The sequence below is a fragment of the Cydia fagiglandana genome, chromosome 12 (genome assembly GCF_963556715.1).
Source record: "Cydia fagiglandana chromosome 12, ilCydFagi1.1, whole genome shotgun sequence".
NCBI lineage: Eukaryota > Metazoa > Arthropoda > Insecta > Lepidoptera > Tortricidae > Cydia > Cydia fagiglandana.
The window spans coordinates 19,377,196-19,665,553 of NC_085943.1; the positions used below are offsets into that span (position 1 = coordinate 19,377,196).

General features: G+C 36.6%; 3 protein-coding genes and 1 long non-coding RNA gene across 4 annotated transcripts; 1 reads left to right on the plus strand and 3 right to left on the minus strand.

Moving 5' to 3' along the window:
- The first annotated feature begins 20,099 nt into the window (after positions 1-20,099).
- Positions 20,100-227,533, plus strand: LOC134669703 (immunoglobulin superfamily DCC subclass member 4-like). Its single transcript, XM_063527383.1, has 7 exons — positions 20,100-20,259; positions 196,908-197,050; positions 210,269-210,479; positions 218,276-218,320; positions 223,449-223,566; positions 225,248-225,435; positions 226,180-227,533. The coding sequence occupies exons 1-7, from the start codon at positions 20,163-20,165 to the stop codon at positions 226,287-226,289; spliced, it is 912 nt and encodes a 303-aa protein (XP_063383453.1). The 5' UTR covers positions 20,100-20,162; the 3' UTR covers positions 226,290-227,533.
- On the minus strand, positions 172,692-173,805 carry LOC134669301 (uncharacterized). Its single transcript, XM_063526806.1, has one exon. The coding sequence runs from the start codon at positions 173,559-173,561 to the stop codon at positions 172,692-172,694; it is 870 nt and encodes a 289-aa protein (XP_063382876.1). The 5' UTR covers positions 173,562-173,805.
- On the minus strand, positions 202,167-202,843 carry LOC134669711 (uncharacterized). The gene is made up of 2 exons (XR_010098942.1): positions 202,701-202,843; positions 202,167-202,667 (listed from the first exon to the last, which is right to left on the minus strand). It is a non-coding gene; the product is annotated as an uncharacterized LOC134669711 (long non-coding RNA).
- A 39,635-nt stretch (positions 227,534-267,168) lies between the features above and the next one.
- LOC134669689 (cytochrome P450 6B2-like) lies at positions 267,169-273,289 on the minus strand. Its single transcript, XM_063527365.1, has 2 exons — positions 271,868-273,289; positions 267,169-269,092 (listed from the first exon to the last, which is right to left on the minus strand). The coding sequence occupies exons 1-2, from the start codon at positions 273,228-273,230 to the stop codon at positions 268,923-268,925; spliced, it is 1,533 nt and encodes a 510-aa protein (XP_063383435.1). The 5' UTR covers positions 273,231-273,289; the 3' UTR covers positions 267,169-268,922.
- Between the last annotated feature and the right edge of the window lie 15,069 nt (positions 273,290-288,358).

The window sequence follows — 288,358 nt, forward strand, 5'->3', positions numbered from 1 at the left end:
ATAACATAGAAACAGTGATTTTGGCTCAAAATGCAAATTAGGCCGACATAGACGGGGAAATAAGATAAGATTTCTCATTTATTTTGTGTGATGTGGACGTAACGTCTCGGTGATCCCTATTGCTTCGATTGTAAAGAAGACCAGCCCCTAAATTGGACATTCAAGTTGACAATTAGGTCAGAATTTAAATACAGTTAGACCAAAAAAAGTCTGCAGCGATTTTAATAACCCACGCAGTGCAAGTATTATTTTAAACGTCAAAATTCTATGAAATTATGACGTATTAAATAACAGTTGTACTACGTGGGCTATCAAAATCGCTGCAAACTTTTCTTGGTCTAACTTTAATTATCGATCAATCTCATCTACCGGTCACTATTTATAAAATAAATCACCAATTTTAGATTTATGGCGACAACCGCGAGCTCTTGATATAAACAACTTGCCCCCAAACCTGCATATTAAACAGGACTGGTCATATGTCCATACAAACGTACTCGACTGTTTTCTCCGTGGACTTTTATGCTAGAGCAATGATTTTTTCAACACAGATTAATATTATCAATATCTATGTCGGACAGTTTTGGTTTTTTTTATATTTTAGTTTTTTAAGGCGCTAGAGCCTTTCAAAAATGGCCAAAATGGCCTCATTGACTATGCCGCAATGAGAGGCGTAGTATTCAAAACTGATATCAATTAGCCAAGAAAGCAATACGGTGCGACACAGATAATTTCATAATCATTTAGATTTCCAAATTTGGTTAGGTACGATTGGTTAAGTTTTGGAGGAGGAAACAGTCTAGTACGAAACCTCGATTTTTGAGATTTTTACGCAGGATTTTTCGCTTTGTTCTTATCGCACTAGTTTTAGGAGCCGCTTCCGTTAGCGAGATGGGTATATTTACCTAAAATATTTAAAACTCAGCTCCTATTTCGTCTTAACATTGAAACTTGTCAGTTTCACATCCGCACCATCACGCATCAGGAGATTTGATTGGTAACGTCACAATCTTACAATCGAATCAATCACTTTTCTCGTCACATTCATACAAATCTAAATCGTTTGTGACCCCTTTACTCGTATAATTATCACATGGGTAGTAAGTGCATCTTACTTATCGATATTATTTTATCGACATATACCCCTGACTATTTTTTCTTTGCTATTCCTGGTATCATTTTATTTGTCAAACTCATGTCAATTTAGTTCGCGAGTTTCTGGAGGCAACTGTAGGCCAGACCGGCCGTCAAATTAAATATATATTTGGGGACAATCTGTCACAGATCAATCAGGCCCCAAACTAAGCAAAGCATGGGGACTAAATAGACGGCGATTACTTACTTAGGTATATAAATATCATCCATAAGTAATTAATGAAAAATATTCGTGATAAACACAAAAATAAATGCCCATACCAGGATTTGAACCCGGGACCATCGGCTTCATAGGCAGGTTCACTACCCACTAAGGTTGCCTCCAGAATCTCGCGAACTAAATTGACAGGTCAATGTGCACAAATGATACCACAGTTTGGCCAGTGCTGTTCATATCGATATTTTCAAAAAAGTTTGAATTAGAGAATATCGCGAGAATTCACCGCTAACGGCGCTACTGTTGCGCGGTCAGTTAAAATGTATCTTTTATACTATGGCACTAATGGCATATATAAATTTATTAATTTCCGCTACCCAAGGGTTGTCTGGAAGAGATCGCTTTTTAGCGACAAGACCGCCTGGTTGTTTACCTCTGCTTGTATTTCTGTTTTCTTTTGTACGGTCTTCTTTTATTGAGCTGTGCAATAAGAGTAAGTATTTGTATTCTATTGTATTGGCTTAGCCCATCTCCCATAGCTTAAACCAACCTTAAGTTGGAACAACACCATTTAGCGGAAGCAGTTATAAAGTTGACCCAAAAAATTTTTATTAAGCTATGAGCTTCATCACATATGTTCCTTGAGTAATTCTAAGCATTTCAAGCCTGGGAGCCAATAAGAAATGTGTGTCTACTCGGATTTGTAATGGATTCAAACTTTCAACCCCTTTTTAACCCTGTTAGGGGATGAATTTTACAAAACGCTGAAATTACTTTTCCTGTCTTTTAATAATATCCCCAAATACAAAGATTCAAGTCCCGCGTTCGAAAATTTTTTTGATATCCATACAAACTTTCAACTCCTTTTTCACCACCTTAGGGGATGAATTTTCAAAAACGCTGAAATTAGTTTTCTTGTATTTTAATAATATATCGTTTTACGAAGTTTCAAATTCCTAGCTTAAAATAAAACTTGAACCCCATACAAACTTTCATCCCCTTTTTAACCCCCTTAGGGGTTGAATTTCTCAAAATCGCTTCTTATCTCTTGTACACTTTATAAATGTAATCTAGTGTGCAAATTTCAACTTTCTATCTTTTGTAGTTTCGGCTCCGCGTAGCAAAAATCTCCAACCAAATTTTTCACCTTTTTACGTTTTTCTTGTAAAATTACTATGAAATTGAAAAAACAAATATCAGCAATGAATTCTACGTCTTTGGTTTATACGAAAATGATACCAAACTTGCCCTAGTACCCACCAGGATCAGAGTAGATTTTTTTTAAAGATGACGGATGGCGGCCGTCTTTGTACCCCACCCTCCCCCCCACTTCACGCTAGAAATGCTTAGAATTACTCAAATATCAGATGTGATGAAGCTCATAGCTTAATAAAATTTTTTTGGGTCATGTATGGCAGCGTTACATAACTGACTCCAGTAATTGTATAAAGTCGTAAATTAATTTCACGTTCATCCGACGGGCCGGCTGTGTAATGAGCAAGCCGTTTGCACATATTTCTAGAAAAAAACATGAACAGGAACCCCTCAAAATCCAAGAGAATCTCCTTAATCCATCCTACAGGCCCCAGCTCATTTACAAAGCGAGAGATAAGCTTCAGACCAGAGTTTTCCTCCCTTTTTTTTCTAGTCGAATGAATTCAATTTAGCTATCTATCATGTCTGTGTTTTTCGGAGATGGTTGGATATGATAGCCAAATCCTATTTGTGTTTTATCATTAATTTCTCACCTCGTTAATCGTAGTTCTAGGTATTTGTTAGGTGTAGGTTTCCCCTTTTTTCAAGTCACATACCTATTTGTTTTTTTATATTCATACTTTGATAAATGTATTTTTATTCTCTCTAAAGATACTTTTAACTTGGCGTTATATTGGCATTATTTACTAAGTTAGCCGAGCGGCGAGTGCAATGCAAATAAACGAGAAATTGTTGTTTTAACCCTCATAATGAATTGCTCAGAACTTATGTACGAAATATTATCGTTATCAGTTGGATCTAAGTGACGAAAATTATTATAGTGAAGACCTGTAAACATCTCATAAGAAATTCAAAGATGTATGTACCTACTGTGTGCTAAGATTTTAATCTACTTTAGGCTAACGTAGTGTCGACACACCAAACAATCTGTGAAAATATTCCCGCGCTAGACAGACTGAGGTGGGTTCAATTTTTTCGTGCCGAAATCCGTACAGGAATTTAAAAAAACAATCAATAATTTTTACTCAAACAGTTTCTTATTTTGTTCCATTTCCAAACCGCACGAAAACCTCAATTAGAATCAAATTACAAAGGCACTCAGGTACGTTTTATAGCGCCCTCCCTAAGGCAATTAAAATGACGGCCATTTGCTCAAACTCGACCATTAAATTCCGAACAAAAAAAGGTTTAAGCTCCAATTATTACCCATTCGCGATCTGTCTTACACGACCGGGCGAAAGGGGCCAGACGACAAAAAGACCCCGTAATGGTCCCACGCACTACCTAACGTCGCGGGCCATTTAGGGTTGGCACAATGGAGGGTCGTAATCGACGCTTAAAAGCACTAGTGACGTCACTGAATCACCACTGACCTTTCACCGAACAATTTTGTTACCCGGTGTTTGTCGCACTCATTAAAACGCTTTTCGAAAGATTAAATTATTCGGATGCTCCGTAAACGAAAAATGAATTTATTGTTTTTCGCATAATACTGATTTATGAGTCGAGCATGCTGTTTTAAATGCGAATTGGTGTAATTTTGAATTTTAAATGAAATTATTGGTTACAAATGGTAATGAGGTTATTTTATTATTTGTAGGATTAACTAAGGCCTGATTCGAATTCAATCTGCCAAATTGAAAACCCTATTAATGGTACTGAAGCTAGCTGAATCAAGATTTGTTTTTCCATAATTTATTGAAAATTTGTTTAAAAATTGTTATTTATAAGTAAATTCATCATTTTCCATTTCTTCCCGCTCCTGTCGTTAGTTTTGTTGTATGCCCTCCATCATACATCCGACAGTGTTTTTTGACAGTTTCTTAGTTTGAGTCCTATCAAGAACAATGTTTATTTTGAAATATTATATTGCATATAGTTTTTGTTGTTTTAACGAACTAATTCCTTGGACACTCCACTCCATACCGTTCAATAGGTCAATACTGTGGGACTTTGTTGAATCAAGTTTTTTGGTCCGATTTCGAGGGTACTGGCTTAAGCATGCTGATTGCCTCATAAACATCGTGGATCATCTCCAAATATTATCAAAGTAATATTGGAAATCCGCATTATTAAACTAAAGCTGCGAACCGTTTCTTTTAGTGATGTTGGTGTCGATTTCTCTGTCGAAAAGTAACCAATGCCCGGTAACTGACACCACATCGACGAAATTCCTGATACGCCAGATATTTGAAGATATGTCTAGATCCTCATTGTTTCATGGATATTGCAATGAAATTACCTTTCAGTATTGGTATAATATTAGGTAACAGGTTATGTTGGAAATTAGTTATGTGCAAGTTTCTTCCATACTTATCAAGTTTTTGACAGCAATTTGGCGCCTAATTAAAAAGACGGCGGCGTTTATTTGATTTTTTTGATCATCTTAGAATTGATAAAAAAAAAATTTTTTGGTATAATAATTTTGTGATTCTGATAATTATAATGTCGTAGTGTATATATAAAGTAAGCTAGAAAATATCCAAGAAAAATCACTCTGAATTTGTCAAATTTGTTTCGAATCAGGCCTTATATTAACATGCATCTATTAATTTAGTACTTATTTACATAATACTTCAACGTGAGATATTGTAATTTGTAATGCAACTACAACAAAATTGCCAAAATTTGAGGCGTTCACATTTTCCACAGCCGCAAAAATGGCGCGAGCACGCGAGAAGTGAGATAAAATGTAGACATTTCGCGGCAGCGATGACATCCTAGTACCTTTTCAGGAAATTCCCTCTCAAAAGTGGAGAATTCGAGACCAAGACGAAAGCACTCGTCGGCCCGCTAATGGCATCGCTTTAAAAGGAAACGAAAATAATAAATTATTGACATCAGTCTTTTTCCTCACGCTTGAAAAATTATTTATTTTATCTCGAGCCTTTTGGCTTTCATCGTCGTCCGGAAATCTTACTGCAGGCGGTATTAAGCATGAATTATTTACTTTGTAAACACTGAATATGATTTTGTCACGCAAATGTAAATTGTCTTGTTACTGAAATATTGACACCCTTTGAAGGCTTTAATGTTCTAACATTAACAGGTTCTCAAGTACTCTGCAGTGTTAGATTATAAGAAGAATTTTGAGTGAAATATTAGGATTTAAATGTCTTGAGAAGGGGAATTGAAGGCTTAAAAGCATTTAAATGGCTTGTTTTATTATACAGATTCGAGAAAATAAACAGTATAATTTAACAAACATGTTTTATTTGCAATTTCGGCATTTTCATGTTTTTCAATTCTCAGTCATCAAAACAATTATGTAGGTTTCTTTGTATTTGTTACAAAGTAAACTAGTTCTATGTGACCTATATAGGTCACACAAACCATTGTAACTTACAGACTAAAACCGAAACCGACTTAGTACCCACTAAGTTACAAACTGTACTTAAAACTGTTCAGTTGAACTAATTGTACAAACAATGCGGTATTCGTGTGGTCCTAACGATCGTTGCAGGTGGGGCCGAGACGGGACGAGTGTAGATTGTGTATACACGGCACATTCACAACAAAGGAGGCATCGTTGGTGCTCACAACGAGAAGTACCGGGCCCATTACGCAGCCTTGAGGCACTCCAAGCTCTAATGAACGAACGGTAGCACAGCGCTTGCACGGCTTTCGATGTAATTAACTTGCAACATGTAAGCAACGCTTATATTTAATCTTGTTACGTCACAAATAGAGCATGTATAATGCGCTTTTCCAGAAAGGTTAACCAACCAACGCACTTGGCTTATTAGATAAGCTTTTTTAAAATGTATTAAATTGTTCTAGATTTTGAAGCATTTATGTTTTTCATTAATTTAATTTGGAAAGGCCTACTTCATTTTTATGATTAATATGTTATCATATTCTTTATACTCAAGTTCAGATGCCCACGTCTAGATTATAAAGTTTGCTTTACTTTTTATAATAATCACAAGTTAAGAATTCGTTTTTTATGTCTGTAGACAGATGACAATAAAAAGTTGTAGGGTTGGTGCCAAGTAGCGATTGCTAGGAGTGGCGCGCAATAATCGAGCCTTGGCAACTTTCCGAACGAAATATTACTCTGAGACACTTCGCTCCGCTCTGAGCATTTGTTTTAAAATTCCAACAGCGAGAGCCTGCGGTCCTTAATGCAGTTTTAGATATGAAATGAAATAAAAACTACAATTGCGCAGTGAAATGAGATAAACTAAAGCAGTCTCGTATTATTTTTATTTATATTAAAATGCGTTGTTTAAATTTACGATGACAAAAAGATTCAAGTGCCAGGAAATGTTGAATACGAGGATTGCACATTAAAAGAAAAGTCAATGTTATTACAGCAAAATCACCGGTTATGTCATATGATGGTCAGATGGAAAATATTGCATCAAGAATACTGGCAGCCGGTCGTGGACTTAAATTCTCTGTATTGTACAAAAATCTTTTAATATCCCCTATACATAGTTATGGAGTTTTGGTTTCGTGTAACTTGCCCGAAGTATTTGAGGATTCGTATTTGAACAGTCGACGATAATCTCTCCTTCACTTTGAGTTCTTCCAAGATCGAAACATTGGTCCGAAACGCAGTCCAAGGAATACGCAGTAGTCTCCGCCAGCACCACATTTCGAGTGCGTCAATTTTGCGTCGGTCTTTCAGACGCACCGTCCATGTTTCTGCGCCATAAAGAAATATTGAACGTCTCCATGGAACGTCTCGTTGTCCAGGGACGAGTTGAAGGCAAGCGGTCACGAGGTCGGTCACCTACGCGCTGGATGAACCTGATAAAATCTGCGACACAAACCACCATAGTCCAATGTTCCTGTAACGCCGAAGACCGTGGCAAATGGAGGCACATTGCGAGGGCTGCGTTATCCACAATAGATACGTCTCATCATACAACCACGACCACTCTGTCAAGAGTGAACGACTGAGGAGGGAGGCATAGATTTATAAGGCATAGATTCCTAGTTCGTACACCCCCAGTGAAGCCATTTCAAGTGCGACGTCACGTCACACTCGTATCATCGTATTCGAACGGCCCTCGCAGTACTCAAAGTCAAATCGGTTTGTGTACACCTCCCGTTTAAAAATCAAAAACTACAGGAAAGATGGTTGTTTGTACAGTGAATGGGTGTCACAACACATCATATAATAAAAACAAACCGCATGATATTACATTACATGCGTAAGTATCGAGATTAATGTGATATTTTTACATAATCGTAAATACAAAAATCCTAATTTTCGTCAGCCGCCATTTCTTCTAAATGTTGCCAGTGTAGTGAATATTTTTTCCTCCAAATGGGACATGACGTCTACATTCTAAAATAAATACGCTCAATTAAATTTCATTGTATAATTATAGAAAATTATAATTAAGTTAATTTTTTAGGTAAGTATTTACTTTTTGCTTATTTTTATTTTGCGTCATGTTCGTTTCAGTTTTCTGACTGATCGGAATGACGCAATATGGAAACATTGGAAACGGACTAAACACAGTCGAATATGCTCTGTCCTATTTAAATTTATTCTTATTATTTTATGCACATTTGTTAAATAAATAAAAATAGTAAAAACTTATCAGCTATTTATTTAATCCTTATTTCACAAAGTACAGAAATGCAACAAATCCCAAAATAAACAAAAAGCTTTTGCTACAAAATCGAATCTACACACTTCCAAATTATTAATAACCAAGTGTGGATGTTGTTAAAATTCCTCTACTTTGAGAGAAGTAAATGAATACTGGCAACATATTTTGTATATATGTGTGTGTTTGCTGAGCGTAAAACACGAGCGTTCCACGCACACATCGATCGTGTTTCGGCTTCACTTTTGGCAGGTTAGCCGTATGGGGACTATCTGTCTATGCGTTATTAGTTTAAGGAGGGAGGGATACATAGTTATACAAAAAGTCAATTATGATTAGTTTTTGTCATTACGCTCTGGAGTGGAGAGGCATAAGGATAACTAGCGCATGAGTGTCAAATTTAAGTACTACGTACATGGTGTATGGTCACCAAACCGAACATCCGGTTTCCATTAAGTAGGTATGCAATCACCGTAATATCGCACAAAGGCAATAAGAGTAAATACATAGGTATATTATCACATACTAAAGAGGGCGAGAAATTAGGGATTGTCAGCCAAGTTACATTCTCTTCAGGGTGTACGGACTATCCGTTCGCTACTGTGTTATGAAAAGTCATACAAAATTATTTGATGAAGTAAAAATTACGAGGTATTGTGAAATTTGTAGTCGCCACTTAAATCCTAATGTTTAACGCAGACCTGTACAATCTTCACGTAGCGGAAAATAATAATTTGCATGTAGGTGAAGACGTAGTTGTACGAGATACATAGTTTTTTACATACTAAACTTATTATGTAAAAATCGCCATCTGTGATACGTTTTGGCCCTAAAACGTATTATGTCTGTTACTATGAATCTAAGCGATAAACTATCAATTTTGAATTCCATTGTATCCACCAGTCCATTATAGCCGCCAAAGGGACTAATTTGTCCCGAGGCCAAATGGACTAATTGTCCCTAGATTAAGACAAGATGGCTCAATGCACAAGACGTTTGAGATTCCTAATGACGCATAAACACTATTAATGCATTCAACGTAAGCATAATACAGCATTATATTTATTTAGAAACTAAAGTACAGTTTTAAATGTACAACTCATAAATTGTACAGAATAAAATAAAATATAAATAATTTATTCGTAAACACAAAGAAAAGAGAATTATCGTCGGCCTAAATCGCAAACCTCGTAACTCAATCTGACCAAATTTTACAGGAGGCACAATAAACTTGATTACCAAAAATTTCGCATGAAGACTTGCTTAGTTTTTTTTACATAATGTCAAGTTAAATTTAGCCGTCAGATTGTTAAAACCTATTTTTTTTAAATCAACTGAACCTGGAAAATTTGGAGTTACGAGTTTTTCTTGGAAATTTTAGAAAGTTAATCGGGAGTTAAGAGTTTTGCTATAAAAATCCTTGAAAATACAGGATAATCTTTTGATCTGAATAAGGCAATTGTGGATCAAAAAATGTATTATTTTATTAAACTTTAAACAGAAAAGCCTCCTTACGCAAAACTGACGTGCAGTCACAACGCCATCGCAAACTGTACTGAAGGGAGTGGCGGGGTGGAGATACTACGAGGTATTCCTTTTACAAAATGGCAGTCGGGAGTTGCGAGGTTTTCTATTTTTCTTTTTAAACGTAAACGGTTTATTTTTGGTATTTAAGAGTTTTGCGGTTAGATGCGTTCAAAATAGTACTATCTAAAAGTGCCAAAACATGATTTAAAAAAAATGGACTTACGAAGTATGCGATTTAGGCCGACGTTATACAACAATAGAAAACATAGTAAATAAAGGTGCCATGACATGTAAAATGTATGTCAATTATAACGAAAAATGAACTGTGATCTACTCTGGCCAATGTCCAATATGTTAGGTACAGTCGCCATCAGATAATAATCGGAGTGGCCAAGGTGTTCACAATATCTGAACAAGCACTATAACGCTTTGACAATAGAGGCGTGTTCAGATATTTGTGACCACCTTGGCCGCTCCGATATAGGTATCTGATGGCGACTGTACTAATGACACCATCCAGCTGACATTTCGTCCTTCACAGTGAGTTTTGTTGTTATAATGGTGACACGTCACTATCGACATAAAATGGTTAAGAATCCGTTACGTACCTAACTTGCCGCACAGTAAATTTACTGCCATCTATCGACACACGACTAAAACTCAAAATGAAAACGTATTAAATTATCAAGAAAATGTATATATATGAAAAAATGTTTTTATTATTTTTATATCATTTTGATCCATGTTCATTCACTGATATCTATGTGTTAAAATTGTTAAATATGAATCGGTGTTGTCACGCCATCTAGCCGAGCATAGGCTAAAGGTGTGTGCGGCATCTATCCGAGAATGACTTTTTCTTGATTTTCGAGGCACGTTTTGTTCCTTAGACTTTATTCATCTTATACGAAGTTACATATGTCTTTGCTTGCCGTTATCATTAACTTTATTTCTGTATTATATACTAGCTAACATACCAGCCAGCAGGAAAGTAATAGTTATTTGTTTTACAAGGGGATACCCGAGCAAGCGAAAGATTCCAAAATTGAACCACGAGCGTAGCGAGCGGTTCGAAAAATGGAATCTTGAGCTATGCGAGGGTTTCAAAGCACGAGGGTTAAACTAAATTTGCCCCCGAGTGAAACACAAAATTTTTCACCACACCAACCCGAAGCAAATACTAAATATAAAATATCAAACAAAATCAAACCCAATGAAAGCCAAATGAATGTTATTAAATATTTATCATCCAAAATCATCATTTAACCCTTATCTTGGCAAGACTCAAAATATCTTAAATATAAACATTTTTTTTAGTTTTTCGTCACCTTTTGAGCATACTAGACTATCAAAAAATAAGGAAAAAAATCCAGGATTTTCCAGTTTCGGAAAATCATACGTATCATATTTGATACAATGCCAATCCCTCGACAAAATAGTTACCTACTTTTTAAAAGAAAAATGTGGATTATAGTAAAAATAAAACATGTAATGCAACAGAAATTAACATTTATTGCTAATTAAACGCAATCTAAAGCATCAGATGACTATTGCACCTGTAAAAATGAATTATATCTACGAACACCTGATCACATGGGCGGAAAATTTGATCCCGTAAAGTTGCCAAAAAGTCGTCAGCAAAAAGTTGAGTAAAATATGAAAAGTAAACAAAAAAAGTGAAAGTAAAAAAAAAATGTTTTTTTACTTTGGGGCCATTTTTTGCAATTCATATATTTTTCCGTGCTACGTGCTACGGCGTAGCAAAAAGGCTACGGCGTCCTAATATACTGTTAAATAACATCCATTACTTAAAAAAAAAAAGTTCACTAACTAATTACTATGATGACTAATATGACGTATTGAAAACATATATTTCAACCCCTCACAAATATAAAAAAATTAAAAATAAAATAAATCATCTACAGCTATTTTGACGACAACTTGGCAATGTATTAAATATAATACACATGTACTTTTATGAGTTCTTGGCAATGTATCAAATATGATACGTAATAATTTTATGTGTTAAATTTTTTTAAATGGGACCACTATGTGAATCCTAATACACTAACAGATAGTAAGTGTATTAAAATGTAGATAATGCAAAAATATATACTAATCTAAGAAATAAGTACAAAACTTACAGCACGAAACAAGACCTGTTGTTTCCGTGGCGCCATGTAGATAATTATTAATTAATTTACAATGACACTTGTATGTATTATTTTTTGCTATAATAAAGGAGGGTAGATCGACATATCTATAGCAGAATTATTTTGTTAAGTAATAAAGTGAAGCTGCTAGATTTTTTTATGTTCCATGTATCACGGGTGTTACGATGCCAAGATAAGGGTTAAAAGTCAATTCCACCAGCAAACAGAAGATAACAACTCAGAATTTGCATTGGATTACTTTGCCTCACATGTGAATAAAATGCAACTTTGCTATCAGTTTCTGAAGAGCAAAGTAACGCTTTCCGAGCTGGTGTGGTGAAAATATATAAAACCCTTTTAAACAAATTAAACAATCACGCTAAGGGCATTCCTACAAAGTTGCAGATAGCATCTTGTTCGCGAATGTACCGCATTTAGGAGAGCTAAAATATTTCACATGTGAAAGGCAAGCTCTCGAGTTAATTTAATATTCATACAGTCCGGAGTTCCGTTTGTCTTCCTCAATGAGGTAGAATTCGGCACAGGCATAGATCAGATACACAACTCACCAAGAATAATATTTGCACCGTGTTACGTAATATTTGCACTATTCCTGTGTTCGCAAATATTTTGCGAGTTCTGCATTTATACCAGATAAAACGTCAATTTATCTAACAACCTGTATAAATGTAGGTACTGTCAGCAAGGTTTTATCTACCGACAGGGACAAAGTATCAAAAATATGTATTCACGTCCGTAAGTAATAAGGCCTTATTGCGCCCTGGTATAGTGTACATATTTTCTGCTCAATAATAGTACATTACTACAGAGGCCGGGACGAAAGGGGTTGCCGGCCGAAGACATATAGACGGATAGGTCTGAGCGCGGGCAACCCCATTTCCCGCCGAGGTATGTATAGTGCTTTTCTCAAACATGCAATGAAATAAATAAAATAAAAAATCCACGAAACCCAAGTTTTATTTATAGAAAAAACTAAAAGTAAACTACACCCAAAATATAACCAACACGTACCTACCTATATCATTATCACGCGTATGTTTTACACGAGTCGTGTATTTTTACTACACGTTTATTTTCATGTATCTTTGATTTTTTCGCCTTGTATCCGTCTGACTGTCGTTTTCGTCACATAAGTTTACATAGTCTTTCATGTTGATATCATGTTTCACATACATCGTTGCTTTATGCATGGAGTAAATAAGTATAATTTCCACAGTGCTGACGAATTTGTAGTTACATCCATTTAAAATATGTCACAAAACTGTTTCTAATAAACTGTAAGCCATTTTTCTTAGTTTCTCAAATAATAAAATTGCCATAAGCAACCATATACATACTTCGTCTTTGACTTGGCGGCAGAGGCAGCAAGTTATTTAAAATCAATTCTGCTTACGCTGCCAATTGCAACACCTACGATTACAATTAATATTAATTTCATTATTTCGTCGGAACTCATATTAAAGTCAAAAAATCAACAACGCACCATAAATCCAATAAAACAGAATGAATATTTTTCAACTTTACCTCCATAACAATTTAAAAAATATAACTACGCGTGTTTGAGTAGATCTTTTTACCGCTAACGTTTAGATTAAATATTTTAAATGTTTTTATTTGTGTAGTTAAATTTATAATTTAAAATTATAAAATTATAGAATGTATTATTTATTAAGTTCATGTTGATTTTATACAAATAAAACTGCGAATTATAGCAAACATTGTTTTTTGTTTTTTTTTTATAGGCGTAGTGGCAGAGTGTCATTACGAACCATAAAGCAAATACTGCCTCTAGTTTTTTTTAATGGATGAATGCCACGATGCTGTGTCACAAATATCTGTGAAATGAAAATTAAAAACCGGGCAAGTGCGAGTCGGACTCGCGCACGAAGGGTTCCATACCATAATGCAAAAAAAAGACAAAAAAAAAAGCAAAAAAAAAAACGGTCACCCATCCAAGTACTGACCACTCCCGACGTTGCTTAACTTTGGTCAAAAATCACGTTTGTTGTATGGGAGCCCCATTTAAATCTTTATTTTATTCTGTTTTTAGTATTTGTTGTTATAGCGGCAACAGAAATACATCATCTGTGAAAATTTCAACTATCTAACTATCACGGTTCGTGAGATACAGCCTGGTGACAGACGGACGGACGGACAGCGAAGTCTTAGTAATAGGGTCCCGTTTTACCCTTTGGGTACGGAACCCTAAAAAGAGGACTTTGCCGGCCCAGGCCTGCAAGATGTGTATGAAATTCCATTAACGACCTTTTGTCCTAGCCGCACCTGAAACGTCATACTTCGCAGCCTATTATAAGGAACATAACATCAATATTTCATTGCATGTTTGAGAAAAATATTTAATACCTTCACTGATAATGTATGTACATGTCAACAAATGATACAGAAAATTCCTCCTTGAAATGAAGTATCAATTAAACTATAATTAAATCTGCATTTTGTTTAGCTACAAAGGTATAAGAAGGTATCATTGTTAATTAATAGGTCAGTCAAGTCAGCCAGTAGGCCAAATTTCATTATACCAGCTACTTACGAGCGAATAGAGTCTATTAAATCTAATTCTGCGCCGACATTAAACGTTATGTTTTAAAAGAATTTGTCGTATAATAATAGCAGGAATAATTATTTCTTAATGTATTAACATCGCCGTAATTGCAGAAACACGACGTATTTACTCAATTAAGTTTGATCCTGACTCGCGAACAACATTTGATTCATTATGCCGTGCTTGGCCGCATGTTATGTTAATAATTAAATTTCAACAGTTTAAATTTCAACAATTAACCATTGCGGGAAATGGAAATCATAATAAAATTATATCATAATTCACCTTACCTTAACGTTCATTCATAATTTTGCGATCAAAAGGGTGTAACAGTATTAGGTTTAGGTACATAATTATACTATAAAATGTTCAATGAAGAATAAATAAATATATAAAAATGTAAATGACTGAATAGACGTGCGCAAATTACTGTACTAAATCAAACTGTACGCAGCATTTTAATCAGAAACACTCTGCCCAATTCGAACTTTAAGATACGTCAAATATTACGGCTAGATAAGATACGGATTGGATATGTCAGTGTCAAAACTGATGTTTTTGTTTGAAGAAACGTCACATTTGACACTGACATATCCAATCCATGTCGTATCTAGCCCATATATTTGACGTATCGTAAAGCTCGAATCGGGCCGCAAGCCATTTGCAGCAAACTTTCGAATGAAATAGATGTTCTGACAAAATGTCGCCCCAAATTCATGGCCTCCACCAGCATCTCATCTCCATCTGACACAATGCCGACACCCAGTAAGCTCGGCCTCGAGGGGCTTGTTTGACAAATAGAGGTCTCGCGCAGCGAATTTGGCTTGAAAAAAATTGTCGCAGAGCGTCACGATCTACCACGAAACCTATACGCCCCCAAGCGTCCATGACCTACCGCGTCCCGCTCGCTAGCGGTACCACCACTGAAAAAAGGGTTGAAAGCGTATCAATGAGGGGTCTGGTTACGCTGGTCGTGATACGTCGACTGTAATAAAGTAAATTGCGAGCATTTGCTACACGGATCCGAAGCAACGACGATCTTTATGGCACCGATAATGTTATGGGCAGGTAATGCGCTGTTTCGACTGCACAAATCGCTGGTACATTGTTTTACGAGTTCTTGAGTGAGTTAAGTTTAGTGGCTCGTAATGCGCCGAGGTTACCCGGTTTAAATGAGCCGCGAAGACATTTTACTGGCCCAAGAGTAAACACGACTTAACAATCACGATTTTTTACAGGGACTTGACGCTTAAGTTTTGCGTCATATATTATATCGGTTAATAAATATCTTTATAAGGTAATTTTATTTCATTATGTTCAAAGAAAATCGTGACAAGAATAGTTAGTAAGCTTTTTCGTTTTTATGAACTTAACTAAGATACAAAAGGTTTACCTACTCAGAAAATATTTGCGGTTTAAAAGAAATAAATTATTTGAATGATATTTATTATGAATCATTGATGTACACGTCACCTTGTTACCTTGTTGTATGTTGTCCAGTAAATGCCAACCTTTCAAGCCCTTTTCTACCCCCATTGATCATCTGGTCTTCGTCGAGAAATGTGCCTTGTCCGCAGCCAATAAGGTCTACGTCAATTTAGGTCACCTTTTCGGTTGACCTCATCCGTTATTCTACGGATGATGGAAAGGCGTACAGTCACCTTCAATAATATGTTACTCTCTGAATGCTGCAAAAATATGTGACACGCTCTTATGGCTCTACAAATAAGGTCTTGTCAGATATTTTTGCGGCCTTCGTTGTGTAATATATTATTGCAGGTGACTGTACCAAAATGCATTTTTGAATTCTAACTTAAAATAAATTGCTAATTGTCTATCTATTACTAAACTTTCCTTATTTTAAAGTTATGTAAAATAATATTTAATCCACTATATTTCGTAACAGCAGTAGTAACAAAACTTCAACCATTTGTTAGTCCCGGGTGAAAACTGCCACATTAATCGACTGCATTTCTAATGCACAGGGCCGTTAAAGCATAATTAAGTTCAGTTCCTGTGTAATGGCTGTAGGAAATTTGCAAGGTTATAAATTGTGCTAAGTGTTACGATGCAAAGTACGGGTATACATGCAAATACAGCAAGTAGTTAATGGATACTTGACAACCATTGAAATATGGAGGAAGTAGGTTTGAGGAATACCTGTAACATGCAACAATAAGTACTCAACAATCGCATAACTACTAGGTACGTAGCGAAAGAAACGCAACCGTCACTGTCACACTATTGGACGACTGGACGAGTGATAGAAAGACACAAAGCGATTCGATAGCGAAGAGCAAGCGATTGTCACCGGCTAGGCCGCCTGTAGCAGCATTCGAACAAATAAAAATATTACAAAAGTTTGATTTTTATTTTACTCCAAGCTTCACAACTAACTACGAGTATAGTCTGTATCTTTAGGTATTTAAAAGACCAAACAAAATTCTACCCTCAAATAGCTACCTAAGCAATTTGAGGGTAGATGGAATCACTACATGATCAAATAATGTAGATTAAATTCAGGTTGTTCAGTGACAGATCCAGGTGGTTTTGTATTTGGTTGATGGTTATCAATAAATGTTATAACTACCCGAAAAATTACAATTTATTTGTTTACATTTATTTCAGTACCTAAAGATACAGAGTATAAATTTAGGAACTTACCTATACATTAGTGATCTCATTGAAATAGTTATTATTGCTTGATAAAGTATTTAGGGGACCCGGGGGCTTCATGTAACAGGGGTAAGTAGTAGCGCTCAATTTTGACGGGGAATTAAAAACATTTTTACTCTTTTTTTTTTGCTGAATGACTTTCTTGTAACTCGAGGAATAACGTAAACACCTCCGTTGGACATGTATACAAGCTCTGTTTCGACCAGGTAGTGATAAAAAATTACGGGGTAAGTTGTAACAACTCCCAGTTTTTCAAAAAGTGTCTGGTGTAAAAGATGCGTAAACGTTTAAAATTATTTTGTAATCGGAATTAGTGCTTAGATTACAAACCCTCATACTCAGAATCATAAAATTATACATATTTTAGACAATACAGGCCTTTTTCCTAAAACTGTTACAACAAGCCCCCTGCTCCCCTATTTCTTGCATAACGGCGTATTATTAGCAAATTATGCTTAGCGGAAATAAGAAATGTATTGTCGTAAAAATCCAACGTTTCGGAATATCCATAAGGAAATTACTGGCACCAAAATACAAGATTTACGAGTATGCCCTCGTTTTATATCTATGACATAGTTGAACAGCCAAACATGACAGATCGCCGAAATAACTTGATAATATCACAAAGATATCGCGAAATTCGACGGGTATAGTTAGACCATGTCAACTAGCTGCCTGTGTAGAGAGGCTATCATTGCAATTACAAAAAAATACAGTCATGATTAATATACCTTCATCTTGGTCTCTAAAATAAAAATTTTTGAATCAATGGTATTGCTTCCCAGCATAGTCCGTTAAATTCCTGCTAAAGAAGATGGATTCGACGTATGGTGCGCATTTATATATAATACAATTATTATTATCGTCAATAAGCTCTCACAACACAGGTCGTTTCCCTTTATAAAATTTACGCGGCAGTCCAACTCCAGTGTCTGCGCGCTTAAACATTAAAATTCAGAATAGATGTACCTACATTGCTAAAATAATTATGGGAAACTATAAAATTATTGGAAATTCCAGATTAGTGAAATATTTAAGTATCTGCTCTAGTGTTACGCAATCCTTTGGACCTTTAGAAAGGTTTCTGTTTCAATTTCAGGCCGGTTTGCCCTTCTCATTAAGATTAAGGTCGCCAGGTCAGGGTGTCAGGATTAGTTAAATGTTTCAGCTAATTCATCAACTGACTACGTCCTTTAGGTCCTTTAAGTTTTAATTAGTTGTATGAGTCAACAACAATATATTATCTATGTGGGTAGGCATTTTAGTACCATCATCGCTCATCTTATTCGTTACTCGTTTAATTCTTATTTCGTATCATTCTGTATTCGTCACTAGTTCTTTATTTATTTTGTTCGTTTATTTTAAAATTACCTAACTTAGTCAATGTAACTAGTCTCTTAAGAAGTCCTATTCGGTTTTCGTCACGGCCTTCCTAGGTTTCATTCGTTGTTTGCCTTCCTCATTTTTCGCATTACTCGCAGGTTATTTTTAGTAACATTCGTTTTTCATCACTCTTTTTTGTCATTAGATACCAAATTATTCAATTATTAGTTTCAGAATATAAAATTATTAAACTCGTTTACCCTACGTTACTTTGCTAAATTTCTACCGAATAGTTTTTTTGTAGAACCTTACTCACTGATATTTAAGTAAATTTGATTTAAGTATAGAACAGGAATATAATAAGGTTGCCAGTTTTTTCCCCTTTCCTATTCACTAATTAAGTTATTATTGATCATTTTTTTGTGTGACATGTCACACGTCTCATACCTATTATGAGTCCAGCATTGGCGGAGATACCTCGACCTAGCGCAGAGAACATATTGTTCGCATTTATTTCGATATTTTATTTTCTACCTATACTTGCGTCTTTGTCGATTTATTACAGAAAAGGTATAACATACCTGACACAAAATACAAAATATATTACAGACTTTATTTTGTAACTGTGTATTTTTTGACTTTCATCTAGTATAAAATACCTACTTCGTCATAATATAATTAAGAACTGTTAGGAATATTCTGGAACTCTATTAGGCACACATAGCCACAAAATTGTCACTTCACCAAACGATACTCATTTTAGGAACATATTTTCACAACCCATAAAACCAAAAAACTTGTGTGATAGACGTTTGAAAAGGAACTTCCAATTTCAATTTTATGTACCTACTATTACTTCCAATATCGACCCTCGTTTGGACGTGATTGGTTTTCACACGGGTATCACAACACAACTTTTCTAGTTGAACTTGTTTTTTAAGCAAGCTGAAGCAACTTCGATGTTTTTCTGAGAGAAGTTCTATGAAGCAGAATGAATGACGTTCTAAACTCTATTTTAAAACTTACTTTAGAGCTATCATTATGCCTAACCATCGTTAAACCTCGTGTTTTTTTAACATTAGAATTCACGACTACACGATTATGAAATGTCTCTTTATTGAAAAACACTTTTAAAAAATAAGCCACAGCAAACATATAATTATAATATTATAATTATATAATTATGTTAATTTGCTTTCTTTTGGTTTCATAAGTTAGGTAAAGGTAGTTACAATTTTCATAAAAGCATTTTTCAATAAAAAGACACGTCAAGATCGTGTAGTATTTTATAATACTAAAAAAGGATCAGCTGCTGCTGAAAGGGATACGTTCGCCTTTGGACTAATGATGTGTGTTCTTTCATGTTTTATATTTCTTTTTGTACAATAAAGTGTTTTACTACTACTACTACTACTACTACTACTAAATAAACGGGGTATAGGAGAAACTTGCCTCCATGATACGACACAGTCAAAAAGATGCAAGTTTCCCTATCGATGGCCTTCTAATTGCCACTAGAGTTAGACATAGATAAGTCGGCGAAGATTTTGATAGCCCACGCAGTGCAAGTGTTATTCATACGTCATAATTTAGTTTGAAGTTAAAATAACACTTGCAATTCGTTACAGACTCTACACGCCATCACTTTGGCTTGGACATTTCAATGCATTATACAGTGCTATACTCTACTAATTGTTTTTTTTTTCTATCTTTTCAGGTACCACGTTGAAGAATGTAACGAACTCTAAGAAAATGCAAGGTCTCGCTCTAGCAAGTTGGAAACAGTGTAAGATGAAAGAGCGAGCATGAGAGATCCAGGGACCAGAGTGTTGAGCAAGATGCTGCTCTCGCTGCTACTGCACTGCTTCTGCGTGGCTACTACAGCTTCTGTATCTAGTGGAGGTAAGTGAAGTCAATAGACATATAGAAAAAAACGGACAAGTGCGAGTCGGACTCGCCCACCGAGGGTTCTGTACTTTTTAGTATTTGTTGTTATAGCGCCACAGAAATAAGTACATCATCTGTGAAAATTTGACCTGTCTAGCTATCAGACATGAGATACAGCCTGGTGACAGACAGACATAGTAATAGGGTCCCGTTTTACCCTTTGGGTACGGAACTCTAAAAATGCACTGATTACTCCTCAAACGGCAGGCGCCATTTGAAAAAAAATTAAGTACCTACTTACAAACATGGCTTCTGTTAGGTCGAGGAAAAGTCTGACTTAAAATGGTAATTGGTATTTCTTATTAAGGTACATTAAAAAAATATATTTTAGTATGAACTTACAACGTAGTATTATTCGTTACATACACTTTTTTCGGTAGTGCAGTTATCATAATGAAAATTAGTAATAAACAAATTGAACTCAAAGCAATCATGTCGACATTAAATGAAATCATACCAACCAACCAGACGAACGGCTCGATTCTGAAAATGTATTAGATCTCTACTAGACCTCAACAAGTTACGATATGGATAATTTAAAGATATTTGTAAGATAGATATGTCAAATTTGACGTTTCCGCGATTCTGGAGACCCTCTTGAACGATTTCGACAAGTTATGACTTAGATATCCAAGTCACATCTAGACGATATCTAATGTAAATCTAGTTGATCTCTATATCGTTTCTAGATCTTATGATTATCTCGTTTCCCGAATAAGCGTGGAAATGAAATGTCGTACATTACCTAAATAAGTTATCAAACTCGAGAACGCCACCGGCGATAAAGAGTGAGGCAACCTGCACAATCCCCGTAAAGTATTCGCTGTCGCTGTTCCAAATTAAACAAAATAAGTTATTCCACCGTCATTTCACGAATAGAATGGAAAACAAATTTCGCATTTCATCTTGAGCGTATGCGAGTCGAGAATATTTGAGAAATAAAAGAGTTTGTCGAAGGGCTTTCGAATAACCGATGTTGACAAGGAATTTAAGTGATACGAATGAAAAGCGCCTCTAGTCTGCATTGCTGTTTCTACAAAGTAATCTAGGGACATATTTTCAATAAGAATGCAAAAGAAAAGACTAAAGTTTTCCGGCTTGTAATTGTATTTTAGAATTATAGTATTTAAATGTAATAAATGTACGCTTAAATCTATTTAATATTCGTTCGTTGGACTATAAAAATACCGCCACTGAATTACAAATACCAGTTCACTTTTTTGTTTTATAATTTTCTTGTGGTAGGTTTATTCATTTAGAGCGTGTTTATTGCAAAAAGTATTATAACTAAAACTATATTAATAATTGAACAATCCTTGAGGTAGGTAGGTATAATATTTTTAAGTAGCTAACCGGATACTTTACTCTTGATTTTGATCAACTTACAGTATTCATTATAATTTTATTATTAATTATTTAATACAAATAATTTATACATAAACCATTTTAGGACCAATAAAATTCACGAAAAAAACTCGAGAACCGAACATATAAAAAAAGATAAACTGTCTCCACAAAAAATATTTGTAGTGGACTTGCATAAAATATTATACGTCCATACGCATTATATATTCAGTATTTTATCAACAATATTGATTTTGTACGACCGTAGTTTCTATAATAAATATTTCATCCCGTAGAATTTAAACTGTAGAGAAATTCCAATGTTTATTTTATTATTGCTATTGAAAATTAAAATTCTTTAAATGCTACGGAAATATGCCGACACGCATAGTTTACATAAACGCATTATGTAAATTGGAATTTTGATACCTATATCGTATCCGCCCAAATTGAAAATTATTCTTGTTGCCAACCCTAGCACTTATCGCGGGACATTTCACACGAGGGAGGGGCAAATGCAAGACCGCAATATCAATCACGAATCAATCGGGCCGGAGTGCGTGGCAGCCCTGGCCAGCCGACTGGAAGGAATCGAATGAAAATTCGGCGAATGATTTTACTAGGGTGTTTTAAGATTACCGATTCAGTGAACGCTATTGGTGATGGCTTTTTGATTCAAAAATGGAATTGTACTTTCATGTGTAACGATTACGCAATCAGCTCTAGCGTCTTTTGTATTGCTTCCATACGTGTGAAAATTTTACTTTGCCACAGTGAAAAGCAAATTAATGTAATTTATTTTTGTTACCTGAAAAAAGACCAAGACGTTTGGCTTCCTTGACCATTTATATTAAACATGATATTATTATATTCAAAAGTGGTAACTAAGATATTAAATCTACAATAATGTATGTTGTGGTTACAAACGCGTTTTGATTATTTCGATTGATTAACTTGTAAACAAAATAGTTCCGTGTTCAGTGCTTAATTAAACTTTGTACTTAATTAAATTTATATTATTGGAAAATATTGACTGTATTTTTTATTTAACGTTTAGATGCATGAAGTATCAATATTGATTGTAATATAAATTAGTAATAGGGTCCGATTTTTACCCTTTGGGTACGGAACCCTAACAAGACAAGTGCCAACCAAGTTCTCTTGAAATTGAGACTTTATTATGACGACATAAATTCGTAATTTAAATAAAGTGAATTTGGTTGTCACTTCGTTTATTTATATACCTACATGAAATACTAGGAATGTGAATCACAGATATGTATACTATATTGATTACCTACATACTGTAGAAATACGGCGTGAAAATAAGCCAATAAGTTTCATGACGGAACATTTTTTTCGTCTAATAGTGTCATTCACATTGAAACATCAAAAGCAAAAGATATAGGTACCTAAGTCATGCACAGTAGAAGAAAACTGACGTACTTACCTAAATGTTGACACTTTATTTCTTAACGACTTTGTGCTTTAGACTAAAAATAGACATAAGAAGCCATCTTGGCTTACTTAAGCAGGCCACTGACGAGCCTCCCAAATGGATGCCGTTACAATGGATCCATCCAAATGGACGGCATCCTAATATTAAACATTATAATATGTTTTTGACATTCACGGACCGATTTTGGATTGCAGCCACACTATTTGGACTGTTGGAAGGCTCGTCAGTGGCCACCTTTATAGTCCGATAAGAAATTGTAGAAAATTATTGAGGGCGCAACTTTCTACGTAACTGCCACATTTTTGACGTTGAATGCTTAAACATGGCAAAAATTTGGTATGGAAATTTATACTTCCTTTTTATTTAATTTCTACTATTTCATGTCGCACTATGACACCAAACACCAAAAAAAAAAAGTATGCCAATTGCTTCTGGTACACGCTTGATTATGTTTTCAACCCAAAACCTATATTCCCACAGATATATTTACACATGGTTATATATACACAGAGGTCGCGAATGTTGGAAAACAATAGGCTATCGCAGTGCGATGAGCAGCAAACGAAACGGAAGCGTCGACGAAACTATTAGAGATGTGCCCAGGCATATTTATTTGTTTAATTTTATTTTACTTTGTATGGCACCGTTTTTTTAATGTCCATAATATATAGATATTTGACTATAAGGAGCAGAGTCGTAGGTTCCTACGCTATATTATTTTTTGTTAAAAAGCCCTCCTTATAGTGTAAGGAGGGCTTTTTAACATTAACATTAGGTACAAATTTAAAATTCCAAAAAAAAAGGTGGAAAACCTCTTTAAAAATAGTCAGTACTCGTAATAGGTTTGCGCAGGATCATAAGGTGCCTTTTTCGAGAATAATTCATGAGAAAATATCCCAAATAAGGGAAAACTGGATACGATGCCAGAATGTGAAAAGATATGTAATATTTTTAAATAACTATATTTTTCCGCACGGAGAACAAAAAAAAATACCTAAATGAAAATGAAAAATGACATTTAGGTATTTTTTTGTATAATATGAAGAACGTTGAGCAACTTTGTATAAATAAATAACAATAAATTGGCTGTCAACCTTTACCAATGAATGATAAAATTTTGGTGAAAATACATTCGAAACTAACTGCTGTTACGTATATTTATACATAACCGCGTTGTGCACATCACTACATGAGCGCCGCCGCCGAAATAATCCATATCGAAAAATGCAAACACGCCGATGTTTATTCATACGCTGGGTAAGGCTAGCGTAGCGTAGTGTCAGTATGGTAATAATACACTAAAAGACAAAAGGATGCCAAGTTTTACCAATATTTATGAGTAAAATTCTGACATAATATTCCATGGCTTCGCTAGTGGTGACATTTGGATTTCAACTACAGGTGCAATCCAAATGTCACCATCTGTCATGTGTGTACTGTTGCGACCTCGGAGTAATTAACAATGGAGCCGCCATTAACAGGCGTTCCCCTCTGTCGAAAATAGGCGGCCAATGGTCAACCTCATGTCAACCATATGTATGGACTGACGTTTATCTGACATGACGTACCTATACATTTGATGTTCCCCTCCCCCGCAAAAAACGGCAGACTATTTTGTACCGAAAATTTTAGACATGGCGTCTCCATTGGTTATATCCTCCAAGGTTGCGACTTTAACGCCGACTGTATCTATTAATTTATTTGATTAAATGTGTGCCGAAATTAATGGCCTAAGTTCATAACATAAATGTCATATTGCGAACTAATTTTATCAAGTAAATTGACAGAGACAGTGGCGACATCCACGCAGCCGCAATAATGTCACAACAGTAATAGGTACAGCTTCAGGTGACATCTGAATTTTTGTACCTTGGTGAAATAAATATTCAACGCGGATATTATTTTAACTACACAAACGCGTTTAAACGAATTGTCCTAAAAATTTATACAAATTAATAATTTGTTTCTAATTTTATAATTGATTTGATGATACCCGTGCCAAAAATCTGTGCCAATTTTTGCCTTTTTGGAACTTTACAAATTGACCACAATTTGATCCTAACTTTAAAATCTCATGCAGATTACCTACGATTATATAGGTAGATGGCACCCTTAAAATATGAGCCATAAAAATCTTATAGTTCGAAAATCGCTTCAATTTAGCGGCAGATTATGATTGCTTAACATTTGTAGTTATGTGTAATATGTTATGTTAAATATTAGTATAATACAAGTAACAGGGTTCAGCTTATATGTAAAACTCCCCAGCCTTCATCGTTTTACCGCCCCAGTTATCTCTTCAACCATCCCACTGACCTTAGAGTGGACTAAAAAGCAAATCAAACGTTAAGGGCCCGAATCCCCTTTGATCACGTCTCTGGAGTCTCGTGATTTTACCGTAGCCCCCACAACCCTTTGTTTTGATCCCGATTCACAAAACGTAAGGTTTATACTACGATTTTCACCAGCATGATACGAGCCTTAGATTCGTAATAGCCGTGTGTGCATTATTCTGGTTTAACTGTAGCGAAGTATTCGATAATGTTTGTGAATAACGATGTATGTCACTAGCGAGACGAGTTAGGGCGCGTGTACACGGTGCCGCCTCCGCGCCGACACCGCACCGCCGCCGCACGGGCTCGTGTACACGGTGCTGCCTCCGCGCCGACACCGCACCGCCGCCGCGCCGCCGCCGCACATTACGTAAAGCAACGAGCAACGTAAAGCCCGCCGCCGCGCCGCCGCGGCGGGTTTTAGGCGTCTCGTGTACATAGCGCGAATGTGCGGCGGCGGCGCGGCGGCGGTGCGGTGTCGGCGCGGAGGCGGCACCGTGTACACGCGCCCTTAGCGGTTCTATTGTTTGCGGTGGCGGTGTAGACAGTTAATGTACCTACTCCTAGACAGCGATGTTTTTAATGGTTTTCACTTGAAGAGGTGTCTTACGTGTAGGTTGCTATTATTGGAGTAACTATTAAGTCTTTGTGTGCCCATGCAGTTGATCGTGTGAATTTGATTAAATAAAATCGTGGCGTTGTTTAACGCAGATTTGTAAATAGGTATAGGCAACGTCAAAGATATGTTTACAATTTTGTACTTTACTCCTTTGTAATAAGGCGAAAAATGTAAACATATCTTTGACGAGCTTTTATATCGTGGCTATGATATCAGTAATAAATATTATTTGTGAACTTTTAATAATTATTCAAATCAGGCGTTACTTTGTGGAACTTCATACCAACAAGGTACAAAACTCAACACGTGCGGAATTTTAGTTTCCGGAAGTTGGATCGTTATCATCTCCATCTTCTGAGGATATCTCGTAGATAGGCGATACACGTGTCGAGTTTTGTACTTTTAGTGATGCTATTTATAATTTCTTTGCGTAGCTATTTATGATCCCTGTTGTTAACTTTAATTGAATAGAAGTATAACGGGCTAGCATTAGCACTGATTAACTAGCACTTTATTATCAATTACTATCGTACGTCGTCGTCTTACATGCGTTATACAAGCTTAATTTTATAATCTAAGATAAAAGCAGGAATTAATGCTCGTGCTTATCACTCTGCTTCACCACGCGTAATGGCTCCTCTACACGATGGGCCAACGCCGGCCACTCCAAGGGACGCATTTATAAATAAAATAAAATATAAAATAAAATAAATTAAATATCATTTATTATCAGGCAACTAAGGCCCATAGATACATACCTTACAAACTTACATACATATAATAGTAAAATCTTACAAGCTAAAAAATTATTTCGGCGACACGGCGTATTTATGCGTTAGAGGGAGCAAGTGATATTGCTATCTCATTCTACCGCATGGCTGCGTCCCTTGGAGTGGCCGGCGTTAGCCCATCGTGTAGACGAGCCATAAAAACCTACTTACTACTAAACCCTAGCAGCCCAGAGACCTATAAAAAGGTCTCCGGCAAGGTTTGACGTATGGGCGGCTAGAGGCTAATGTTACATTAGAAGTTTTTATTGCACTAGAATACGGTATACAATAAAATACTTTTCACCCCACCAGCTTGGAAAAGCTTACTTTGCACTTTAAAAACAGATAGCAAAATTGCATTTTATTCACATGTGTCGTCAAGCTCACCATAGCTTAACGTTTAACGCTTAACGCTTAACCTATCGAATGAGATGATGCCTTTACTGATACTGGTTAGCGATATGTAATCATACGACATACCTATATGAGGCCTGGACGTTAGTGAGATGACGATTCACTCATTGCTGGTGTCCTACTTTATTACCTACATATAAAATTAGTTTCACCTGATTATCCACCTGGTTTCCTGAGCTTAGTCGCCTCCAAACCTCCCCTTATAGCGACCCCATTCCTCACACTAGTTTACCATAAGTTCATATTAGCCATCAACAATTCCCTCGGATCACTGTTCACTCTGAATACTGATATACGTTATTCACAATTTACAGGAGACACATCATTAATCTAATAACACTATAAGAAACTCGTTGAATTGATCCAAAAGCAAAATTATCTCCCTCCGTAGATTTTGTTCGCACCTAACCTCGTCTTATTCCTATCGTTCGGCGTCTACCCTCTTATCTTTTCCTAAAAAATCACAAATAACCTAGAAGCGGTTATTTTAACTTAAACGTGACTGCGAGCGCCATCTACCCCATGACGCTGGCAACTATTAGCCGGTTCGCGATTCGATATTCGCGACACTCCCGCCCCGCAGGAAGAAGCTACTCTTTTAATTGAAATTAGATGTCCATAGGCAAACATAGGCCAACATGTCAATAAATCAACAATTAGATGATAAGAACACTAATGTGAATAATAATGTATTTGAGCTGTTCATCCTCTGAATGCCTCTCTATGGCGCTGTGAATCGGCATGACTTGAGATTTCTTACAATTTCTGATGATGTTGTAGAGATGTGCTGAGGCACACCGTTTCTGAGACTGATCCGATTGTTCATCTGTATTTGTGCTGAGCTGATAAAGAACAAGATCCTGAGACTGGTCTGAGCATTCATCAATGTTTGTGCTGAGCTGATTAACAATTTGATCCTGAGATTGATCTGAGCATTCATCAATGTTTGTGCTGAACTGATTAATAATATGATCCTTGATATGATTCATTGGTATCTGTGCTAAACTAACTGATCTCTGATCTGAGACTGAAAGCAGGATCCTGAGATTGATGTGAGCGACTAAGCGCTTACCATGTCTGAGCTGAGCTGAGTAGGATCACGGCTGCGATTTGTCATCTCTGGTCCGTTACTGATCTCTCTGTCTTCCTATGACTAATGGTATTTCCCACAATCTCGCGCGTTCAGTTCCAAATTGCTCCAAGCAGTCATTAATTACAACGTGGCAACACCGATTTCATATCAAACATCGGTGTTGTTAGAACTCAATTCGCGTTGAGAGTGAGAACTCAATTCGAGTTATATTTTATCTATGACTACCATCTGTGATGTTATATACTGCTTTGCTTTTATGATATCCTTAATAACTTGTTTCACTACTTCAAGGTTCACAACTTCTACTACAGCAGACGTATACATAATGTCCAGCATAATTTGCGTACCTAATTAAACAACTGTAACCTTACTAAACACCGCGGCGATAAAAGCAACCGTCTTATCCGAACGTGACGTGTATATGTAACCTAAGTTCCCAACTTCTCTTTACTTAATACTACTGGCAGTAACCTACTATGTGAAGTATTTTAATCGACTTGCTTATTCATTAAACCTACTGCTGACATATCCATCTCTACGTGTATCTACTTCATGTCCGGCAGCCCTCCCCAGCCAAGGAAAAATAATGCTATTCTCATTTAATCACAAATCAAAATGTAAAAAAGAACCTATCTACAACTCGAGAGAACATTATTTTTTATTTTCTTAAGCTAAGCTCAAATTAGGCACTTATTTCGAGTCCTTTTCTTGTAGTTCGTTCTGATTTATCAAATAGATATTGTGCCAAAAATTACTGCAGTTTTTATTTGTCTAATCATTTTCTGATGCTGACGTGAAATAATCTAGTTTAAATAAGTTGAGACAGTCGTGTCAGCCTCTCTATTAGGTCTAAAAGCCATCTATGCATTTAACCTGAGCTACACTCAAATAATATAAACTAAGCACTTTATTTTCATCTTGGTTAGTTACAAACCTGTCAACAATTCTTTTTTACTGCGTTACATTTACTTTCCCGTGTACATATATATCAGTCATGCTAAGGATTGTAGAAACAGCAAAGCAAGCTGTACCGATTCATTACAACTTTACGTGCCTATTCTTTAATTGATGTAACTGATCTGAATCTGACTGATTAATAATCGCCAGCTTCCCGTATTACGGTATTTTCACTGTTGTGTCTATCAAATTGACCCTCTCTGTTTCCTTTATTCACAAATTTCCACTTCACAGCTTTGACAACCATGAGAGATATAGAAGGGTACTCACTCAGTAGCAAATACTCAATGTGTGGCAATTAATAGAGAATACAGTGGGCGCGGTGTCTGTCTGTATACTCTGTAAAGGCTTTCTCAAAGACTTGATTTCCTTAACTGGAGTAAAATGTCAGGGTTATGAGAGAAATGGGGATAACACGTCGAGTTCTCTTTTTAAAGTTGATCAAGGAGTGCAACTGTTCACTAACATCGGTGAATACATAATGAGAGGGTGGTGTCTGAGTTGGTAGACTTGGTAGCCAACGTATCAATAACCTCAGTTAAGCAAATGACATGACTATAATTAGATTAAGTGCCTGTGGAAAATAACTTGCGGTTTTGCTTCTAAAATTGAGCATGTCAGATATGAGTCCTTAACTCCATACTCAGGATCCAGACCAGGTTCATACCCTAGGATCAAAAGAAATAAGACGGAGTTGATGTATGTCGATATTCCTGTTAACTAAAATGAAGAGTACCAATGATGCATGATCTAGATGCAAGTTGTTGGTTTACTTGGGATCTTAAATAAGCGACGATGGCGTTTTCGACCAAAGGGTAGTGAGAAGAGTTCAGGTGGCCAAAGGTACGGTGAAACGACTCGCCAGGGTATGCATATGGGAGTACATACAATAAAGATCACACTAATGCGGACGCCTTGTTTTCTCGATCTTTCTGTACATGTCCAAACCTAGAATATTAAAACTGAAACCCATCATAGGACAGATGCATTTGATATGTGGTACTGGCGAAGAATGCTTGAACGCAGTAGGTGAAATTGCATCAAGTCTCGACGAACTCAACATGAAACCGAGGTTATCCACTATCTGTACTCATCGCGCATATACTTTCTTCTGCTATCGAGGTAGAAGAGGACCCTATAGTCTGGAGAAGCTCATAATCACTGGCCACATGGCAAGGAAACGTAGGGATAGGGATGGACGTATGGCCACACGGTGGGCGAACAGAAAAATATTAAAGTCAAAGCCACATTACAGGCTAGCATATCTAGGTACTGATGGTGAGCACTGGTGAAGAACCACACACGACAGGTGTCCAACTGTACACTGTGACTCAAGAGGATAGTGCAACGAATAAGACTGATAACTGTCTTGTGACTATTGCTCCTATAGTAGTCGTACATAAAACAAATACCATGTCCTTAACACTCCGATATTTCACAGTAATATTAAAATTAATAAAGACAGATACCTGTCGAACTTCCTTATATGACATCTGATTTTAATTGTGATTCTGATTCTTGTCTAGCTGCAGCCTGCATTTTATATCTCAATATTCTGATTAAATCTGATAATAAAGCTAACAGTTGATGCCACGATCATACACCAATAATTACTTGGCTCATGATTAATCTCTTCCTTTTACAACATAAAAAGTTTAATACTTAATTGAAGTTACCTATCACCCTTTCCTTCCTTCTTCACAGGTTTAAATCAACACATTTTGTGTTAAAAATAATGTTCACTCGCATCACAATGTCTGCTGTGATAGACGACAGACAACTATCTATATATACGTTCCAAAGGTATGCTTTTGCAGAGTTTTCAATAACATGCATTATAACTACATAATATTACAATCACCTAATGTTGGTACACACTGTATTATTCATACTATTTTATTAACATCTTAGCAAAAGCTGTGTTGCCAGACGAGATAAGATATTTAGCCAATACGTTGTTGAGCCTGGAACAGATACTATATGATATGATATAAAAGGCTAATTTCTAGCCTAGTGTTGAAAATTATAAAATTATTTATTATTATTAATGTTTCGTCTAGACCGTCTAGTATTATTACAGTTTACCACACAACATCTATCGTGGCCCATTTTTATCGTAAATATGATTTTTAAGGCAAAAAGGAACGTGAACTGTAAAGTATGTGAATTGACAGAAACACTTGCTTGCAAACTTGTCGTATTTAGCCACATCAAGCGCTGAGTTTGTTTCGGTTCCCCCCACCACTTGCTTTGCACGCAGCACGCACTTTTCGTTACCTATACATAGGTAATATACTCTGTAACAAATGCTCTTGTGTCTTTGTCATTATACCATCATTTAATTTCATAACTACTTGCACAGAGTCGGATAATGACTACTATCATTGTTAAAAATACTTTATCACATTTATTTAAATAACCGAATACTTGAGAATTTCTCTTATTCAGAAACCTATCCACCATGGTCTTACTACTGTCTCTATAATTATTATGAATATGTAGGGTCGTATACTTTAGTATTTAGTATCTCGATTGGGTAGGCGATATCAATTAATATGTGTTGCTTGATTCCAATTCATTTAACAAAATCAAATTAGTTATTCATGGCTAATGGCTATTCATTAAATTATCTATTTCTGTTCCACTCCCTTATCTATTTCTGTTCGAGTAAAAGTAAAGTATGTACTTAGAAGTATCTTTTAAATCAGTTAGCAGATAATATAGAAAGCAGTAGGCCATTCAATCAGTATGCCTTTCATTGGGAGTCTTTTCAATAATAGGAAGTCATTATACCTTAGGGTATTGCTTAAGTGCAAACGTATTGGTGGTGGCTTATACTAAACAGTTTTGCCTTTGTCATTTACCGTTATTCAAGTAGATATTTACTGATTCTCTGATAACAATTTATATTGGAATGTTAATTGGGAATAAATTGAGATACTATACTTCGTTACATCAACAGACAAGTCTTTGGAACCTTAATGTAACGCTGATATACGCAATCCATAAGTAAAGTAAGTGAATATTGTTTAAATTAATTCGGCAGTTTTTTATTCGGTTACAATCATTTTACCCGTTTATTTTTTTTTCAGAACAGAAATGCATGCCAATTGAGTATGTTACTATTGTTTAATCTACCATTGGAACGGCTGAGTGATTCTGATTGAGTTCCAATGATGTTTCTGGTCCTTTGAGTTTGAGTAGTATGTACATTGTACGAGTACATATGACATCAAATTGTAATCTGATTTGAATTGCCTCCTGCATTTTCATCCAGGCACATTACAACTAAATTATACCGACTTCTAAGAAAAAGAAACCAATCCGTTACAATTCCGTACGATTGTAACAACAAAAACAACTAGGCAAGAAATTCCAAATTAACATCTCTTATGATATGAGTGGATCTAGTCCTTCAAACGAGGTGAGTGTAAAATTCGAGTTTTTTAAATAAACTCAATGATTCTGATTAAAGCCCAGTGAAAATATGGATCCGTAAAACATACCATTATAATAGCCTGGTTTGCTTGTCTGGAAGATATCAATCTTTTAGCGATAAGACCGCCCGTTCTGCACAATAGTATAACTGATGTGTTAAGTTCCTTGAGCAGTAAAGAATATTGTGTTGTTGTAAAAATATTGATCATATAAGTATAAGGCTAATACGTTAAATCAAAAGATACGCAGTATAAATTGTTGTCAATTCACCACGCTTGCGCTCACGACTAGTTGAATCATGACTGAGCTGATAATTTGTGATGAAGCGGGTATTCTGCAAGCAATGCATGTTCTAGAAAAGCATGCAATCCAGTTAGGCCAAGAAATAAGAAGTTATAGAGGGAAATGCTAGGAACACAATTTTTGACTCCGTAACTTTGTTTGGACTAGTTAGGAGGTGAACATATCAAAAGTCCCCGGCCGTAGCCCCGGTGCTGGGGGGGAGAGGGGGGAAAGAAGGTCTCATTTTTCGGTTTTTCACTAATATCTTGGAAACTATGCATCTTAGCGACATGACTACTGAGACAAACCAAAAGCTGATAAAAATTGTTACAAGTTTTATTCAGTCAAGTTTTTCGATATCTTGAATAGTTTTTGAGATATCCGCTCTTGAAAGTTTATTTAGGGCTTTAAATTTTATCTTGATATCTACATTAGTGAAGCTGCTAGGCCGTGTTTGGTATCATTTTCGTATAAATCGGGGATGCTGAATTCATTTTTGGTATCACATTGACACCATTCCTAAGAAAAAACATATAAACTTTAAACAAATAACTTTTTTTTTTAATTCCTCTTCACGCTTAAACCGCTCAACCGATTTAATTGTAATTTGGTATACAGATATTTCGACTCCCAAGACAGGACATAAGATACTTTTTATCTCAATAATCATCCTTTAAAGTTGTGAAATGGAGTATGGGGGGAATTAAACTTCATCGACGAAACTGAATTCCTGAGGTTCATACTGCTTAAGGTAAGGTTTGAAGTCATGTTAGGTATCATTTTCATCTAAATCACAGATGTATACCATCCTAAATTTCTCCTAAACCGGTTCAGCGGTTACTGACTCCCCATACAAACTTCCACCCCACTTTTCACATCCTCTAAAGATGATTTTGGTTATAAAAACTATCCTATGTCCTGTGTCGAGACTGAAACTATTTCTGTACCAAATTTCAACGAAATTGGTTCAGCGGTTTAAGCGTGAAGAGGGATTTAAAAAAATATATTTTTTTTTAATTTTGTTTTTACTTCGGAATAGTGTCAATGTGATACCATAAATGAATTCAGCACCCCCGATTTATACGAAAATGATACCAAACATGGCCTAACAGCATCACTGATGTAGATATCAAGATAAAATTAAAATCCCTAAATAAACTTTCAAGAGCGTCTATCTCAAAAAATATTCAAGATATCGAAAAACTTGACTAGATAAAACTTGTAACTAAATTTATGAGCTTTCGGTTTGTCTTAGTAGTCATGTCGCTAAGATGCAAAGTTTCCAAGATATCAATGAAAAACCGAAAAATTTGACCTTCTTACCCCCCTCTACCCCACAGCACCGGGGCTACAGCCGGGGACTTTTGATATGTTCACCTCTTAACTAGTCTAAACAAAGTTACGGAGTCAAAAATTGTGTTCCTAGCATTTCCCTCTACAACGTTTTTTGAGCATTCATTTCCTGACCTAAGTAAGAATTAACTTGGCGTGGAACATCATGATCACAAAATATTGTTTATCACCAATTTAACTAGATACCGATGTAAATAGAAAATACACAAGATCGGAGGTCAGACCTAAACTGGTTTGTTAGCAACAACAGTTGGTAAGCCATAATATCAACTAAAACCGCATTAAAATAAACTTTCAATTTGGTTCTAAAACTATTCGGCCACACAGAACAATGAATGTGAGATTTTGATTTTTATTATTTTAATATTAAGATCTTAACTCCTGCAACGTTACAAACAAAATTGCAAAGGCACAGATGCCAAAAAATCGAGTATTATTATTTTAACAGATCTAATCATTTATGCGATTTCATTTATGTCTTACATTGAATTCTTTGAACATTACATTGAACATTGAAATATGGATTTATATGTTTTTTTTTATAAATGTAAATATAAAATGTTTGTTCAGTTATAAGTACATCCTCTGTTTTATAAGCTGTGTTACTGACTAGTTGTTATCGCTATGTACTATTCTGATCGCCTGCCGAGCGCGGGCAACTTAATGGCGCGCCCGAGCTAGCTCAGTAACCATGATCTCCAACACACATAGTCGCTACGCATTCCGCGATCTGTAGTACTGGTTAGCCTGAGACCTCGCGCCTGCGCCTGCGCTAACTAATATAATGTTCTCGCGTACCTACTTACTTGTGTAAGTCGCTGCGGGCAAAATAAATAAAAAATGTATACCTACCTACATATATATTATTTTTGTGTCAATTTTGCAAGAACTCAATAAATTTGCACTTAATATTATGTAACAAATAAAAATGTACTCGGCAAGATAATTAATTCTTAGTATAAGTATGTTAGCTCATGTAAGTGAATTGTAATATTCTTATGAGTATTAAAATTTCTTTAAACCTGATTAAATTACGAAAAAGGTCATAATCGTCACTTAAGAACCCAATTTAAAAACAGATGTACTAATAATAATGCAGATGTAGTAATGTTAAATTGTTGGTCAACTGCATAATTTGAATCTTCTAGCTCAGGTGATAAAGTCGTTGTTTGATAGGATCCATGCTGGTTCACAAATCGACCAGCAAACTTTAATTGAAAATGTATTTATATCGACCGGGATATGAACCGTGATTACCTTTTCCTTAACCGTGAATCATTTAAGACTGTTATTTCATCCAAAATGTCGTAAATTTTTATTAGTGCGTGATTTTATCAAAGACTGGTCGGGTAACTAAATCTAAACAAGTAAAGCAACTTGTCAACTACATCATCAAACATAATAAATATCAAAAAGAAACCATGTTCTTGTGAAAATAATCATAACAGACACCTAAATATAGATTACAATTAAACCTCCTGTTCAACTTAAACTTGTTAGGCATGAGCGGGTATGGTAACGGTACCAATCATATGATATTTAAGAGAACAATGAGATTATTCACAACTTTGAGAAAAAATCAAGTTATTTTTATCAAATATTGGCTTCTTCACCTTTTCTTTGATACATGACATATATGTATTTCTGTTTCTATTGGATTATTACTGATACGTGTAAAGTTTCTACTGCTTAGGGCGTTAAAACTTGAGTTGAATGTCCATTTCGTCCCCCACGTTTTTAGACATGTTCAATGAGAAATGTACGTAATGGTTGGTTTCAAAGTAATGAAATCTGAGACTTAAGCAGTTCCATGGCTCTTGTTGAAGGTAGTGTTACTAAGTTAGTGTTTAAAAACTGATTGTAAACACCTCTCTGACAGAATTTATAGTAAACATACCAATATTGTACTATCTTTTCTGATGTGACAATCTTTACCACTCTCTCATCCTTATAACGTAGAAATGTTGGAATACTGAGCGTTGCGACGGTTTCAAGGCACGTCGGTTAAAAACAAACTTTGCTGCCCTGGCGACACAAACATTTTTATTACATCAACCAGTGACAAATACTGGCTGTAAAACGTTAAATATATAACATAATGCTTTCAAATATTTTTATCATTCAAAACCATCACTTGGAATTCCATTCTACTGCTTAACATGAGGAATCAACTCCAAATTTGCACTCTATAGGACTGATTGATTAACACACTGCTTTCAAAGATCAAAGCGAGCTTTTTAGTATTTTGTATTCCAAGAAAACTTTTGAAACTATATTGCATTTAAATAATATACCAAGGAAATTTTTGTATTTAGATACCTATTTTTTTTTTAAACAATATATATTTACTGACATTTGCAATTGCAATATCAAAGAGCAAGAATGTTCAATAAAATGTAGGCACTTAATTGCATATGTGCTCCGGTGAAACAATAACATATTCGCCAGCTTAACGCCTTTTTGCAAAAATAGGATTACATAAATATGGGCTTCATTTCATGCCTGAAAAAAACCTTAAATTGAACTGAACAAACAAAAAAAAAATAACTCTTAAGTTGTACGTGCATAATTATATAAATTGACTTTTCATATGTTACTTTTGATGATGATTGATTAGATTATGCATGTGCATAAAAGATCCCAGCATCTCCACCATGTCGTCAAGCTCACCATAGTTGTTAACCTATCGAATGAGATGATGCCTTTACTGATACTGGTTAGCGATATGTAATCATACGACATACCTATATGAGGCCTGGACGTTAGTGAGATGACGATTCACTCATTGCTGGTGTCCTACTTTATTACCTACATATAAAATTAGTTTCACCTGATTATCCACCTGGTTTCCTGAGCTTAGTCGCCTCCAAACCTCCCCTTATAGCGACCCCATTCCTCACACTAGTTTACCATAAGTTCATATTAGCCATCAACAATTCCCTCGGATCACTGTTCACTCTGAATACTGATATACGTTATTCACAATTTACAGGAGACACATCATTAATCTAATAACACCATAAGAAACTCGTTGAATTGATCCAAAAGCAAAATTATCTCCCTCCGTAGATTTTGTTCGCACCTAACCTCGTCTTATTCCTATCGTTCGGCGTCTACCCTCTTATCTTTTCCTAAAAAATCACAAATAACCTAGAAGCGGTTATTTTAACTTAAACGTGACTGCGAGCGCCATCTACCCCATGACGCTGGCAACTATTAGCCGGTTCGCGATTCGATATTCGCGACAACATGTGAGGCAAAGTAATTAAATGCAAATTTTGAGTCGTTTTCTTATGTTTGCTGGTAGAATTGACTTTTAAATGATGATTTTGGATGATAAGTATTTAATAACATTCATTTGGATTTGATTTGGTTTGATTTTGTTTGATATTTTACATTGAATATTTGCTTCGGGTTGGTGTGGTGAAAAATTTTGTGTTTCACTCGGGGGCAAATTTTGTTTAACCCTCGTGCTTTGAAACCCTCGCAATGCTCAAGATTCCATTTTTCGAACCACTCGCTACGCTCATGGTTCAATTTTGGAATCTTTCGCTTGCTCGGGTATCAATATTAGCACGAGCTGTTAAACAACTACTTTGCCCCCTTGTAAAACAAATAACTATTTTATGCGACAAGACCGCCTGTTCTTTACCTCTGCTTGTATTTCTGATTGCTTTTGTATTGTTTTCTTTTATTGAGGTGTGCAATAATAGTAGATTGTTAACCAAGGGTGGAAAGTGAACCATTTCACCCGAGATATTGGCGCTCGAACGAAGAGAGAGCGCCAATAGTTCGAGGGTGAGATGGTTACTTTTACCCGAGTTAAACAGTCTACTTTTCATTTCGACTATGAGGAAAGTTAAACACGATAATTAATGTAGGTTTATTATTGGTAAGTATAATTCTTTAGAACAAATTATTAACAGATATATGTATAGGTAAACCTCATAACTATAAGTCACTCGAATCACTTGAAAATGTAAACGGCGCCGATTTCAGTCGTGCGGAAGCTGATATGAGAGCTTATCATATGGCATATATTGCTGTTAGCCGTTGCTCGAAGTAAAATAAAAAAAAATACTTTCCACCATAGGGTGGGAAATGCAATTTTCCACCCGGTTATCAGCTTATGAAAAGTAAACTTTCCGAACAGGAGAGATGAAAAAAGTATTTGTATTGTGTTGTATACCTTTTCTATTGTAACATGGGGTCACACATTTACTTTAACTGGGATTCGACAAAATTAAATTGCACTGCGAGAATCCGGGTAAAAAGGCCTGTCAGTCGAAATAAACTAAACGACATCTATTCTCTTTCCCTTCCCAACTTACACCGATCCTAACCCTTTTTTATTGATCCTTTTGCATTTTCCGCAGCCGGAAACCTTCCCGTTTGCTGATTCGGTGTTGCTTCGGTAAATAATTTTCTAGCAAAAACAGCTAATCTCAAGGAGGTCGTTTCCCGACCTTTTTCCGAAAGGGTTCGCGAATGCGGTCGCGAGCTATTTAGAATGGGGCGCATTGCTTTATTTGTACTTATTGGCAGTCAATATTGTTTTCGGATTTATTTCTAATTTTTACTCGTTCGTAGATAGCGACGTAATGAGAACCATATAATTTTACTAATGGTTCTGGATAATTTCTTGAGTTTCTATGAAATCACTTTCGTGGAAACAATTTAGTACCAGGAGTGACAGTTAATGTAAATCTTGATGACATAATACTGTTTCATCGAGCAAGCGCGATTAATCGATAAGCAATATCGACTTTAGCCGCATCCTTGTTGACAACTCCGTTTATTACCCCATCGGAACGCTCGTTTGGCCTCTACTATCCTCGTAAGTCCCCGCGTACTTGTAGAAGTACAAATTAAGGATAGCACTTCAGACCGGACATTTTATCTACATAGATGGCGTAACTGCCTAACGTACTTACTCAAGTACAAATTTTTCATTTACCGGGTAGTTTTTTTACAACTGCAATGCTGACACGGTCCTTCTCATTCTATATTCTATGGTCAATTTCGCCATGTTAGATATGTAAAGTCAACTGTCAGTGGCAGTGTCACTTTTTCGCAAGATGGCCTCACAGTCAGGTCGCTGGCCAGCACAAGGTAAGATAATCGGTTTATATTCAAGTAATCACTTGTTTTTTCTGTTGTCATACGAATTATTACTATATTTAAATAATAAATATTGCAAAATAAACAATATTTCAAAGAAACCTGTATATTTAAGGAGGTTTGTGTTTGGTCATAATAATTTGTACTTACGGTAGTACATTCGGTCTAACTTACAAGTTTTTTTTTTCTTATTCTAGCGTATGATGAAAAGCAAATATCACAACTTCTCATGACTTCAAGGACTCTGATAATGCAGTTATGTTTATATTTGAACCCGACCAAGAATCAAATAAGGACTTTTCTTCGTTTTCGGAATATAAAGATGGTGAAATAAAAATTGCAGTATGTAGTAATAGTAGTATGGTATTAAAATAATGAAAACAGTTTTTTTTTATAATATGAAGATTAGTTATGTTGTAATAATGTAAAATTTGTACTTCCGTGACGTTTAGAGAAAATATATCAATCAATCAACCAATCAAAGCATTTATTTTCAGGCTACTAAGTATCTATGGGACATACCTTACAAACTAACATATATATATATATATATATATATATATATGTAACTAATCTTCTTATTATAAAAAAAAACTGTTTTCATTATTTATATATATACGTTAGTTTGTAAGGTATGTCCCATATACCATATTTTTTTTATTGTTATAAAAATCTTACATACTAAAAAATCTTTTTCGTGACGCAGTTTTCTGTTGCGGCGTCACTTGCTCTGGTGTAGGATTCGGTAGATTCCCACGGAACCAAACACGGAAAATATATGATTTAATTTTAATATTAAATAAATCCTTTAACTTTTTTTATTATACTGTATAACAACCCAATGTACTCACTCAATTACAAAATATTTTCAATAATTTTCTTCTTAAAGTAGTGGTATACATAATAAACATACCATAAAAATACTGAAAATAAAACCTCACTTCAAAAAATCTCTAAAATCGACATCTTTTTGTTTCGGTCTGAAGCACTATTCTTGATTTGTACTTGGTATAATACAGCCGGCAGATATGACTACTGCTGTCGGAAAAACAGAGGACTTACGAGGAGAAGAATTAGGAATATAGGTACAATTATTTCTTATCGGGATTTTAAAGGATTATAAACGTGCGCTGAACGTTTATACCGACATGATATAAAATAATAAACAAGGCATGAGACTACCATTTGACAGAAAACTGTTCAGCTTTTCCGGTAAAAAATATCAGATTTTTGTAACCAATGGTTTCAAACCATCAGCCCTAACTACTCGTAAAGCCCTAAGTTATCATTGCGTTGTGATCGCGGCTGAGCCGGGCGTGGAATATTAATTTAGTTTAGGAGGAAACTTTGGTGTAGGCTGTATCTCAAGATGCCAGTTATCTTTCTCCTTAATTCTATTAGCGAAGGAACATCCCTCAAGACATCTGTTAGTTTAGTTCGGAAATGTACGAGGTAAGAAGGGATAGGAAAAATAGAAAAGAATGACTTGATATACTTAATACGAGTACTACCCTAAGCTTACATTGAAGCCTACCTTTTACGATGAAATCGGACTAATACATATCCGAGTCAATAAAACAAAACAGGTAGAAAGTCTGACACGCAAAATGTATACTCACTATAACACTTTAAACTCTCGCATTTTGTATACATATTTAATTAGTTTAATTACACAAACGGGTCGACCGTGATATACTTTCATCATTTTTACCTTAATTTCTAGCATTTCAGCTGAGTTGCACCAGCTGTGGTCACGGAAAGACTGACGTCCCAGCAAATGTCAATGGAGATATAAATAAAACAACACTGAACTACCCGAAATTAGTTTATAAAAATGTCCGGGGTAGACAAAGTAATAATTGCAGCTGCCCGTTAAAGTACCTAATTAAATGTGTTTAACTCCCTGTACCGGTTACCGGTAATTTACGTACAATCACCTGCGCTCGGGGTGTTCCAGTTAAGAAAATTTTGCCTCAATCCTTACTACCTGCTATCTGCAAGGCGTTCAAATGAGTACCGCCTTAAGGGTGGAATACCGCAGGCTATTGTACCTACCTTACGTTGGTTTTGCACTTGTATAAGATAATTTTACAAATACAGTACATAACTTGGCCGTGAACAATATCACAAGTTGTCTTGCACTTTAAACTCCATGCAACGGAAGCTAAACCACACCCGGAAATTTGTAAAAATATCTCGGCGTAGAATAATATTTGCAACAGTTTAGCATAAGCCGGTAGTGTTAAAATGCAGTTGAAAATTCAATTATGGAGCAACGAGAAAGTTCGCGGAGCAGGTGTGGGTTTGAATCCTGGTCGACGCATAGCGGGTATATTAGTTGGGGGAAACTTTATGGAAATATGTTTTATAAAGATCCCCAGGGGTGCTTTGTATCTTTTGTGGCGCGAAGTAGATGTTTTATTTATTTGAAGATTCCGTTGGCAGCTTTGCGAGGAATTTTGGTTATACCTAGCTTTCCTTTTATATTCTGAATCTTTTACGAGTGATTACTCGTAAAAGATTCATAGTATTTCAATCGTAATACTCACCTTTTCAATCGGAGATGTAAGCTTTTTCAAAGCTTGAAAAGGTCGTAAGGTGAATTTAAAAACCCTAGCGTAAATATGCGTGATACCAACAACTCGTTATGGCAAGTATTTTGTAACCGTCGTATATAAATTTAGCAAATTGAAAACCTATAGGTACGAGTTTTGAGTATATACGGCAGTGTTGCCAACACTTACGGTCCTACATATATGCCAGTGTCAAAAGTGACGTTTCTTCAAACAAAAACATCACTTTTGATACTGACATATCTAATCCATATCGTATCTAATCGTAATATTTGACGTATCTTAAAGTTCAAATCGAGCTCTTAAAAAGGTGGTAGACAATCGTTTTAAAGTTACTCAAATCTATGGTCGATTCTATCGATATAGGCGTCTCGAAATTGATGATGATGATGTTTTGAGTAGGTATTTTAATAAAGTAAGCTGATCAAATACCTAATTTGATTATTGAAAAACACGAGAGTGGTCTCAGGGTTTTTATTTTCCGCGGAACCATACGACCTGTCGTCGAACCCCGCTCGCAGTTGTACCAAGTTAAAACTGGAGCCAAATGAAGTTAGTTTGACGGACGACCCAGTTGGCGCGCTGCCCCGCTCCGAAGCTGACAAATTGCGATTTGTTCCTGGCCGGCTACACGCTTACATACCTAAGCATGGTTGTCGGGATTTATATCCCTCTATGCTGCACTTGTAGAGATGAATGTGGCCAACGAGAGGCGTTTTCGACGTGTTTTGATGACAGCTAACATGGGGACAATAATATGACCAACAATAACAAATGCAGGTGAATAGCGGCGCGATTCGGGAAATGAATTAGAGATTAACTAGATACGATATAGTAAAGATATATTAACTTATTATTTCATATCTAGTGAAGCTCTAATCGAATCGAGCCGTAGGTAATTGTTTATATCTGTGTTGGTTTTTATTTTTTATCCAATGTATTTTAAATACAAACATATTCAACGCGCATTCAAATGCTTTTGAATCTATATGTCAGTTTTTAAAATATTCCTAGTATTTTGTTTAATACTCACATAATTTATCATATTTTTTCACTAAATAGACAAGGAACAAAACTATTCTACAAACAAGTGAACGAATCGATTTCCGTACATGTACAAATGATTGGGCAATACGAAACCTACGAAAGCGCAAATGATCGGACTAGTCCGTACCGCCCGATTGGTACCCTTTTCACCCGTCACGAGCAGCCAACACCCGTGACATCTACTTCACCTTTAATTAATTGCAGTTATGTCGACTCCTTCTATTCAAATTGTACAGGTTTAAATGATGAAATGATTTCAGTTTAAGTGTGCTTTTCATTCTAAATTCAATGACTATAGTACCTAGTCCTAGTGTTGTATTTAGACTTTAGATGATTGGAATCTAGGAATAAATGATAATCTAAATTCAAGTGACAGTCAGATGGGAAAAAGTTGCTCAGCGTATTTTTTTAGATTAAAATAAGAAATGGAGAGATCTTCAAGAAGAACAGGGTCATCGACATGGCTTACAGAGTTACCGTGGACTGGACGAAGCATAAAAAGGCCTCCAATAAAACTGACCCATGGTCGTGGCCGTGACGATATCCGTTTAAATAAAATATAAAAATTATGTATTTGAAATCTAAATTGGTTGACATATATAATATGAGAATCTAAATAACTTTTCCCAAACCTGTAATATATATCCCACCAAAAACATTCTGTAAAAAACTAGCCAAGTCTCGATGAAGCTGCTTGTTTATCTCTAAAAAGTAATGAAATCTAGACAAAGTCGTGCCAAGTCTAAGGTTCCTTACTGCGATTTCTTTATTATTATAGTTAATGTTGTGTGACTTGGCCGTTGAAGGGTACACAAGGGTACAAATCCAGGTGCTCCATGACATCATTGCACCAATCTGTCGCCAGAACCGCTACCCATTGACGATGGAAAATTGCCACTTGGAAAACGTTGATTCAATAACCAGTCAATTGTAGGCTTGATAAAGCTGCGTATTTCAATAATACTTATGTATGGGCGAGCCTGAAACAAACACTTCTTTTTGGTGCAATGGCAGATTGGTGCAATGGTGTCATGGAGCACCTGGTTTTGTACCCTTGTGTACCCTTCAACGGCCAAGTCACACAACATTAACTATAATAATAAAGAAATCGCAGTAAGGAACCTTAGACTTGGCACGACTTTGTCTAGATTTCATTACTTTTTAGAGATAAACAAGCAGCTTCATCGAGACTTGGCTAGTTTTTTACAGAATGTTTTTGGTGGGATTTCACTTCTTTTTGTAGAAACGTGGGCATATTGATTTATTTTATTAGATTTTCTTATTTAACCCCTTTTTTTTTTAGGAGTAGTTTTTTTATTATAACAAATCTTTCTTTTTTTTTTTCCGGTTCTGATTCTTGTACAGTAGCAACAGTTTTTCGTATTGCCCATTCATTAAATCTAATAATTAAATAATAATCAGTAATCCGTCACTAATCATCATATAATGACTTGGCAATCGCACATAATGCTTTACTCGTACCGTACTCGTAAATATGTGTAATGCTCAAACTGCAATTAGCGCTAGCGTTATGTTCAATTAGAATTATTTTTAATAGGTGACGATGATCCTTTTGTCATTATGCAGCCGTGCGATGGCCAAGTCATTATACGTATTACAAATTAAAGATATCTTATTGATACGGTTTTAACACCCCCTGGCACTGATTAAAATAACCGACTTGGTTTCACATTACATCTCAAAACTTTTTTGTAGTAAAAGCGTTGCGAGACTTGCACCTTTTTACATGTAATGTTTTTGATGGGATCTCATCTCTTTTTGTAGGCAGTCCTTCTTTTCGGGTACTCATACCCATACTATGTATACACATATCATAACTAAACATATCTTCATTCATACTCGCATCGTACATCGTAGTGTACCTTTACTTTACCTACTATTTGTAGGAACTGCAACAGTAACTTTGTAATATCATATATTTATATGGGATTACAAACTTACTTATGCAGTTCTTAGATCTTTAAAACGTGACTGATATTGCAATATTTTTAGGTTTTCCCTTTATGTGGCCATTAAACCCTAACTCTGTACCAAATTTCAGCTCTCTGAGTTTATGGGAAGTACTAGTTCTATTCTGATGATCATGAGTGAGTTTCATAAATGCGAAACTTTGCTTTCGCTTAACTTCGGAACTAAATGACCTACAGACTTGAAATTTTGGATTTTAAGTATGTGATTATAGCTTACTGGATGACCAAAATTTCTGCGTTCTGGTCTTATCCAGAGGTTCTCAAATAGGGGCCTGAAAATGCGGCGAAATGGTTCCAGTAAAGGATGGTACGGCAGTGTTTGCTTCGCGCTCGACTTGGCGGGGGCACTGCCGTGCCCCCCGATTTCACAAATGACTTAGCAAACTCCTGTAACTAATCTAATATCTGAATTGAACCACAAAAATGCCGCAGATGATATACAGTCGCAGAATCAATGAACCTCTAAAACTGTACCAAATATTCCGCTGTGTGGCAAAAGAAAGTAACCCAATTCCGGCAATAATACACATGGCGCGGAACAGATAAATTTAGGTGGAATGCGAGTGCGGAAGAGGAGACAAGTAGTACAATTGTATGAAATGTATAGGCGGTTGGGGCATCTTGGTGTTGGGTAGTTCGATAGTGGCGCCTTTTGTCATGCGATGTCGAGTAAAAGCTTTCGCATTATTATTAATGTCAGTTGAGGAGTTACCCCTGTTTCGCACGGCTGATGTACGAGAGATGTTTTTTATGACAATTTAAAGGGATTCGCAGTTTGAAGTGATTATTCGTTCTGTTGATGTCTCTTTGTACGTGGAAAGATAGGTATATTTGGCAAGACAAGTATTCTTATAATGTTTGTCATAGACAAGAGTAAAATCATGCATATTATGATTCAAGTACAACATAATTCATCCATACATTTTCGGGGACGTAGTATGTATGTAAATCTGATATAAGTAGGTACCTACTGTATCTTGCGACCATTATTGCATGTCTTTTGTGAAGATATATCTATTATCTATGTATTATAAATAATAAGGAATACTTATGTGGTCAAATAAAAAAAACCGGGCAAGTGCGAGTCGGACTCGCGCACGAAGGGTTCCGTACCATAAAGCAAAAAAAAAAACGGAAAAAATGCAAAAAGAAAACGGTCACCCATCCAAGTACTGACCACGCCCGACGTTGCTTAACTTTGGTCAAAAATCACGTTTGCTGTATGGGAGCCCCACTTAAATCTTTATTTTATTCTGTTTTTTTTTTTAGTATTTGTTGTTATAGCGGCAACAGAAATACATCATCTGTGAAAATTTCAACTGTCTAGCTATCACGGTTCGTGAGATACAGCCTGGTGACAGACAGACGGACGGACGGACGGACGGACAGCGAAGTCTTAGTAATAGGGTCCCGTTTTACCCTTTGGGTACGGAACCCTAAAAATTAGCCCCATTTTGAAGTAGGTCAAGCTCACCCTACCCAGCCATAACCACTTCCCTAACTTTCTTCGTATCAACCATCTTTTGTTTACTTACTCCAACTTTTATTAAAGGAACTTTTGATTCCATTCCACGTGAACCCAAGCTCAGTATTTGAAAAAAGGCCTCAACACGTTGCGAGTCTCTTGTTATCAGTTGGCAAGTTCCGGACCGTTTCCATCGAGTGCCGGGAGCTTCGTAAAGGTTACAGTGTATGATGGCGAAAGTTAGGGGGTCGTGTCGCTTCATAATTAGGACGGTCCGGTTTGGATTTGGATGAAGCGTCACGTCAGGTTTTGGTTGTTAAACAGTTTACAGAGAGCGATGAATTGTAGATATATGAAGTCTACAACAAAGCTGTTTATATCCGTTTGTAACATTCTACCAATTTGATATTTGCGTTTTATAGTTTTATAAAAATAGACAAAATGTAACATCTGTTTGCTGAGACAGATATTTAGCAAAACTATTGATAAGACTCGATAATAATCAAATATCGTTTGTTTTATTGTTTTTTTTCCATAGCTCAGTACTTAGTCCATTGATTAGCATTCACCCAATAACCTAGTTCATTTTAGATCCCATCAACTTTAAATAGGTAGTCCTTACACCGTGGCATCCGCAGCCTCTGCGTGGGTCCCATGACACGGGCAAAGGCAGCAACCGCTCGGTGTACCCCTTACATTTAATTAAAGTGTCAAAAGGGTCTCTACGTGTTGGCTTCGGCTCCCCGCGCACGCCTCCCAAAGATCCGGAACACATAGTTTTAATCATTAAATATGATCTTTTATGCAGTGTAGGATGGAAGTAATATTTGACTTTAACCCTAAACTAAAGGTGATATTCGGATGGCAACTGCTACTGCAGTTGTTGGGACAATACAGAGGCCGCGTCCACGCCGCAGCAATAATGCCACTGCAGTAATATAAAACTGCAGTTGTCTTTACGCACCAAAAAGGATATATTCTGCAAAAAAGATCCACTTAAAATAGGTACCTATATTTATTTTAGTAGCCTGAAGACAAACTAAATCTTTGTACTTGTAGGTACTCGTATATGCTTGTGACCTTTAGCTAACAAAAAAGATAAACTTACGGTACGTAAGTAGTGTACCGGCAGAGGCCTAATTCCAATAGCTTACAAAGATCAAACGATGCGCGCGCTCAGTCAAACTAAGTTTTCTTAGTCCTAGTTTATAGGGATCTTGACATTCCGTGTAAACTGGTTTGCCTAAAGTCTTATATCTCCTGATCTTGGCAGCATTGGGAATAGAAGACCAGGCCGCGACCGCAGGTCGAGAGGCAAATCCCCGCTTTGCCCCCACCTGCCTTTGTATCGCTAAGGAGCTTTATAACACGCAAATTGTTTTTGCTGCTTGTTACCGGTGCTTTGCATCTCGAAATCTATCCTGCCAGTAGAAATAGACCTCTTTGGTGCCATTTTATATTGAAGCTTTTCTGAGGGACCCTGGAAACAACGGTCCGGATTTGTTAGGTACGAGTATTTTCATTCAAGATGCCGGAAGAAATATTCTGCAAACAATAAACTTAAATAAAAAGTAGTCTACGTCTCAGAACAAACAGTTTCATACAACCATAAGGGGTTCAATTAAGTATTTATTTAAATATAAGAATCATGGGACTTTGCTTCTTTCATTCGCCCGCTTTTTCTTATTCTTAATGCTTCAGGTTGGTGCTGTTTTTCCTTGCCGTTCACCATTATTCATTTGCACTTGACCCATTTTTACAGTAAGGTCGGTTTTTTTTCTATATCCGTCGCCTGTCATCTCCTACTTATTATTTTTTTGTTATTTCTCACACAATGCACAATCTAGTCTCATTTTTTGGCTGTTTCTCTTCTTCAATTGATTGTTATTGACGTCATGTTTATTTTATGGTTTCTTAATTGACATGTACCTTTGAGTAAAATTTTGTAAATGTGCTTTTATTGTAATGCTGTCTTAAAGCTAGATTCAGAAACAATTAAATTTTTTGAATGAAGTATGGTGCCGCTAAATGAGGACCTATGTCTTTTATTTGACCCTGTCGCTTATTTGAACCGTTTCTATAAATCAATACTATAAAGGTATTTTTAAAATCATCAAAGCAAAACGATTCCGCAGTGTACAAACTTAATCCGGAATGATTTACTCATTGTATTGCGAAACCATAATGAATTAATGACCAATTTACCAAATTTACGTCGAACTCTAAGAACCATTACTCATCCACAACATGTTCCAACGGCAATTTAGACCGTTAACGCAACTTGTAAAACAACAGATAACGATGTGATAATAATCAGACGTATATTAAAATGAACTCGGAACTCCGAACACGCGTAATCTAGATTGTGAAACAACATCATTAGCAATTGATGTGAACACGTGCTAATGGCGTTGTGTACAGTCAGCAGCAGAGGTTGCTAAGCGGGCGAGGTGTTCAAAATGATCTTGTTGCAACTTTATTATTAAGAGAGTAAGAGCGTGTCAAGGTAATTTCGAACACCTTGTCCGCTTAGCAACTTCTGCTGCACTTGTGTCTACTTGGCATTAGGATGGCATAAATATTTCTAAATAGCATAAATTTCAATTTATTCCTAAACCAGGTAGCTTATTAACCGACCGTGATATAATGTGCTTAATTTGAACTAATAGCTATGAAGTAATGAGTTCAAAATGTGGCAGTTGCTAACGTTATTTCCCGCATTGGCCACAACTAAGCCAACCTTCATAATACTCGTATTCTAAGCCCAATGACTGTTTATTGAATTACAATTTGCACCACGGAATACTAATGAGGGAATGTATTTGACCCAAAAGTGGATTATATTTACTAGTGTTGGTAGGTAATATTAATAAAATTAAATCATGTACTAATAAACAATAATGTTAGTTGTAAACATGTTTGAATCAGATTGTAATTACAGCTTTGATGTATTTGTAGTGTTAAGTAATATCAACGTTTAGGAATTATGATATTGTAGGATATAATTACATAATAATTAATAATGCGAAATCGGATATTTGAAATTAATCGTGATATTACAGCAAAGGCACCTATTTCAATACCTAGCAAAGATTATTCTAAACTACAGAAGGATCGTTGCGTTGGTAATCGAACTGAGTCTTTATTTTAACCGGCATCTATCAAAAATATTGAATATTTATTAGCTTATGGAACAGAATGGCTCATCGTCTATGATATGGTTAAGTATTTTGTAGTCTAAACACATGGTTTAATAAAATTCATCATGGTACAATAAAGTGGAAATGCGGAAACTATGTAGGCATCTCATACTTAGACCACAGTTTTTTATTGACAAAATAAGATACGATTATTCATCAAAGTAATGACGAGATTCAAATATTTTTCTAATGAACATGGTAAAAACGGGCCGGTGATATTAATTCATTACATTTTGTACCTATTTACTGTTATAAAAATATATTAAAAATAAAATTTGCTGTTATAAAAAAATATAACGTGCAAATTGATACCTAGCGTATTTTCTCTAAATGAATAAGTAATATGAAAGGACATTATTTGATACCAAATAATAAGCATGCTATAGGTTTGTTGTGCAAGATAATCTGTCTTAAGCCTAAAAATATAAACACGAGCCGAGTAAATCTCAATCTTCCGCCACTCGAGAATAAGGACAAAGTGGCCGAAGTTAACCAACAGAGGGCGCTGTTACTTACAATTCCCGCTTATTTATGTGCGGGGGGGCAAAATAAATTCAGTATAAGTGGTGTTTGTGAGGCAAGTTGCGGGGGTGCATCAGAGGTTTATGAACTATTAGCTTGTAATTTAATGTATGTGTTACATTCGGGACAAATTTGACTTGAGTAATATTTAACTTCTAGATTAAAGATACAGTTTAGAACTTTAGAGCGAATAGGAAATGTAAGATTTTTTTATGAAATAGGAGGCAAACGAGTAGACGGATCACCTGATGGTAAGCGATTACCGCCGCCCCTGGACACCCGCAACACCAGAAGGGTTGCAAGCGCGTTGCCGGCCTTTAAGATGGGAGTACGCTCTTTTCTTGAAATACGTACGGTCCGGAAATACCGCAGGCGACAGTTCATTCCACAGTTTGGCTGTGCGAGGCAGGAAGTTTCTGAAGAAACGCACAGGTGAGGACTGCCAACCATCCAAGTGATGAAGATGGTAATGTTGTCGCGTAGGGCGATGGCGAAAAGAAGCGGCAGGGATTAATCCGAACAATTCCTCGGAGCACTCCCCGTTATATATGCGATAGAAAATGCAGAGCGAGGCTCTATAATTTATGGCATAGTTAACTATTTAACCTAAAGAGCCTGAGCGGTGGGCTCTAAAGACAGTCTAGGTATCTACATGCCAAAACACTTGCGGCTATTTTAGGCTCAAGGTTCCAACGGCTCCGTCCGACACGGCTCCTAAAAAATATCTTCACCACTATAATTTGTCCACAAAAAGTTCCATGTTAGTTTCGTATTGTGAACAAACACCTTTATGGTATTAACAGAATATGAAATAAAGTGCAAGCAGGCTTAATAAAGGCACTAATTTGCAATCCGCGAGGGAACCGAATCCCAGGTCGAAACAATTAGTTATCGTTCCAGTATTTAATTGGACCACGTTTTGGTGGTTGCGCGCTTTGTTAACATACTAGTTAACGATGTACCATTTTATTGTTTATCGTTATATATGTAAATTAATAGTTTGTATTTGTGTATTTAGCTTACGAGTGACTTTAATAATAATTTACCACACAGATCTATAATTACACTTTCTGGCTATTTCTATTATGTACTCCGAGCTGCAAACCACGATGTCCTTAAGCCACAACATTGCCTTAACCCATATATGCCCAAAACTTGTTTTAACTTTGAACTCATTGAGGTTGCTAATTTTAATGAGTAGGAGCGATTTTTATTTAGTGTTTCGAAAAAGACTCAAAGGGCATATTTGGAATTAAGGGTCGTTGTGGCTGGCTTCAATATCAAATAAATTTTAATAATCCTGGGAATCCTTTCAAACTAAGCCCAATTAATGAAACCGCCGAACTATGTAATCTCTCGTTTCGAGGCTAATAAGAGGTTTGAATTACAGTATTTAATTACAAAATTGACTTCAATTAGCCAAAGACAAAACAGACGAACTAAGCGCGGGATAGATTAATCTTATGATCAAGAATATAACATACTAGACGGGCCCGCGGCTCCGCTCGCGTAAATGAAATAAAGAGTTTGTTTTATGTACATTGAAATACCGACATTATTATTTATTCAATCCTGCCAGGGTTTATAACTGTGATATCCATTTCTTATTGATTTGTAGCCGTTATTTGGATAACTTAGTTCACAAATTTCTCAAAAAATGATGTGATTTGATAAAAGGCAAGATTGTATTTTTTCATCTACGTAGGTATTAATTTAAAACTTGTTTCAACATAAAATTATTATTTATTTTATGTTGTGTAAGCCTAGTTACAAGCCTAGTTGTGTTGTGTTAAAGCCTAGTTGCAAAAAAGTTCATTAGATTAATTACCGCCTTAAGAATAATATGGACGACCACCGCCCATAAATCGCCTTTTGATACAAACCTTAGTCTAATAAAACATGGTCTTCTCTTCCCAGAGTGACACAAGCCTACGTCACAATAACATTGCCACTTTATATAGCGCTGTCGCATGATGACGTAGGCTTGTGTCAGTGACGTGACCATGAAAAGAAGGGAAGAGAGTACCAGGCGGAGTATATTATTATACCATGATACAAACGTACTCCCCATTTCCCTTTATGGATATTATAACATTACTTACTACGGCTAGGTACGGTGACGCAAGGTTAGTCCTGGCCGACACCAGATCACGTCATGTTTCTCGGTCTTGCGATAGCTCTCGCCAGTCGGCATGGCGAAGGTTGAGCAGGTCTTGAGCAACTACGTCGTTTCAGCGGTACCTAGGACGTCCGTCGATCGGCTATCTCCCATTTTGCTGTCCCAAGTACCTACGCTCGCGGCACAATCCTCTCCCATTCCTTATTTCTATGGCAACAAAGTTATATTACGATATTTGGCTGACTGCTGACTGTATATTTGCTTATTTTCATCTGGTCGCTCAAAAATATCTGAACATGCACTTTATCTACCTACGTTATAACTTGCTATCAACATGCTATCAACTTTGTATTTCTGGCCCATCTCGGCAGCCCGTTCCACGGACGAATGGCAATGTTTGCCGAAGCCGTGAAAGTCAATCTGAATAATATAACTCAAAAAGAAATTTAAAACAATAAAATACAAATCATTAACACGATAATCATACGATAATATTAATTTGATTGATATTATGTCATAAATGGCATAAGGCACTCTGTTGGGCTATGGACTAAGGTTGAGGTTGGCAGCACTTTTTATTTTACTTCGTGTAAAAAAACTCAGAAATACCTGTATACCAACATGACAAACATAGTTTAGGTTACTTTAACTTACGGATAATTTTGTCTAGTCTGTAGCACCGCCAAACGAAAACAACCGAGAGTTGCCGAAAATGGGCGAACATCGTAAAATCAAGATTGTTATGAATATTTCTTTTACTTATTGTAAATTAAATACGCATCGAAAGCGATAGTTTTTATGTTCTAGTTTTATTCTCATATGTCGATAATAGATTTAAACAGTTTTTTCTTATCATACGTGCGTTGTATTCGAGATACGTGTCAATAACTTTTTTAGAAATTTGTAAGGCGCCATCTCTCTTCATCGCTCGTTTTTTATCCCGTTCTGGTTTTTCAATTTTATATATATGATGATGATTACACTTCAGAAATAAAGGGGGCAATTGTTGATGATGATAAGAAAATCAATGTGTGTCGGAACGTACAAAAGTGACGTTTCTTCAAACAAAAACGTCACTTTTTACACGTGTTTGATTGACATATCTAATATTTGACAGTATCTTAAAGTTCGAATCAAGCTATAAAGCTTTAAAATGGCTACTGAAATCTTGAACGCTTTCTAAAAATATGAAGAAGTATCCAAATCCGAGCTTACAAAACCATCATTCATAAACCCGAAAACATGTCGATCGCAGAACTCAAGTGGCCTAATCCACAAAGCGAGTACGCTTTCAGACATTTTTAAATTTGACTTTCCGACATTCTAAAGGCCTTTGCAAATATAGAGAATAACAGCACACGTAGATCCAGAGTATAGGTCAGACCCGCCCGGGCTTTTTATTAAATTGCTTGAAGAGTAAAGCCACGCTTCGTAACTGGGAAATTTTCCGACCTCCTTTGTGGAGCGAAAAAAGTGTAGATTTTTGAAACTTGACGAGCTGATTGAAGATACGCGGGGATTTTTGTGCACGTATACCTTCGAGAACAAGTTGAGGAAATTTCACACAGGTCTCTAAGAGATATTATCAAGCACTTTATTCCAATTTTGTATATTAAAGATAGGTATCTATAATGTGAAAGATTTGAACTTTGTGATACAGGTAAATTAAGCTGTTTCATATTACGTCGTGTTATGTGACGACCGGTCTGGCCTAGTGGGTAGTGACCCTGCCTGCGAAGCCGATGGTCCTGGGTTCGAATCCCAGTAAGGGCATTTATTTGTATGATGATACAGATATTTGTTCCTGAGTCATGGGTGTTTTCTATGTATTCAAGTATTTGTAGGTATATTATATATATCGTTGTCTGAGTACCCACAACACAAGCCTTCTTGAGCTTACTGTGGGACTTAGTCAATCTGTGTAAGAATGTCCTGTAATATTTATTTATTTATTATTTATTTATTTTTATTACAAGTGTTGACAAATCATATTACATATACAAATTGAAAACCCGGCTGCCACATCACAGGCGTAGCCTAGTGTGGGGCCACAGGATATATAAATATTGTCAACAAGGTTATTTGAAATAAATCTTATTCTTATTCTTATAAAGTAATTAAGTAATGTGAATCATTACGCCCATTTTAGGTCCTAAACTGCGCTGGTTGCTTAGCGGGGTATGCAGTTTATAGAAGGGTAAAGGATTCTTACGCCAGGATTTACTAATATACCCTGTGGCCGTCAGAAAAGTGCAGTGCAGCTACAAATAAGAAACTGCGAAAGCTCAATTAAATCTTCTCCATTTATAGTACGAGAAAATACTAACGCTCGACTGCTCGACAAATAAACGTAAGTTTTCAATAAATTCAATACACTTTCGCCATTTTGGTTTGAGAGGCAATTATGCAAGTATGAAGCTATTGGTCTGAGTCGACGGAACGCAGAAGGGCTGAGGCAGCGCTGGCGCTGTCGTTTACTCGTATTCTTGTCGGCAATGCGAGTGCGGGTGGGAATAGTTTCCTATGTGTTTGGTTTCATTCGGATTCATGTTTTACCATTAGCATTTTAATCTTATTATTTTTGTAAATTGTCTGTTTTCATGTGGCAATAAATGATTTCTTATTCTGCATTACATTTCCTACGACAGCTGCACTACTGTCAATTTTACTATGGAAATTGACAATGACAGCCACGCGTTCAGTACCGGTAGTGCAGCTGCGGTTAGAAATGGAATGTTACCATTATTCATTACTGTTATTTCTTCTATCTTAGAGTCTGGCTAGCCAAAAATTGTTGACAGATATTTCGTTGTTGTATCACCAATTGTCTATGATTTAAAAAAAAGCTAAAAGACAGTAGTCAATTTATGTCATTCATTCAAATTGTTTGCGGATAGTTGGGATTTATAATGGGTTTATTTTAAATAATATTAGTAATGTCTATCCTGAGTGAGGTTCGCAAACTATTATTTAAGCTCGTAAATAATTACGACAATGTGCGAAGTCGACGTATAGCGTTGTATAACGAAAAACTGCAATGTTTACAACTCCTAAACAAATGTAAACAAATCAGGAGGTTGGTGCTCTATAAATATTTTGATACTTAGCATTTAACATATTTGGCATAGTACTTATGTATTTTTTTTGGTGATGGCTTAAGATTACGGTATTATCGAGCTAGGTCTTATTTACACTACATTTCATTTATCGCCTTGTTACAATGGTATATGGTGAGAAAGTGTTAACATATGTGTTTATCATTGACTGTACTTTACATAGTGGTAGAAATTATGTGAGCTGACTTTGAGTGCACGTCAACGTATATTTAACTTATATCCTTAGATACCTTACGTGTGCATAGAAAATCAAAAATATTTTCTAGTATCTAAACTATAATTCCTACTACACAAAGTGTGACCTGCCCAAGATTTTTTGAATTTCCCGCCGAACATTTAGGTAAAATTTCAGTAGCCAGACTCTATTCATTATTGATGTCGATGTGCCTATTCCATTTATCAACGAAATGTCATGAAGGTTATTTTTTAAGAAGATAATTACCATTTTATGGCGGCGGCTGCTGTCGTACTATAGCTGTTAAACTTTTCATACGAGTAAATTTTAACAATTTACCTACTTACAATGTGACCGTGTGGTGCACCCTCGCCAACTGAAATTACTTTTCACGAAACTCACAAATCAACTCAAGTGATAGAACACAAGCGGATATGGGAAACAATAGTAGATTGTTAACCAAAGGTGGAAAGTGATCCATTTCACCCGAGATATTTTGGCGCTCGAACGAAGAGAGAGCGCCAATAGTTCGAGGGTGAGATGGTTACTTTTACCCGAGTTAAACACTCTACTTTTCATTTCGACTATGAGGATAGTCAGACACGGGAAATGTAGGTTGATTATTGGTAAAATTATCATTTATTTAGGTTATCAGCCTATGGAAGGTGAACTTTCCGAACAGGAGAGATGAAATAGTTATTCAACAGTATGCACTGTTGAAACAGTATAAAAAATCTTGTTTTTGTCATGCGTGAATAACGCTTTTAGTTCCATAGCCAACAGTTAGAGTCTTTCGCTCGACAATCGATTGGAATGACACTGTTGCACTGTTTGCCAATTACTGACTCAATTTATATCCACCAACGGGCACTGGGTAGTCTGTAATTTGAGTAGACTCAAGCAGTTAAGGTTTCGTTTTCAGCCAATTTGCTGTTATGTGTAGGGGAGAGGGGTGTACTGTGGGGTATCTAGGTTATAACGGGATTAGGTTAGTATTTTATTCAATACTTATTTTTAATTATAAATAGCTTATTGATCCTAGACGGTGTACACACCTTTATCCAAAGTAGCAGGGAGCCTAAGGTCACCGAAGGACGTTATTCCGTTCCAGTCACCTGGCGTTTATAAAATAGATTGCAGTTGTGGTAGTTCCTATATCGGAGAAACTAAGCGCACCATAGCAGAAAGAGTTAAGGAACATATCGCAGCTGTCAAAAATCGTCAGGTCAACAAGTCTGCGGTGGCTGAGCATTTGCTGGAGTCAGGACCAAACCACTGGATTGAGCTGCATAACCCTAAAATCCTCTCCACGGATCGCCATTTCTACAGTAGAAAAGTGCGGGAAGCCATTGAAATCAAAAAACATTGCAATTTTAATCGGGACGAGGGTTTTAAGATCTCATCCACATGAAATCCAGTCATTAGTAAATGTAAGCGGAAACGAATATCGACAGTCGATAAATCGAATATCGTTAGTGTTGTGTGTCGACAGAGTGACATCCCTAGTGCGCAAAACGTTCAAACTGATAAACAAGACCAAGTGCGGGTAGTTCGAAAAACTCGCGCGGCTAGAAGATGTTGATGTCAACTTGAGCCAGTCTTCTCCGAGACCACGGGGACAACGCCGTCCTCGAAACGTCGGAGGTAAATCTTAAAACTTAAATACGCGATTAAGTCCCGTTGTGCAGTTTGATAATGTTTAATAATCGTGAAAGTTTAAATCAGTGTTATGAATATAAAAGTTGAGAAACCAATTTTAATTTTAAACGGTAACTAATAAAATAAACTTTTACTTTCAGGTAAGAACCCGAAACACGCTCGAGGTCTTTCAGCAGTTTCAACTTATCATCACGGTCATACTTTTTTCAAATATTTTTAAAAGCACGTTCAGTAAGAAAAAATTGTATATCATTCAATTTTATTCCAATCACAATCTATCAAAAGTAATAACAAGATCTCTAGTGAGTGTCTGGAGCGCAATCGGTGTTTTTTTTTGTGAAACTAAGCACTTTTTCAAAATATTACCGTATATACATAAATGTTAAAGACTCTTACAATACATTTTCGGCAAAACATGTAAAACATGGATCTCTCAATGACCAAAAATACTTATATCAATCAGCAAAATTAAAAGTATAGGGTAAGGTCAAAAACTTTTCGCTTTTTCAATGCAAAAGGGCGTTGTAATATATAACTATAAACTTTCAGCCAGTTTCTCAACTCAGCGTATATCTAAGCTAATTTTTATGTAAAAAAAACTTATTAATAATTTAGTACATACAGTTGTTAGTATATAGAATGACATCATAATAAGTCCACATTCTACACTGATGTTTTACGGTTCTTAAAACAATCGAATGCGTAAAACCGTGTTTGCCTTTCAGAGCGATTCGAACTTTCGAGTTCGATGTCATTTAAATAATACTTGATATCATTCGCCCGTACATTTCGCTCACAGTTATGTATTGGTGCGCGCGAGACAAAATCAATTATTGGAATTGAAAGTAAGTACCTACTAGTATCGCTCATGTAAGTTTGTTTTCAAAGTCAAAGTCAAAAATACTTTATTCATGTAGGCCTAGTAACAAGCACTTATGAACGTTTTACATAATAATATATTATCTTAAGCTAATTATCAGAGCAATTTATTGAAGTTAATATTATTCCATAGTAATATTGGATTATTATACAGATCAAATTTAATACTAAGAATTTCACAAAAAGATCGTCAAACATAAAAAAAAAATAAAAATATTGATGTAATGATTTCTGTGAGGCAGTATATATGTTTCTACCTATAGAAAGCTAGTGTATTACGAGAAGAGCCCTTGTTTTACCAAGTGTAAATCAAATCAAGAGTGAACAGGCACCTTCTGGGCGAGCTCGCTCCATCGTAGGCCACGTCTACGCCTCGGCTAGTCTGTGGCCATGAGTAAGCCCATTCATAATAAAAAGAAAAAAGTGTACATAATTTGTTTAGATCTTACAGGCCAATGGTTCGTTAATAACCTAATTTACCTAATCTATTCTAATTTCTATTCAAGCGTGAGTATTCATATTAAACGAATCAGTATTAAGTAATTGTAACTCAATCTTCGAAGATCCTGGTTCTTACCTACGGACTTTAAAGCCCCACAATAATTATATGATTGAAGATTTGAAACAAAACCTCACCTGTACTAGTAGGTAAGTGATTACCGTAAAATGGGGTGAGTTGGGTGAAATATGACTTTCAAACCTCGATAAAGTTTTATTTTTACATGTGAAAACTGAATGGTGTATATAATAAGTGGTACGGACGTTTGTATTTTAGTTTGTATTTTATTTTGGGTAGTTCCATTTCATAACTTTGACGATAAAGAGGAAAACCCACCTCACCCCGTAGTGCCTCGTATTTGGGGTGAGAGGGTTTTTCATACAAAGGTGATTTTGGAAGATTGTTGGATCGATTTTGTTTTGTTATGCGTATTACTATAGCACCATTTTAAATTGAAATACATTCTTTTTGTAGCAGTAGGTAGCCTTAAAATGTCTTCTCACCCCCCTCTCAAACCTTCTCTCCCCATTCATAACCCACCTCTCCCCGTGAAACCTACACACCCCGTTTTACGGTACCTAAACAAGGACGCTGATCACGAGGTTATTCTTACATCGAACCCGCGTAATCCTATTGCACGCTTATACATTATAGTAGTTTGTGTTACAAGGGATCAAAATGATATATTTCCGTCAAGGGCGTACATTGAATCCTGAATGAAGCGACCTCACTACGTTCGGGATTCTATTGTAGAATCCTGAGCGTAATGAGGGATTCAAGTGTTAACGCCCAAGACGAAATAATTTTGATACCGTGTGACACATACTGCTTTTCACATCAACTATGAGGAAAATAAAAAAATCTTAATGTTGACACAATCTGATGCTTAAACAGATTATTTAAGCTAAAAAAATAATGTACAAAAAAATGTAAAAATAGTGTGCTTGAACAGAAAAGTGTCACTTTGCTCCCTCCTAGCAGGGAGGAAAAGTGCCACTTTGATCCCTTCTAGCAGGGAAGAAAAAGCTCTTTTCCGAATAGGTGGTGTGAAAATTAAATTGCGGCCCCGCTTGTACGCTGTCATTGACGTCGGCATCATCTGCAGGATAGCAATATTCTTACGCGTGTGCGATAGAGATAGAAACAGGCGGGTTAGTGTACGAAATTCCTTGTGCGTCCTTTCTTTACGCGTCGGTAATTACTGCTTTCCTCCAATTAAACGTTGGCGTTAATCATAAACGCGCCACAAGCCACAAATAGCTATTAATCATTATGTGTTGAACTGTCCTTTTGACTTAATATGTATTTGTCACAAAAGGATAAAATATAAATTAACTTTTAGAGACTTGTAAAGTTCTATGAATAATAAACATTTTAATTTAAAATTTTAGTTACTGCGTCTGAATTAAAAGATCAAACATTGCAATATTTAAATATTTTTAAAAATATTGTATCCATTACCAGTTTATTTTTCAATTCCATTTAGGTACCTATACCTACATTTATTTTACTAATGGTTAATCGAGAAAATGAATACTATTCATGAGTTTTTTGATAAGAAATTGAAAAAGCTTTTTTGTAATATGGGCGTTGCCCTGTTTAAATAAATAAAACAAATATGCTGTTTCAAAAAATCTGGCAATCATTTCAAAATCCACATGCATTCATTTTAAAATCACATAGCAAAAGTAATTTCGTTGATTTACTCTGATAAGATATAAGGCGTAGCTTTTACCTAAAATTGTACCATGACGATAAATACTGTACCTCCAGTGTAAAAGGGTTAAACTCGAGTTTATCCAAATTACAAATTTTGCCAGTAAAAGGTTTATTTCATGAAACTACATCTTTTGTGCTGACACCCACTGCCCTATGACTTCTAATTGCTGAGATATCGATTGTGCAAAAGGATTAAACTTTGCCAAAAATCATAACCATTATGTTCAAAACGATTTATTTTTATATAATCTCGGTTAAAAAAATTGGTACCTAAGAATCGTGTTACGAACGATGGTTAAAGTAAAGTTTAATCTTAGTGAATAAAATACATTTCAAGAAACATTTGGTGTAAAGAAATCAAAATTCACTTAGATCTATTTCAACTCTCGAGTGTAGTTCGTGAATGACGGTAAAACTTTAAAAAAAATTATTATTCACAAATATTTTTTAAGACGTCATGATGTGTAAAGGGGTATAAATAATTTACTTTGACCGTTTTTCACCATCTAGTTTCGCTAAATTGAGTTAATGATTATGGTTAATGTTCACTTAGATTCCTTTCCATTTATTTTTTAGTTGGTCAATGTTGTGCAAAACGGTGGAAGTCAAATATCAAAAAGAAAGTCCTGTAGAAGAAAAGACATCTAAAAGGCTGATTATGAAATAATTGTGCAACAATAACAAAAAAAAAACAAAGATGGAAAAATAAGACAAACAAGTACAACTGCCCTGGTGTCAGTACAACACTACTACAGTACAACATTACTCTGTTGAAATTGTGAATGGTTCAGTAACCATTCACAATTTCAACAGAGTAATTAAATATATTAAGTCACTCTTTAAAACCATTGATATTATTCTTTTTGGTTTGTTTTTTTTACCATCAATCTAAAAAAAAATGCAATATTTAGTTCCCAAAATGGTTTCTTTACACAATACAAAAGTTTAAAAATATTTTAGCAACACTAGAGAAAGTGCAGTTTAACCTTTTCACACATTCATTATTTTTGTGAAAAGGGATGTAAGTTGTTTTTAAAAGCCAATATTTCCGTTACTTTCACATAAGTCAGGTTAATTTAAATGACAAGTTATAATTCATGACTTAAACTATCTAAACTAAAAACAAAAACCTAATGTTTTTAGAAACAATGCAGAGAAAACACGGTTTGAAACGTTTTTCGGCCATACTGAAAAATTTCATTTTTTGAGAACCCTTTTACACTGGAGGCACAGAATAGGAGATATTACTGCAATGTTCTGCCGCCAGAGTCCAGCACTCCGACGCTAGTAAATTCATAGACTAACTTATACATACTGTGCCTTAAACTGTTTATTGACAAGTTTTCACTGACAATAAAATATGACATTGATGCATCAAGGCGGTTTGTTAACAAGGGCCTACCGGTAAACGCGAAAATATAAATTTAGTTATCTGCCTCTTTATCGCTCGAATATGCAAGAGTGATAGAGAGATTAGATAACGAAATTTCGATTTTCTTGTTTCGCGGTAGATCATGTGATTGACGTGACGTTTGATGTGGTTTGTTTACTGTATGTGCTACAAAGGTGCCATCTACGCAGAGCTTTACCTAATGTTCCCTATTGCGATTTCCAAGTAGGTACGTGACAAAGCTCATAGTACATTTTTGACTCCAAAATACGGCCCAAATGTAATCGGAGCCATGTAAATGTAGATATCTACAATTATTAACCCACGTTCAAATTAAGCACAGTTAAATTAAAGTACTTAAGAAGAGTACTTAAGTATTTTTAATCTCATCATCATAAGCTAATCTGATCATGATTCACGATCCTAAAAAAATACTTGCGAATGAGAAATGTTTTGATCTTAGTTCTATTTTGGTATCATAGTAAGAATGTTGAGGATGAGTATATTAGGTATTTATCAAAAAAAATTATCAAACGTAAAAGCAGCATAAAAATAGAACGAATTTGCGTATTATGAATTCTTCAAAAGACAAATATCACCCTGGAAATTTCTCGACGAAAATCCATGCGTATCAAGCAAACATACCGTAAAAAACGAAAATATTTTTCAAACGGTATCCTCATGGATGTTTCAGTCATACAAAACAACAACAAAACTTTTCGTCAAAGCGAAAAACACTTGCTTATTCATGCAAGTCCCTAAAGTAATTTAATAAATGGAATACAGAGAGCTCCATAACTCCTTCATGTAAATGTACCTATGTGTGGGATTTTATACAAACGCGTAGCCACAGGAAATAATACCAAGTTTCAAGCGTCCTTGCTAACTACTAAAAAAAGAATATGCCTCATTTTCACATTTTTTTAAATCGAATATATCTATTCGTACCATTATCGTGGTCTCGAACTACTCACTCAATAAGATAATTATGATGTATTGCAAATACATTAATACACGAGTGCGGCCGCTCGAAAACGTTGGAATTTTTAAGATTACATAAAGTTATTTAACAAATAATAATATAACTGTAAGCAAGTGTTTTAACATAGATTTTGTAAATGTTGAAAGTAAATCCTCAGCACGTCGTTTATCTTGTTTTCGTTGTTGTTTTAGTAGTAGTTCACTAGATTCATGCACAAGTGTATTTAACACTCTCTAAATTGAAATTTACGTGCCATTATGTTTACGAAATGTGTTTTAGATTTAATACTGACCGAAACAGTGTTTGAATGTTCAGATATGATCGCGAGCTTGTTAATCTATAATGCTTCATTAAATGACTTGTGGGTCAGGTGTAATTGCGAAATATGATGACTCTTTGAAGTTAATATTTCAATATTAAGAAAAAAACTTACTTTTTTATTATGAACAAGCATTTTTTTTCGTATCAAAATTATTAGACCAGTCAAATTTGTTCTAAAAAAGCGTTTAGAGGATTTAATTCCCAGCAAGGAAATCGTTTTAATAACTTTATTTGGTCCTAATTCGTTTGATCCGGGTTTACGCAATCCTAGGAGGTGTGCATAGGCCATACTGAAAGTTTCTGGATTCTGATATATGAAACGACTTATTTTTAGGGTTCCGTACATCAAAAGGAAAAAAAGGAACCCTTATAGGATCACTCGTGCGTCTGTCTGTCCGTCTGTCCGTCTGTCACAGCCAATTTGCTTCGAAACTACCGGACCAATTAAGTTGAAATTTGATACATATATGGAAGTCTGTGACCCAAAGACGGATATGTAACGTCAACAAATGAATTTTAAACATAGGGGCTACTTTTGGGGGGTAAACGATAAAATTAAAAAACAAAGTTTTGAAAACAGTGTCGTGTTACATATCGAACGAAACAGCTCATTGTGAGAATCTCAAATATATTTTTCTTATAAATTTACAATAAAAACTTTAGAAGTTATTCAAGAAAATAGACAAAAAATGACCATTCCCCCCCCCTCTGTCTCCGAAACTACTGGGTCTAAAATTCTGAAAAAAATACACAAAATAGTCCTTTACCTAAAGATGACAGGAAAACCTATTAGAAATCTAGAGTCAAGCGTGAGTCGGATTTAAGAACAAAAATGCAGTTACGTTTTTTTAGGGACACAGCCGCAATGGTTTTAGTGAAACGTGATGTAGACAGCTATTGCGAAGGCCCTAGGCCGATATCCGCATAATGCCGAAGGCCCGAAGCGTCCCGAAGAGGCGTGCCTTTAGCTTCATGCGTGTCGGACTGAAGACAAAAAATGCGACTAGGCTGTATCTGGCACACAGCCGCAATGGTACTTGTAGTACTGATTGATTAGGTTACTATTGTTACGTGTTTCAAAAAGCACTATACAGGGTGGCCAAAAAAAAGTGTATTCCCGTTGCCAACGTGCAACCCCGAAATCGCGAAGAAAAATTTGGCTGCTTCATACATTTTGGCTGGTCCGTTTTCTATGGGAGCATACATTTTTTTTCGCGATTTCGGGGTTGGTCCCATACTAAAAGTTGCTTAGTATAATCTCAAAACCTCCTTGGCTACGAGAATGCACTTATTTTTTGGCCAACCTGTAGGTATTATCTCGCTTCGGCCTTCGCTTTTATAACACTTTCGGAAGGTGTAGGAAGCGCGACCCGTCGAACGCTCCGAGTTTTCAGCTCTATGCGGAGCTCGGTCTTCAGTCTTCGCATTTAGACACTTATACTATTGTTCGGCATTTAATCTTCAGAGTTGTAGAGATATAAGCCACCACGCCAGAAAACTTCATGTTACATCGTTTTTGATTGACCCATTCGGGTTTTTCAAGACGTTTCACTCACGTCACGTTTCACGTACAAAAAAATTGTTGAAAATTGTGTGATGTACGGAACCCTTGAAACGCGAGTCCGACTCGCACTTGGCCAGTTTTTTTCTAAGTGACCAGTCCAAGAATTTTCAGTATGCCCTAAGTATTAATATTTAGCTCTTCCAACACCCTCATGTGTCAGCCTCAAAAAATATTGAATATGAAATAAAAAAAAGTCGTCTTTGTATGCATCAACATCCTCAGTACCTATATGATATCAGCATAATTATCATTTCGTGATTTTAGATTAGACTTTCGTTTACTTACCTTGCCTCTGTGTAATCTGTGTACACAAAACCAAAACTGACTTGGAACCGCACATATTTACCTATACATAAGTAGTTTTATGCCTGAAAACCAGCAGGTAAAGTTATGCGCATACACGTTTCTTGATATTTGGGCGCTCGATGCTACAGTATATAGACAAAGAAAGTACACTCTAGCTAGAATCATGGCTGTTGGAAGACGGGAGTTGCAGAGGACAGAGTACAGTGAAGAAGGTTGAAGGAGGCCTATGCCAAAAGGCACACCGAAGGGCGGAATATTTTTTAGTTTCCAAAAAAAATGATAATATTAATTTAAAAATCGTTGTACCCAAGGCTCGGAATTAAGTGCCTATAAAGAATAGAATCGCGACTAGCAAGCCGATAGGATTAAGATCATCATGCTGTTAATAGGATAATGGACGGAGGCGTTTAATACAAACGTTATCCCCATTTTCCTTGCTGGATATTGACTTTATAGAAAATATTTCTACGAAATTTATTGTATATTGACCAGTTAGAATAAGATAAGTCTGCAACTGTTATGATAGCACTCGTAATGAAAGTGTTATTTTAAACATCAAACTTCTATGAAAGACGTGTAAATAATGCTTGCACTGTGTATGCTATCAAAATCGTTGCAGACTTTTCTTGGTCTAACTCTAACTATATATCGTTTGACTTTTTACGATTATTTAAATAATATAAATTGTAATTAAAAAAAATCTATTTAAAAAAAGTCGGTCAAGTCTTTTTCTTCTTCGCGTTATCCCGGCATTTTGCCACGGCTCATGGGAGCCTGGGGTCTGCTAGACAACTAACAAGCCCTTTTGACAATTAACAAGTCGAACAAGCCATTTATTATACTCGTTTGTCTTTATCCGTCATATTGACATTTGTTTTTGTAAGAAAGGTGAAAAATTTAACAAAGGTTTGCTAAGTTTTATGGCTACAGTTTGACTTACATGTACAGGATAAGCAAGTTAAATGAGGGTTTTGCCATCTGGCTATACCTACACCATACAAATTTTTATACTCTGTTCGATTTTCTTATAGGATACCTTTCTAAAGTGTGATCCACGCCACGTTAGTACCAACGCCAAATTTCACATAATTCAACATTATTGCATAATCAAATCAAAAAGATTAAAAAAAATCTTTAGTTATAGTCAGAAACGTTTACGAAAAATGTATCTTCAGTTTAAAAATCAACTTTCTGCCCTAATTCGCTGTGTTTATAGGCCGGGAGCAACGAATTATTTGCTCTCATAACAACCTAGGCAAACTGCTGTTGCGTATACTTTCGTAAATAGATTTGCGGTATCACGGGTTTAGTTGATGTAAACATAGATCGAGGGTTGATTATAATCCCTAATTATCGGCGGACTCCGCTTGGACATGATAAGCATCGCGATTGCAAACCTGATTCAGAGTGAAGCTCGTGTGCAATTTAGATGCAACAATACGCGAAAGATTCCAACGCTGGCTGTCAGAGTAGAAGGTCATAACCGCATCTAGTATTACTTAGCATTGAAATGTCATATACTTTATATTTTTACTGGTATTAAATCTGCTATATTTCAGACAAACTGTAAAATATATTTCATTAAAGTAGGCTCTCTAAAAAGGAGCTTTAATTTCTTGGCAGAATGAGTAGGTACACAAACGGGGTAAATAGGAATGAGATGAATAGGGACAAAAACCGGGAATGATATTTTACCTAACAATTTCCTATAAAATATAATATTTTATAATAGATAAATCTATCATAAAATTGCATCCTGCGATTAAAATAATAATGTAATCAAATCGTACGGCAAGCAACATCTGTGCCTAATGTCAGCAGTTGACCACGACACTCTGCAAAGAGATAAAGAAGAAGAGATTACCTATAATGTTTTTGAAAGTGTAGAGATTCGGTTCTGTACATTAGGTACTTAATCACTGACAGTGTCTACACTAATATACAGTCTACTTAATTTACTTTACATCTTACTCGCACTAATATGGCAGTACAAACGAGGTGCATATAAAGTAAGTTACGTTCTTCCTAGCGTTTCTGTCAGTGCCAAACTGGTCTGGATTCTAATTTTTCAAGATATGAGGTGTTCCCTCGATTCCTCGTGTAAGTCAGCATCAGAACAGGAACTATACTTCGTTTTTTTTAGCATTAGAAATAAGGTAAACAATCTTGATGTGTCTTTTAAATGAAAAACACATTTTAAAAATAAATTACCTACGGCAAATATGTAACAATTATTATGAATCTAATACGATCATTTATATTCTTCTGCTTTCATAAGTAATAGTTACTGATTTTTAAAAAGCGTTTTTCAATTAAAAGACATGTCAAGATCGCTTACCTTCTTGCAAGCTCTTTCTAGGTAATGCTAAAAAAACGAACTATAGATAAAATCTTGGAACCTTACTTGCTTAGAAAATTAAAAGAAGAAGACGAATTGTCAAATTTAATGTTATATATATATAATTAATACTCGTCATTGAAGATTCGTTCAGATTTACATCAGCAATTTCACTTCACCATGGCACTTGTTTGAATGCAAATGCTTGATATTATTGATTAAAATATAAAAATCGCTATATATTATGCATGCCTGTAACATTTGTGGAATTATCTCAATTCCTCATGGATTCCATCATCAGAACTGAATTTGTTAAAATGGGACCAACCTGGTACTATATGTATACTTTTGAATAACATTTGCGGAGTTATAAAGTATCAAACAGGTTAAAAAAATGCGATCGAATTATCCCTCTTTTTTGAAGTCGTTTAAAAAGCTGTCATATACAGCAACTGTCAAGATTCTAAAGTATTTGGTTGATTAATCAAAAGCGGAACAAGCTAAACAAAGCGACCGTCACGCTCTAGGTATACCTATAATTAAACTAGGCGGGATCCTCAAACACTAATAAAACTTAGAGAACCGTCAACCGGTGACCTTTGGGCCAGGATTGAAAACATGATTCGGCAGGATCCCGAACAAACACGGGATCGATTATAGGGTTAATGCGGGTCAAACTGAGCTGGCCGAATATTCTCAATGGCTTAGCGAGGGCTGTCAATCCACAATGTGTCTCAAATAAAGAAAATATTAGTTTAGATGGAATGTAATGTGATCATTTATTTTAAGTTTAGTTTTATTTATTTTTAGATTAAGTTTAAGTTTCGTATACACTAATAAATCACACAGGCCTATTCAGATTTCGAGATAATCACAAGATCTAGAGACGATTTAGAAATCAACTAGATCTACGTTAGATATCGACTAGATGTGACTTGGATTTCTAAATCATAACTTGTCGAAATCGTTCAAGAGGATCTCCAGAATCGCGGAGGATTTTCCGAATCGAGCCGACAGTACCTACATAACTATATAAGATGAAGATGGGATAGTCAAGGAAATTAGATAATGACATGATACATTATTTTTAATACAAATATTTCAAAAGAGACACATAATATTGCGTTCCTTTTCATATTGGTGAACTATAAAGAATTTTGATGAGGAAGTTAGGTTTGTGCTAAATGTTTATTTAGATTTGTTGGTCAAAAGGGTATTTATAATATTAGTGGGGTGTTGTGCTTGAATACCAAATAGGTTTCAATGTATTTTATACTCTATAGTGTGTAGGTAGTATTTCATTTATATAATTATTATTTTATAATTCACTTTATTTTTATAATTCACTACTATAATTAATTTATAATTCACTTTTAAAATTAATTATTTTTCACGGCACTGCTATAATATGACAATATACGAATGTATATCTTGACTATAAAATAGGGCTTAGTTGTATATCTGAAGAAAACTTTAAATGGACAACCCTAGATATTCTGACACTGATTAAGATTATATACCGACTGACGTAACAGATGCGGTTGCTAAGAGACGGTAAGCCCTTTATCATAGTGTTAGTGTGCCCTCTGTCAATAATAATTATTCCCCCTATCCTTTCGTACCGGATCTCCTCGTTTGATGTAATTATTGAAAGTCATAATGTAATGATTGACAGATTATCATTTGTCATAATTATGAAACCGTCAACTTTTCAGGATGTTCGTAATAGTTGATGGCGCTCAGAGCATAAAAAGGTCAACCACGGCGTTGCATGAACAAGAGATTTCCTTTGGCAGGATTGGTCCTTAGGACCCAGGATGGATTTAAGAAGTGGAGCCAACCAGATTTTTGATGCAGGTGGGGGGTGGGGGGGGGGGGGGGGTTTAAGCGTCTGCGACGTCTAAGGTTAATTATTCTTTAAGTTTAGGTTCTAAGTCAAGTTTAGTATCATTTTCAACTAAATCAAAGATGTAGACATAGATTTCATCGAAATCGGTTCAGCGTTTATTGATTTCCCATACAATCCTACACCTTACCTTTCATTTTTAAGGGATTTTTTTTGGAATAAAAACTATCCTATGTTCTTCCCCGGGACTCAAACTATCTCTATACCAAATTTTATCTTAATCGGTTCAGCGGTTATTGAATCCCCATACAAATTTCCTCCTCCCTTTTTACACCCTTTAGGGATTATTTTCAGATTAAAAGTATCCTATATTATTCCCTGGGACTCAAACTATCTCTATACTAAATTTGAACTAAATTGGTTCAGCAGTTTAAGCGTGAAGAGGAATAAAGAAAAAAGTATTTTTTTAAATATTTTATGTGTTTTTACTTCGGAATGGTGCCGGAATGATATCATAAATGAATTCGGCACCCCCGATTTATACGAAAACGATACAAAACTTGGCCTAGTAACTAAAATGATATAGATATCAAGATAAAGTTGAGAGCCCCCCCCCTAAAAATTTACATCAAAAATCTCGGTGGCTCACTTCTTAAATCCATCCTTGGGTCCTAAGGACCAATCCTGCCAAAGGAAATCTTTTGTTCATGCAACGCCGTGGTTTAGGGCTTCCACCCTCGACTTTAAGGGTATCCTATAGATAGGTTACATTAGGTTAGGTCTGTTTTACTTATGGCAATCCTGAAAAGTTACACGTTTCTGAGAAAACACAAATTATGAATATTATGATTGAAGAAAATTAGGACAAAGAATACATTACGAGTATTACGACTCAAAACTTCGACATTTGACAGACGACTAAGAATAAATTAATCAACTAAATTGAACACTTTATAGCTACTAAGGGCCAGTTGCACCGTTCACTAACCCGGTGTTAACCAATCAAACCTGGAGTTACCATAGTTATCAGTACAATATGACACTGGGTTAACGGTTTAACCGCTTAACCCCGGGTTAGTCGGATGGTGCAAGTCGGCCTAAACAAAACTCATGTGTGATACATATATTGTAATATACCTACAATCTGATCTGTAGAAAGCCTCAAGTACATATCTTACCGCTACCCGCAGATTTCCCAAACGCCCCCCCTCCAACTAATGACGTGGAAACGCTGCTTAATACAGCCAACTGGCTGGGCCGTATTTATGGCAGATAAGAGGCCGAATTAGAATAAATTTATAGCTGCGGCAAGATCGCATAAAAACAGCCCGGTCTATCGATTCCACTAACGGCGCGATTCGGGAAATGAATTAGAGATTCACTAGATACGATATAGTAGAGATGTGTGACGTCCCACGGGTAAAGGTACCTTATGGCGGTTGGCTCTTACGCTATTATTAACTCCGCTCCAATATTATTGCGGTGCTATGCGACGAAAGCGCCAGCCGCCGTAAGGTACCTTTTTTACGAGGAACGTCACATATCTTTACTATTTCATATCTAGTGAATCTCTAATTCATTTCCCGAATCGCGGCGCCAGCCTCCATAGGGTACCTTTTTCCGTGGAACGTCATATATCTTTACTATAATAATATCGTATCTAGTTAATCTCTAATTCATTTCCTGAATCGAGCCGTAAGGCTTAGAAGTTGGCTAGTGGCGATAAATAAGAGAGGGTTAGGTCTGTTTTGTTGGTAACTCTTGTTTTGGTTAAGATGTGAAGTTTGGTTTGGCCTAGTTAGTAAATCGGGTGAATGGGCTGCTTTTTCTGTAAATTATGTAGTGTCAAGATTTTAGTGACAATGATTAGTTATTTGCATTTGACATCAAATAAATATTGTGCATTGTGCACTATATTTATTTAAGTAATATTGGAGGATAAGGGGAGGATATACAAAATTGCCAAAAGGCAGTATAAATATTTTCTCAAAAATGGACGGCAAAGTCGACTTTGCCGTCTAAAAATTAGGTCGCGAAGCGCGTAGTTTATGGTCAGTCAGAAATTAAAAAGTTAAAATCATTGCAGTCTCGATTTTGGGACTGCAATGTTCCATACAAATTCCATTATTTGTCGAGTTCCAAACTTTTTAAAAGTTGAAATTACCATATCAAATGAAGGCACAGGCCCATTAAACAGCCAAACAGATGATTAGTACCGCGACTATTTAACTGTCTCAAATAGTTTGGCGTATTTTTGGCAGAAAAATACACTTCTATTTTTTTATTAAAAAAATAAAAAGGCGGCAAGGGCTTTTTTCTGTGAAAATATATACGTAAGAACGTTGCTTTTGTAAAATATTTCTATGATATTTTATTTCTTGCACCATTTTTGAGAAAAGCACTATATATGACTCGGCTGGAAGGCTACTTGCTGGCTTCGGATTCAATTAAACGGACTCCCAAGGTCGTCCGTTTAAAACGAATCCTCAGCCTGCAAGTAGCTACTTCCGAGCCTCGACAATAATGTACTATTTTATCATTGGTCAAGGGCACAGTTACCAATATAAAATACCTAATGGAAAAACTTTGACTTTAATCTAGTCACGGAATTTCAGATATTTATGCGCTAAATTAAAATGAAATAAAAGTTTTAAATAGATTATTTTTCGTTTATGGTAAACTAAATATTCCATTATTAATAAATGCTGAAGTTTTCGTTGGTTTATTAAGTAAAGTGTATAAAATATTAAAATACTTAGCTAGAATTATTACAGTAGTTATAGTAGAATTTGTCGTACGCGTTCTATGATGCGCTCGTTTAGTTAGAGCGTATGTGTTTTATACCTATTTGCTAACTAACTATGTTTTATGAGATAGGTACCTGTGCGGGCAGCTTTTTCAACGAACGGGCAGATCAAGATGGACAAACTATTAAGGAACCCAAAATATTTATTTGTTTTACAAGGGGGCAAAGTTGTTGTTTAACCGCTCGTGCGGTAATATTGATACCCGAGCAAGCGAAAGTTTCCAAAATTGAGCCACGAGCGTAGCGAGTGGTTCGATAAATGGAATCTTGAGCGTTGCGAGGGTTTCAAAGCACGAGGGTTAAACAAAATTTGCCCCCGAGAGAAACACAAAATTTTTCACCACACCAATCCGAAGCAAATATTAAATTTTATATAAAATATCAAACAAAATCAAATCCCAATGAATGTTATTAAATATTTATCATCCGAAATCATCATGAAAAGTCAATTCAACCAGCAAACATAAGAAAACAACTCAAAATTTGCATTTGATTACTTTACCTCACATGTGAATAAAATGCAACTTTGCTATTCGTTAAAATTCGTGAAAAACAATTTGCTTCATACCTAACCCACATAGACATAAACATCTACAATCTTAAAACAAAACACCCCTGACATCACTGTGCACTGACATAATATTTCCGAATACAAAATGGTGTCAACGTGCTTACACCATATCATACCAAATTAAGCCCTATACCCCCAGCTCTAAGTTCATTTTCGGCTGAGAGCTCAAAACGGACCCACGTCAGGTTGACAGACGCTGAACTGAGAAGTGTTTCGGTTAGCCGTGGTTATGGTTAATATGACATTATGAGGCACAACAGGTTTTTGGGGTAAAGCGGTTTAACGAATTGTGAAGAGGGTTGATTTTTATCGGTTCACTTCATTTTACATTTATCTTGTTAACAATTTTATTTATTTTTTGCTATAACTTATAGCATTAAGCCAAAATATAATTTCTCATTAATCCAGTTTTTTTAGTCACTATTATTGTAGTGAAATTCATAACTTGAATAGGCGAGAAATAAATGCATATTTATGATAGACGCGAGCGAGTGATGGTCACTGGTATGTAGGCAAGTACTAACTTTGGACCTGATCTAAATCTGTTAGTTATGTTCGTGTATCTCATAAAATATCCTGGTCATGGCACCAAATTGTAACGAAAGCATGCCTGACCTGAATTCGCGAAAATTTAATGTGCAAAAGGAACTAAATACTGGAAAGGATCAGATGTAGACAGTTGTTTGATAATTTCTAGACAGACAGTGTTAGGCGTGGTAGGTAAAGTTGAGCATGGTAGGCAATGTTCAGCAAGTTTACGGTAAGTCCATAATTAAGACAAAATGAAGCACTGTATTTAATACAAACTTATCCATATTCTAGCCTCCTAAGGCCCAGCCATACAAATAAAAATGCAAAATTTGCTACAGAAATTTGAAGCTACTACGTAGGAAATAGAGTTGATTTTGCATTGTTCAAAAACTGAACGAAATAAAGCAAAAGCAACTCTGTTCCAATTAAATATGATTTAAATTTCATTGAACTGAATAAGTACTATAGGTAGCACCCTGGGCCTTAGGAGGCTAGTGCTATAGAAAAGATTAAAATGACTTACGTATAAAGTTGGACTTAATTAGAGGGACAGTGTGGTATGAGTAATAATAGAATTCGTTAGTCATTCCATTAGGGACTCGTTAGTTGAGCAAGTGTCCGCGTTAAAAGTTGGCCGGGTCCCAGCGGGGTGAGCCATGCGAGCCTGTGTGGAGCCAATCAACTTACCATCCACATTTATAACTAGCGTTTTAGATTTCACAATTTTTTTTATTGTCAGTATATATAAAATTTTCTCACAAGTACCAGAGTAAGTTAGGTACCTAAATAAGTTTTCTAGAAAGTTTCATGATGATTGTAAAAAGTTAATTATAATTTTGGAGAGACCAAGGTCGGTTGTAGTATGACTATTAATCGTCATACTACAACTTAGGTTAGTATTTTTTAAAAGACAATTCGCCAATTAGTAGCCGATATGTATGCGTTTTTCCTCTAAAGAGGTGCAAAACAGGTTTGGCGTAACTACCTATTCCTCCACCTATTAAATTTCTTGGTCGAATGTGGCCGCACATTTGCTGCAAGGATTGGCTACGTCAGTCACCTGAGAGCGCACCAGCGACATCAGCTGTAGCATAGCAGTCACTGTAGCCGAAAACGCCTAGGAGGAGATGATGATGATGAAATTTCTTGGTACATAAGTATTTATTTTGATCTATACTAGACAAATACAGTCAGTATAACTGCCATAAATTCGTAAAAAAGCAAAGCAATCTATAATATTGCTGCGTTAAATCAATTTTATACAAAGAAGCCTTAAAATAAATAACTACGATACCTTTGTATGAGTGCTGTATTTTTAGCCCACACACAATGTGGCCCATCAGTTAACTCATGCATGTTTTGTTAGTGATTCAATTTATACTTATATTGTTTCGTTCAATAAAATCATATAAATTGTTAGTCCTTATTTATACACGACTATCTAACCTATGTTACTTAGAATTGTCCGGCATTCTTATCCACTCACCTGCTTTTGGTAACTGTAGTTACCCGCTGTCACCCTTATTTTATATTAGAGGTTTTAAAAATAGAGGTCACTGAAAAATATAAATCATATGTCACTAAAAAAAACGTAATATTTTAGCCTAATAAAAAAAAATGTATTACACGTAAGGGTGTTTAGGTTAAATTAATTAATAAAATACTGACAGTTGCTAAAGCCCTAGCCATATACACAGCTTAAACCGATTTAATTAATTTAAACCTACTAAGTTAACTTGTCTGAAAACCAATTTTGCCACATCGTTACACAAAAACGTCTAGCATATACATAGAGGTCCCTTTAGAAAACGAACTACAATTCAAAGAGTAGATAGATAGATAGATAGATAGATAAACACTTTATTCATTTCCACAACATACATGGTAATTACACAGAGAGATTTATTAAATGCAGCTTAAATTAAAAGAAAAACTATTATACACGATAAACTATTATACAAAAAAGGACATAACCATGTGTCGTGGCAGAGAATTGGCGCTGGCTCAGCATGATGATGCGGCAAGCCACATCGCTGATATTCTGCCAGGAGTAGAGGTAGAATCCAGATTGTAATTAAGATATGCTCTCAACGAGATTCACAGAATATTGTGGCTGGAATGTCAAAACTAGGACGCATTTAATTTTCAAATGATATTATACTTACGAGTATATACTCCGTAAATGTATTTGATTGTTGGTATGTTTACATAATATTTATGTGTTTGTATATTACAATACTTATGTACAGCTTGGCAAAAAAGAGTAGAAATTAAAAAGTGGCAACACTGTAGTGTCGTCTCGTTTTTTTATATCTATTGGTTTGAAAGGGACAACACTACAGTGTTGCCACTTTTTAAATTCTACTCTTTTTTGCCAAGCTGTAGTTGGGTGTCCTTAGCATGCGAGGTATTATAAAAATAATAGTTAGTCACCCTGTCTTGTTTTCCATTGCTATCAGTAATGAACACGTTAAGTATCTTATGTCACAACTCTGAAAGTGAAACAAAAGTTTCTTTTACTGAAAATATTTTAAAAAATCTCGAAGATCATTTAAAATAATTAGAAAGACGGGGTTAAGTGACCCTGGAGGTATAATTAAAAATAATTATAAAAGCCAATTAAGTTATTCAGTAACTAAATTTGTTCATTGTTGAAATGTTCACCCCTTAGGTACTTAAATATTTTACCTAATAGGTGTCTAGAAAGTTCAGCATCGTTTCAACTAAAAACAAACAATCTATTTGTACTGTTTCTAAGAGAGTAGGTGTTTTACGTAGAACTAACCCACCAAAAACATAAATGTAAAAAGGAGAGCCAAGTTCAATACAAAAATTATGCTTGGCTGTGGGCTTCGCCGCAAAAAGAATGGAGATGTAAATGAATGCCAAGTTCTACGCAAAATCCAAATATGTATTTATACAAGATTAAGATAATAAAATATAAAGATAATTAAATAAATTATTTATACAAGTTATACAAAATAACGTTATGATACTTATAACAATTATCTTCTTATCGTCTTATAACAATTGCTGTTATACTACTTATAAAAAAAAATGTGAGATCTTAAAGTAGGTTAGATTTAACTTGACGATGAAATACGACGACGAATGAATATGACGTTAGAAATAGACATCTATTAGATACCTTTTAGACATCACCAAGATACGATAATGATATGTTTAAGATCTAACCTGACAAATTTGATATTTGCTCGATTCTGGAGATACTCTTGAACGATTTCCACAGGATATGACTTAGAGATCCAATTCACATCTATTCTAATCTTTCCTCTATCTAACGTAAAAGTGACATGGGTTGCCCGAATTGCGCTGCAAAAGAGAACTAGTTGATATCTAAACTATAACGTATCTAGAATGGATCTAGTACGTGTCGTCTCTTGTGAATATCTTGAAGTTCGAATACGGCAGTGTGATTCGAGCCGATGGTTCGAATCCCGGTAGGGGCATTATTTGTGTGATTAACAGAGATATTTGTTCCTGAGTCATGGATGTTTTCTATATATTCATAAATATGTATATCGTTGTCTAAGTACCCACAACACAAGCCTTATTGAGCTTACCATGGGACTTAGTCAAATTGTGTTATAATATCCTATACAAAAACAGTTACTGTATTATTACTCAATCAAATCATGAAATAATTGCGTACAAAAGTACCTTATTAAATACTAAAAACGTAATTAAATTGCCGTAACTACTAAACATCCAATAATTAATATATTTTAAATTAAACGCGATCCTCGAATCTGTTAACATGTTTACATAGTTTTATTCCAAATTACATAATTATGCCAAAATTTCCAACCATCCCAATGTAATTTTGTTTTATACTAGGTACATATAACTAATGGCTTCGGCCTATAATTACATCAACTTAGAAATTAAATCTCTATTTTCAAAATACAATCTCAGCTTACAAAATTAAATAAATCTACTAACAAACAGTAATATTTTGTTATAAAACTAAACCTAAATTAAAAACTAAAAAGCTAAATCTAAAGATAAATATTAGAAATCGTTTAATATGTTTAACCATCCATAATTTCTTAACATCTTTTATTAATTGAGCTAAACAAAATTTTAAGAATCTTATATTCAAGTTCAGGCTGTTCGTGACGTTATTATGTTAGTAAGACGTATTCTGGTTGTAATAATAAAATTTAAATATTTAACCAAAAACGTCACTTTCAACATTACACTGAAAGATCGTATCCATAATAAATCCAGATCAAATTCATAACCTGTTACCACAATCAGAATACACCTCAGTATCCCCAAACGATTCCTTCCTACTACATATTGTCATGGCGTAGCGCTACGAAGTACTACCTACTTAAGTTGTGTGGTTAACACATTCACTGCCAGCGTGAGCTACGCGCTACGATCGTAGCCGATAATATGGGAAAAACCGTAGTTAAAAGCGAAGCGAAACCCGGAAGTTAAAAGCGCCTACGAACAGAGAACCCACCTAGCGTGTCGCTGGCAGTGAATGTGTTAATATTAATTGGGCCCCAATATGTATAATAAACGGATCAGCCTTGCTTAAAAACCCATTCCTTTACTTAACCCAATTATTTAACCGTTAAATAATTGGGTTAAGTAAAGGAATGGGTTAAATTTTAACGTATTCATAAGGAATCGTTCGGATTCAGACAACAATAGCATTACTGTACCAGCATTGCGGCAGGATATTGCTGCTGGTTTTATGTTTTGGTTAAATTTGCCAGTCAATTAATTTTAATTAGATGCTACTTCTATTTGATCCAACAAAACGAAGTTACAAATCTAATTATAACAAAGGTTCTCTTACTGATTGTTGAAGTCCACGGGAGTTAATTGACAGTAGCCCTGAACTATCGACTGAAATAATTTAATTGATCAAATAGAATCTCGAGAACGGCCGCATACCTCCGCTGTTGGACCATTGCTTTAATTTCAATTAACGAACCAAATTACAGTAAATAACGCAACAATCCAATCGGAACGTTAATTGTATGATGCAACCGTCACTGCGTGCATTAACAGCTGCAAGCGATGCCTGCATTATCATTCACCAATTACGGGAACTCGCTAAACAAAGTGAAATGGACTTTACTCTTAAAGCACAGAGTTGAAAATCATTTGGCGGTGTAAACGTGGATATAGTTTGCGGGCTTGTCGAGCTACCAAGCGTTCTTTTGTCAATGTGAAGTTGACCGTAGCGTGCGTGGTTTAGAGTTGAATATGGCGTAACCTGTGTGGGATGTGTGGGTGCGTTCCACTTATCGTCAACGTCATCGGGTGGGTCGCGCTAATTGACAGCCCCGCATGGTTGTCAATGCTTTGCTTGCTTTTGATCGTGCCATCAAATTTGCGACTGCACTTCATTTCGCTGGAGTATTTGCAGAGCGCTGTGGTAGGCCGGCTCCTGGTTTTGTTCGGGTCAATGTTGGTGAGCTTCTGGTTAGATTGCAATCTAACCTTACAATGTTCCTAACTCGGTTGTTTATTGAAAGAAAATGGCATCATGGAGTCGTTCAATCGAGTGCGATTGTATTGCAACTGCGTTATGTTTTTTGAATGTGATGTCAATATTATTTTTGTTATATTTTATATGTTAGAAGAATAAACCAACCATAACCATATAATATTTAGGTACCTCATTTTACTACAGCTAAATACCTACAACACAGTCCAGATACAAACATCACACTATTATTTGAGAAAAACAATCTATCGTGTTGTAAAACCATAAAAAAACATTTATTTTATAGTCTAAAAAATATTTAGTTTCAGTATACTCGTACTGCTTTTATTTTGTTTGATTTATAAAAAAGTTTTGTTATTTATATCTGCAGGCTAGCTCTCAGAATCATTATTCATCACGCCCCACCGAACCAATTGTTTTTGAAGCCTAACGAACATACATTCTCACCTCACGTTTCATTGGCACCGCTTTGTGTACAATTTACCGCCTGCAGCGATGAAATTTTACGACCAATGTTTCTAATAACTGCAGTGCGTCTACGTTCAAAACTTTAAACAACTATTCTCAACTTTAAAATTGTAAGAATAAGATTCTATTTCACTTGAGCTGCGTGTTAAAATGAAAAAGTTTTCTATATATAATCTTTGCAAGGTTGTAACGATAGAGTCTGGTCTTTGCATTTTGAACTTTAACAGAATGGAGTGAGGTTGAGATTTACTTTTTGAGATTCAGTGTAAAAGTATCCTTTTTCATGCCTCATCGAATCGAGTGTCATTTTGTATCGTCGTAAGTTATTTGTCACATTGAACACATTGTTCGGTACGTATAACAATATTTACTAGTTCATCTGATTATTATTTTATTACAGATTCATCATCATCATCTTCCTCGCGTTGTCCCGGCATTTTGCCACGGCTCATAGGAGCCTAGGGTCCGCTTGGCAACTAATCCCAAAAATTGGCATAGGCACTAGTTTTTACGAAAGCGACTGCCATCCTGATCTTCCAACCCAGAGAATAAACTAGGTCTGTTTTGGAATTAGTCCTGTTTGTTCACGATGTCAGATTAGTTTTATAATTTTTTTTAACTTTGTTCTTGAGTCATTAAATTGTAAATACCTACCTAAAATGAGTGGAAAATTATATATCCATAAAAGCGTATAGTTTATCTACGATTTTTATATTCTAAACTAGAAGCTGCGATGTGGAGCATGTTGCTCTCCTAATCGTGCAAAGCAAAGGCACCTTTCTGAGCAAAAAATATGACATCAAGTTTTTGCATTTTCTTATGCATTTTAAGACAGTAGCTACATACAGCAAAATACTTTTTTTTTGTTTACTAGTTTTTAATTTATTAATTAAGCTTATACAAACATATTAAAAGTCGTACGCCACAAAAAATAAATCACTCTTAAAACTGAAAATACTTGTTAAACTTTGTAGGTAGGGTCACTAGAAAAGTTTAAGAAGCTTAAGTTTCAGTTGAAGTGGAATTTCACCTTTTTTTCTCATTCATAATGTTTTTCTTTCTGCCCGAGAACGAGTTTGAATGGGAGCTCTTACAATAGCCAAGTCAGACGTAGATGAGTGAGGCTTAATTGGGTTTTATAAGAACTAGTGTCATGGAAGTCGACCCGAACAAAAGGATGTAAAATGATTAGCACGCGACGCTTTTCGTTTGCATCGTGGTGGTGAATCCACATTAATTGCATTGCGTTCGTCTTTGAGTATGAAACGCGAATATTCATACTTACTTACTTACTTACTGCTGTGGCGCAACGACCCGAAGTGGATCTTGGCCTCCGACACCAAAGACCGCCATGCTACTCTGTCCAAAGCCGTTTCTGTCCAGTCGACGGCGCCGAGTTCGCTAAGGTCTTTCTGCACTTCGTCTCTCCAGCGGTACCTAGGGCGTCCAGACGGTCTTCGGCCACTTGGTACTCTAGAGTATTCATAGAATATTCATAGTTACATGATTTATTTTTTACAAATGCGTGTCATCAATTGGGTATCACTTGCATATCCACGCATATTGACTTGTGTTTTCAAGGAAGCTTATCGTCTAGGACATTCTATGACATCTAAGTATACCTACCTATTTAATTAATACCAACGACGGTATTGCAAATGCACTACAATTCCATTTTTTTTTCTAACAATTTTAAGTTGGAATACAGTTCGGAATTAAAACTTTATTACCGTTACCAATGAAACCATTGCACGTGTGATATCTGTGAAATAGATTTTGAATCTCAAATCACGTAAATCAATTGTGCAAAAAACACGAGCATTTGTGTTTGTGCTTTTCGGAGCTCGATGACGGTTCGATTGCTGTCTATCAATGGCTGTAACGACGTTCTGTTTGTTCAACCATTAAAACGAAACAAATGAATTGTATGCACATCTGTTCTCGTTCGATTTACAACTTTAGCTTTAAAGCTTAGAATCCATTTTTGTATAAATCTAAATAAAATATCTCGAGCTTAACAGTGTTGTACAATAATAAAATATATGATCCTGTTATTAATTTTATTTTTAGTGTGATTAAACTCGCAGGAAAGCATATTGCTTTTTGCTTTTTTATTGAGGTTCGGAAAACATGAAAAGATTTTATTTAGTTTTATTAAAAGTTTATTGCTGCTTTACTTATATTATTTAAATTAAAATAATTATTTTGTTAACGGCTGCGCCTCTTTGTTTACTTTACTGAAAATATGATGTTACACAGATCACAAAACAAGCCTCGCAAGATCCTACACAATTAACTCTAACTGACTTCAAACAAAACCAAAGAAATATTAGAGATTTGCCTTTACGTACTAGCTAACAACATCTTTCAACATTAACATATATTATGTAGGGAAGACCGAGGTGAGTTACAACAGAGGTAAGTTGAAATAACGTTAATTTTGCGGTATTTATAATCATCTTGAGGCAAGCTTACATATTGAGGGACGAGCGGACGATGCGACGGAATCATCGTTTTTTTTTAGCTCGATAACAGTTATATGAATAGATGTCTCAAAATTTACGTTATTTTAATTCAACCTACCTCTGTTCACTCACCTCGGTCTCCCCTGCGTTACAAAATACTTGTAGAATGTTTTTATCACATTTGCGAATAAAATGATAAAGTTTGAAGCGAAAAAATGTTAAATATACGGTAAAATTAAAGATATTGGTCGTTAATAATGAAATTATTTTATGCTACATATATATGTACGAAAACTTTTGATGTAGGTACCTAATTCTAAATTATTTGAATGATCAATCACACAAATATCGAAAACGAACCCCCATTAGTCAGATTGCATTAAATTAGTAAAAATCTGTTATTCAACATAGTTGAACCAACTAGACTAACTAGAGCGAACGAATGTAGGTACGAGTAGGTGGATAGAGGAAAAAGTATCAAAACCATTAGAAATAAACAGGTGCAACACAAAGCCCTATTACACGTTCACTCAACAAATGTGACATACTGCACATGACAAAGCGTCCGCGAAGCTAGCGAAGCTTCAGAAAAAGCATTGGCGAACTCAGTACAAAGCGACAATAAGGCACAAAGGTGGACCTGCTTGTCTGACGCACACTCGATACGAGTCCATTGATAGATTTGTACTTTTTTGCAGCTGCGGCTCTGCACTCTGTAATTGGTTAGGAGGTTTAATAGTAGATTGTACAACAAGGGCATAAAGTGAGGGTATTTTTACCAGCGAAGACCAAAATAGTAGACGAGGGTAAAAATGGACATTTATGCCCTTCTTGTACACTCTGCTTTTCACTTCGATTGCGAGGAAAATAAAACACATTTTTCACGGCTATTTACACCACGAAATTGTCGTAAAGCGATAGAACATAATACATTACCAATTCCCGCCAACTAACTTTTTAATTTTTTTTTAAATTTTTAACATGTGATCATGTGTTTTCTGCCAAGTCAAACATTTCGGAGCATTTTTGAACGATAATCGACTCCTATTTTATATGATTTACTAAATTTTATGACAGAAAATACGGATTTCTAATAAATTGTAGCAAAAATAAAATAATATAACAAGTTTTATCATGTACACAATTTTATTACTCAGTAAAATTGTGCAATATGTTTTAACTGTTTGGCTGTTGAGACCGATTACCTTAGTCTTAAAAGAAAATTTTACTTTTATGCTCTAGAGCATAAAATGCGATTTTATGTCGTCTACGCACGACATAAAGGTGCACTTTTGGAAGGACATGAGAAGTGAAAAATACATTTTTGGTCCCACAGTAAAAGTTGCTCAGTATAATCCAAAAACCTCTTTGGCAGCGGAAATGCAGTTACTTTTTTGCAACCCTGTAGGTATAAATGTATTTTTCTCCTTCTTCTAAGTCGGTCCCTCACTGCTGAGGATCGTGACTCCGCTTGCTAATTTTTCCTATGGCAGCTCTCCACTTCTCCCTGTTGGTTGCTTTGTGGAAAGCGTTGCTTAGTGTGATGTCCATATTCTGGGCGGATATTTGGTCACACCATCTCGTTGGACTTGGTCGTCTAGGCCATCTGCCGTCCACCTTTCCCATTACCACAAGTCTCTCCAAGTTGTCAGGGTCTTTGCGAGCTATGTGACCGAATTATCTCAGTACTCGTTGAAGACAGATGGTGGATAGTCTAGCTAGGTTCCTTTCGCAATTTGAGCTGAGCTAATATGGATACATTAGTGCGGCGTGCCGTCCAGTTTTGTTTCTTATTAAAATTAAAAGAATGTTTCCTTCAAGTAAAATGAGGTAACTTAAGGTTTTAAAGCACTATTATTCCTCCAGGGCCCATTATTTTTTCCACACTGTATATTAATATGATAACATTATACATAAGGGTAACATTCCATTTCTGACCGCAGCTGCACTACTAGTACGAACGCGTCGGTGTTATTGTCAATTTCCATAATAAAACGAATGGGACTGTCACCTTAAGGGTCATTGAACTTCATTTATTAATTTTATTACGCACACTTCATGGCACATTCATGTCACCCACACTGACAACAATTAGTGTCAATAATGACTAAATACACCTCCGTCTTTCACATAATAAGACTAAAGAGTCAAGAGGTGCCGTTGCCTGCCCTCTCGTTAACAGCTAACCTTATTAGTGCGGATCCGCCGAGGTTCCGCTTTCACGAGGAACCGCAGTAAAAGGCATGGACCGTGGAACGATGTTAGTAGGTAAATAGGCTAGTAAAGACGAAATAAGGCTCCATGGTACGGTACCTACAATAACTTTTAAATTGGATCAAACAAAAATATGAATAATACGTTTTAAGCGAGCTTTGCGAAAGCTTATATGTAATAGCATAATATCTAAGCCTATTAAGTTTATAAACTTATTTGTAGAACGTTTTACCATACCTTCCTCTCATACAACTTATTTTGGATTTCTCGGGCCTATAAATCCCGGTCTTTTGATAGGTTTGCGTGGGCATATAGATCAAACACGTAGAGACCTTTGGAGAAATTTAATGCCATGTAGAACCTTATTATTATTAAGTAAGAAAACTAATGGATAGAGTTAACACTACGCTTACCTATTTCTCTAAGCTCCTAGGCAATAATGTGTTTTCCGCCTTGTACTTAGTGAAAACCGCCTACGATCAGAGAACCCGACTAGGGGCCCGATTCGGATTTTGAAATAGACATCTATTAGACATCTTTTAGACATCACCAAGATACGATAACGATATGTTTAAGATCTAACCTGTCAAACTAATTGACAATTGCGCGATTCTGGAGATACTCTTGAACGATTTCCACAGGATATGACTAGAGATCTAATTCACATCTAATAGATATCTTACTCTATCTAACGTAAAAGTGACATTGGTTGCCCGAATTGCGCTGCAAAAGAGAACTAGTTGATATCTAAACTATAACGTATCTAGAATGGATCTAGTACGTGTCGTCACTAGTGAATATCTTGAAGTTCGAATACGGCAGTAGATCACTTGTACATAGGTGTACGAGTATTATGGCAGTGTTACGTTCTATAACCGCGAAAATCGAAGTTCACAAATTGCGGGCATTTTTCTCTGTCACTCTAATTACGCCTTCATTGGAGTAAAAGGGAAAGATCCCCGCAATTTGCGAAATTCCGTTTTCGCGGTAGCCACTCAGTGTCGATATCAAAAAAGGTGGCAAGTTAGGAACTGAAGCATTGTTTTCGCTACCTATTGTTTGCTGTCTCCGTCGTTGCATCACATCCTAGGGTTGTCACATTGTCAGATAATTATTTAACAAGATTCTTCGTGCAAAATATCCAGGAAAACTTTTAGATACGAGTCAGGGTTTGACATAAACTTAGGTTTGAACGGCGTATGCCCTATTGGCCGGCCACCGAGTGCCTAAACTTAGGCATCATATTTTTGAAATAATAATTTGATCTGTTTATTCGGTCATCATCAAATAAATTGTAGTTTTGTAGTCCTAAATAGGGTAAACCCACCAGTGAATGAACAAAATCACGTTTTTTGTCTAAAATAAGAAATATAGCAATTTCTTCCACTTGTTTTTTCTTATTAAAAACTCTATTTCCTATGCAATGACAACCCGTAATAAATTTATTTTCGACCAGTTAGGATGTGACTGGCGTTTGAAGTTTACGTGTTTCTGGATTTGAAGTTTTGTATGGAAATATTAGATCCCAGATAAGAACAGTGTACGTTTGGAGCAACATATGAAGTGCTTATTTAATCTTTACCAGTACAAAGTTTAGTTATTTGGTTAGATTAAGAGTTAAACCTTCTATTTATGTACACTTTGTCGGCATATTATGCGATTAAGTCTTTATTTTTTATAGTTCCATTACTGGCTCATCAAATATTCTGAAACCAGTAAATGAACCGTGTGTTCATTTACTGGCGTCGCGTAGATTTCATTTTTTTCCCAAATGTATATGTAAACGCAATCGTATTGAGCTTGTGTTTTGTGATTCTGCATAGGAAACGATTCTGATTCATTTAGCCGGTATTGGAACAAACCAAATTTCTATAGTCCATTTACTAGATTTGTCATGCCTATGTATGAACAATACAAAATTTGGCTTGTTCGTTTATTGGATTTCTACTAATTCTATGTATGAACAGTGTAACCACGATCAATGCAGTGACAAGTTTATTATTTTAAGCATTATTTGGCGAACATGACCCCTTTTCATCAAAATATGCACGTTGGTTCTTGTTTTAATGGTTGATTTTATTTTTTCCTTTTAATATGTAAGGGGTTTCTATGTTATTGGTGAATAACCATCATTTTATTACAACATTCTAATCGATTCGAAGTCAATATGGAGGGATAAAAAGATATAAACTGTATCGCTATACATATTAAAATAGAGCCGGAAACGGCGTTTGTGATAAAAATGATCTTATTATGCTAGTTAAAAAGAGTTAAATAATGTTCATTCACTGGGTTTTTCGGTGTTCATTCACTAGTTTTTATGTTCATTCATTAGGTTTTTGGGTAGTTTTTGGTAAATTCTGGTATAACTCAAAAACTATGAAATTAATTAAAAATCGCAGAAATTACTTTCTTATTTATTAAATGAGGATTGATTAAATTGCAGTTAATTATTCCAATTATTAATGAATCCTGAGCAATGATTTTTCAAACTTGGATAATTGCTTAAGTGTTCATTCACTGGTGGTGGTTACCCTATAAATATAAATACAGGATGTAACAAAAATAGTGGGGATCCGTTTAATATTTTTAAAGGCATATTAGGTATCGTGTTTTGATTAGAAAAAAGTAAAAGAATTTCTTTTTCGACTAAACAGACTTAAATAATATCACAAATTGTGTTCGTGACTTGCTATAAATGGAATGTAAGCAACAAGAACTTTTAATTAAACAAATTGAAAGTATTTGCTATTATTGGCTCAGAGAGTTGTCTTGCTTAAGTGGCGTGGGCGAGGTATATTGTTTGTAGAACTGACGGCCAGACAACACCGAACAGAGATACGAAATACATCGCAACAGACAGAAACACAGAAACAGGACATAATTATAACACAGTAGGGATAAAGAGCTATGATCATCGCAAAATGCAGTACGAGAAACTCGCAAACAAATGGGCTGACGATTTGGTCAACACTGCATGAAGCCTATATATACATAGACCTGCATATATGCATAGGCCCATGTATATATAGACGAGGGCAGTGCAATGTCAGTCGTTGCAAAAATCCTTGTACAATTCCAGTGGACATTTCTGATACGAGTATGTCATTGTGATGATTTAAAAATACCGTCTTACATATCAATTATATTACGTAGGTGTACAGTAACCCCCTTATTCATAAACGCGCTACATACCTGTATTAGCTAGTAATCGTTTGTCCTTATCTGTCATTTTGACTTATGTATTTGTATGAAAGGGATAAAATATAATTTAACTAAATTAGTCATGTAAAGTTTTATAAATAAGGGGGTAAGTATCGACAACCCTACGGGGTTCAGATCTCACTTGCTGCTTCGCCGACACCTTTGTTTACTTCTGCGATTGTCTGCAAACAGGATAATCAGTTGGAAACGTTACGCATTTGGTTTCCCTTTTTCATTAGACATACCTTTTTAATTGACTTCAAGAACTGGAGGAAGTTCTCAAATCTTTTGATCCTTTTTTTGTGTCAAGCTTTCTCTGAAAAATAAAGATATTTTAAGACTCCATTGATTTTTTCTAAAAGAAAAAACAGAACAAAGAAAATTTGCCCGTTTTACGTGTTTAGACATTGCAACAGTATCTCAGCCACCGTTGCTATGTTCTTATGTTTCTCTATATTTTTGTAAGGAATTTTTGGCCCCGGAGCGGAATTTAGATTTTAAAATCTGTTGTAGCTTTGATGCGCTCAACAGACTATGCCTTGCGCACAAATCGCACTGCAAGCCGTGTCATTGCGATTATTTACAGTTCAATAACTCTAATATTCCAAAAATCTATATGTGCAAAAGATTCACTGCATCATGCGTCGTGTTAAGCGTAAATAGGTACATTCGGATAAAAGTTGCGTGGGCTGATTTAGACGATGCTAGAACTCGCATGCGAGTTTCATACCATTGCGGGTTTTGATCGGTCGGTTGAATTGGATGAAACCAACAGTCCGCAATGTAACTAAAATCGCACGCGAGTTCGCGCGCCGTCTAAATCAGCCCTTCGCAGGCGGCGGTCACGCCATCTCCTTAGTAAAATGAGTGACAGATTGAATGTTGACATCATAACGACAGTAATGTGGCAGCAGCATTCATGCAATCATGGAAACTGCTGCAGTCGTCATTTGAGTGTCACCTTTAGAATCATTACAATTTTTCTTCTTCTTATGATATTTTTACAGAGTTGCTTATTAATTTATTATTCTAGAATCTTTATTATTAAAATAACAAAGCAAGTTAATATACTTTAAAAGAAGATTCCCTGATCTACTCAAACGCCGCCAACACTTAATACATTAGTTTTATTTTGTGACATTTAAATTAGGTTAGGGGCAAACTTTGGAGTAATCCCGAGTTGTAGAAGCGTGTCGCTGTCGGTATTCACAATTGAAATTAAAGTTCGTTTCAATGTCAGGTAGTTAAGTGCTTTGTTTACTAATGGCAGTATTGGCAAGTTTCAGCATTCCATGGTTTTAAACTATTTATTTGTTAGAGTTAGGCCAAGAAAAGTCTGCAGTGATTTTGATAGCCCACGCAGTGTAAGTGTTATTTATACGTCATAATTTCATAGACGTTTGACGTTTAAAATTACACTTGCACTGCGGGGGCTATCAAAATCGCTGCAGACTTTTCTTGGTCTAACTTTAGTATTTTACCTGCATACATCACATATACTCGTATATTTAAAAAAGCAAAAGATATCAGTTATTTACACTCTATTTATTAATCATAGACGGCTCTGTATATTTTAACACAACAATTATTGTGCTAGTATATGTAGGTACTTAAATTCGAAAATATGTGTATCACTAGATTTTACTTCTCTCGTTTACGTATTTGCATTGCTAAGAAATAATTTGCGTTAACCGAAATAACGTTAGTCTGAGCATTGAAAGCATTGCTCTTCAACTAAACCTAATAAAAAAGTACCCACTTCCAAAACGCGATCGTCACTGTAAAATATCAATTTAACCGGCAGATTTGAAAAGTTAATTGTCATTCAGTCGGTCGAAGCGACGGATGACAGCACAATTTGGTCGCGTCAAAAACGTCGGTCGTGGCGGGAACGGAACGAATGGCTGCAGTGTTCAATATTGGTAACGCTTACCAAGATAGAACGCTCAGATGAACCAGTAAAAGTGTTTTCTTTGAATAAGCATAGTTGCTATGGGTCTAAGGGTCAAGGCATACGCTGGTTTTCTAACAAATTTAACTGCCCGCGCTGGGTATGCATTGGGGATTTACAGTCTGACTGTCGAGTGTCGGCTCCATCCAAAAATGACGGCATGATTTAATAGCGTGTTACTGAAATGTGAGCAATTAAGCTGAAATTGATATCTTTGCGAACATTTATTAACATTATCTGATGGGAATTGCGAATTACGTTCATGAAATCTGGTTCAATGTTAACGTTCAGTACACGTTAAAATTATAATATATATGTTACATGAAATTTCCGAATTGGGGTGTTAAAGTTGTTCTTTGTCTCTTATTCAGATATAATCAGATCATTTACGATACTTCGTACGTTTAACTTTAGGCCTAAAATGTATACAAGATTAGTTAAATACACCCTTACACACAGAGAGATACAATGATACTGTGTGTCACTTGATCAAACAAATTATAGGTACTAAAAATCATGTTAGCTACAAATAGGTAAGACTTAGTTCCCTCAAGCATAATAATTACTGTTCATTTTTAGAAATAATTTTCAAATGTTTAGATTTGGTATAAAAGGTAATAAAAAAATTTAAAAGTGTATTTTGACCTATGTTTGTGATTTTTTATCAAGCTAAAGTCAAAAACTCAAATACAGATTCACCGAAGGACCTAGAGAAAAACCTTAAGATTGTTAATTAAATTTTTGGCAACCGTATTGTGATTTAATAATGCGCTACAACTTTTCAAAAACTCCGTTCTCTGAGCCTACTGAACCTACTTTACACATCAATTACAATTAATAAATCTTCGATAGAGGAACTTATGGGAAGCAGTTAATAATAAATGGGTATTTAAGAAAATAGTAAAACAAAGCTCTTCAATAAGTATTTGTTCTTAATAAACATTTTATATTGTATGTATTAGGTATGACTAAAGTCAGAGGTAGTTCAAAATCTCGCAATCTCGGAATCTCAAACCACTCTCTCCCAGCGATGTACTGTTATTTGAGTTATTTCACTTCCCCGTTCATCATCATTGTTCTTAAGAGCTAGCTCTTGTCGGTGGAGTATTCGCCATTCCGTTCTTTTTTCTGCCACTGTTTTGAGCTCCTGATACGTCACTACATTAATTTTCTCTTTGGCCTGGTCAATATATGCACGTCTCGGTCTTCCTCTGCCTCTCTGTTCTTCTATTCTGCCTTCAATTATAGACTTTATGTAAGTATCGTGACGTATCAGGTGCCCCAACATGTTTCCCCTTCGGTTTTCAATTGTTTTTAGCAGAGATCTCTTCTCACCTACCAAATTTAATACTTCCGTATTTGTTTTCCTCTCTTTCCAGCTTATTCCTTCCATTCTTCTTCCCCGTTACGGATCATATATTCAATATATTCTGATCAGCGAAATGATATACATGGAAGTATTCTGTCCGCTCAATTATGACCCAACGCAAACTACCCCGCGATAGGCGGTACTTACAAACTGCTCGATTGGCAATCTCAGTACGCGACCGAGATGACAGTCAGTGACAAATGGCTAAATTGATTTATAAAAACAACGTTTTTGTAATAAAAATATATTCATGTGTCGTGAAGTGGTGCAGAAGTTATTTAGGTTCATACCAAGGACAATGGAATCACTTTTCACTTGTAGTAAACAGATAGCTTCAGTAAAATTTGGAAAAATCATGACGATTTGTTTTCAATACTACCGTGCTAAGCTAAAACGTAACAACTGCATACGACTTTCATAACAACATACGACTTTTTAAATTGCGAGGATAATAGGGATGGTGTTATGCCAAATGAAGTAGACTATTTTATGAACTTGTGTTTGGTTTAGGTATTTTCTATATAATTATAAATAAATTCCTTCTTACAGATTTGTATTTTACTTTTTTATTTCATGAGATGGAGCTATAAAAAAACTACCTAGTTATTTCAAATTAATAATCAAATTTGGTATTGCCATTTTACATTACTTTCCATTCATCTGAATTTGGGAATCTTCCCACAAGATGCTATTCGCAGAGAACTATGGAAAAAAGCGTCCAATTAGAGAGACATGAAATTGAGTGGATGCCTGGCAAGATATCTAGAATGGTGTACTTTCGTTTGGGCCAAATACATTTCGCCAAATTTCACTTCCCAACAAACTTATCGCAATAGTCTCATTTCCCAAAGAAACCTTTAGCAAAGTTACACTTCGCATATAATTTATTTGGTAAAATTATCATTTGGCATGATTTTACTTTGTCAAATGTTATTAGGACAAAAACTTATTTAGCAAACGTTTTTTATTGTCTAATATTATATTCCAAAAAGACATGCTGCGCCGACCCCAAGTGAATGGAACAAGGGCAAGAGAATGATGATTATATTACAATGAAGTATTTGAACAAATTAAATTATAATTATAATTATTTATTATTTTTCAGTTGATGATTATATTCCAAAAAGATGTTTGGTCAAAATTGTCACTTCGCAAATTTGACAAATAAGCATATCTATTTAAAGTAATTTTTGTTATGTTAATATAGGTACGTTAAATTCTACGTAATTTGGGTGGGTTGGGTTAGGTTTGAACTGCGATCCTCACAAAACGGAACCACTATCAGAAAAGTGGGTTAGGTTAGTAGAACTGTGACCCTCACAAAATTGAAATGCTATTAGAAAAGTGGGTTAGGTTAGAACTGCCGTCCATACAGAAACGAAATACTGTGTACTAGAAAAAGGTCATCGAAGTGGATTAATTAATTTAATAGAATAACGAGATGTAAAAAAAATTACATGTCATTTTAGACTAAAATGTGGTTTAAAAATTGGTAGATATTTACAATTATTACTTTGGTGTTATTTGCTTTAATAAAATAGCAAGATGTAACAAATTTGGTTATCATTTTATATTAAAATGGAGTTTTAATTTTAGTGATAATTTACTACATATTTTTGAGGAATGTTTTTTTGACGTTACATTTTACTATGTACATATATGTAATGATCGGCTAAATACCAGACAAATAAATTCCGCAGCCTCCTCTCTATTGGTACCTATGTAAATTGTATGCCATGCAATATTTTGGGACATGTAAGTTATGCTTAATGATACATTTGACTAAATAATATTTGGTAAAATGAAACTTGTCCAAGTAATTATTTGCTAAACAATAACTTTCCAAAAAAGACTATTGCTAACTGAAAATATGCGATAAGTTGTTTTGCCGAACATTTTTTTGGGAAATGATAATTTGGGAAACATAGTTTGGGATGTGATACTTTGGGAAACGTTTTTGGGCCATTCGTTAGTAAACCATCTAGAATATGTTCTATTCATGAGATATAACCCGTGAGATAATCATACCCGGTCTCCTACATGTAGATACATTTTTCCTATCATGCTTTCACTGAATTAATTTAACAAATGCACACAGAAAAGAGCGGCAAATTTAGAAAAAGTAAGCGCGCGAACGGCTGTGGTCCCATACAAAATTTTCATTTTGCACCTTTTTCTACTGACAAACTTGCTTGACCGGCTATATACATATAAAATATTCTGAACTGAAAGTGGGGATTTATTGTGACTCCGCCTGTTCAAATATTTTTGACCCGATTCTTGTACCCATGTAAATTTTGCAGACTGTATAGCCAGTCCGATTTCTAAGATCAAGTTCGCCATACATTTACTGTGGCGTACTTGATCTTAGAAAAATGGACAGACTATACCTGAACGTGACTTCGCACTGCCATACAGATAGATAATAAAATATACAAAATACTTATTATAGCGGAATACATTTATACAACAATGATATATATTTACTTATGTTGAGTTAGTCTGTCATGTCATAACAACATTTTAACTAGTTATCTTTTAATCTGCATTAAATTATTATACGTGAATTATTTGACTGGTTCTTCACTGTATGGCATAAACCTATCCCTGTCCAAGTCATATTCTAATCAAATATGAACCGCGAACTCTAAGCGGCCAGTACGTACAGCAAGAAGGTTAATAGCGGATTAATGTCGCTGATTGGTAGTTATTGACATTATATGCATTTCATCTACACTTAGCTATGTACCATTAGAGTAATAAAGATGACTCTTATTTTGTTTACCAGCTTTGATTACAGGCTCTGTAAACGCGTCGTCCTATATGAATGTAGGCGTAATTGTGTGTGTGTGCTAATTTGGCCCGAAAATTTGAACGGTAATGTTCCTAAAGGCGGCTTCCATACTAAATATATGCGTTCACTGATTCTGATCTAAAAACAGAACAAAGGGTTAGGTTTAATAGAACGGACAGTGGACAGCCTAGACAGGCTAGAATAGAACAATGGAGTCCTACATACCTATGTATTGTTAGAACTATCGGGTACATACTCGTAATATAGGTACTATATCAGTTAATGTCGGTTAATGCATACCTAATAGTCTAAAGTTGATAACGAAATTGTGTCTATTATAATTATATGTAGCTGTAGTAAATTAGCTCTGAAGGAAATCGAATAAAAAAAAATCAAAAACAAAAAATAAAATTCCAATCCAATCTCGAATATCTCAATACGAGTACAACAAAAGCATATATTATGCACTTGAATGATCCACTGATTTCAACGTCGCTTTGCGCTACCCGCCCGCAACGAAGCATCGTAAAAGTTCTCATATTATTATTACCTTTGTACTTTACTTTCAAATTTATGAATAAAACCCACGTGGCGGTAGTTCGCGTACATTGTACGAGAGGTCCATTCAGGAAGTAACTTTTTGTTATCAAACTTTTGGCACCGTTTATTCCGTTACTTGGGTACCTATGCTTTCTATGACATTACGTAATGAAGTAAAATGATTATTATTAATCCGAAATCAATAGTTTTCGGTCAAATGAAGGTCAAATCGGTAGCCTTACGGCTCGATTCGGGAAATGAATTAGATCTCTCCTAGACCTCAACAAGTTACGATATGGATAAATTAAAGATATTTGTAAGATAGATATGATAATTTGACGTTTCCGCGATTCTGGAGGTCCTCTTGAACGATTTCGACAAGTTATGACTTAGATATCCAAGTCACATCTAGTCGATATCTAATGTAAATCTAGTTGATATCTATATCGTCTCTAGATCTTGTGATTATCTCGTTTCCCGAATACGCGTGTTAGGATTATGCGATGTTTATGCCATTATTGTTTCCACCTAGTCGCGATTCTACACAATATGAATTCCACGCAGCTGAAGTTTATCACGAGCGTTATTCTTCACAGTCATTATTTCAACACAGTCTTGATTCTACCTAGTAGCGATTCTACACAATATTTATTCCACACATCTGCAGTTTATCACATGCGTTATTCCTCACAGTCATTATTTCAACACAATCTTGATTCTACCTAGTAGTGATTCTACACAATATTTATTCCACACATCTGCAGTTTATCACATGCGTTATTCCCAGAGTTGGGCGTAATCAATTCCTTTTGGAATTAAATTACACATTACATTACAGTAATCATGATTCCTTAGTAATCGATTCCTTTGGTAATCGAAATGACTGGAATCAAATCCGCTGATTACTTGCGTACTTGATTCCTTTGGAATTGAATATATCTAAGTACAAATGTAATCGTGATTCCTTCGTAATCAATTACTCCAGTAATCTGATTACGTAATATTGTTCAGACTAAATTACATTACTCGGTGTCAAAATACTTTTGATCGTTCTTCTCCCAGCCATAAATACACTTTTTGTGTGAAACTGTATCATATAAGTTTTCGGGGGCGCAGATTTTGAAAATGATGACAGTTTTGGAATCCGACATGTCTGCCGTACACTTTGACATAAAAGTCTTCATGGGTGTCGTTTTATAGGTTTCAGGGAGTGCCGGTTTCGAAAATGATGACAGTTTTGGAATCCGACATGTCTGCCGTGCACTTTGACATAAAAGTCGTCATGGGTGTCGTTTTATAGGTTTCAGGGAGTGCCGGTTTCGAAAATGATGACAGTTTTGGAATCCGACATGTCTGCCGTGCACTTTGACATAAAAGTCGTCATGGGTGTCGTTTTATAGGTTTCAGGGAGTGCCGGTTTAGAAAATGATGACAGTTTTGGAATCCGACATGTCTGCCGTACACTTTGACATAAAAGTCGTCATGGGTGTCTGAAACCTATAGAACGACACCCATGACGACTTTTATGTCAAAGTGTACGGCAGACATGTCGGATTCCAAAACTGTCATCATTTTCGAAACCGGCACTCCCTGAAACCTATAAAACGACACCCATGACGACTTTTATGTCAAAGTGTACGGCAGACATGTCAGATTCCAAAACTGTCATCATTTTCGAAACCGGCACTCCCTGAAACCTATAAAACGACACCCATGAAGACTTTTATGTCAAAGTGTACGGCAGACATGTCGGATTCCAAAACTGTCATCATTTTCAAAATCTGCGCCCCCGAAAACTTATATGATACAATTTCACACAAAAAGTGTATTTATGGCTGGGAGAAGAACGATCAAAAGTATTTTGACACCGAGTAATGTAATTTAGTCTGAACAATATTACGTAATCAGATTACTGGAGTAATTGATTACGAAGGAATCACGATTACATTTGTACTTAGATATATTCAATTCCAAAGGAATCAAGTACGCAAGTAATCAGCGGATTTGATTCCAGTAATTTCGATTACCAAAGGAATCGATTACTAAGGAATCATGATTACTGTAATGTAATGTGTAATTTAATTCCAAAAGGAATTGATTACGCCCAACTCTGGGAATAACGCATGTGATAAACTGCAGATGTGTGGAATAAATATTGTGTAGAATCACTACTAGGTAGAATCAAGATTGTGTTGAAATAATGACTGTGAGGAATAACGCATGTGATAAACTGCAGATGTGTGGAATAAATATTGTGTAGAATCGCTACTAGGTAGAATCAAGACTGTGTTGAAATAATGACTGTGAAGAATAACGCTCGTGATAAACTTCAGCTGCGTGGAATTCATATTGTGTAGAATCGCGACTAGGTGGAAACAATAATGGCATAAACATCGCATAATCCGCGTGTTAGTTTGATCCTTACGCCACCGTGTATATTTGTATATTATGCTTTCAACAACAAAGTGGTCCACAAATCAGAATAAAGAATAAAGAATCAACAACAGAATAAAGAAAATGACACAGAGATGTGTCCTTTTTGCTTACGGTTTTATGTATGTTGATTTTTTTATACAGTATGCAGATATGCTCGGAGTTTCTCTACGTGATCGAATCAGAAATGAGGAGATCCGTGGACGAACTAAAGTCACCGACATAGCCCACCGGATTAGCAAGCTGAAGTGGCAATGGGCAGGCCACATTGCACGCAGAGAAGATGGCCGCGAGAGTGGAGACCACGGACTAGCAAGCGCAGCATAGGACGTCCACCCACAAGATGGATAGACGACCTTGTTAAGGTCGCCGGAAGACGCTGGATGCGGGTCGCTTCCAACCGGCACGTATGGAGGTCCAAGGGGGAGGCCTATGTTCAGCAGTGGACGTCTTGTGGCTGAGATGATGATGATGATGATGATGATGTAGATACGGAGCCTTGCCTACGCATGTTCGATGTTCCTTTCAGGATGGCCCAGTTATTTTACCTAGTTCGGAGTCGAGATGAATTTAAAAGCTATTTGAATTGTAGGATGCATCGGCAACCCCACTCCGAAAAATTGAATTAAACCGTCCTTTGCAAGATTCATTCCACTGGAGCAAAAGAGATGGACGATGTTCTGGAATTCTCGAAGCGAAACAAGAATTATTGAGGTCGGACAGTTGCATTGGGTAAATTGATAACATAAAACTGAAACGAGAAAGTTCTGGAGTTATGGCTAAGTTTGGGTTTTATTAAAACTATTAAGGTTATACTTTTATGACGACGGACTTTGTTACATTTATAGTGTACATGTACCTTAGTAATTATTTAAATAACGTAGAATACACAGTCTTATAATTATTTCAAATACAAACAAAAAATAGACTTTCTTCTTAGCACATTTCAAACTTACTGCCTTTAAAATGTGCATAGTAATGGAAGAAATTTAATTCAGAATGCGCAGCATTATTGTACAGGTACCGTAAAACGGGGTGAGTTGGGTGAAATTTGACTTTCAAACCTTGATAAAATTTTATTTTTACATGTGAAAACTGAATGGTGTATATAATAAGTAGTTCGGACGTTTGTATTTTAGTTTGAATTTTATTTTGGGTAGTTCCATTTCATAAAACTTTGACGATAAAGAGGAAAACCCACCTCACCCCGTAGTGCCTCGTATTTGGGATGAGAGGGTTTTTCATACAAAGGTGATTTTGGAAGATTGTTGGATCGATTTTTTTTATTATGCGTATTACTATAGCCTCATTTTAAATTGGAATACATTATTTTTGTAGCAGTAGCCTTAAAATGCCTTCTCACCCACCTCTCAAACCTTCTCTCCCCATTCATAATCCAACTCTCCCCGCGAAACCTACTCACCCCGTTTTACGGTACTTATAAAATATGGTTGTTAATAATAAAATCCATCAAAGGTAATTTATTGCAATTATCATCATTTTGGAATTTACCTACGTTTCTTTTGAATGACGTTTTATTAATCTGAAAAAAAAAATCACTGAACTCATTGCGTCATTCAAAAAATAACTGAACTCAATTAAGAAATAAAATTTTCTCATTTTAATTTAGTTAGATACCTAACACATAGTTTGCATGTTCCATTTATTGTATAAAAAGTAACAAAATATTTTGTTACAGTTACGAGTGGTATACAAAGATTCTTTCAGTATATCAAATCCAAGCCCTCCGCTGGCTCTCAATAACTAGGTAGTTATTTATACAAAGAAGTAAAACGTAACTCATAATACCAATTAAATCATTAAATTAGTAAATTAATGTGAAATATTTCCAAACTTCCACGAACGGAGCGTCTATTTAACTCAAAACTCCCCTTCGACTTTTAGTTAATAAGGAGTAATGAGTGAAAATTAAAATTATTATAAAAGTTGTTCTGTTTTAATTTTATTAAAATGTTTTCTTTATTTATTGCAGGTATGTTTCTACATTTTATTTGGTGGAATCAAGCGGCAAGCACAGGTTAAGTTCAGGTATTAAGCAATGGAATCGAACTGAATTTAAATACCTATTTTCACGGCTTGATTCGAACTTTAAATACGTCAAAGATACGACATGTATCGCATATGTCCGATCCAGTGTACCTTTACTAAATTTTTCGTCGTATTTCAAAGTTCGATTCAGGCCGTGAGTATCAACATTGCATTAAAAACAAAATCACAATATGGATGTAAATATGATAAAACGATAAATTTGAGCTATAATCTACTTTCCTCGACGGGGATAATGGAGCCTCAAAGATAACGATCGGAAATAAAAGATTTAGAAAGTAAAGGGTAGTCGAGGATAAAATAAATAATAAATCACTTAGTACAAATTCACAAAGAATGTTAAAAGGTACTCGTGATAAAATAACTTAATCTTATTTCTTTTTTAGGGTTCCGTACCTCAAAAGGAAAAAACGGAACCCTTATAGGATCACTCGTGCGTCTGTCTGTCCGTCCGTCTGTCACAGCCAATTTGCTCGGAAACTACTGGACCAATTAAGTTGAAATTTGGTACACATATGTAAGTCTGTGACCCAAAGACGAATATGTAACGTCAACAAATTAATTTTAAACATAAGGGCTACTTTTGGGGGGTAAAAGATAAAATTTAAAAACAAAGTTTTGCAAACTATGTCGTGTTACATATCAAACGAAAGAGCTCATTGTGAGAATCTCAAATATATTTTTTTTATAAATTTACAATAAAAAATTTAGAATTTATTCAAGAAATAAGACAAAAAATGACCATTCCCCCCCTCTATCTCCGAAACTACAGGGTCTAAAATTCTGAAAAAATTACTCATAATAGTCCTTTACCTAACGATGACAGTAAAACCTGTTAGAAATCTACAGTCAAGCGTGAGTCGGATTTAAGAACAAAAATGCGGTTTAGGTTTTTTAGGGACACAGCCGCAATGGTTTAAGTGAAACGTGATGTAGACAGCTATTTGCGAAGGCCCTAGGCCGATATCCGCATAAGGCCGAAGGCCCGAAGCGTCCCGAAGAGGCGTGCCATTCCGACTCACGCTTGAAGCTAACTTCAAGCATGAGTCGGAATGACGACAAAAAATGCGACTATAGTTAGACCGTAAAAAGTCTGCAGCGATTTTGATAGCCCACGCAGTGCAAGTGTCATATTAAACGTCAAACTTCTATGAAATTATTAGGGTTCCGTACCTCAAAAGGAAAAAACGGAACCCTTATAGGATCACTCGTGCGTCTGTCTGTCCGTCCGTCTGTCACAGCCAATTTGCTCGGAAACTACTGGACCAATTAAGTTGAAATTTGGTACACATATGTAAGTCTGTGACCCAAAGACGAATATGTAACGTCAACAAATGAATTTTAAACATAAGGGCTACTTTTGGGGGGTAAAAGATAAAATTAAAAACAAAGTTTTGCAAACTATGTCGTGTTACATATCAAACGAAAGAGCTCATTGTGAGAATCTCAAATATTTTTTTTTTATAAATTTACAATAAAAAATTTAGAATTTATTCAAGAAATAAGCCAAAAAATGACCATTCCCCCCCCCCCTCTATCTCCGAAACTACAGGGTCTAAAATTCTGAAAAAATTACTCATAATAGTCCTTTACCTAACAATGACAGGAAAACCTGTTAGAAATCTACAGTCAAGCGTGAGTCGGATTTAAGAACAAAAATGCGGTTTAGGTTTTTTAGGGACACAGCCGCAATGGTTTAAGTGAAACGTGATGTAGACAGCTATTTGCGAAGGCCCTAGGCCGATATCCGCATAAGGCCGAAGGCCCGAAGCGTCCCGAAGAGGCGTGCCATTCCGACTCACGCTTGAAGCTAACTTCAAGCATGAGTCGGAATGACGACAAAAAATGCGACTATAGTTAGACCGTAAAAAGTCTGCAGCGATTTTGATAGCCCACGCAGTGCAAGTGTCATATTAAACGTCAAACTTCTATGAAATTATGACGTATTAATAACACTTACACTGCGTGGGCTATCATATCCGCTGCAGACTTTTATTGGTGTGACTATAGGCTGTATCTGGCACACAGCCGCATTGGTACAAGTGTAGTACTGATTGATTAGGTTACTATTGTTACGTGTTTTAAAAAGCACTAAACAGGGTGGCCAAAAATTAACTAAGTGTATTCCCGTTGCCAACGTGCAACCCCCAAATTGTGAGGAAAAATTTGGCTGTTTCATACATTTTGGCTGGTCCGTTTTCTACGGGAGGATACATTTTTTTTCGCGATTTCGGGGTTGGGGTCCCATAGTAAAAGTTGTAAAGCTCAGTATAATCCGAAAACCTCCCCGGCTACGGGAATGCACTTATTTTTTGGCCACCCCGTAGGTATTATCTCTCTTCGGCCTTTTAAAACACTTGCGGAAGTTGTAGGAAGCGTGACTCGTCGGACGCTCCGAGCTATCAGCCCTAGGCGGAGCTCGGTCTTCAGTCTTCGCATTTGGACACCTTGTACTACTGTTCGGCATTTAATCTTCCTATCTAAGCTACTTTGCATAGTTGCAGAGATGATATAAGCCACCACGCCAGAAAACTTCATGTTACATCTGGTTTTTGATTGACCCATTCGGGTTTTTCAAGACGTTTCACTCACGTCACGTTTGATGTACAAAAAAAAATTGTTGAAAATTGTGTGATGTACGGAACCCTTGAAACGCGAGTCCGAACTCGCACTTGACCAGTTTTTTTTTAAGTACCTACCAGAGGCTAAATAAATGGGCTTCAAGAAACAAGCAAACATTGTAATTAATTTTTGTACGAATCTTAAGCTAAGCTTACATTTTTTAAACGTAAAATGTTATGTTGCGTTCTAAATTGAAACCCCCTTATTCATAAACACGCTACAAATTTCAATTAGCTAATAATCGCTTGTCCTTATCTGTCATTTTGACTTATGTATTTATAAGAAAGGGATAAAACATAATTTAACTAAATCAGGCTCGTAAAGTTTTATGAATAAGGGGGAAAGTCTTTAGTAGATCCTGTAGGATTGTAGAAGTGTAGATAGATCATAATGAAAGAGGTTCTACCAACAAAATGTATGCTAAAATTAGAAAACCACAGTTTTATGGAATTGAATGACTTAGCATGAATTTCGGACCTGTACGGATATGATGGTCATTCTTGTCTACGTGACAGCGTGATAAAACGGTGTCCGTCACTTTCTAACCCACGGTGTTAATAAGTGACAGTTGTTTTATCACGTGGATAAAGATGGATAAAACCATCCATAATACGCCGGCTAGTGGTAGTAAATATATTACAAAAAAACAAAACTTTGGGCGCGCCAGCAGCGAGCAAACTGATGGTGTTCAGGGTCGCAGAGACAGGAATACGCCACGGGACTATCCGCGCGGTGTCTAAGACCACTGCCTTCTGTATCTGACCACTGATCCAGGCACCTAGCGAAATTCTCTCAACGTGTTGGTAGAGACACTTGAAACTCTTCGCTCTGACTGCTCTGAGACCGTTCGCTGAAACCACTATCGCCACAATGATTTATAATAAACTTGTCTAAAATCGTACCATCTAAAGCTGGTCAAGCAGATCTTGTCAGTAGAAAAAGGCGGTAAATTTGAAAAATGTAGGCGCGAAGAGATATCGTCCCATAGAAAATTTGAATTTCGCGCCTATTTTAGGGTTCCGTACCTCAAAAGGAAAAAACGGAACCCTTATAGGATCACTCGTGCGTCTGTCTGTCTGTCACAGCCTATTTTCTCGGAAACTAGTGGACCAATTAAGTTGAAATTTGGTACACATATGTAAATTAGTGACTTAAAGATGGACATACTTTTTTAATAATTTTAAAATACATAGGTTCGAAGTTATTTAAGAAAAATGCCAAAAATTACCATCCCCCACTTTATCTCCGAAACTACTGGGTCTAAAATTTTTGAAAAAAATACTCAAAATAGTTCTTTACCTATAGATGACAGGAAAACCTATTAGAAATGTGCAGTCAGGCGTGAGTCGGACTTATGTACGGAACCCTAGAAACGCGAGTCCTACTCGCACTTGGCCGGTTTTTTTACTGACAAGATTTGCTTGGCCAGCATTATAATTAAATTCAATATTTTCGCGTCAAATATAACTTTCCTTTTAGCACCGGTAACTTTCATACCACTAATGTCACGTAAGGTAAACGTACTCTGGTGCTCGTCGCGGTCCCAGTACAACATGTCATCTTGAAACTTAAGTCAATGTCAATAGAGGTGACAGCAAGGAGTCATCTATTGGGCATTAGGATGCCGAGCACTAACTAGTAGTACGTTTAGGTACCTTAGACTTTACTTAGACAAAAACAACATTACGTTATACATAGACTCGCGCACCGTTGCGTTTACTTAAGATTTTCCCTCTGAATAGTGTTTCACAAATCTGTCTTTTCGAACATAATGAAATAAATATTATAATATTACGCCCCCGTACAGCCAGCTACAGAAATTAGTTAGTCTCGTAAACTGATGTTACTCCAAATTTATTGTGACTTCGAAACCATTGTTTTTGTATATACCCCACCTATATTTGCTATAAGTATATATTTCCTGACATGATCCGATTGAAAGTAAATCATTTAGCTTAGATTCGACGACGGTGCCGCCCTTCCACATATCGATTGAAACCCATTTTCTGCCCTACCTATGTATGATCTACCCCTTTGCTTTGTATTATGATTGTTATAATTTGTATTATCATATTAAATTGTGTGAATGTTTTTAATAATATAAACTATTCATAGTTATGAACGAGCAACATAAAAAGTAAATCATTTTTTCTGTAATACATTAAAACAAATGATTAAAAAATAGCCTAATGGCTTAATTAGAATGAACCCAAAATAGCACCGAGTATTATTACTAAACAGACGTAAATATGTGTAGTTATTTTCATGTCTGTCGCAAAATAAATAAGTGATTTAGCGTTATATAAGGACATAAAATAGATACCATGTCAATACATTAGGTTTGAATAGCTTTACAGTAGGTACCTGTCTCACTTATGCTTTCCACTAAGTTTACCTATTTACTCAAAAAACCATTAACCCGACGTATCGGTTTCGACCTTTCTACCTATATTCTCACCGATAATATTTCCCCTCCCTATCATCTCTGTGGATTAGCTAAAGGTGAGTGACAGGCATAACACAATGAGATCAAGTGCCCTCAGAATGAAGTCTTATCGATCCGTTAGCGATGTAACTCCGGTAACAATATACTCTATTTTAAGCTTTCGCGTTTTGAACACATATTAGCTCACATTATAGACGGGTCTAACGCCCCGCGGGCGTAACGCGGGTGACAGGGTTAGACCCGTCTATAATGTGAGTTAACAATATACTCGTACTCGTAAATAGGGTTGTGACTTTTCCAAACAGTTGATTAAACTATTCGAATTCGAATAGAAACTAAGAAGAAAGAAGACTTATTTCAATGCCAACTTTCGGAACAAATAAATAAATAAATAAATAAATAAATAAATAAATAAATATTACAGGACATTTTTACACAAATTGACTGAGCCCCACGGTAAGCTCAAGAAAGCTTGTGTTGTGGGTACTCAGACAACGATATATATAATATATAAATACTTAAATACATAGAAAACAACCATGACTCAGGAACAAATATCTGTATCATCATACAAATAAATGCCCTTACCAGGATTCGAACCCGGGACCATCGGCTTCATAGGCAGGGTCACTACCCACTAGGCCAGACCGGTCGTCACAAATATTTATATTTAATCGTAATATTCATAGAAAAACATTTAAAAATTATTTCTCTATTAATAAAACGTAGGGGTATGGCACACTGCGTCCGATTCGCACGCGGCGCGTCGAGCGGCCTGTCGCGATAATACACGCATAGCGTTGTTTCGCTCAAACTTCGGAGCGACGTGCGAAATCGGACGCAGTGTGCCATGCCAGTACAAGGTTATGCACCACTGTCAACAATAACAAGGTTGGCAAAGCTTTTCAAGTTCGAACTTTGATTGCGCGGCAATACGGTAAACAAATTGAATGATATTTTTCCCCTTCGGTCGTGTTTTAAAATTCGCCACTCGTTGCCAATTTCCTATTTTTCGCACTTGTATAGTAAATAACTATTAGTTGCCCGTAACGCAAGAGTATGTCCCGGGTATGTCCTTAGGACTCGGGTATGTCTGTAAACTACGTCCAGGACCCGGGTATGCCCTTAAACCACGTCCAAGACCACCAGTGGACGGGCAGCAGCGTCCCTCAAATTCGGTGTACTCGACTGCGATCGCCAACGCGCCTGCCAAGCGTGGCGATTATGGCATTCACCCCCCAAAAAAGAATGATGATGATGAACGCAAGAATACCTACTTTCTATCAAACCTATTTATTTAATTAAAATGAAGAGCATTTGCAAAGTCAACATCGCCCAGCTCGCCTAAATGCAAGTTCGAAATATCGTTCATTTACAAAATAGTACGCTCGAATACTCAAGGAAATTAGTTTCGTATGCAGCTAAAGGGGGTTTATTTTTAAATGGTCTTAGTGCATAATAAGGCAAGAGTTTAAGCGAATTGTGGCAGTTTAAATTGCTAAGGCTTTTACTGTAATTTGAGTTGAATGCTTGAGAAATGGTTTAAATAGCTGGTTTTATTCCATTGGTGCTAGTAAGGTAAATGTAATGGCTTTTCTGAAGAATTTTACAACAGTAGAGGTGTTTTATGTAATTCAATACCCTTTAAAAATATTAGGTAGGAACCCAGTCATGTAATATTATGTAAGCAGAATAAGTACTAATTTAGTACTCAATACACTTTTTAGTAATGAAAGATATTTCCTAAAAGTCAATGCCTAATAATTAATAAAATGTCTATGTATAGTATACTATGTATGTATTTTCGAGTAGAGCGCAAAAATTGTCCTTTAGGGCCCCCCCACATTCTAGCGTCTTTCGAGCGTCGGCGTCTACAACTCTATGGCCGCTGCTCGACGCAACGTCGACGCAACTGCGCAGCGACGTTATTTTCCATAGCGCTGACCAGACGCCGACGCTCGAAAGACGCTAGATGTGGGGGGCCCTAACATCTCATTTGAAAATTCATGTTCCAGTATAAAAAAAATTCATACAGCATTCCAAGATAATTTTGATTTAATAAGGTAAACGTACTAGTGCTAGACGTGCTAATGCTCAATAGATGACACCTTGCTGTCACCTCGATTGACAATGACTTAAGTTTCAAGATGACATGTACTGTGACCGCGTCGAGCACCATGTACGTTTACCTTAAGTACATTTTAAACATCATTATCAAGAATGTAAATAAAAGAACTAAATAAAAAAACCGGGCAAGTGCGAGTCGGACTCGCGCACGAAGGGTTCCGTACCATAATGCAAAAAACGGCAAAAAAAAAAACGATCACCCATCCAAGTACTGACCCCGCCCGACGTTGCTTAACTTTGGATAAAAATCACGTTTGTTGTATGGGAGCCCCACTTAAATCTTTATTTTATTGTATTTTTAGTATTTGTTGTTATAGCGGCAACAGAAATACATCATCTGTGAAAATTTCAACTGTTTGGCTATCACGGTTCGTGAGATACAGCCTGGTGATAGACAGACGGACGGACGGACGGACGGACGGACAGCGAAGTCTTAGTAATAGGGTCCCGTTTTACCCTTTGGGTACGGAACCTTAAAAAGCTTCAAGTGTAATAAAAGGACGATTGTACACCTATTTCTAAATATATTTGGACACATTGTGTAACTAAGATAACCGTAATAAATACATACCCAATAAACTTTCCCAAATCGACAAGCAAAGCCACTTAGACAACAGCACTAAACGGCGCCATAAAATCTGGGACACATAATCAGCAAACTAGTAGCCCGATCTCGTGTTATTGTCGGCCTTAGTACTAAATCTCACAGGACATATTATAACCTGTAAGCTTATAAATTGGTTTATTTACTGTCCCTTAAGGTTGTCCGGGTTTTGAAATGTAAACATAGGTACTTACGTTGTTATATTAAGCTGAGGTTAGATGGGGTACTCATACTGTCTCTCTTACCCTGAGTAAAATATCCTTTTTCTTACCCCACATTACCTACCCCCTTATTCATAAAACTTTACGGGCCCGATTTAGTTCCACTGAGTTAGTCCATCTGTCTGTCCGTCCGTCTGTCTGTTGGTCACCAGGCTGTATCTCATGAACCGTGATAGCTAGACAGTTGACATTTTCACAGATTATGTATTCTGTTGCCGCTATATCAACAAATACATCTTTCCATATAACAAACGTGAGTTTTTTGCCGTTTTTTGCGTAATGGTGCGGAACCCTTCGTGCGCGAGTCCGACTCTCACTTGGCCGGTTTATATGCTATGCATATATTGTCATCTGATGCTTTTGTTTGAAATAGCATCTTTTTCAACATAGAGTACCTAAAAGCGTTAATGCGGTCAACATATAGTAAATACATTAACTGCAGTGCTGACTGCCCTGCAACTGTCTATTAGTAGCAGCAACTAAGTAATTACATAGTTAACTGCCATTTACTAAGTATTTTTTAAAGAATTTCCTTTTCTAGAATACGAGGGCCAGGTTTCTCGGTATTTTTATATTAGATACGACGAGGGACTGAAATCTGAAATTACTCTCTCTTACTATTCAGGGTGGCAAAAAAGTTGACTATTTTTATTAAATATAGATAACATAAATATTTAATATAATACATATTTTATTTTACAAAGTAATAAGATGCTCGGATTCAGTGTCTAAAGCGGTTTTTGAAAATGATTTTGATAATCTAATATAGCGATAAGTAGATTAGGTAGGTACAACTTACAAGTACCTACTAGTATTAAATAGTAGATATTATAATAAAAACCGGACAAGTGCGAGTCAGACTCGCCCGCTGAGGGTTCCGTCCTTTTTAGTATTTGTTGTTATAGCGGCAACAGAAATACACCATCTGTGAAAATTTCAACTGTCTAACTATCACGGTTCGTGAGATACAGCCTGGTGACAGACGGACGGACGGACGGACGGACAGCGGAGTCTTAGTAATAGGGTCCCGTTTTACCCTTTGACTACGGAATCCTAAAAATTAAAAGATCCCATGAATGTTACATTTCTATATTTATATTGAGATTAAGTTAATGCCAGCATCTTTGGCACAATGCCGCGGGGGCCTTTTATATATTTATTTCAATCTAGATTAGTTAAGTTTTTAATTCTTAGTTTTAATTTTAGTATTTATTCATCATCATCATCATCATTTCAGCCTATATACGTCCCACTGCTGAGCAAAGGCCTCCGCTCATGCGCGAGAGGGTTTGGGCTATAGTCCCCACGCTAGCCCAATGCGGATCGGGGACTTCACATACACCTTTGAATTTCTTCGCAGATGTATGCAGGTTTCCTCACGATGTTTTTCCTTCACCGAAAAGCTAGTGGTAAATATCAAATGATATTTCGTACATAAGTTCCGAAAAACTCATTGGTACGAATCAGGATTTGAACCCGCGACCTCCGGATTGAAAGTCAGACGTCATCAGTACAACGGAAGAACAGCGCTGGCTTTGCTAGCAACATGCTGAGTTGTTGCGACCCTTTTATGACATTTTTCACTAAATGTATATTTGTCAACATGTTTTCGTCATCTGTGTTTGTTTGTCATAAATAAATGTATTTCTAAATGTATTTCTATTTCTATTTTCATATCCACTCGGCCACCACTGCTTGTGGTGACGTATTTATTAAATGAATAAATTAAAAAAAGTTTATGTTACATACCTACATTATTAAATCGACCGCCTCTTAATCTCGTCCATATTATATTTACCTCGTTGGCAACAGGTTATGGTCGAGTTAACCTCATTCTACACTAAGAATGCAGCACAGGCAGCTCGTAGGGGGTAATAAATTTCCAACTGCTGTAAATAGCATTTTTGCCATTGTACTAGAAGTGGCGCAGCAATAACCGTTACCGAAGTCCAGGCGCGCTTCGACGGGTTTCCACGAGCTTAGTGATACTAGAAACTCCATTTAATCGTAATAAAAATACCAAGTTATATACATACTACTTATAAGTGTTTGTAAGATACACTGAGTGATTTTGGTGTCGTGATTTCGACATTCCGTAATGTTAAAAATGTATTAAGATTACCTAATCATCAAATTAAGATAAGTAAAAGGGTTTCCCATGGGACCGATATTAATATCGTGAAATAGATTTAGATTTTTTTCATAATATATGATTACATTATAAAGTATTTGGAGCTAATTTATATGAATTTATATAATAATCGACTACTTTTATTATATACAAACTTTTACCTAAATATATTTCTGAGCCCATACGTTTCGTCTACTTCGGGCACTTAAAGGTGTCTATTAGATTACATTTTTTTCACGTTTTTGTGGTTAGACAAGAGTGGAGAAATTTATTTGGTATGAACATCTTAACACACTTTTGATATTCAGGACCACGACTTCAAGATAACCCAGTATTCTATTTTTAATGACAAAATAACAGATCTATCGTTGATATCTCTATTTTCAGACGTCATTTATTCGTTAGTGAAGGTCGCGTCTGTTTGTTGAGATGCTAATTATATTGATTAACTAGGGTAGGTTAATATAGGGTAGGGTAGTAAAGTCCGTCTAGAAGCTTGTTCACCAACTCTGCGGCTACAAAGCACGAAAATGCTTCTACGAACGTCATTTCATAGAATGTTCGACTTGGCAAGTCGATATCGACTTAAGTAGCTTGGACTGACTATATCTTTGATCTTTTCCACCTCCCACAAAGTGAAACGAGGTCAATCACTAGCCAATTTTATTTTAAAACCTATATAATTAAATAGTGCACTTCTAGAAATCATAGAGCTACGTCAAGCTGCAGCTACGAGTATGAGCGGCGATTACATTACGCTCAGCGTTATGCGCGCGACTGCTGGTGACCTGATGTTAAAAGTATATACTTATCGTCAAAGACGAGTAAATAATACAGATTGGCAGGTTTAATACTTTAATAAATAAATAATAGAGGACATTGTTACACAAATTGACGTACAGTCAATCAATCAATCAGATGATAGAGTCGAAAAGTGGTAGACCACTTTCTTGGCTGACCGTACATCGACAGACACCAAAGCGAAAAGAAAAAATGTAAGTTTCTTATTTTTTTGTTGGGTGACGTTGAAACCCGCAATTGTGTTGGTGAAACTGGTCATAATTATATGATGGGTATATTCAAACGAAACATAAGGAGAATGATGCCGATATTGTTTATTTTCTTATTGACTCACGTTTATAGACGGGTCACATTTATAAATGTGAGTTAATACGTGTTCAAAACGCGGAAGTTTTAAATATTATCTTTTATATTGTTTTTTTTTTAAATTCATTTACTGTGGTTGACTGGTACAGAATGCCTTAAGGCATCAATTCCGCCATTTATACCGTCGACTATGGTGCAATAAGTATCTTCTATACATATAATAAAGCTGTAGAGGGTCGAAAGTCTGTACATGGAAGATATTTGAAAAAAAGTTGGCTGGGGATACTTAGAATCGATAACAGAACACGTTCCAACAGTTTTTAGAATTTTTTGTCTGTTTGTCTGTTTATCTGTTTACCTGTTTGTCTGTTTATTTGAACGCGCATCACGTGAAAACGGCTGAACGGATTTTGATGCAAACTTTACTAATCTGTCGAGAAAATCTCCGGCCAGGTTATAGGCTATAAAAATTCAACCCCTAAAAGGGGGGGTAGCCACAACCCTCGCTTGATTTAAGTTTGCCCCTGAATCTTATGGCGCTACTTATGAAGGAGGGGCAAACTTTTTTCAAATATGTGCTACCACTATTGAGTACCCTGGTAAACTAACAAATGGCGCTGAATTTAATACGTAGTGACATGAATAGCCACCCAGGAAGGTTTTTGCCAAATTAACTCTAAGTTTAGATGAGGGGGTACGGACATGAACAAATTTAATTGAATAATTATGTCGAATTATATTGTCCCTGGCGCCAGGCCGGGAAAACGCTAGGTCGAAGAAGAATTATGTCGAATTAATAATATACAACAAAATTAAACGACAGTAAATTAATTACCCCTCATTGCACTGTGCCATCTTTTTCACGACTACCCAGAAAAAAGAAGAGAGAGAGTGTATTGTGTTTTCAGCGTTCGTGTTTGTATGTAAGTATATATTTATTTATCTGAGTTTCTTTATTACACCTTAACTTCTGAAATGCCTTAACCTTAGCCCGACTACGGAATGCAAATCGGTTATTTTTTGTATGGAAATAATCGGTTTTTAACCGAAACCGCGGTTATTTCCATACAAAAAATAACCGATTTGCATTCCTTAAGCCCGACGTACGTGACACGCTGTACGCTTACCAAAGCCGGGCGCCGAAGGCGCCCTCATAGTAAAACCTTCGGACCAGTGCCGGATTAACCAATAAGCAAAACAAGCACGTGCTTAGGGCATCACGTTCAGGGGGGGCACCAAAATGCCAGGTTGAAAAAGTAGAACAAATTTTAAAATTAGGGACAGACATCTTTTTTACCACACGATTTTTTTTTAGCTGTCCAAAAGCTAATTTGCAAAAATAATGGCGCGTAATTCTTTGGGAAACAATCGGTAGCAGTAGAAGAGTCGTGATTACATGCATAGATTCGATTTCAACCCACTCTTTTGTGGTTCGGCGTTAGGTCTTATGCGAAGCCTTCTGCCTTACGGCAAAGTTGATCTTCTGCCTTAATAACACTTGAGCGTGGATCCAAATCCAAGCTTTCCTCTTTCGCAGCTGGGCCTACTGCCTTGCTCACACTTCGCCAATTCAATTCACTTGGTCAATTCCAAGCTCTGCTTTCTTGCATCTTTTATGCATGAAAACAACCTCTCTGAGACCCTTAAATATCGAGCCCTATGCGAAACTAGGCTGATAGAAAACTGTCCCATCCCTTCTTTGTATGAAATCCTGGATTCGCGCCTGGTTGGGACTAAAAGTAAAATTGCGTTTTTTATATCGAAAAATTTTCGCGCTCGCTTCGCTCGCATTTTTAATAACTTTCTAAGGTATGATAAAGGTAACATTCGGGTGGCGACTACAGCAGCATTACTCTGTTGCAACGTTACTGCTGCGGTACTGTCAATTTTCGTCATAAAATGATGTGACTGATTTCCATTCTCAGCTGTAATGCGGCAATGAACTTCACTCAATTTACCAAAAAAAATAATGTACTCTTAATGACCTTAGGGAGAGGCGGCACCATGGTCTAGAAATGCTTAGGGCATCAAAATATCTTAATCCGGCACTGCTTCGGACTTAACCCGACGTACGTGTCGCGCCGTACGCGTTCCAAAACCTTCGGCGCCCTCATACTAAAAGGATCTGGCGTAGCCCGACAACTTGGCGCGCTGCACGCGGTTCAAAGCCAGGCGACTTCGACTTTCTTATACTAAAATAGACGTACGTCACACGCTGTACGCATTCCAAAGCCGGGCGCCTCCGGTGCCCTCATACTCAGAGCGTCGGGCGTAACGTACGCGTTTCAAAGCTGGGCGTCTTCTGCGCCTAAGGCACCCTCACACTCAATGCGTCGGGCTACGCCCGACGCACGTGGCACGCTGTACGCGTTCCAAAGCCGGGCGCCTTCGGCGCCCTCATACTAAAAGTGTCGGGCGTAGACCGACGAACGTGATACGCTGTACGCGTTCCAAAGCCGGGCGCCTCCCTCATACTCAAAGCGTCGGGCGTAACGTACGCGTTTCAAAGCTGAGCGTCTAAAAGAGTCGGGCGTAGACCGACGTACGTGACACGCTGTACGCTTGCCAAAGTTGGGCGCCGAAGGCACCCTCATATGCTGTACGCGTTCCAAAGCCGGGCGCCTTCGGCGCCCTCATACTAAAAGTGTCGGGCGTAGACCGACGTACATGATACGCTGTACGCGTTACAAAGCCGGGCGCCTCCCTCATACCTACTCAAAGCGTCGGACGTAACCCGACGTACGTGACACGCTGTACGCTTGCCAAAGTTGGGAGCCGAAGGCACCCTCATACTCAAAGCGTCGGGCTAAGCCCGACGCACGGGGCGCGCTGAATGCGTTCCAAAGCCGGGCTCCTTCGGCGCCCTCATACTAAAAGAGTCGGGAATTGCCCGACGTATGTGGCGCACTGCACGCGGTCCAAAGCTAGGCGACTTCGACTTTCTCATACTAAAAGAGTCGGGCGTAGTCGGAGTACTACAAATCGCGCTCTAAAAAGTATGAAACAATAAGATAGAATTATTTTAAGAAATTATCATGCAGGAAATTATAAATGTTATAATTTTTTGAATAAAAAAATACAGCGTAATGTAATTTACTATTTTTTATATATTTAGCAGCTTACTGACATAAACCGAATTCCACGCGGGCGGAGCCGCGGGCACAGCTAGTTAATTAAATAAATAAATACATTTAAAGATTTCCACAGACTCGTGAAATTAAATAAAAGCTATAATAGTTGAAGACCGTATCTAGCAGATAAAATAGTGTCAGGGAAGCTGATGTGCAGTGGTGATTACATTATGTTAAACGTTATACGAGTAAGTGGCACTACGGTGACCTTACGCCAGTAAACCGACACGAGAAGCTGCCTTTGAAATGTTTGCGCTTAACATTGTTAGCTTTGTAGTCTGCGAGTGTTTATTATACTTGAAATTTGAGATTACAATAAAAAACATAGTACACAATAACGTACATAAGAAATAAATGATCTAATCATAGCTGCCTATGAAATGTTTGCGCTTAACATTGTTAACTTTGCAGCCTTTGTGAGTGTTTATTATACTTGAAATTTGAGATTACAATAAAAAACATAGTACACAATAACGGTACATAAGAAATAAATGATCTAATCATAGCTGCCTATGAAATGTTTGCGCTTAACATTGTTAACTTTGCAGCCTTTGTGAGTGTTTATTATACTTGAAATTTGAGATTAATTACAATAAAAAACATAGTACATAATAACGTAGGTAAATAAGCAATAAATGAGCTAAATATGAAAACTAAACAAACTACTTAATATTGTTAACTTTTACAAAATGAAGTAAATATCACAGTGCCACATCCGGACATACGACAGCATTTTTGCCCAAGCAGAAACGCTGACCTTCGCTAACGCTGCCGAAAATAAACCGTTTTATAAAATACATATTTTCTTAAAAATAAAAAGTCTTCCATGCCAAAAGTATATGATAATTTAAAGTAAAAATAAAACTTAGAAAACCATTTCCCTAAAAAGACACACTGAAGTCTGAATATCATTGAAATACTTATAACTTGGCTGCGTACCCGAGTAGATTTCACTTTGCATTTCTCCTCGCCTATAAGCGTCTATTCTATTGAGTGTTACAGACGCCGTAATATATTCAGATCGTATTGCATATTGGATTTTAAGCCTCGCTATTGAAAATATGTACATTTCAGTTGTATCGGCAAATTTACAATTCTATGATACGGAATTTTTAAAAGCTTCGTATTCATAAATCGAGTTCGCAATAGTCTTGTTGCATTTAACATTGTAATAGGATATTAATGGATGGATAAAGGGCCAACCCATTATTTGACGAATGATTTATAAATGGCGGGCACATTTATTTTAGCTTCCTGTAACAAATTACATTATTTTGCTAGAAGGTATATTTTTCTACCCCCTAGAGAACGGAGACGGTGTATGTATTTAAGATTAGAAGCTGTTTGTCTGTTTGTGTTACATTCAAAATTACGGTACCTATATACATTCATACTGTATAAGCAACCTTTAGCTATCTATACTAAATGGCAATACAAGGAAGGGATTAAATATAGTGTTTTTCTAAATTACAAGTTAATACGGCTACCTCGCACAACGTATCAGTATTGCGATACAGCGGGGAAATGCCGCCAGCATCCTTGGTACAATGCCTCAGGGGCCTATTTTAGATTTAAGCTAGTTATTAATTTCGTTTAGTTGTACCACTGTATATATATTGTATGTAAATAAATAATTTTTTATTTAGTTAATAAATAAATTCCTTGAATAAGCTTCTTATGGAATCTTTATTGAATGTAGCATTTGTAGCAACTAAGGCGAAGCTTACACTGTAAATAATACGTTTAGTATGTTACTAGGGTTCCATGCTGAAAAGGTATAAACGGGACCCTATAACTAAGACTCCACTGTCCGTCAGTCCGTCTGTCTGTCACCAGGCTGTGTCTCATGAACTGTGATAGTTAAAAGTTGAAATTTTCACAGATTATGTATTTCTGTTGCCACTATACGAGTAACAACACATAATAAAAAGTACGGAACCCTCGGTGGGCGAGTCCGACTCTCACTCGTCCGGTTTTTCTTGTTTAGATTATATGACAAAACCTGTAACATATTGTATCAATAGATCCATGCCTAGATAATTAATGACATCAATTGTTTGAATATCAAATACGTAGCAAATTTGGAGGCTGGATCCAACTGACAACAATGGACCCTCCCTTTTGACGGATATGTAACAATAGGCAGAAATTATAGCCTGGAATGGATATATGAATTTATTATCAGCATACAATATTCATGTATGGGACGACTGTGAATAGACGTTGCTAGTGTGTTAATAAGATCAGATTACTCATCGAGGTAATAGTAGAAACTATAGGCCGGTAGATAGAGTAAACGATCGTAAGGTCCCTAGTATGACGTATGTTTCATTGTTTTGACAACTAGATATTGTCAGAAACAAAAATATATGGTTGTCTGTAAAGTCGGACGATAATTTCGCGTGATAACGTCATAAGAAAACATTACCATTACATTACGTAACGTTACCATGGGGATCTGTCCACAACGTGACACTTTTTCGTGCATGCTACCGGTGTTCATCTATTTATAAGACGTTATTACGTCAAAAACTGTGCTGACGGTACTTCATCTTATTTACATAACAATCGAGTATTGGAGATGACGGAGAAGAGAGACCTTTCTAATGAGCCTAAATTCGTTTTTCTTTTTCATCGAGCATTTATACAGGGTGCTTCCTGTAACAGGAGCAATAAATTAAGCTAAATGCTGTACTCCTCAAACTGACCAACATTTGTACAGCAACTTTTAAAAATTATGAATCCTTTAGACTTCCTCTTTTTCATACAAAATAAATATTGTCTTCAATGTACGCTGACATCAGTGTGTTTGACGTTACTTGTCACGCTTTAACATAACAAAATTTGCAATACATTGCGTCTTAGAATAATCTTTAAAGTGTAATAAATATCAAACCATGAGTTATTTTCAAAAGTTGCTGAACAAATGTTGGTCAGTTTGAGGAGTACAGCCTACAGTTTAATTTATTGCTCCTGTTACAGAAAACACACTGTATAGGTTACTTTCCGACTGCATCATATCAGCTCCACATTAGCATTAGTATTGCATTATCATCGGAATTACGAAAGTAGGTACTCCTAATTTCAATTGACTCATTACCAGAAAGGATTTATATTTAAGTTACAAAATTAGAAAAGAAATAGGGAAAAGCTTTGCATAATATAGACCTAAAATTTTATATTAAAAATGTTCAAGTTATTTATTTTTATGTATATTCATCTATATAAATATGAATGGTAGCTATGTACGAAAACTCTTGACTTACTTACATACAAAACTGATACCTACTACGAATTCCCATCTGCGAGACCTTTCGCTCCATGTAATTGGCTCAAATGGGCCGAAAAGATAACGATCTAACGGTCACTTTCCTACCCTTCTCATCTAAAAGAATTTTGGAGGTACCTATAGCAACTTCTAACTGTTTATAAGTCACTGTTTGGTATAACCTTTCTAACGACCCTCATTTTTGTATAGAAAGGAAAATGTGTTTCAGATAATGGTTCATCTAGACACGCGGCAGCGTGTCAAGCCAAGTTCAAGCAAAGGAACTGGCTAGCCAGCGCCAAGTGTAATATTACACGAACCACTTGGTGCCACTTTTGACCCTTCTATAACTCAAAACATCTTTAACGTAAACACATAAAACTACGTGTGTTTAATTATATCCATAAGGAAATCTAGAACCCCAAATTTCATGAAGCTAGCTCAAACGGTTATAAAGATATGAAGGTCAAAAAGTCGTAAATTTTAAGACTGACTGACAGACTTATAGTACCTAAACCTAACCTACTTCCAGATGACCTAGAAGGATGAAATTTGGAATCCAGCTCAGTTATTGTGTGACGACGTAGGAAAAAATCTAAAAATAAAAAAAGTTATAAAATAGGAGGGGTCCCCATACAAAAAAACCATTTTTTATTGTGCCTGACATATAAGTACCTAAACCTAACCTACTTCCAGATGACCTAGAAGGATGAAATTTGGAATCCAGCTCAGTTATTGTGTGAAAGCGTAGGAAAAAATCTAAAAATAAAAAAAAAGTTATAAATTAGGGGGGGTCCCCATACAAAAAAAACATTTTTTATTGTGACTGACATATAAGTACCTAAACCTAACCTACTTCCAGATGACCTAGAAGGATGAAATTTGGAATCCAGCTCGGTTATTGTGTGCAAGCGTAGGAAAAAATCTAAAAACAAAAAAAGTTAATAAATAGGGGGGGGTCCCCATACAAATTTCTTTTTTATTGTGACTGACATATAGTACCTAAACCTAACCTACTTCCAGATGACCTAGAAGGATGAAATTTGGAATCCAGCTCGGTAATTGTGTGTAAGCGTAGGAAAAAATCTAAAAATAAAAAAGTTAAAAAATAGGGGGGGGGGGTCCCCATACAAAAAACCTGTAATACGCGCTAAACAACCGGCCAACGGTGTGTCGTTGGCGGCGCGCGGCACCACATAATTAATACAAAGAACAGAAGTAAAAAACATGCAGCGGAAACACAAGAAAAAACATTAAATCTCAATACCTGCCTAGTTTTCTTTACAAAAAGTATTGATATCCCATCAAAAACATAAATGTAAAAAAGGAGAGCCAAGTTCAATACAAAAATTATGCTTGGCTGTGGGGTTCGCCGCAAAAAGAATGGAGATCTAAATGAGTGCCAAGTTCTATGCAAAATCCAAATATGTATTTATAGGAACAAAATAACATTATAAACAAGTATTAAACTCTATTTCTTTGCTTTATTGGATACCTATAACAATTGCTGTTATTTAAAAAAAATGTGAGATCTTAAAGTAGGTTAGATTTGGCTTGGCCAGTTTTTATCAGAATTACAAAATATATATGTTGAATAACTTTATAAAATGACTGATGTAATGAAAACTGGCCAAGTCAAATCTAACCTGCTTTAAGATCTCGCATTTTTTTTAAATAACAGCAATTGTTATAGGTATCCAATAAAGCAAAGAAATAGAGTTTAATACTTGTTTATAATGTTATTTTGTTCCTATAAATACATATTTGGATTTTGCATAGAACTTGGCACTCATTTAGATCTCCATTCTTTTTGCGGCGAACCCCACAGCCAAGCATAATTTTTGTATTGAACTTGGCTCTCCTTTTTTACATTTATGTTTTTGATGGGATATAAGAATACATTGTCCCCTACTGATGTAAAAAATTCATTTAAGTATTTGTTAGTGACCCTTGGTGCTACCATAAATGCATTTAATTATTAAAACTTTCCGCTCTTCTCAATATGTGGGATAGTGTTAAATCGATCGAATTGTTGTTAGCTAAGTATCTGTTCTAGTATATTGAGTATGTTAATAGTAAAATAAAAAGGTATCTAAGATAAATATTTTACTAAATAAGCATGCTCTCTCAGTATATTTGTGATAATCTGTTTATTATAATTATTATAAAAAATAACTGATTTGCAAGACCGAAGTGATCCCATAAGTGTTCCCATAAGTGTGTAATAGCGCGATATACCCAAATGCGGCCAGAAGTCCAGTAGGTATCGTTACCCACGTAGGTACCGTAATCCACTCATAAGAATGTTTAAAGTCTAAAAATAAGAACCAATAAGTAAGCAAATATCTTTCAGTAGACTGCGTCGCTGCATACTGGTCCGCCCCGAGCGTCGCAAGATTGCGTACAAAATTCCGAGGCAAGTGAAACATGCATTCTGATTTACTATGCGGGAGCAGCCAAATCGAGTTCTCGATCGACTAGGATAACGTGACCTCGAAGTTCGTTAAAACTGCTAGTGGGTTTGCCTGAATATAGTTACTGAATTACTTGGCTGGCGCGATGACCCAAAATTACTCTTGGCCTCCAACACAAGAGCACGCCACTTTGCTTGCTCCAGAGCGGTATCACGCCAGCTTTTGCCGACGCTGAGCTCACGGAGATCTGCCTCCACTTTATCTGCTCAACGGTATTTAGGATGACTAACCAGTACGGCGTCCAGTTTAGTACCCAAGTAGGCCATTTTGGTTGCCCGATCTTCACCCATCCGTCATCCCTTTGAGGTGGTCAAGCCAGCGGAGACGATGCGCTTTGGTCTCACCTTTTATATTCGGCTCGACTATTGCCTGAATATAATTTGTATCAATATTTCGGCACATTTATTTCGTCAACGATATTCGAAGAGCGCAAAAAGGATTTTGTAATATATATTATAGGTAGCTAAGGTCACGTCGGGTAAGAACCGCAAAGTTTATTTTGCTTGGGGCAAGAGACCCCTACCTAAAGTGTACTTGCTAACTATGTAAACAAACCGCCATATTGAAATTGACAAAAATGATAAATTTTACTAGTGACTTTTGTTTACAGAGTTAGCAAGTTCCATAGAATGAGACTCTACGTGTAGGTATGAGGATTCAGTAGTGTTTCTCTCATCTAACACACCTCAGATACACTTGGTACACTTATCATAACATTTTCTTTCTTTGTCATGTGCCTATTCCTCAGAGGTCAATGACCTAATGTCATGCGAAAAAGTGTTTTAATCCGAGAGATTTAATGCACAAGCTACTAGTACTAGAATAATCTTCAAAGATATTAAATTTTGCTTTATCTCCAGACTTTTATAAATCACTTAGTATGATTCAAGACTCAAAAAAATGTATAGTAACTACATTTAGAAAACAAAGGTAGTTTGTTATTTAAAAGCATTTTTATGCCTAGGTACTATTCATGGAAAGTTAGATACAAACGATTTATAAGAATAAAATTGCCCCTGCGATTTCCGCGTTTTATAAGCGAATGGAATAACGTCTAAAGCATGTCGCAGAATATTTGCACTCGATTTAAATTCACGGATAAGTGTTGAGATAAGTATCTTGAATGTGTGAAGCATCGCGCATTGTAAAGTTATCGGAACGGCACTTATTTCACAAGTGCTATATTACTGTGAATAGTTTTATTTTGTTTTATTTAAGCACAGAGGTGACCCAAAATAACCACGGTATGGTACGATTTGGTAGGCCCAAACGGAGATGGCGGGACGACCGGACGCATGTCTCTCAACGACTGGCCGGAGATTGCTCAAAACTGAGACGAATGGACAATGAGACGCCTTTACCCCGTAGTAGGAATAGGTTTATAATAATTAAAGTAATTTAGACACTCTTATGTATGTTTTAAGCATTTTATCAGAAAATAAATTCCTACACGATTTGCGAACCTCCTTGGTTTAGTTTAGTCTTGAACGTTAGTTCAACGTTTACCTATAGTCCACAGTAGAAGATTAGTGATTAACGAATCGATTGATCCTATAGGTTTATTTGTTTATTTTATACGCACACATAATTTTGTGTCTTGTAAATGATTTTGCTAGATAGAAAATGTATTTGCCTACTTAATTATTATTTACTTACGAATGTTTCAATTAAAAAAATATATTGGACGATTGATTGATTCTTTTGAAACATTTTACTAGGTACTGTAACATTCACGTGTATATCCTCTAGCCGCCCAGACGTCAAAACTTGCCAAGAAAAATGCAATTTTGATTTGTCAAAAATAAGGTTCAAATTAGAATGGAACAGGAGACCTTTTTATAGGTCTCTGGGCGGCTAGAGGATATAGCCGTTAATTCTCTTTTAACATCGTATTTACTGGAACAGTACAAAGCCACACCGATAACATTCAATAAATTATATCACGGCTCGGCGGTATCAGTCACTCAGATATTACGAGCCTTCCTTTTCATGTTTGATTTGAGCCTCTTTAATTTATTATAACGGTGGAGAAATTTTCATTAATGCTTGTGAAACTTGTGAAACCGCCAACTTTACCAATTAAATTGGATTCGATTTGTTTTAGAGGAGGTCGCTTGTGCTCGCGGTGTTTACGAAAATCACTTTGAAAGTCGCCAAAGAGTTTTCTCATTAACAATTTGTCTGGCAGGTTAAATACCGCAAATTACAAAAGTGCATGTTCTAGACGTCTTCGTTTACCTACTGGAGCTTGGTTTAGTGGTAACACTTATTGATTTTGCTGAGTCGGTTTGCAAAAACTAAACGCTAAATAAATATTATACAACTTAAATGAAGTGCACGTTCCTCATGATATTTTTATTTAGGGAAAAGTTACGGCGCGATTCGGGAAATGAATTAGATATTTACTAGATATGAAATGGTAAAGATATGTGACGTTCCACGGCAAAAGGTACCTTATGGCGGCTGGCGCTTACGCTATTATCTATTAACGCCGCTCCAGTATTCAGCCTGGGCAATGGTACCTTTTGCCGTATCTTTACTATGTCATATCTAGTGAATCTCTAAGGGCCAGTTGCACCAACCACATTTGACAGATTGATCACCGTCAGCCGGCGCCCCCCGGCGCTTTACTATGAAACTTTCCATACATATAAATTTAGCGAACTCTTTAACGATACGAACAGTTTGGTGCAACCGACCCTAATTCAGTTCCCGAGTCGCGCGGTTAGTACCAATGTATATAATACACATACCAACTCAAAATATTTTCACAAGAGCAGTGTAATTATAAAGCTTGAATAAGCTTTTTTCTATTTCATATTAAGTTGGCAAACACGCAAGACCACCTCTTGCAAAATGCATTCAAAATATATGCGCTTCATATGGTGGTTAATACCGTTTTCTAATGGGGGCAATGCGTGTTTCGCATAACATGTTTTTCAGCCTGTTGCGAAATGTTGTTGGTATTTTATAATTAACCCCGTGCTTTAGTATAATTTTGTAGCATTCTTCGCGTTTTCCTTTTAAAGTGAAACACGTGAATCGGATTGTGCACCTCCAGACGTATAAACTAAGGAATGTCGCGAAATTTGAGGGTAATTGTGACGTTTTTATCTTGTATGAGTGATTTGTGTTTGTTCATTTATGCGTCTCAATTTTAATCCTTAATAGTAATTTCTTATGTTAGTTCCTATCTATGTGAGTTACTAGTGTGACTCACACGTTCCTCTTTGTAGGTCTTTATTAAGATTTGCTTAGTAGGTGTAGACCTTAAATTTGGCGCCAACCTTGGTATCCCAAATGAGAAGGCACGCCATGAAGGTATATAAATAGTATTGTGACTTATATGTTTAATATAACACTTTAAACTCTCGCGTTTTGTACACATATTCAATTACACAAACGGGTCTACCACGATATAATTTAATTGTTTTTACCTTTAATTCCGACGTTTCAGCTGAGTTGCACCAGCTCAGTCTTTCCGTGACCACAGCTGGTGCAACTCAGCTGAAACGTCGGAATTAAAGGTAAAAAAAATGAAATTATATCGCGGTAGACCCGTTTGTGTAATTGAATTTATATGTTTAATGTTCAAGTTTACATGTAAATGTATTTAACTGTATAATTAACTAAATGAATTATAAGTTTATTTACTTTGCTTTATACCTTTGTTTCATTTTTTTAAGTATGTTGCCTAAAACCTGGTATTGTACCATTTAATTATATATTTTTTAATTTATAGGAAACTCCATGATTTGCTGCATTAGTCGTATGTAGAGACATCTTGATAGTATTTATTATTTAATACTTCAGCTTTATTTATTAAAAAATACATAGAAGAAGTATCCAAAAACCAGTAGTTTCAAACTGTCCAATTTCACTATAATTTTAGTGGTTTATGCATATGTTTTCATGGCACAAATTTGAAATAATTATTGATGAGCAGTATTTACTAGGTTTTAATTAAACGTAACTTTTAACAGGACTTTAAAGTGAGCTACAATAATACCTCCGCCATAATTAAAACATTTATTCCTGAAAACCAATCACATTATCGTTTCAGACCTCATTTACGCCAATTGCATTTGCATCATTACAATAACAGAAAAACCAATGAGACGTGACCCATTACGCCGCCCCATACCTTAAAATATCGACAAACTTAACAGTTCAGATTGGTTAACGCGACACTGATAGGATACCCTACGAAATTGTATCGGTGATGCCGGCGGAGCCGTCAGATAACCTGCATAAAATAACTTTGTGGCAGTGTATTGGCAATTCCATTTAACTTTTGGAACCGGCATCCCGTCAGCGTCGCAAATTTAAACATACCGATAGTTTGATTGCTTCGCGTGAGTTTGATTCGACAAGCGATACCTTTGAAAATAGAACGATTGGATGGTAAAAGCATGTTTCGGTGAAATAACGTGGAAAGGATTAATTTTGCTATAAGTATGTTAAGAGAATATATGATGTACATCAGAAATTTATAATAAAGCTATATGTATAACATAATATTATATTACAGTAAATATGAGATAAATATAATAAGAAAGCTTTGTAAATAAATAACAAACATATGACAAAGCTTGTTTTATTGTAAATGTATGATTGAGCTTGATCACTAAGTAGGCTATCGTTTGTTTCCACAATTTTTTTTAATTTACAATAGTAAATTTAAAAAATTGTGATACATTTATCACGATATTTTAAATAATGAAATAAGGCCCATTGCACCATTCCACTAACCCGGGATTAATCAGTTAAACCGTTATCCTAATGTCAAATTGTACTGGTAACCATGGTAACGCCAGGTTTAACCGGTTAACCCCGGTTTAGTGGAATGGTGCAAGTCGGCCTAAAAGTATTATATATCCGTAGCTACAGTACCTTGTTTATAGTATAAATACACAGCACCCCGCTCTTGAATGGTGCCTACTCGATAAAATATTGCCCGTATCAGGTCGCACAAAGAGTAAAGACCGTTTAGTTCAAATAACAAAAACAGATTTCAAGTAGGTAACAAAGGTATTTAAAAATAAAATATGTAAAACGATCGCATTATTCGTATTGACATTTTAATTTTATTTAACGTCTGTTAGCCATTGATATTTAAATTAACCGGTACTTTATTAAAAATAGTCATTATAGTAAAACTGATTGAGACATTTTAAGTTGCTTATTTAGTAATGGATGTAACACTTTAAACTCTCGCGTTTGGACACATATTTAATTCCACAAACGGGTCTGCCGCGATATAATTTCATTGTTTTTCAGCTGAGTTGCACCAGCGGGCGCAGCACGGTTCCATTTTTATCGCTTGTCGCTATGTCCGTCCCTTTCGCACTTACATACTTGTTAGAACGTGACAGGCATGGTGACAAGCGATAAAAATGGAACCGTGCTGCGCCCGCAGCTTAGCTTAGTAATGGATGTTTTTTGACTGACATGTTTTAACGATGACTAGGTTTCATTTAAATAAATATCAATATATTAATGTATTTACAGTAAGTTAATAAGGGCTGTTTGAAGTATACACCTTTTAATCAAAATATACAGAAGTTAGTGACGGGCCACTTTACTATTATATCAATGATGTAATTGGTAGCCAGTTGGGCCGGCAATCCAGAGTTGTTGGTTCGAATCAGAGTTAGGGAATGCAAATCGGTTATTTTTTGTATGGAAATAACCGCGGTTTCGGTTAATAACCGATTATTTCCATACAAAAATAACCGAAAATAACCGATTTGCATTCCCTAATCAGAGTAGATGCAGTTTATTTTTTATTATGGTAGAAATCTGTATATACAAATTTGAAACTATTAGTAATATCATATTTTGATTTGGTGAAAGCACGTCATTTGCAAATATCTGTAACGTACGCGAGTGTTAAGCGAGCCTTTAGCAAATATGCGTATTTGCGGCGCGTTTTACTGAATGTAGATATAGGTACCTACACTCTAGGGGCCCGATTCGGATTTTGAAATAGACATCTATTAAATTGTTTATACGACAACGGTTTCACTCACTTGAATTTTTAGTCGCTATTGGCGACATAATAATAATAGCGACTAAAAATTCAAGTGAGTGAAACCGTTGTCGTATAAACAATTTAAAATATGTCTCACGAAAGTTTAATATCGAGACATCTATTAGATATCTTTTAGACATCACCAAGATATGATAACGATATATGTTTAAGATCTAACCTGTCAAATTTTAGATTTGCGCGATTCTAGAGATACTCTTGAACGATTTCCGCAGGATATGACTTAGAGATCCAATTCACATCTAATAGATATCTTACTCTATCTAACGTAAATGTTATGGGCTCCCTTGTCTAGAAGCTTATCATAATTATCACTACATCAAAACAATACAATCACTTATCAAATAGTCACCTAAACCTGAATACTTAGTGCAATATTTACTACAATCTGCAAATTTATTTACAATTTTACACATGCCACAAAACTTCTTGCCACTATCGTTAAAAAAGTTATAAATAATAACGTGACGGTCAAATAAACACGAAAACAAAGTAATAAACATTTGATACCAATTGACAAGATCAGTTGTCATTGACGGCTAAGTTCTATTGAACCTAGGTCTTTTCAACTGGACTGAATCAAAAGCAATATCCAATCTTTCTTCCCATTCTCTTTGCTTCATCGACGAAGCGATTCAAATATTCATTCTTAAAGATCTTTGTGTTCTTTACTCTGACGATTTTTAACCCGACCCGCTATTAGGTTTTTTGATTTCTACTGAACTATCTTAACAGTTATAAAACTGAACTTCACTGCTGATGTTCATATGATTCTTATACGAGTACTACTTTTGCTCCGAAAAGTGAACCAATCGCCAAAATGCGAAAAAACTAGAAATTTAATGAAACAGACATAAACATTTTTTCCATGTGACCGTGAAAACTAGGTACTCAAGATACTCACAGAAGAAGTAGACTATCAAGACGCTGCTTGCAGCATTTTACAAGTACTTTGCAAGTTATGATCGGACGCGCTTGATCATAAAACATATTTACTTGCATAATGCTCAAAGATTTATTCACTAACTTTTTTATCTCATCTACGCGTTTGTCAGAACGCCTTATACTTCCCTAGGCAGAACCTCTGTAATTTAATAATCTTAAACGTTAAAAAGCAATGTAGGTACATAATAGCTCAGGGATGCACAAGAAGGCTAAGTTTAAATTGCCCCATCATCCCGTGCAAAGTTTCTTGCTCGGAACTGCGGTAATCCAGTTATTATATTCTGTGGGAGGTCTGCTTCTCACGGGCTTGCTTGAATCCCGTTTTGAATCACATATTAAAACAAAACGTGCGTACAAGGTATCTATTTGACACACGCTGGGTACTTACAACCTAGTGTCACCCGACTGGCACTTCTTCTCATATTTTATAGTGTTGGACCAAGAAAAGTCCGCAGCGATTTGGAAAGCCCACGCAGTGCAAGTGTTATTTTAAACGTCAAACTTTTATGAAATTATTACGTATTAATAGCACTTGCACTGCGTGAGCTATCAAAATCGCTGCAGACTTTTCTTGGTCTAACTGCTTTTGTTTAAAAGCTTTTGCTGGAAACCGGTTGTTTTGTTGTTCGTACTCGCCGTAGCTATCCATAAATTCCTTTGTAGCAATACTCATTTCTTGTTATCAACAACAATGTAATGAATTTATGGTTCTGATGTCCCAAAGTTATCTGATTTGAATCATGTTTGAAATATTTTGCTCTTGATTAGTACAAGTTTCGATTAAGCAGCATACGAACCTCACAATGTTCCTTATGAGAAGTCGAGGAGGTAGCAACGATAGCTCCGCGGGGACCCATCGCGTCTTGTTCAACAACTATTAACTGTGCAATTACGTATGTATATCGTAAACATACTCGCCTTGGGGCTCTTATGTGAGTAGGTAATGAAGAAAAATGAGAGTTTATTAAAGTTTATAAAAAAGTTGGTCAAACATACTTCAGTAAAGTTATAGTACAGTCGCCATCAGATATATAGGAGCGGCCAAGGTGCTCACAAATATCTAACACGCCTATTGTCAAGGCGTTAGAGTGCGTGTTCAGATATTGTGAACACCTTGGCCGCTCCGATATATATGTTGGCGACTGTGGCTTTCCATCACAGAAGGGTCCTTAAGCTTCAAGTGCAATAAAGTCCTGTCCATCTGAAATTTAAACAGATATTCTGATAAAAAGGTCCTTATTGCGTCGTGCGTTGTTACGTCTCGAGACGAAACAATGAATTCATAGAGCGTCAAGTGGTGCAGGGTATAGCAAACGGAACAAGACCGCGTAAAAGGCCACCTATGCGATGGACTGATCAAATTAAATCTGCCATGGAAAGACCCCTGAACGCATTTGCCAGAATGACGTACGGCGAGAAACATCTGTGCCTGATGTCAGCAGTTGACCACGACACGTGACGACACTCTGCAAAGGGACGACTAAGGTATATGATTGTATTTTTTCATATCGATTGTTGTTTTCTTTACGACACTAAATGTTTTGTCTAATTAGGCTGTACGCTTGTTTGTTGCCGTCATTAAATAAAACCTTCTCAAAGAGTAAAATCTACCCGCACACACAACCGTGTCAAAGCCGCGATCTAATATTTTTGGGATTTTTTCTGCATGTATGTGACCTTGATTGCTGCGGCGTAGGCCAGAGCTGAGCGCGCATGTATCAAATTTATTACGGCGTGTTGCATTTTTAGGGTTCCGTACCCAAAGGGTAAAAACGGAACCGTATTACTAAGACTCCGCTGTCCATCTGTCTATCTGTCTATCACCAGGTTGTATCTCATTAACCATTATAGCTAGGCAGTTGAAATTTTCACAGATGATGTAAGATGATGTATTTATCTTGCCGCTATATCGAAAAATAGTAAGAACATGATATAATAAATATTTAAGTGGGGCTCCCATACAATTTAACAAACGTGATGCTTTTGCAGTTTTTTGCGTAATGGTACGTAACTCTTCGTGCGCAAGTCCGACTCGCACTTGGCCGGTTTTTGTTCGATACTGTAACGCGTTTCCAACGCATTGCTTTTTTTGCACATGCCAGTTATTAAAACTGTCTTTTACCGTTTCCATTATATAAACATGCCACTTACATTTATTAAACAATACTTAATCTAACCTCCATCACTTAATATAAAACTAATACACAACAAAACCATACATAAACATTATATACAAATAGGCATAAAATACAAAAACACAATCAATCATTAAAAAAAAAATTAAAACCAAACTAATCAAATAACCCACCCCGAGTCATTCCAGGCGCAAAAGTTCCCACCACGCTCGCTGCGTTTCCGCGTTGAATCGCAATAGGTAACCTCTGGACCAGGTTTCCATTTAAGTAAATTTCCAGTGTTTCGTTGCTCGTTAGCTGGACTGTGTCAAACCTTATCCTCTCGTTATCGGAGCCGTCAATTTATTATTGCACTTTTTAACGACGTTTACTGGATGACTAGCATATCGAGCTGTCAAACCTTTTTTATTTTAATGGGGGTAAATGAAATGTAGCGTGTTGAACAGAAACCATATACGTACGGATTTCCTGCCAAAGGCGCAATCAATTATTTTTTGCTCTCCGAGAAGTATCTACTTTTGACGGCGGCAAACCAGCATACAGTATATTATGTCAAAATATTTTGTACCATAAAGGAAACAACAATCAAAATAATACTACAATGATTAATTACACAGCTGTATTTTCCCATAAATAGTTATTTGCGTAATAAATATAATCAAAATGGTAAATTTCCTTCATTATATATTATAATAATTGGATGCTGATACGCAATACTTAATGTGTCAACCCACATTAATTTTTCAATAAGAAGTCGACTCAAAAAATTGACGCATAAAGTTTACATTTTATTGCAAAATGGATGTGGGATGACTCATTTTTGCTAAACACCATCCAATTATGCCTTCAGGAATAAAAACATTTTAAATTCTATATAATATAGGTACCTCTTCTTCCTGTATTATTTGTATTGTTTTCTGTAATGAGGAGTGCAGTAAAGAGTATTTGTATTGTATTGTACCTGCTAGTTGGAAAGCTGCCTCTGTAATTTGATCTCTGAGCTTATTTTGTAGCTTTATAGTTTAAATTAACGCCGCACATAATTTGATGTCCTCGTCAATCCGTCGAGTAACAGATTCATGTCACAAGCAGTCATTCATCGATACGAACGCTAAATTTTTAATGGATTTAAATGGAGCTTGCACGTGAATTTCGCTATAATTGCGCGATGAGTTAAGCTTAACTCGTCGCGAAATCATAATAGCATTTACCGTTTTCATTATAATATTATTAGGTACTTTAGGGACTGAGTACTAAGTAGCGCCTTGATATTGTCGTATTTTTTCCGATGTTTATTGATTTGTTTAGATCAGCAAGCATACTTTTATTTGGCAGTTCCTGATGACTTGAGCATAATTTAGTAAACTTGGAGATAATGCACCATAATATGGTGTCATCATCATAGTGACTTGGTTGCTTGGCTTAGCAACCTCAAGGCTACACTCTGATTGCACACAATGTATATACTTATTATGCCATACGATAAAAAAAAAATCAATATCATCATCAATGTAGTTTTGTAATGAAGATCGAAGTTGTCCATTGAAACTCTATGAAAACTAGCTCAGTTCAGCGAGTAGATTTAAATTTAAAGCCCCGTGGTTAGAGACACCCTGTATTAATGTACACGAATAATTTACTCAAGTGTCTATTTGAACAAAAATCTGACCAAAATAAAGTAGGTAGATGTAGTATCCTCATGAAGTTGAAAGGTCTGACAGAAGCCCTTTTCTAGAACTAGGGATATAAACTAGGATTAGGTAGGCGACCTTAATTGAAAAACGGGTTGAGGTTACAGAAATGATAAATAAATGTAGTCATGTAACTGCTAACTCAAATTAAATTAATTTTAAACTAATCAAATCAAATCAGTACCTATACAAAGTTAAATTACATTTGTTTGTATTTGTAATTAAATTACGCAATTTTCTGAACATATTATTTAAAGTAACATGCTAGCTATATTTAAATATCTTTATAATTTTTTTTATTGCTTTAAATGAAAATTCATTTATTTATAATTTAGTATAGAGACTCTGCTGTGTATTATATTTATTCGCATCAGTAGGCATAATACACACATGAATGATAATATTATAGTCATCATCATCATCATCATCTCAGCCATAAGACGTCCACTGCTGAACATAGGCCTCCCCCTTGGACCTCCATTCGTACCGGTTGGAAGCGACCCGCATCCAGCGTCTTCTGGCGGCCTTAACAAGGTCGTCCGTCCATCTTGTGGGTGGACGTCCTACGCTGCGCTTGCTAGTCCGTGGTCTCCACTCAAGCACTTTTCGACCCCATCGGCCATCTTTTCTGCGCGCAATGTGGCCTGCCCATTGCCACATATAAATACAATATATACAATATTTTGCATATTATAGTACCTACTCTAACATCAATCGCATACAAAAGCAACACTCGGAATCGCGTATTACCTTAAACGTTCGAATATATCACAAAGAGTACTGACGGTACAGTGATGGTGCTCGTTAAAATTCAATTCACCACAGCTCGGGAAAGCGCATTCGACAAAATCGAAATGACTTTTCAAACCTCGTATGTAACTCACACTCAAATTAAATATGGACCTTGTTGCTTGTCATTTAAAGCCTTTTTCGAGTAGCCAAAGAATGGTTATTCGAGGTTGGAAATGGCACTAGTGCAGGAAATGTATTTTAGCGGCTTTATAACCTGGCAGTGGCGCTTGAGCGGCAGGTAGTGGTAAAATTGCGTGCGGCAATTTTTGGCTGAAAATGTGACAATAATAGTATTTTTGTGGCACGACAGGTTGTTTATCCAAGGTTATATTATTAAAATTTAATGAATGAAATAAAAGGTTTAGTAGGTATTCATTTCAAAATTTGTATAAACTGTTCCGTAAATGCAAAACACAGTCATCTAACAGGTGAAACAAATGATGGTCCCGTAGTTTTAATAGAGAATCCACACTAGTTCATAAAACTGTTGCCTGGCTAATCTCGCGGCTCGGCAGGGGAGTTACCCTACCCCCTATTAATTCGGCCTTCGACGACGCAGAAAATTGATTCCTCCAATGGAAGTGACGATGACTTTTTTAGAGCCAATCATAAAAGGATTTGTGGCCCAAGTGCCGGAATTAGCGCAGGCTCACTACGCTGATGATTCAATTTTGGTATATTTCGCTTGCTCTGGTAGGTATCAATATAAGGTTAAACAAAAACATTGCGTCCATGTAAAACAAATATTCTTACTTCGTAGCTTTAAAATGTTGCAAAAGAATATAAAAAAGTTGTTTTGATAAAAAGTAATTGCGTTCTCTTTTGTTTTATTTAGTTTTTCTCTTAATCTATTTTGGTAACATGCCGCTTGCAGTGTTAGATAGTAAATAAAAATGTACTCAATTTAACGGGTTTTAAAAATTACTGTGTTGGCTATAAAACCTTCAAAGCGAATCGCAAAGGATATTTAGAGCAGGGATTGTATATTCATTGAACGAAAATATACATTTTATTAAGATAGTACCTACTATCTTACCTATGTACGAGTACACCTATACATGTGTGTATTTTTGATATAACTTACTTACTTACTCCGTTGGCTCAGCGACCCAAAATGAGACTTGGCCTCCGACACAAGACAACGCCATTTTTCTCGGTCCTGTGCGACCTCTCGCCAATTGCTGACTCGAAGTTCGCGCAGGTCCGCCTCCACCATGTCGCACCAGCAATATCTGGGGCGTCCGATAGGACGTCTTCCTGCTGGACGGCCCAGGTATGCTCTTTTCACGTTCCGATCTTCATCCATTCTCTCAAGGTGGCCCAACCAACGGAGTCTGTGAGCTTTAGTCTCTCCCATGATGTTAGGTTCAGCCACTAAGGTCTTCGATCTCACGGTTCGTTTCGTTCGTTCATTTGATATAACCGCAAACTTAAACTAGACGTAGGTTTTAATGCTATACCTAAAACCATTCTGAAAGATTTTTTTATATTGGTCTTAGTGCCACTGCACACTAGCCTCTTTTGAGCGTCGGCGGCGTCTAGTCAGCGCTATGAATAATGACGTCGCTGCCGCTGCGCAGTTACGCCGACGTTGCGTCGAGCAGCAGCCATAGAGTTGACTAGACGCTAACGCTCGGGATACGCTAGTGTGGGGCACTTAACCACTCACTTGCTTGATATTTTTCAGTGACCTCTATTATTATAATAAAATAAGGGTGACAGCTGGTAGCTATGTTACCAAAAGCATGTGAGTGGTTAACTACCACAGCGTAATATTTTTTTGTAAAACTCAATAGGGTTTCTTAACTATTTAACATACGACCGGTCGGTCTGGCCTAGTGGGTAGTGACCCTGCCTGTGAAGCCGATGGTCCTGGGTTCGAATTCTGGTAAGGGCATTTATTTGTGTGATGAACACAAATATTTGTTCCTGAGTCATGGGTGTTTTCTATGTATATAAGTATGTAAATCTATACATATAAGTATATCGTCGCCTAGCAGCCATAGTACAAGCTTTGCTTAGTTTGGGGCTAGGATGATTTGTGTAAGATGTCCTAATATTTATTTAACTACCCTTAGATTAGACCCGTATCAAAAATACGCACCGCATAAGCTATAGTTTCAAGAAATGCCACACATCAGCTACCACAAAATTAGAATGACATTTTCGTTGATAATGAAATTAATGAACAAAGTATTAAGGAGCAGTCGCGAAAAATACTCGCGATGACAGGATGCGATGAGAATGAAATAAAGTTTCACAGTCGGCAGCGCACCCTTGGGGCGTATTTCTTGAATAATGGCCGTCTAATTCTGGCTCTTCTATTAAAAGTTGCTAAGATTATGGGCATAAGCTCCAGGGGAGGCTTAACTTTTAGGTGAGTGAATGATTTTTGTCCAAGGCTTAAGAGAAATATATATGGCATTTATAATATGTTTTTGAAGATAATTAAACTTTTTAAAACTTTTTTCTTCTTAATTTAATGGGATAAGTAATCTCGCTTAGCTTTTATAAGGTTTGTATGTAAACATACGACCTAAATATCATGCATTTTTTTAAGTTTTACACGATTTTCATATTTTTTCAGCGGACATAATATCTGTCACTTAATGCCTATTAAATAAAATTACAGTATCCATTGTTTTTATTTTATTAAATGGTAGCTCAAAAAACCACTTCTAGATGCCTGAATGGGTTTAAAGTAAAGCATAAGTGAATGAATGTAGTAAACTAAGTATATAGTAATAGTACAGTAAGTACCTATTTTGTAGCTTTGATGGCAACAGGAGATACATTCAGCAATAAAAGTGTTGTTGGAATAGAGCAACTTGTAATAAATTATAGTCTCTCAGACACAGACAGATAAATATACTTTTATTTTACGTTTACACAGGCTGTTTAAATCCGGCATTTATTGTGATGGTTTGCGCAAGAAGTAGGTATGTAGTTATAAATCGTTTTTAAGCACCCCACGGATTCATTGATTTTCGTCACAACTTACCGAAATCGTTTAACTTAATACATCACAAAAGCATTTATTACCAAAACCTACACGGAACCATAAATTCAGTTAAACTACAATCTCTATAAAAACGACGTCGGACCGTGGGCGAATGAAATAAATCTGCCCCTAAATAACGCTGTTAAGAATATATATTCCCCCTAAATATAGGGAACGGCCGATCCTGGCAACATTTAAACTACTTTGGGAAAGTGATGGGCTGGGGTGCATGTCTAATCGAGAGGTATTTGCTCTCTTGCTGTTTCCGCTCGTAGTGTTGCCAAACTGTTTATGTTTTCCCCGTATGATTAAAACATTTAACATCGATAATGTATCATCTTAACAATAACGATATTGTCGCAAAATATGAGAAAGCAAGCAACACTGCTTAAGTTGTAGTTACCCTATACTTATACAAAATCCCCTAACTACCCTAAATCAGCATACAATACTTAATGTACCCAGCAATTGGGCAAAACCCGGTTAATAGGATTATTTTATTATTAAGAAGACAGGAAAAGAACTCTATTAATTAGAATAAAAAACGTAGGTCATCATTAAAAGAAATCTCTTTAACGTTCTCCTTAAAGTCTCTCGAACGAAATAAGTTTAAGCCTCGGCTTAATTATAAATGAAAAATCTGAGATAACTCAAAGGAAAAAAATTGGAATCAATCACGGCGTGCTTTCAGGGTCGTTTGTTTACTTTACAAAGTAATAAGCTATCGGAATACCTAAAAGCTCTTGACAACTGGAAGTTTAATCAAATAAAATTGAATCTTGTTGATTATTATTAAAAACCTCTACTAGGTATGTATTTTTTTATTGTTAGACGATTTGCGAACTTGACGAACGATTGACTGTACTTACCCATACACAAAACACATACATATTGGTAAAAGATATTAAAAGCTACATTAAATAAATAAATAATAAAAATCATTAATCTTATTTTGGCGACACAATTTTCCTTTGCGTTATCTTTTTCGGTGTAGGATTCGGCAGATTCCAACGGAACCGCCCACACCCATAAAATAAATGGGTAGCTGGTACCTACGGGTAGGTATGTGCTTTCCATTCATTTTGCAGAATTGTGAAATATTTGTTTATAATAAGTTAAAAACATTAAGCATAAAAACATATTTACAGTAAGTAAATATGATGTTAATTTTCCCGCCTTAGCGACCGCACAATAATTTATCTATATAATTTAAGTATGTCGAAAAACGGCCATAATATGTACTGTAAAGCGTTGTACAATACAAATGCGAATTTCCTACTTTTCGCACTTGTATCGTAAATATTTACACCCCGAGCTTGCAAACATAGTTCTCATGCTTTACTACAAGTATTTAGAGTAGTGCGTAAAACAGAACGATAATTGCGAATTATGGCGGCTAACAGCTGCAACTGACAACCCTCATAGGCCTTTAATTCGTTAACGATTATCAGATTTAGGGAATATATTAATATTACCGCCATTTTGAATCAATCCGTACCTAAGTAGTGCTAATACGCAAGCATAAATAATTAAATCTTACGTACCATCTCCCACAGTGTTAACCGACAGTTTGAAACCTTTTTACAAAAGGCATGAGGTCCACCGATGGACATTTAAGAATGTTGCTTGTACAAAGGTATATTTTTCTACTCCACATCTTATCAAGACACAGGGATGGAACTTTAACTAACTGTTGTTTCAAAAATCAAAATAGAGTCCTCCTGTGACAATAATTTTCACTAAACACGTCCATAAAACGAGACAGTCCTCCGTAACGTCAGAACTTCCACGATAATAGCGGGTAGGACTACCCAAGTATCCGTTGTCCTTGGGCTGAAGAAATTATGGCCACATTATGCTTGATGGCTGTAGTTTTTGTATGTAACGATGCCTTGTGGATTTAAATGTTTTTCGAGATAACTGTCAGTAAAAAAAGTAAAGGATAAAGTTTCTGGCTTGGAAAATATTTATTGTAAAACTTGAAAGACGAAAGTTTTAAACAAAACAGGGTTTAAAAGGGTTCCGCATGTAAATATACATATTAGAAAAAAAACACTTCCACACCAAACAACGTTGTTTATTGGCATTTATCAAGTTCGAAATTAAGATATTTGTAATAAAGAAGGGCAGTGATTATTCTAAAACGGGTAGTTCCATTTGGTTGACAAAAAGCTTTAGTTAGGTAAGTACATGTATTCTCAAAAAAGTTAGGTGTTTATAAAACAACAAACTCTTAAGAACTTAACTCTCACACATCAACATAATTTTGACATATGCCGTACATTTATCATACTTTATATTCCTCCAGACACTCAACTGAATTTATTAAGCAAAACCCTCCAACAGCGCCCTAGGCAAGTGCTCAAAATCGTTACTAACACCATAATAGCTCACAAAAAACGGACAAGGGTCGGAAACTTCCACCTCACGCGTCCGAGTCAAGTGCAGAAGTTATCAATTGCCCTAACGGCCGACAACAACAAAAACAAGACAAAGAAAGTTGTGGTTAACGATAGATAGATGACGTGCTTAATGATTGTTTCATTGCATTAAATACCTAAACCTAGTTATAAGTTCTGCCAGACAACTAATTGAGGTTTCGCTGCTGTGCTAGTCAAACATCACTGTTTTGTTTTCATTAATTGGTAGATGTTTATTCATTGCAGACCATTTTGTGCTATTAGCAGTTTTGCGGTTGAGATTGTTTTGTTTACTAGCTTTACTGGTATTTCTAGAGGAAAACAAAGTTTATAGGATTTAGGAATAATATAATTAATAAAAATAACAATTATTAAATATCTGAAGTAAGTAGATATAATATCATTATAATATTATAGGTACCTACCAACATTTGTACGTTTTTGGTTTATGGTATAAATAATCGATAGGAAATTTTTGTACTTACTTAAGTTCTTCGATTCTCCGTGCAAGATTTTGTATTTAATTATAATAAGTTTAAGATTTATTTATCTTTACTAATACCAGCTACCTACGTTTAGTGTTAATATGTGCCTAGTGAAATAATTTATAGTTGTCTAATGGCTATTCTTTTTGCTTTGAAAAATGTGTACCTAATTCATGTTTTTATATTTTACCGAGTTTAATTCCCAAGTAAAATTCAAATTATCCAGCACTTCATAACTAAAGCGTCCGCGTTAACTAATTCTTAGTGTAAATGTACTTGCACTAGTGCGCCGACATCCGCAAAACCACGGAGTTACAATAGAAATTACTCCGGCAAATATATTGCCGTGTTATGTCGCGCGAGGCCGGGGTAGTCCTGCGTTGTGCAAATTTATGGTAACCCTAATTGGGAAGTACAATCAAAAGAGTTAGTTGGTGTTTGTATTTTAAATAACTATTTTGTAGCTGGTGCGTAAGCATATTGGTAATGCTAATGTGAAAATATCAACAAAAAATATCAATAAATGTTGGTCAACTTCATTAAATGTACATAAATATGTATACCATTAATTTGGACTATAACCTTTAGAATAAAATAAAGTTACCTCCTCATTTTTTAACCTTTTAAATTAATTAATAGTCATTTTTGACATGTGTTGTATTGATAATATCAATATCAATACAACACATGTCAATATTAGAGCGCGGCGCGCTTATTTTTTCTTACGTGGATATATTGATCTTAATTGAATTAAATATATTTATCCCATTCCAAAAGTACAATATTTGTACTTATTTAAATATTTGCTCTGTGTTTTATACAAATATTTAACGAAACAATTATGTTGATAGTGAAGTAACTTTTCAAAAGACTCTAGAATTAAAATATTTCCTTTTTAAACATGTTTTCACGGGATCGTAACGCGCATGTCACCACAGAATAAATAATAGTACCTACAGGTACAGAAGACTCACTCTCTAACAAAACGTGTCTGTTACGACCAGGACGAATATGGCCGCTAGGTGGCGAGACGTATGCTTGTTTGCCACTGACGTGATATTAAAAAAATCGAAATTTAAACCTTAGTTTGGAACATTGCGTTCTTTTAAATGGTTGATAAGCTTCAATTTCTTACTTACTAATAATTAGTTTTATTAGGTATAAATCTTATTAATAATAAAATACGAAAAGTACCCAGTACCTACCACCTGTTTTTTATTGAGGTAAATTAATCGAGCCACCTTTGAGCTTTTTCGAAATACAACCGAGCAACACTAAGATGTGAAGTAACTTAACTATTAAACGGTAATGTTCTATTAATAAACCTTCAACGGAACGGCTATCCGGCCAGAACAGAAACCTCCCAATTTATGGCCTCCATTAATATCTAGCAACCGCCAACACGGTGCAATTTGTTCGTCTCAGTGTTGCCGCGGACAATGCAATCCCTTATATTCCGTATATTGCTCATTGGTTTCACGAACACGAGCGAATCAAGTATTTGCACAAACCAGCATTAATTGACCGGCAGAATCGTAGTGACCATATTTAACGGTAGAACTCCTTTAGGCTGGTAAAGCCTTCCACTCTATTGGCCCGTGCTTGTCATGCGCTTAAAATAACACCACAACCCGGCCAATAGCGCGGAAGGTATTCAATACCAAAACCTGAGATGTGGGTGTACATTGAAACAAAGATATGGCTAATGGTTGTCCGACCGGACCGGATTGGGTTGTATATCGAGCTTTAATGTTGTATACCTACCCAGACTTTTTCAATTAATGAAAATTATTTTTATGTCAACACCTAGCTTTTCAGCTATGTTCTAATTAATATTATGCCGCTTGTTCCACTTCTTCAAAAATAGCATCGACTTTACGCGGCGCGAACGAGTTTCATCCATGATATCAAAATTTCTGCACTTAAAATGCTAGAAATTGAACCACTTGGCTTTACTCGTACTGATACTGCGTTAAGTCCATTTAGGTATATGAGTTTTTTTTTCAGTGGCTTTACATTATTTCCTTTTATGGAATAAAATTTCAAAATATATTAAATTCCTTCCTTAGAGTGACTTATTTCGGCGGACAAAAAAACAATAAAAAAAGGCAAACAGTTTTGATTATACTAAACCTTTTCCCCAACCTAATATAACGTTCCGTTGCTGGATTGTAAACGATTCAATTAACTTTACAACAATTATTAAACAAAAAATTCTCAGACTAAGTCAATATTTGGCAATTTTTTGGCAAATTTCCTATATCCATAACAAAGCTTTCATTTAATTAAGTTTTTTTAGCCTGCAGGGGATTTAGGTTAATTTTATGGCAACAATTTTGTTGAGACTAATTTCGCTTGACGCTAAATTGCTTATTACACTGTTGTATGGATGATGGTAAACCTGTGTAGCTGGCCCTTTTTTTGATTGTTTTCCCACATTTCAGGAGTAGGTACATGAAACCTTATTTTCATAGATTTCGCGCGTTTTTTAACGTGCGATTTCTAGGAAATATCATTTATTTAAAAGTTGGTAATTTGTCATTAATATTTATTAAAAAAAATATTGAAAATGAATTGATTGGATAAAACTTAAAATTCAAAAGTTGCGATTCGAATTGGGCGTTCATGTCATTTCATATCAAATAAATCTTCAATCAAAAGTTTTTTCTTCTAATAATGATATCTGTCTTCCAATAGTGAGAAGTGAAGTGAGAGTCTTAATTGTTTAACGATTCTATCAACAAAAGTACGTAATCGCGTGAAAAAATACTACACCACAAAACAAAATATAGCAGTTATTTACATTATAAACAACCACAGGCTAATCGTCTCAGATGTGCCGATAAGTGGCGGCCCATTTAACCGTAATGGCCCACTAATTAAGTTACTAAGGCGGTGACTCGAATGTATTTTTGTTGTTAAAATGGCAATGACGTTGCTAAAATTCCTGGATGTAGACGGAGGAACTTGAATATACACGGTGTAACATGAGTAAATCGAATAATTTTAACAGCGTATTCCTGATCATATTTAGAGACAAAAATGTCCTATAAACTTTTTTTAAAACGCTTAGTTTCAGAGATAATATTAATTTATAATAAACAAGTTTTTGTTGTTACATAATGTAAAAGGCCTTTTTGATGGTAATTTTGCTGTTATGGGACGTAGTCTAAATATCCTTATTGATAGATGTCAAAAAGTGACAAGTAACACTTTGCATAAAGAAGGTTTTACGAAAAAAAAAATGTAAAAATAAATTTTAAGTAACAAGTTTACCAATAACATTTATTTTTTATGCACAAATACATTCAAAAAATTGAAAAAATAAAATTAAATAACATTTTTTTTTGGCGAAATTTACCTAAACTTATATTACATTTTTTCCTTCTTTTGACCTCAGAAATGCGTGGTTAAAATTATTCGGTTTCCTCATGTTACACCGTGTATTAGGCTGGTATTATTGGTACCTTTTTTACGAACGTTTTATACAAAGGAAGTGCTTTTAGTACATTGGCACCAATAATTCATAACTTAATATTTGATTGCGTATCATAATCGTAATAGAATAAGATTTTTGCTTGTATATAAAATTAGTTCATATGTAAAGATAAAAGAGTTGCAAAATACATAACTGTAAAACCATGATAAAAGTCAAAAGGGGTGTTGAACATGGAATCACCCTACCTTACCGTAACAAAAGCCTATTAAGTCGAAACTATGCAATAAACAATGTTATCATTACAAGCCACCCAAGCTCAAAACTTTGCACCAATATTATTTATCTTCCAAGCCGCTTTTCCTCACCCATCTAATTTTAAAACAACATCAATCACACATCAAAACCAACCCCCGAAGCATTTGTCAACATAATATCTAACCCACACACTAAACTTAATTTCCAAAGGACTTAAGTTACTCGGCCCTACTATATAGAAAACACTATTTTATTAAAGTAGGGATATACACCACCATCAATCGTAAGCAGTGACAAATGACGCTCACTGCCGCGATAAAAAACTATTTAGCTATTTTATTGGCCATAAAGATAGCGTTGTTTACTGGAAAAGGTACTTAATGAGCTTTGCAAAAAATGTGATCTGATAAAGAGAATTGAGGGCAGATCGGATTGGTTTTTAATACGGTGAGCGATGATAACAAAAACTCCATCCTGTTCTTCATCTCTTTTCTGCGAACTTACTCTGCCATTTGCTATCTAACTTTGAGATTCCTCGCCATTTTGGACGCCGTGGATTTTGTGTCTTTAATTATTTTTTCTTAGAACAAATGATCTCTGCTCCACATTATAACAGGCTATTGTATTGTATCGAGTCTATGATAAATACTACTTGCAGGTAGATATCATGTACCAATTTCACGTAATAACAAGAACTGATTTCTGAATTCGCCACTTACAACATTAACATTACCTTTAAATATAAATTGTGATGCAAAACATTTTATTTATAATTATTTTATCGAGAGACGTTGCGTTCATATATATAGTTTTACATGCACACGTACAATATAAAAATCACATTACGTTACTAATGTGATAGAAAAAAAGACATTTAAACAATATTTACCGAATGAAAAAATATTGTTAAATGTCTTGTTAGTTACCACTATCAGGCTCCTATTTCACCAACGTGACAGGTGCGACAATTCGACAAGTCTCATTGTTGCTGACGTCACAGGCATCCATGGGCTACGGTTATCGCTTACCATCGGGCGGGCCGTATTCCTGTTTGTCACCATCATTGTATTATTTAAAAAAAACTTTATTATATCGGCAAAAAACAGGTATTTCTCTTGTGATGTTTATGATGATAATGATGACAATTGTCACAAGATTTCAATGAACTTTCGATAATTCTTGACAGCAAATGAGTTCTGTGTCGGAATTTCGTGACAACTGTCGTATTTCTTGTGACAATTGTCATTAGCTTCGCAAAATAAGTACTTATTTATTGGCGATATAGTGGAGTTTTTTTTAATTAACATGTTGGTGGCAAACAACCACACCGCCCGTCTGATGGTAAGCGGTTACCGTAGCCTATGGAGGCCTGTGACGTCAGTAACAGCGATGTCGACAAATGCGACATTTGTCACGTTGGTGAAATAGGGCCCAGTAAGTAAGCGTTCTAAAATATATTAAAGGCTCTTAAAGGGGTCGTTTACATTTTGAGATTTCACACGAAAACATTTTAAATGATAATAAAATTCGTCACTTTAAATATCCTAGAAACTTCGTTATGTTCACCCAAGCACCGAATGAAACGTCAATCATTTCACATTGTAAACGTTTCGTTTCAATTTCAAGCGTTTCAGAATTACAGAAACTTAAATATTATTACAGTTCAGTGTAAATTTTGATTGCATGCCTATCGTGAAAATATGGTTGAGCGCACTAATTTATTGCGTGTATTATAATTTGATGGTTATCAGTTAATTATAATTAGCTCAAATGTTATTAAGTATATTTGGACCAATATTTGGTAATTTTTAACATACGTAATTAAATTATTTGATGGAATAAATTAATGCAAAGAGTAAACTCAATTTGAATGTCGAACCCACTGTAAAAGAAAACAATGATGTACAAATATTTACCAACTGCCCGCGACTTCTTCTGCATTGAATTCTGAGATAAATGTATTTATATTTGAATCTTAAACATTCTCATTAAACAAATCTCAAACAAAACCAAAAATATTAAACATTTTTTTAATAAGTGGGTAGGTAGCAAAATGTCCAAAAATGTATTTTTTATTACAGCCAAACATTTCAGATGTAGGTACATACAGCCTATGGCCCTTATTCATAAACGGTTACTAAAGTTGACAAGCCGATAATAATCGTTTGTCCCTTTCCATCATACCAATACGTCGGAAAGGGACAAACGATTATTATCGGTTTGTCGACTTTAGTAAACGTTTATGAATAAGGGGGTAAGTAAACACATACATGGTATTTAGCAAATCTCATTGTGCGTGCTCGTTCATCTAACGTGTAGGTAATTCCGAAAACTCTGCATTTATTATAAGAAAGACACAAAATCCATAATTTTGAACAAGTTTAAAAAAAAAATGTCCGTTGGTGCAGTAGAGGGTTCTTTCTGTACTAAAGTACAGTATTCAGTATTCTGTACTTCCATAAAATATAAAACAAGTTTTTTTAACGCAGAGCTTTAAGCAGTAACACAGTATTTTTTTAATATTTTTTGAAATTATGATTCAAAACAGTGTTCTTCACGTGTGAGAACACATGAAACAGACAGAGAGGCATTGCAAAACTATATAAAGTTCCGTTTTTATCATCGCTACGAACCCCTAAAAAAAGTCGTTGTCATTACAAGAACATTTATTAAGCGGCACAACAAAATAGCTGGCGTTAAATTAATCAAGCAAACAGTGGAAGAGTTGAATTGGGGGCGTGATGTTTGAACATTGGCTTTTTGTGGAAGTTTTTAACAAGTTGGCCATGCGGATAGTCAGCACAAAGAGGGCATTTAACTTCATACAGACGCCAATGTGTTATTTATGTTAAGCATGTTTAAATAGCATACTATAATTTCTTGTACTTACCTGTATAATTGTATATTGTGCTACTCCAATTGACATCATTATTATGACTGTATAAAAATTCAAAGACTGTCTAGTTAAAACATCGTCACTTATAATTTATTCTGGTTGACGTAACTGGTGACGGAAGAGCTGGCTCGCACGTATCAGCATTGATTGCGATTCAGCGAGGAAATGCCGCTAGCATCTTTGGTACAATGCTTCAGGGGCCTATTTCAGATTTGAGCTAGTTGTTAATTTCGTTTAGTAGTACAATGTAAATAGGTAATAGTACATTATTGTCGAGGCTCGGAAGTAGCTACTTGCAGGCTGAGGATTCGTTTTAAACGGACGACCTTGGGAGTCCGTTTAATTGAATCCGAAGCCAGCAAGTAGCCTTCTAGCCGAGTCATATATAGTGCTTTTCTCAAAAATGGTGCAAGAAATATAAATATCATAGAAATAATTTACAAAAGCAACATTCTTACGTATACATTTTCACAGAAAAAAGCCCTTGCCGCCTTTTTATTTTTTTAATAAAAAAATAGAAGTGTATTTTTCTGCCGAAAATACGCCAACCTATTTGAGACAGCTAAATAGTCGCGGTACTAATCATCTGTTTGGCTGTTTAATGGGCCTGTGCCTTCATTTGATATGGCCATATCAACTTTTAAAAAGTTTGGAACTCGACAAATAATGGAATTTGTATGCAACATTGCAGTCCCAAAATCGAGACTGCAATGTTTATAACTTTTTAATTTTTGACTGACCATAAACTACGCGCTTCGCGACCTATTTTTTAGACGGCAAAGTCGACTTTGCCGTCTATTTTTGAGAAAATGATTTTTTCGTTATAGATAATATCTTCAATATTTTAGTTAGTGTTTAAGTTCATGCAGTGTTTTTTACGGTGCTTTTGTTCCATCTCACTAAGGTCAGTCACAAAACATATTGCATACGGATTCAGCCTGTACGCTCACTTCAGATATTGATCGTATGGACAGTGTGTGCATACTAAACACGCTTGTCTCCGTCAAACAAATAGCGATTTCTCGCCCGATCAAATATTTAAAATCCCAATAATTTCGGAGAAATTCGAGCATAGTAACTGGGCTATTTTTAGGGTTCCGTACCCAAAGGGTAAAACGGGACCCTATTACTAAGACTTCGCTGTCCGTCCGTCTGTCTGTCAGCAGGCTGTATCTCACGAACCGTGATAGCTAGACAATTGAAATTTTCACAGATGATGTATTTCTGTTGCCGCTATAACAACAAATACTAAAAACAGAATAAAATAAAGATTTAAATGGGGCTCCCATACAACAAACGTGATTTTTGACCAAAGTTAAGCAACGTCGGGAGTGGTTAGTACTTGGATGGGTGACCGTATTTTTTTTTTCCTTATGGTACGGAACCCTTCGTGCGCGAGTCCGACTCGCACTTGCCCGGTTTTTTTTTATTTTGTTTTTGTTGTTTTTTCATTTTCCACAGATTTTCAAGATTTCGTGTATTATATAGAGTTTCTTTTTCTGTGCGCTTACATTAAACGCATTTTCACCGTTTGTCTTTCAAAATCTTCCACAAGGATATGTATTTAATTTTCATAAATCACTTATTTCAACCGATGTGAGGATCAGTTCTTCGAACCTTAAATGTTTTATCATTTGTCAAAAAAATTAAACCGAAAACAAAAAATATTTTTTCCTAACTAAACACACTAATGCATTGGCTAATTTGCACCCAAAAGCACGCTCTTAAGTATTCCTATTTCAAAGATCGGGATATCTCGAAATCGTATTTGAAATATTATTCGCACGAGGAAAATTCTTCGAAAACAAAAACGCGGTTGTACTAAAGGTTATCGAAGATACAAACAAATATTTCCAAATAGCAACGATAGTCTCCGAAGATTTGTTGGATATTACGAACTACTTGTCAGGTATTTAGGTTAGGTACTTATAGTGAGAGGATAAACTTTCCTGCTTCAGTTATATTTAGGTTGCCACAAGAGAGAAAATCAGGTCAAGAGGTATAAGCGTTTAAATTGGGGACACAAGTAAAGACTCCTCTCGAAATATAATAAATGACTTCGAAGATCAAACATTACATTCGCATGGATCTATCCAAGGTCCTAAACTTACATTATTGGTTTGTTTGTCTGGTCCTGTTTCTGGGTTGTGTTATTTATGATTTAACCTGCAGATAGATAATTTTTGAATTGGTAGTAATCATCGAATTCTTTTTTAAATATTACTTTTAGAGTACAAAAATAAATAGAAATACGTAGATTTACAATGCAATACAAACGCTTGAAAGTACCTACGTTAGATAATATTTATGTATACATACATTATCGGTCAGGAGACCAATTCTAACTTTCAATGTTACTGTTTGTCCGTGCGTCTCGAGCCAATACATAATTATACGAAAAAGTACAAGCGAGATTCAAATTTATCTTTAAATGAAAAACATTTCAAAAATCATTAAAAAAATGTTTCCGGCCGAATCAAAAATGATTCAGATCTCAACGAATTTCCAACAATATTGATTCTATCATGTTTGAATAGATAAATTCGTTCTTTATGCGGGCAGAGCCAGTGTATCTGCAGTAATTTGCGAAATGTTTTTGTGTTTGCTCCTAAAACAAGGGTAAATGTTTTATTCAGGTATTCATAATAGACTGGTCATATTTTTCATCAAAACGATTTCGACTGGCAAAGCATATTACTTTTTGGCAACCGGGTTTTTTAACCTAATTAGACCCCCCTGAATCCGAATTTGCCGGTTGCTCGATCGAAATCTTGACCGGAAGTGAGATATTTGACATTAAAGGTCCCTTTTTTTAGTTTTTCGTAAATAACTCTTAAACGGAGGCGCATAGCAAAAAATGTTCTATTACATAAGTAATCTGCATAAAATTGCCTACAAGAAAGATTCAGTACAATTTTTCGCTGGGATCAATATTCAAAGAGATATTAACGCGGGAAATTTAATTATAATCATTTCTAAGGTCCCTTTTTTTAGTTTTTCGTAAATAACTCATAAACGGTGGCCAATATCAAAAAATGTTGTTAAACGATAATAATCTACACAAAATTTTGAACAAAACAGATTCAGTACACTTTTCGCAGGGATCAATATTTAAAAAGATAATAAAGAGGGAAAGTTCTAGTATAATGAATTCTATGTTTCCTTGTTTTTATTTATTCGTTAATAATTTGAAAAGTATGACTCATAGCAAAAAAAATCTTATACCTAAATAATAAACATAAAATTTCCTACAAGAAACATGTAGAACACTTTTCGCTAGGATCAATATTTAAAATGACAAAGCAGCGGGTCAGTTAATTATAAATAATTTTAAAGTCCCTTTTTAGTTATTTGTAAATAACTCGTAAACGGTGTCCCATAGCAAAACAGGTTTTTAAAAATAAATTATCTACATCAAATTTCCTCCAAAAAACATCTGCAACACTTTTCTCTAGGATCAATATTTAAAGCTATAGTAATGGAAGAAAGTTAATTACAATCAGTTCACAGGTCACTTTTTATTAGTTTTTCGTAAATAACTCGTAAACGGTGGCCTTTTGCAAAATAATATTCTACATAAATAGTAAACATAAAATTGTCCACAAAAAAGGTTCTGTACACTTTTTCGCTGCGATCAATATTTAAAGAGGTATTAAAGGGGGTAAGTTCAATAATCAATAATAATTAATTTCCAAGTCCCTATTTTCAGGTTTTCGTAAATGGCTCGTAAACGGATAAATGGGGGGGGGGGGGGGGGGGTAATGGTCATTGTTTGGCTATGAGGGGGGGGCTTTATCTCCGAAACTACTGGGTTTACCTATAGATGACACGAAGACCTATTAGAAATATGCAAGTGCGAGTCGCACATTACTTAGTTTTTGAACGGGTTTTTAAATGGCAATTCACTCGCGTTTCACATATAAAAAATACGTTGTTGAAATTTGGGTAATGTACGGAACCCTTGTAACGCGAGTCCGACTCGCGCTTGGCCGGTTTTTTCCTTTTGAGGTACGGAACCCTAAAAACTAAAAAGAAGTGACATGTGAATTGATCGTAATGAACTTTCTTTCTTTAATATCGTTTCAAATATTTATCCCAGAGAAAAGTGTTCATTATTTTTCGTAGAAAATTTTATGCCGATTTTTTATTTACAAGAACATTAAGGACTTATTTTGCTATGAGCCTTACTTTACGAGTCATTTACGAAAATCTAAAAATATGGACCTGGAAATTGATTATAATTAACTTACACCCTTTAATACCTCTTTAAATATTGAACGAAGCAAAAAAGTGTACAGAACCTTTTTTGTGGACAATTTTGTGTTTAATATTTATGTAGAATATTATTTTGCAAAGGGCCACCGTTTACGAGTTATTTACGAAAAACTAATAAAAAGTGACCTGTGAACTGATTGTAATTAACTTTCTTCCATTAACATCGCTTTAAATATTGATCCTAGAGAAAAGTGTTCCAGATGTTTTTTGGAGGAAATTTTATGTAGATAATTTATTTTTAAAAACCTATTTTGTTATGGGACACTGTTTACGAGTTATTTACAAATAACTAAAAAGGGACTTTAAAATTATTTATAATTAACTGACCCGCTGCTTTGTCTTTTTAAATATTGATCCTAGCGAAAAGTGTTCTATATGTTTCTTGTAGGAAATTTTATGTTTATTATTTAGGTATAAGATTTTTTTTGCTATGAGTCATATTTTTCAAATTATTAACGAATAAACAAAAACAAGGAAACTTAGAATTCATTATACTAGAACTTTCCCTCTTTATTATCTTTTTAAATATTGATCCCTGCGAAAAGTGCACTGAATCTGTTTTGTTCAAAATTTTGTGTAGATTATTATCGTTTAACAACATTTTTTGATATTGGCCACCGTTTATGAGTTATTTACGAAAAACTAAAAAAAGGGACCTTAGAAGTAATTATAATTAAATTTCCCGCGTTAATATCTCTTTGAATATTGATCCTAGCGAAAAATTGTACTGAATCTTTCTTGTAGGCAATTTTATGCAGATTACTTATGTAATAGAACATTTTTTGCTATGCGCCTCCGTTTAAGAGTTATTTACGAAAAACTAAAAAAAGGGACCTTTAATGTCAAATATCTCACTTCCGGTCATGATTTCGATCGAGCAACCGGCAAATTCGGATTCAGCGGGGTCTAATTAGGTTAAAAAACCCGGTTGCCAAAAAGTAATATGATTTGCCAGTCAAATCAAGAAGGAGAGCGATTTTGAATTTTTATGTCTAGTCTATAAGGTTTCATTTAACTGAGAGTACGATTGTATTGGATATTATAAATTTTGGCATGACGGTAATGTTACATTTTGCAGGTGGAGGAAAAAAAGGAAATATAGCGGTAACCAACCAGTATAATGGTAATCAACCAATATAAACCAGTAAGTACCTATGTACTTACTGGTTTATATTGGTTGATTGTGAAGTACCTATGTACTTACTGGTTTATATTGGTTGATTGGTCCTAAGCGTTTAAAAGGTAAACGTGCCTACGAGTATTAAAGGTCGACATGCTAATAGGCAAAAGATGACTGACACCTTGCTGTCACCTCTATTAACAATGACTTAAGGTGGTTCGCCTAGGTTACTCAAAACTTAACTCTCGCTAGATGGCACCACTTATGCAAAATTTCAGATTTTATTTTTTTGTGAAATGGTCTTGGTATTTGTATACTTAAAAGTATGTTTCGCGCACTCTTTAAGTAAATATTGAACTATTAAAATAAACATTGAATACTTCATTGTGCAAAAACCACCTTTTTAATTCGACGGAGTGTTGCTGTCACGCTTTTTCCTACTATTACTCACACATGCAAACAGTGTACGGTACTTCCAACCCAGAGAGTAAACTTATTTGGATTAGTCCGGTTTCCTCACATTGTTTTCTTTCACCGAAAAATAGGTATCGGTGTATAAATAGGAAGGTATCAAATGCTATTTCGTACAAAAGTTCGAAAAATCATTGGTACGAGCCGGGGTTAGAACCCGCGACCTCCGAATTGCTTTCCGCTAGGCCAGCAGCGCTTCCCGCACATACTCAGTGTTATCAGGTTTTTTAAAAATCAAAAACGATTACTTATGAAAGCAGAAGAATATAAATGATCGTATTAGATTTATAATTGTTACATATTTGCCGTAACTTATTTTTAAAATGTGTTTTTCAATTAAAAGACACGTCAAGATTGTTTACCTTATTTCTAATGCTAAAAAAACAAACTATAGTAATAATTGTGTTTTTCATTTATAGACAAAATCCATTATTTTTAACCACAGGAAATTTTATACACTTCTTTTTAGGGTTCCGTACCCAAAGGGTAAAACGGGACCCAATTACTAAGACTTCGCTGTCCGTCCGTCCGTCCGTCCGTCCGTCCGTCCGTCTGTCACCAGGCTGTATTTCACGAACCGTAATAGCTAGACAGTTGAAATTTTCACAGATGATGTATTTCTGTTGCCGCTATAACAACAAATACTAAAAACAGAATAAAATAAAGATTTGAATGGGGCTCCCATACAACAAACGTGATTTTTAGGGTTCCGTACTCAAAGGGTAAAACGGGACCCTATTACTAAGACTTCGCTGTCCGTCCGTCCGTCCGTCCGTCCGTCTGTCACCAGGCTGTATCTCACGAACCGTGATAGCTAGACAGTTGAAATTTTCATAGATGATGTATTTCTGTTGCCGCTATAACAACAAATACTAAAAACAGAATAAAATAAAGATTTAAATGGGGCTCCCATACAACAAACGTGATTTTTGACCAAAGTTAAGCAACGTCGGGCGGGGTCAGTACTTGGATGGGTGACCGTTTTTTTTGCTTTTTTTTGTTTTTTTGCAGTGTGGTGCGGAACCCTTCGTGCGCGAGTGCGACTCGCACTTGCCCGGTTTTTTGACCGAAGTTAAGCAACGTCGTCGGGAGTGGTCAGTACTTGGATGGGTGACCGTTTTTTTTTGCTTTTTTTGTTTTTTTTTTTGCATTATGGCACGGAACCCTTCGTGCGCGAGTCCGACTCGCACTTGCCCGGTTTTTATTGCAGTGAGGATGTCCTGATTGTAAAAATCAGAGAGATTAGGTAGAGTATAATTTCTAATTATCTTTGTAAAAATAAAAGAATACGTGTAGCCCATACTTAATAATCGATTTATGATAATAAGAAAAAATAAATAAAAATAAAAAAACAATACGAAATTTAGGTGTAACAAAAATACAAAAAGTTATGTTCCAGCATACAATGACTGGGGATCGAACCGGGAATCTTCCGTTTGCAAGCAAAAAAGCGACTGTTTGCATAACACGCCATGATAGTTCTTAGCTAAGCTGACGAACTTCTCGCTTAGGTCAATTAACTACCTGTCAAATATCAGTGTCAACAAAATTGCACTAAACATGACGGCATAATGACGGCACTCCAAATTCGAGCCGTGGTCAGCCCGGCAACGTCGGAAATGGTATGGCAACGTCGCAAATGTATCTGTACACGACATTTGTGACACACACATACGTAAAATTGATGAAAAGTTAACTATGATTTTTGCATGATTTCTGTATGAAACATTGTTTTCCTGTTAATTTCGCGCAAACGAATATTCGAAAGAAGATAAATGCGGAAATATTTGTGTACTAATAGTGTGTAGTTACTTAATGAGCTTTGATTGAATTTTGTATGAAAAGCGAACCACCTTAAGTTTCAAGATGATATGTACTGGGACCGCGTCGAGCACCAGTACGTTTACTTACCTACTCATTATCATTTTAAAAAGAGAATTCTAAGAGTGACGGTAGTTATAATGTTAATCAAGTATTTGTATCAAGAAAAGTGGCAGTATGTGTAAACAGGTGTTATTGTTTAATTTTTAATTGGCTTGGGTTGAGAATAGGTTGATTCGTAGTTATTTGGCCCTGCAAGCCTATTATGGATCGTTTTAACCACATTTATCGACGTGATAAAACAACTGTCACTTTTAACTCTGCGGGATAGAAAGAGACGGACACCGTTTTATCACGCTGTACGTAGACAAATACGACCAACATATCCGTACTGGTGATTACTATTTGAATAGATACTTATTAAAACCAAAATATTACTTTGCTAATCCGCGTAAAAAGATAACGTGCTAGTCAATCAGTGCTAACCCCTTATACTTACTTGCGTATTTTTTTCCATGCAATTAATTTTCCCACCCTCCCACCGCAAAAATAAATACGCAAATAAATATAACAAACCACCACCAAAAGAATAATACTCGACACGTGTTTCGCCTCTCTACGAGGCATCCTCAGGAGCTGTTGACGGTCTGATGTCCGGCAACGGAATCCCGTTCCCGGACACGATAAGGGATAAGGGGACGGGATAAGGGGTTAGCACTGATTGACTAGCACGTTATCTTTTTACGCGGATTAGCAAAGCAATATTTTGGTTTTAATTAATATGGATTTCCGCAAAGTAACGCCTGATTCTATTCACTATAGATACTCGTACTTATATCAACTTATTTTTGCCTGCCTAGATTGTTCTAACTATACTAAAATAAATTTCATAAGAGTACTTATTGTTATATTATGATGTAAAGGTCAAAAAGAATACATGGAATAAGTGGTGTCCTCACTTTTGACAGCCCACAAAGCCAATCATCCCGCCCACTTTTGCCCACTTTTGTAATCCTCAATTATTCCGCATTTCCCGGGCCCGAGAGGTCCACTTTTGTCCGGGACAATGGGCCGAACTACGATAAATCAGGACTAAACATATCCACATCAGGAAGGCATAACCACGCGAGGGGTTCTAAGAGATTTGAGACGTTATTCTTCTGAGTGATGCCGTAATGGTGTAAGATGGCTTTTTTTCCTTTCCGTGCGTTGGCTTAAGCGTTTTCTAATGCTTTTGATGATATTCGCTAATGCTTTGACTGGTTTTTGTAAGATGAAAACGTTCTTGGTAATAGTTGAGTTCAGTTAAAGTTTATGGGAAGAACTTAAGGTACAAGTACTAGTGCTCGACGCTGCACTAGTATTCGACATGGGCACTTCATGTCAAAGTGACAAGGAATAAATTTGAACACAGAAAAATCTTCGCCGTTCAAATTTAACCTATATTACTTTGACATAAAGTGCCCATATCGAATACTAGTGCAGCGTCGAGCACTAGTACTTCTACCTTACTCGGGGTTAACAGTTTGCGGAAAATTTAATAAATATTTACTAACACATATTTAGTTTAACTAAAGGTGCGTCGAAAGTTAAACGAGATGGCGTTGTATAGACAAGTTAATTTGGTCCATTTAAGGAAGTAATTTAATGAAAAAGTCGTGAATAAAAAAGTTTATTATAGGTACATACTTGTTTTAAATAAACCGCAATCCTTTTTAATAACCTTACGAGTCAACACAATATTTTTTTAATGGCAACTGGCAATGGCAGTTTCCAAGGAACATTGTTTTCTATGAAGATTAGCTATTTTTATTATTAATTTAATATATACATACTCTCTACTCGTACTAGTACTAACAATAAAATTTCATAAAAGTTAGTTAAATTTTGTTTCCATATATTTGGGATGCCGGCGAAGAATGTTATAAACTTTGAAATTGACGCACGAACGTGCCATAATGTTCCGGCAACTTAGTGCTACGCCGTAGAGGAGCTACGCCACGTAGCAGATGGTTCGAAATGCTACGAGCGCAATATATTGTGATATTAACGGATGCAATATCATATAATGAGTCACGTGTCATATTACCAAGTTTAACCAAGCGTACATTTCCAGAATCATTGAATTTTCATAAGTTCTTATTGTATTACGAAACAAGTTAGGGTATTTTGTAAGGATATTAATTTATGAACGTATTTACAGTACGTACACGTCAAGAAAATATGACATGTGAAATATGAAAGTTAAACCTCATCAGCGCTTTTGACATGTTTTCTCGCATGGTTGATTATGATTACCTATATTAATGTTGTTTTTGTTTTAATTATTGTAACATCACAAGCAATCTAACAAAGGTTTCTTCAGTTGTTTAGTTTTCAATTATTCACCCCTCTTAATCTGGTCTGATATAAAGAAAAAGATGCGTATTTTTTTAAAGAGTCAGCTACGTCAGCTTTAGGTTAGATGTAGTATTAAAAAATGACTTTCCCCTTCCGTTGTAAAAACCCTAAAAACACATTTAAAAAGTTAAATTGGATTCATGCCTAATCCAATTCGTAGAAAAATTCTTTTCGTTTTGTATTCAGGATCTTTCATAGTAATAACCTGATATTCTTCTTCTTCTTTGTCGTCACACTCTTGTCAGAGTGGTCGTGGTCGTCATGTCAGGGCCGGTGGCAAGCTTCACAATCCGTCGCCATTCCTCCCGTACTGTAGCCCTTCTTGTACATTCATGGAGTGGTTCATTGAATGCACTTTTGACTAGGTCTGACCAACGCATTGGTGACCTACCGCGCCTTGTGCCTTCGACTTTCCCTGCACTACAAGTCGTTCCACAGATGTATCATCTCGACGCGTAATATGTCCAAAGAAAGTGAGAATACAACACTGGACGATGGAAGAAAGACGTTGTTTAATACCAAGTTACCTAAATAACCTGATATTACCATCTCCATTGTAGGAAGTCACAGCTTCCACAGATACTTATTAGAGAAAGACTACACTATATATTTAACACATTGCCACTGAAAATGGTTCTGTATGGAAAGTATTACTTCCTGCACCTCTACCACCAGTTGGAAAGTGACATATCGCTAGCGTGAGCGTAACTTACTTTCTACGCATCTCGCTCATACTCCCATGTAATGTACTAATAGAAAGTAAGTTAGAGTCAGACCGAGAAAAGTCTGCAGCGATTTTGATAACCCATGCAGTGCAAGTGTAATTTCTCAAAATTCTATGAAATTATAACGTATAAATACTAGCACTGCGTGGGCTATCAAAATCACTGCAGACTTATCTTGGTCTAACTCTGCGTTGACATTAGCGAATATAGTGAATAGAATCAGGCGTTACTTTGCGAAAATCCATATTAATTAAAACCAAAAATATTACTTTGCTAATCCGCGAAAAGATAACGTGCTAGTCAATCAGTGCTAACCCGTTATACTTGCTTACGTATTTTTTACATGCAATTAATGTTCCCACCCTCCCACCGCAAGAATAAATACTCAATTAATATAATATACATAATATATGGTGGTGATTTGTTATATTTATTTGTGTATTTATTCGTGCGGTGGGAGCGTGGGAAAATTAATTGCATGTAAAATAATTTGGCCAAGCCCGAGATAGCTCGAGGCATTTAGTGTTCCGTACGGCTACCATCAGTTTGGCATTGACATAAACGATATCGTGAACGTAATTTACTTCCTATAGGTATATCTCTTTCGCACTAATATGTCAGTACGAGCGAGATGTATAGAAAGTAAATTACGTTCACGCCCACGGTAGCGTTTATCATCTCATCATCATCATCTCAGCCATAAGACGTCCACTGCTGAACATAGGCCTCCCCCTTTTGGGGGGTGTATGCCATAATCGCCACGCTTGGCAGGCGGGTTGGCGATCGCAGTCGAGTACACCGAATTTGAGGGATGCTGCTGCCCGTCCACCGGTGGTCTTGGACGTAGTTTAAGGACATACCCGGGTCCGGGTCCGGGTCCGGCTTACTTTGAATATTTCGTCAATTTCACCTTTGTTTCCAAAAACTGTGATAATTAACTGTCATATCGGGGGGCACGGCAGTGCCCCCGCCAAGTCGAGCGCGAAGCAAACACTGCCGTACCATCCTTTACAGGAACCATTTCGCCGCATTTTCAGGCCCCTATTTGAGAACCTCTGGATAAGACCAGAACGCAGAAATTTTGGTCATCCAGTAAGCTATAATCACATACTTAAAATCCAAAATTTCAAGTCTGTAGGTCATTTAGTTCCGAAGTTAAGCGAAAGCAAAGTTTCGCATTTATGAAACTCACTCATGATCATCAGAATAGAACTAGTACTTCCCATAAACTCAGAGAGCTGAAATTTGGTACAGAGTTAGGGTTTAATGGCCACATAAAGGGAAAACCTAAAAATATTGCAATATCAGTCACGTTTTAAAGATCTAAGAACTGCATAAGTAAGTTTGTAATCCCATATAAATATATGATATTACAAAGTTACTGTTGCAGTTCCTACAAATAGTAGGTAAAGTAAAGTAAAGGTACACTACGATGTACGATGTGAGTATGAATGAAGATATGTTTAGTTATGGTATGTGTATTACATAGTATGGGTATGAAGTATGGGTATGAGTACCCGAAAAGAAGGACTGCCTACAAAAAGAGATGAGATCCCATCAAAAACATTACATGTAAAAAGGTGCAAGTCTCGCAACGCTTTTACTACAAATAAGTTTTGAGATGTAATGTGAAACCAAGTCGGTTATTTTAATCAGTGCCAGGGGGTTTCTACAAAAAGAAGTGAAATCCCACCAAAAACATTCTGTAAAAAACTAGCCAAGTCTCGATGGAGCTGCTTGTTTATCTCTAAAAAGTAATGAAATCTAGACAAAGTCGTGCCATGTCTAAGGTTCCTTACTGCGATTTCTTTATTATTATAGTTAATGTTGTGTGACTTGGCCGTTGAAGGGTACACAAGGGTACAAAACCAGGTGCTCCATGACACCATTGCACCAATCTGTCGCCAGAACCGCTACCCATTGACGATGGAAAATTGCCACTTGGAAAATGTTGATTCAATAACCAGTCAATTGTAGGCTTGATAAAGCTGCGTATTTCAATAATACTTATGTATGGGCGAGCCTGAAACAAACACTTCTTTTTGGTGCAATGGCAGATTGGTGCAATGGTGTCATGGAGCACCTGGTTTTGTACCCTTGTGTACCCTTCAACGGCCAAGTCACACAACATTAACTATAATAATAAAGAAATCGCAGTAAGGAACCTTAGACTTGGCACGACTTTGTCTAGATTTCATTACTTTTTAGAGATAAACAAGCAGCTCCATCGAGACTTGGCTAGTTTTTTACAGAATGTTTTTGGTGGGATACTATTAATGTCTTCCATAATTATTTTCTCGTAACAGGACTGAGGGGCTACCGCGAAATCGAAATTCGCAATTTACGGGTTCTAATTACGCCTTCATTGGAGTAAAAGAGAGAAAGATCCCCGTAAATTGCGAATTTCGATTTCGCGGTAGCCCCTCAGTCCTGTTACGAGAAAATAATTATGGAAGACATTAATAGTATCCCACCAAAAACATTCTGTAAAAAACTAGCCAAGTCTCGATGGAGCTGCTTGTTTATCTCTAAAAAGTAATGAAATCTAGACAAAGTCGTGCCAAGTCTAAGGTTCCTTACTGCGATTTCTTTATTATTATAGTTAATGTTGTGTGACTTGGCCGTTGAAGGGTACACAAGGGTACAAAACCAGGTGCTCCATGACACCATTGCACCAATCTGCCATTGCACCAAAAAGAAGTGTTTGTTTCAGGCTCGCCCATACATAAGTATTATTGAAATACGCAGCTTTATCAAGCCTACAATTGACTGGTTATTGAATCAACATTTTCCAAGTGGCAATTTTCCATCGTCAATGGGTAGCGGTTCTGGCGACAGATTGGTGCAATGGTGTCATGGAGCACCTGGTTTTGTACCCTTGTGTACCCTTCAACGGCCAAGTCACACAACATTAACTATAATAATAAAGAAATCGCAGTAAGGAACCTTAGACTTGGCACGACTTTGTCTAGATTTCATTACTTTTTAGAGATAAACAAGCAGCTCCATCGAGACTTGGCTAGTTTTTTACATAATGTTTTTGGTGGGATTTCACTTCTTTTTGTAGAAACCCCCTGGCACTGATTAAAATAACCGACTTGGTTTCACATTACATCTCAAAACTTATTTGTAGTAAAAGCGTTGCGAGACTTGCACCTTTTTACATGTAATGTTTTTGATGGGATCTCATCTCTTTTTGTAGGCAGTCCTTCTTTTCGGGTACTCATACCCATACTTCATACCCATACTATGTAATACACATACCATAACTAAACATATCTTCATTCATACTCACATCGTACATCGTAGTGTACCTTTACTTTATTTTACCTACTATTTGTAGGAACTGCAACAGTAACTTTGTAATATCATATATTTATAAGGGATTACAAACTTACTTATGCAGTTCTTAGATCTTTAAAACGTGACTGATATTGCAATATTTTTAGGTTTTCCCTTTATGTGGCCATTAAACCCTAACTCTGTACCAAATTTCAGCTCTCTGAGTTTATGGGAAGTACTAGTTCTATTCTGATGATCATGAGTGAGTTTCATAAATGCGAAACTTTGCTTTCGCTTAACTTCGGAACTAAATGACCTACAGACTTGAAATTTTGGATTTTAAGTATGTGATTATAGCTTACTGGATGACCAAAATTTCTGCGTTCTGGTCTTATCCAGAGGTTCTCAAATAGGGGCCTGAAAATGCGGCGAAATGGTTCCTGTAAAGGATGGTACGGCAGTGTTTGCTTCGCGCTCGACTTGGCGGGGGCACTGCCGTGCCCCCCGATGACAGAGAAAAATGGCCGCAATTTGCGAACTTCTATTTTCGTGGTTATAGCCCTGAATCTTGTTGCTCACCGATCCGTTCAAAAATATACATAAGTACTAAATATAATTAATACATATTATAATTATACAATTTATACATAAATGTAATGGTACTTAATGAAAAGGAATATTGTGTATATATATTGTTTCGACGAATCAGATACTCTCAATAAAATCTATAGATGAAGCCATAGCTGTTAATAAATATTAAATGACTTTATTATCTCTATACAGGGTGAAATCGGGGTCGTGTAGCAAGAAAGAAAAATAAGACTTGCCACTTAATTAGGAACACAACACTGTAGATTAGAGTGCATTAATGTGTATCTTTTTCGCACATACAAAAATAAAATACAAAATAATTTCTTATTTAGAGTCATGGTCACCCTACAGACTTGACAAGACAAACATCTAGTAAAGAAAGTAGTGGTAACTTACGTTAAGTAGCTGATAACACTTATCTTCGATTTAACATTCAGTGTAAAAGCAATTGATTGAGCGTCAGGTCGGGACTACGAGGAGGCCATGCCACGGGTCCGCCGCGGCCAATCCAACGTCTCGGGAACTGTTCATCGAGACGATTGGGTACTCAGTGTTTAAAATGAGCCGGAGCACCATCGTGTTGATAGTGTAAGTTATGCAAGTAATGTTCCGGCACTTCTCGCAATAATTCAGGCACCACTTGTCTCAACATAGGTATCAATGGATAACGTTGGTGAACTAAATCCCGAGCAGTGGTAGCACGACGCGCTTCATAATAAAACATTACCTACCATGTCAGACCGCTCAACATTTGAAAACGGATATGCCACGGGCATTTTTCTGCTTAATTATCTTCAGAATTGCCAGAATTAATGAACTCAATGTACAATCTTCGAATGATTTTATTTATTTTGAAGTTTTGACTTTGTCATAACAGTGACGGTTGACATTTCTTACTTATCTAATCAGTTAGTTATTAAATAGGTTTTAACATTAATTGTAAGGTAACCATAATTTGAGTTTTTAATTGGGATACTTAAATTGTTTATTAATTAATGAATAGCTGCAATCATTTAAAAATTAACTTTATACCTAACATCGCGTTAATTTACCGAGTTAAGTACAATAGGACTGAATCACGACCCCGATTTCGCCCTGTATATACGCCTTACTAACTCTATGTGTCCTAATGTGAAAAAAAAAAAACAACGACAGTGAAGAACGGAATTCTTAATTTGAATTTTTCAGATTTTTGAGATACCTAGTCCATTGGTTGGAAAGCCCGTTCGAAATTTAAACTTATTTGCAATATAATAAGGTCGTATTTTGTAGATCTCTCTCATACTTATAGTAGGTTATTCAGATAAAATTAAATATCCCACAAAAATAAGCAAGCATAATTAAACTTTGTGTCAAAGACATAAGTCATAAATTTCAATGCCAAAGTTTTAACTAAGGATGTTTCTCGTTAAAACTACTGCCTAATATGAAATGACCAGTGTAAGCATCAGTTAGCTAGCCCTAAGCAACCAAAGATCAGGCTGCAGTTTAAAAACTAATAAAGATAGAGTTAACCTGATAATTTTCCCGCCGTCTCCATGCTTGTTTTAGTTGGATATTGACTGGTCAGCTGCCTGTTAGCTATAGTTTTCGCGAAAATCGCCAGGACAGAGGTGAAAATTTTTGTATGAAAACTTGCAACTTTAAATGCATTTTTTGACGAAACTATTGCAGTCTAAAATGAAGTCAAAATCAGTCCATCGACTAAATTTTTTGCAAGCTTTCTAATGGTACCCCACACGATTCTTACAAATGAAAAAAGTTTCAGCCTACCCCTCTCAACCCCCTAAATTTCCCCCTTTAATAAGAAATAAGCAGTTTTGACTTATATACAATATGAGTGGTGGTAATTGCTATAACTGTTCCAAATTTTAGGTATCTATGTCAAACGGTCTCTGAGAAAAACGTATTTAACTGATTTGCAAGACCGAAGTGATCCCATAAGTGTTCCGTGAACAAAGTTTTGTACGCTTGTAGTTATATACGTATAGGTATGTTCATTTCCATATTTCAATGTTGACATAAGCGGGCTAAAATTAAAGGAGATCATGCGATTTAAATCTCAAACCAACTAACGTTTGACGAGTTCTTTTTTACCCTACTTCTCTCATTTTCCCTTATGGTAACATTCCATTTCTAACCGCAGCTGCACTACCGGTACTGAACGCGTCGCTGTCATTGTCAATTTCCATAGTAAAATTGACAGAAGTGCAGCTGTCGTTGGAAATGGAATGTTACCCTTACATTCCCTTCCATTACATTCCATTATTTTACCTTACATCTTTTCTTACCCTAGTTCGAATCCAGTAAGGGCATTTATTTGTGCGATGAACAGAAGTATTTGTTCCTGAGACATGGGTGTTTTCTATGTATATGGATTTATCTATATAATTATGTATATCATTGCCTAGCACCCAAATATAGTACAAGCTTTGTTTAGTTTGAGGCTAGGTGGATCTATGTAAGATATCTCCTAATATTTATTACAAGCTTTTATTTACTTTCACCTGACCGTTGTCTGTCGGTCTGTAATCAAATCTTTCAAGTTAAATTTGATCCACTTCCCGATTACCTATTGAGCTGAAATTTTACATACAGAGGTACGTAAGTCTGGTGACAATGCAATATTATGGTGTCATCGAGCTGATCGGATGATGAAGACCGGAGGTGGCCATAGGAACTCTGTGATGAAACAACGCAACCTAATTGTGTTAGGGGTTTTTCGAATTGTCTCGATGAGTATTAGTTGTCTGTCGTAAGAAAAGTACAGTCAGCGATAAAAGCTTGTACCAAAAATGAAATTTTTGCCAAAAACTCATTATTTATTCTGTCAGTTTTTAGCAAAGCTCGATTCCGTGTGTATCCTATATTCGGCTATGGCGTTGAATTGACGTAACTAAATTGTTCGGGCCATAATTTGATAGGCACCTGTCAAACGGTGTGTGAGGTCAATGGTTTATTAGATTCATATTCACGTTGTAATATTAATACTATTACTCAAAATATATGATTCTAGTCAAAGAGCAAAGGCATTACGTAGCATATTATTTACGGTAATAAATAATACGGTAGCTTTTATTAATAAATAACAACAAAAGTGGAGAAGAAACATGTGTTTAAACTAGGCTAGGAGACTTTATGAGACCGTTAAAATATGTGTTACGTGCTTCAATAAACTTATCAATTTGTTCTAATGTAAATATTAAAAAACCCCATGCCCGCGCAAAAAGGCTATACCCATTATGTTCATTATAAAAAAAAATCTTACTAAGTATTCTTAATATATCAAACCCAATTACCAGTTTCCATCAATATCTAACACGCACAAAACCAAATGTGGTAAAAGTCAATAGATCCAGCTGAACTTAACCCCTATTCTACCTCGGAAACAATCGTCGTGTCGAAGAGGTCGCACGTCGCCATCCTAAACCACGACTTGCCCATCGCTGTCAACCTTAAAACCAAAAGGGCCAATAAAATCCAAAACAGCCGGCGGGCCATCTGCCAGCTCCGGTTTTTATTTTCAATACCATTGCGCCGTAGTGTTGTGACAACGTGACACGTGAAGGCTTTGAAATGTCACGATGAAGCTTGATGCTTGTGTTGAGCGTACTTCTGGTAATAGAGTTGAGAACGACATTTACTACTACTTTATTTAATTTGGTGTCATTGTATTGTCGCATCAACTGAAAGACATCTGCAGAATAAGCGTTAACTTCGATTTAATTTTACTAACGGCAATCGGGTATTTGCATTTGTCTCCGCCCCACGTGACCGCCGCCATGTTTGATCTGGGGGCTAATGGGAATGGATTATAAAAAAATACACCTATTCCCATGTATGCCGGCAGAATGGAAATACAACCACATTATTATTAGTTTTGTGAGTGTCATGGTTTTATTTTGCGATAATACTAAACCTACTGTTTTTAAATGATAAATTACACAATAAAATAATAAAAATAACAAAAAATACCTACATAAAACATTCCATAAAATTAGTTTACTTGTGTTAGATATATATGTGCTTTTCTCCGTAAAAAAAGGTTAAAATGTGCATATTTTTTCCTCCTCCTTTTTTCCACATCCCATCCATCAATCAATTCTTTATTTTCCACAACATTACATTGTTACATTTATCGACATCCCCCCATCACTACCCGCTCGTCGCCATTCGCCTCACGTTCGCGCTCGCAGCGCCACCGGCGGGTAACGCGTTTTTTATGTGTTTATTCTTATTGTGCGGTGCAAGGATTACGTTTAGTTTTTATAGGCCAGATTAGACCCATCTGGCAGTTAAACGGTTAACGATGCGCGCTTAACATTGTAATCACTAGGTAGTTTGGTGCAATAATCGCTAGTTTCCAACTGCCTTTTAAAATAAGATAATTCAGAATATATCACGCTTTTATGTTTATATCAGTATTATTTAGATATACCTAAGTAACATAAAGAGGGGTTATGTTAAAGAGTTAAATGTATATCCGACACGCACATATGCCGTAGATAAGATAACTTTAATTAAATATTAACAATTTTATACTCGTATATCAACAATTCAATCAGAATCTTATACACGTGCACTTTCTATAGGTATTAAAACTTTTCAATGAGAGTTTGTTATATAAAAATTTTGAGTAAGAAGTAGGTACGTGACCTGCATTAAAGGATTGCATGACATTTACAATGATAAAGTATGGCAATGTCATAATTAATATAAAACTTCTTTGAAAATATATCGTTTATAATGACTCTTCCTCACTTTATTACATTCAAGTCGGTGCTAAGTTAGCTTATATGGACTCTATAATTGTTTGAAACAAGTTCCTAAGCGCCTCTTGCACCATCCCTTTAACTCGAGGTGAAACGGTTAAACCGTTAACCCAGCGTCAACTTGTACTGGTAACCATGGTAACTATATATTATGTAGTTTAACCGGTTAACCCCGGGTTAGTGGGTTCGTGTAAGTGGCGCTATGTAAAACAAAAGTAGTTATTAGGGTAATAAAATACCGTCCACAATTAACCTACAAAGTATTTATCATCGCCATGCACTCAGTGAAATTAAAATAAAACACAATTACGAGCGGCGACTCTAAACCCATTGCTTAGCATAATTGTCCCATTAGCAACTTTCTACAGGACACTATTTGATTTATGTACTCGCTAAAGCATTACCCTGTGCTATGTTATGAATTTTAATACTCCTTAACACTTAATACAGCGTCCCTTTAATATTCATTTTTAAATTACCAGCAGTGCCCGAGCGGGTTTCAATATTTTATTATTTATGAAGTTTTTGTCAAGGATTTCGTTGGTTAATTTTGAGGGGCTTAGGGGTAGGTTTAGGCTGTGTCTGTGTAGTATCTTCAATAAAACAATTGTTAATCCTGTTCTTTTATTTATTTCTGTAATATCCTTCTTCTTAATATTAATTACATTTATATTGTTATTGGCACGTCCATCAGTCTTGCGATGAGATAGGTAAGAGGGAGCTGTCAAAGTGACAGCCATAGATATGATATTTTTAGGAGTACGTTCATAAACGTCACTCCGCTACATCATCCCCTTTTTAAAAGAAAGTTAAAGTTATACAGCACTACAATATAAGTTTGACACAAAAGGGGTACCGTTACAGAAAATTGCAAGGTGTTACATAGAATTATTATTTGCTACAGTATAGTATGTTTTGCTACAAGGTACAGATATACTTATATTAATGTTACACAGAATTAAAATTTAAAATAAATATTTATTACAAAGTAACAGATCTACATTTCAATATTTGAACCAATCTAATATCTTACATTAATAAACTCTTCATCCCCTTTTTAAAGGAATGTTTTCCTAATTAATACTGAATTATCACAAAGAATCGTAAAATGCCCAGTAGTATTGGGAATTTTAATGTACATACTTCACATTCGACCGATGGTGGTAGACCCAACTGTAGAGTCCGGTGAGGCACCTAGTCCAGCTAAGGAGGTCTGATATGAAACGAGGTTCTTTCATAAATAACATTATTCTTATCAGCTATAGTATATGCTCTATTACCATTATAACTAACAATTTTTCCTTCAAGCCAAACATTCTTATTAGGATCTTTCTTAAACCATATGGATTGGCCGACTACAAATGGGCTTTTAAATCTGCTTGTTTTATTATAATTTCTAGTATTTCTAATCCTAGTCCTATCAAGCTCTTGCTGTACATTAGCATTCATCTTTGGCTGTAAGTATTGGGAATTTACTATTAACTTTGTCTTCAAATTTCTATTTAACATTAGCTCAGATGGGGACAAGTTTGTACCAGATACTGGTGAGGCCCGGTAATTAAGTAATGCTAATCTATAATCCGTGTTATCTTCCTGACACTTAGTTAAAATCTTTTTTGCAATTTGTACTCCTCTTTCCGCCATTCCATTGGACTGGGGATACCTGGGGCTAGTATACGTGAAAGCAAATCCATTGTCACGAGCAAAGTCTCTACATTCTTTGGAGTCAAAGGGGACATGATCTGAAACTATTTCTTTAGGAAAACCAAAATTGGAAAATATATCTGTTAAGGCCTCAATAACGTTCTTCGCACTTTTACTACGAATGTATTTAATGTCTAGCCATTTAGAGTAATAATCGTAAACTACGAGGTAACTTTTGGTTTTGAAATCCATAATGTCTGTGGCTATCTTTGCAAAAGGCAATGTAGGTACTTCATGTGGGAGTAAAGGCTCCTTTATATTATTATTCTGATGTGTCTGACAAGGAAAACATCGTTTAACAAACTGTTCAATATGTGAATCAATATGTGGCCAGTAATACAATTTTCTAGCAAGTTGTTTCATTTTTGTCATACCAATGTGGCCCTCATGTAATGTTTTAATAAATGATAATCTTAGATTTTTTGGAACAATTAATCTATCATTAAAGAATACTAAATTGCTATCTACTGAAAGTTCACCTCTTAATTTATGATAGTCATGCAAACCACTAGGAATATTTTTATTATTAGTAGGCCAACCATTTTTTATAAAGTTTCTTAATATGTCTAATTCACTATCAGCAGAGCTTTCATTAATTAACATATTTTTTTGTTCTTCAGTACATTCTAAATGATGGGCTAAACCAACACTGTGAATAACCTCATACATGTAAGATTCATCTGTGTTATCATCGGAAGTCAGATACGAGCGTGACAAAAGATCAGCTATAAACATTAATTTTCCTTGCAGGTATTTGAAATCTAAGTCATATTTTAAGAGTTTAAGTTTTAATCTTTGTAGTCTAGGTGACGGAACTTCATGAATATGTTTTTTCAATAGACTCTCTAGAGGCTTGTGATCATTTAAGACTGTCACTTTGCGACCATAGATAAAGTAATGAAACTTGTGTGTGCTCCACACAATGCTCAGTAGCTCCTTTTCAATTTGTGAAAAATTACGCTCTGCTGATGTAAGGCTTCTTGAAGCGAAACAAACAGGTTTACCTTCCTGCAGCAAACAGCATCCCAGGCCGTCTTTTGAGGCATCGCACTGAATGGTAATTTCGAGCTTATCATTAAAATTTTGCAACACTGGTGCCTCACTAATTTTATTTTTAATATTAGCATATACATTTTCATGAACCTCCGTCCATATCCATTCCACATCTTTTTTTAATAGTAACTGCAGTGGGGATGCAATATCAGCCAAGTGCGGTATGAATTTTCTTAAATAATTGACCATACCGAGAAAGATTTGTAATTCTTTTTTATTATTAGGACTTTTCATATTGATAATGGCAGTGACTCTATCCGGATCTATTTGCATGCCTTTGTCTGAGAAAATATGGCCAAAATATTTGACTTGTTTCAATTTATACTGAAATTTCTCTTTGTTAAAGCGAACATTATGCTCTTTTGCTCTACTAAATACCTTGTCTAATATTGCATCATGTTCCTGCTCTGTATCCGCACATATTAAGAGGTCATCGCAATAAACAATAACACCAGGAATGTCACCAAAGGCAGACTCGCTGTACCTTTGGAAGACCTCCGGGGCTACTGATATGCCAAAGGGGCACCTTAGAAACTTGTAACAACCAAATGGGCTGTTAAACGTGCATAAATCGCTCGAGCTGTCTGATAATTTAATATTGTAAAAGCCGTCTGATAAGTCTAATACAGAAAATATTTTTTTATTACTTAATTTAGGAACAATTTCGTCCAAGGTCGGTATTAAATGGTGCTCTCTTATCAATACTTGATTTAAATCTTTTGGGTCTAGGCATATTCGGAGTGAACCATTCTTTTTCTCAATAACAACTAAGTTACTAACAAAATTTTTAGGGTGCTCCACCTTAGCTATAACTTTGTGCCTCACCAGCGCCTCCAGCTTCTCTGCAAGACGTGTGAGGAGCGCGTTGGGCACTCTGCGCGGGGGTCTCACTACAGGCTCCACTCCCGGTCGAATGCGTAGCTGCAGCTCTTTCTTAAACTCTCCAACACCCTGGAACAGTTCGATATGTTTATTAATTACATGCTCTTTATTATTAATATTAATTTTGGCATTGACACTTACATCATTAATTTTTTTACTATTAATCTCCTCAATATTTATTAATTCAAGTTGGACCATGGAGGGTAAACCCAGAATGGGGCGTACATTCTTGTTAATAATTATAAATTTAGTTTCAAAAAATTTCTCTTCATTTTTAGAGTATAATTTCAGTGTGACTTGGCCTAATGGTACCAACTTACCACCACCGTATACCTCAAGTAAAGCTCTCGTCTCAGATATTTTAATATTATCATCATCATTGACAATTTTATTAAGAGTGTTTAAGCTCATTACGTTAATTTGTGCACCTGTGTCACACTTAAAGGACACTCTCTTAGTCTCTACTCTAAATGATTCTGACCACTCAATATTATCATCAAGATTGATTGAGTAAACTTTATATACTAGTCACAAATTTTGAACATCATTGCAGGCATCGTGGCCTTCATCTTGAGTTACATAATGAACCCTTCGTTTTGAAAAAGTACAACCCACACTAAAGTGATTTGGTTTGTTGCAATTAGAGCAAATTTTGCCAAAGGCTGGGCACTGTCGTGGCCCATGTTCAGTATTACATTTTCTACACTTATAAAATGAGCTGTTATAATTAGTGCTGCTACTATGTTTAACGTTTGCAGATTGGGACCAACTTTTACTATTGTTATTATTATAATACTTAGCTTTACTGAGCTGTTGCCCGTGGAACGCTGGCCTGCCTGGCTGGACCGCATGCACCTCCGGGTTGTTGAGTGTCTTGACAAACTCCCTGGACAGCTCTGTAGACCGACAGATGTCAACCGCCTTGTCCAGCGAGAGGTCCTTGACTTCCAACAGCTTCTGTTGTACCCTTTGGTCTCGCACTCCGATGACAATCTTGTCTCGTATCATCCTGTCCTTCTTGTCGTCAAAGTTACAGTTCTCCGCTAGTTTTCTGATTGCTGTGTAGTATGCATCAAAAGATTCGCCCTCTTCTTGATTCCGTTTGTTGAGATTATATGTGTTAATGACTTCGTTTTGTTTAGGTTTGAAGTATTCATCAAATATTTGAATGACGTCGTCCAGCTTGTCTTTGTCTTCTTTCTTTAACACGTTGAAGTACAGCTCTTGTGCTTGCTGCCCAATACAATTTATTAAAATAGCTGCTTTCCTGGCCTCCGACAACTTTTCGAAGCCCGCCGCTAACACAAAGTTCTTGAACGACAATTTAAATTTTTGCCATTGATTCCAGGAATTTTCTATATTGTCGAGATTTAAACTCGGTGGCATTTTATACTCCACCGCACACATGTTGTCAACTTTTAATTGTAAAAGTTCTTCTTTAACTTCTTTATTGTCATTCTCATTTCCCATGATGTACCGGTAAATGGCGGACAGATAAAAACGTGTACCTTATTAATCTTCCTCAATCTTCGTAAGTTCGTCTCCGTTGCGGCTGCGCCATGTAGTATCTTCAATAAAACAATTGTTAATCCTGTTCTTTTATTTATTTCTGTAATATCCTTCTTCTTAATATTAATTACATTTATATTGTTATTGGCACGTCCATCAGTCTTGCGATGAGATAGGTAAGAGGGAGCTGTCAAAGTGACAGCCATAGATATGATATTTTTAGGAGTACGTTCATAAACGTCACTCCGCTACAGTCTGCACCTGTTTGTGCTTAAGATATTAAGGCAGTCAATATTACTTAAAATTGTAGATCAAATAACTTAGGGAAATGGAGGTTGTGTTCTGTATGTGTACTTACTTATGCACTTATAATATGTATAAGCTATGTATCAATCATGTATCGAGTTAGCCTACAAGATCTGTGTGACCAATAAACACATTGTAATCAATATTCTATTTTATTCATTAAAACATCCATCCGTACATGGCGACTCTGCCAAAAATGATGAACCGGACCTGTAATATTAACATTCAATATATGTTAACGGACCACGATGAAAAACGAAATGATACTGTATACATACATATAAAGTAAAAAGCTTTTAATAATTGTTTACAAAGTGACAGGTAACAATAAATAAGGTTCAGATGCAGAAGGCGGTGATCTTGGACACGGCGCGGATAATCCGCCGGTTCCTCTTTCTGCAGCCCTGACTAGTTAACACAGTATGTATTTTTCATTGTTTTTTATGTGTTTTTATATTTATTTTTATATGCATATTGTAAAAAACCTAAACTAAGAGTTTAAATGAATAAAGGAAAATAAGGTTCTAAAAACTGAAACCGCATGATGGGAAAAATCTACCTCACGTAAAAGAATACATGATCAAACGAACTTCAAAGTGAAGTTCGATCAGTATTATATGAGTAAGCTTCATTCGAAGATATAAAAACCAGGTAGTCCTTTAACCTACTAGGCAACTCATCGCATGTTTAAAGTGGGTAGAAAAAACTTTAACTCAAACAGGTCTATCCCCACTTTTCCACCTAGCCTTGGTGGGTAGTACGGCTTGCCGCCATTGCTCATTATTTTTAGAGACTACTTTCTAAAGCAAAACTTTCTTTCTGGGTCTAAGGGAGGGTGGGAAATTATATCTTCGAATGAAGCTTACTCATATAATACTGATCGAACTTCACTTTGAAGTTCGTTTGATCATGTATTATATTTCTTAAGCTTCATTCTTCAGATATAAAAACCAGGTAGATGTTAAGAGTTGAAAGTTTTGCTGCATTTCGCATGCAATAAAAAACTAAATTTTTATTCAATTATCATAATATATTTCTAACAAATAGGAACAATCGTCTATAAGGTACAATTATTAAACTATAAGAATTAATTGTCATCCGGAAGGCAGATGGCTCTGGCAAAGTTACCTTCATCAATCAATTGGCGATGGTAAAATCTAGCGAAAGTTTCTGATGTTTTCGACCAGCCTGCAGCTTTCCGGATAGCATCGAGCGAAATGCCCGCGCGGTGTGCGGCAGACGTCGCAGCATGGCGCGTGCTATGTGCGCTAAATGTTGCGACGTCAATGCCGCTCTCGCCAAGCACTTGCTTAATCCACCTGCTAATGGATTGAGCAGATGCGTTTTTGTAAGGTCTTTTGAATGTTAATAAAAGATTTTGAGCATTTTCATTTCTGAATTCTGATGTTACATAAAGATAATCTTCTAAAACAGTCGCGGGACATATGTTTCTGTTATCTTGAAAATATGGTAGAAACAAAATTGGTTGATCACGACCCGCGGCCGACGTTTTTATTATATCGCAAATCATAATCTTAACACCATTTGGGCTTACATTAATATTTTTAGGGTTCCGTACCTCAAAAGGAAAAAACGGAACCCTTATAGGATCACTCGTGCGTCTGTCTGTCCGTCCGTCTGTCACAGCCAATTTGCTCCGAAACTACTGGACCAATTAAGTTGAAATTTGGTACACATATGTAAGTCTGTGACCCAAAGACGAATATGTAACGTCAACAAATGAATTTTAAACATAAGGGCTACTTTTGGGGGGTAAAAGATAAAATTTAAAAACAAAGTTTTGCAAACTATGTCGTGTTACATATCAAACGAAAGAGCTCATTGTGAGAATCTCAAATATATTTTTTTTATAAATTTACAATAAAAAAATTAGAAGTTATTCAAGAAATAAGACAAAAAATGACCATTCCCCCCCCTCTAGCTCCGAAACTACAGGGTCTAAAATTCTGAAAAAATTACTCATAATAGTCCTTTACCTAACGATGACAGGAAAATCTGTTAGAAATCTACAGTCAAGCGTGAGTCGGATTTAAGAACAAAAAGGTTTAGGTTTTTTAGGGACACAGCCGCAATGGTTTAAGTGAAACGTGATGTAGACAGCTATTTGCGAAGGCCCTAGGCCGATATCCGCATAAGGCCGAAAGCCCGAAGCGTCCCGAAGAGGCGTGCCATTCCGACTCACGCTTGAAGCTAACTTCAAGCATGAGTCGGAATGACGACAAAAAATGCGACTATAGTTAGACCGTAAAAAGTCTGCAGCGATTTTGATAGCCCACGCAGTGCAAGTGTCATATTAAACGTCAAACTTCTATGAAATTATGACGTATTAATAACACTTACACTGCGTGGGCTATCATATCCGCTGCAGACTTTTATTGGTGTGACTATAGGCTGTATCTGGCACACAGCCGCATTGGTACAAGTGTAGTACTGATTGATTAGGTTACTATTGTTACGTGTTTTAAAAAGCACTAAACAGGGTGGCCAAAAATTAACTAAGTGTATTCCCGTTGCTAACGTGCAACCCCGAAATTGCGAGGAAAAATTTGGCTGTTTCATACATTTTGGCTGGTCCGTTTTCTACGGGAGGATACATTTTTTTTCGCGACTTCGGGGTTGGGGTCCCATAGTAAAAGTTGTAAAGCTCAGTATAATCCGAAAACCTCCCCGGCTACGGGAATGCACTTATTTTTTGGCCACCCTGTAGGTATTATCTCTCTTCGGCCTTTTAAAACACTTGCGGAAGTTGTAGGAAGCGTGACTCGTCGGACGCTCCGAGCTATCAGCCCTAGGCGGAGCTCGGTCTTCAGTCTTCGCATTTGGACACCTTGTACTACTGTTCGGCATTTAATCTTCCTATCTAAGCTACTTTGCATAGTTGCAGAGATAATATAAACCACCACCCCAGAAAACTTCATGTTACATCTGGTTTTTGATTGACCCATTCGGGTTTTTCAAGACGTTTCACTCACGTCACGTTTGATGTACAAAAAAAAAATTGTTGAAAATTGTGTGATGTACGGAACCCTTGAAACGCGAGTCCGAACTCGCACTTGACCAGTTTTTATTTTTATTTTAATTAACGATAGTGTCTGTACTCTGTGTGCAGTACATATAGCTAACAAAATCGACAATTTTTTAGTTAATTTTTCAAGCCCAATTTCTCTATTAGGAGTCCATGAAGCAACATGATTTAGGACCACTTGAGGGTCCCATGTATTCCTATATTTAGGAATCATGGGTTTTAATTTGTACACACCTTTCAATAATCTTTTAATTTGGTCATCTGAGGTGATGCTAGATCCGAGTAGGAGCGAAAATGCGGATCTATGACTATTTAATGATCCGTATGATGATCCTTTATTAAATTCCTCAGTTAGAAATGACAGAACAGCGGAAATCGAACCCCTATAAAAATTTATATTATTATCTAAACAAAATTTCCACCATAATTTATAAGAAACGTCATACTGACGTAGTGTATTTTTCGAGATAGAAGCTAGCATGAGACTCAGTGACGCATCTGGGGTTCCTCTACTTGAAAACGCGCTCCGGAGAGCTTCGCGGCCGCCAGGGTAAACTGGGTCAATTTCTGATTCCGAGTTCTGGAACAACGAAATTGATCAATATGATTATTTGGGTCAAAATATATTATATCAGATATTATTAATCGTAATAATAGCGGGAACCACGGTTGGGACGGCCAATACGGAAATACTAGTATACCCGTGGCGTTGTCGTATATGATTTTATGTAAACACTTGAGAATGAGAGCGAAAGGCGGAAACGCATAAAAAAGCGTATTGTACCAGCTAATTGTGAAGGCGTCAACGGTAAGAGCGTCAGGGTCTGGCTTCCATGATACATATGTCTGACATTTGGCAGAGGTACGAGAAGCGAAAAGGTCAATTTGCGGCAATCCAAAGTGTGAAGTTATCTGATCAAAAGCTTCCTTACTTAAATTCCATTCAATATCTGGATTTATTGTTCTGGATTCCCTGTCTGCATCTACATTATCCTTAGTGTTGATGTAAGACGCGAACAACCATATCTTCCGCTCTTCGCACCACTGCCAAATAGACCTTGTTAAGCTATTTAAGTGGGGGAACTGGATTCCTCCCATACGATTAATGTAACTTATCGCAGTGGTATTATCGACACGTAACAACAAGGCACAGTTATATTTATTACGCGCAAAGCATTTTAAACCTAGAAAGACCGCAAGCAATTCCAAATAATTTATGTGAAATGCTTGTTCTTCGTCTTTCCATGCTCCGTTTGCACACACACCGTTACAGAATGCACCCCATCCAGTACGCGACGCGTCTGTAAATATTTCCAAATCGAATTTCGAGTTTCCTAAATGACAAGAAATTTCATAAATATTATTATTCCACCAAATCAAGTCAGGTAAAATTTCAGACGAGAGTTTTACTTTTTCTTCATAATCCTGATATTTTTGAATAGCAAGAAATTTGTATCTTTCGAGCAACTTAGTATACAACCAGCCGTATTTAGCTGCTGGACATGCGGCTGTTAGTACTCCTAACAATTGAGCATACTCTCTTATTGTGCAAACGGGTAATTTAATAAACTTTTTCAATAGCTGTGCTATGTTGTTACGTTTCTCTAAAGGAAGGGATATTGACATTTCTACTGAATTGTAAACAAAACCTAGAAATTTACAGCACTGTTGGGGCTGTAAAGAACTTTTGTTATAATTTACAACAAATCCTAGGCACTCAAGTAGACGAAGAGTCTCTTCTACGTTTTGTTTACATTCGCGGTAATCCCTTCCAATACATAAAATATCATCCAGATATACAGTCGATGTAAATCCTTGTTTTCTTAAGTATGTAACTACTTCTTTCATGATTTTGGTGAAAGTTCTAGGTGCTACTGAAAGTCCATATGGCAATGCAGTAAATTCGTATGTAATATTGTTATATTCGAATCTCAAATACTTTCTATCGGCATTAGCTATAGGTACTAGTAGGTATGCCTCCTTTAAATCGATGGTAGCCATGAATCCATTTTTTGGGATTAATTTTGAAGCGGTCCTAAAGTCTTCCATCTTAAAATGGGACTTACCAACAAACTTGTTAAGATTTTTTAGGTTGAGAATGAACCTATAGCTACCATTCGATTTAGGGTGTAGAAATATCTTTGATATAAACTGATCATTGCTTTGTTGACATTCAGTAATAGCACCTAAATCCATTAAATTTTGAATAGCTAATTTCATTTCATGATTCTCGTGGCCTGAAAATGAATTGACAGGTTTGACAGATTGAGTAACAGGCCCGGTAAACGGGATTGGAAATCCGTATTTTATCCAGTCTAATATGGTCCTATTATTAGTAACATTAACCCAACAATTATAAAAGGCATTAAGCCGACCGGCGTATACCTGAGTTACTGTCGCGCTGGCGCACGTGGCCTGGTGTAAGCTGTCTTGGGCTGTGGCTGCGCGGGGGTCGGCGCTGCCGGTCTGTAAGCTGCCGGCGCGCTCCAGCGTGGCCCGCCGCGCCCCCGTCGGCTCGTCGGTTGGAAGCGAGCGGGCCTCGTCCAGTTTCCCCGGTACCGAGCGTACGATTGACCTGCAGTCTGAGATGTGCTTGAACTGGCTGTGGTCGTGACTGTCTTTTTGATCTGAGAGCTTTGTTTTTCGATCGCCTTTGATGCCTTAATCTTTTCTGAGAGCTTACTGCCGAAGAGGGTCTCGTCTCTCTCGACATCTTGAATCAGATTGAGAAAAACTTTGTCTAATCCTGGAGTGACCAGTTTTACTCTGGCCTGTGATTCTGAGTAATGTAGGTCAGACAAAATCCGACATCCGTCAGATAGAATTTTTATCGCTTGTACCTTACTTTGTTTATCCTCGGTCGTTAGAAGTAAGGTCATGGCTCTGTTTATAGCAGATAATCCAACACCTAACTGCTGTTGTTCTGCTTCAATTTTCTTGTCGCGACCTCTTGCTATGTCTGTAACTGCCGCAGAAATCTCGGCATTTAAGGACGGTGCTCTGAATAGTTTACAGTTTTCTGGTATAATGTACTCTTTTATGAGCTTGTCCTTGGCTTCTTTGTCCATACCTTTGCGTAATATGGGTAACCATCTTTGCGCCAAGTCGGGATGGATATTTTCGCCATATTTTGGAACATCGTCCGTGGCCTCCCCAAGAGCTGTCAGTAACTCCGCGTCCAGAACAGGAGCTGTCTCAATATCACCTGCCTCCGCTTGAGGTGGCGGTGGCGGTTCTTCATTCGACTGAGGGACAGACATTTCCAATTCTTCGTTATTTTCAGTCACCGGGGCATCTTCAACAATATTTTCGTGGTCTAAAAATAGAAAATAAATATTTTTTATTCGAGGGTAGACTAAAAATATTTTTTCAACTAAAACCCGTAAGGTGTTTTTAAATGTACGAGATTATGATCGAGAACCGATATAGGATAATCTTTATGAGGTAATATTATATATATTGCTATCGTGTTGACTCACGGCCAACCCCCAAGCTGGTTTTACCTTCGTGACGACTCTCGGCCGCCCCCCAGGTTTATAGTTACCAAACGTGGACTCACGGCCCGCGCGGCACTAAATGCATGATATTTGACCACAAAGTGTAAGGTTTTTGCAAAAATACACTCACCTGATTTTTCTTCAGAATCTGAAGAATCCGGTAACACTGGTACCACTCGGCGATTTCGCTTGAGTTTCTTTTCTTCTAATCTTTGAATTTTACGCGTATAATGTGCTATCTTTTCCTCTGCACTACGTTTAGGCATTTTGAAACGACTTTGAAATAAATTATGACTTTACGTGCGTTCGTTGCCTCGCAAGAATAAAGAATGAGCAATGGCGGCAAGCCGTACTACCCACCAAGGCTAGGTGGAAAAGTGGGGATAGACCTGTTTGAGTTAAAGTTTTTTCTACCCACTTTAAACATGCGATGAGTTGCCTAGTAGGTTAAAGGACTACCTGGTTTTTATATCTGAAGAATGAAGCTTAAGAAATATAATAACGCAACTGCAAACTTAAAGAATATAACCAAACGGAGTGGTCATTAACAGGCGTTCCCCTCTGTCGAAAATAGGCGGCCAATGGTCAACCACAATGTCAACCACATGTATGGACTGACGTTTATCTGACATGACGTACCTATACATTTGATGTGCCCCTACCCCGCAAAAAACGGCAGACTATTTTGTACCGAAAATTATAGACATGGCGTCTCCGTTGGTTATATCCTCTAAGACTGCAAAGTAGAACTTCAAACAAAAGATAATTGACATAGTCCCAGCTTTATAAAGTTTTGAAACTAAATTTTAACAATGTTCAAAACTTACTGACACATATTTACCCCAATACCCTGAAAAGTTGGATAGTTCAGAGTTTGCATTTAGTCTCACAGGTGAAACATGGCCAGTACGTGCTTCCAGCCCGATACGGGCACTGAACCAACCTTTTTAAAGTCTCACAAGCGAAATCCAAGCAAGCAGAACATTTCTGCGTAAATCTAGTCGCCATTTATTGCAAATATGAACACAATTTTTTAGAATCTTTACCTATTTTAAATAAATACTAGCAAATGAAAACAAAAATGCTGCTCCTCATAATAAACACCTAAGGGCCACTTGCACCATTTTCCACTAACCCGGGGTTAACCGGTTACACCAGTAGTTACCATGGTTACCAGTACAATTTGACACTGGGATAACGGTTTAATCACTTAACACCGGGTTAGTGGAATGGTGCAAGTGGCCCTAAGTGTTTGTTATCGGTATTTGTATGATTAATAATGTAAGAACATATATACATATCAGAGTCATAAATTGGCAGAAAACTGTTTACTTTAGACCCAAAAATTGTACCAAACAGCCGTGCTTTTATGTTGTCAAAACGATCTTAACGATCACCATACTTTTTTAGGTTTTTACAATATATCAAGTATTGCATAAAATACTTTAAATATTCATAGTTCACATAGTTTATATAAAATAGCTGTTTCCAACTCGTACAAGACTGTGTACGCTGAATGTATTTACGAGTATGTCCCCTGACCGGGCACGTCCTTGGGAATAAGGTCTGTTTTTCCGCTTCGCCAGCTTCGCGGAGCAATTTCATGGCCAAGCGGAAACTGGAAATAGACGGGAGTTTCCGATAAAGATAAAAGACAAATAAATAAATACATTTCATTTCATTTCACAGATTAAACAAATACTATGAATATATTTTATAAAATGTAACTTTTCTGTAAAACATGATAAGTAATGAAATGTAGGCATGTAACGGTCTTTTTTTTAGCATTAGAAATAAGGTAAACAATTTTGACATGTCTTTTAATTGAAAAACACATTTTTAAAATAAGTTACGGCAAATATATGTAACAATTATTATTCTAATACAATCATTTATATTCATCTGCTTTCATAAGTAATAGTACTGATTTTTAAAAAGCGTTTTTCAATTAAAAGACATGTCAAGATCGCTTACCTTCTTTCAAGTTCTTTCTAATGCTAAAAAAAACGAACTATAGGCAATGTAGGTATACATCATAGTAACATAATTAATAAGTAAATTAGTCAGAACTTTGGCTGGATAAAAGCCATTTACGGCTTAGCAGTTAAAGGATGATGTTCCGCTCCCATACAAGTTTGGCCCAACACTCGCTAAACATGGGTGGTGTATTGTTAGGCTCCAAACATAACATTAAAGTCCCGATAGTTATTAAAAATTCACGGACACTTCACAGAATATTATAAAAGCGGAGTTTCTCTACGATTTTGAGGTTAGGAATTCTGCCTTGTATCGGGCCGTGTTAAATATTATTATGCCTCATTACAAGGAAATACAGTGCCGTAAATAGTGTAAACATATCGATGATATTGGGCATTTAAAAGCTGTCAAGGAACAAAAATCGAATGAGTTGGTATTAGGTTAATACATTTTTTTTAAATAAAATAATATATTCAATACGACTTCCTTAAATTAATAAGACATGGCATGCGAACCGGGATAGACTATAACAGATAGAGCTGTTTTATAGTAAATATTGTTTTAGCATCAAATGTAAAACCAATCACTTAAGTAAACATATTTACTTCAATTCCAGACAGAGAAGAAATACAGTAACAATCACAGGATTTTTATAATAAATTCGAAAAGTAACCCATTCCAAAAAAGATTGTTTCAAATACAAATGTTTGCCAAAAAGGCACTTAATAATAAACTTAATTTATTTCAAAGATGTTAGAATTCCTATTTTGTAGGTTTATCATATAGGTAATTTATAAAAAAAAGTTAGATATATATTTTTCCTTTTATTTTAATGTATTTTTAAGTTTTAACTTATTTCTGTGTTATTCATACCCTGATATTAAAAAGGTTTAAGATTTAATAAAAAAAGTTAATCAATTTTAAAGAAGTAAAAAACGACTTCAGTGGGGAAAGCCGGTGGAAGCTAATTGTAAATTGGTGCTCTTCTAGATTTCATACAAGACTATATCAAATAAATATGTAATAATTCATATGAAAACACAATACATAGCGACTCTATTCGTTCCATAATTGTTCGCTATTCACTTTTGACGTAGGTCATTTGGGTAAGTATGTCAAAATTAAACTCATTGGAATAAAAAGATTTTACTGTATCGCAGTTCTTTTGCAATTTTGATACTTAGTGCTTAAAACAGTATGTCGTTAGTGGTATAAACTGAAATGAGCATTATTAGCATCAACAGGAACATCGTAGAAAAGTATTTTGCTGCCCTACTTTATTGTTTGACTCTGGACGTCATTTATGAAATGTCATTGATTCTATGTAATGGCGTGGGATGTGTTGATTTGGTTTAATTACTCTTTAACTTATTTTCTTTACTAACTAGTGTCCGTTAGAATCTAATATATGTACCTAGGTATGAGATTGTAAGAAATATGATTAAATTTATCGTATATATAGCATGCTTATCGAATTGTAGGCTAAATTCGACATGATCCTTTGAGGCCTTGCGATAAATTAGATATAACATCAATAAGTAAATCAGTTTATATAAAGATTTAAAGAAGATGCTCCTTGACACCACCAGGGATCCTATGGCTGGCTCATTCCTTGGCCAAAGAATTGGAGTTGCCATCCAGCGGGGGAATGTGGCCAGCTGTATTGGCACCCTTCCGCAGGGATCCGATCTGGGGGACTATTTGTGTTAGTTTTAATTTAGTTTTTATTTAATTGTAAGTTATTTTATAAGGTTAGATTTAGATGTGTTAAAATGTATTTTTTGTGTAACTATTTTTTTGACATTAAACCCCATAAGGCAATAATAAGTAAATAAAAAATACTCAGAATACTCGACTATGAAACAAAATCGAAAGTGTGTATTGTTAAATTGTAAATATATTTTTAATGAACCCAAATACAATGAACGCGACTAAACCAGATAATTACAAAACGAATCAGCAGCAACCATATAAATGTATTTATTTATTTATTTGGTTGCTATTTTATCCATCGTCGAAGTCGTCGAAGGTTTTTTTTTAGACTGACATCTCAAGTAATTATAATTATGTTATCTGTGACGTACGGGTATTTAAAGGTTGTTGACCTGTATACATTTACACGTTATAATCTATACATATAATAAAGCTGTAGAGGGTCGAAAGTCTGTACTTACATGGAAGATATTTGAAAAAAAGTTGGCTGGGGATACTTAGAATCGACAACAGAACACGTTCCAACAGTTTTTAGAATTTTTGTCTGTTTATCTGTTTGTCTGTTTATTTGAACGCGCATCACGTGAAAACGGCTGAACGGATTTTGATGCAAACTTTACTAATCTGTCGAGAAAATCTCCGGCCAGGTTATAGGCTATAAAAATTCAATCCATAAAAGGGGGGGTAGCCACAACACTCGCTTGATTTAAGTTCGCCCCTGAATCTTATGGCGCTACTTAGGAAGCAGGGGCAAAGTTTTTTCAAATATGTGCTACCACTATTGAGTACCCTGGTAAACTAACAGATGGCGCTGAATTTAATACGTAGTGACATGAATAGCCACCGAGGAAGGTTCAAGGACGACGGACATCAACAAATTTAATTGAATAATTATGTCGATTTAATAATATACAACAAAATTAAACGAGTGTAAATTAATTACCCCTCATTGCACAGTGCCACCTTTTTCACGACTACCCAAAAGAGAGAGAGAGAGAGAGAGTGTATTGTGTTTTCAGCGTTCGTGTTTGTATGTAGGTATATATTTATTTATGTGAGTTTCTTTATTACACCTTAACTTCTGAATGCTTTAACCTTAGTCCGACGTACGTGACACGCTGTACGCTTACCAAAGCCGGGCGCCGGTCGGTCATAGTCAAACCTTCGGACCAGTGCCGGATTAACCGATTTATAAGCAAAACAAGCACGTTATTGGTAAATAAAATTATTGCTTTTAAACAAGCACATGCTTAGGGCCACCAAAATGCCAGGTTTAAAAAGTAGAACAAATTTTAAAATTAGGGACAGACACATCGTTTTTACCACACGATTTTTTTTAGCTGTCCAAAAGCTAATTTGCAAAAATAATGGCGCGTAATTCTTTCTTGCATCTTTTCTGTATGAAAACAACCTCGCAGAAACCCTTAAATATCGAGCCCTATGCGAAGCTAGACTGATAGAAAACTGTCCCATCCCTTCTCTGTATAAAATCCTGGATTCGCGCCTGGTTGGGACTAAAAGTAAAATTGCGTTTTATATTGAAAAATTTTCGCGCTCGCTTCGCTCGCGTTTTTAATAACTTTCTAAGGTATGATAAAGGTGACATTCGGGTGGCGACTGCAGCAGCATTACTCTGTTACAACGTTACTGCTGCGGTACCGTCAATTTTCGTCATAAAATGATGTGACTGATTTCCATACTAAAAGTAAAAATGTAAAACTGTCTATCATATTGCGTTTTTATATCGAAAAATTTTCACGCTCGCTTCGCTCGCGTTTTCAATCACTTTCTAAGATGTGATAAAGGTGACATTCGGGTGGCGACTGCAGCAGCATTACTCTGTTACAACGTTACTGCTGCAGCACTGTCAATTTTCGTGATAAAATGATGTGACTGATTTCAATACTAAAAGTAAAAATGTACAACTGTCTATCAAATTGCGTTTTTATAACGAAAAAATTTCGAGCTCGCTTCGCTCGCGTTTTCAATCACTTTCTAAGATGTGATACAGGCGACATTCGGGTGGCGACTGCAGCAGCATTACTCTGTTACAACGTTACTGCTGCAGCACTGTCAATTTTCGTGATAAAATGATGTGGCTGATTTCCATACTAAAAGTAAAAATGTACAACTGTCTATCAAATTGCGTTTTTATATCGAAAAATTTTCGCGCTCGCTTCGCTCGCGTTTTCAGTTACATTCCAACCTAAGATATGATAAAGGTGACATTCCGGTGACGACTGCAGCAGCATTAGGTACTCTGTTGCAAAATTACTGCTGCGGCATTGTCAATTTTCGTGATAAAATGATGTGACTGATTTCCATTCTCAGCTGTAATGCGGCAATGAAAGTCACTCAATTTAACAAAAAAAAAATCTTAATGACCCTAGGGAGAGGGGGCACCATGGTCTAGAAATGCTTAGGGCATCAAAATATCTTAATCCGGCACTGCTTTGGACTTAACCCGACGTACGTGGCGCGCTGCACGCGGTCAAAAGCCAGGCGACTTCGACTTTCTCATACTAAAAGAGACGTACGTGACACGCTGTATGGTTACCAAAGCCGGGCGCCTTCGGCGCCCTCATACTCAAAGAGTCGGGCGTAGACCGACGTACGTGACACGCTGTACGCGTCCAAAGCCGGGCGGCTCCCTCATACTCAAAGCGTCGGGCGTAACACGACGTACGTGACACGCTGTACGCTTGCCATAGTTGGGAGCCGAAGGCACCCTCATACTCAAAGCGTCGGGCTAAGACCGACGCACGTGGCGCGCTGAATGCGTTCCAAAGCCGGGCTCCTTCGGCGCCCTCATACTAAAGGAGTCGGGAATTGCCCGACGTATGTGGCGCACTGCACGCGGTCCAAAGCTAGGCGACTTCGACTTTCTCATACTAAAAGACTCGGGCGTAGTCGGACTACTACAAATCGCGTTCTAAAAAGTATGAAACAATAAGAAATTATCATGCAGGAAATTATAAATGTTATAATTTTTTGAATAATAAAATATAGCGTAATGTAATTTACTATTTTTAGGGTTCCGTAGCCAAATGGCAAAAAACGGAACCCTTATAGATTCGTCATGTCTATCCGTCTGTCTGTCTGTCCGTCTGTCTGTCCGTCTGTCTGTCCGTCTGTCTGTCCGTCTGTCTGTCCGTGTATGTCACAGCCACTTTTTTCCGAAACTATAAGAACTATACTCTTGAAACTTGGTAAGTAGATGTATTATGTAAACCGCTTTAAGATTTTCACACAAAAATAGAAAAAAAAAACAATAAATTTTGGGGGTTCCTACCTAGAACTGAAACTCAAAAAAAATATTTTCATCAAACCCATACGAGTGGGGTGTCTATGGATAGGTCTTCAAAAATGATATAGAGGTTTCTAATATAATTTTTTTCTAAACTGAATAGTTTGCGCGAGAGACATTTCCAAAGTGGTAAAATGTGTGTGTCCCCCCCCCTGTAACTTCTAAAATAAGAGAATGATAAATCTAAAAAAAATATATGATATACATTACCATGCAAACTTCCACCGAAAATTGGTTTGAACGAGATATGATAAGCAGTTTTTTTTTAATACGTCATAAATCGTAAACCGCAATTTTATTATGTTACTTGCTGGTACGGAACCCTTCATGGGCGAGTCCGACTCGCACTTGGCCGCTTTTTTTAATTTATATATTTAGCAGCTTACTGACACAAACCGAATTCCACGCGGGCGGAGCCGCGGGCACAGCTAGTGATTAAATATGTTAAAACGGGTAACTCACGTATTTTCGCGTATTAATTGTAATTGTAACATTCTATTTATTTATTATTATTTAAATCGAAGATTTCTCATGTTCGATTGACATGTTCTGCTCCATAACGAGTAGATTCAACGGGGGCGCGGGTTGGTGGACCGACGCAGACTGTGGAGTGTGGGCTGCAGCTTTTCGCGACCGATTGCTCGATTTCATTTTAGCATTATTTTCGTTTTAAAATACGTGAGTGATATTTTAATATATTTTTCTCCAATATGCTCGGAAATGTTCACCTTACTGTAGCAAAAATACTACGGGAAGTTCTTCGTTAATGTCAAACTCTAATTAAAAAACATCAAACTATCGCTGTCCTGTTCTAGCGGACGGGAAGTAAAAAAACACTACAGTAATAACTTATTACTGTAGTGTTTTTTACTTTTTAATAATAAAAAACGCAAACGGCCAATTATTATTGCCGCGAGCCGCTTCTACACGACCCGATCAGCTATCATTTCACGTGTATGATCGTGCGAATACTGCTTAATAAAATCAAAGATTATTTTTATATTTTTTTTAAATCTCATCCGTGTTCATAAAGCTTATATAGTTTGTCAAAGGACTTTCTCATTTCAAACATAGACAAAGAGAATCATACTATCTTTGTCTTACACTAGTACTAGCACCCAAAGGAAAAGGATGGGTATAGTTTTCCTGGTTCTTACTGACTGAAAAGTTGGTTTGACCAACTATATTGCACAATTATTTTGAATGAACGAATACTGAAGGGCAGAATAAGTTTGTAACTTTAACTTTTAAAAATTAATTAAAGAGGGAAATTGTTTTTGACATTTTGGATGTGAAGGTTTGATTTGAGTGATGCTTGATGGTTAAATAATAATTATTTTAGCTTATTTCCTCGCATGTTTGGAGAAAAGCACTATATATGCCTCGGCAGGAATAGCAATTCGTGGATTCGTCTTCTTTGTCGGACTCCGCTTCGCGTCGTCCGACAAAATCGAAACTCATCCACGAATTGCCCTTTCCCGGCCTCTGCAATAATGTACTATAGTGTGTCTGTAGGTATATCACGAAATTGTGTTACTAAAATATACATTAAACATCAAAAATTATGAACATTGTCTGACTGCCCACGATCATTATTTTCTTAGATGCGTTCGTGCCACATGCATACTGTGCATCCGAGGCACACGCCACCGCTTTAAGATCACTGTGCCAGGTGGCTTGGGTTTGACGACAGTGCCGCCTTTCCAACATCGATTGAAACCCCTTTTCTACCCTAAATTTTTCAATGTATATTTGCCTATGTATTATTATACTTACCTATACACAATAAATTATTTTCTTACTGCAGTTGATAACGTTAAACGGTTACGTTGGCATACATTAGAGAAACGTGAAAATTAGGTTAAGTTATTCGGGTGTTTTGCCAAGTCGCGTCCGTTCCAGCCAAAATTATTATGTACGTGATTTTTCGTGCTTTAAGCTATGCTTGAAAGGAGTTAAAAAAAAAGTGTATTTGTGTATTACTTATTGTTAATTTCCCACGTTTGTCTAGTTGCACATTTTTTACCGTCTAAAATACGGCTCAGTTTATCATTTTTCATCATGCCCATGACGCATGACATGACAGGTGATAAAACGCGAACATGATATCGCTGCAGATTATAGTAAAAAATATAGGTTATGCTGCATTAAAAGCAGTCTTTAACCTTTTCGACGCCGTGTCAAACACAAAAGCTATCACGCGGACGCCACGTCACCGAAGTGTCAAAACTGACCTTTTCATTCTTTATTAAATTTTTACCACAGTATTGACAAAAATTCACCACACGTACTAAATCGTATATTACTCGTATGTTAGCGTGTTTTAAAGTTGATTATATTGCCAGTCTCGACAGCTCGCCACGGATTTTAAAAGTTAAGCGAAACGCAAAGTTGCTTGCCAACTTATGTTTAGAACCAAACAGATTATAATAAACCCTATTTCGATGAAACTATGACATTAAACTAGCATTTATATGTTGGTTAGCATATTATGTCGTGTGTTTGTAGCAGCTGACAATCTTATAATGGAAATTGCAGCAACATTACTGTTTTGAAGTTAGTGCGGTGTTGAAGCGGGCGCGACAGTGACAACTGTCATGGTAACATTCCATCTCTAACCGCAGCTGCACTACGTGCACTGAACGCGTCGCTGTCATTGTCAATTTCCATAGTAAAATTAACAGTAATGCAGCTGTCGTTGGAAATGGACTGTCACCTTCAATTTCCTTGAGACAATGAGTGACGGATTAAAGTTTAAATCGTGCAGTACCTATAATGTAGCAACGAGCGTCACTCATTTTTCTCCAGTGACAGTGACAGCGCCCGCGCCAACGTCACGGCAGTATTTACACTGCAACATTAATGCAGCTGCAGTACATATAGAAATGTCACCTTAACCGTTCTGATAACCGGCGCATTCGTATCATACATGAATACAATAAGCTAGGTTACTAAATAGGTTAATAAACCTACTTTAATCTATTTTAACTGCAGACTTTACAAAATGCAGTACCTACCTAGACTTAACTCACAAATTTCCAGAAAATTTTAAATCGGTTTAAGGTAAGTGCACCTTTGTTCGTGCCTGGGTGCTATCGCAGGGCACGCGATAGTTGTCTCAGCCGCTTTAGGTCGGGTTAGGCCTTAACTATGGAACTGATAAACAACGCCCGTTCAAGCTTAGCGTGTTAACTAACTGGGCTAGCGGTTGCAACCGATTTTTATTAACTATTTCAAACTGATTCATGTATAAGAAGTTTACTTCTCCTTATTTTGCAACTAAATATATAAAAACAATGCAAACATATGACATAACATTTTATCCTATACAAAAAAAAAAACACGCAACATTTTGCATACCCAATCAAAAATGGAAACGCTAAAATTTTGGGTAACAAACACTAACTTAATTACAGTAGGTGCTCGGTAATCCGGTACCCCATTTTTTTCCGCTTTGCCGGATTGTTAGAACTGCGGATTAGTGGATTTGTATATGAAATAAAGGCATAAAAACAAGCACGTGGCACTACCGAATCGCTCTGTAATTCGGCGTTCGGATTACCGACTGCCTACTGTATATGTCTATGAAAAAGTTGAACTTCAGCTAGTTTGTCATGTAAGTCCCGCGGCCGTTGCTGGAAGCCATCGCGAGCACGGACTTCTGGCCAAAGAGTGTCATGTGATATTTTGGCAGTTCTGCCGATTCCTAATCAAATTCGCAATGTAAATATAAATGATTCCGGTACAAGCAATCATTGAGATGTTTCGGGTAAGGAAACGAGATCTCTTCATATCATCCGTTCCCATATCAAACCGTATGACAATAACAGAAAACCTCATTTTACTCAAGTCAAGTGTACACAAAGGAGTTATTCATTGTGTTACCATCACAGCGCTTCCTGACCCAAAGGCCCACATCACGTCGAAATCAGAATGTTTGTCACCCCGAGGTCGATTCCAATACAAAAATTTGATATGGTTTTGATATAGAAAGAAAGAAAGAGATAAAAATATTTTATTTGCAAATGCATACACATAAATACAAACAATAAGGTATAAAACAAAAAAAAATCTAAGTGCTAGCAAAAAGGACAGGGTACAGTACGGAGGATGCACGTTTTTTTTAATTCATTTTGGATCCAATCATTGTGAGCAATCTTCAAGATCATATCAAAATTAGACCAAAACCGTAACAAATTATAAAATCAGAAATCCATTGAGTATAATGTGGCACGGGTGAAATTAAGTAAATAAAAAACACCTCTAAAATGGAAATTAATTTATTGGTCAACAAACAATGAATTTGAAATATAAATAGTAGTTTTATATAAGATAAAACTACTTTACAATAAAATTAATACCTTAAATTAAACATTAAACTAATCTAAATTGAAATACGTCTAAATAAGGCCCCCGCGGCATTGTGACAAAAATGTTGGCAGCATTCCCTCGCTGAATGGCAATGCTAATGCGCTGCGAGAGAAAGCTGCCAGCTCTCAGGTCGCCGGTAAAATCGACGAGCTTTGTGCATAGTTCTTCTAAAATTAGGTACATCGTAATTATATATTATATTATATCCTATTAATTAGGTATATTATTACTAATAATATTACCTCCGTGTCTAAGCTAACTCTGCACAGACTTTACATTGAAAAAGTGTGATAAATTGTGACTTTGTGTACGTCTTATTTTCTCGAGATAATTTAACTTTTAGTATGGGGCTAACCGAAAACGTGAATAAATATCCGCTGCCTTCATATTTCGACAAATCATATGGCAAAATTATGCCAAATAATGATTTCTATGGAACAGCAGGTTCTTTTTTCCGCAGTAACATATTATTTTATTAAGGCCTTCTGTTTGCCGTGGAACACGAGAGAGGCTTATCGCAATGTTGCGTTGTCCATAATGAAAACATTAATTTTTCCCACCCCGGAATTCATTTTATTTATTATACTTTGTCAAAGTCAAAGAGTTTTTATTACTTAACATTTATGAGCCATGTTAATAACATTAAAAAAAAACCGGGCAAGTGCGAGTCGAACTCGCGCACGAAGGGTTCCGTACCATAAAGCAAAAAGAAAACGGTCACCCATCCAAGTACTGACCACTCCCGACGTTGCTTAACTTTGGTCAAAAATCACGTTTGTTGTATGGGAGCCCCATTTAAATCTTTATTTTATTCTGTTTTTAGTATTTGTTGTTATAGCGGCAACAGAAATACATCATCTGTGAAAATTTCAACTGTCTAGCTATCACGGTTCGTGAGATACAGCCTGGTGACAGACAGACGGACGGACGGACGGACGGACGGACAGCGAAGTCTTAGTAATAGGGTCCCGTTTTACCCTTTGGGTACGGAACCCTAAAAATGATGATTCCGTTTCACGTTATCGTGACGACAGGTTATAGATACGTGGTCGTGTCGTTCTTAATTCGTTTGATTAATTTAGAGGCACATGCACTTTTCAGAAATGCATTTTTATTAGCTACATATCATTATTGCTCGACTGCCAAAGCAAAATAAATGTTTTTCGCTGGTATGTGTGTATGATGTGTATCGCATTCTTTTTCACGCTCTACAGCCTTTATAGTTTGACGGATTTCAACGTTTGAGCTGTCATTAGGTTTGTCGTAGTCATAGGAGTGACTAAGGCTATGTTAAAATAACTATATAAATCAAAATGGCCGAGTTGGCCACCAAAATGCCGAAATGTCACGACTGAGGGACACTGTCACAACCGTGTTTATGTACTCATTTTATTTACCTTTCCTGAGGGTATTAAGCTTGACCATATGAATCAAAAAATTGCTTTTTGTATGTACTTTTGATATGTAATAATATGTGAAAAATAAAAACGTTAATGAAAAAAACATTTTTTTTGGACACAATTTAAGAATCACCCGTTACTATTTATTTGAATGATACTGATTATGGACTAATTGAGTAAAGGCAGACATACAAATGCCTGTGAAATGTAACAGTAGCGTGAATCCTAGTTAACGCCATGTGTAAGTGACTGGCGTACAGTAAATATATTACCCAATTAAACTTGCTTGCAATATGTGTCTTTGCATGCCAGTATTTCCAAGACGTACACATGACTGTAGCTGGTACATTTTCCAGTTTACTAGGGGTACCTACCTTCGTGCACTTTTGAAGCTTTTTTGCAAGGAAAAAATAGTATTTTATTACGACTACCGTTTATTAAGTAAATGTATACACTCAATAATCATAAATTTAAAATTAAGTTAAATTGAATGCAACGTAATGATATTGTAATAATGTATTTATTTATTTTCATGGACAAATAAAAAGCTTATTATATTATATTATATACGACTACCGTAAAACCTCCCAACTATAGTCCAATACTGCAACTATGGTCCGCAAGTTCAAAAGGAAATTAAGTATCAATACCAATGCCACTCCCATCTTAAAGGCCGGCAACGCGCTTGCAACCCTTCTGGTGTTGCGGGTGTTCATGGGCGGCGGTACTCGCTTACCATCCGTGGTGATCCGTCTGCTCGTTTGCCTCCTATTTCATATTTAAAAAAAATGTTCCTTTTGGTTTAATCCCAGTTTTTTCTTCCATTTATAAACATACCTTGCCTAGAACTACAAAAATACAGTAAAAGTCACACCTGACCGAAAAAAATACAGTTAATTTTGGACCATAGAGTTGAGGGCTTTATTGGAGTATAGTTGGGAGCTTTTACGATATCAAGGCTCTCTGTATTATGCACTTGTTTCATTCAATGAACTGTTTTACTACTACTTCTAACCTACAATTTTCTAATATGTAAAACTCATTACGGTAAAGTTCATTTAAAAATGAGTCATGACGTCACGTGACTCCATTACCACGTTTCCTCTCAAACAACACACTCCGACCTCTGCTCATTTCCGAACCACCGTGGCACCTGCCGAGGCGGAAATAAGAAAGGCTTTGCCCGCCCTTCTTATGAAGGGAGCAGAAGAGGCTGGGGCCGCGAAGAGAGCGTGACCATACATACTACTAATATTATAAATGGATATTTAGATGCATGGTAGTTTGAGAAGCAAAAAAAATTGATTAGGCCTCTATTCGAAATTAGGTGTCAGTTTTATTCGAAATTAGGTGTCAGTTGCAAACAATTTTGACAAATTTCACATGTTACTTGATGTCGAACGATATATGATAGTTGGCCCTGACTCTATTTTGTCTCTGAATTAAAAAAAAAACAATGGATGCGTGATATGCACGCGTGCGTTTGTATTAATGCCATTTGACGTTTAATTAGTTTGTAAGTATAAAATTACTTTCTCTGGTTGAAGTTTATGATATTGATTTAAGCACTTCATCAAATCAATTCATTTCATTCGTTTCATAAACTCACACTCGTATTTTAATGCCTTTCATTATTTAGCAGTCACATAAAAACTATTTATGTATCTGTAAACCTCGTCCTCGATGTTTGGCCACAGCCTTACCCGCGAGCAGATTTCAGCGCCCACACATCAGCGGTGAACCAACTAAATGAAAATGACAGGCATTTCTTTGTGTGCACTCGGTCTTTTGTCTTTCTCTAACGCCTCTCCGATTTCACATTCTCTCGAAAAAGTCTTTGTATTTTCGAAAATATTATAATACCTACAATGTCTGCTTTATGAATTATTGCTTTATGAAATGTATGGAAGTATCAACACGTTAATACTTTCTTTGTATGAGATAGGGGAATTCATGGGGTAAGTTTTCTAGCTGTAGTTTTATTTTACTACTAATTAGTATTTTTATTGCAAAGGTTTGTGTTTTGTTTTTATATTACCTACGTTAGTTCGTACAAGAAGTCACACACAACTGGTTTATTTATACATATAATTAAAAGTGGAGGTTAGAATCCTATAGTATATTACTTAATTTATAAGCTAGTTACTTCCTAGGACTATTGGGACATTAAATATTCATAATAATTATATTATGCCATATATGATGTATATTAGATGTCATGGTAAATGACTTGTTGTTATGTCATACTTACTTTTGACTTTATATTAAAAATGTAACCCGTAGGTAGTGTTGCTTGTGAACTATATAAAATTGTATTCAGATCTTAAAAAATAACTTGTCCTTTTTATGTAATGCGACCATTTCCACACCAAACGCGCACAGACTATTCAATTCTCACTAAAAGAAAACTTCAATAAGAATTTTGTTCAATTTTTAAAAAGGCTTAAAATAAAACGCTCCGTTCGTTTCGTTCAATTTATGTTATATGCAGTAACAGGTATTTGAAGTTGGCGATAACGGCTCCCATTTTGAAATAAAAATAACAGGTAAACTGGAGGTACGTGTTCCTTTGTTTCTAGTTACCAGGTGACGCAAAAATACGCTTAGAGGATTGCAATTGTATTGCAGCAAGAGAACTACATTCTGGAATAGCGTTCCAAGTTCGTAACAATTTTATTTTTGGTGTTTTGATGTTCTGCACAGGTCACAACATCTCATAATATTAACTTTGCTTAGTGAAGGGAGTATGGAAGATTTGCTCACTTGACCGGTTTTTTTTAAAGCAAAGCGAAAACCATCCTAAATGGCCTCACTTGCCAGCTATATTATCATCATAAAAGTAAACGTAGGTACTATTTACCATCCGGAAACCACGATTATACCATTTATTCCGGGCAAAATACGAAAATGCCATTTGAAAGCCAACATCTTTAACTATTTCCTTTTTTTTTTTTATTATGAATGGGCTTACTCATGGCCACAGACTAGCCGAGGCGTAGACGTGGCCTACGATGGAGCGAGCTCGCCCAGAAGGTGCCTGTTCACTCTTGATTTGAAGGTTGCCGGGTTATAAGAACACGGAAATATAGACGCCGGCAAGGAATTCCATTCCTTGGCAGTGCGCATAAGGAAAGTAGAAGCAAAGCGCTTCGTGCGAATTGGTGGAATATCTACCAAGTAAGGATGGAAACCGGCCGTGCGTCTAAAAGTCCGATGGTAGAATGGGGACGGTGGAATAAGCTCGTGTAGCTCTTGGGCACACTCCCCGAAGTGCAACCTGTAGAATACCGACAGGCTGGCGACTTTCCGCCGATGGGCCAAAGACTGAAGCTTAGCCGTTAGCTTCTTGTCGCCAATCATCCTCCTGGCTCTGCGCTCCACTGAGTCCAAAGCGGCGAGTTGGTATTTAGCTGAGCCATCCCACAGGTGGCTGCAATACTCCATACACGACCGGACTTGAGCTTTGTAAAGTGTTAGAAGCTGTCCAGGTGTGAAGTATCGCTTCACCTTATTTAGGACGCCCAGCTTTCTGGCCGCAGTTTGTGCTTTAGACTCAATGAAGCTGCCGAAGCTGAGGACTGAACTCAGCTCCATGCCGAGGAGTTCCAGGCTGTCGGCAATAGGTACAGATGCACCCCGGAAAGAAGGAGTCAGGTCGAATGGACTCCGTTTTGCGGAAAATAGACACGTCTGCGTTTTGGAGGCATTGAACGTAACCAGATTGTCATCACCCCACTGGGAAACGAGACTAAGGGTCAAGTTCATTCGCTCAACCATGGCCTCTCTCTGTGAACGTATATCCTCCCTGCTGTCCCCTGCACTAGCCAAATATCTCTCAACAACCGTACTGTCATCTGCATAACCTACAATGCTGGGTTGCAGCATGTCGTTAATGTGGAGCAGGAAAAGGGTTGCGGAGAGAACAGACCCCTGAGGAACACCGGCGTCAATGGCCATGAGGTCTGAAGAGCAGCCATCAATAACTACTCTGATCGACCGTTCACTCAAGAAATCAGATAGCCAGCTACAAAAGTCAGCAGGGATGCCGTATGCAGGAAGCTTGCTAAGGAGACTTGCGTGCCAAACCCTGTCAAAGGCCTTCGAGATGTCCAGTGAAACAGCAAGCGCTTCACCGTTCCTCTCGATGGCCTCGCCGCAGCAGTGCGTGACATACGCTAAAAGATCCCCAGTAGACCGACCTCGGCGAAAGCCATATTGACGGTCACTGAGCAGATCATTTGCTTCGAGGTATGCCAGCAGCTTGCCGTTAAGTACCCTTTCCATGACTTTACAGAGCATGGAGGTAATGGCGATTGGTCGGTAATTGCAGGGATCAGCACGACTACCCTTCTTGGGTACTGGCACGAATACGATGCAATTGAGCCATCAGAAATTAAGATTTTAAGCGCAATGCGGTAAATACCTATATGAAAATGTACATCAACCTTCCAAACTTGGACATCACTCTTCAGGCGGAGTTCGGCCAAATTCATTTCAAATGGAGTGAACTAGCACATATGCGGCGAAGCTGTGACAGGTTGTTTACGTGCTCCTATCGCGGCGATCGCTAGCCCGCGCAGGGGGTCTACCGCGAACCAGGTTCGAAGTGTTGTCTCCCTGTTACACTTACGTACGAATTTACAAGTAAGATAGAGAAGCAAAAAGTCGAACGTGGTTCGCGGTAGACCCTCAACTCATGTTACCACTGTATCCAACTTTGTGGAGACGTTATTGTTTTAGCTTTTACTTTGTGGTTAGTGACGACAAATGCGATTTTTTTACTCGTTTGAGATTCGGAAAAAAACTGTAAGGTAAACGTACTATATAGTGCTCGACATGCTAATGCTTAATAGATGACACCTTGCTGTCATCTCAATTGACAATGACTTAAGTTTCAAGATGACATGTACTGGGACCGCGTCGAGCACCAATACGTTTACCTTATTTAGAAAAAACCTTGCAGTTGCAGCGTAACTGCTAAACTGCAACTCTGCTACAGTTGTCATCAGAATGTTCTCATGTACTTACTTATGGTTATGACAGTCGACAGCTCACAACACGTTTAGGCATCCTCGGTGATTAGTCCCTAAGTAGGTACTATAGTTTGTTACAAATTATCGATGTTTTCTTTGAATCTGGGTATTTCACCAATGTGACAGGTCCGACAATTGTCGACATCACTGTTACTGACGTCACAGGCCTCCATATAGGCTACGGTAACCGCTTACCATCAGACGGGCGGTGTGGTTGTTTGCCACCAACATGTTAATTAAAAAAAACTCCACTATATCGCCAGTTAATAAGTACTTATTTTGCGAAGCTCATGACAATTGTCACAAGAAATACGACAATTGGCACGAAATTCCGACGCAGAACTCATTTGCTGTCAAAAATTACCGAAAGTTCTTTGAAATCTTGTGACAATTGTCATCATTATCATCATAAACATCGCAAGAGAAATACCTGTTTTTGCCGATATAATAAAGTTTTTTTAAATAATACAATGATGGTGACAAACAGGAATACGGCCCGCCCGATACGGCCAGGCCCCTATTTCACCAACGTGACAGGTGCGACAATTCGACAAGTCTCATTGTTGCTGACGTCACAGGCATCCATGGGCTACTGTTATCGCTTACCATCGGGCGGGCCGTATTTTTGTTTGTAACCATCATTGTATTATTTTAAAAAACTTTATTATATCGGCAAAAAACAGGTATTTCTCTTGTGATGTTTATGATGATAATGATGACAATTGTCACAAGATTTCATAGAACTTTCGGTAATTCTTGACAGCAAATGAGTTCTGTGTCGGAATTTCGTGACAATTGTCGTATTTTTTGTGACAATTGTCATTAGCTTCGCAAAATAAATATTTATTTACTGGCGATATAGTGGAGTTTTTTTTAATTAACATGTTGGTGGCAAACAACCACACCGCCCGTCTGATAGTAAGCGGTTACCGTAGCCTATGGAGGCCTGTGACGCCAGTAACAGTGATGTCGACAAATGCGACATTTGTCACGTTGGTGAAATAGGGCCCTGGTGTTTTACAAACTTTATTTAGGTAAGTAATTGAAATTCGTAACGAGAATTCAGGGTATGAGTTTGCACATGTTAAAACGAAGAACCCGCAAGTTGCAGAAATGTACAAAAGCTTTCCATATCAATGCTTTTTTACCTCTGAAAAAGAAAATGGAAACGAAGTAACATCCAAATACCTAAAACCTCACAAGCAAAATCAGTACAAACAGTTCAAAAACATAACTTAGTTTACAATTTGTAATGGCTTTGAACTGGTTTTGACACGACAGACCATCATCTTGGTGATTGGCGCGCATCTCATGCACGAGTTTTACTTCATTTCGTATCCACCAATCAGAGCCTGCCATCTTCAAGGTCGTGTCAAAACCAGTTCAACACAGTAACAAGTAGTCAAAGCTGAATAGGGCTACAGACTTTTTGTTGTTCAGTTTGTTTATCTGAATCTTTCTGTATATTTTAATTTACACAATTTACTTTAAACACAATTATTTATCTTTGCCGAGAATTGTTTTATTGGCATAATATTAAATAAGATTTGTATAGCTTGAGCTAAAATTCTGTTTATTGCAATTTTTATAGGTCATTACTCATTATTTTGTAGAAATAAGGTTTAGTCTATAAGTTAAAATAATTACGGTGGTTCATATTTAATGAAGTACTGTTTGACCATGATGTTGACAGACTTTATAGAGCTTGTAAAGTCAGAACTTTAGGGTAAAAGTCTTGATAAGTACCTTGATATCTCATAGATGTAATAAATAACGTTTTAGTGCGAAGCTATATTATATACTCACAGTCTTGGCAACACTTTTATGAAATCTTTTTCGTGTTTTTATTACATTATTACTTACAAAACATGGCTTTGGCGTATATCAAATTTTCCAGGAATATTAATATTAAACCCGTAATATTATAGTTAAATAGTTTGTATTATGTTAATTTACTTATGTCAATGACTTTATTTGCTGTATTATGGTGCAACGTTCGTAAATTAAATGGGCAATGTCCCTGACGTGCATTCACAGTAATCACATCGCTTTTGAAATATAATGCACTTTCCATGGAAGTTCCATTCGGACGCTCGTATTCGGTTACCCTATGGTTATCAACAACGTATTGGTTTATGTACACCGCTCGCTTGCTCTAGAGTTCAGATATGAGTGTGCAAATGTAAAGCTAGATTCACATTTGTCTGTCGTGTTGTGTTGAGATGCTCTCTGTCGTGATGGCATACTGTTCACATCTATATGACGCATTATGATGCATTTTTATCAGTTCCGTCTTGGCTCTCGGAGAGTTCACACTCCTCGTCCATACTTGATGCGGCTCTGACGCGTCACAACACAACACTGGCGCGTGCACACTAGTCTGATGCGCTGTTGTGTCGTGTCGCTGCACCGCCCCCCGCACCTCACCCGTCCTGACGCGGACCGGGATCGCTTGTGATGCGACACAACACAAGCCGTCACAACACACGGCATCAGAGAAATGTGAACGCAACCATATTAAATGTATGAAACCGACACCGCTCTGATGCATCACAACACAACACTTACAATAGTACTTTGCGTTATTACAGATTTCAACGGAGTTAGTGTTTAAATGGGATCACCCATTGGGAATCATTCAATTATTGAGTGTATTTCAAACACGCATATATTTACGTTTCATGCATGTACAAACAGCAACACTCTTAACTGTCCATCGGTGGACCTTATCGTCGGTGCGAATAAAAAAATCGCTATGTGTTTTTTTACGATTTTTTTATTTTGGCATATTTGAATTCCTTTTTAAATTTCCAGTCGACGCACATAAATATTTTTGTTATATCTTTATTACTTTTGAAAATAAAAATTCCGCTATGTGAACACAGAACAACATTTGTCCAAGAAAATAATAGAACAGAAACAAAAAATAGCTATGTGATTTTTTAGCACATAACTATATTAAATACCTTGTTTTCCGTCGAGGGTGATGGCGATAATGTTGCACATGGCGATTTATTGTAGAATGGATTACCCGACATAGACCCTAAAATCCGCTATGTATCATCTATTGTAGAATGGATTACCCGACAACATAGACCCTAAAATCCGCTATGTATCATCTCTCGTACTATGTTACTTTGGCAACAAATCGCTATGTGTACAAACTTCACACATGACGTTTTTAATGAACCAAATTTAAGTCGCTATGTAGCAAAATTTGGTTAAAATAATAATATTGTAAAAAATTACATATAAATCTGCTTATTTTCTTCATGAGAATCATGTAAAAATCATTGATCTTTCCGGAAAAAAATACAGGCGCAACAAATATATTACAAACAGGAAAATAAACAGTTATTTTTGTCTCCTGAAAAGTAGCTTAAAAATACATGGCGATTTTTTTATTCGCACCGACGTTATGCCTTTTGTAATAAGGCTTACGAACTGTCAGTTAACAATGTGGACGATAGTACATAATATTTTAATTAGCACGTTCCGAGAAGGCGCCGATTGTTGTGCGGTTTGTCCTTAGGGTATAAAAATTAGCAAAAGATGACGACAATACGACTTTGTGTCATTTTTGACCATTTATCTACAAAATGATTTAGGCTTTTCTCTTAAGTCGAAACCTACTCCTTTGCCACCGTTTTTCTGATTTCCAGCAATATGAACCATTTATTTGAGAACCGTCCGTTAGATTTGCAACTTACCAGATTATTTTTGAACTACATACCAGGACTCATAAATTGAAAAAAAAAACTGGTCAAGTGCGAGTCGGACTCGCGTTTCAAGGGTTCCGTATATCACACAATTTTCAATATTTTCTTTTTACGTGAAACGTCGTGAAAAACCCGAATGGGTCAATCAAAAACCAGATGTAACATGAAGTTTTCTGGCGTGGAGGCTTATATCCTCTGCAACTATGCAAAGTAGCTTAGATAGGAAGATTAAATTCCGATCAATAGTACAAGTGTCCAAATGCGAAGACTGAAGACCGAGCTCCGCGTAGGGCTGATAGCTCGGAGCGTCCGACGGAGATCGCGCTTCCTACAACTTTCGCAAGTGTTTTAAATGCGAAGGCCGAAGAGAGATAATACCTACAGGGTAGCCAAAAAATAAGTGCATTCCCTCAGCCAGGGAGGTTTGGAGATTATACTGAGCTTTACAACTTTTACTATGGGACCAATGCCGAAATCGCAAAAAAATGTATCCTCCCATAGAAAACGGACCAGCCAAAATGCATGAAACAGCCAAATTTTTCGTCGCGATTTCGGGGTTGCACGTTGGCAACTGGAATACACTTAGTTTTTTTTTCAGGCCACACTGTATAGTGCTTTTTAAAACACGTAACAATTAATAGTAACCTAATTAATCAGTACTACAAGTAATATTGCGGCTGTGTGCCAGATACAGCCTAGTCGCATTTTTTGTCTTCAGTCCGACTCACACTTGAAGCTAAAGGCACGCCTCTTCGGGACGCTTCGAGCCTTCGGCCTTATGCGGATATCGGTCTAGGGCCTTCGCAATAGCTGTCTACATCACGTTTCACTTAAACAATTGCGGCTGTGTCCCTAAAATAACCTAAACCGCATTTTTGTTCTTAAATCCGACTCACGCTTGACTCTAGATTTCTAATAGGTTTTCCTGTCATCTTTAGGTAAAGGACTATTTAATGTATTTTTTTCAGAATTTAGACCCTGTAGTTTCGGAGATAGAGGGGGGGGGAATGGTAATTTTTTGTCTATTTTCTTGAATAACTTCTAAAGTTATTATCGTAAATTTATAACAAAAATATATTTGAGATTCCCACAATGAGCTCTTTCGTTGGATATGTAACACGATATAGTTTGCAAAACTTTATTTTTTAATTTTATCGTTTACCCCCCAAAAGTACCCCTTATGTTTAAAATTCATTTGTTGACGTTACATATCCGTCTTTGGGTCACAAACTTACAAATCTGTACGAAATTTCAACTTAATTGGTCCAGTAGTTTCCGAGCAAATTGGCTGTGACAGACGAACGGACAGACAGACGCACGAGTGATCCTATAAGGGTTCCGTTTTTTCCTTTTGAGGTACGGAACCCTAAAAAGTATCTGAAGGATAACCTTGATTCCTTTTGAAGTTGCTCAGCGAAACACGAGTCAATTCGATTTTTATTTATTTATTTAAACTGTATATCACACATTTACAAAAAAAAGAGTACTATTGGCCGACTTAACGCCTTGAGGCATTCTGTATCAGTCAACCATTGGCTAAACGGAGACAGTTTGGTGCAGGATTGTTAATAGTGGATTTTTGTCCGCAGGTCTCGGTGGATTATCAGGCGTGACGAGCGAAGCGCGCCCTGAACGACCATACTTTGACGACGTGTCGCCGCGGAACGTGACAGCGGTCGTCGGCCAATCGGTGGTGCTGCGGTGCCGCGCTAAGCACATTGGGAATAGGACTGTGAGTACAGTATCATTTATAATATCGTGAATATGAAAAATAAGGCGAAGCAATCACTGTGACTATAATTCAAGCTGCGAGCGAAGCTGCGGTGTCACGCCGAGCACGGAAACCGGTCTGTGCATATACTGTCGCCTTCGGCCTTCTGTGACATGCAATATCGAAATCCGGTCTGTGAGTACATATCCTTCATATGCCGTGTAGTAAAGTGATCAAAGCGACCATAATTCATCGTGATCGCCGTCGTCAGCCTCTGCAGCCAAGTCGGCCAACCAATAAAGTCTTGTACATATATACCACAGTATATAGTCTATTATACTGGCTCAAGATGGTCTACGAGAAAAAAATCGGGATTTGAATTCTTCAAAATAGGGAGCCGTCAAAAACTTATTTTTTAATGGCTAAGTATGAAAAGATACTTCTGTATAATGAAACGCTTCATAACGAAACGTTGCTGTGAAAAGAAACCGATTCATGAAACCCGTATAATCAGATAAACGCTTCTTGTTCTTGAGATCATGTTTACTAATACATAGATATTTTAGCAAAATTTCAAGCAGCCTTGTGTTGTTTTTATGTAAGGATTACTAAACTACATACCTAATTATTAGAGATGCAACGGATAGTTGTTTGGCCGGATACCGGATACAAGATATTCGGCCTGACCATCGGCCGAATACCTACATTTCGGTGTTTCAGGTGCGCAGCGTGCGCATTATGCAGGTTTTGACCTGTTTCGGTAGTGAACGTTCGCGCGGACTCATTTCTAGGTTCGAAATGAGTGCACGTGCAAGTGATTGAATTGTTTAAATTGTTTTAAAATAATAAACGAGTACGATTATTAGCGTGACTGTTTCTTATTCCAATTTTGTTTACTTACTCCGAAATCAAGCAATGTTACTATCCGGTATCCGGCCGGATAGAAGGCCACTATCCTATCCGGTATCCGGCCGGATGTCAAAATATTGGCCGGATCCCGGATAGTAACCGAATATCTGGTGCATCTCTAACCTATATATCTATTTTTCCATAAAAATAAAATAAAAATAAACGAGGACAAGCTCGCCATGTTCACCTAAATCACTCCATCAACTTAAGCCCTGAAAAGCCTTTCATAAAAAAATGACACGGATAATATCCGCCCTCGCCATATATTATAATGCATCGCGGGACATGTCGAGGGGCCATATATTCCCCAAGTGTGCGCCATTTATATGGCAGCCGCTGGACCGTGCCTGAGGAGGGCTATCGGAGGCCTTCGACATTGAAAAATCGTGTCATACTGCTAAGTGATGGATAGAGTGAGCTTTTTGAAGTGTTTTATGCGAGTTTAAAAGGTTTACGAATGTATGATTGATTGGAAATATACGTGATGTGGTGGTACCTAGGTAACTGGATGTGCTGACGGTGCAAAATGGTGACGTAAGATTGTTTACAGTAGCGGTTCCGCCTGTGCTGTCGGTGACTCATATTATGATATAAAACACCTATAGGGCATACTGAAAATTCCTGGACTGGCCACGTAGAAAAAGTTCGTCTCATAAACTTTCTGTATGACTCACGTACCTACCTGTGTTTAGTTCGGTACTAAATCAAACTATGTAAGATAGTCCGATTTAAAACTAACACCGTTGAAGCTGGCGATGAAAGTGGTCCAGCAAAAGTTTGCCAACAGTATTCGTTTAACAACGTGACAAAGCCAAACGCGTTACAATCGCACAGAACTTCAACACATTTCCGTTGTTCTAGCTAAAATATCGCTTCCTATTTCTTCAAAATTCTAACAATAATCACAGCATCCTATCCTTGCCAACAAAACTAATTATTTGAAGTGTTGAACCGCGATCATGCCTTGCGCCTGCCAAGCACCGTTCTACATATCCACAAACTTACTGGTTCCGGCGCTCGCGAAGCTACTGTCATACAACTGTCTGGAACTTTGTATGTGATGAAGTTAGTTGTTGATTTGGCTGCTCGCACGGATACGTTTGGGCGGCCGCGAGCCAAATTGTCTTTATTGTCGAGTCATTGTTTTTGAATTGCCGTTTCTTTTTGTATTTTGAATCAGACGTTTTCATTTCAATACATTTTGAGAAAAGGTTATTTTTTTATCAAATTTTCGATCGGTGGTCTCTTTAATTCTCTGATAGGAAATGACGATGAGTCTAAATATGAAAGTCAATTTCTACTACGCTCTTGCAATAACAATGTACTGAAATTAGTCAAGTAAAAATACATAAACAAATAATTGTATTCAAAGTATAGGTATTATAATAAATTTTTATCAATATCTTAAATTAATATTTGAACATTGATTACTTTCTTCGTGGTCAAGTTTTTTTTTTTATATCTTTGTTGCCGTTTATGACATTTAATAACATACAAAACACTAAACAAATCTACAATCCTTTTCTAAACCTATGAAAACAAAACTACGCTTCATTTGTGCTAACAGAATCTTTATTTGATCACAGCGCGATTTTTTGTGCCCTTTGAGAGTGAGATAATAAGCGTTTGAATTATTTTTTTTAATTCGAGGGTTCTGAGAAATTAAAAAATAAATTGTCCTTTGTCGGGCTTTTGTTTTTAGACGTAATTAGTGTGAGTCGCTGCGAGCCGCGTAAGCCTACGTAATTAAGCAAGACGAAGCGTCCGCAGTTTCTTGGGTCCTCTAAAATAATAAAATAAAGTAGCGGACGGCATTTCTTGGGCGGTCTCGAATTAGTCAAGTTCTGGGTATGCTAATTTTTTACCATTCGCTAAAACTACTTGAACTTGGAGACAGAGCGAGGTGGAAAAGCAAAATAAGGAAGGATTTGCCATGTAAAATACACAGGTACATAGCTAGGCTTCATAATTAATTTATACGTCGACATTTCACTTTATGTTAAAACAATAAATAAAAACAACTTAAAATTAAAATTAAAGTTAAATACATACTGAAAACTCATGTACCTACAGTTTAGACTAATGTCATATATGTTAAGAAATACGCTTTTATATATATATACGTTTGATTACATTATTTTATTTATGATATTAATATAGAAAATATTCAAACAGATTTATCCGATTCAAGTTTATAATAAAAGTTAGGTCAACGCCTCCGAGAAAAAGCGGCGACCCCAGGTCCGGCGCTTATTTGGTCCAGCATATTTCGCTGGCTGGTCAAAGAGGCAACGCCAGCAGCGTGCTAGGCACATTTACCCTGGTGGTACCTATTGTCAACCCTAGTCTGTAAATTTCTATAATATTACTTTTTATATTAAATTTGTTGTATTAATTATGTGTAATATTATGATTGTTTTTAGGGTTCCGCACCCAAAGGGTAAAACGGGACCCCAAAAATGAATTCTATTCACCTATAAATAGAATTCATTTTAGTATAAGGTGGCCAGTTATTGAAACCTTATACCTACTAAAATGAATTCTGTATAGAGGTGAATAGAATTCATTTTTAGGGTTCCGTACCCAAAGGGTAAAACGGGACCCTATTACTAAGACTTCGCTGTCCGTCCGTCCGTCCGTCCGTCCGTCCGTCTGTCCGTCCGTCCGTCCGTCCGTCCGTCCGTCCGTCCGTCCGTCACCAGGCTGTATCACACGAACCGTGATAGCTAGACAGTTGAAATTTTCACAGATGATGTATTTCTGTTGCCGCTATAACAACAAATACTAAAAACAGAATAAAATAAAGATTTAAATGGGGCTCCCATACAATAAACGTGATTTTTGACCAAAGTTAAGCAACGTCGGGAGTAGTCAGTACTTGGATGGGTGACCGTTTTTTTTTTGCTTTTTTTTGTTTTGTTTTTTTTACATTATGGTACGGAACCCTTCGTGCGCGAGTCCGACTCGCACTTGCCCGGTGTTATTATATAAATAAATATTTATATTTTGAGATGTTGCGTTCAAACAGAATACTGAGGGAAGTAGTGTCACCCAATGTATATCATAGGCCTTTCAATCTATTGCAGACTGTACAAACAGTGTCAGGCAGGGCGACAACGTTTTTCGTGGCTGTATAAGCCAATACGGGAGCGGCAACCACGACCGCAAGACTGGCAGGTGTAGTGTGCCCGTGGCGAACAGATGTCGGGCTGATGACGCTTGACTCGCTTACTTGCGAGTGTTTTAAACCAAGCATCATCGTGGATTTTACGACCATCGAACACCAGTTTGCGCCACTTATCTCTGTCCTCAGCAAGCCCCTCCCATTTATGAACCGGGATGTTGAAGGAGTTCATGTCTCGCTTGACGCAGTCCTTATGCCGTAGCATCGGCCGACCGACACTTCTCTTGGCATCAGCTATGGCGCCAAGCAAAACACGCCGCGGCAAACGAGAAGGTTGCATTCGATGCTCTGTGCTGGCTCAAGGGTGTGCGGAAACACCGACAATCCTGCTGGATGGCGCCCCGCTCGAGTCAGTTAACAAGTTTTGCTACCTCGGGTCGACGGTGACTAACAATCTCTCACCGGATGCAGAAATTGACGTTCGAAAGGATATGGCAAAATAAAATAAACATCTTACCAGGAAAACCAAGATGGTTGTTTATCAAACGTGCATCCCGAGCATACTCTTGTACGGGGCTGAGACCTGGACATCGGATGCCAAACATGATCGTCGCCTCAACGCTTTCCACATGCGCTGCATCCGGAACATATTGGGCATATCTTGGAAGGACAGGGTCACAAACGAGAGGGTTCTTGAGATTGCTCAGCTGCCCAGCCTCTTTGCGCTGCTAAAGCAGAGACGCTTACGCTGGCTGGGGCATGTGCATCAAATGCAACCAATGTATATGGGACGTGCAAATTTTGGTATCGGATGAATTCACTTGGCACAGATGTAGTATACGTAAAGCTAAACCAATCCAGCCCGGTAGCCATCCGCCACCCCCTGGTGGATAGGCAGGGGGGCATCCAAAGTTACACGCCGCATATCGGCTTCTATTTACCTACCACCTCGAGTTTGGTATCATTTCCAGATAAATCGGGCATGAGCATGCTTCTGAATGACATGGTCCAGCACCTCCCGGAGGTCGACGTATTCGCTGACAGTATAGGGACGTTTGTAAGGCTTGTGACGCTGTATCTTAACAATTGCTCTACATAGAATGGTATTTATTGTATGTCTTTCCCATCACGGAACAATGGTGTTCCGGACCTTTGGGAGGCGTGCGCGGAGCCGAAGCCAACACGTAGAGGCCCTTTTGACACTTTAATGAAATGTAAGGGGTACACCGAGCGGATGCTGCCCTTACCCGTGTCATGGGACGCACGCAGAGGCAGCACCCGCCAGGGTGTAAGGGCTATTGAGAGTTGATGAAATCTAAAATGAACTAGGTTATTGGGTGAAAGCGATGGACTAGTACTGAGCTATGGGGTAAAAAACCGGACGCCTGCCTAATTAAACGGTATGCAATTTTATTTCCGGCAGACGGTGACTCGCCCTCACAAGATGGGCCCCCACAAAAAAGCGACATCTAGGATGGCTCAAGGGCAACACCGGTGTGAGCGGCTCAGGGGTGTCGAGAGGTGTGCGCCGCTTTCTACCCAGTGACTGTTAACAGCCACTGTGCCAACTCGCGTCTTATGCATATTTCACTTCCACCCCTGGAGCTTATAGCTCTAACGACTCCACTCTGGCCGGACGGCTAAGGCAAGCCAGAGGCAGAGAATCCTGTCCCACCCACCCTCCTTGCGGGTAACAGAACTCCCCAGGAGCACTCGGGTACGTGAGGTCGCTAATCCCCAACAGCTCGCCACAAGCTGCCCTGCGTTGACTGATTGCACTGGTAAAACCAGCGGGCGATTATTGTATTATTATTATAGTATTTAATTATTTATTCGCTAATTGTATTTGACTATTTTTTTTTCTTTGATGACTTTTATCTTTATTTATCAAATGACATTTATATTAGAATAAGCTTGATGTGATGACATTTTGTTTCTTTATGTATATTTTTTATTGAATGAATATAATTTTTAAATGTTTTAATGTTAAAAATATAATTAATGTGTAAGTGTTTTGGTTCTGCACTGTAAACTTGTTTAAATAAATGAAATGAAATGAGGAATTCATTTTTGAGACCTTTGATGTACAGTTTCATAGAAAAAAATAAAATTATTGACAAATAAATCAAAATATGTGTGCTATTTTTTTATTATCAGCCGAAACTAGAAATGCTAGAAAGTTGAAATTTGCACACCAGGTTACATTTATAATGTGTACAAGAGATAAGAAGCGATTTTGAAAAATTCAACCCCTAAGGGGGTTAAAAGGGGATAAAAGTCAAGTGAATCGAGAGTGAATAGACATCTCTTAGGTAAGCATGTTCCATCCTAGACTGCATCGGCACTTACCATCAGGTGAGATTGTGGTCAGTTTACCTTTTTCCAATAAAAAAAAAGTTTGTATGGGGTTAAGCTAGGAATTTCAAACTTCATTAAAAGATATACTATTAAAATACAACAAAACTGATTTCAGCGTTTTTTAAAATTCATCCCCTAAGGTGGCGAAATAGGGGTTAAAAATTTGTATGGAGATCAAAAATTTTTTCGAGTGTGGGGCTTGAAACTTTTTATATATGTGCATATCGTCGCCCCCATGCTAAACTAACATAACTGTAAAAAACACATTTTTGAGGAGAGCGATTTGAAGCTCCTAAAAATTCCATTTTGTTTTTTTTGAAGTAGTCGTTGCAGTTGTATTGATATAGTATACACACAGTGTTTTCAAAATGCATGTATTACATGATCAATTTGTCAGATATGCATTACTTTATTGGAATTGGGAATTACAGCACATTCGCAATTTTGCATCTCCATAGATAGCAAAAAACAAATAAGATTTTTCACTATAGTGAACTCACGAAAGTACCACTTTCGCAAATTATAAATCCATTTAAAACATTTGGACCGAGGTAAAGTTACGAAAATGACAGTTTCGTGTGTTTACTCTGGTGTATGTGAATGCTTTCTATTCATTTGTATAGAAATTGAGTTGCGAATCTGTATTTATTTTTGATTTCAACAAGAATATTTTGCATAATCAAACACTTATAAGCAAAAAAGAGTAGAAATTAAAAAGTGGCAATACTGTAGTGTCGTCCTTTTCAAATCAATCTAAGAAAAACCTGACCTTACTACAGTGTTGCCACTTATTAATTTCTACTCTTTTTTGTCAGACTTTATAACCATTACCTACGTACTTGACAAGGCCTTATAATAATTATGTCCATCCCAATCCATCACCACCTAGAATCTGTGCAGCCGACCATCGTGTTTCTTATGGAGACGCATATCCTGCCCGGCAGACATTGCATACTTATTAAATATATCCCGGCTATACACTTGAACACAAGTTCATGAGACACGCCGGGATATGTAGTGTATGTCCGGCAGGATGTCTGCTGTCACCACCTTGATGCCTATGTAGACAGCTATTGACCTGTCAGTTATGTGGGTGTGCGTGTGCGTAGACTACAGTGGCCACACTCACGTCTACGCGTGCCTGTACAGGTCTTACGGTGATTTTGGGGGATTTCAACGCCTACTACATTGATTGGCTTGGGTCCTGGTCCGCCGACCACGCAGGAAGGTCTGCTTACGAATTGTCTCTGGCCTATGAACTCTCGCCACTGGTAATTTCCCCCACGAGAAAACCGATACCATACAAGCTCTCTACTAGACCTTCTGCAGACTACACGTCCGGACGGATATTCCGTCTCAGTGAACGCGCTTCTCGGTTCATCCGATTACTGCCTCTGGTTTTTTTTTTATAAAATTATGTTCATCAATCAATCACTGTCTAGTCCGGACACTTGCACCATGCGATCCACCACGGCCAACTAGCTCACGACGCGTACGGCAGTATAAATCAGCAGATTGGAACGGACTGCGTGAATTCTACGCGTCGTACCCGTGTAGGCAGCTCTGATTCACATCAGAATATCCTGCGCAGCCAATATCCCCGAGACGATACTGGTGGTTTTTTGGGGCATCAACAGCAATACAAAAATGGATTGTTTCATTCCCAATTCGGTAATAGGTGCGGGAGCAAAGAGACGTCCTTGGTTTAACCAGCCCTGTAAAGAAGCTACAGTTTGCAAGCAAGCCGCTTACAGGACTTGGACAAAGGTAGTATAGCTAATAAGGATCCGAACGTCTCCGATGTGAAACGCAAATTAAATGCTGCCTCGAGGTCCAGTAAAAAAGCCATTATCAGAGCCAAATACGATTTCTTTGGCAGGGTTACTGAAAATCTAGCGGGTTACCCAGTGGGGAGTCGCGCGTTCTAAGCACTTGCCAAAGCTGCCGAAGGAATTTTGGTCAGTCTTCTTTACCACCACTGCGAAAAGCTGACGGTGCTCTGGCTCACAGTGTAAAAGAGAAAACCGATCTTTGGTACTCTTTTTGCCTCGAATTCTGCCTCGAATGACAACGGTAGCTCCGTGCCGCCCACCATTCCGCGGTACTCATAGAATCTGACCAGCGAGTCGTGTCACAAAAAAAAACGTGGGAATTTCAATAAGAACTGCACCTGGCAATAAAATTACTATGAAAATAAATGACAGTTTGAAACTGACAGCTTATGTGATAGGTAAAAAAGTTGCCATATAAAGAATTTAAAAAAAATAGCTTGTGTCACGACTCCCTGATCAGACTCTATGCTAGAAATCTCTATCACGCCGAATATCTCATTCGGCGGGAGCTGCTATCTTTCAACGTTTATAAGTCGAGCGGGCCAGATAGCATACCAGAAGATGTGTTTAACACTTCCAGTGCCAAAGCGCCCCCTTCCCAATACAAAATGAACAGTCCCAAACTCACAAGCGGTATTGAGCCTCGGTACTCGTACCGCTTGTACGATGGTCTATGCTCTGAATAATAGTTTGACATGATGCCAACGGCCAGCTTCTATCACCGCACCGCTCGCCGTCGGCAGGGTGTTCATCCTCACACCCTAGACTAGTAGCTAAATGGTCGCGCACTGTGCAGTTCAAGAGATATTTCCTCCCGCGGGTTCCGGCTGTGGAACGAGTCCGAGATCGAGCTTTTCCCGATTCTTAAAAAACCGGGCAAGTACGAGTCGAACTCGCGCACGAAGGGTTCCGTACCATAATAAAAAAAAACGAAAAAAAAAATGCAAAAAAAAAAACGGTCACCCATCCAAGTACGACCACGCCCGACGTTGCTTAACTTTGGTCAAAAATCACGTTTGTTGTATGGGAGCCCCATTTAAATCTTTATTTTATTCTGTTTTTAGTACTTGTTGTTGTTGTTGTAGCCGCTATCGGCTACAGAAATACATCATCTGCGAAGATGTCAACTATCACGGTTCGTGAGATACAGCCTGGTGACAGACGGACGGATGGACGGACGGACGGACGGACGGATGGATGGACGAACAGCGAAGTCTTAGTAATAGGGTCCCGTTTTACCCTTTGGGTACGGAAGCCTAAAAAAAGAAGTGTACAGGCTGTTAAAGGGTCTAACTCTGAAGCTAGCTACGGACGTGGTATAAAATACGAGTATAGCAAAAATGCGTTTCAAGTAATCTTGTAAACAGTACAAAAATAATTTTATTATAAACTTACGAAAACGCCTGATTCGCATATTTACTTGTAAGTTACTCTAAAGGTACAAACGAATTATTTACCTTACAAACTCACGGAAATGCAAAATTCGTAAATTTTAACAGGCCAATTTATGTGATGGGGTAATAATGGCCACCATAATAAAGTAACGAATATGCCCGATTCGCAAATTTGCTATGGCTACTTTGTGGTTATATCTATTTGCCACCATAGTAGATTAACGAATGAGCAGTTTCGCAACTATGCTAAAGGTTATGAATGTAGATAAATATTAAATGCCACCATAGTAAACTGACATATGTGCCAGATTCGCAAATTTGCTGTAGTCTACATATGTGGTTGAGTAATAGTTGCCACCATAGTAAAATAACGAATGTGTAGATTCGCAATTATGCTATAGTTTATTAATATGAATGAGGAATAAATGCCACCATAGTAAACTACCGTATTTGCCAGATTCGCAAGTTTTCTATAGGCTAATCGTACCGGTCAATAATAATTGCCACCATAGAAAGTTAACGAAAATGGCAGATTCGTTAGTTATTTACTGGTGTCGGCCAAGGAAAAATACCTTATCTACACTTCGCGATTCTACCATGGGGTAAAAGAACTATTAAGTCAGATTGGTACAATGGTAACTCTGAAAGCTTAAAAGATAGAAGTCTGAAAATTGGTCACATTGCGCATTGTCATATTTGGTACAGAATTACATCAATAACTCAATTTTGACAAATTTACACTTATGTTAGTTTAGCATGGGGGCGACGATATTATTAGAATACAAGAAAAGTAATTTCAGCGTTTTTAAAAATTCATCCCTAACGTGGTTAAAAAGGAGTTGAAAGCTTGAATCCATTACAAATTACTTTGACTGCCCCCCCCCCCCCCTGCCTACCTGCCAGGGGGTGGCGGATGTCTACCGGGCTCAAATAGCTTAGCTTTACATATATTACATCTGTGCTAAGTGTATTCATCCGATACCAAAATTTGCACCTTATGACACTACTTCCCTCAATAGAAGGGTACTGTCATTATGACTGTCATGCCCAAAAAGAGAACTCTCGTTATTTTAGTAATTACTAATTAAGTATTTAAATTGGTTCAGATTAAGGCAAGTATTCTTGTCTCAAATTGAGTATCTGATAGGCAAATCAATTTATCTTGCATATAAAAATTCCAACAATCTAACCTGAAGTAAGTAAGCCTAGGTTCTAATATTATAGATAATTCAAGTTAAAGAGCTTTAAATAAATGCGCTTAGTAAAATGTTTCGGAATTTTCTCAGTTTATTTTTCCTTCATCAATATAAATTGAAGGGCTCCATTTAACTTGAACCCGACTAATCCCGGCGACTCGATTAAAATCCTCATTCAAAGGTGAATTAAATTTCTCTTAAATTGCTAAGTACACGAATAATGTCAAACGGGGACGTTTTTAACAACGAAAGCAAATAATAAATAGGTGTATCAATTTCTTTAATTGTTATTCTGTCCCCAGGAGGTGTTAGCCGTTACCTATTAATAGGGAATATTACGCAAAACTCTGCGTAGAGGGTTTCATTCGTCAGTGCGATCACAGGGCCTACCGCGAAACACGATAATCTGAAGTTCGCTTTGTGCCTCTCTATCACTTCTTGGTTATTGGATCGATAGAGATGCAGGTAAAGAAATTTCAACTATCGCGTGTCGCGGTAGGCCACCCGTAAACAAACCGCCTTGACCTTGATGCATCAATGTCATTGAGAAAACTTGTCATAAAACTGATTAAGGCTTAGTATGTAAAAGTTACTCTATGGTTTACTATGTGCACTAGTGCTGCACTCTGGCGGCAGAACATTGCAGTAATATTTCCATGATACAATAAAATTATTAGAAGTACGTAAATTTGTTTCATCGTAGTCCATAGGTACCTAAATTCATCCGCCGAGTTTTTCCCCGACATTAATTAACCTTCATTATAGTTAATTCACTTCTAAAGTAATTAAAACGGGACCATTTAAAAACAAAAAACACGTTTTACAGTTGAATGTGCAAGCGTGGCTCATAAATAATTCATACTGTTGGAAAGTGGGAGCACGCGAGTGTTGCAAAATGCACATTTTTATGACGTTTTATTACATACTGGTGATTAAACAAACTAATGTCGATGAAACGTTTGATGCTTTTTTAACATTATTATTAAGCAGCTTGTTAAATAAATAACTGTTATACCACACCAGCAGCAGCGTCAACGTGTTATTTTTTAGTCATAAAACAAGTTGATTTGTTGTAGTTGGACAGTTTTTTTTTAGGTTTGGGTTTTACAATGTGAGTATAAAAGTACAGTATAAAAACAGGATCCAACGTATTATACGCGCTGTGTCCAAAATTACCGCCTTTTGCAACAGTTTATTGTTATTATTACAGCTTTATTTCTTAAAGTGAAATTTTTACAATTTACAATTTTTGATAAATATAATTTTAGTTTATTTTACAAAATATATTACTTTATATTCATTCAACTGATCCCTATTTAGGTAAAAGCCTCCTCGAGTCCCTTCTATTGTTCTCTATCAGTAGCTAGTTCTACAAATTAGTGTTTAGTAGGTATTCAATGCGATACTTATCTAGAGCCAAACAAGTTGAACATATGTACTTACCTATGTAATCTCTGAATAAGTTTCAGCAAATTGAATTGAACTATTTATAACCACAGGCGTCCAAATTTATTAGCAATTATATTCATTCAGTAAAAGTAGATAGGCATGTTCTACAAGCAAATAAATTCTATAAGCAAATATTTTTAGGCAGTACCTATGTAGCGAAAATTATTCTTGGAAGCGAAACGCCAATGTGCCGTGATTAGCGCTGACCATCAGTAAACCTTACGTCTTTGCAATATGATTCACAATTTATCAACTAGAAGACGTAGACACTAGTTTTCACGTAAGCGACTGCCATCTGACCTTCCAACCCAGAGGGTAAACTAGGCTTTTGGAATAAGTCCGATTTCCTAATGATGTTTACCTTCACCGAAAAGCGACTGGTAAATACTTATCAATAGTTATTTGTTTTACAATGGGGCAAAGTTGTTGTTTAACCGCTCGTGCTAATATTGATACCTGAGCAAGCGAAAGATTCCGATATTGAAAAATTGGTTCGAAAAATGGAATCTTGAGCGTTGCGAGGGTTTCAAAGCGCGAGGGTTAAACAAAATTTGCCCCCGAGTGACACAAAATTTTTCACCACACCAACCCCAAGCAAATATTAAATGTAAAATATCAAACAAAATCAAACCAAATCAAATCCAAATGAATGTTATCAAATATTTTTCATCCAAAATCATCATTTAAAAGTCAATTCTACCAGCAAACATAAGAAAACAACTCAAAATTTGCATTTGATTACTTTGCCTCACATGTGAATAAAACGGAACTTTGTTATCAGTTTTTGAAGTGCAAAGTAAGGCTTTCCGAGTTGGTGTGGTGAAAATGATATTTCCTACTTAAGTTCTGAAAAACTCATTGGTATGAGCCGGGGTTTGAACCCGCGAGCTCCGCGTGGATTGCAAGTCGCACGCTCTTAGGCTACCAGCGTTTTTCGCAGACTATGGACTCTGGTATTGATTGAAATCTCTCCCCAGGTATCCTGGATGCGCAAACGCGACCTTCACATCCTGACGTCCCACATCTTCACGTATACTGGCGACGCGCGCTTCAGCGTGCTCCACCCGGAGCCCTCCGACGACTGGGACCTCAAGGTGGACTACGTGCAGCCGCGCGACGCCGGCGTCTACGAGTGTCAGATCAATACGGAGCCGAAGATCAATATGGCGGTGTTTTTGACAGTTGAAGGTAATTATATACAAATACTCGTATGATTAAGAGCCACTTGCACCATCCCACTAACCCGAGGTTAACCGGTTTGATTTTATTTTGTGTTATTGTTTTCATGTTGATAATATATCAAAAACACATCACTTTTATTAGCGCCACTTCCACTAACCCGGGGTTAATCGGTTAAACCTGGAGATACCTACCATGGTTACCCTGCAACGCATACTGTCATATTTCGGTCACATCATGCGAAGAGAGGATAGCAATCTGGAAAAATTGGTCATTGTTGGCAATACCGAAGGCAAGAGAACACGAGGCCGATCGCCAACACGATGGTTTGACCAAATAAAGGAAGCCACCGCCTCTTCCAAGCTACATCAAGTAGCGAGGGCTACTTTGGACCGCAACCGATGGAGACAGATTGTTTATTTGAGGGGTTCCAGTGACCACGATCCTCAGTAATGAGGGACCGACTAGAGAGAGAGAACGATTTAAGCGCTTAACCCTGGGTTAGTAGGATGGTGCAAGTGGCGCTTAGTGGTATTGAAATTTTAACATTTGTTATTGTTTTCATGTTGATAATATCAAAGCACATTAGTTTTATTAGACACTTTTACTATTGGGTCGTGTTTAAGCTCCAACTCCCCCCTCTTGTGTGACGCTTCGGGCCCTCGGCCTTCGGCCTTCGCAAGCCTCGACGTTAGATGTTTTAAGGTCTTAAGACAATTTCATTTTTGAAATTAGATAGCTGTACGAGATGGCGCTGTGCAGCTCAGTATATCATGCGGTAACTCTGGTTGTCAAAGGTTGACGTATAATATTTAAATGACTACAAAAAATATGGTACATAACAATGCTATTTGTTTTAGCTGTATTAGGGTCCAGGACACATTCATCACTCTCACAAAAACGCAATTTTACATTATTAGGTCACTTTCGGCACTAGTGCCGAATGTGTACTTAGATTTATGTTTTGTTCGTTTTGGTCAGTAGTGACCAAAACGAACTGAATATAAACTGGTATGTACTTTTGTCAGCAATATTAAGACTGTCTCATGTTTAGAATGTCATTACAAAATGCTATAAAAGAAGTCTGAATTCTAAACTCTTAGTCAGGTCTAGACTTCGTGGCCGGCTTAATAAAAATTATACTGAAGGTCGCTGTTGTAATAAAATATAAGTATTCAAGTTATATTAATTAATTCATACTTTTTCTACAAAGTAACTCTAATATAATATAGCGTGTACGAGTGCTAAAATATAACAAATTAAATTTATCATGTCCTCCATATGGTGGACATCGAAATCGTCTAAATTGTCGTCGGCTTCCGCTATCTCTGACCAATCCAGTTGTTGCTTATTGTAGCGCGCGATATCCACTGCAATGCAAGTCGTTTCAAGATCAAATGTTAACAATAAAACTTTAACAAATTGTATAATCTTAATACCGCTCACGCTCATAGATAAATAAATTAAAGCTAGTGCAGAATTTCTATAAACATATTAATCGGTTAGTTCGCTCGCGCCAGCGCTTACAAATCAACTTTTACTTTTTTTAAATATGTACCTACATTTCATTTTTCTTAAGTGCAACCATAAAATAAAATTACCATTAACCGTACCCACGAATGCTTGTGATCGTGTCTCACAGTTGTGCTGCTAATTTTAGAAATGAAATTACACCTATTATATGCGACCTCGGGCTCTTTGTAGATGCTTCATAATGTGTCTGTGTAGTATATGGCCTCAGAGGTTAAAAATAAAATTAAGCGCAGTGAATATAATATATTTGTTTTGCAACAAGTACCATTTGTCTGGCGACGTTGCTCGTAATTTACAATTTGGACACAAACGCTGAACATGTAGAGTAAAGCTTGGCATTAAACACGAGGATATATTTTTTGCTTAAAAGCTTTTATTAAGAGCGTTTTTAGTTTAAATGAAAGTGTAACTATGAATTTTAAACAGAAACTTTCGGGAATTTTAATTCCAATTATTTTTTCTTCTCCGTTGAAATCTTTATTTTATCGATAAGTTCATTTACATTTTATTCATTTTCATAAATAGCTTTAGATTAAGGTAGATAATTCAGAACTTAATATTGAACACAAAAAGTAGTACCTGATTTATTCATTTTTAAAACAAACCGAACTTCTATAATTTTATAAAAAAATGCCTTGTGCATCAGCTGTTTTAAGTCCATCTTTTTATTACTTTGTTTTTCTGCGCGGAAAAGATAAAATGGCTAGCACGCGTATTCGGGAAACGAGATAATCACAAGATCTAGAGACGATATAGGGATCAACTAGATTTACATTAGATATCGACTAGATGTGACTTGGATATCTAAGTCATAACTTGTCGAAATCGTTAAAGAGGACCTCCAGAATCGCGGAAACGTCAAATTTGACATATCTATCTTACAAATACCTTTAAATTATCCATATCGTAACTTGTTGAGATCTAGTAGAGATCTATTTCATTTCCCGAATCGAGCCGTAGCTCTGCTAGGAAATGGATACAATTCGTATATTAAATTTTATAATGTGTAAATCCAATACGGGCAATAAATTAAACCAAATATATAATTTATCCGTGTAATCATTAATTCAGGAGTTTTTTGTAGTTTAATTTTAAATATGATAAAAATGTACCGAGCAAAACAATGTACTGCAAACATTACGAGACATGACATGACGTGGCATTAAGACATAAGGCCTCTTTTTCGAGTAATCTTACATTACCCACAGCATAACATAAATAGGTATGAAATAGCCTCAATTTTTAAATTCCACTACAAACTACAATAAGTACTTGTATTGTAGTGGAATTTAAAACAAACATAATTTAGTAACACATTTTACTATGTTTTGTATGCAATAAGGAATTTGTTCGTTTGCGGATTTTGTCTCATAGTGCATTAAACTCAAGATAGTCCAATCTTTAAATGAGTTCAAAATTGAAAGCACACTGTGAGAATTCTAAAGTACTTACTTGTAAATTCCGTCCCCACTGTCTCTAAAGGTCGCCGACCGCAAGGTTCATATTCATTCGCTAAACCAACTAATCTAAAAAAGAACCCGTAATAAAATATAAAAACGCCATGTCATTTCTCAATTCTGGGTATACACAAGGATCCACTTTGTCCCCAGCTGCCGTCCAATGTGAAAACTGACGAAGATATAATCTCACATTCATCTCTTGTCATATTAAGGGGCTAATGCTCGTATACAAAGTGAGGGAAATCAGTCTTTGTTAAGCACGTGGGATACAGCTAGGTTATTTGATTTTCTTGTTTATGAATTAGCGTGTTTTTTTATACAAGGATTATTAGGATTAGGATTTTTAACCAACACATGTTCGTAGTACGAAGGTACTCAATTAAAGCGTAACTGACACACAAGCTTAACTTTTACAAAATAAATACTGCCTGGCTATCTGCCTAAAAGTTTAAAAAGTGAGATTCAGTCAGGCTGTCAACGTTGCCTCTTAAGACGAAACAGGAGCTGAGTTTTAAATATTTTAGGTAAATATACCCGTCTCGCTAACGCAAGCGACTCCTAAATCTAGTGCGATAAGTACAAGGCGAAAAATCCTGCGTAAAAATCTAAAAAATCGAGGTTTCGTACTCGACTGTTTCCTCCTCCAAAATTTAACCAATCGTAAGCAAATTTGGAAATCTAAATGATTATAAAATTATCTATATCGGACAGTTTTGCTTTTTTGGTTAATTGATATCAGTTTTGAATACTACGCCTCTCATTGCGGCATAGTCAATGAAGCCATTTTGGCCATTTTTTAAGGGCGCTTAGAGCGCTTTAAAAAACAATAATATCGAAAAAAGCTAAACGGTCCGACACAGATATTGATAATATTAATTTGTGTTGAAAAAATCATTGCTATAGCATCAAAACCCACGGAGGAAACAGTCGAGTACGTTTGTATGGAGAAATGACCACTCCTGGTTGGCTCTTAAGAAGGAAGCATATATATAGCACGTGATCGTCCATACAAAAAGAGAAAAAAAATCCTTTTTTAAATATTTTCCCTTCTCCATAATTTTTAGTATGTTATTGCACAATGAAAAACTATTTAGGTTTATAGGTTTTCCTATTTTGAAATGTTGCAATACAAAAAAAACTTTCTTTTACGTTTTTCAAAAAATCTAAATCTATAAACCTAGAATATATATTATTATGCTGAAGCGATCGATATAAAAATCAAAATGATATGTTAAGATTTAGTTTAGTTAATTTAAGAAAACGTTTTCTGCCGAAATAGATTTTGCATGAAAAAGTTATTTTTGTCAGTAGCTAATGTAGCTATGATATACTTCCCTCTTAATTCGATATTTACTTAACACTGAAATGTTAGAAAAAGACTTAAAAGACCCTCACCTAAAAGTACATTTTCTTTTTAAAAGCTCCATCCGAAATAAGTAATTTCCTTCGCGCGAATCATTTTCGAATTTATTAACAATCATCATCATTTTGCAATATCAAATGCTTTTGTTTAGGTACCTACTAAAAAGATATTGTTTTGTCAGTTGCCAACATTCTCACTAGGTGATCTTTTGGCCTTTGTTTCATAATACACAGTTGCATCCTTTTACGATCACAGGCGGAATTGAGCATAAATTATTAGAAGGGTCCGGATTGAGGGTATTCATGAACGATCCATGTTTTATTAAAATTAGAATTAATATAATGTAAATTGAACGATTTCAATATGGAGTAGATTTGAGTAAAAGTATCAGTGATATTTAAAAATCGTTTCCGGGTTTTTATTCACTTAAATAAAAAGCTTTGATTTAATTGGGTCACGCCTAATCCAATATCTTAATAATAAAAATGATAATGGATTGGTATTCTTCGTTAGATAAATAGGTAACCTGGGTAATAATGTTAAATTTGGTCAAAAAAGTATACATCTTTCTATGCCGACGACGTAGGTACTTAAGTTAAGGCACATAACTTAGTGAATACTTTTAACTTCTTCAGATCGACCCAACATAAAAATAGGTACCTACATATTACAAAAGCAGCAACTTTAGTTTAGAACTTTAAAAAAATCTGTGGCGCTGACATAAACATACACATTACATTTGTGTACCAAACCTCCTGCACCAAACTAACTGTCCCTGTTTAGCACAATGGTTGAATGGTAGAGAATGCCTCAAGGCGTCAAGTCCGCCATTTATTCTCTTATTGTATTTTGTGCAATAAGGTTTACATAAATAAATAAACTGACGCCTTCATGGCTTTCCTCCCATAAGGTATTAAACGTATACGTGCTCGACGCGGTCCCAGTACATGTCATCTTGAAACTTAAGTCATTGTCAATAGAGGTGACAGCAAGGTGTCATCTAATGGGCATTAACATGTCGAGCACTAGTACGTTAAGCTTATCTGAACTTTTAACCTTATCTTATTTCGTAAATTATTATCCGGTTAAGTAACGCTGATAGGGAATTCGTCTGGCGTTTTAGGGTCAATTAAATTATTCAGAGCCTTTCTCACCGTCTTTGATCGTTCATTAGTAGCAGCCATTTCATAGTAGCAGCCATTTTGAATCAATCGGGTGTCAAATGCCGCCATGAATTATTAGTAAATAGAATCTCCGAGAACCGAAAAGCAATCTATATTTTATACGAAACTAGGATACTGTGGTCTGAATTTCAAGTGCTCGATTATCTATTTATTACGCCATCGATAAGAGCCCGTACACGTGCAATAGTTTTATTTACTGTATAAAAAAATCTAATAGTTGAATTAAGACTTCGTATTACCAAACTAAGATCGCATACTTTTACTATGGGCTCCTTACTCGACTATAATATTCATTAGCAAACGCTGTACTCGATTATAATGAATTTTGACCAATCACGTGACGCACGAAGAGGATGTAAAAAAATCGATAGCAAAAATGAATTTATTTATTTTAGGTAATATAGTAGAAACAATTATTTCATAGGTTAGAAACGCGCCTGTGACACCCTTGAAAGAGCAATATCCATAGATTACGAAGATCGCTTAGCGTTTCATATTAGTCTCTACAGGCAACTATGGCCAAAATGGAAAAAAATCTGACCAACAATTTAATTTAGTAAGAGCAAGTCCTCATGACCAGGGCCTCATGAGACTGACCGTGGGCCCGATTTGGATTATGAAATATACATATTTTAGACATCACCAAGATACGATAACGATATGTTTAAGATCTAACCTGTCAAATTTGACATTTGCGCGATTCTGGAGATACTCTTGAACGATTTCCACAGGATATGACTTAGAGATCTAATTCAAATCTAATAGATATCTTACTCTATCTAATCACGTAAAAGTGACATTGGTTGCCCGAATTGCGCTGCAAAAGAGAACTAGTTGATATCTAAACTAAAACGTATCTAGAATGGATCTAGTACGTGTCGTCTCTTGTGAATATCTTGAAGTTCGAATACGGCAGCGTGACGCCGACCGAGAGAGTTTTATAGAGATATGATACAATTTTTGGGGCCCATTTTAACACGCTGACTTTCATAATATAATATACATAGGACCACCATAGGACACTTGATAATTTTTTGTACATTTCCAAGACGATAAGTAAGGTAAATACTTAGCGTTAATACATATTTTTACTTCTTGAGCTAGCAAAGTACCTACGGCGAGTACTTCCTAATGACTTTACCCCCCTGAAGTCCTCTAATAAGATAATAATCCAGAATTCTGTCACGATTTTATACTCATTACAACACAAGGTTTCATTTCAAACATACATATGCCAATTATAATAACCCATTTCGTTTGTAACAAATTTTTAAAATCAACAAGCCTGTTCCGAAGTTCGTGCTGTTGCGCATTTTTGATACAACCATTCGTCAAGCATCATGTTGCGATTCGCTCAATTACCCAGCTTGTTATACCTGAAAAATGTATACAATCCGTTCTGAATATTTTCCCACGGAATATCTTTCTTTATGTCTGCAATTTGTTTCTGCCAGATAGTTTTTAAGTGGTGATTTTTGAAAGCTTTGCTTGGTAAAATCGTTTGGATGCGCCGTAGAATATGAGATGGAAAAATTTGCACAGGTGTATGTCATTGCAAATATAATGATAGTGCCCTGCCCACATCACAAAATAGCACACACAACACACGCTTCACATGGTGCATTTTTGTCATTTATTAATTTCACTTAACGACAAAAAGATTTAATTGATTCCATTTAAAAATACATATTTATTGTTATAATCAATTCTTCATGAAGGTATTTTCTATATTTATTTTTTCTATTCTCTTTTATCTCGTTGTAGTCTTTTTTAAATATATTTTATAAATATACGGTTTAGTTATTATAAAAAAACTACTTTATGTAAGCAAAAGAAATACTGATAGCCAAATTCAAACCCAAAAAGGCTTTAGAATTAAAGGAATGAATACAATTAAATGAATGCAAGCTGCCACACAAAGAAAATTATTCAGATGTGATACTTTACACTCCTGATTTAGAAGAAATTTACCTCACAGGTGTGTCCAATTTTCTATTGAACACGTTTTTCTAAATATTTTACACAACCTACGTCATTCGTGTGTACAAAAAATAGTATTCCAGAGATTTGGGAGGCGTGCACGTTACCGAAGCTAAGCCAGAGGCTCTTACGTCAATTCAATTGCACATTTATTATTACCAAGCACGCTTTGCATTTTAACCTCACTAATCTAATATCCCGTCTGTCTCTTTCACTCCTCTATTATGGTCGTCAGCGTCACTTTGTATTCCCTCCCTTCCTGATCTCTTGTCTTGTGCATTGCAGATGAGTCCTTAACCCCGGCGACCGAGGCCCCGTCCCGCTCCTCAGGTATCTCTCTAGAACCCTATTATATTTTTATTTTTTTCATGCTTTATGTCTTTGCAATGGATTTTTTTTGCTACTTACTGCTTTTCTTGTAAGTGTGACTTCATTTTGACTTCATACTGAATAAAATCTAACAGAACAGGCTCGCATTATAAATGTTTTAGATTACCGCTTTAGACAAAATACTTTTAGGTTAACAAAAAGTCCTGCTAAAAATAAACATTGGAAAACAGATTTGTATAATAATATAAACTATCAAAAGATTTCTCACATACTTACCTAAATGTTGTTATGGCAAAATCATACTGAATCGTACCTACACTGCATGAAAACAATCTCTACTTCGATTTAGCTACCGCATTCTTTAGGTGAATGACACAGTGTGATTGCACTTACAGTAAAACTGAAGATAACATCGTTTTTTGCAATATTTCCCAGCAAGAAAATCTGTTTGAGTTTTCATTTCGTCTCATTAGCCCTTAAATATACCAAGAGATAAAGCCCCGTGTCACGTATTCATGGGAACGTCATATGAAATTACGCTCCGTCAGACGGCATGTACTCTAAAGCAATAAAAATAGGTCGCTTAGTGTATGTAAAACATTCATACAAAGTTTTAGTTCTCATGAGTTCCTATTGTGTATGATGAAATCGTTACTGATATTCACGTGACACTAATTAGTCCCTTGGTGAATTCATAGTATCCATATCTGAGAGAATAGTTTTTAGATATATTCAAAAAACATATCAAAACTAAAAAATGCGAGTTTTATCACAATTAAACACCCAGCTAGAATATTAAGCGTAGTCCGACTGAACGAGTAGAATAATTTCTCGTGTACGTGGGTTGGATTTCATGAATTGATTGGTTGGAAGAATATAGGAATATAGCTTACACAATTATAAACCTACATATTTGAAGTTAATAACAAAATAAGTATCAAGTGGCAGAGTCTTACAGAATATATATTTTAATGTAATTATTTAAAACTAACAAACAGTAATATTTTGTTATAAAAACTAAACCTAAGGAAAACGTACAAGTGTAAATCTAAAGAAGGCCCGTGAGGTGATGTTATTTTAAATACAAGTGATGATGTCCTCCCGTCAACGGCGCTATAAATACAAGTACTTATATGGCAGGACGTGTCAACCAGGCCCCTGTTTCACCAACGTGACAGGTGCGACGAATTGTAAAATCACTGTTGCTGACGTTACAGGCATCCATGAACTACGGTTACCGCTTACCATCGGGCGGGCCGTATTCCTGTTTGCCACAATCATTGTATTATTAAAAAAAACTTTATGATATCGGAAAAAACAGATATTTCTCTTGCTAAGTTTATGACAATTGTCACAAGAAACACTACAATTGTCACGAAATTCCGACATATAACTCATTACCTGTCAAGAATTACCTACAATTCTTCTAAATCTTTGACAATTGTCAGAAACTTCGCAGGAGAAATATCTGTTTTTTTCCGATATAATAAAGTTTTTTTAAATAATACAATGATGGTGGCAAACAAGAATACGGCCCGCCCGATGGTAAGTGGTAATCGTAGCCCATGGATGCCTGTGACGTCAGCAATAGTGATTTTACAATTCGTCGCACCTGTCACCGATGTGAAATTGGGGCCGATGACAGCCGGCAAAAGCGCACACATTGTATGTTAATCAACAGACGTGCAGATGGAAACGCAGCGTGCATCTCAACGATATTGCGTTTTATATTAAAACAACATTAACTAACTCTAACGTTTCTCCATAACGGCGTTAGTATGAGCTCATTATACTAATGTGAACTCTGCTGGGTGCAAAAGCAAACAATGTCTATACATATAGACACACCTCACACACCTCTCACCGCCTCCATATGAAAACTTCACCACGCACATCAGCCATTAGGAAACTGTTTTGAATATTATATTTATTACGCGATAATATTAAATGATATGTATAATTAACAAATATTTAAGTACGTAGACTTTCAATTTATACTAATATTGCCAATGTGTGATGATCGCAAGCCATCTTACTAATTATTGTAACTTTCAAACGTAACTTTAAAGCGGGGATACCATACGGCTTTTTGGTTGCGGATTTCAGAATCTGATAGGTACTTCGGAGGATTTCTAGGAGGAATTACATAGAACTTTAATACTTTCATATTATTATTATTTTTTCTATGGTCACTTTTATTTCTCGATAAGTCGTTACGTACTATTTCATAGGTTTTATATTTATTTTTTTATTGACATTTATCACTCTCAACATCTGCATTTTAACTATTTTAAACTATCACTTCATCCACACTTTTTCATCACACTCACCACGTGATCTGGGAACCGGCAGAATATCAGTGCCTCGCTCGAAAGAGCGAAGCGTATAGCTGAGTCGGCACCCTTTTGATGTTGCTGCAATGCACACACTAGTGTAACCACTGCAAGTGTTTTCACTATTCCTGTCGTTGCTATATGTCTCTAATATTTGTAAGATTTTTTATTTATTTTTTGTCTTAATCGATTGTGTATTTTGTTAATTGTGTAATCTTCTGTCTGCCTATACATTTTTGTAAATTGTGTGTATTTGCAGCAATCAAATAAATGCTTTATCTATCTATCTATCTATCTTATTAGGTAAATTATCTTCAACAAGTATCAACTTTAGTATAAAGGTTTGGGTGGCGTTGACACACGCGATATCACCTTAGAGTAACTTATATTGAATGTCAAAACTTAGAAAATTTATAACTTTACTGTTTTACGTTGATTTCAATTAGGAAACTTCAATGTAAGTACCAAGACCATTGACAGAGGCATCTGAATTATCTCGTTGCCGCAACGCAACTCTACAGTTCTACACCAACAACATTGCTGCTTTCGCCATTCGCATGCCATTTAAATTCTTTAGAAGTAAAATTCCAAGTCAACATCAACGTCTTTATGCAATGAATTCGTTTAGTAAAATAAGAAGTATAATTATATAAGTATAACTATAACGGTCAGCCTTTTCAAGATAATGTCCTTACTTAACAATAAAACATCAAGCGTAACCATTGAATACAAAACATATTATCCTACACCAAGTCAGACGACGCAACGGAGCCACGCTGTTACGTCGTGACCCAAATCTAATGTTAATTTGTCTTTGGTTTTTATTTGTTTTTATTTGTAGTTTCTTTGTATTGTATTTTTTTTTTGTAGTTTCACAGTGCCTTGGTTTTACTGTAATGCTGTGTTACTTATTTGACTTATAAATAAATACCGGGTACATGCATGTCATTTATTAGCAATCGACTGCTAGATTCTGATATCATAGGTCGTTCTCGTTTTATCAAACTAGTTTAGGCTTAATTTAATTTCTCGACAGTAGGTACCTAACTGAGTGACTTCAGTGTATCTAAATAATCCTCCAAGTTTGGCACAATACCCTTACCGTGAATTTACTGCGGCCGGAAAGACTAGCAACTTCATCAACTGGCAGTGCATCTCGCTCTAACAAATAGGCCCCTAAATCAGTACGAGAAAGACGCATTGCAAGCGATTTTACGTAGTTGTCGAATATGGCATCAAACTCGTACTTAGGTACAGAAAAGCAGTATTAGCAGTTCTAAGCTGATGTCACGTTACAATCAGCGTAAACCACATGGGACGCACGTGCTTTGTAAATTATGTGTCTGTCTACCCTCTGTCATGCATAACTTAATCCAAATTTCAAAGTATATCAATATCCTGCAGAATTTGAGCCTCCTAATCAGCATTCAGATCAGAGCAACACGGCTTATGAATATAAAATAGTATTACTTACAGCCAACCAATAAAAATATATTCTTAGTCGATCCAAAAACTTACAAGCGCATGTATTTTTTCTGGAATAGAGATGAACTTATACAGATTTTTAACAGTCAGAATTTTTAACAGAGCATATTTTAACTTACTAAAATAATTGTGATACATGTTACAGATACATTCAAAGGTTATTGAATACTACCTCAAAACCATTTATTTAAATAAATCGTCCTCCATTAAATATTGACTGGGAATTTTAACATTTTATTCAGATATTCAAAATTTTTACTTTTATTTGCGCGTTAGTGGCCGCCAACATTTTGTCAGTTGTATAAAAATGGTCAAATACAAAACTTTTAAAGGTCGAAGAGGATATAAAAACCATGAAAAATAAGATATGAAGAGCTGACAAAAATAATGGATTCACGCCTCAGAATCTACCTTACGACGGCAGATAGGTGAATAACTCGACTCAGCAACACTAAGATTCCCACGATTATCCCATATCTGGTGAAATTGAAGGTTTACTTGTTACCAACTTTAATTAAGCGAAGCTGCGTTTAAACCCGTATAGCCACGAATTATCCGCAAACTTACTCGAGAGTTGCTTGCGTGGTACTATTTATCAACTGCAACGTTTCTGCTGTTGGGAAACTGCTGAAAACATTTGGTGCAAAACACTCTTATGCAACAGTTGGAACTTCGATGAACCATACCTATTTTAATGCATTCGTATTTTGCGTTTATGGAACTTCGAATAACCACAAAAAAGTATCAAACATTTTTGAATTTGTGAGTAGAATCTAATCTTAAATGCAATTTCTTCTCTACGAGTATGGCTTAAATAATATTGTGATTATAAACAAATGATGATTATGCAAAAATATTTCATTTATTACCGGGTCTGTCGCGATATAAGTTCACTATTTTTACCTTAAATCCGACGTTTCTATAAAGCGTGATAGTTTAAAGTCTTCTATTACTTTCACTTTGGTGGAGCCGGATAAAAAATATTCATAGGTACTGTTTTAGTAAACTCCAATAGGTAGAAGGTTAACTCATAAGTCTCATAACACATAATGCAGCAGCAGCTTAAGTTTGAATCTCATAACCAATCTATTCACATGAAGCTTCATAACCGTGGCAAACCTACATACAAAATCTGGAACAGAGATTTCAACTCGAACGCTCGCAAGGCGTCTGTAGATTAGATCAAACGCCACCCAATTTTGTGGGTCATAAAGTGCATTTTACGTTGCAGCATTACTCTGTATCATTATTTATTATGCTAAATTAGACTTAGACTTGTGAGGAATAAGGTTGGTTTTCTGTTGTTGCAGCGGCCGCAGCCTCCATCTGGGGTTCTCAAGACGTGTATGTGAAGAAAGGAAGCACAATATCTCTGACTTGTTCTGTGAACGTGCACTCTTCGCCACCGTCGAGCGCGTCCGTGCTCTGGTAAGATATCATTTGTAACTGTTCAAGGAAAATATATTCTAACATTGTGTGGTTAACGTCGTTTTTCGTTTGAATAGTGGATTTTTATGGTTGCGTAACGTGCAGAGGGATGGAGGGACTTATCGGGTGTCGATTTTAGATTCAGACACTTGATGTGTTTGCGTCGACCTTGCTAGTGGGATTTATGTAATATTGAGAATAGAATTCTTTACTATTTTTATAGAATAATATCAGTATTTTAGTTATATTGTATTATGAGTGATGAAATGAATTGAATGTTTGAGCGTTTCGCAACAAAATTAGGGAATCCATGATTCCATGAGGGATTCATTTATAGACATGAACTGGATAACATTTTAAGATAGGTATAGTTAAACATTGTATAGGTCATTTCATAATCTATGTAGGTGACGACCTAAGAAAGCACATCAAATTGTATGAAAGCATCTCATAACAATCAGTCAGATTCATATAATATGTATTCTCATTTCTTTTATTGATTTTAATTTCTTTTCCTTTTGTAAGATTTGATATGTTTTCTGAAAGAGCTACGTATTTGTGATTTCATGTACATATATGTTTATTTTTTATATCAAATTCTATAAAGTTATGTACTCACTGAGTATAATTGCATGAATTCTATAGTAATTTAAATTGTATTTTTCTTAATTACTCGTAATGCATGTTAATTATAAGATGTAATAATGTTTTGAAAAGATGTGTCCCGCCGAGTTTGTTGCCGGTCCCATATTGGGATACCCTCCTCCAATTGAGGGGGGATTTAAATCTTCTCGGGGCAGAGGCGTACGGTTGGAGCCGGTAAAGGTTTATTTGACGTTCATAAGCGCATTGTAATATGCCTACTTGAATAAACTATTTTTTATCTTTTTATCTTATCTTATCTACCTATCTGTCTTTATTGCGTTGAATGTCAAAGTTCAAGCAAAGTAAAATAGATACAATGGATCTAACGAAATCTGGGTTTTATTTGCTTTTAGCTAACCTACACGTAACTCCTGGATAAATAAAATGATCAATGTGAGGCACCTAAATAAATAATTTGTTTAGAGATTTACCTTAAAGTAAAACTACTTGATAAAATTAAAATAATTGCTACGGAATGATTAGAGAAACGTGGCTGAGTAAGTAAAAGGTACCGTTGACGGGTAGACAGACTGATTTACTTCGTATAAACTAAGTGCTTACATGCAGTTGAGTGATCGTAGTTCTACATCCTTAACCTTAGCTGTACAAACATTGTCTGACGTGGATCAGCGCGTGAGCTAACGCATAATAACAAAACATTATAATCAATTGCCATTTATAAAAGTCACCGTTGGTGCAGGTAAGACCACCACCAGTTTGACACTGACATGTTCGCTAGCGTGTGCGTAACTTACTTTCTATACATCTCGCTCGCACTAATATGTGAGTACGAGGGAAATGTATAGAAAGTAAGGTAACTTACTTTCTATACATCTCGCTCGCACTAATTATGTGAGTACGAGGGAAATGTATAGAAAGTAAGTTACGCAGAAGTTAGCGAATATGTCAGTTTGACACTGCTAAGGCAGTCGTGGTGAAGTTAAAATCTTAAGCCTCAGTCTAAGAAAGTAGTGAATACGGGCGAGCGTGATATACAAAATGTAATCATGTATATTAACCCAACCTAACATCCCAGGTATCACGGCAATTCCGTGGTCGACTTCGACTCGCCCCGCGGCGGCATCAGCCTCGAGACGGAGAAGACGGAAGGCGGCACCACCAGCAAGCTGCTGGTGACTAAAGCGGCGCTGACCGACTCGGGGAACTACACGTGCGTGCCCAACAACGCGCACCCGGCCTCCGTGTCCGTGCACGTGCTTAATGGTGAGTTCCAACTAGGCTCTTTGGCTTGTGTAGCAAACCATACTATGACAATATTATGGATAAAATTTAAGTGCGACACAATGACCCAGTGCTCTCCGATATATAGGTTAGATTTGGACTTTAAACTTTTGGAGGATCAAATTATTCTTGATGACTAAAGCGATCCATAACGATTCAAGAAGATATACGTACGTGCGTAACAAAGTGCACCTTTTTAGACTACGTCGGTGGCAAATAAGCATACGGCCCGTCTGATGGTAAGCAGTCTCCGTAGCCTATGGATGCCTGCAACTGTTACATTCGCATTATTGCCGACCCTAACACTTCGCACCCACGATGAGCTCTGGCAACCTTACTCACCGGCAGGAACACAAGTAACACAACACTATGAGTAGGGTCTGCTATTATTTGTGTGTGGTTTTCTGTAAGGTGGAGAGTTGGGCTCTGCTCTAGATATGGAATGGTATCCGCTGTCCTGTGCCCTATTACACAAAGCGAGATGACATTCGCAGTGCTCTTTTGGACGTAGTTTAAAGACATAGGGTTCTGCCAGAGGTAAATCATACGAGGTACTAGATAGTAAAACTAGAACTAAGTAAGACATGATGGTAGATATGGACTAAAGGATCAGGCTCTTAACGTAGTAGACTGAAAAGAGTACCACCAGCAAGCTGTCAAGCAGCAATGAGCGATTAGAGATGTGACAGGATCATCTTTTACTCATGTTCTTTTTTTTCCTGACAGGCGAGCACCCAGCCGCCATGCAAACGAGCAACAGAGCGTCGTCTTACCTCACTGCGCAGCTGAGCTGCGCGGCAGTCACCTATCTGCTCTCTTCTATGGCTTGCAGATGATCAGCTTAACCGATACGTTAGAAAAGGACAGAGCTTCTTCTTCGGCTTCGATTTCGGGATTCAATAATTTTGAAATTTAATTGGTTTATATTGGAAATTCAATTGATTAAGCGCCACTTGAACCATGCCACTAACCCGGGGTTAACCGGTAAAACCGTTAACCCAGTATCAAATCTATTGGTAACCAAAACCATAGTAACTCCAGGTTTAACCTGTTAACCCCGGAAGGCGCAAGTGGCCCTTAGTCATTGTATTTTATTCCGTTCCAGTTGCAATTTCATTGAAGTGTTGTTTTATAAAATATAATTTTGTCAGGTAATGAGAAACAAAATCAATGTTTAATAATAACATTTAAAACTTTCCGAAACCGAAACATGTTTTAACAATATTTATAAAGTTAATTTAACTTTACTTCGTTATTGAAAGCGACGTCAAGTTGTTAAATACCTAAGTATCGTTTCCGAGAGGTAAAAGCTTCACTCATGTGAAAATTTAATGTTGTTAATATAGACTTAATTAACATTAACATTAGATATTACTCAAACCGTTAGGAGATTGTTATAAAATACGTAATTGTAAGATCTACTTTAAGGAAGCAAGAAGACAGTAGTATTTGATAATTGAATTGGAACATACGTTCATTTATGTAAGTTTGATGTTATTCCAATAATAATATTTTGAAGGAATTACCTGAAAATAAATCATACATACGTAATCGTACAGTTATTAATCATTGTTTTAAAACAATGACGATTGAGTTGTATTGCAATTATTTCTTGTACCTACCCCCTAACTAAATATTTTATTGTCATTTTATGTAGGTATTTTTTTTAAATCAATATTGTTGTTCAATTCTGAATCATCGAATTTCTTAAATAATTAGAAGATTTATATAAGAAAATTTTATTTAGAATGTCGCACTACTTATGGAATTTTGATATTCCAGTAAAGGTAAGATAAATTCAACTTGGAAGATTTAGGATTTAGGATTCTGAGATTGCGGGACTTCCAAAAAGTTTTTAAACTCATATTTTTCACTTTAACAGAATTGTCTGCCATGTTTTGATCAAGCATTAATCTGAAGTACCTAATCAATTCGTTAATTAATTGGACACTTTACTACATTTTCAGTTTAAAAGTCATCAAATCAATTATCTTTGATATTCCAGAGTAAAGGTAAAGGTAAGATAAATTCAACTTGGAAGATTTAGGATTTAGGATTCTGAGATTGCGGGACTTAATTCGTTAATTAATTGGACACTTTACTACATTTTCAGTTTAAAAGTCATCAAATCAATTATCCTTGTAGGTAACACCGATTCCGAGGCGATGGTGGTTTCCGAGAGTTCGCGACAAGCTCGGTCGCATTTCACCTTCCCATGATACGATTAGATCGGAGCTGTCAGTGTCAAAAGTGGAGTTTCTGTTATAAGACGTCAGTCTTTTGATTATGACAGATCCGATCCATATCTTATCTAGATCTATTTTTTGACGTATTTAGAATCAGGCCGTATAATACAGTAAAATTATACATTTTGCGTTTGATTCAAATCCGGTAGTTCTGATTTTTTGCAGGCTTGTTTATGATGTTGGCCCAATGAATAATCCGTTTGTGACCTCGAGCGCCGAACGCACCTTTGTCAAAAATCGAATAAACCGCAATTTTTTTTAAATTTGGGCGATTATAACCCTAAAGTACTAGTTTTTATAGAAACTTCCTAGGGCATTTTTAAAGTAGACTAAATTTTCTACAATAAGACACTAGAATTGTCTCTGTACATCTAATATTTTCCGAGATAAAGACTTTCAAAATTTTATAATTTTACATCAGTTCGTAGCTATAATATAAGGGGTAGGTAGGTAATTTATATAGAATTCATCACTGCCACGTTCTACAAAATATTTATATTTCATAAAAAAATTTATGAGTGCCTATTTTGCAAAAAAAATTTTTTTTTAAATAAATATTTTGTAGAACGTGGCGGTGATGAATTCCATATAAATTACCTACCTAACCCTTATATTATACCTAAGAACTGATGTAAAATTATAACATTTTAAAAGGCTTTATCTCGGAAAATATTAGGTGTACAGAGACAATTCTAGTGTCTTATTGTAGAAAATTTAGTCTACTTTATAAACGCCCTAGGAAGTTACTACCAAAAACTAGTACTTTAGGGTTATAATCGCCCAAAACTAAAAAAAAATTGCGGTTTATTAGATTTTTGACTAAGTTGCGTTCGGCGCTCGAACTTGGATTATTCATTGGGCCAACATCATAAACAAGCCTGCAAAAAATCAGAACTACCGGATTTGACGCAAAATAGTTATAAGTTTCCTTCGTTGCTTTGAACTTGACAAATGGCGATGGAAGTAGGTATGTTTCAGGTTCAGGCTATAGTGATTATGATTACCTACTCAGAAATAGATTGTAATCCAATTTAAAGATTTTGTTTTATTGTAGGTTTTTACTGTAGTTTTAGATTATTTCGTTAAACGCTAATTTTGTCTTTATTTTTAACATTTACATAATGTTAAAAATAAAGACAAAATATAAAATAATACTTAGATAACAATATGTTTAATTTGACATGTGATATTTTGTAATAATATGACCTTTTAATTATTTGCCATACATATTCAGAACTTATTTAATACAACAATGTTTGGATTTAACATACTTTGAATTGTAAGGCTTTGAAAAGCAACTGAAGCAAAAACGCTGAATCAAACGACTGCCTCAAATAAGTTTGATACAATAATGTAAGGCGGACCCGTAAACTTGCCGCTTCATTTAAGCCCATTTTGGATCCGTTGTATAGTCAATTGCGAAAATATGGGTGCAGTTATCATCTCACAAATATGTTCCAGATATTGGAGAAACTTGTCTACACCCATATTTTTACACTTGACTGTACATACCTAAATCACAATGCACAGCCAAAATATGGCTTTAGTCATTGAACTTTTTCTTATGGATAATTACGTATGTAAATTTAATTGTAAATAACGCAAGGAGAACGTAGAATAAAGATTTATATCAGCGCATTGTAAATATTTTGATTCGTTGTAAATAAAAAAGTAAGTAGTTGTTTTTACCATTCTTGTGGTAATAAATGTTATTATTTATGTTCCTAGAACAATTTGTAATTACCTAAATGAAATGTCTGTTTTGTTTTTTAAATGGAATAAATTAAATGAATTGGTGTAAAACGAAAGTATCAAAATGGCTTTTTATTCTTAGAATAAAAATGTTGATAAACAGAACGCAATTTTAGATCTCATTGTGATTATCTAGTCTCTTTGTTATTGCCTTCAAAATCATAACTAGGTACACTATACTATACAGTGTGGAAAGATAAGTCGGGCCCTGGAGGGAAACTACCTTAAATCCTTAAGCTGGCTCATTTTACTTAAAGGAAACATTCCTTTATTTTTAAAAAGAAACAAAACTTTTTTCTCTCTGGACGCAGAAAAATTTACCCATTCAGGAATGACCGACGGAGCCCGCTAACCCGAAAACCAGTCACGCCTGAAAATTCTGCTCCCGGTGTTACCTAAACAATTTTATTGTTGACACACAAATATCAAATAAACGTACAAATTTTAATAACAATGGATATGAAACTCAATTTAATTATAAACCTACGTTGTTCTCGTGCAGAATACTTTAGGCTTTTGTCGTCGTGAGTAACAATCTCAATGACTTAATTTTTTGCCGTGGAACGTCACATAATCTTTACTATTTCATATCTAGTGAATCTCTAATTCATTTCCCGAATCGCGCCGTCAGGCTGCGTAGCCAACATGCTAATCGTTAACGCTCCGTAGCGAACGAAACGCAACTGTCACTGTCGCACTAATATGGAAGAGTGATAGAGATAGATGACTATGCTACGCCACAAAGCGTTGACGATTGGCACTTTGACTAAGCACCCTGGTCACTTCATTCTCCAGAGAGCTTGCATATAACAGCAAACACATTATACGATAGTTATTATTCATGGAAAGCACTACAATTTGTCCGTTAATTTCCCCTGTGTCATTTATGTGAATTTAGTATTACTATAAGTACACATAAAACATGATTTCCAGCTATGGACTTTCAAAATCATCATATTTACGACCATCATACATCAAATTGATGGCGCGATTCGGAAAGTGAATTAAAGATTAACTAGATACGATATAGTAAAGATATGTGACGTCCCACGGATAAAGGTACCTTATGGCGGTTGGCGTTTACGATTATTTACGTCGCTCCAATATTACTGCGGCGCTATGCGACGTAAGCGCCAGCCGCCATAAGGTACCTTTTGTCGTGGAACGTCACATAACTTTACTGTTTCATATCTAGTGAATCTCTAATTAATTTTTAATACAGTTGCTCAAAAAGTGCTACTTTACGTAGCTGTTTAGCGTGCGGAAAGTTGGTTATCTCGAACTAGTGCTTTTTACTTTTCCAATTTTTTTAAATTTATACTTGTTCCAATTCACGACTACTTATTGATGAGTGTTAATATTAGTTTCCTTTAAACGTCGTCATCAGCATAAAAACCTACCGTTAATGTAAGAATACGAAAAATATTACATATTTCATATTTAATTACTTACCTCTTCATCATTATAACACGTTTATTTTTTAATATTCAATATTGAAAATTCCGTTCTTAATAAGTTGACTGAATGGAACGGAATAGCTGCCAAACGCCCATAGATATAATATACTTAAAGACGACGTCTAACCGAGCTGTCACTGTTACCACTTTTGTTTAGTGTACGATTAACAATGTTTTTCTTATTTTTTCGCAACTGTATTAAAAAACGTCGTTCGATACACGTGCGGAAATGTCATTCTTCACTCGTCCCGAGTCTTGCCACTCGCCTGCGGCTCGTGGCAAGATATCTCGGTACTCGTGAAGTAATGACATACCTTCCGCACTAGCATCGAAATGTACTATTCCCGAATCGCGGCGCCAGCCGCCATAAGGTACCTTTTGCCGTTGAACGTCACATATCTTTACTATTTCATATCTAGTGCATCTCTTATTCATTTCCCGAATCGAGCCGTGATGCAAAGAAAATTGACCCATATTGATCTGTAGTAACACACGTATTATACTGAGTCGCTACGACTTAAATTGAGTAAGTATCACAAGTGTGATACTGGGGCGCTCCATGGGTTAAATAAAAGTACAGTTTACAGTAAAGTATTAAGCTAGTCCATTAAACAAAGTCACTTTAAAATCAAAACAGACATTTCAGTATAATTTATTAGGAAATAACGACAAATAATATGAATGATTATGAATCTATCGACTGTTTTAAATAGAAAAACTTTTTTATGATACGCGTTTCGAATAATACTTTTGTTTATCTTCTCTGTTAGCCTAGCTCAATACTTTTAAGGTGTGTACAGACAACTCTGTTATTTACTCAAACTCTTTTAGAATAATATTCCTAGACACATTCAATAACTTTATTCAAACGTATTTTTATTTACTTTTAAATGTTTTATCTCAAGGTGGGTATTAAAAAAAACTTAATTGTTATGACTGTCCCCAGGGCTTATACCTTTTTTTGTCAACATAAATGGAAAAATCCAGTAATTACGTTAAAATGCCTGCCTGTGTGTTATACTTCGATTCATACTGCTACGTAGCGCTATACTGTTTTGCGCGCTTTGGATAAAACAAACTTCGAAACCTACATGTATAAGAAAAAAATACTATTAACACTTTGAATGCGACTTCTTTTTTTTTTAATATGTATATCAAATCAAACACTCCGTAATGGATTGTAAACTGTAGATGTATTTTATGGCTAAAGTTGACGTGTGAGTCTTATAGGTATTGAGCAATGGCTGCCACTGAACTGTTGACTCTTCAACCTCTTGTATACTTGTAAAGTAGTTAACTAATATGGTAGCTGAATTAAACTTAGCTATTCTTAAATATTGTAGTACGATGTTATATGTACTTCGAAGTAATTTGTACGAAATTATGTTGGTTCACCGTTTAACCTGTTTGCGGATGATTTTTTGTATTTTGTAAATAAATTGTATGGGAGGAAGGGAGTACTAATAAATATTACGAAAATTGTGTGTGTTTCTTTTTGTAACAAACTGCCCTGCAGTGATTTAAAATTCATGTAATGGCATTATAATTTGGGCTTTGTTGTTCTACGGTGCGTATTTTTTGCGTTGGCTGCGGCTTGGGTACAGTCAGCAGCAGAAGTTGCTAAGCGGTAGACATGTGTAAGTAATGCTCGTAATATCACAAATGAGATATCTCTCGAATACGTAATATGGCATTACGTATCTCTCCGCGAAATCAACCAGTACTTCAAACATCACGCATCACGCGAGCCGCACCGAGCGCGCGAGCGCCAACGACCGGCCGAAGCGCGCGAAATGGATTCAATTCCAAATACATTGACTCGCCGATATGAACGGTCAGTTCAAGTCTACGCACGGAGCGCGTAATGTGTAATGTCAGCTGTGATAGTGTCATGTTTGTTCGCCATGCCATGCCATCGCTTTGTTACCTCGCTCGCACTCGCACTCAGTGCTCGCTCGCTCTGGCTCTGCGATGCTTTCGGCTATCTTCGGAACCATTCGGATAGGTCCGCCCGGACGATCGGCGCGGTTTAAGTTGTCACTCACTAATATTTTTACGAATATGATTTTCTGCAATAGATTTAGAACTCTAATGCGTCCGCGTAGAGCTTAAAATGTTTTCTTATAATACAAGAAGGACGCGGTCAAATGGAGTAATTTATTTGCGATTTTGAATTTGACGAAAAGAAAACCGTTTATTATTATTGTTGTGAAATGTTTGATAGTTTGCTTGACTTTCGCGGTTCGCGGCAAACTAAGTACGAGTTAATACTTGTTTATCCTTTAATTTAATTGTTAATTAGTGCATATCGAGACTGAATCTAGAAATTCGAGTTGTTTATAAAGACTGAGTGAACTAAATTGCAAATATATTTAAATTAAATTGTGAAAGGTGTAAATAATAGCACAGAATAAGTAAAAGTATTATCATACAGAACGGACACGCACCGCCCCGCCCCGACTCGGATTACCTCGCCCCGCGACTGAGTTCTGACGGACTCCTGACATACGCTCAGTTCGGCTAGCGACGCCGCGACGCGATGACGCAACGTTCAAAATGCCGGTGTATTGTGCGATGTACGGGCACCTACTTATTGTAGAAATGAATAATAATATGGTTTTCCAAAGAGACGAAATATGTATCAGTAAATAAGGCTATACTTTTGCGTAAAAATAATAATATCATATGAATTAAAACCCGTTCGTTGAATTTGTGAATGTTAAGCCAACATTTAATATTTAAAGTACCTAAGGTAACTAGACCTTCTACACAGATATTCCTCGTAAATGTTTTATTTTTAGTTTAACACTCTTTTCACAAAAAAGAACTTGTTGGTCGCGGGACATTAGCGTTTGATTTTTAATTTAATTTTAAGAATTTAAGAATTAATTATGTATGTTATATAAAATAATCAATAGGGATCAACAATAAGGTACATTTAATAATGGCGTGTTGAAAGTCAAAGTACGTGCAGGACTATAAACTGACAAAGCCAATTCAACAATTGGAGCGAAATAAAACATAAACCTTTATTTTGTTTTTTTACGTATTTCGGTCGAATTATGCAACGCAGCCCATACCCGTCATGACCTACGGAGCCGAGACATGGACACTCACGGTAGGGTTGGTCCACCAGTTCAAAGTCGCTCAGCGAGCTATGGAGAGAGCTATGCTCGGAGTTTCTCTGAAGGATAAGATTCGTAACGAATACATTCGACAGAGAACCAAAGTTATCGACATAGCTTAAAGAATTAGCAAGCTGAAGTGGCAGTGGGCTGGCCATATCCCACGAAGAACCGACAACCGCTGGGGGAAACGTGTTCTTGAGTGGAGACCGCGACTCGGCAAACGTAGTGTAGGACGCCCTCCGGCCAGGTGGGATGACGATCTGCGAAAGACTGCAGGCAGATGCTGGATGCGGCAAGCTGAAGACAGGGCGCTATGGCGCTCCTTAGGGGAGGGCTATGTCCAGCAGTGGACTAATATAGCCTGATGATGATGATGATGATGATGATGCAACGCAGCGGGCCGCTCGTCGTGTCCTTCGGCCGGCCTCGGCAAACCTCGGCTTCGCCTTCCCCGCGCGCCGCACGAGTCAGCCCTAAGCCACTTACTTACACAATGACGCGTGTACAGACGTGCCGTGCACACATATAAACGCAAATGATTTTCGATGTATGGCGTGTCCGCCCTGTGATAATAGTTTCGTTATGGCAATATTCTGATAATGTATTAGTGCTGGTGAGTAATCGCTTTTTTACGGACTATTGGTGACTTTAACTTGATTGACCTATTAAAAAAAATGGCTATAAACGAACCACTTTACGGAGACACAACCAAAGCGAGCAAAATGTACGCATTGTTATAGAATACTCGCCATATTGGGAAGCTCCATAGGCAATTATCTACCTCCGAAACTTACATACATATTACATAATTACATTATTTTATAATTTATAAGAACTAACAAAAAATCTTTCACATAAAGGTGACAAAACGCAACGCGTAATAAATAGATCGATCGCCGATACGGATCCGAAACGCCTAGAATCACTAGAGTGCTGTAGATGCGCTGTGTAATGTAAGAGATAGCTGTAATATGGCCATCTCGCGCGCGCCCGAGCGCTGTTTCACGGTCGGGTCATGTTTCGAGTGATGAGTGATGTGATATCTCAGTGTACCATTACGTGTTCGGAAAAGTGATGTGATATAGCATCACTTTTCGAAGCACTGTTTCGCGCATGTCTACTAAGCAGGCGCGGTGTTCAAAATTACCTTGACACGCTCTTATTCTCTTAACAATAAAGTCGCGTCAAGATAATTTTGAACACCTGGCCCGCTTAGCGACCTCTGCTGCTGACTGTATTTCGCGTCACACCACATTTAGTATTGTAGCGTCGTTAATAACAGCGTAAGCGCCAACCGTCATAAGATACCTTTACCCGTGGAATGTCACATGTGGTGAGTTTTCTGATTTGCATTATGCAGAAGCACAGCATGAACTTAAGCTAAACCTTTACCTACCTAAAATCTGTGTACGAAACAACAAAAACCGCTAAAAAGGTTCAATAAAGCATGAAGCTTTAAATTAAGCATTTTAAACTCAGGTTAGTTGTTTTTTTTTATAATATATTAATGTAAAAGTATAATAAAAAACAATGTAGGTACAAAAAATAAATACATAATATACACATTTAAAAAACGTAGTCAAGGGTACCGCCAGCACTCAATTATGTTTACCTACAATATTTTCTTACGCCAAATAAGTAGCAAATAGCTACTTAGCACGTAACTTTCTCCATAGTTTCGGGAATCAGAGATTGAATCACAATTCTAACCATTGAGCACGAACGAGGCAATGCTAGTGACTTCTTTCCGATGTTTAGTTTATTCTTGTTCATTTATTTCTAAATGTGGCCTGTAATATGAAACTTATAATATAGGCAGGTATCGATAAACTAAATATCGGAAGGAAGTCACTAGCGTTGCCTCCTTCGTGCTAGAAAAATCTCTTTCGGCGCGATTCGGGAAATGAATTAGAGATTCACTAGATATGAATTAGTAAAGATATGTGAAGTCCCACGGGTAAAGGTTACCACCTTATGGCGGTTGGCGATTATTATCGCCGCCGCTCCAATATTATGCGCTATGCGACGTAAGCGCCAGCCGCTTTAAGGTACCTTTTGCCGTGGAACAGTTTTCTTTACTATTTCATATCTAGTAAATCTCTAATTCATTTCCCGAATCGCGCCGTAAGTCTGCCAATAACACTCGATTTGAAAGCCACAAACCGCTTTTCAAAACATGCCCCATTTTCAATTCTCAACCTTTCAGCTGTACAAGCTGTCAATGCACCTCAATGTCCGCCGACCGACGGAAAGAATAGGGGTGTCCCACACCCAGACAGCTCGACATGAATACGAGTTGGCAACCCTACGTGTGAGGTTGCCACACGTGTGTGACAGCTTTCCAAACAATAGGGATCAATCTGGGGCTCTTGGGAGCTGAAGTATTGTCAATGCTAACGGTTAGAGAAGTACTTTATAGTGTTTCCAGATTATACGGGCTTGAGGAGATTTTAGGGAGTTTTCTGTTGTATTTAAAGTTAATAACGGAGTGTCATTTTGCATTAATATCTATTAAGTATAACTATTGTAAGGTATTTTACAATAGTTATTCTTAATTAAAGTAGTTATTGAGACACGGTGATCTCAATAAAAGATCCTGAAGTTTTAAACATAAAAAAATAATTGAGACTCAATGAACTACGTCAAAGTTAAGCTTACTATTATATCCAAGAATCCATATCATAATTATTATTGAGAGTAAGCGAGCAGTGTTTGACGCTGATTACCGTTCCCCAAGCTTGTTATTTTCTGCATTGGAATATATATAGCAGGCCGAGGCTGGGCCGGAGCTTCCGGCGCTTCGTTTTTTATGGAAAGCACCACGTGATCACCGATCAGTTTCATAAATCAGTTTCACTTAAACAACAAAATGGCCAAAAAAGAGCTCAAAGTCAAGTTTAGGGACACCACCCTGAAACATAATTTCTATCCTAAATACCTGGGAGTCACCCTTGACAGACATCTTGGGAAAATGTCTGCAAAGCTGAAAACCCGCAACAACATCATCCAAAAGCTAACCGGAACTACCTGGGGTGCTAATGCAACTACACTCCGGACCTCAGCACTGTCGCTGGTATTCTCGACAGCTGAATACAGCAGCTCTGCCGTCTGGATTAACAGCGCTCACACTTCCAACGTTGACGTCCAACTCCACCACACGATGCGTCTCATCTCTGGATGCCTCAAGCCCACAGCGATCTATTGGCTACCAGTCCTATCCCACATACAGCCACCTCATGCGGAGAGAAAAATGCCTTGACCTCGAAATACAAAAGATCCGGGCATCCCCAAACTTACCTGTCCATGAAGACCTTCATGATTTTAAAAAGACAAGACTTAAGTCTCGCCATCCTTCAGTGCTGAGATTCCATGATCCAGCACCAATGGGTAACCTACGGGACTCCTGGGAATCTGAATGGGAATCAAGATTTCTCCCCGGCGACGCCTTCAAGCCTAATACCAAGACACGCCCTGCTGGCTTTGAGGAGCCCCGACGCGTTTGGTGCATGCTGAATCGAATAAGGATGGGAGTTGGAAACTGTGCTTATTTGTGGCACAATATGGCAGTCGAGCAGACCGTACACCACACGGTATTTGACTGTCCTTTAACCAAATACCATGGGCAAGTGGAGGATTTTACCACCTTAACCACAGAAGCGGTACAGTACTTAAAAACTGTAAATCTCTGAAGTAGAGTAACAGAAAAAGCCATACGAAAAAAAAATAAGTTTAATAAAAATGTCATATCGGACGCCTCAGCCCGGCCACGGCCCGGTCTAGCGTGAGTCATCCTTAACAGGTATCGATTGACACAATTTTTAAGGAAACATTGAAACTACCAGTTATGTACATGTAGGTAACTCACCCTAGTATGTCCTTAAACTCCTTAATTTTAAGTCTTTCAGGGGACTTTTAAACCATGAAATTAATTTTATTACAGAAGATTTTAATCTCAGAAGACAGTAACAGTGTCTAAATATTAAGTGAAGTGGGACGTTGAAATGATACTACTTGCTCGGAGTATCTATAATTATTGTCTAAAATAACATAAGTATTAGCAGCTTATATAGTAGAGCGGTATACATACGCGGTAAGACGTAGCACACACTAAAATTATTCAAAGACATTTGCTGAGCAAAACCAATAACTTATGATTATTATACATAATTACTTAGGAAGTAAATTATCACGTTAACAATCACAAAATAGAGGTAATAAGTAATGATATTTATGGTTATGAAACCACAGCGCCAATATAATTATATAGGTATTTGGTCAATAAAAATAATATGAGCACGTCGTCTGTGTGCAAATTAGTACAACAAAATAACAATGTAGTGAATAATTCCCAAGTAACAACCCCCGCAGTACCCGCTATAATAATCTTTTTTTTTTTTTATAAAACCTATAAGGTGTCCCACTGCTGGGCAAAGGCCTCCCCCCTAGACCTCCAATCCTCCCGATTAAGTGCAGCCTCTGTCCAGTTGCTGAGAAATGTGTCCAGGTCGTCCCGCCATCTCCTCTTAGGCCGACCTTGCCGGCGTTTACATTGTGGCACCCACTCCGTGGCTAGTTTAGCCCACTTCTGTGGGTGCATGCGTCGTACATGGCCTGCCCAGTCCCACTTTAGCCTGGCGGTTTTTACCCCAACGTCGACGATGCCTGTTTTGGTGCGCAACGTAGTGTTCCGGATCCGGTCAATCCTTCTCACCCCAAGCATGTTGCGCTCCATCGATCCAAATTTTGTAATTTACATGACGAAAACTACAATCATCCTTAATTCCAATGAATTCGCAGAAATAGGCCGCAACAAGCCTAGTCAATGTACAATAGTACACAATATTGTACAATACTCAACACAAAGTGTCACAAAACACGCAACAAAATCAAATTAAAGCCGGCAACGACACATTTTGCGTACAAAGCGATTGCGACTTACTTATCATATTATACAAGCATCCAAAACAAATTTGAGACGAAAAAATGGCTTTGAAGGCGAACCGATCTCGGAAATTATGTTTCCTTATAATCCTCTAAGTACAATATTTTCTTTTCGGAGTGTAATCTGAATTGGTCTCAGACACAGGCTGTCATACAAAATATTTTTTTTTAATTAGAATCAATCCTCTGAAACATATGTACGTTAAGCTTTACCTACACGTGGCATTTGTACTCGGAATAAAATGTATTTGCAATTTTCTTTATAAAAAGAGAAGTGTTTTTTCTCTCTTGATGTTGTTTAGTGTGTCGTGTGTGTCTTTGTGTGTTAAGTCTCTTACGCCCCTGAACATCAAAGGTTAAAGATAAAATTATTTTAGTCGGTGATTGAAATAGCACGTGATGTAATCAATTAAAACTTATCTATAAAAATAAGGAAAATTATCAAACTAACACTAAATCTAGTAGCATTTCAGCGTCGTAATGCAATAGGTACTTTTATATTGGCGAGGAAGCTGCCAGCTTTTTGATTAGCAGTGAAGTCGACCAGTCATTTGTTTATGCTAGCTCTATAAATAAAAAATAAAAAAAATTAAAAATAGTTTATTTGGGTTACTATTTTTCATGCTAGATATATAAACAGCTCAAGACCACTAGAATCAAGGGAAAATGATCTCTCCTAAATGAAAATATAATGTCAGTATTTTGGCGCTGTAAATATATAATTAATTAAATAAATATTTTAGATACCTATTCAATTGTTTTGAAGCTTCATCAGCAGTCTGTATTTAGTTGATTTTTAATGCTTATTAGCTTTATAAGCAGTCGCTGACCAACAATGTGTAATTATTTTTCTTTATTTTGTATGTAATAGCGGTAACAATAACGGTTATTTATGTCGGAAAAATGTCACGTAGCCAAATTCCAATTTAGTCTCAAATATTATAAAAATAAACTCATTGCGTATTCCAAGTCTTAGAGGTTAAACCTATTTCATTTATTTTCCTAGATCTAGATAATAAATACGAAATATTCAGCATTAAGCGAATACTAATAACGAGTTAAAATACTATCTTGAAAAGCAAAGGAAAAATGGGTGACCTGGAAGTCTCTAAATGGACTAAGATCGGGAGTTCGCCGATCCAAAGACAACCTCCTGAAATATAGACCAGCGGTGGAACAAAAATGGGTTTTGATAACATTAAAGTTTTTTCTTTTTTGATATGTTGTTGTAAGCATGTTAAATGACATTCATGTAAAAAGTTAGAAAATTTTAGGTGGCGCGTTCGGCCATATTTAAATTTTAAATTTTTGCTAAATAACTATGTAAATATAAAATTAAAGTTACAAAAAACTTTAACATATTCAATAACACTTTAATTTATTCACAATATTCGGTTTTTAGAAATCTGGAACAGCTGCTTTCTGGTGAACGTAAAAACAGGAATTATTATGTAAATACAGAATTAGAGTAGCTGATATTGCAAAATTACGATATTATCTATCAACTTAGTATACATGTAAAAAGTTAGAAATGTAGACAATGTGCTTGTCTAGATATTGATTTCTCGTTAAGCAGTATAGTCAATATTGAATTAAAGTTTGTAGAGTTAATATTACACGGTCATAATAAAGATCTTACTTCTCACACAAAAGATTAGAAATATAAAATCACGGCGACAGTAAATACTGATACGTAAGTATGCAATGCGAGCTTATATTAAGTTACATTTCAAACGCGCGGCGTTTGCGCGCGCCGCGCTGTGCGCCGTGGCAGGAGGCAGCGATCGACGGTCGCGGGCTAGCGGTTAGCGCGGTGGCCTTAAAAATACGCAAAGCGTTTATAAAATTATTATCAATGGTAAATAGTTATTTTACACAGTACACTAATGGAAACTTACCTTCCCTTATTTATTTCTATATGTACTAGGGATTGCCCGCGGTTTCGTTTACGTAGAATTCGTTATCGTGTTAGGTATAGAAATAATAGATACATTTGAAAATTATTTTAGGTGCATTGTCATACAGATCACTACCCTTGTTAAAGTATTCTTTAAATTCAATACACAGGTGTCATTTCAATATAATTTTGCGTAATTTGGCTCTTTTAGGTTATAAATGACTAGCGACATATATTTTTTAAGAGCGATCATCTCCGATAATATTTACTTTATCATAAAATCAATTTCAAACTAACGTTATTCAATATTTATCATTTTAAAGTCAATATTACCAACCAACTGATCCAATTTACCTACGGTAACAACTCAAAATTTGCATCAACTTAAATGCCACTTTTCTTATCCGTTTCGAACAATCAAGAGGGCCTTTACGAGCTGATGTGGTGAAAATTTTATTTAACCTTCGTCCCTTGAAACCTTCACTACGCTCAAGGTTCAACTTTACGAACATTTCAATTTTAGAATGTTTGAATTTGTGAATGTGCTTCCTGCCTCGCACAGCCAAACTGTGGAATGAACTGTCCAATACGACCTTCAAACCTTCAAAGACCCCCATCTTAAAGGTCGGCAACGCGCTTGCAACCCTTCTGGTGTTGCGGGTGTCCATGGGCGGCGGAAATCGCTAACCACCAGGTGATCCGTCTGCTCGTTTGCCTCCTATTTAATAAAAAAAAATGTTTCGCTTGTTTGGGTATCAATATTAGCACGAGCGGTTAATCAACAACTTTTCCCCTTGTAAAACAAATAAATAAGGTAGGTGAGGTGCAGGCATATGAGGCCCGGCGGGTAACAAGGCCCAGCATTCAAAGATAGCAGTTGCTCCCTATTAATCCCAATTATTCTGAATGTGTACTTGTTGCTAAGAAGGCCCACTGTCAGTGCAGGTAAAAAGGTCTAGTCCCGGGCCTTATTGAACGTATGAGATGAAATATTAGATTAAAATATTTTAAGATAATTTTCAATATTTTTAATCTCTTATTAATAAGGTCGATTTGAAGAAATTTCTATGAAATTATTTATTTATTTATTTATTTATTAGTCAAATAAGTAACACAGCATTACAGTAAAACCAAGGCACTGTGAAACTACAAAATAAAATACAATAAGTACAAAGAAACTACAAATAAAAACCAAAGACAAATTAAACATTAGATTTGGGTTTGGGTTATGACTTATAAATAACACTTGCATTGCGTGGGCTGTCAAAATTGCTGCAGACTTTTCTTGGTCTAACTCTAATAATTTTTCACTTGCTTTATTGACCTAAAGACGTTTTAAAGAATCAAAAAGTCTAATAACATTGAGGCACTTATACTTTTTAAAGGCAGTAACTATTTACAAGTGACTTTTTTTAAACTGATAGGTAGGTATTTACGATCATCATCATATAATTAAGAGTATGACTCTTGTCGGTGGAGCAATTTCCATGTTTGGCGGTCCTCGGCCTTCTCTTTGACAGCCCAATACGACACGACGTTGATCTTTTCCTTTATTTGATCTATGTACGCTCTCCTTGGTCTTTCCCTCTTCCTGTTTGCTTCAACTTTCCCTTCTATGATATTTTTGATAAATTCGTCGTGTCGTATCAGGTGCCCAAGCATCCTTCCTCTTCTATTGTCTATAGTTCTTAACAAACTCCTCCTCTCTCCTACTATGCGTAAAACCTCTTCGTTAGTTTTCTTTTCTTTTACGATAGAATTGCGAAAAATAGATATTTTGCAACGAGTGACAAATTTTAAAACACGGTCAAAGGGAGTGTTTTAACGTGCTTATTATAGCACCGGTGTCGTAATGTAGCACCAGATGTACTGTAAAAATATGTTAAAAGATAATACTTACTGTTACGAATAAATATTTATACTGTAAAAAAATATCCCACCAAACACATTTTCGGTTACATATCAAAATACCGAAAACTGATTTACCTAATGTTGAAACACCTATGCTTGATTCACCTATTTTTAAATGACCTATCGATCATTTTACCTAAACATTGACTTACCTAAGTTTATAATACCTAAGCTCAAATAACCTAATGGACGAAACACCTAATGCCCGATATACCGAATGCACGATTTACCTACTGCACGTTTCACCTAAAGCTGATATACCTAATGGACGATACACCTAAAGCTGATATACCTAATGAACGATGTACCTAAACTTGATTTACCTAATGGACGAAATACCTAAAACTGTTAAACCTATCGCACGAAATACCTAAAGTTGATTACTTCCTGAACGAATTACCGAATGTCGATATGCCTAATGAACGGAATACCTATACCTATAGTACAAAATTCATATCATTTTGCCGAATGATCAAGTGGCAACTCCACCCAATAATTCGTATGATTTCCCAACCTTACAGTAGAAACTGTTTGTTTGGATAACAACTTAAAAATACACTTTTTGAAACGCTACTTTTTAGATAGTAGAATGATTTTGTAAGTCTAATACAAAATTAGTTATCTTATCAAAAACTTAATTTTTGTAAGTTAACATCATGACGATGAAATATCGGTTTTGGCACTGTTTGGTCGCAGTTAACCTAACACGCTCCTCCTCGCTTTGCTCGTCGTCGCACCTATCTCAACTCTGGCAAATGACTAGACCTAATATTATAATAAAAAATAGTAAGCCAATTGAATAAATTTTGCTAAAAAAATTATACCAAATGCTGTATGTCCTAATAATATTCTACTAAACAATAATTAGGTACATATTTCGTTCATTAAGTGCATCGACTTCAGGTATTTCGTGCATTAGGTGTATCGAATTTAGGTCTTTCGTTCATTATGTATGTTAACTTTAGGTAATTCGATCATTAGGTATACCGACTTTAGGTAATTCGTGCAGTAGGTATGTTAACTTTAGGCAATTCGATCATTAGGTGTACCGAGTTTAGGTATTTCGTGCATTAGGTATATCAACATTAGGTGTTTCCTGTATTAGGTATATTAGCTTTAGGTATTTCGAGTATTAGGTGTTTCAACTTTAGGTAAATTGAGCATAGGTATTCTGAGCTTAGGTAAACCAATTGTAGGTGAAACGTGCAATAGGTAATTCGTTCATTAGGTCTTATGAGCTTAGGTTAATTGATCATTAGGTATTAAAAAAAATAGGTGAAACGAGCATAGGTGATACCTACTGCACGAATTACCTAAAGTCGGTATACCTAATGATCGAATTACCTAAAGTTAACATACATAATGAACGAAAGACCTAAATTCGATACACCTAATGCACGAAATACCTGAAGTCGATGCACTTAATGAACGAAATATGTACCTAATTATTGTTTAGTAGAATATTATTAGGACATACAGCATTTGGTATAATTTTTTTAGCAAAATTCATTCAATTGGCTTACTATTTTTTATTATAATATTAGGTCTAGTCATTTGCCAGAGTAGAGATAGGTGCGACGACGAGCAAAGCGAGGAGGAGCGTGTTAGGTTAACTGCGACCAAACAGTGCCAAAACCGATATTTCATCGTCATGATGTTAACTTACAAAAATTAAGTTTTTGATAAGATAACTAATTTTGTATTAGACTTACAAAATCATTCTACTACCTAAAAAGTAGCGTTTCAAAAAGTGTATTTTTAAGTTGTTATCCAAACAAACAGTTTCTACTGTAAGGTTGGGAAATCATACGAATCATTGGGTGGAGTTGCCACTTGATCATTCGGCAAAATGATATGAATTTTGTACTATAGGTATAGGTATTCCGTGCATTAGGCATATCGACATTCGGTAATTCGTTCAGGAAGTAATCAACTTTAGGTATTTCGTGCGATAGGTTTAACAGTTTTAGGTATTTCGTCCATTAGGTAAATCAAGTTTAGGTACATCGTTCATTAGGTATATCAGCTTTAGGTGTATCGTCCATTAGGTATATCAGCTTTAGGTGAAACGTGCAGTAGGTAAATCGTGCATTAGGTATATCGTGCATTAGGTGTTTCGTCCATTAGGTTATTTGAGCTTAGGTATTATAAACTTAGGTAAGTCAATGTTTAGGTAAAATGATCGATAGGTCATTTAAAACATTTAAAAATAGGTGAATCAAGCATAGGTGTTTCAACATTAGGTAAATCAGTTTTCGGTATTTTGATATTTAACCGTTTCGTTTGGGCAACATTTTACATCAAAATGTTTTTGATGGGATTTCACTTCTTTTTGTAAGTTGTTTATGACAATCTTCCATCCCCTAATTTAAAGGGTTGGGGGTGATTTACTATTAAAAATCCTGAAATAAGTATCTGGGGGCATCTGTTACACAATGTTCTTCTTACTGATTCCCCATATAAACCCTTCACCCCGTAAGGGTAAACTTTGGGGTTGAAATGTGCCTTCGCCCCGTAAGGTTAAACTTTGAGGTTGAAATCTATTCTATATCCTTCCCCATAACAATACCTATCTACATACCAAATTTCAACTAAATCGGTTCAGCGATTATTGATTTCCCATAAAAAATTAAGCCCCATCTTCATCCCCTTAGGGATAAAATTTTTTTGAATTTATTTGTTGTTTGTGTACTAAAACTATCTTACATACCAAATTTCAGCTTCTTAGAGGACTTCAGGAAGTACCCGGTATTGATGATCATCAAGTGAGTGAGTCAGTGACGAAATCGAAGTTTCTAGATATGAATAAAATCTAAAGTATAAGAGCTATGCAATTGATATGCTTAATAAGTCCGAGAACTTTGTTTATCTGGTATAATCCAACCCCAGGTTATGAGGGTTCCAAAAAACGACGAAGCGCTTCGAGAAAAGGTAGATAGTGCCCTTGCGCTTTTCTCGTCTTGGCGGGGGCACTGCCGTGCCCCCAGATGTTAAAAGATGAGACTGCTGTAACTAATAAAGATTTATGTTTAGTTACCTACTATTTTCGCGTAAACTAGACAATCTTTAGTTATTAAGACTCAAAATAATTATTTTCACTTATTATAAATAAATTCTCCTGTTATGAAGTATCAAATATTGTTATTTGACTATTATTGAATATTATTGGGATTAAGTAATACACTGGTAGTGTTCAATAAGGCCCATAATAGGACTTTTATAAAAGGCATATTTTCCAAGAGTATCGTAATATTTTTGTAACTATTTTGGTATAATGAAGAAACTTAAATAAATGAGAAACCTATTTGAGTGAGTTTTTCATACTTCATATCCTGTTTATTAAAAAAAAACCATTTTAATTTAAGGTGGGCTGTATATAGGCATATACGGCCCACACGGAATATACAATAAGGTAAGTCAGGCCACTTACCTTATTGTATATTCAGGATGTATACCGTGTAATATTGAGCAGTTGGTTTATAATATACATATTATGATATTGACGTTGAATAGGACAGGACATGACAATAGGAACCAGAAATAGGTATAGTTGGTCAAACCAATTTGTCAGTAAATAAAAACAAAAAACTATATTCATCCTTTTCTTTTGGGTGCTAGTACTAGTGTAAGTCAAAGATAGTATGATGATTCTCCCTGTCTATGTTTGAAATGAGACAGTCCTTTGACAAACTATGTATAGTAAAAAATAGTTGTGAATATCTTGTACATTTTTATTACAATATTAGTCAAGATAATGAAATATAGCTGGTCAAGCAAATCTTGTCACTAAAAAAAGGCGCGAAATTCAAATTTTCTACGGGACGATATCCCTTCGCGCCTACATTTTTCAAATTTGCCGCCTCTTTCTACTGACAAGATCTGATTGACCAACTGTAGGTATTTTTACTTAATAAGATATTTTAATTTCACGTAATGTCCGCATCTAATTTATATATGTGCACGGTAAACAAACAAATGAATGATAAGAAAAGACAGACAGTGTTACTGAGCGGGAGGTGGGGCGAGGGGCGATGTATAGGTAGGCTATGATAGGCTCTCGAGCGCCGCGCCGGCGACTAACGGACCAGCGCGGCGTATGTATGAATTTCGCGGCTTTTTAACTAGATTTTACTATTACAATGCAAGCTACACACAGAAATTTCTTACTTTCCATAGTATGGCTGCGTATATTATTTTATAGTAATAGACTTATTTTTACAGACTCTAATTCAATATTAGATCTTATAGGACAAAAAACGCATATTAATTCTAAAGCATATATCTTATTCTTCTAGCTTTTTAGCTTGCCTATTAACTTACAAATTTAGATATGTTGTTGTGGATTTATTAAACTTTAATTCAATATCGACAAAATAATAAGCAAATTGTAGTTTGACAAAGAAGCACGTTAAAAAAATTTCTAATAATTTTACATTATAAAGCGTCATACATATTATAAACAATGGAACTTAAACATTGCACTTTAATTCAATATTAAAAAATCATTACTAAAAATATATAAATACCTAATTTATATCTAACGCTCGTTCTAACTTTTCATCATATATTGCAAATATGCTTAAAAATATGTCCTATATCAGATAAGTATCACTTTTTCAACTTTAGAATTATCAAAACTTTTAGTGCAAAAATCCGGTCCCACTATTGAGCTAATAGGGAATCAACCCGGGACAGAGTGATGCTCTATGCGAATGTGGCGACCTACAAACAACGCAACATATGATGCAGTGTTCCCTGTGTCCAGCTATGTGCACTACAGAAGACCTCGTAAGAGCTACCTACCCCCCGGGGGTTAGAGGTGGCAAGATACTATTTAGTTATGATCCCTTCACACGATAAGAAGAAGACTATCTTGAAAAGAGTTGGTCCTTGTTTTTGAACTAATAAATATTCATCCTGACTTCTTAAATGGCTAAAAAATAATTAAAAATGAACGAAGCCCTCACTTCTGCTTAAATTGTCCGCACGTTGCACTGAAATAATCTTTCAAAACCATTACGCGTATTCAAAACACGCCTTTACCATCATTAATCAAAGAATAAAAACGACTGCTAATTAATTATCATAAATTACAAACAATTGCGTTCTTACTTCAAACAAAATCTTTAGGACGACATTTTCAGAAATAACACGAATGCCAATGTTTAAAATCTTCTCTCTCGAAATTGAACCTTAACTCAATACTCCTAAGGTAATTTTTAAAAGAATCTACGGAAGTTTAATACGAGGTAGAGAGAATTGACAGCCGATTAGAAGTACAAATCGCTGTATAGAGAAGGCTTATCTAGAGTATTCTGCCTCGCCGAACTCGGGCTTCCAACATGAGGCACTGAGCAGGATCTGTTGAATGCTGGATTGTCTTTGTATTTAATTTAAACGGAAATGCAGGTTTGGATTTGAATGTTCCAACATTATGTAACTGATTTTCATTATTTTGCGTCTGTGGTGTTTTATGGACAATAAGGTGACGATCACTGATTTAGTTTCTTTAAAAAAAGTAGGCATTTCGGATTTGATGAATACAAAAATGAATAAATTCAAGATGGCGGCTATTTGCTCCAATTTGACTTAGTATGGATTTATATTAAGTGACCTTTCGAGTCCTCGTTTACAATGTTTTGTCATAATTAGATAAATAAAGGATAATTTCAAGACAGCGAATTTTGCCCATAGTTGATCCCTTTTTTGCGCACCCTCAGTTCTCGATTTCCACTCAGACCAGTGATATACCTACGACCGACCTACTTACGCTATGTTAGGTGCATAGCTCGCATAGGTTCTGGCAAAAGAGTTGCCAGCATACTAAGACAGGTCATCAAATCACTTTTGGGCCTAACCGCCTTGATTTGAACTTGGTCATGTTACAAATTAAGAAAAATAATATTATGGCCCCAACTACTTTCTTAACTTATTTCATTCGAATTAGTACAAAAGTTACAAAGGAACAAACTATCAAAAAAATGCCGGAAGGTGCTCCTGGCCTCGCATTTGTGTGTACGAACTTCACTTCGCTTCACTCGCTCGTCCAATAATAAATAAACCAATGTATTTTCAAAAACACCGTACTGTAAAATGGGGTGAGTAGGGTCAAAACTGAAATTCAAACCTCGATAACATTTTATTTTTACATATGAAAACTGAATGGTGTATATAATAAGTGTTCCGGACGTTTGTATTTTAGTTTTTATTTTATTTTGGGGTTTTTATTTCATAACTTTGACGATAAAGAGGAAAACCCACCTCACCACGTAGTGCCTCGTATTTGGAGTGAGAGGGGTTTTCATACAAAGGTGATTTTGGAAGATTATTGGATCGATTTTTTTTATTATGCGTATTAGCTCCATTTTAAATTGGAATACATTATTTTTGTAGCATTAGCCTTAAAATCCCTTCTCACCCCCCTCTCAAACCTTCTCTCCCCATTCATAACCAACCTCTCCCCGCGAAACCTACTCACCCCGTTTTACGGTAATCGTTCCTTCGCTTAGCCGAGTGCAAATATGGCCGTTTCAATGCGATATCATCTGGAATCATCAACACATTATGAGTTAGAAATGGTTTGGGAAACTGTTTGCTTATCGAGATATAAACACATATCTAATTGGTTGACCCATCGCAGAACCCAGTATCAGCAATAATTATTTAACTATTTTTTCACATCTACACGTTCATTTAAACAACAAAACGGATTAACATACCAAAGCTCTGAATTCATTATTTAAGAAAAATAGCACTAAGTAAATTAATAAATAATAATAATGGCATATTTAATATTTATGTAATAGAAAATACTCAGTCAACAACAACTGCTAACGTATATATGTATAAACACATTTTAGAAAAAAATTGGTACTTGTCTGTACAGAAAAAAAATGTAGTGGCATTCTATGTATAGATCCACGAATAAAAAAGGAAAATAACGAAAAGGATAATGTACGTTTTTAAAGATACTCCAACGTGTACAATATCACCAACGTATTTTATAAAAAAATTACCTTACAAAATCAATGCTTCATAATCATGCATGAATAGCAAAGCCTTTACCAGGTTTTAGAAGAAAGCAAGGGTGATCCACTGTGACGCTGCGATTTCGAGAGGCGGCTTAGGGCTTATGTGAGAGGATTTTGTTTGTTGATGGGCTAACCGATAAATTCAAATATGCTATTTGAGGCCTATATATACAAAGCTACTTTATTATACTTAAAGAGTCAATGTGGTCGTATAAATCTAAGATAGTATTTGATATTAAACGTGATAATAACTATGGCTGACACATACCGTAAAGAAAAGGAAAAAGCGTATGGCTGAAGAAAGTTGTATCTATAAGTACATACTTTTAAGTTATTTCACTTTTACTGAACCGTGACGTGATGGGCAAAGTTATGTTAAAGGGCAATTTTTTATAATTTTACGGTACACATACACTGTGTTAAATAATATTATAAACTAACTTTAGTCCTAATAACATTGCAATCATGATAGTAGTAGTAGTGAAGTTTAAGAGGGGGAATTAATGACATAATGACGAAACGCACGCAATATTTTGTACATATAAAATGTACACAAATTCAATATTTTGTGTAAAATACCGAAGCTTGTATCGGTTCTCGTCACTCCACACTGTTAAATTAGGTACCTAATATTATATTTCACCAATGTATTGCTATGTAGGTACAATGGACGGAAAAGGTGTATTTGTTATTGAATTTAATTAAACACTTTCCCATTCTTTTTTGCATCAAAGTGTGAGCCATCGTAGGCAAAAAACCTCACACTATACGGCCCCGACACTATCATTGGTAATGACATGAAATTTCATGACGCTCCAGCGTTTGGTCCAGTCAGGTCATGACATTCTTGAGATATGATTAAATTTACAAGTAGGTAAGTACTCTGTATTGTGACATATTGCTGCTTAGCGGGTATCAGTAAAGATGTATACAAAGCAAACACATTTTGGCTGTGTAATGTAAACATAATATTCGACGCCGACTGAAGAAATCAAATTAATTAGCGTATGATTTTTATCGTTAAAAATAAAATAAGTTTAACTCTTTATTTACATACAAAATGCGCACCCAATCCTTTGCTATCACGCACGGTAATTATTTTACGTTAATTTTAATGATACATTACCCAAAAGCCGTGCAAACAAAAAAGCTACACAAAAGTTTCTCCGGATACGGTGGCTTCCAAAAAATTCTGGGCCGACATTAAATTGTGGGATTTAGAAAATGAAAAGGGAAATTTAAAAATGTGTAACGAAAAGTTGGTGAGGGGCCAGGAAGCGGTTGCCAAAGCCCTGAGGATACAGACGAAAGGTGGCTCCTTAGGGAGCCAGCGGTTTTAAGCCTGGTCTCACGGTGAGTAAAAGGCTTAATGATGTACATAATATGAGCATGCTAAGCATTTACATATACGTTTTAAAACTCGTTGAATATACAGGTGTGTTCGCACCTGGCTGTTCCAAAGTCCGCATTTTTAAGGTTCACTTTACTTGACTATTAGTTACAATGCATTGTAATTGTGTGGTGTGTTTGTTTTGTATATTGAATTTTGACCTTGGATACGACTTGATTTTGTTAAGAGAAAACTTCGTTGGCAGACATAGCGATCAATGCAATTAATGAATTTACGTACAGTGTGTATAAAATATGCGGCAATTGAATTTTCATCAAAGTGCATGTTTTGTTTTATAATGATAGAAATATAGTTGGCCTATGTTAGATATATTTCTATGCTTTGGTATGTCATATTGTAAGTAATGGAGAGAAAACCGACGTACTAAAAGTTCAAGATCGATTTACAACTAGAGCAGACCAATCCCCAAAACTCTCGAACGAAAAACAAGTCGGATCTTTAAAGAGATACAATTCTTTTATAATAGTGACGTCTGGGTTGATTGTGCGAGGAACTTTGTCCCGAGTTGCGAAGTGGCTATTAGAGACTATAAAAAGTTGGTCACATCTCTTCGCGACGCCATTACGAGTTGGACGCTGTGTGATGACTGTTTCAGTTGAGGTCTACCGACCCGACAAATGTACTTTTTTGTACACACACTTGCTGTATCGATTGTACATTCGCGTATTGGACAATAACACGGCATTTTACGTGTCGAGTTTTGTGGACGTTGTAATTACTGTATGATTTTCTTTGGCAATATTAGCTCAGAAAAAAGTGCCATAAAAATATGCATCTGTACGTAGCGTGCGAAGATTTTGTGTGATATATATTTTTATTACAAGCTTTTATTTAGTTTCACCTGACCGTTGTCTGTCTGTCGGTCTGTGTGTAATCAAATCTTTCAAGTTAAATTTGATCCACTTCCCGGTTTCCGAATGAGCTGAAATTTTTCATGCATGTATAAATCGGATGACAATGCAATATTATGGTACCATCGAGCTGATCTGATGATGGAGACAGGAGGTGGCCATAGGAACTCTGTGATGAAACAACGCAACCTAATTGTGTTAGGGGTTTTTAGAATTGTCTCGATGAGTATTAGTTGTCTGTCGTAAGAAAAGTACAGTCAACGATAAAAGCTTGTACCAAAAATTAAATTTTTGCCAAAACTTATTACAACTAAACTTTAATTGGGGTTTGTTCCACTGTCTGTTACCATTTTTCCTAATAGATTTTATTGACTTCACGTTTGATTCATCTTTCTTCATTTAACATCTCACGACATCGATAAAATTTTTGAACACATTCATTGAGATTGCAATCGGTAGTGACTAGGAACCGAGGGCCGAGGAAGAAAGGGAGAAAATAAGAAAATGAAGTAATTATGACATAAAAAATTGTTGATCACCATTTTCAAACTTAAACAACTCAGTTCATCCTTTAACTCTACAGATTTTAAGGAAAAGGAGCGCAAACACACCGGCTAAAACCTTCAAAAAGATTAAATACAAACTTTTTTCAATATTATCAAATTAGAATAAGATCAAAGTCAAAGGGCGCCGCGAAGAAGTTGGCGGGAAAGTTAAATTGACACATTTTTAACAAGTTTCGCCTTGTCTCTTTCTTTTTGGGCGCAAGTGACTGATCTTGGCGTTATTATTCTTGAAAGTGAAACAAAAAATAAATAACGTAATGAAATAAGCGGATAGAAATATTTTTTTACTTCGGTCTGCTGAAAAGAGTTGGTTAAGACGAAAGTTTATAAGCAGAATGAGCAACTAAAATGGGAAGTGTGTGTGCAATTGAAACTCTCGGTCCTTGGTCGTCAGACACCAAAAAACTAGTAAATGAAATTTCTACCAAAGTCTGGTCTGGGTGTCTGGCGACCTACGAGCTGCCCCTTTTTTTGCACAAAACCTTAGCCTAGCTGTGCAGAGGGGGAACGCGGCCAGCGTCCTGGGAACTATGCCTCAGGCTAATTTAGGGCTAGATTTATGATTTATTTATTTTGTTATTCTATCTTTTTGTTATTCTTATTGTTTTGTTATCTGTTTTAATAAATCATGTTTTATTTAAATGTAACAGTGCAAACCAAAATGGGACGAATAATAATATAGTCAAATCAGCTACCCTTTTTAAACGTCAAACTGATTTATTAATATGAAGTTACGATGCAAACACAGACGATATCGACACAACGAATCTACTTGACTCCTCTATATTGATCCATTTAACCTTGATGTTTCTGTATATTTCCGTACGTCTAGCGTCTGATATCAACACCCCTGTGGAACAATTGAATGTATTTACCTATTTATAGTAAATAACCCTGTTCGTTGTTATTAGGAAAGTAAATACGCCTTGTCTTCTTCAACCTAGCGATTTCCCGGCCTAGCGCCAGGGTCCGTTTTCTTGCTCAGTCTTCTCTACTTTGCCCGGTCTTCGGCATCCTCAGGTGTGAGATTGTTCTCTCCCATGTCCGCTGTCACGACGTCTAGCCAGCGCTTCTTAGGGCTACCGCGGCCGCATGATCTAGGGCCTTGGTCAGTGTGATTGAGACATATATTTCCGATGTAGTCTACCGGTTCGCGGCGTATATAGCCATACCATCAGAGGCGACTTTCCTGCAGCTTATCCGCTACGTCACGGATTCCGAGGCTGCCACGGATGTGTTCGTTGCGTATGCGATCTAGGAAAGTAAATACGCCTAATATACATAATTACGCAACCACTATCTATCATAATACTATCGTTATTATTGATAGTTCTTAAAAACTTCATACTTATTGATAAAATGTAATAAGTATTTGATAAATTTTGTTCACCAAGACGTATTATTTCTATACCACCACGCCTGTACCGATAAAGAATTGATTTGTACTCTAAGAATAGAGTTATTAAACAATGTGAGGTTTACGCTAAGAACCATATTTTATTACGAAAGTCCTTGTTTACGCAAAACTAACACGAACACTATTACATAATAACCCTTGTAAATAAACCGCATTCTTTTGACTTACGCCGCAGCACCCGAGAGTTTTTGCAAGTTTTATAATCAAAGTATAATATTCCTTTCGCCGCAATATTGTGGATTATTTGCATAATCTTAGTCCCTTTGTTTCCCATCAGGCACCTATGGAGTTTAAGATTCTTTACCAACCAACTTTGAGGCTTATAAAATACGAGACTTCAACTCAACTTGGTCTGTATAATCTCCGACTACTGTTACAAAACAGGGAAGTGACTGTATATTCCTATTATATCTCTTTCTAACGTTATGTATACGAAAAGTGCCAACGGGAGCCTATGGGCCCGATTCGGATTTTGAAATAGACATCTATTTGATATCTTTTAGACATCACCAAGATACGATAACGATATGTTTAAGATCTAACCTGTCAAATTTTACATTTGCGCGATTCTGGAGATACTGTTGAACGATTTCCACAGGATATGACTTAGAGATCCAATTCACATCTAATAGATATCTTACTCTATCTAACGTAAAACTGACATTGGTTGCCCGAATTGCGCTGCAAAAGAGAACTAGTTGATATCTAAACTATAACGTATCTAGAATAGATCTGGTACGTGTCGTCTCTTGTGAATATCTTGAAGTTCGAATACGGCAGTATAAACCCAAAGACGTCAACTGACGCGCGCGGGTACAGCCCAATATCAAACTTCGTGCATTCCGGCTAGGGAGTGCTCCCGGTACTGGTTTTCTATACAAATACGGTACCGGAACCGGGAATTCCCGGTTCTCGCCGTACAAACTCAGAACCGGGAGCATTCCCTAATTCCGGCATGGTTCACGATCACGCGCCGAGCACGATACGCGCGGCGTTCAACTCATTTGGCTATCAGCGAACTTGAACGTACAGAGTGTGTATTTGAATAGTCTTTAAAAAGATCTGTACCGTAAAATGGGGTGAGTTGGGTGAAATTTGACTTTCAAACCTCGATAAAATTTTATTTTCACATGTGAAAACTGAATGGTGTATATAATAAGTGGTTCGGACGTTTGTATTTTAGTTTGTATTTTATTTTGGGTAGTTCCATTTCATAACTTTGACGATAAAGAGGAAAACCCACCTCACCCCGTAGTGCCTCGTATTTGGGGTGAGAGGGTTTTCCATACAAAGGTGATTTTGGAAGATTGTTGGATCGATTTTTTTTTATTATGCGTATTACTATAGCCCCATTTTAAATTGGAATACATTATTTTTGTAGCAGTAGCCTTAAAATCCCTTCTCACCCCCCTCTCAAACCTTCTCTCCCTATTCATAACCCAACTCTCCCCGCGAAACCTACTCACCCCGTTTTACGGTATTTAATTAAGTTTAATTCTTTTATCGGAGTTTAGTCGTACGATACTTAAATATTTAAAGGTGTATGGTACAGAGTAAGGGCCAGTTGCACCAACCACATTTGACAGGCTGATCAATGTCAGCCGGCGCGCCCCGGCGCTTTATTATGAAACTTTCCATACATAATAAAATTTAGCGAACTCTTTAACGATACGAACAGTTTGGTGCAACCGACCCTAAGTCGTTTTTCGTATACTCGTAATGGCCGATTTTCAAATTTGTTTTCAGTAAGTATTAAGAGCCAACAGGAGTGATCATTTCTCCATACAACCGTACTCGACTGTTTCCTCCGTGGGTTTTGATACTAAAGCAATGATTTTTTCAACACAGATTAATATTGTCAATATCTGTGTCGGACCGTGTAGCTTTTTTTGATAGTTTTGCTTTTTAAGGTGCTAGAGCCCTTCAAAAATGCCCAAAACGGCCTCATTGACTATGCCGCAATGAGAGGCGTAGTATTCAAAACTGATATCAATTAGCCAAAAAAGCAAAACGGTCCGACACAGATAATTTCATAATCATTTAGATTTCCAAATTTGGTTACGATTGGTTAAGTTTTGGAGGACGAAACAGTCGGGTACGAAACCTCGATTATTGAGATTTTTACGCAGGATTTTTCGCCTTGTCCTTATCGCACTAGTTTTAGGTTCCGTTAGCGAGACGGGTATATACCCGTAGGTAAATATTTACCTAAAATATTTAAAACTCAGCTCCTGTTTCGTCTTAAGTGTGTACCTAGTTTATTGCTTGCGTTGCGTTGCATGTATGGTAAATTAAATAAGTTGTATAAGTACCTACTTACATTTACTAACATTTTCATGGCCTTATTTTACCCAGAAATAATTATTGACAAACAATTTTATTCAACTTATCTGTACTTATTGTTATGCTTTCATATTCCTGCATTCTTCTCCGTTCGATTTTCTGACTTTTCGTTCATTTATGAGAGCTGCGCTGCGTAATATCCAATAACAAATACCATTAATAATAATATATATTGCGCATTATTATATTACTCGCACTGGCCAAATTATCTGTGATGGGTATTATTAACATAATGGCCGCAATCACCGAGTCAGTTATCTCTTAATATACCTAGCAAAATAGTTATATAAACAATACGTAAGTAACGCATTTTTGTTTTAGTAAGACTTGAAACAAATTAGTTCTGGGGCCTGACCAAGTGGCAATCGTTTATGGAAATTTTGTTCCCTTTGTCATCCCACCACATTTTTAATTTTCGACTGACAGTCCTTGATATACGATTGTAAACTAGCAACACAATATATGGGTAAAATATAATGTAAGAAATACTTTTTTTTATATCAGGTTTTTAAAAAGATGCAGAGGAAGTCTACCTAGAAAATCTAAATAAAATCAAAATTTAGTTATCTGCCACTAAATATTGCATAATGCAAGAGTGATGGAGAAGCAGATGACTATCGATTTTTTTATGGTGTAGGAGGCAAACGAGCAACTAGAATAGCGCTACGATTAATGTGACTACATTTATGTTTTCACATCAAAAATTACGTCCTTTTCATTGCTTATATTACAAGCTATGAATACCAAATTGCACCCTCAACTAAATTAATACAAAGGCTTAATAATTTCCACCTCAATTGTTAAGTGTCGTAAGAGCATTTGAACTAAGACCACTCAAAACAAAGCACTCGAAAATACTTGGATCCCTTTGTGCTTTGACTGCCGTTTCGTAGCGCAGAATGCAATCCGATTAACGGAAATTGCCTTTACACTCAATACCTTCCCAGGTTTGGAGAATAATGAGGATTCAGTGGGTAAATTTAGTAAGAAAGAATACTACTGACTTAAACTTTCACGATTTTCACACCTTATTACATTGTACAACGGGACTTAATTGAGTATTTAAGTATTAAGATTTACCTCCGACGTTTCGAGGACGACGGTGCGTTGGCTTAAGTCGCAAACCTCGTAACTTTATTTCAGGGAAATTAGTAATTGTTACCTTGGACAACAATACTTCAAATCGTAAACCTCGTAACTCCCCCGGTGGAGTTCCAGGGTTTACGCGTTGTCCCCGTAGTTTCGGAGAAGACTGTACGGCTACCATCAGTTTGGCATTGACATAATTAAACGCTATCGTGAACGTAATTTACTTTCTATGCATCTCGCTCGTACTGACATAATTAGTGCGAAAGAGATATATAGAAAGTAAATTACGTTCACGATAGCGTTTATGTCAATGCCAAACTGATGGTAGCCGTACTGGCACAAATTGACATCAACATTTTCTAGCCGCGCGAGTTTTTTGAACTACCCGCACTTGATCTTCTTTATCAGTTTGAACGTTTTTCGCACTAGAGATGTTACTCTGTCGACACACAACACTAACGATATTCGATTTATCGACTGTCGAGTATTCGTTTCCGCTTACATTTACTAATGACAGGATTCCATGTGGATAAAATCTTAAAACCCTTTCCCCGATTGAAATTGCTATGTTTTTTTTATTTCAATGGCTATGGCACGGTTCATGAGCGATACAACCTAGTGACAGACAGACGGACAGACGAACAGTGGAGTCTTAGTAATAGGGGTCCGTTTTTACCTTTTGGGTACGGCACCCTAAAAATCAATCCATTAATTAAACTAACCTTTATTCTCATTCCATTAATTAATTCTCCTAAATTCGTACTAGTAAAACACTTCTTCTTCTTCTCCTGAGCCTGTTTCCCATATCTCTTGGGGTCGGCCCTCCTAGTCCGAAAACGCAAAAACTTACCTTGTTTATAATGTAATTGTGCTAGTGCTGAGTAGTAAATAATGTAGTTCGAACACAACAACTCGCTGTCTATTGCTTCATTCTCGATAGCGCAAAGTTTTAAACAGTCGAGTTGTCAGTTTATTTAGTACCAGGCTTGAGCTTAATAGCGCAGCCTTAGCACTTTACTAGAAACTGCAAGACCAATTAGTAGTAGACCAATAATTAGTTAGAGAAAAGCAAAACCTTCACATTAACTTTCGTAATATATATGATTTTGTACAATCTTAATAAGCATTGTTCGAATTGGGCCGTCACACGAATGTGACCGACTGTGACCTTATTACCTTAATCCTATAATTAAATTAATATGGTCAGTGTTGTTGCCTTACGGCTCAGTTCGGAAAATGAATTAGAGATTCAATACAATCACTAGATATGAAATAGTAAAGATATGTGACGTTCCACGGCAAAAGAACCTTATGGCGGCTGGCGCTTACGTCGCATAGCGCCGCAATAATATTGGAGCGACGTTAATAATAGCGTAAGCGCCAACCTCTATAAGGTACCTTTACCCGGGGGACGTCACATATCTTTACTATTTCATATTCTAGTGAATCTCTAATTCATTTTCCGAATCGCGCCGTTAGTATCTTGTTTCGGTGGATAATCTTGATAACTTAACCTACCCTAATCTTGATCAAGCGGTGAGCTGAGATTGATTACAGTTATTAGCGTTTTAGAGTATAATGAACATGTGGTTCCTTTTGGCAACAGCGGCGATCTGGGGGATAAGTTGGTATTGTCACTGCGTCTGCCGGAATTGGCGCGGGCGGGCGATAAGGAAACTTTTTGCGCCCGTTAAAACCTGTCCTATTGAGAGGGCTCTACAAATCGACGATTTTTCTGTTATATTGCTTTATAAATAGTATTTACTGCTTAGTTTTAACTGTGATGTTAAAATGAATGGAGTATGTGTCTTGAAATATTTACTACGCCATTGTTTTTAAGAACTTAAGTAGGGTCAAGTGGGGTATATATAAGATACGGGTATGATGAGTAGGCACAGATGTAGTGCATAATTGTTTTGCATCCTACTTTCTCGGAAACGTTCGTATTTCTCATGCTACTTCAGTCAACATCAATACTTTTTGTACCAAGACTGAATGAAATATCACTTCTTGATATTTCATTCGTAAGTTTTCATAAAAATACTATAGTATAAATACTACGTTTGAAGAAACAGTGCATGCTTTCTATAGTTATTTGTTTTACAAGGGGGCAAAGTTGTTGTTTAACCGCTCGTGCTAATATTGATACCCGAGCAAGCGAAAGATTCCAAAATTGAACCACGAGCGTAGCGAGTGCTTTGAACGAGGGTTAAACAAAATTTGCCCCCGAGTGAAACACAAAATTTTTCACCACACCAACCCGAAGCAAATATTAAATGTAAATTATCAAACAAAATCAAATCCAAATGAATGTTATTAAATATTTATCATCCAAAATCATCATTTAAAAGTCAATTCTACCGGCAAACAAAAGCAAACAACTCAAAATTTGCATTTGATTACTTTGCGTCACATGTGAATAAAATGCAACTTTGCTATTCGTTTTTGAAGTGCAAAGTAAGCCTTTTCCGAGCTGGTGTGGTGAAAAAGTTTTTATTCAAATTGACCGGTCGTGCGCTCCTATAATCCAACGGTTTCCTGCTAAATTGGTTGATTGGGTTATTATAAAGTATTTATTAATTTTAAAATGTATGCACACTCTGTACCCAATTACATTACGCAATAAATGCAGCGAATCACCCACTTAGCCCCAAATCAATTATTCATCCAACGAAATAAATGTGTAACAATCTGGATTTACGGCGTCCAGTGATACAATATAGATCATGAAACAGCGACGCGCATGAGTGATAAAAACTTTTATGGCTCTGCAATGGCCAACTTTCTGCCGTCTCTTTGGTACCTAGCTGACGATTATTGGTTGATGAAACCGAACTTCAAATTATTAGATAACGCTTTTTAGGGTTCCGTAGCCAAGTGGCTAAAAACTGAACCCTTATGGATTCGTCATGTCTGTCCGTCTGTCTGTCCGTCTGTCTGTCCGTCTGTCTGTCCGTCTGTCTGTCCGTGTATGTCACAGCCATTTTTTTTCCGAAACTATAAGACCTCTACTGTTGAAAATTGGTGTATAAGTAGATGTATGCTGTGAACCGCATTAAGGTTTTTACACAAAAATAGAAAAAAAACGATAAATTTTGGGGGTCCCCCATACTTAGAACTGAAACTCTTTTTTTTTTTCATCAAACCCTTACGTGTGGGGTACCTATCTATGGATAGGTCTTCAAAAATGATATTGAGGTTTCTAATGTCATTTTTTCTAAACTGAATAGTTTGCGCGAGAGACACTTCCAAAGTGGTAAAATGTGTGTGTGTCCCCCCCCCCTAACTTCTAAAATAAGAGAATGATTAAACTAAAAAAAAAATATGATGTACATTACCATGTAAACTTCCACCGAAAATTAGTTTGAACGAGATCTAGTAAGTATGTAGTTTCTTTTAATACGTCATAAATCGTAAACCGCTATTTTATTATGTTACTTGCTGTTACGGAAACCTTCATGGGCGAGTCCGACTCGCACTTGGCCGCTTTTTATTTTAACGCCAAACGTACACAGCTAGATACAACGCGCAGCGGTTTCATTGATATTTAGAAATACAAATCTTAGCAAACATTAAAGTTAGCTAATTAAAGTTAGTAAATTATTGTCGTGATTTATCTCTAATAAAAAAAAAAAATTATACCACATCGGTGGCAAACAAGCATACGGCCCGCCTGATGGTAAGCAGTCACCGTAGCCTATGGACGCCTGCAACTCCAGAGGTGTTACATGCGCGTTGCCGACCTTTAATAAATAAATAAATTAATATTAATAATATTTTATTAGTAAACCCTCCTCCTCCTCGCGTCGGTTTCCTCAATGCTGAGGGTCGTGACCATCTCGTCGAAATAGTTTTGTGTGGACCACTCGGCGCCACACACTTCTATCTGCTGCCTCGTGAAGAGCGTCGTGTACTGTGGTGTCGAGGGTGGTGCGAACCTTGTCAGTCCAACGTATCGGGCTTCTGCCCCTAGGTCTGTTTCCTTCCACTTTGCCAGTGACCACTAATTTTTCAAGATTATCGCTGCTTTTCCTGGCTATGTGTCCGAAGTACTCCAGAATCCTTCGTAGGCAGGTGGTAGAAAGTCTCGTCTGGATCTTGAGCTCCTGAAGAATCGATACATTGGTGCGATGTGCTGTCCAGGGAATCCCCAGCATCCTGCGCCAGCACCACATCTCAAAAGCATCAATGCGGTCACGGTCGGCTTTCTTTAAGGTCCACGTCTCTGCGCCATATAAGAATATGGAGAACACCAAAGTGCGCACAAGGTTGGTCTTGGTTTTCAGGGTGATGCTCCTGTCCTTCCATATCTTTTGTAGCTGCGCCATAGCTCCTTTTGCCATCCCGATTCGACGTCGCACCTCAGCTTCGCAAGAGCCATTATTACTAATGCTTGAGCCCAGGTATGTGAAGTTGTCAACTACCTCCAAGTCAAGTGTTCCGGTGAGCTCAAGCTTGCCTGTGCGATTTACGACCATTATCTTCGTCTTGGATCTATTTATAGAGAGCCCTAGTTCTCCGCTTATGCGTTCCATCCTATCCAATAAGGTGGCCATCTCAATCTCATCTGACGCTAGTAAGGTGGTGTCGTCAGCATAACGCAAATTGTGAATTTTGCGTCCACCAACGGCAATTCCTCCCCAAAAGTAAACCCTAATATTCCATTAAAGAATACTTTGCTAGAGCTTTAGATTAAATTAATATTTGACATTAATATTGTAACTCTGATTATGTATTCTCTTTTTGTATTTCTTCTGTTTTAACTTATTTTCTTAATGTTATTGGTAATCGCGAATTAACTGACATTTAATATACATATAGTTTATTTCTTACTAAGTTTTTAATTGTAATGGATTTTTATTCTTTAAATTTTTGTAATTATTTTGACATTACCGGTGGTGTAATGTTAATATAATTGTATTTGCATGCATTGTACCTACTATGTTTTATCTGCAAATAAATAAATGATTGATTGATTGATTGAAATAAATGAATAAAATAAATAAAGAAATCTTATTTAGGTACCTACTTATTGCATTTGGTATTTTTTTGTAATTTAATTGTGGTAAACAGTAAGTAATATAATGCCAATTAGCACGTAAGGTTTAGCTAAAAGTGCTGATTGAATGGACAATAAATGAAATGAAATTAATATACCAGCCTACATATATTTAGGGCAAGCAATGCAGCCACGCATCGATAAAAATGTATGAAACATCAAAACACAGTGGACATTATTTATATTGGTCATATTATTAAATACATAATTTCCTAATTTACCAACCGTACAATATCACATTAGGATTGGAAGATAGTGTAATGGCTCCTCTACACGATGGGCCAGCGCCGGCCACTCCTCGGGACTCCTGCGTCACTCCAAGGGACGCAGCCATGCGGTAGAATGAGATAGTAATATCACTTGCTCCCTCTAACGCATAAATGCGTCCCTTGGAGTGGTCGGCGCTGGGCCATCGTGTAGAGGAGTCATAAGACTTATTCTATAATTAAATAATAAATACATACATACAAATGGTTGACTGGTAGAGAATGCCTTAAGGCATTAAGTCCGCCATTTGTACATTTTGTTATCGTGCAATAAAGTTTAAATAAATAAATAAATAAATAATACCCCGGTTAAACTCTGGGAACAGTAGAATCGAGCAAATGTTTAGTCGGCGCCTGTCTCAAGAGCTCCAACAATATAAATATTTAATATCATTGTTTTATAGCCCAAGAGCCGATAAAGAAATAATGGCTACATTACGCCACCTGATATGACATATTATGCTTTATGTCTTAAACGTTAGGGGCGCTTACTGGTTTAGTGTTATTGCCACTGTGATTACCAGAAATTGGGGAAGTGGATGATATTTTTATGGGGATTTAAAGGTTTTTATTGGTGATCGCGCGATATACTGTTTATGAGTTAATGCGTAATAAACGGACATACTACTGGCTTCTAGAGTAATAAAAAATAGAGACCAAAGGCTCCCAAATAAATCGAACAACGCAGTTGCAGCGTAATCCTCGTTGAATCTTAAAGGACCTTAATTCTTAGCTGAGCCGTCTGAAAATTAGCATAGGCAGTAGAAACAATCATCTGACTTTTCAGCCCAGCTCTTGAGATTTTCGGTGCTAGTTTTTTGAGGCAGACCAGAGTGATGGTAGGTGGAAAATGTTAACAGAATGGTGGCCGCTTTCGGATGAAAGAAGAGCCTGGCGTCCGTGGGCTTGCTAGGTGGACGACATCCGGAAGATTACGGATCAGTTCTGGATGAGATTAGCTCAGACCCGGGACACTAGAAGATAGGTCTATGCTCAGCAGTGATGATGAATGGTGAGTTTTTGAGGACTTATTTTATAGGTAGCTAAAAATTACTCATAAGTGCGAACCAAATTTGAATTCCAACCCTCTGGTTTCAAAATTGCCGACAGCTTTTAAACAGCTTAATGCTCCGTTTCACTCAGCTAACCCACAATTTTCGAAGTAACTTAAAAAACCGTCGATCATTCTACCCCATGTTTAAAGCAGTGAATGAGATGTACGCTCCATCACCGCAGCTAATGACAGCCGGCACTAGCAAGCACCATTTAAGTAAATGTAAACTGTCAATGTTCTTAACACCTTCGACAGAAAGACGGATTTCCTTTAATCTACTGCATGTTTCAGTTGGTAAGAATGTAGTCGAACACGCGATCCAGCCATCTGTCTCAGGCCACTTTGAGGAAAAGGAAAAGCGAAGATATTCTTGTAAAACGTATCTGAGGTTAGCTGGATCTTAGTTAAGTACGAAAATATTGTAAGCTTAATTTTTGCATGAGCAACTTGTTCGTGTCTTTCCTGTGAACATCACAAAGTTAAGAAAATCAAACGGTGCGAAATGCGTCGGGAAATGAATTAGAGATTCACTAGATATGAAATAGTAAAGATATGTGACGTTCTACGGCAAAAGGTACCTTGTGGCGGTTGGCGCTTACGCTATTATTAACGTCGCTCCAATATTCAGCTGGCGCAGGGCTGGCTCAGTCATTGGGCAAAACATTTTTTTTTGTGTTTTAATAAGTAGGTACCTAGTCACAAGTATTGGACAGCCAGTGGAATTAAAATTAATTAGACTAATTTCCGTGGTAATCGCCAGATGAGACAATAATCCCATCGATTTGTGAATTTAAGCCGTAATTAATTAGACTAATCCGATTTACTCCTATATCATAATCGATGAAAGATAATTATTTTATTAACAATGGAATGGACCTCTAAACCTAATCTAACCACCGGTATAATACTCATAATAGTGACAGGTAAAAATTCGAATTGATTGTGTGATGATGAAATATAAAGACTCATTACTTAGTTATTTAGAGAGCTGATAAAATAAATTCGATCATTATCAATTGAATTACATGTTTACTCATAACCATTGAATAACCACTTATCTTAGTGAATCAAATGCTCTGTGTCATTTATCAACCAGACAAGTAGATAGGAAAGTTTATTTCTGAAAAATGATTGTTTTTGGTTTTATCGCAACGATCAATAGGAAATTTTATAAACCATGTGACTCAAATTATCGTCTAGTGTCTGTCTAGGTGAAATTCCAATGTCAATAGCAGCCGGGCTAGCACATGATTGGCATGATTTTTGATTTTTTTGTATCTCGCGGCGAGATAGACTACCCGTCCCTCTTTTCTTAACATAGTTAGAAAAAGACGAGTATCTCGCTGCGAAATCTTGTCACGCTTTCGTTGTCTTGTCTTGCATGTGCTTGGCCTACAACAGCTGTCGATTTCCTTGATAAAATGAGAGATGTTCACGGCCACATTACTGCCGCGTTTGTGACATTCAATCCATCACTCATTTCATCAATGAAATTGACAGATACAACGCCCATGTCAAGACCACAGCAGTAATATCACAATCACGTCACGTTTAAGTTTAGTTTAGAATTCAGACTGCACCAGTGTTGCGAATGCAACTTATTCATTATCATCATGCTGCTAGCGTTTGTCCCGTACTCTGACTGGGTCTGGTTTCCTATTTTTCTCCTTCCACTTCGCTCTATACTGGACATCGGTTTCCGCTAACCCACAGGCGTTTAAATCTTTGGCGACAACGTTACGCCACCGCTGCCTTGGTTTGCCCCTCCTGTTTGGACCTGGTAAGACTATATAGCCTAAATAGCTAAGGACTATATAGCCTACGTATTCAGGCGGCCTTCTTTTGACATAGCCAAACCACCTCATGCCAATTTTAGACATGGCCAAACCACTAATGCAACTTTATTGTACTAAAAATATTTCACATGCAGTAGCCAAACGCAGCCGTCGGGCTCGGCTAATAGTATTCGGAGGCTTGTTCTAAAGCTCCAATACCAGCGTTCTACTTGTATCGCGGCCAATCAGAAGCACCTATATTTAAAACCATTGTGTACTGTTCAAATTATGCAACATCGCTCTCTCATCAGCCTCCATACAATAACCACCACTTTTGCACTTAACCGTTTCACCAAGAAAACTCCTGTAAACCAGTACCTATTGAAGAATACAACAAATCACTGTACATCGAAGCTTTTGAGTCGTCGAGATCCTGACCTCCACGGTGGCTACAACCAGCGTTACTGTTGCAGTATTGCGCTACATGGCCATGACACTGTAGTTGTAATCTTAGGGTTACAACTACATACAGTGTCATGCTATGGAACTTGCTAACTGTAATGTAAAATGACAAGAGTCACTAATAAGTTCATCATTTTTTTGACAATTTCAATATGGCGATTTGTTTACATAGCAAGTTCCATAGAATGACACTTGTCTTTATATGAATGAAGGTATCTATTGTGTTTAACAATATTGTGACAAATGTTATTGGATCTTAACTTGCTAACCGTACGTAATACGTTGTCATATTTGTATTGTTTTGTTTAATCAAGTGTAGAAATGTTTGTAATATATACACGTGAGTTGCTCCATCGTGAAGATCTTCAGTAAACGGCCTTATCTTATCATGTTTAAGCAGTCTGTGTCATATTATTTTTGTTATCAATATCAGTGTCTACCGCTTAAGAAGGTACTTGAAAAGGGTTGAGTTCTAAACCAACTTGGGTAACCTGTTCTCAGTTTATTGTTAGGTATATTTTGTTACATTTTCTGATTTTAAAAATATGATACTCGTCCAATATTTTCAGTAGACCTTGGAAAACAATAAAGACATACATACGATATAGACGCGTGATAAGAAATTTTGTAATAGATAATGAGCATTGTCAGATAGGTAGTATAATAAATAGCACACGACCGAGTACTTGTGTGACGGGCAAATGCAATGAAAATAAATCATGCGGAAATGACTATAATTCCGAAGGAAGACTCCAAGTCAAGAGGTCGTCGAATTGGCCTACATAACAAAGGCTAACAATGTCAAAAATAGTACCTTTTTATGGGTCTTTTTCGTGATTATATCCCTGTGTTTTATCCTCGTGCCACACGATAATTTAATTGATGAATTATTTTACTTTACTTACATTAGTAAAACGTATACCTACAAAATATGTAATTCGGCCATAGCCGTATACACATTATGATATAAGTATTTAGATAAATCAATTTTGGAATTAAGCTTTATTTATTGGTGTATATATCTACCTCTAAAAGCAACATAATAAAACTTCAAGATACTTACATGAACTATTAACTTTATTTCTAAAGACGATAATTAAAACAATAATAAGTACAATAAAATAGGTAATAATCTTAACCTAAAACCTAAGAAGGTTTGTACAATTTGCAGAAATGTTCTCGATTCTCTTGTGATGTAATAATAATAGAATTGAACATTATCATAATTATCACAGTACAATTATACTATTAAATAAGTATCATTAAATTTCACGGCAAACAAGTCAGAAACTGCCAGCGAGAAGATAAGCTTGTTTGTTATCTTCGTGACAGAATAAAAAATAGTAAGTACTAGGTACAGACTGAAGGTTCACTCTCTAACAAAACGCGTCTATTAGGTACGACAGATATGACCGAAAGGTGGCGCAAGCGCAGGTTATGAGCTGCCGTTTTATATGGCTATACTGTAAGTTCCTAAAATGAGCCACTTATTAGAGATGACGTTGTGAAAGATTTACCTATTGTTTGAAAAAACTTTTTAACAACTTATTGAAGTAAGGTGTTTTTAATGAGTATTTTAGGAATGCTAGCAGTTAGTTAGAAAAATGTATGTCGAGCGTTTCCATAATGCTAATCGACAGCCGGTCCGGGCTTCGAATATTACCTATCTAACACAAAAGGTCGGTTCTCATGCAACTGTTTATGGTACAATTTATCAATTTAGTTGGATCTTACGGATATTAACCGAGAAGAAAGTCTTTCAACAGTAACTCCCCAAAATCGCAAAAAATAAGATACAAAAAGTCACATATCAGCAGATTCAGACATCTTTAGGTATCAAAGTAATAAAATCCTACATGCATACGTATACGCCAGAAAACATGAATTTCCCCACAAACATCATCTAAATTAATTGAGGACCCAAACTTTCGTGTAATTAAATACGCAAGTACGGGTTAGCACTGATTGACTAGTACTAGCACGTTATCTTTTATGCGGATTAGCAAAGTAATATTTTAACTAACTAACTAACTAACTAACTATTTTGGCTCAGCGATCCAAAGAGAATCTTGGCCTCCGAAACGAGAGCGTGCCACCTTTCCCGATCCTGCGCAACTTCCTGCCAGTTACTGACGCGAAGCTGAAGCAGATCCGCCGCCACACTGTCTTCCCAGCGATACCTGGGCCGACCCACTGGACGGCTACCAGTCGGTCGTCCCAAGAACGCAAGTAATATTTTAGTTTTCATTAATTAAGCATTGTCAGAATCAGTTAAGAAAACTAATTATAAATGAAAATTATAGCTATCTACTACAATTTATGAAATTATAGGAACATTCAGTATGACCTAAGTACTAATAAAATCTATTTAGCTAACAAAGTGGTGGTTGATACCAAACCGTCTGTCAACGATAAAGCATTCGTTAAAATTTAAATGAATGGGATATCTAGGTTATTTTTGCTAGTATTTCTTAAGATGACCATCCACAGCAAAAAGATGAATAGTTGCATTAAAACACTCATGTAGGTACTTACGATTAATATCTAATAAAGTCTTATCATAATTTATCGATACAATTAAAGCTACAACTATTAATTTATGATTAGCTAGAATTACTGACTAACAACTCGTGAGTACCTACCGGTGAACTGGGGTTATTTTGAAACGCGGGGAAACATTGGTCATCGATTTTTGAGAAACGGGGTTGATTTTTGAACGCAAGTTTACCATATTCTTTACGAATTGCTAATAGTTTGAATTTGAGCTGTAATCTTAGAGTATTACAGCTTAGATTTATGCAGACCTGTTCGGTTTACTTTCTCTCCTTGAACATTAAAGGCAGGCCTCCTTTTATACTCTGCACGACGCCCGACTTGGGTTCCACTTTAGGCCTCCGCACGGTCTCTGGTGCCGGTGATACAGTAAACTTGGAGAGGATGGCCGCCAGCCCCGCCAAAGACTGCATCAAGCCCAGCCTCTCACCTGAAAATACGTAAAATTAATTAATATTAAAGAATAACTAAAGAAGAACAGTTTGTTTTCCTAGCTGATGGGTAAAACGGCAGTAAATGTTTACACAGAAAATTACTCACTTAATAGCAGAGGCGTAACTAGGGGGGGGTTGGAGGGGGCACGTGCCCCGGGCGCCGTCCAAGGGGGGGCGCCAAAATGAGCAAAAGACCTGTACCTCTCCGCCTTGCTAAAAGGCAGCAGGGAAACTTTTGTCAGTCATATTTACCACCACTGTGAAGTGTGAAATGCGGATGGTATTCTGGCCCACAGCGCAAAAGAGAAAGCCGATCTTTTACTCTTACTCTTTTTGCCTCGAACTCGACCTTGACAGACGACGGTAGCGCCCTACCGCCCACCATCCCGCAGTGCGAATACTCTATGCAAGAAACTTCCATCAAGGCGGGAGTTGCTATGCTTTCGTTTTATAAGGCGAGCGGGCCGAGTGCTTCAGAGTTGTGTCCCGTGTTAGCGCGTCTTTTCCGTTAGGGGTCTCCTGTCGAAGTTACCATCTTATGGACTCTCCAAGAGACTACCTATGCAAATGGATCGCTAGCCCTTTGTCCGGCAGGCGCATATGAGCCGTAGTAGACGGAACCTGGCCGCGTATCCAAGATGCCAATCGCTTACGCTCTGTAGCGATCGAAACGCAACTGTCACTGTCACACTAATAAGGAAGAGTGATAGAGAGACATAATGCTTTTCGTTATCGAAGCGATAGCGATTGTAACCTTGGCTAGGCCGGCTGCTTCAATAGCTGCTGCATATCTGTGACATGTTGTCTATCGACGACATTCATCGATATGCGGACGACAGTACTATACAAGGATGGCTAAAAAATAACTAAATTCCCGTTGCCAGGGAGGTTTTGGGTTTTGGGACTGAGCAACTTTTACTAAGGGAGTAACCCCGAAATCGCGAAAAAAAAGTTTACCCTCCCATAGAAAATGGACCAGCCAAAATGTAGGAAACAGCCAAATTTTTTTTCGCGACTTAGGGGTTGGACTAATAGTAAAAGTTGCTCAGTATAATCCAAAAACCTGCCTGGCAACGAAAATGCAGTTATTTTTTAGCCACCCTGTATACCTACAGGCTGGTCCAAACCTTGACGCCCATATTTTTTTTTAGAATCTTCGTCGTGGGTTATCAGAATATACCCCATGTACCAGATGTTAGCCGATTTTTCGTAGTTTTCGAGTCTTATAACTTTTGTTAAGAAATTCTGGGGTGAAGCTTTGCTTTGCTTTTCTGCCTTCTAATAATTGTTCGTGGTATTTGCACTGATAACTGAACTGGGCTGAACTGAAATAGCGATGGGGAAGTGACCCCATAAAATAATAGTAGAAATAACTGTGTCAGGTATCGAGGCATTCTATCCAGAGTTTCGGTGTGGGATCAGGACAATTTAATCCGATTCAATCCTACCATGACTCAAGTTTGCGCGTTTACCGCTAAGAAAACCTCATTTTTCAAGGCACAACCCTTCCCATGTCAGGGAGTATTGGGAGTAAGGTTTGCAATCCGGATCCGAAATGTATGAAATTATCCGGATCCACGGATCTTCTCATACATTTCAGATCCGTCGTGCAAACCCTAATTGGGAGCCTCGATCGGTGTTGACATATCCATTAGTGACGTCCAATAATTTCGTAGCCACCTTGCTGGGTAGGCTGCGCTCGTATCAAAAAAAACTCGGTGTGCTCAATAAAGGGAGGCCACCGCCATACTTTACTCTGGGGTAGACTGATCCCATATATTGAGTACTGCTGTCAACTTTGGACAGGAGCACCTGGATGCCACCTTGGGTCCTTCAAATCAGTCCAAAGCCGCGCTGTACCTATGAATAGAGATTTCCAAAAAAGAAGTTTATAAGTTTTAAAACGGTCGGCAACGCGCATGTAACACCCCTGGAGTGTAGACGTCCATAGGATGCGGTGACCGCTTACCATCAGGTGGGTCGTAAGCTTGTTGGCCACCGATGTACTAAAAAAACATAGGTACCTACACTGTATTTGTCTACATTAAAAGTAAACTTATTAAAGCAAAAAATAACCCTTTCGTTTCGTTAAGCAGGCCACTGACGAGCCTTCCAAATTGATGCCGTTACAATGGATTCATCCAAATGGACGGCATCTCAATATTAAACATTGTACGTTTTTGACATTCACGGACCGATTTTGGATTGCAGCCACGCTATTTGGACTGTTGGAAGGCTTGTCAGTGGCCACCTTACGTTCATTTCGTTTGGGGGGGGGGGGGGGGGGGCGAATTTGGTGTCTGCCCCGGGCGCCATATCCTCTAGCTACGCCCCTGCTTAATAGTTCGTTTTTAGAAAGAAGGTAAGCAATCTTGACGTGTCTTTTAGTTGAAAAACGCTTTTTAAAACTATTACTTATGAAAGCAGAAGAATATGAATGATCGTATTAGATTCATAATAAAATTGTTACATATTTGCCGGGACTTATTTATCTAAAACGTGTTTTTCAATAAAAAGACACATCACGATATTCACGATTGTTTACCTTATTTCTAATCCTACAAAAACGAATTATAGACAACGCTCAGCATTCACATTAGGCTTGCAATTACATTACAATAGGCAGTGAGGCATCAGTTAAAATCTCGGGCCGGCATGATAACCCTTATTATCAAAAATTAATTAGGCCAGCTATGAGACTGCGCCTGCCTCGCGCCTGCTGAATAAGGGCCGTAGATAAATGTAATTAATTAATTAATTAGGTAACTCACCGATGCATGCGCGAGGACCGACACCAAACGGCAAATAGATACTCTTCTGCACCGAATTAAACTCTTCTGGACTAAACCTCTCCGGCCGAAACTCTTCAGGATTATCGAAGTACTGAGGGTCCATATGCATAGCCTGTATAGGTACTAGAATGCGAACTCCTTCGTCTATGGTGATATCAGTCTCAGGGATAGTATATTTACGGGAACACTCCCTCATTAGGAATCCAAGCGATGGAAACATCCTCATGCCTTCTTTAAATGTCCAATCTAGATAAGTCATTTCTTTCACAGCTTCGTAACTGAGCTTGTTATTGTGCTCAGCAAGAACCCTGTCAATTTCCTCTTGTACTTTTTTCTGTACATCAGGGTTATAAGCCAATTGGTGTAAAGTAAAACTTGTAGCCGAAGACGACGTCTCAAAGCCAGCAGCGAAGAATATAAATACTTGAGCAGCCATCAACTCTTCATCCATTTCTAGACTAGCAATCTCTGGGGTACCGTCAGGTTTCATATGTTCTATCGATTCCCCTGTCATTAACCCTTTATTCTTACTTTCTATCAGAAGATCGATAAAGTCATGCCTGCTTGATGGTTCATATTTTCTTTCCTTTAAAATTGCACCTACCAGTCCTTTTATGTCTTTTTCTATCTGACCCATTGGTCTTAAAGGGTAGAACAGTCTGGGCATCATTTGTTTTAACATCGAAATAATAAAACGCTTGGCATCGATTTTAAAGATGCTAGCGCCTAGTTTTCGAAAAGCCGAATCTTCTTCGTTGAGCGAGTCAGCATCGATACCAAAGCCGCAGGCGCCAATGAAGTCAGTAGTGTATCGAGCCATGAGGTCACGGGCGTCAATGGTGCGGGCACCAGCGGCGGTAGCGAGTGCGCGCTCCTGCAGCCGCTCTGCTCGCTCCACGATCAACGGGAACATCGCCTTCAGCTTGCCGCTCGTGAACGCCGGCGTCATGCGCTGCCTCAACAAGCGCCACAGATCTCCATCCGCAAAAAACAGGTTCCGCATAATTGGCTCAATATATTTCCTATTAGGGGTAAGACCGCGCGGATAAAAGTGATAAAAATCGCTAACCAACAAACGCTTCACAATCTCTGGATCCCTTATTACGAGCTCTGGCCTAGTGGATCTAAAGAAGCCGACGATTCTCTCATTAGGATATTTCCAATACATTTCGACAGCTTTTTCGGTAACGCTTTTACGCATAAAATAGTTGTCGGCGTTGTTGCCAAAGAGTAGCACTGGTTTGTCTTGTTTAACACCTCGTTTTTCCCAGTAGTCAAATGTTCTGACATTATAAAAGTATAGCACAACGAGCACTATGAGAACTACAGCGATCGTGATCATTGCGTGGACCGAGCGAGTGCGCAATTCGAGTGAGACTAATACGAGGCAGGATGTTTTGGTACCTACTTATAATAATAACCGGTTGTATAATACGTAGTCGGCCTCATGTTGTTACCTACCGCTATTATCACTACAACTAGCACGTACTTAATTGTGTCAAATATACTCATCTATTTATAGACAATGCGTCATGGTAACAACTGGTGGTGATGGTTTTGTATTATGTTGACAGTTTTCTTAATCCACATATACAATTTATAAATTAGCTATATATGTATATTAGCTACATAGATAATTTTTAGGGTTCCGTACCCAAAGGGTAAAACGGGACCCTATTACTAAGACTCTGCTGTCCGTCCGTCCGTCCGTCCGTTTGTCACCAGGCTGTATCTCACGAACTGTGATAGCTAGACAGTTGAAATTTTCACAGATGATGTATTTCTGTTGCCGCTATAACAACAAATACTAAAAACAGAATAAAATAAAGATTTAAGTGGGGCTCCCATACAACAAACGTGATTTTTGACCGAAGTTAAACAACGTCGGACGGGGTCAGTACTTGGATGGGTGACCGTTTTTTTTTGCCTTTTTTTGCATTATGGTACGGAACCCTTCGTGCGCGAGTTCGACTCGCACTTGCCCGGTTTTTAAATTGTATTTGTGGAATTATCCTTAAATTTTAAAATTATTTTATTGATAGGTAAGCATATCAGTGATTTCTCACTGGTAGGGGTGATACTCGTACTTATGATAATTTAAGGATGACTCATGTTAGACCGGGTCGTGTCCGGGCCGGAGCTTCCGGCGCATCGTTTTCTATGGAAAGCATCACGTGATCGCCTGTCATTTCACAGAAAAGTAAGCTCCGGAAGGTTCGGCCCGGACACGGCCCGTTCTAACGTGAGTTGTCCTTTATCCTTTAATTTTTAAACTTACTGGCATGTTTACATTCTTTATAACCACAAAATTATAAACTCTTATCGAAAAACCAAATAAAAAACGGCCAAGTGCGAGTCGGACTCGCCCATGAAGGGTTCCGTAGCAGCAAGTAACATAATAAAATTGCGGTTTACGATATATGACAATTAAAAAAAACTACTTACTAGATCTCGTTCAAACTACTTCAAACCAATTTTCAGTCGAAGTTTGCGTGGTAATGTATATCATATATTTTTTTTAGTTTTATCATTCTCTTATTTTAGAAGTTACAGAGTGGGGGACACATTTTACCACTTTGGAAGTGTCTGTCGCGCAAACTATTCAGTTTATAAAAAAATGATAATATCATTTTTGAAGACCTATCCTATCTATCTAAATTTTTAAGCTTCAGTTCTAAGTATGGGGGACCCCCAAAATTTATTGTCTTTTTTTTAATTTTTGTGTGAAAATCTTAATGCGGTTCACAGAATACATCTTCTTACCTACCAAGTTTTAACAGTATAGTTCTTATAGTTTCGGAAAAAAGTGGCTGTGACATACGGACGGACAGACAGACAGACAGATATAACCCTAAAAATACCAGAGACTTGTTTTAATGTGAACTTTGTCTTTTTGTTGCGAACAGCACTGACATAAATTTAATGAGCATATCCCAAAGTAATGGTGCTAGCATTGGCTGTTAATTTAAAGGGTCTGTGCGGAAACAGAAGACTAGAAGATTCGAGAAATGTGTGGAGTCCAATATATTATAGAGAGGAGTCTCTTTCCACATACACTACTACAATTTTTGAAGTAAAAACTTCTTTAGCGGCGCTGAGCACTTTTTGAGGTAGAGAAAAAATGATAAACTCGAGACAGCGCGTAACGCGTAACGCGCTGACGTCATGTGCGACGGGCAATGTTATTCACCAAAGAACTTTAGTTATAACGTATCATAATCAGGTCAATTATTTAAAACTGGACTTTTATATTAAGCAATAAAACTCAATGTTCTAATCTTGTACGGGCTGAAATACGAGGATCTCACACTTTATATCACTCCAATATAAATAAAGCTACATCTTGATGTAATCGTTAATAAAAGTGAACTCTAGTACTGGTGAATAAAACTCAAAATATTCGAGTTTTTATTTTTTGGAATTTTTAGTTGGTTCGAGTCCCGGGCGAAGAAAGCGAGTTTTAGAAAATCTTTGAATGCAGTTTTGTTTCTTTTTAAAAATAAAGGAATGTCTCCTTTAAGTAAAATGAGCCAGCTTAAGGATTTAAGGTAGTTTCCCTCCAGGGCCCGACTTATCTTTCCACACTGTATAGTGATATATCAAACACGTGACATATCAGTTTGTGGTATTGTGTCTCCATTTATTGTACAGTCGCCATCAGATATATCGGAGCGGCCAAGGTGTTCACAATATCTGAACACGCGCTCTAACGCCCTGTCAATAGAGGTGTGTTCAGATATTTGTGAACACCTTGGCCACTCCGATATATCTGATGGCGACTGTACAGTAAAAATAATTCATAAAAACATATCGCACCTAAAAGCAGATATAATAATAATAACTTGCAAAAAACTGCCTTATTTCCTGAAACGTCCTAAACTACTATGCCTGTATCATACTTCGGACCTTTTTCAAATTAAACGTACCTAAGATTGTTTGTCACGATGACTAGGTAAGAAATTCCAAATATAGTAGTCTGAGACGACAATTATTATCTATTGGACTTTACACTTGACTAATTCTTGTTATATAAGCCTTGACTAATTTGAGCGCGGGGTTCACCTTAAAGATCGGCTACGTCAGCCATATCTCACGCTGTCACGTAGACAAAAACAACCATCATGAAAAATGAAAATGAAAAAAATTTAAAATGTTTATTTGTCAACAAAATTTGGCCAGCAGTGGGACACTCCTACAGGCTAATAAAAAAAAAAAATTGTCAACAAAGAGGGTACAGTTGTAAAGGTTGGAGTCTTCTAGTAAGAGAAGACCCCGCTCTTCCATCATATCCGTATAGATCAGGTTTCAATTTGAGAATAACATTAGTAGTAATGCAAGTTTGATTGATTATGTGAAAGTTTGTTTAGATTAAGTATATATCGAAGCTTTGGGTCACTATATTGTTATGAGTCGTTCGATTATTTTAAGCATTTTTTTTAAATTAGTCTGTTTTTAAAATAAAACTTCAGTGTATCACAGACATATTACAAAATAAAATGTGTGTTTGAACGTGTTTCAATAACGAGCTTCCCCTCATAATTGCGCACGTTACAGTACCTACCTAATGTCCGATTTGAAAAACGTGAGTACCTAGTGTTGATAAACTTAAACTACTCTGTTTCTATTGTACTTCAGACCTTTTTGAAACAAAAGGAAAGGTTCATTGTCACGATGATCGGGTATATTTTGACGACAGATTCCAAATAGCAGTCAGACGGGCCAATTAGGTAACTCGGGGACTTTACACTTGAATCATTTGTTAGTTAGGGACTTTAAGAACAAGGGGACAAAGACCAATAAAAAAACCGGACAAGTGCGAGTCGGACTCGCCCACCGAGGGTTCCGTACCTTTTAGTATTTGTTGTTATTGCGGCAACAGAAATACATCATCTGTGGATATTTCAACTGTCTAACTATCACGGTTCTTGAGATACAGCCTGGTGACAGACAGACGAACAGACAAACAGAAGACGGACGGTCGAGTTTTAATAATAGAGTCCCGTTTCATCCTTTAGGTACGGAAATTAGATAGTCGTTGAAAAAGTTCGTTTGAGGTATATCGAGGCAATTTGGATCATTATATTAAATTGTGAATCGCTTGTTTCGTGTGAAAAGAGCATAATTACGGTGACACTAGTAGTTTTATTGTAATTCGGACTTTTTTAGGGTTCCGTACCTCAAAAGGAAAAAACGGAACCCTTATAGGATCACTCGTGCGTCTGTCTGTCCGCCCGTCTGTCACAGCCAATTTGCTCCGAAACTACTGGACCAATTAAGTTGAAATTTGGTACACATATGTAAGTCTGTGACCCAAAGACGAATATGTAACGTCAACAAATGAATTTTAAACATAAGGGCTACTTTTGGGGGGTAAAAGATAAAATTTAAAAACAAAGTTTTGCAAACTATGTCGTGTTACATATCAAACGAAAGAGCTCATTGTGAGAATCTCAAATATATTTTTTTTATAAATTTACAATAAAAAATTTAGAAGTTATTCAAGAGATAAGACAAAAAATGACCATTCCCCCCCTCTATCTCCGAAACTATAGGGTCTAAAATTCTGAAAAAATTACTCATAATAGTCCTTTACCTAACGATGACAGGAAAACCTGTTAGAAATCTACAGTCAAGCGTGAGTCGGATTTAAGAACAAAAATGCGGTTTAGGTTTTTTAGGGACACAGCCGCAATTGTTTAAGTGAAACGTGATGTAGACAGCTATTTGCGAAGGCCCTAGGCCGATATCTGCATAAGGCCGAAGGCCCGAAGGGTCCCGAAGAGGTGTGCCATTCCGACTCACGCTTGAAGCTAACTTCAAGCATGAGTCGGAATGACGACAAAAAATACGACTATAGTTAGACCGTAAAAAGTCTGCAGCGATTTTGATAGCCCACGCAGTGCAAGTGTCATATTAAACGTCAAACTTCTATGAAATTATGACGTATTAATAACACTTACACTGCGTGGGCTATCATATCCGCTGCAGACTTTTATTGGTGTGACTATAGGCTGTATCTGGCACACAGCCGCATTGGTACAAGTGTAGTACTGATTGATTAGGTTACTATTGTTACGTGTTTTAAAAAGCACTAAACAGGGTGGCCAAAAATTAACTAAGTGTATTCCCGTTGCCAACGTGGACCGAACCCCGAAATTTGGCTGTTTCATACATTTTGGCTGGTCCGTTTTCTACGGGAGGATACATTTTTTTTCGCGATTTCGGGGTTGGGGTCCCATAGTAAAAGTTGTAAAGCTCAGTATAATCCGAAAACCTCCCCGGCTACGGGAATGCACTTATTTTTTGGCCACCCTGTAGGTATTATCTCTCTTCGGCCTTTTAAAACACTTGCGGAAGTTGTAGGAAGCGTGACTCGTCGGACGCTCCGAGCTATCAGCCCTAGGCGGAGCTCGGTCTTCAGTCTTCGCATTTGGACACCTTGTACTACTGTTCGGCATTTAATCTTCCTATCTAAGCTACTTTGCATAGTTGCAGAGATAATATAAGCCACCACGCCAGAAAACTTCATGTTACATCTGGTTTTTGATTGACCCATTCGGGTTTTTCAAGACGTTTCACTCACGTCACGTTTGATGTACAAAAAAAAATTGTGTGATGTACGGAACCCTTGAAACGCGAGTCCGAACTCGCACTTGACCAGTTTTTTTATATATAAAGCCGTTTCTGTCCAGGATACGTAGACAAGATGCCAATCATTCACGCTCCATAGCGTAGCGTAGTTATCTCTCTCTATCACTCTTCCAGATTAGTGGGAGAGAGACAGTTGCGTTTCGTTCGCACAGAGCGTTAACGATTGGCACATGGTCTACTCAGCCTGTCGACTCATACTCATATATTTTATTGCGTTTCATGTGTACAGAGGATCTTATAATATAAATACAGTCTCAACATGAACCCTGCAAGGGTATAGCAACATAAACTACCAAAACAATTTATATTAGGAGTAGGTATTTCTAAATAACTAAAACATCTAATTCTCACTTAAAAATCCTGTATACAATAATATGCTTCACTAATTAAAAAACGCTTTAATTGTAATTTAAATTTATGTATATTTGTTTCCACCTGTATTGTCTTAGGAATTTTGTTGAATATATTGACACACATGGCAAACGGACCAGAGTGGATCATTTTCATGTTGGAGTTAGGGCGGGCTAATCTAGTATTGGGTCGTAAGTTAGATGGACGGGCGCCGAGCTCCCTAAGATCTGTTTGCACTTCGTCTCTTCAGCGGTACCAAGGACATCCAGACGGTTCTCGGCCGTTTGGTACTCCAGAGAACGCCCTCCAGTCTGCTCGGTCGTCCGGACCCATTTGACCCATCCGGACTACGTCACACATCATAAGTAATTGATTAAGAAATTCCAAATGTGTATGTAGTAGTAGGTAGTCAGACGGGATAATTGCGTTATGAAATTTACACTTCAATCATTCGAGAGTTACATTAGCAGGTATAATCTGTCCGCTTTTCTAAGATCAAGTACGCCACATTAAATGTATGGCGAACTTGATCTTAGAAATCGGACAGGCCAAGCAAAGTCTATTTATTTAAAAGTGATTCGAGTTTAATTGATAACGTGAAAGTTAACGTGAAAGGCAGTAACGAGCATTTGAGAATATTCTTAAGATTGCTGCTAGTTAAGGCTAGCCAAGCATTTGACTCTGTTCTTCCCATATTTTGTTACAGTACATTGTAAGTCCTACTAGCAAAGGTTACTTACATTCAGAGTGCAACTCGATTGCCACTGATTTTGACATTCGTTTTGGGGGAGTACAAACAGTAACACTCTTAACTGTATATCGGTGGACTTTATTACAAAAGGCATAATAAAATAAAATAATTAAATAAATAATTAATTATTAAATAATTTTTTAGCTTGTAAGATTTTTCTATTGTATGTATGTTAGTTTGTAAGGTATGTATCTATGGGCCTTAGTTGCCTGATAATAAATGATATTTGATTTGATTTTGATTTGATAAGGTCCACCGGATAGTTAACAATGTGGGCGATGGTACCTAAACATAAAAATAATAATGATATAGAAATAGAAATGGTTTATTTGGTGTTGAAATACATGCTTAACCTAACCTCCGGCCTTGTGGACCGTGAAGTGCCGTACTACAAGCACTCGTCACCTGCGCCAGTTCTCGAAAATGGTCGTGCCACGCTCTATTGGGATCGATCTATCATCACTGACAGGACTATTGTAGCCAATAAGCCTGACATCGTGCTGATAGATCGATCGCAGCGCCGGGCCGTGCTCGTCGACGTCACCATCCCCCATGATGAGAATCTCGTGAAGGCCGAGAAGGACAAGTCCAGCAAGTACCTAGACTTACTTAGCTCACGACATAACCGCCATGTGGGATGTTGACTCGACGATCATTGTTCCTATAGTCGTGTCAGCGAACGGTCTCATAGCGAAGAGTCTCGACCAACACCTAGAGAGACTCTCGCTAGGTGGTTGGATCAAGGGTCAGATGCAGAAGGCGGTAATTTTGGACACGGCGCGTATAGTACGTCGATTCCTCAGTCTGCGGCCCTGACCACCGGCAGCTTGGGCCCTGCCCCGCTGCCGGCGGCACCCTAGGTTAGGTTTTTTATAATGTGTTTATAATTTTTTTTATTGTTTTGTAAGTGTTTTTATATTTTACTTTTATATTCATATTATAATTAACCTAACTTAAGACGAAAGATGAATAAAGAAAATAATAATATTAAAATACGATAAACAACATGCCACGCCTGATGACATCAGTAAAGCAAAGTTACATATTCCTATTATTCAACCAACGTAAAAAAATCCTTGGCGCTTGTTGGCCCAGCAAAGATATGATTTTACAAAACATTAAATTAAAATAACCTATGTTTTATTTATCTGATTTGACAATTCCAGCAGTGGACGAGAGTAGGCTGATGATGATGATGATGTTTTATTTATTTAATTCTAATTCAATATTTTTAGATAATTATATGTAATAATAGATAATTATATGCACAATATGCACATACACGTAATAAATAATTTACTATTATAGGTAGGTATATAATTTATAAATTATTTATATTCAGCGGAAAGTATATGAGTGGACAGTAAAATGAATGGAGTATCTCCCCCTAATCCTTGGTACAATTTTATGAATATTGTGTCAGTTTTGGAAACACTTATAGGTACAATTTTCTATTAAAAAGAAATTTGTTAAATTTGTGTTTTTGAAATATAATAGATATTTATTGTTTTGTTTGAAAAAATAATAACATTGTTTAATAACTTAGTTGCTCCATTTATTAGCTTTCAAAAAATATTATACGTTTCGGTCCGAATATTTGATGTCGAATAACTATCACACAGTAACAACTATCCACCTACACAGATTTGGTGAATTATGGCAGACGAATAACATTATATATTATGCAACCCCTATGTATTGTTATATCGCGCAACTTATAATCCCTTACCCCACCAAAATATTTAAAAATAAAGTACTTAACTACATCCAAGACTGACAAGCGTGAAACGCAAACACACACGCTCGAGCGTGTAACGAGCTCTGAAAAAGTTATGGGGGTCGATTCAAATGTATCAATTTGTAACGGTTTTTAATTAGTTTTGATTCAACACTGATGATGGTCTTGGTAATGCGCACGCATCTTGTGCACGACTTTCACTTCATTTCGCATGCATCAATCAGCGTGAGCGATATTTAGGATACGTATCAAACCCATGACAAATTGTCAAATCAGTTTCAGACCCAGGAAGCGTATTATGATAATAACAGGTTATGAATTTTACCTAGATTTGCTATGGCTATTATGATCTGTAGAGTCAGTCCAAGAAAAGTCTGCAGCGGCATTGATAGCCCACGCAGTGCACGTGTTATTCTTCTATGAAATTATGACGTATAAATGACACTTGCACTGCCTGGGCTACACTGAAATAGGAAAGCTATGGAAGTGAAACGTCAACGAAAAATGCGTGCCACTGTGACGTCATCCGGGCGCTAAACATGGCGGTTTTAGTGCTGCCCAAAAGATTTTTACTGTTACTAGGTTTTATCGATACATCGATAACTTTTGAACGGCTCATTTTATTTAAAATACTAAGTATGAATTATTTGTGGAGTTTATATTTTAGTAGGAAGTAAGTAAGTAAATATTCTTTATGAGGTTTACTCGGGTAATTCCGAATGTCGAAAACTGTCGGATAATTCCGAAAGGAGACTTTTATTATGATGGAATTAAAGGTGATTTAAATCTGAATTTCGGAACTATCCGACATTCGGTATTACCCGAATACAACCTATATTGTTATGTGAAAAGATACTTTGATTCAGTAAGATGTGTAATGTCGAATTACATAAAAAAAACTAACTGACAATGACATTTGGGGCGCTAAACATGGCGGATTTTCGGCCGCATTAAGTATTTACGTGTTTTCGTGAACCACTTTATGTACGTACTGAAATGCTGTCATCCTTTTTTGCTGTAGGTTACAGTGCTGACTAAAAACGAGATAGATAGATATTTATGTGTGTGCCGTCAAAATGGGTGCTATTTGTATAAGCAATTGTACGTATAGAACAATATGTCTTATCCCTATTATACAGGTCTATGGTGGGCTATCAAATCCGCTGCAGACGTTTCTTGGTCGGACTTTAGTCATTTTTTCAACTAGAAACGTGTCAAAATTAAAACTGACAGGTCATATCCATAATATCATAGTATAATCCGTAACAAATCCAGATCAAATCCTCCTTAAAAATCCTCTTCAAATCCTAGATCAGAATACGCCTCCTGGTCTTGTAGTTAACAAGCCTTTAACTCTCTAAGACCGAACTTTGCAAGCTCTAAACTCTTCAAGCTCTAACTCTTTTAAACACAAGCAGTCTTGGCCGTTTCATTATCTTCCCACTGACACATCCGTGAACTTGAGATAAGAATAGAAAGTACCTATAGAAACAGTACCGTACAATGGTGTTACTTTGCTCCCCGCTGGGTAACTATGCTCCAATTCATTAAAATGACTTAACGTCTAATACATTCAGAAATAATCTTTCTTTGTTATTATTTATATACTCAGATAAACGACATTGAATATAATAATATGTATTTTGAATTGCTACGTTAGTCATAAAATATTTTTTTCTTTTTTGGCGGGTCCTATTAATTTACAATATATGTCTCTACTACAATTTTAATTTATTTACAAAACACCAACAACATAAATGAACGATTGAAGTGCTTACAGCCAGCTAACTATGTCAGGCTATTTACTTTTGTACCTATAAACGTCGGTGCGAATAAATAAATCGCCATGTATTTTTAAGCTAAGTACTTTTCAGGAGACACAAATAACTGTGTATTTTCCTGTTTGTAATATAATTGTTGCACCTGTATTTTTTTTCTGATAGATCAATGATTTTTACATGATACTCGAGATGAAAATAAACAGTCTTTGTTGTAATTTTTTTACAAAATTATTATTTTAACCAAATTTTGCTACACATAGCGGCTTAAATTTGGTTCATTAAAATCGTCATGTGTGAAGTTTGTACACATAGCGATTTGTTGCCAAAGTAACATAGTACGAGAGATGATACATAGCGGATTTTAGGGTCTATGTCGGGTAATTAATTCTACAATAATAAATCAAGTGCAAGATTATCGCCATCACCCTCGACGGAAAACAAGGCATTTAATATCGTTATGTGCTATAAAATCACATAGCTATTTTTTTGTTCCTGTTCTGTTATTTTTTTGTACAAATGTTGTTCTGTGTTCACATAGCGGAAGTTTTATTTTCAAAACTAATTAAGATATAACAATAATATTTATGTGGGTCGCGGGAAATTTAAAAAGGAATTCAAATATGCCAAAATCAAAAAATTGGAAAAAAACACATAGCGATTTTTTTATTCGCACCGACGTAATTATATAGGTTATAATATGTTCTAATAATACAAGTAGGACCTGATATTTTTTACCATCGATTCCGTTGCCTAATTGAAAGAAAATAAATCGAATCATACTCAGTTTTAGACATATTTATTTCACTGTAATTAAACATGAAGAAAAATACATACATTTAATATAAGGCTTATTGTCTGTACCTACTAAAATATAGGTGAATAAATAGTTATTTGTTTTACAAGGGGGCAAAGTTGTTGTTTAACCGCTCGTGCTAATATTGATACCCGAGCAAGCGAAAGATTCCAAAATTGAACCACGAGCGTAGCGAGTGTTTCAAAAAATGGAATCTTGAGCGTTGCAAGGGTTTCAAAGCAAGAGGGTTAAACAAAATTTGCCCCCGAGTGAAACACAGAATTTTTCACCACACCAAACCGAAGCAAATATTAAATGTAAAATATCAAACAAAATCATAATAAATCAAATCCAAATTAATGTTATTACGAGTAAATACTTATCATCCAAAATCATCATTTAAAAGTCAATTCTACCAGCAAACATAAGAAAACAACTCCAAATTTGCATTTTATAACTTTGCCTCACATGTGAATAAAATGCAACTTTGCTATCAGTTTTTGAAGTGCAAAGTAAGCCTTTCCGAGCTGGTGTGGTGAAAAAGTATAAACACATGGGTGAAATTATACAACATTGTAACGCATTGGTTCAGAGAAGGGCAGCCAGTGGCGCAGTCTGGTAGGATGATAAATCAATGTACAGCTGAGACAAGGATAATGGCCGGTGGACGAGCTGTACAGTAAGCAACAGAAGTACTAGTGAATACTCAAACCAAGTATCTAAATTGAGCCCTAATGTAGAGAGAATAAGACTCATGATGATGGTTTACGTAGATACTTGTGATGTTGTTTGTATATTCTTGAGCCATTACTGCTATCATTTGTCAAATCTGAATGTTACAAGGAGTTTATTATTCACCGTTAATTGTCATGTCAATTACCATGCACCTACAAATGAAAATTCTAAAGCAACTAATAACAGTCAAACAAAATACATAGTGTAAATAAAATTGTTAGACCTCTTCCAGGCATTCAGCACTAGAAAACACTAGGAGAGTCATAAGTTAACTTTTATGAGCAGCGTTCGCTGTGGAGCGAAAGGCGCTTTATTTAGACATTTGTCTGGAATAAATCGCAATTTGCGAAGAAGCACGACCGTTGCCAGGGAACACGGGGTCTCGAGTGCGTTGCGAGGAAAACACACGGAGCTCAATTGCAAACTCGCATCGACATCCAAATTAATTTAAGTTTTATTTATTGACAGTAATCAAAACCCACTATTTATTTTGTTTATCACACTTTGCTTATAAGTTACCCATAAGTATAATTTACCTTACCTTTATTACCTATAAGTCGATGCATTGTTTATATTGTAAAAAAAAAGTATTGGTGCACAATACTTAGTGTTAAGCAAATAGGCACATTTTATTATTGAATATTGAAAAATCCATAAAACCATTATTTCGTTATCATCTCTACATAAATAGGTTACATATACCGTAAAATCAGATAAGTATAGTCCTACAATACAATTATGTTCCAGTTTTGAACGTTGATTATCAGCCAGCCTTTTTGATTTGTACTCGTCTACATTTTATTTTGTCGCGTTAACTATATATATTAGATACTCATAATAATTGGAAAAATATTGATACATTTATTTTACTGCAATTAAAATTTGGACCATAGTTGTAAGTTGTGGACTAAAGTTACCTGAGTTTAGGATATACGTCATTTTCTTTTAAGCAGAAATTGGCGGCATCTAACACAATACCTCCCCATATGTACCCTACTAACCTGGCTCAGTGCTCTGCCAATGTTTATATGACCTCTATACTCCCCGAATTTACATAACCTGCTTTATGATACTTTCTGCTTTGTCTGCTATATAAACTCAATTTCACAATATTTGCATAGAGTATTCCTTGTGAGTTTAAGGAATATGTTAACGGGTAAGTACGTATTAGTACAGATTTGTAAACTCTAGTTTATTATGTCATATGTTACTCGTATTTTACTGAAATTGGAAAAATTGTACACTAAAGATCAATATAAATAGACACAATGTACATAGAAAATGTTTATTGGCATTAATGTCAGAAACGTTACTGTAATCGTCAAGAAATAATAATCATAATAATAAATTTTAAACACCTCACACTATCAATAAATCAGCAATGACACAATTACAGAATTACAATTTGCTTAAGTACAAGTACGACGAATTTAATAAATCTTTGCATAATTCCCATCAAAATCCTTCTGTATCCAATCTACCCCTGAAGACAAGTTGACGCAATCTCTGTCTGTTTAAAAATACACCTCAAGGCATCACATTCATTCACCCAATTCGGCTTAAGCTTCATTCACTAGTATTGTCTTATCTCACCGAAACGTCTCTTCAAACTGAATTCTACCTTCTACCGTCGTATTAAGGTCTTCAATTCTTTGAACTAGTGCATCCGATGTTACCAATGCAATCGTTTATTCAAAGCCATAAGAAGGGCCCTCGTTTAAATTCTTCGGGGGTATTATCACACTTGGCGCTTTCGGTTATCACGGCTTAATGTGATATATTCTGGGGGTAATCTGAAACTGAAAGCGGCTCTTGGAAACATTTACTGGAAAATGAGAAAGCAAAGATGAGGAATTGACTTGATGAGTTCGAGGGCTTCGAATGGATTTGCTAATAGGGACGTTTGAGCAGCGAAAGATGTATGCTTTTGGAAAATATGTGTACATGGCGTCTAGTAGCCCAGCAGGTAGGCCGGAATTTTTAAACAGGGTACATGAGCTCGAACACTGACTCAGAATTAATTTTTCATCACACTTGCTCGTAAAACGTCGACTGTAAGTACCTGTGAAATTAGGCAGATTTAGTTATTACCTTTTTTTTTTCACAGTATCATGTAAAATATTGTGTGTGCCGCGGGCAGTACATGAATTAGGGCGCCTGTACACGGTGTTTTATGCGTCTCGTGTACATAGCGCGGAGGTGCGGCGGCGGTGCGGTGACGACGCGGAGGCGGTACCGTGTACACGAGCCCGTGCGGCGGCAGTGCGGTGTCGGAGCGAAGGCGGCACCGTGTACACGCGCCCTTACGAACTCGCTGTTAACTAAACCCTAGCCTTCGGCTTCGGGTTTCAATTCACACTCATTCGTAAATTCTTGTTTACCGCCTTAATACACAATATAGGTACTATTTCTGGACGCATGTTAGCATTTCAAAAGCTCCTTCAAATAATAAATCTTTATCCAATAAGCCTTCATCTCAGCAATTGATTAAAATCCGGCTAAGCTCACTCAGTATCGAGTTTGACTGTACAAAGCGTTGAAATGTCATTAATAAAAGTTTTTTTAGTAATTTGACGTTTATAGTAACGCTAACAGCTGCATCGTCGTCCGTTAGAGTTAGATCAAGAAAAGTCTGCAGCGATTTTGATAGCCCACGTAGTGCCAGTGTTATTAGGGTTCCGTACCCCAAAAGGAAAAAACGGAACCCTTATACCTATAGGATCACTCGTGCGTCTGTCTATCTGTCCGTCTGTCACAGCCTATTTTCTCGGAAACTGCTGGAGCAATTAAGTTGAAATTTGGTACACATATGTAAATTAGTGACCAAAAGATGGACATACATTTTTTTATTATTTTAAAACACATAGGTTCGAAGTTATTTAAAATAAAATACAAGCTAAAAATGACCATCCCCCCCCTTTATCTCCGAAACTTCTGGATCTAAAATTTTGAAAAAAATACACAAAATAGTTTTTTACCTATAGATGACTGGAAAACAAACGTGAGTTGGACTTATGTACGGAACCCTAGAAACGCGAGCCCGACTTGCACTTGGCCGGTTTTTTAAACGTCAAATGTTTATGAAACTATGACGTAGATATAATATAACACTTGCACTTGCACTGTGTGGGCTATAAAAATCGCTGCAGACTTTTCTTGGTCTAACTCTACCTAACTAATGGACAAGTTAGTGTTTATAATGAAGGCCACTGGGTCCTGCAGACATAATAGCGACTAGGGGAGAGCGGGGTTAAATGTGCCGGAGGTAAGTTGATCCGATGGGAATAGGAACGCAAGTAAACCATGGAGCGATTCGTATGATGTTTGTCGCGAAAAGTCAGACCACTATGCGCTTGCAGGAGCCGTTTTCGTTGCTTCCATTATAGTAGAATAGTAGTTATGGAAAATAAATAAAAAACGAGGGCACAACGAACCCCACGGATAATCACATTTTTGGTTTGGATTTTTTTTACTATCTGTTGATAGTACACAACAAATTATCATATATTTCGACGAACTGCAAAATACTCTTTTAGCGTGTGTGAACTGAGATTTAAATATTTGACGGATAAGTTATAAATTTTAGCAACGGAACAACCCGCCCCATAGCGGGGTTAGTTGTTCCGTTCCGACCTATCTCATAAAAAAAAATCTGGTAAAAAACTGTTTA

Bases quoted from the DNA above. Each gene is read 5' to 3' on its own strand.
- LOC134669703 (XM_063527383.1), top strand. From the start codon at position 20,163: ATGAGAGATCCAGGGACCAGAGTGTTGAGCAAGATGCTGCTCTCGCTG. The intron at 20,260-196,907 runs GTAAGTGAAGTC...TTTTGTCCGCAG, and splicing joins AGCTTCTGTATCTAGTGGAG to GTCTCGGTGGATTATCAGGC. The intron at 218,321-223,448 runs GTATCTCTCTAG...CTGTTGTTGCAG, and splicing joins GGCCCCGTCCCGCTCCTCAG to CGGCCGCAGCCTCCATCTGG.
- LOC134669301 (XM_063526806.1), bottom strand. From the start codon at position 173,561: ATGTCTGTCCCTCAGTCGAATGAAGAACCGCCACCGCCACCTCAAGCG.
- LOC134669689 (XM_063527365.1), bottom strand. From the start codon at position 273,230: ATGATCACGATCGCTGTAGTTCTCATAGTGCTCGTTGTGCTATACTTT. The intron at 269,093-271,867 runs GTGAGTTACCTA...ACGTATTTTCAG, and splicing joins CGGTCCTCGCGCATGCATCG to GTGAGAGGCTGGGCTTGATG.